We start from the raw sequence: 288358 nt of genomic DNA on the forward strand, positions 1-288358 counted from the left end.
ACTTCACCCATTTGACTAATATAACTTGAAGCTAAATCATAACAAATCGGGGCTCCCTCAGTCCCACATGAATAGGAAATAAGTGGGCTTGAACAGAATGGAATAAAATTGAAGAGAGAGAACTCCATTTGATTAAGAACCACATTGCTGTCCACATCTCCTTCCCTCAACATGATCTGCAGCTTGTCATCTATCGGTCCTTACAACCCCAAAAGGGAAGAGTTTCTCTTCAAACTATTGAATGTGGTGAGTCCCTTATCAAGGTCTATCAACTAAAACCCATTTCAGAGCTCCTAAATCAATCTCTTCTTGTGCAACTTCTCATCAATTATGGGTAACAAAGTAGAAACCTTAGAAATCGATGACCTTTCATTATTATGAAAAGAAAAAGGGATAAATCTCATCCCACCTCTTTAACCTAAAAACTATTAATAACTGATGTCGCGCGATCCGGTCACTCCTACTTGGCACTCACGTGGCTCCTGGAAGGTACCTGAGATGAGGAAGAAGAAGAATCCCCGGGGAGTTTACCCGGTGGGGACACTCCGATGCTTAAGTTAGTACTATGTAGGAGAAGCAAGAAGGAGACGAAGGCTAAGAGTGCAGATAGCGCATCTTCATTTGGCGTCGTCTGTGGGAAACGCTTTAAAAAGCCTTTCTCTAAACTTTCACATCTTTTTACTCTCCAAAAACTCAACGCTCATGGCTTCCTCTAGCAACATCAGACGAAGCACGGAGATGAATAACTCCATGGAACAGCCCCAGCTCCCTACTGTCTGTATCGGACAATTCACCGTGCCCCTCTCAGTGGACGGGATCCCCAGTTTGAACGTGCCTCTTGCAGGGGCACCCGTCGTTGCTCCATTCCCTACCACAGTCGGAACAACCTTCACTGAACCCTCGGTTGTGCCTCCAGCGGCCAGCCCGAACCAGCTGGAAGATTTGGTGCAGTGCATGCGGGCCATGCAGACTCAAATGCAACAGTTTCAGCAGTTTCAGATCTATCAACAACACGTGCTGCACCAGGTCTCTCAGTACCAGTATCAGCAGCAATTTCCCCAGCTGCCGCAACCTCAGCTTCAGCAATCGCAACTCCCTCCTACACCCAACCTCACAGCAGGCTAGGTCCCATCGTCAAGAGGAGCACCTTTCCCGCCAAGGAAAGGCCCCCCGGAACCCTCCAAGGAGCCAGGCCTCCTCCTGTAGCAGACAGGAAAGGCCGGCCACTCCGGCCTCGCCACGGGAGGTCAGGTCGGAAGGACCCCAGCTCGCCAAGCCCACATCATCTCAGCCCTCCAAGCCCAATACCCCATTCTTAGAGAACCGGTTCGAGATCCTGGCCGCAGGCTCCAAGTAGGAGCCCTCTGTCCGTAGCCATCTGAAGGGATGAGAGATCCATTGTATGGATGCCCAAATCTTGCGGAATAAGGTGGGCGAATTTCAAAAATTTCTCTCCCTTTCAACTGGGAATCGAATTCCCTATTTAGAAAATCATATTTTCAAGGATCAATCTTGAACCATAAACTGAATCAGATCTAAACCAAAAGGAGTAGGAGAGAGATACCTGATACAGAGAAATATTATCTTTCAATGAAGGTGTTCACGCCCAAGGAAGGATCCAAAGACTGCTCCCACTGAAGATGGCGCAGTGTAGGATGGAGCAGAATCAGCAGTGTTCTTCTCCAAGAACTCTGTCCTTCGCAAGAAACAACAGGATGGCACGTGAGCACAGCTTCCTATAAATCCTTTTAGAAAGAACTGATGTCAAGATCGAATCTTGGCTTCTCCCACAACTGGAGATCGAACTGGCAAACTGGGCGGCAAGAACAAGGAGGCGGCAAGAAAGAATTCTGCAGGGTTGCTTAATTCTTCCTTCTGTGATTTCAGCTCTGAAGAGGATGTGAGTCCACTACCCTAGTTGGGTAGCCAACCCCGTCCTAGTGAAGAAGGCCAACGGCAAGTGGCGCATGTGCGTCGATTACACCGACCTAAACCGGGCCTGTACAAAAGACTGCTTCCCGCTCCCCAGAATTGATCGCTTAGTGGACGCGACCTCAGGGCACGAGTTGCTAAGTTTCTTGGATGCCTATTCGGGCTATAACCAAATCAGGATGGACCCGGCGGATGAAGAAAGACTGCCTTCGTCACGGAGTTCGGTCTATACTGTTACAAGGTTATGCCCTTCGGGTTGAAAAACACAGGGGCAACCTTTCAAAGGCTTGTAAATAAGTTGTTTGTGCCACTAATTGGCAGAAAAGTAGAATGCTATGTAGACGATATGGTCGTCAAAACTCAATTCTCACATGAATTAATACAAGATCTGCATTCTGTTTTTGAAATTTTGTGTAAGTTTAATATGAGACTGAACCCAAATAAGTGTGTATTCGGTGTGACCTCGGGCAAGTTCCTAGGATACATCGTTAACCGGCGCGGCATTGAGGCCAACTCGGACAAAATTAAGGCCATCTTAGATATGGGACCACCCCGGAAGTTGAAGGAGGTTCAGAGGTTGAATGGCCGCATAGCCGCCCTGAGCTGCTTCATGTCCAAATCGGCGGACTGTTGCCTGCCGTTCTTTAAGGCAATCAAAAGCAAAGGGTTCGAATGGACCCAAGACTGTCAGGTCGCGTTTGACGAGCTCAAGAAATACCTCGCTAGTGTGCCGATCTTAACCCGGCCCGAGGAGGGTGATATTTTGGAACTGTACCTCTCAGCGAGCGATGAAGTGGTCAGTTCGGTACTAATAAAAGAAGTAGATCGGGTTCAGCGACCCATCTATTATGTTAGTAAAGTATTGCAGGGAACAAAGACGAGATACCCAGAGATAGAAAAGCTAGCTTACGCACTGGTAATTGCATCCCGAAAGCTCCGCCCGTACTTCTAGGCTCACACTATTATCGTTCTCATCGACAAGCCTCTGAGGCAAGTCTTACTTAAGCCCGAGGTCTCTGGTCGGTTGACGAAGTGGGCCGTTGAGCTCAGCGAGTACGACCTCCAGTACAAGCCGCGAACTGCCATCAAGGCCCAAGCCTTAGCAGATTTCATAGCCGAATGCACATTCAGCTCCGAAGTCCCCAAGCCGGTTGAGCACGAGACTCCCAGCTCGGGTGAGCCCGAAACTCCTAGGTTGATCGAGTCCGAACCCCGTGAGGTAGCAGCCAGTGTGGCGTCTCTCCTAGTTCAGCCAACCGCAAGCTAGGAAGAGGAGCCCTGGATCCTTCACGTAGATGGCTCCTCGAACCAACAGGACAGTAAAGCCGGAATAGTTTTGCACGGCCCAAGTGGCACGAAACTGGAGTACGCGTTACGCTTCGAGTTCGCAGCGTCTAACAATGAAGCGGAGTACGAGGCATTGATAGCTGGACTAGCCCTAGCCAGAGAAGTAAAAGTAAAGCACATCGTTATCTGTAGCGACTTCTAGCTCATGGTCAACCAGGTCACTGGCGAGTACGAAGCTCGTGAGCCAACCATGATAGCTTACTTAGCCAAAGTCAGAGAAGCCCTGCTCAACTTCCAGTCACACTTTGTTAGGCAAATCCCAAGGTCGGAGAACACTGAGGCCGATGCCCTATCCAGATTAGCCAGCGCCAGCGACATCACCATGAGAATCGTGTACATAGAAGACTTGCCTCGGCCTAGCATTCTCGGGGGGGCAGAGGAGGTCTTTCTCGTCGTTCAAGCAGAGCTGAGCTGGATTGACCCGCTCGCAAGCTTCTTGCTACACAGGACCCTCCCTGCAGATCGCAATGCAGCCTGAAGGGTGCAGCGCCAGGCAGCCAAATATGTCATGATAGATGAACGGCTATACCGGAAATCTTACACGCTCCCCTATCTGCGTTGCTTGCGGCCTACCGAAGCCGAGCTCGTACTCCGCGACACTCATGAGGGATTGTGCGGCAGACACTTGGGGGGCAGGGCCTTCGCCCAGAAGGCACTTTGACAAGGGTATTATTGGCCAACAATGAAGGCAGATGCCATTGAGCTTGTTAAAAAATGCGACAAATGGTAGAAGCATGCCAATATTCACCACCAACCTACTGCCGACCTCAAGTATCTCACCAGCCCGTGGCCCTTTGCACAGTGGGGCATCGATCTACTCGGGCCATTCCCGCCAGCAACGGGTGGAAGGAAGTTCTTAGTAGTAGCAGTGGACTACTTTACCAAGTGGGTAGAAGTCGAACCCCTTGTAACGATCACAGCCCGGAACGTCCAAAACTTCTTTTGGAAGAACATCGTGTGCCGCTTCGGATTACCTCGGGTATTGATTTCTGACAACGGCAAGCAGTTCGAGGACATCAAATTCCAAGACTGGTGCCGAGACATGGGAATCCGACAGAATTTTACTTCAGTCGCGCACCCTCAAGCAAATGGTTAGGTAGAAGTCACGAACAGAGCCATCCTCCGCAGACTGAAAGCACGGATGGACTGGGCTAAAGGGTTGTGGGCAGATGAGTTACCTAGCGTCCTATGGGCTTACCGGACCACGGAGAAGACCGCCACGAGAGAAACACCCTTCAATCTCACCTACGGCACCGAAGCAGTGATCCCCGCAGAGATCGAGGTACCTATGCTGCGACTAGAAGCATACAGTGATCAGACGAATGAAGACGAGCTCCGTACCAACCTCGATCTACTCGACAAAGTAAGGGACCTTGCGTATATCAGGACTGCAGCCTACCAGTAGAGAGTAGCTCGGTACTATAACGCCAGGGTCAAGAAGCGGAACCTTCGCGTCGGTGACCTAGTTCTTCGAAAGGTTATGGTACCTGAGCCCGGCGCTGGCAAGCTTGGGTCTAACTGGGAAGGACCTTACCAAGTGAAACGAGTACTCGGGGAAGGACGTATGGGCTCGAGACCCTCGAAGGGAAGCAAGTACCTTGGGCATGAAATATTGTCAACTTAAGACAATACTATCTATAACAGCTGAGTAGGCCACAAGCCACTCCCAAAGCCTAAGGGCCAAAATGCCGAGCTAACATGATCTCGGCGCAATAAGACCCGGTCGCCTTTGAGGCACGGACGAACTTCAAAAGTGAACTATAAATCACTCCCAGAGCCTAAGGGCCAAAATGCCGAGCTAACACGATCTCGGCGCAATCAGACCCAGTTGTCTTCATGACATGGGCGAACGCTCGGGCTTAAACCCCACCAAGCACAGCTTGTTCTAGTACGATGATCGAACTAAAGAATAACCAACGAGCATATAGTTCGGGCACACGTGGTAATCACTTTGTCGTGCACCATAAAGATGCCTTAAATGGTTTAAGGAACAGTTCGAGATAACAATTATCGAGGAGTCCTACTTCGGGCGTGTGGCTCTAATAGCTTGGGTGTTGAGATTGCCTTAGCAAAGATAAAGAGAGCACATCATACTTGGAAGAAAAAAGGGAGAACTTTCATTGTCATTTCAAAAAAAAAAAGAAAGAAAAATAACAATGCGATAACCAAGCTAAATAGCTCGGGAAAGTCTGACTATCACAGGGCACAACCGCCCGACCAAAGACCTTTGAAAGACCAGGTTTATGGCACCCGAAAGCCACCAGAAGTTCAGAGAAACACCGCCTCAGGGATCCGCCTCCTCATCCTCTGGGGAGTCAGGCTCCTCTTCCTCCGCTTGGTCCGTCGTCTCAGGAGACAGACCCTTCATAATGATGCTGTCGAGGTTGAGTTCAGAGAACTTCTTCCGAACCAGCCACTGGCAAAGCTTAAACCCAGAGCGGTACGAACTTGAACCATATTGGACTAAATTAAATCTATAGTTGGAAAGCTTCAACAATTCAATTTGGAAGTTGGATAAGATGAGGAAAAATCGTTAGTGGTTAGTGGGTTAGTGAGACAAAGAGAGGAAGATTCGGGTGTTAATGGCCTATAAAAATAAAAAAACTAAAGCTGAATGAAAGATGAGAGTTCCCGTTAACTTGAATGGCATTTGGGTTCGGTTGAGTATTCGTTTGTAGTGGCCCTGGTTTGCCTTTGTGATTTAGCAGCGATGACTAGATGTTAGTGAGTCCAGTTACTTAAATGGTGGAAGCCTCAGGTTGGGTATTACTATGTACTCATTTTAGTATAAAGTTTTGCAATGGTCTAACAGAATTCTAATGTGAACAAATCTTTACTACTTGCAAAAAAAGTGAATTTCTTTGATGGCAGGTCTTTGTTTAATGAAATTGACACAAGTAGTTGAAGGGGTAAATTTGGGTTTTAAAAAAATTAACTGTATTAGTATAAGTATTTAGATAAATGCTAAGGGAGGTTAGCAATATTAATAATATACTGTATTTTTAAAATCAACTAAAAATGAAATCGGTTTTTCTAGGTGTTAGATAAGTAGTTATACCATTTGGGTCAAACAATTGAGTCCAAGATACAAGTCCAGATTCCCTACCCACATAACATCGCAGCCACAAATGGGGAACATCTCATCCTATTACATGTTATTATTATGTTCCAATGCACGGGGGTGGTGTTTTGTGGGTACGTGTGGGTAGAGTTGTGTGTTGGAGATCCAGAGTTCCAAGATACCATTATTAAATGATAATGTTGACCCTAATATTCATTTAAATAAATTTAATAAAAAATAAAAATACCATTTTTGCCCCTAATAAGACATAGGCAACCACCCTGTTGGCTATATTTGGTCAATTTTGTTTTCTATACAAATAAGTGTTAAGGGTTGATTAAGTAAATAAGTTGAAAAATATATGGGATATTTTAGTAAAATGAAAACTATAAGGTAGATTTAAGTAAATATGTAAAACTATAAGGTGTGTTCTAGTAAATGACCCTAATAGAAACGCATAAAAGTATATAGTTGTTTTATATTTTAAATCTTTTAAATAATTAATAGTTATTCGTATTTCGTATACTACTTTTAATAAATTTTTTATAACACAAAAATAACAATTAATTTCAATTAGGTTTATTCATCAAACTAATGAAACCAACCAACCCGATCAACTCGACCTTAGTTTGTCAAATTTCTAGTATTTTAGGTCAGCTTTGGTTCAAAAATTTCCCAACTCGACCAAGTTGGATCGGTTTCGCTTTGGCCATTTGTAAACCGACCAAAATTGGATGACCTCACCATTGATATATATTAATATTTCATATTTTCAATATAATTTTTAATATGGAAAAGTGGAAAATTTCCTATATTTCTTAGTCTAAAATGTTTTATATCATAAATTTAATTTTTTAACAATTGCAATGTTATTTTTAAAATTTAAATTTAATTTTTAAGTTTAAATCTTTTAAACTGATTTACCAAATCAAAAAATCAATCCAAACTGATACAACTTGAGTGGGTCAGTTTTCACAAATAGTCAATCGGTTTCAGTTGACCAACTCCCCAACCTGACCAAATCAATTTGGTTGGCCAAACAGCCTACAACCAAATAGAATCAACTCATGAACACTCATAATTTCATCTAAATTAATAGTCACATCTCTAATATATAACAATAGTTTAATCTCCAATAATTATTGAAAATACAAAATTATTGAAAATATATTGATAATAAAAAAATAGAATAATTACAAAAATATAATAAGTACTAAAAATATATTAAATTAGTCAATAAATAGTATAATCTCAAATAATAGTTTAATCTCTAATAAATATTAATCAATAAGTTATAACAAAAATACAATGAATACAATAAGTACATTAAACAAAATTTAAAAATTTCAATAATAGTATTTTAATCTCCAATAATTATTGAAAGTTTTCTGTTAAATAACAAAACAAAAATAAGTTTATACATAATTATTGAAAATACATTTATTACAAAAAAAAATAAACAATTACTGAAACACAATAAATATTAATATTAGCATATATAATTATATAATAAATATACATTCAGAGTTTGATTAATAAATACTCATTGTGGCAGAAACACTCCCAAACAAAAATAAGGCGTTTTTTCATGGGCATTTTTTTTTTGAAAATCGGCCCTAAAAATGCCCATGCTTCCAAACACCATGTAAGTGCTTATTCAATGAAATAACAATCCTAGCCCTCACTTAACATAGTTATATATTCGATATATATATGTGCTACTTTTAATTGAAAATAACAATTCTAGCCATCATGGTTCATCTAACATTGAACCATAGATTGAATGTTTACCTTAAATAAATTGAAGGAAAAATCACCAAAAATAATGTTTGGGTTGGATAATTAATTCATTCACAAGGTCTCATCCTAACCTAATGTATGTGAACAGTTTATGAAATATCTTCCATTCGTTTTTGACTAAATCTCAATGTTTTTTCATCTATTTTTGTGTGTAATTCTTCCTAGTGATCGGTCTCTGACCAACCAACACTTGCTTAAGGCACAAATCAACCTATACCTTATAATTTGGGAATCCATGTAGCTCTATTGCTTGTCCCATTTATTTATGACTAGTGACTATGGCCTATGAATTATGAAAAAATGACTTAGTGTTATTTTATTTAGGTTTAGTTTGGAAAGAGTACAAATACAAATATGTACCATGTAAATACATACAAACTAATACAAAATATAAGGTTTTGCACTTCATATATTTGTATTTGTACTTCTTCCAAGCTGAGCCTTAAGAGACATGGAGATATAGGTGAGCTAGGGTCATCAACAACTTGGTTACTTTTGAAGAAACATCATCTTATGTAATTTGGTACTTTCAATAACACACATGTCGAATTATTTTTACATTGACACATGATATAAGAAAGTCCAAGGATGTAATATCAAACATATAGAGAAGTAAAAATGTAGGCTTCCAAAAATCTTTGTTACATAATGTTTTGTGTTTTTTATTTTTTTTAACATTTATATTTAATTATAATATCATGGTTGACACATTTGACTTAAAATGTAGAATTGTTAATCCACCACCATGGATTGGTTTTAAATAGGGTTGGATTTGAGTTGATTTGAGATAGAGACTTAAGCTCGAGTTTGGCTTGAGTCAAAAGCTCATAAGCTCGAGCTCGGTTTGGCTCGAGCTTGATTGTGAGCCAAATGTTTTATAAAAATGAAAATTTATTTTTTATTTGACATATAAAATATTAAGAATTATAAAAACAAGTTGGTATTATTATTATATATAAAAATAAAAATATTATCTATATATATCATTTTTATATTTTATTTATATATATTATTTTGCTATATGTATAATATATATATATATATATATTATTTTGTTATATGTATAATATATGTATGTATGTTTGTATGTATGGTTGTATGCATGTATATATGTATATATATGTAAAAGCTCGATTAGACTCGCGAGTCGAGTTTTATTGGGCTAAAAGTTCGGTTTAGATTGGGCCGAATTGAGTTTTTCATGAGCCAAGCTCAAATAGCTCATGAAAAGCTCGACTCGTGGCCACCCCTAGGCCCTAGTTTTAAATTTAAATTTCGTTCCAATATCAATAAGAATAATTATTATTTATCACATTTATTTTCCTTTAGTATGATTAATATAAAACATTAGAGTTGTTTCTATTTTTTTTTAATTTTTTGTACTTACTTATATTTTAAAGATTTTTTATTTCATTATGACGTTATGGGTTGACCCATTTGACCTGGATGGCTCAACTGTTTATGTGCCACAATGATGGAAGAACAATTCCATTTGTGGGTCAATTTTAAAAAGCATGTGTGTTACATCGTTAAAAGTATTGGGTATAGATCTAATTAATAGAATTTATTGGTAAAAAATAGCCTAAATATAAGAATCAATGAGATGAATGAGAGTTAATACCCTAAGTATAAGATTTAATGGGGTGAAAGGAAAATATAAGACTTAATGAGAGGGAATTGAATGAGGATAAATGTAATAATTCAAAATACATTTTGTGCCTATACAATTGAAGGTCGATCAAATTCAAAAATTGGGTGTTATAGTGAAGAGTATGATTCAATTAATAATAATGGGAGTTAATACTTTAATATGAGAGAGATTTTAATGAAGAGAAAGTAGTTGTTCAAATTACATTTCTATCATTACCATTAGAGAGGGACCAAATTCAAAACTGGGACATTTTAGTCAAATATGTTTATCACTTCACCAAGGTGCAACCAAACTAGACCTATTCATGGGTTGGGTTTAGGCTTGGCTTTTGCCAAAATTTGAATAGATTTGGCCCAAAGTTTGAGCTTAACACAATGTAAAGTTAGGTTCAAAGTTTGACACATGACCAAGTCTACCTAAAACTAGTTGTTATATAACTGTTGGGGGCATTTAAGTCATTTTGCCCCTAAGGTTAAATACAAATGCCCCCTCTAAACTAGCTGTTTATAACTAGTTTGGGGGAGGGCATATAGGTTATATTGGGGCCCCCTAAAGCTGAACAAGTAAACGACTATATCTCACAAGCCATGCATGTTGCATTTGTGTTGGGCATGTTGGCTCGTTGGCCTGAACCCCTAAGCCCAGCAAGGCCCGGTACTAATATGTGGGACGGCACAACCGTGCCATTGTGTGGATGGTCCGTACAAACAGCTCAACCAATGCTTCAACTATCTCAATCGGGCCCGTTTTCAAATGTAGGTAGATCTGATCCTTACCCTACCCGTTTATAGATTATAGCACTATCCGTGTGCCTAGCATTCCACCACAGCTTTACTATTAGAGGATTTTGAGATTTAAACCAACCCTAGCCGTGTTCATCATCCCAACCACACTCTGTTCTCCCCGTGAGTCTCTCTCTCCATTGCGTCTGCATACCTATTCGAGGAGAGAATCGACGCTTTAGCCTCACTATCTCTATTTTGATTCACAAGAACCTCGTAGTAGTTCTTTCATCATTTTTCCAATGCTTGTTAATTATGTCACGATGATTCACACTTCTGAAAATAAATCTTGATATGTTACGATTTAAGGGTTTATGGAACTAGTATCTATTTATCCCCAATCATAATATTATTAGCAAAGTTCACATTTTTTATTTGTTTGTTTATGTTTTGTATTTTTATTTATTTATTTGTATGATCAGAGTGTGGGAAGAAAAGGGTGAAGGGTTGGGCCATTGGTGCTTGGAATGCTAAATAAACTAGATATGTCCCCATCGTCCATTGACAAGGCAGAAGAAAAGATTTAGGCTATATTAGGTGATTAAATGGTTGTTAAAAGAAGTATTTATTGCATAAGTACTTTTTAGAAGTGTTTATTTTAACAACCACTTAAGGTTGTTTGATGACTCACTTGTCAAATCACTTATTATGTTTTTAACCATTTATTGGGGTGGGGATGTTTAGTAAGTTACTTTCCCCACAAGTGCTTATATTGACACAAATGATAATTTTAGCCATCACTTCACTGTTCGTTCCATTATGGAGGGTTATTCTTTAGTGTCTTTTGGAGCAGCTGGCGGTCTTGAGCTAATCGTTTGTAATAGTCTGCTACGTAATTTAGACTGCCTAAAAATCTCTAGAGCTAGGTTTTGTCTTTAATTTCATTAGGGATTTTACTAGCAAAATCTATTGCTCTTTGTATTAGCGCTAATTTTCCTTTGGTTATTTGATATCCTAAAAATCTGATTTCTGTTTGAAAGATTTTCATTTTTTTAGCAGATGCTGCTAATCCGTTTTCCTTCATTGCCCTTAGGAATATATTCAGGTGTTTCAAGTGGGATCTTATAGATGGAGAATAGATTAACATATCATCCATATACATTATTATGAATTGTGTGTATGGAGTGAAGATCTCATTCATAATCCTTTGAAACTCAGATGGGGCATTTTTTAGCCCGAAAGGCATCACATTCCATTCATAGTGTCTGAAAGGTACTGTGAATGCTGTTATATCTATCATTTTCTTCTTCTTCTTCTTCTTCTTCTTCTTCTTCTTCTTCTTCTTCTTCTTATTATTATTATTATTATTATTATTATTATTATTATTATTATTATTATTATTATTATTATTATCTCCAATTTTTTATAGATTCATCATCTATTACTGATTCATCATTTGATTCTTCTCCCATAAAATTCGTTGAGCGGGAATCTGATAGATCATCATCTTTCTTATTTTTAGAGGATCTTAAAGTTTTTCCCTTTTCCCAATTTGATGGGAATATCAGTTGGGCAGATAATTCATGGTAACTTACTTTTGACAAGTCTACTGGGGTTGTTTTATTTTCATATTTTTCTGAGAAAATTGGCATTATTGCCATTGGTTTTTCTTTTTTAATTATGATTATAGATTTAGAAATTTCTAACGAGCTTAATAAGGATTCTATCCTATTAGTTTGTTTTCCTAAAACATTTAGGCATATATTTGTATAATTATTTTGTTTTATAATTTGAGAACAATGTTTTGGAGGGATATTTTCATAATCTTTTACTATCATTGTATTTTTTATGGGGCTAGCTATGAGTTCATCTTTTCCTATTTTTACTGTTTACAAAGGTGAATGTATTGATTCCACAGTTTTCTAGTTTATGTTATCTTCTATGCTTTAGACAGTTTTTCGGTAATATATAAATCTAATTTTTCAGAGGAAGGCTTTATTTTCCTGAACTATTTTTGTTCTGCAAACCATTCCCAAAATGGGATATTTCCTTTTAATTCTTTCATGTGATCGTACCATAACTCTCTGATATAATCTCTCTTTTCTTTAGAGAATTTTCCAAAGAACCATTTATTTTTTAAGGGTCGTGCATTGAAGTTTATCCTAATAAGGTCTTTGTCTATTTGGAAATATTCTTCTATTTCCAAAAAGCCAAGGGATCTCGAAGGACATCGAGGCTGAAAGCATCTGTTCTCTCAGCTCGCACCAAGGACATGACACTATTTGAAGATTCCATCTCATCCGAAACAATAAAAGTTTCGATAGTTGTTCCTAATAGGATAAGATGGAGATAAGATAGCATCTCAATAATTCAGATGCGCAATAAAAAAAGTCAAAAGACATCTCAATTATAGAGGCTTTAGAGATAAGATTGAATAAAGAGATTCCAGACTGTCTCTCTTTGAAAGTCTCGACAGCCTCTATATAAGAAGTTCTTCTCTTAGTTGAAGGTGTGCAAAAAATTTTCTAAGGTGCAAGAGCCTCCAAGTTTTAAGTGCTTTGTAATAGTTTGAGTGTTTTTCTTTCCGAGTGATCTTAAAACTATGCTATTGGTGAGCTTTGTAATTTTGTGAGATTGTATGCTGTTAAGAATCTATCTATTTGTTCTATATCTCTGTAAGTATTAATATTAAAGAATATTTCAATTTCTGTTTTCATTATATTAAGAAATAATTTTTGATCGTTATTTTCAATGTTTTTTGCATAATATACTCATGTGGATTTGTGCATGTTCCTATTTTCATCGATTCCATATCCATTCTTTACTATTCATATTATTCATCTAACCTATCCATCCTATTCCCCTTAGCACTGTTCACAATGTTCACTGTTCACTATTCACTGTTCATGTTACTGTTATGCTTTGCACATATTATACTACACATTTCAATAAAAATTTGCCACATCATGGCAATTGAGAGCCCACGTGGGCCCATACATGGAGAACCATGTGGATCCAATTAATAATAATAATAATAATAATAATAATAATAATAATAATAATAATAATAATAATAATAATATAATATAACAACAACAACAACAACAACAACAACAACAACAACAACAACAATAATAATTTAATAAATATTGAATAGTATTTATAGAAAGTACTTTTAAGGCATAGTTTTCACAAAATACTTGCAGAAATTGCTTTTAAGGTGTAGTTTTCACAAAATACTTATACAAAGCACTTTGAAGGCACAATTTTCACAAAATACTTTTAGAAAGTGCTTTTAAGGCATGATTTTTACAAAATATAGAAAACACTTTCAAGGCGCAGTTTTCACAAAATACTTTCAGAAAGCACTTTAAATGCACAATTTTCACAAAATACTTCTACAAAGCACTTTCAAGACGCAATTTTCACAAAATACTTCTAAAAAGTGCTTTTAAGGCGCATTTTTTTCGATAAATAATTTTAGAAAGCACTTTCAAGGCAAGATTTCACAAAATACTTCCATAAAGTGCTTTTAAGACGCGATTTTCACAAAATACTCCAAAAAACACTTTCAAGGCATAGTTTTTACAAAATGCTTTAGAAAAATAAAGTATTTGTAATAATGCAACAAATAAAATAGGATAATTTAATGAGAATTTAAAGAAAATAGGATTATTAAAAAAATCAGAAAAAATATCACCAATGCTAATGAGAATTTAAAGAAAAATAAAATAGGATAATATTAAATATGCATATTAATAATAAATAAAAAAAATGAAAATTTTGATTACTCAAGAAAATATAAAAAACACTACTCAAGTTGCAGCCTTATCAGTTATCATCAACACGCCTTAACCAACGGTTCAACCGACTCAAAGGGGTCCGTTTTCAAATGTAGGTGGATCCGATCCGTACCCTACCCATTTATAGCACTATCGCTGTGCCTAGCATTCCGCCACAGCTTTACTGTTAAAGGTTTTTGAGGTTTAAACCAGCCCTAGCCGTGTTCATCCCCAACCACACTCTGTTTTTTTTTTTTTAATAAATAACCACACTCTGTTCTCTCCGAGAGTCTCTCTCCGTCGCGTCTGCATACGTATTCGAGAAGAGAATCGACGCTTTAGCCTCACTATCTGTCTATCTCTATTTCGCATTCACAAGAACCTCATAATAGGGTCGGGCTCGCTGCTTCAACCGTTGCCTTCCCTCTAATATCTGTATGAAAAAAAAAAAAACGAAACAACAACAGTCGTCTGTCTCCGGAACTGATGTTTCCGTCATTCTTTGGCATTTTTCAGGTAAAGAAAAAGAAAAAAAGCAGTGGTCTAAATCGCTCGAACAGTTTGCGCAGCTGCTAGTGCCCATTTCAACGAGATATGGGTAAATGTTTATTAACTCATCATTGATTTATTCAATCATTTCCTCTTTTTTGTTTTGTTTTTTGAGTAGTCGATACTTTAATGACGTCTTGTTCTAATTTCTGTTATGTTTCATTTTAGAGCCTTCTCATATATTTATTATTACTTTGATGTCTTCAGATAAAAAGCCCAAGGGAAAAAGCAAAGTGAATATAAAGGATAAAAATAAATCGAAGAAGCGGAAGTTAATTGAGAAGTCACCTGAATTTGAACAGAATTTTCTTGAGCAGGAACCAGACTTACTGCATATGAAGAGTACGTATTAGCCTCTTATTATGATTGTATAAGTCTCATGTTTTTGTCTATTTAGTGCTTTTCTTCTTATGACTTTGGCTTGGCTTGGTAAAAACTTTGTTGATATGCGGGTGTCGTTTTCAACCTTTTCTCTTCTCTGTACCCTTTAAATATTCCGTTTTTGAAAGTTATAATCTATTTGATCGAATGTTTACCTTCTTCAGAAAAAAAAAAAACTATTTGCTTGAATGTTTACTGATAATCCCTGTTGTCATGCCTCTTCTCTATGATTTCCAGAAAATGTGAAGTAAAGGGAGTTCAACAAATGGAAGTATGCTGTATGCATAAAGAAATTAAGAGAACTTTAATAAGTTTTAATGCTACTTGAGAATTGATTTAAATTGAAACTGGTTAATGCTGGAGCTTGAATCGAAGAAAAGCCATGGAGGTGGTTGTAGGGTTAAATTTCAAATTTTCTTGAATGATAACTTTGCATTTTATTAGACGTGATTAAAGAATGATGTATACGGATACAACACAGGAAAATAAGGCTATCAGTGCTGCTACCTAAACCATTCTATGAACAATGACCATGTGACTCCTAATTATCTTGCCAGCAATTAGCCTGTCTATGCTGCCATGTCCCATTGTAGTTATTTTTTTTTCTTTTTTCTTATTTTATTTTGAGCCATCCCAACTCAGTTTTATAATCTCCTTTGGCCTCTATATCATGCAGATTTAAATTCTTACATATCTTATGTGCTTGTGTTACTGCTTGCATTTCATTTCTTGTGGAATCCTTTCCTAAGGAGCTGGGGTAGAGTGCTATTGAAAGCACCTCAATTATTCCTAATGACCCCCCTCAAACACCTGAAGATATCAATGCTGCAGCTGTAGAAAAATTAACTTAAATATATTCGTAATTGATGCCATTTATCCAGCCCTTAATCACTTTTATTAATCACAATTAGAAACTAATAGGACAACTACAAGATTGCTGTTAATGGGGTGGCTGTCAATATACATGAACAACTAAAGGTCCATTAACTCGAAGAAAGTAATGAACGAAATATAAGAAGATTATGACCCATCCGGCCCATTATTTCAACAAGTCACAATAAAGACAGAAGTTAAAATGGCAAGCAACTAACATATATAAAGAAGAGAAGATGGCTAAAGGCCAAAAGGGTGACAAAGAGAGAGACTATTACAATTGCTTAATTTTTACTATTTGATTTATATAGTTCTTTATTATGTTTTGTTGAGCCTGAAATGTGCAATTGTATTCCTTTTAATGATTTCTTGAAGGTTTATTAACTAATTTAATGTTTCTAGAAAACTTTCCTGATTCCTTAGATTTTCGAAATATCTTAGCGAAATTAGTGAAATATCTCCAATATATCTCCAACTCTACATGGCAAAATGTTTATTGATATCGATATTACGAATCATGAATGGAGAAGATGATATAATTGATAGAGGAGTCTAACCCTAGACAGCCTCTGTTTTGTTTTTCTATACTCTTATAATTATGTACAGTTGCTAAAAGATCCCTGAGTGGACTAAATAGCAAAAACTATTTATATTAAGGCTAGCACATCCTTTTATAATATTGTATAATTGTCAACCATCATCCTTAACTATTTTACATAATTTTTCAAGATTTTTTTTGTTTGACTTGACATTGTTGATACATGAAAGTGTCAGATTCTTTATATATCTATTTGCAACTATCTTTGGCTCTCACTTAAGTTGTTGCATGCCTTTTGGTGGTTAGAGGATATTTCAAATAAAATTGATAGAAAGAAGAAAAGTAACAAGTTATTGGACAAGAAAAATGAAAAGGAGAGGCAAGACAAGGGCGATGTTGACAAAGCTGATCAGCTTAGTTATGAGGATGAAGATCATTCCGACAAACAAAAAAGTATGTTACTATGGATTTCATTCTTCTCTTTTTGCATGCTAGAGGCTTTTAGTCAAATGATTAATGGATTCTTTTCTTCGAACTTAGATTGGTTATTGCATTGATGGTAAGGTCGTAAGGAAAGGGTGAACATCTTGTATGTTATTTAAGTCTTATTTATCAACTAGTTGTTCATCAATGGCTTCTCTTTTTGTGGATAAATTAGCAAACAATCCTTATTATTTTTTGAGAGACAACTGAAAAAACTTATTAGATTAAAAACATTAATAGTGCATTACTAGTTGGAAAAAGTTACCCTACTACCCTAAAGTCTTTCAAACTCGGATCAGTTACAACTTAGCCCAAAACAGCTGCTGCCTATAAAGTATAAACCCCTTACTTGGCCAAAGAATCTGCCATCCAATTTTCTGTTCCCAAGACTATTGGGCACAACAGATGGCTGATGGTATAAAATGCAAATGGTTTGTGAAGTTATGGTTAAAATTGATGTGTTTCAATTTACTTGTATAATGCTGGAATTGCTCTGTCGTGGCCCTCTAGATGTTTCTCATTAAGGGGAAGAATTCATTGGAAGCTTCTTTCTTTTGTATTAAGTTGGCATATTTGTAAAGGGAAGTGTGAGAATGTGGGCTTGAGACTGAGTGGTTCCCTTGGGCAAAAAATGCCAAAGACAAGGTGTGTATCCAATCCACCCTCCCAAGATCCTAAATAGCTGGGATTAACATTGAGCCCTATTTGAAAAGCGAAAATTTTGGAAGTTTTGAACATAAGAGTAATGCAAGGGGAAAGAATTTATAAAAGATCCTTGCTTCACTGTTCCCTTGGTCTATGAAAGAGTTGAGTGATATTTGATACGTTGATATCAGGGGCCCTTAGTAGAAAATATTTATGATCTGTATTTTGATAAATAGTGCCTGTATCCCTTTTATATGGCATATCATACATATAATCATGAGTCTCTAACCAATTTGTATACTTATGTATGTGGGGGCTCTCCCTTTGTTTTGTTTTCTTTTAAAGTTGTCTGAAGTGCTTTGTTTCTGTTTATTAAGAAGCATTTCCTTAGTGTTATACATATCAATATAGGCTTGGAAGTTTCCACCTATCCTTTTCTAAGGCTCCGTTTGGTTTGTGGGAAGATTTAGGTGGGATGGGAAAGTGTAAAAATTTACACTTCCATTGTTTGGTTTTAGATATGGGAAAATAATGGGAAAAGCACTGTGACGAAGAGGAAGCCACTGTGGGGTGCTTTGTTTCACCAAGATGAAGACGATGAACGACGAACAGTGCTGCAGATCTGGGTTCTAGCGGGGAAGGTAGCAGATTTGGGTTCAAAAGGGGAGGTAGCAGAAGAAGAAGAAAGAGAAGCTGCTGTTACTATGCTTTTGGGTTCGAACGAGGAGGGTAGCAGATTTGGGTTCGAAAGGGGAGGTAGCAGAAGAAGAAGAAAGAGAAGCCGCCGCCGCCGCTTTGCTTCTGGGTTCAAACGAGGAAGGTAGCAGATCTGGGTTCGAAAGGGGAGGTAGCAAAAGAAGAAGAAAGAGAAGCTGCTGTCGCTGCTCTGCTTTTGGATTCGAACGGGGAAGGCAGCAGATCTGGGTTAGATAGGGGAGGTAGCAAAAGAAGAAGAATGAGAAGCCGTCGCCGCCGCTCTACTTCTGGGTTCGAACGGGGAAGGGGAGGTAGCACTGGTTCTTCGTTGTCGATGGTAACAGTGATTTCTCAAAATTTTCCACCGGGGTTGCACAATTTTGGTGCGACCCCAAATCCACGATTTTGGGATCGGACACCCCACATTTTTCTCATCCCATCCCTCTATTTCCCTCAAAACAAATGCGAGAAAAGGGAATATTTTTGGAATATTCCCTTTTTCTCATCCCCATCCCACAAACCAAATGGAGCCTAAGTAAATGCATTAGCCATACCATTTGCTAACCTTTGAACCTGTTCTTCCCATCATCAACCACCTAATCACCTTAATTATTTCTTTATACTGCCATATCATCTATCTATTTAATGTCAAGTCAACTGATCACCCAATGTAGGAGCTGAAGAGTCAATTGGAATTTTTATGATATTATATGTATTTATGTATTTTTGGACATTAGGGGTATTTTTGTCAATTGGAAATTTATGATATTTTATGTATTTCTATATTTTTGGATTGTAGGGGTATTTTTGTCATTTTGCAATTTCTATGGGGCCCAATGGTGGGGTTTAATTTGTCTAGTTATAGTTTGTTTATGTTTAAAATTTTAGAGTAATTGCATAAGTATGATTAGACAAGGATTAAAGTATCAGTATCGGGTATCGTATCGGACCGCTCAGATACGGATACGCTTTGGAAAGGCATGGATATGGACGAAAGAATATGGATACGCTGAAAAATGCATATAAGTTCTATAAACATATTAATAACTTTATTTTTAAGATCAAAATAGCCATAATTAATGTATAGATACATAGAAAATGTATATTCTAAAGGTATATGTGAAGAAATATACTACAATTAATATAGTGGGATGCATAGAAATCATAAAATTTTATTGATATTGTGTCAAACAAGAATCCTAGAACATATTATATATATTTTAAAAATTAATACATGCAAAAAGCTATTATTATGTTATTTTCTATTGAATTTCAAGGCACAAAGCATATGCAACTATTATATGTGAATTATTATATAGATTATTTTCTATTTTACTATTTTTAATTTTTAATATTAACCAAAAGTCAACTAAAAATTAATTCTCAAATGTTTAGTTAACAATATTTTTATTTTTGTAAACAATAAACACATTATTATAAAATGTAATTGAAATATAAATTAAATATTTATAAAAATATATAATATTAACTTAAAATGTATTAAATTTTCTAAGATACACATCATATGAAAATTCATAATTTTTAACTACTAAAATAATTATTCCATTATTATTATTTTTATTTCCATAAATTTTGAGATTAAAAAAATATTTTTTGATATAAATGTAGACTAATGGATTTGACAGATTCAATTTATATTATATTCTCGAGGTTTTTGTAAATAATATTTTTATTTTTATAAATAATATATACTTTTATTTAGTTCAAATTAAAATATTAATTAATAATTTATAAAATTTTAAGATACATGTCATGTTCAAATTTATAAATATTAAGTACTAAAATAATTATTCTATTATTAATATCTTTTTTCGTATAACTTCTTGAGATTAAACAAATTTTTGATATAAATGTGGACTTAAGAAATTATTTATTCTATTAGTTTATAAAATATTAGTTTTGAATATTATTTTTTTATTTTGTTGGAATTGTTAAACACAAATGTAATTTTTCCGCATTACATGTGGACGCTAGAATAGAAAAAAGTTATTTTATTTCATCAAATTTCATAAGATGAAAAGTGGCCTAATGGTCAAGCGCGCAGTTAAGGCTTTAACGCTGGGTGATTTGTGTTTGAATCACGCCAAGCGCATTTTTTGCGTGCGCAGTAAACACACCAATCCGTATTGGTCGTATCGGTGCGTATCGATTGATACAACACGATATGAGCCGATACGTATGCGTATCGCTTTGATACGCGTGATTCAAGGGATACGGGTTTAGTCGTAGCGTATCTCGTATCCCCTCTGGGCGATACCGATACGATACGCCCTGTATCGGATGTATCGTATCGATATTTAAATCCTTGGGATTAGAGTTATTGAGTCTTCTTTGAATTGATATAGGATATGACAACTTAGTTTGAGTCCTAATAGTATTATTGTGTCTAACAGTTTTGACTCCTAAGATTATTATGAGTCTAACGGTTTGACTCTTAGGATTATTACAAGTTTAGTCTATACATATGTATGGACGTTTTACACAAAGGCAATGAAATATATTGATTTTTCCTCAACTTATTGTCACGAGGTCCCAAGATTGGGGCTATGTGACTCGACTCTACTGTGAAGAGGGCTGATGGAAGAGGTTTCAAGAACACTCTAGAAGCTTTTAGAAGCCCCAAGACACATCACGAGAGTTCAAGGAGATTTCAGAAGCATTCTAGAAGCTTCATGAACACCCTTGAACTTTGTACATACTTGTACATATTTCTAGAACTATTATAGAGCATTCATGTACCTAAGGGAAATAAGATAAGTCTAGAAGAAGGAGGAGTTTAGAAGCAAGTCTAGAACATTCATGTTCTAGAGAAATCCTTTAAGGAGATGGAAGTGCCTATAAAAGGGGAGCCCCTCCCTCATTTGCTTTAACCAAGCAATCAAGTGTTGTATTCCTCTCTTGAGTAATACAAGGAGTTCCTTTGAGTTCTCCATTTGTCTTTCCTTGTGTGTATTGTGCCTTTGTTGCCTAAGTGTGTGCCTTAGTGTGAGGGACGGGTTGGTAAGCTACTTGGTTTCAAGAGCTAGGAGAGTGCTCTAAGTGGGGAAGGCCGACTTGTGGAGTGACGGACTGCTTCCCAAGTGCTGCACGAGACGCTAAAGGAGTCTAGGTTCGTGACAAGTGGTATTAGAGCCTCATCAACACTAGGCACATGGCCAAGGACAGAAAGGACATTGCCTTTGAAGTGGAGGATGCCACAAGGATTGATGTGACTAAGGTGGAGCCAAGCAAGAGTAAGCATGGTAATAAGAACCGGCCAACCAGGAGGCATCCTTGGACAAGGTTGCTAGCCTGGACCGGTGGCTAACCAAGGTGGAGATGACTCTTGGTGAAGCCCAAGAGGAGATCGAGAATCTTAATGGCGGCTTGGACTTCTTTGAGAAGGAGTTATCCAGGTTCGAGAAGCTTAATGGCGGCCTAGACACTGCGACGTTATGGTGGTGTAGGCGGTGTATGGACGTTGAACGTGGCACATGCACCATGAATACTTGGGAGGACTTTAAGAGGGAAATCAAGAAGCAATTCTACTCGGAGAATGTTGAGTACCTTGCTAGGAAGAACCTTAGGCACCTCAAGCATATGAATACCCTAAGGGACTACGTGAAGGCATTCTCCATGCTCATGTTGGGGGTACTTGACATGACAGACAAGGACTCCTTGTTCTGCTTTATGAAAGGCCTTCAGCCATGGCGGAGCTAGAGTTAAGGCGCCATGACGTTCAAGACTTGGCTAGTGTCGTGGCCGTTGTTGAGCAGCTAACTAAGTACAAGAAGGAGGCTAAGGCCCATGCCAAAGAAGGATCGTCTAAGCCCCAGTCCTCTTAAGGCCAGAAGGATAGAAAGGGTGGTGGTTGGAGAGACAAAGTCAAGGGCCAAGAGAATAAGCCGCTCAAGTGCTTCTTATGTGATGGAGCACACATGATTAGGGATTGCCCCAAGAAGTAGGTCTTCAACTCCCTTACAGTTAAGGAGGAAGAGGAAGGGGAGGAGGCATTAATGGGCTTGATGCAACTCCTTGATGCCGTGAAGAAGGTTGAGATGACTCCAATGCCTAACAAGGCACACCTCATGTATGTGGAAGCAACCATCAATGGCAAAGTCACCCATGCTGTGATAGACATTGGTGCATGACACAACTTTGTGTTAGTAGAGAAGGCAAAGCGACTTGGTTGAAGGTTACTAAGGAGAGTGGTTGGCTTAAGGCCGTTAACTTCCATGCCAAGGCCATAGTTGGAGTAGCTCGAGGAGTCGACTTGTAAGGTGGATCATGGAAAGGCAAGGTCGACATGTCAGTAGTGCCTATGGATGACTTCAAGGTTGTCTTTAGCTTGGACTTCCTTGATAAAATAAAGGTTGTGCCCATGCCACACACCAACTCAATGTGCATCATGGAGGAGAGCACCCCATGCATGGTCCCTACTACTCGTGGCTCAAGCACTAGCCCAAGAATGCTATCAGCCGTACAACTAGTGAAAGGCTTGAAGCAGGGCGAAGAGACCTACCTAGTAGCTATGGTGGGTGAAGAGTCCCAGGCAGCAAGGGGGGAATTGCCTAAGGAAATTAAGAGCATGTTGGAAGAGTTCAACGGTGTCATGCCAGCCGAGTTGCCCAAGAAGCTAACACCTAGGCGAGAGGTGGATCTTAAGATTAAACTAGAGCCTGTGGCCACCCCACCAGCTAAGGCCCTGTACCGGATGGTACCACATGAACTAGAAGAGTTGAGGAAACAATTGAAGGAGTTGCTGAACGCAGGCTACATCTAGCCCTCCAAAGCCCCATATGGTGCCCTTGTGTTATTCCAAAAGAAACATGACGGATCCCTCAGGCTGTGCATAGATTATCGAGCATTGAACAAGGTAGCAATCAAGAATAAGTACCCTATCCCACTCATTGCTGACCTATTTGACCAACTTGGTGGAGCCAAGTACTTCTCCAAGGTGGACCTTCGCTCGGGGTACTACTAAGTCCGCATAGCTAAAGGGGACGAGCCAAAGACTACATGTGTGACCAGGTATGGCTCTTACGAGTTCTTGGTAATTCCATTCGGCCTAACAAATCCCCCTGCCACATTTTGCACATTGATGAACAAGTTATTCCACCCCTACTTGGATTAGTTTGTGGCGGTCTATGTAGATGATATAGTAGTCTAAACAAGACTATGGAGGAGCATGTGGGCCACCTAAGAAGGGTTTTCAAATTGTTGAGGGAAAACCAACTCTATGTGAAGAGAGAGAAGTGTTCCTTTGCTCAGGCGGAGGTAGCGTCCCTTGGCTACAAGATTAGCCAAGGGCGGTTGAGCATGGACCAAGCCAAGGTTAAGGCCATCTTAGATTGGGAGCCACCAACTACGGTGACAGAGCTATGGTTTTTCCTTGGCTTAGCAAATTACTACAAACAGTTTATCCAAGGCTACTCAAGGATAGTCACCCCATTAACTAATTTGTTGAAGAAGAATGCTAAGTGGCACTAGGAGTGGTGCCAACGGGCTTGCTTGGGAATTAGTTTCTTTTGGGTTTGGAAGTCGCTTGTGGCAACATTGTCTGTCCTGACTGTGAACTTGGCCCCAAGCAAGTAGTGTCGCCATGTCCTAAGGCAATGGACTATAGCTGTCATCTCTTTCTCCTGGACTGTGTACTGTCGCTCAGCTTCATTTACCTTTTGGCTCTCATATGCTATGGGTTGCCCGTCTTCGATAAGTACTCCGCCTATCGCATATTCTGAGGCATCCGTATGTACTTCAAAACTCTTGGTAAGGTTGGGCAAGTGCGATACTGGCTTTTCTATCATAGCCTTCTTCAACTGCTCGAAAGCAAGTTGGCATCACTCCCAGTGCCACTTAGCATTTTTCTTCAACAAATTAGTTAATGGGGCAACTATCCTTGAGGAGCCTTGGATAAACTGCTTGTAGTAATTTGCTAGGCCAAGGAAAGACCGTAGCTCTCTGCGCACGGCCTGGGGTGGATGGTCCTCCATTGGCCATAACTCTCTTCCATAAGGCATGATCTACCTGCATCTCCTCCATCTTGGCTTGATGCTTGGCAAAAGTCCGCTACATGGCCTCCATTTGGCCTTGATGCTCTCTATGCATGGCCTTAATGGTCTTAGTAATAGTGCCATCCATGACCTCCTCGAACTTGGATGGCTCCTTCTCAAAGAAGTCCAAGCTGCCATTAAGCTTCTCAATCTCCTCTTGGGCTTCACCAAGAGTCATCTCCACCTTGGTTAGCTGCTGGTCTAGGCTAGCAACCTTGTCCAAGGATGCCTCTCGGTTCTTGTTACCATGCTTACTCTTCTTGCTTGGCTCCGCCTTAGTCACCTCAATCCTTGTGGTGTCCTCCACTTCCAAGGCAATGTCCTTCCTGTCCTTAGCCATGCGCCTAGTGTTGATGAGGCTTTGATACCACTTGTCACGGACCTAGACTCCTCTAGCGTCTCGTGCGGTACTTGGGCAGTAGCCCGTTGCTCCACAAGTCAGCCTTCCCCACTTAGAGCACTCTCTTGTCCTCTTGAGACCAAGTAGCTTATCAACTCGTCCCTTACACTAAGACACACACTTTGGCAACAAAGGCACAATGCACACAAGGAAAGAGAGATAGAGAACTCAAAGGAACTCCTTGTATTGCTCAAGAGAGGAATACAACACTTGTTTGCTTGGTGACTGCAAATGATGGAGGGGTTCCCCTTTTATAGGTACTTCTACCTCCTTAAAGGATTTCTCTAGAACATGAATGTTCTAGACTTGCTTCTAGATTCCTCCATCTTCTAGACTTATCTTAGTTCCCTTAGGTACATGAATTCTCTAGAATAGTTCTAGGATTATATACAAAGATCAAAGGTGTTCATGATCTTCTAGAATGCTTCTGGAATCTCCTTGAACTCTCTTGAAGTGTCTTGGTGCTTTTGAAAGCTTCTAGAGTGTTCTTGAAACCTCTTCCATTAGCCCTCTTCATAGTAGGGTCGAGTCACATAGCCCCAATCTTGGCAACTCATGACAGCGTGCCGTTTTGAGTAAGGTGCAAATTTTCTAGTGTATTACATGTTAGTCTTCAGGATGCCATAAGGGATAGTGAAGAAAATTGAAAAATTGATGAAGGACTTTCTTTGGGAACTAGGGGAAAAAAGAAGGATCATTTGGTCAGTTGGGGAGAGGTGGTGAAGTTGAAAGAAGGGGGGTTGGGAATCAACAATATTAGGTTGAAGAATCAGGCTCTGCTTAGCAAATGGCTTTGGAGGTTTCCTAATGAAAATGAGAAATTATGGTACAATGTAGTGGCAAGCATTCATGGTATGTCTGGCAATGGATGGGGTGCTGAATGTAACCGTAGAGATACCTTCGCTGCTCCCTGGAAGGCCATTCATGATTTTTTTCCTACCTTTCTAACTCATATCATGTATGACTTAGCTTCTAGTAAAAAAAATCAAATTTTGGGTGGATGTGTGGGTTGGGAATATCCCTTTGGGTGAGAGATTCTCTTCTTTTTTTTGATCTTTCTAGGTTCAAGGAAAGATCTATCTCTGATTTCCTAAGTCAGCACTCTTTTCCCTCAGGGCTAAATTCGAACTTTGGCTTCAACAGGAACCTTAGAGAGTCTTAGCTTCCCATTGTCTGATTTATTGAATATGCTGAATTCAGTTTTCTTGGAAGAAGAGGGTTTGGATTCTAGGGTTTGGAGCCCTAATTCTGATGGGGTGTTTTCTCGTAAATCCTTCTTACACTCTTTGTTAGCCACCTCCTCTTCTCCCTCTTTCCGAGTCAAGGAAATTTGGTGCTCTCCCATTAAAGTTAGTGCTTTCTGTTGGGAAGTCTTTCCCCTAACTGGTGTGTTCTGTGTTAGTTGAACGGTGAAACTGCTTCTCATTTCCTAGTCTCTTGCCCTTTTGTTAGCTTTATTTGGGATTGGTTTGCTTCCCTCTTTGGTTGCAGGTGGTTTTCTCCGAACAGATTGGACGGCTTATTTAGCCCTACCGGCATTAGATGCACTAAAAGGAGGGGTAAAATCATGTGGAGATGTACTAGAGCAGTAGTACTGTGGACTGTTTAGGAGGAAAGAAATGTAAGAATATTTGAAGAAAGAGAAAAAAGAAAGGAAGCATTGATTGAAACAATAACCTTGAGAGTGGCGCACTGGGTAAAAGGCATGAAGTTATTTTTAGACTTCAAGGTAAAAGATTTTTTCAAGGCTTGGGGTGTTATTGCCGCCTCCTCTTCAATAAGACAGAGGTTTATTGAGAATTGGTCTCCCCCAATAGATGGTTTGATGAATCTTAACCTTGACGGGAGTTGTGCGGGGAATCTGGGCCCCTCGGGCATAGGAGGGGTTATTAGAAATGAAGATGGAAATATCATTGCTCTCTACTACGGTCCAGTGGGACAGGGTGATGTGGTGAGATCAGAATTCATGGTTGCAGTATTTGTGTACAATTGGAGAAAAAGGTTTCAACATAGTCTACACCATAAAATTGAGAGTACCCTTTTGCAACTAAACGGGCTTTCAGGCGTTCCACTCTCCCATCTGGTAGATACTTAACAGTATACACCCACTTACAACCAACATGTTTACTTGGGAGAAGATTGGTGAGTTCCCATGTATTATTATGATGAAGAGCAGAGAGTTCTTCTTCCATAGCTTTTCGCCACCCTGGTGAGGTAAGAGCCTCTTGAACATCCTTAGGTGTGGATACAGAGGACAACAGGGTAATAAACTCACGATGGGAAGCGGAAAGGTGAGATGTAGAAACATAATTGGATATAGGATGTAGCGTGCAACTACGTTTACCTTTCCGCACTGCAATAGGAAGGTCAAGATCAGAAGGCAATCAATTGTGGAAAGAGCTGGATCAGTTGTCGGAGTAGAAAGTGGTGGAGGTGTTGGCCTCTGTCGATGAGTATACACTTAACGAATTGGTGGTCTTTCAGTATGCTCCTGTGTTTTGGACACACCGCCCGACAGCGCACTGCGGCGCAGGCATAGGTAGCAGCACGCACAGCGGGCCGCCCAGTAGCACACACCGCCCGACAGCGCCACACAGCAGCTCGGCAGCGCACCGCACGCACCGCCTGGCAGCACGCAGCACGCACCGCCCGGCAGCGCGCACAACAGCACGCACCGCCCGGCAACGCGCAACACGCACCTCTTGGCAGCACGCAGCACGCAGCACACACTGCCTGGCAGCGCGCAGCACACACCGCCCGGCAGCGTGCAACACGCACCGCTCGGCAGCGTGCAAAGCGTATCGCACGGCAGCAGCACTAGGCAGCAGCACGCACCGCACGATAGCAGCGCGCTCCTCACGGCAGCAGCACTGCGAGACGCGCGCACCGCCCGACAACAGCAGTAGGGCGGGGCCCACATGACAGTTCATCAGGGTGGGCCCACACTTATCTTACCACATCAGCTCTGCCCGCCAACTCGCCACCAGCTACGCCATTCCTTATCCCTTTTCTTATTTTATCCTTATCTTAAGTAAGAGTTGTGTTACTATTAGGAGTAGGTAATTAGGAGTTTGAGTTTAATTAGGAATTTCCTTCTGTAATCTCCTATTTAAGGAGCCACGAATTGAAATAAAGGCATTCAGTTTTCTAGCCAAGAAAGGTGTAAGGAGAGTTCGGGTGGTCTCTTGGACAAATCACCCAAAAGGCGAGTTCGGGTGGTCTCTTGGACAAATCACCCATTCAGTTTCCGCAATAGGGTCTGCACGCAAGGGAAGGCGCAAGGGAAAGCAGGGCTTTCTCCCCGTGGACCGACCCGTGACGAGATCCTATGCGTGGGCCCATAACATCCTGCATGGGGGAAGGTGTAGACTCAGGCATAATGGGAACCACCGGGATGGAATTATCAATCGGAAGAGGAAGAGGAACCTCTATAGGAGGAGAAGGGATTTCCGAAGGAGAGAAGTATGGCACTGATTCGAAAAATGTAACATCAAGACAAAGGATTTTCGAGTAATAGGGTTATAGCATTTATACCATTTCTGGGTCCTAGAGTAGCCAAGGAAGATACATTTAATGGAACGAGCATCCAACTTGTCTAGCCCAGGACCACGATTCTGAACAAAGCACACACACCCAAAGATCCTGGGAGTTAGAGGATATGGAGACAAAGTGGGAAATAAGATAGAGAACGGAGAACGACCATCCAAAATAAATGAGGGCATGCGATTAATGAGAAAACAAGCAGTCAGGACTGCATCACTCCAGAAATGTTTAGGAACATTCATATGATGAAGGAGAGACCGAGCTGTTTCAAGTAGATGTCGGTTCTTCCTCCCGGCCACCCCATTTTGCTGAGGGGTGTGAGTACAAGATGTCTGATGAATAATACCATGTTGTTCCAAGTATTGCTGGAATGAAGAAAGAAAATACTCATTGCCATTGTCGGAATGAAGAATTTTAAGTGAAACAAACTTTTGGAAAATGGAAAATAATTCACTTCTTTCTTTCATTAAATACAACCATGTCATTCTTGAATAGTCATCAACAAAGATAACAAAATATCTGTAACCATTATATGACTCAATTCTGATTGGACCCCAAACATCTGAATGAACTAAATCAAAAGGCCTCAACATACGACTATCAACTCTATTACTCTAGGACTGAAGGAAACCCGATGGTGTTTCCCATATTGACACGACTCACACTATAAAGACGACAGATGACTCAATGATAGAACAAGAAGCTTGAGAGTTTTAAGAGGTGGATGGTCGAGTCTACAATGCCATTGAAGAGGAGTCAAAGAGGTTTGAAGTGCAACTGTAGATCCACCACTGTCAAGATAATACAATCCGCCAGTCATGCCCTTCACCAATCTTCTCCCTCATTGTTAGATCCTGAAAAACACGAGGAAGGGTAAAATGTGATAGAACAATTGAGGGATTTGGTTAGTTTACTAACAGACATAAGATTGAAAGGAAACTTGGGAACGTATAAAACAAAAGTCAAAGAAAGAGATACTGTGTTAACATTACTAACACCATAGATGGGCGAAGTAGATCCATTGGCTAGGGTAACATTATTTGATGTAGAGGTTGGAGAAAGGGAGGAAAACACACTTGGAGTCCCGGTCATGTGATCAGAGGTTCCAGAGTCAATTATCCTGGGTGAAGGTTTGGATGCTAGGCAAGCTATACCTGAATGAGCAAAGGTGGCAATATTCTAATGTGAGGTGGCCTGAAGAAATCTCTCATACTCCTCTCTTGGAATACTCATCATCTCCTTTCCAGAAGTAGTTTTGGCAGTAGAGGATGCTGGATCAACTGGTTGAATATCATTGACTTCACTACCACCAACAACTGCATGATTAGCCCATGTTGATGGTGGGCCATGCAAATCATAGCAGAAGTTAACTGTGTCCTTCTCTCCCACAATGTTTGCATTTTCAAGTAGTGCTCCCCTTCCTCTGGCCTCCCCCTGAATCACGACCTCCTCCACTACCACGACCACCCATAGGGTTACCACGACCTTCCTTAACTGTACGACCACCTCCTCTGTGTCCATAAGAACCGACTCAAGTGCCAACAAGTGCTGATCTATCGGAAGGTATGTTACACTTTGTGGGGGTGAGAGATATCCTATGGAGACGGGCAAATACTTCTTCTAGAGTAGGGAGAGCAGACCCTCCCAATATCTGTGCTTTGACAGGTTCATATTCTGCTTTCAGTCCCACCAAGAACTAAGTAACATCTAGTTGTTCTCTTTGTTGCTGCTGAACTTTGATGTCCGGAGTCAAGGGATGATAGACATTAAGTTCATTCCGAAGATTCTTCATACCGGCATAATATTCTTCAAGAGTTTGATTTCCCTGCTGCAAATTGAAGTATTCCTGAAAGCTGATAAACCCTTGTGGTGTTGTCTTGTTCGGATTAGAGTTTCATGGCATGTTCCCGTATATCCCTTGCTGTATCTAAAAACATGAAATTAACACTGATTCTAGGCTCCATACTGTTCCACAACCACGCCATAATTTGAGCTTCCTCTTGCTCCCAATCACTAAAGCCCGGGGATTCAGCACTAGGTTTCTCCTCCCGTACTTGTTTCACTTTCTTCTTAGCCTTTAGAAACACCTCCATCGACTTGGCCCACAGAACATAGTTTTCACCATTAAGTTTGATGGAGGTCATCTGGACATTTAAAAAAATCAGAGGAGATCATGACACTCGATTTCTGGTCACCACTCGCATCACCCATCGAAGCCATTTCAGTCTACAAAGTCGGTTCTGCCCGTCACACACACACACAAAAAAAAAAAAAACAGTTCGAACCACTGCACTACAGTTCGTCAGCTACCACACAAGCACACTTGCAATCACCACGTACTTGCCCTAGCATACATTCGACCACTTCAAACACCACTGTATTGCTAACATGCAGATTCAAAACCTCAAAGAATCCCTCTTGAAACCAAGGTTCAAAATATATATTTTTTGATTGGAAATGGTAACTTCATTAAATAACTTTAAAATAACTTTCCAGATTTAAGTACAGCTGTCAACCGTGTCAGCTAAACCATTAGTTGATCTCCTTGTCCATTTGAAGCATGCACCAATCTCCCTTGTTGTATTGTGGATTTCCCTTATGGGCTTTCTATAAATCCAGGCTCCCAACTTACCAGATTGCAGCCACTCGATCAACAATCTAGAGTCTCCCTCAATCTCAATTTGGTGTAACCCCAACTGGTTTGCATATCTTACACCTTGAAGCAAGGCCATCACCTTCGCTCTCAATGAGTCCCCCACTCCTATTGGTCCTGAAAACAAAGCCACAATTCTGCCATTTTCATCTCTGAAAACTCCTCCTATACCTGAAGGGCCCGGGTTACCTCTTGAACTCCCATCAAAATTTAATTTTACTCTTTGTTGTGTTGGTGGGGACCACAATTCCTGCACAATAGGTTTCATGGAAGTTGTAGAAGCCACCACTTCCCAATTCTTGTAAATTTCTTCAGCTGAGAAGTCTTTAAACAAATCCAAAGTTTTCAACCAATGAATAGTCATAATAATTATCCTTTCTACAATTGCCTCCTTGGATTTCTCCACGCCTTTAAAGATTCTATTATTCCTTTCTTCCCAAACTGACGATAAGATAGCTGCTCTAGTGGCTCTCCACATTAATCTTCCACGCCTCTTCGGTTGCCTGAAAAAGCTTGGGTCAAAAAGGCTTGCCACATCTGGGGGAGGTGTCCACCTACAACCAAAGATAGAAGAGAACCAAGTCCAAATAAAGCATACAAATAGACAAGAAATCAATAGGTGTGTGATTGTCTCACCAGATCCCAAGCAGAGGCTACAAACATGGGGTGATAGGCAAACATTTGGCCTTTTTCTTTGCAACATATCTAGAGTATTGATTTTTTGGATAACCACCTCCCAACAAAAAGCCTGAACTTTTGGGGGTACAGGTTGACACCAAATCTCCTTTGAAAAGCTCCTTACAGGGTTTGATGGTTGAATGTGGATATCAAAAAAGGAAGAGCAAGTGAACACACCAGAAGGGGAAGGTTTCCAAATTCTACTGTCCACACAAGATTGATCCAGGTAAGTTGACCCTAGAAGGTTAATTAATTCATCCACCATTGTCATTTCTGACTCCTTTAGACCTGTCCTCAAACCCAAGTCCCAAGAGTTATTAGTAAAGATTGAAGAGATCACTTTTCTTTTATTTTTAGAAAGTGAATAAATAAAAGGGAACCTTTCATTAAGGGGAGTGTCTCCAACGCAAGCATCTTCCCAAAATAAGACCTTATTTCCTGCACAAGCATCAAATTTGACATAAGGAATGAAGGTAAAATACCATGATACGCTGGTAGGGGCGTATTGGGCGAATTGATACTATTTTTTTTACTTTTTTTTTATTTTTTTTGAAACCGGTTCAGGGGGCCAGTTAAGGGCTCCTCGGTCCCCCTGAACCGGTCAGGCCCCGATACACCCACTATAGGGGTGTATCGGAGAGGTCCCCTGGAACGATACATATTGGCCGATACGGGCTGATACGTGTCGATACTTTGAACCTTGCTTGAAACTGCTCATTAGAGGGTTCAGACCACCACGACTGCACCTCCCCGACCACCACACACATGGTGACAGCAGTCCACACGAAAAAAACCTTTTTTTTTTTCTCTGTTCACTCGACTGTTGTACTTTTTTTTCTTGTCACCAGAGGTCAAGCCTCTAAAACCCTAGAGGTTGCTGCAGGAATATGGGTTGCACTGCAGTCTTCTACCCCAGATTTCTCGCATCAGAAAAAACACGAAAAAGGAAGAAAAAGAAGAACTGAGAAATGTTAGTTGAGGAAGTTGTAATCGACTGCTGTCAATGGCTCTCTGATACCATGTTTGTGCTATTCAGCCAAACTGAGAAAAGAGAAAGAAAGAAGAGGAGAAGAAGAAGAGAAGAGGGAGAAGAAGAAGAATGGTTTCGAACTGAGAAGACTGTTCGTCTAACCCAGTCGACCATACGCTTAAACATTACGAAAAATAAAATTGCAAAGACTGAAATGCCCCTGCATATGAGGAGACATACAGCTAACACCTTACTTAGGGGAAAGGACCAAAATACCCCTCTTTAGTTGACTCTAACACAGAACTGCCCAAAATAATTGTTCCCTTCAGGCCCCTTGCTTAGCTAACCCATCCACTATGGTATTAGCTGTTCTACCCACCCACTGTGAAGTAACAGTCATGTTCCTTGAAAACTAATTAACTTTCCTCAGAACAACTTTGAAATCTCCTTCAATATGCAAATTCTGAACTCCTAACTGGTCTGCAATCTGAATACATTGTACAGCCACTAGAAGCTCAGCTCTAATAGAATCTCCTATACCCACAGGGCCTGAGAATAAGGCTAAAATATTGCTCTTTATCTCTCAGCACCCCTCCTATCCCTGAAGGACTTGGGTTGCCTTGGTTGCTACTATCAAAATTCCACTTTATCCAGCCTTCGGAAGGAGGCACCCACACAGCTGGTATCCTGTTCTTCCTGGTACGATTACTAGCCACAACTATCCAGTTCCTCCAAATGTCATTGAAAGAGAATGTGTGAAAGGAGTCCAAAGATCTCAGCCAGTGGATTGCCCTAGTCAAGATAAAATCCTTTACAGTCTGAATATTTCTCTCCTCTTGGAATAACCTAGCATTTCTTTCTTCCAAAATTGTCCACAAAGCAGCAGATCTGATGCACCTCCACATTGTTTTACCAGTTTTTGTGGGCCAAACAAAGGAGGGGTCAAAGAGCTGATTTACAGCTGCAGTCAAATTCCACCTGCACCCAAACAAGGCAAAGATCCAACCCCAAATAGCAGCAGAAAAAGAACGGGTTAAAAGTAAGTGGGAACAATCCTCACCATTATCCCTGCAAAGTACACACCAGTTAGGAGACAAGCACAAGGAAGGCCTCCTCTTCTGCAAGCAGTCCAAGGTGTTGATCTTCCTATAGAACACCTCCCAGCAGAAAATCATGATTTTAGGAGAATAGGAGGTATAGGTCTAGACCAGATCTCCTTGGCTGGAAAACCCAACTGTACCAGGGAAGAGTAAAGGGACTTAAAGAAAGAGGCAGACTTGAAATGACCTTTTGGATGCGGGGACCATAATCTCACATCAGATCTGAGGGGGTCCAGAAAAACACTTTCAAGTAGTGACAAAAGGTCTGAAACACAAGAGAGTTCATGATCCCTCAAGCCCCTACGAAACCTAGAGTCTCAATTCAGTCAATTCTAGGATATTTTCACTCAACTAGTTTTTTTTTTCTTGTTTTTTTACTTACTTGCAACATGTTATACATTCAGGGCCAAATACTGTTTTTGCTTGAATCGTAAACTACTTTATTATGAATAAAGTTTTAGTTTCAAGTACAATTGCATGTGTCAATTTGGTGTAGTCTGTGTAAGACTTTTGATCTACATTTTAGGACTTTGTTATGAAACTTACATAATCAATATGCACAGACTAAATGTTCTCAACCAGTGGGTGAACCATGGTGGCTTATATTGACAAGGTTGACATATTGCCTAAGGGATGGAGTAGTATTGTGTCTCAACCATGGTTCACGATATCAAATCAGCGATATTTGGCAAAATATCCCCAGTATATCCCCATTTTCTAGGTGGTGATATGAAATCTCCTGAGAATCTCTTTTTTTTCCCCAAATATCCCTAACATTTGGTCAATATGTCAACAATATTTCAGATTTCATTGATAGACTCTATATTTAAATTTTAAAATTTTAGAATATTATTAAAAACTTTTCAATATTTAATTAAAATTACCGAATTTTTTTAAACAATTTTTTCCTAAAAGAACTAGAAGGGAATTAGTGATTAGACAATTGGCTTACTACTTTTATATGATTCACTTACTAAGTCACTATAATTCAAAAGAAAAAGAAAAATGCATAAATTACAAAAGAGTATTCACAATCTAATCCAAAACATACAGTAACAATAAAGACAAAAGTTAAAATGAAAGCAATTGACATATATAAAGAAGAGAAGATGGCTAAAGACCAAAAGGGAGACAAAGATAAACATATCTATTACAATCGCTTAATTGTTTTCCTATTTGATTTATACAATTCTTTGTTATGGTTTTTTGACCCTTAAATGTAATTAAATTTCTTCTAAAGATCTTGAAGATTTATTATCTAATTTAATGTTTTGAGAAAACTTTCCTAATTTTTTAGATTTCCCAAATATTTTAGCGAAATATCTCTGAAATTTTTCCAACTCTACATGGGGAAATGTTCATCAATATTGATATTACGAACCATGGTCCCAACTACTAGTGTTAAACCCAAGGTGTAAGTATGGGTGCTTATGAAACACTAAACTGGACCATTTTGATCAAAAGAAAAAAAAAAAAACACTAAACTGGACCATTTCTGGTGTGCTCCTGGACTTTTTGATTGGTGGAGTAACCAGATTGTTGCATGTAGTCCCTGGACTTGATAATGATACTTTGTCGGGTATTGGACTGCTTTTGATATGCTAACTAGTGAGGTCTTTTTGGGGTTAATATCTGGGCATGTTGGAATAGATAAGGATGCTTCTTGAGCAAGTGGATTTCTAGTGTTTTGAATTTGGTTTTACAAAAATATATACTATGTAAATAATTACTTTATTTTTAAAATTTGTTTGCGAAATATTTTTCCTGGGTTCCATCATGGTAGAGAGTGTGATATTGGTGTTTTAGAGCAAGGGGAATAAATCTTTCTGCATTTCCCAATGTTGGATATTAATGGTAGAGAGATTGTACTGCAAATGTTAAATTAGGCCCATTTACCTTGACATATTTCAATTTGGACCAATGGGCGTAAATACTTAGATTTGTAGAACTTATGCTTAATGTATTAGACATTAATGGGCTAATTAGAGGCCCAATTTCCTAGGACAATTGCTTTCCATTTCTTCCTGAAGTCCATGCATAACTGATGTGTCAATAGGATTCACTCTAGATGAGTTGGGGGTTGGCTTATACTTATATTTGAAGTTGCCATAGTTGGAGTTCTTGAAGGCTATAAATATATTATATTGTTATGTATTCATTTGGTTGTGGAATTTAGTGGAATCTGTTTCATATGCTTTTTAGCTTTGATTGTTGAGATGCCAAAGAAAGAGATATGCTGATACCTTCAAACCCTTGGTGAGAAGGTCCTTTCTGGTGCTGATTTGTGTCTGCTATTCAGCATACACACTAGAAATCTATCATAACCGTCCTAACCTGCAGTTGCACTGCTTCCTCAGCCATACAACTTCATGGACACATTATACCCTAGTTTTTTTTTTTCTCATTTAGGACTATATTGGTAACAACAATTTACATGTTTCATACTGCATGTGGCTTTTTTCTTAAAAGGCCAGAAAATTATAGTCACACAAGCATGCCATAAGGTCAGAAAATTATGGTAAATCATTCACTACAGATATGTTAATGATACACTATTGCTGACGTGTTGAATTGCTCATATTTTTGTCCTTCCTTTTTGAAGATATGAAATCAAATCTAGCTGTATTCCATATTGTAGATAGTTTTAGGAGAACTGCAAATTATTGCTCATCATAACTGAAGCTCTGTTGTTGCATTTCTTCAGAAGGCAGAGTGCAGGATTCTAGTCATGCAATAGGGCGAAATCAATCTAAAACTCAAAGTGAGTTTAACTCCATAGGCTTGAGGAGGCTGGTATTGGCACTAGTTCTAGATTAAATAAATACTTGATGGCTTCTATTTGATCCCAGCAAATGCTAATCAAACTGAAGAATTATGTGCAAGAAACTTTTTATTGAAGACTTTTATGAGGTATTACTGATCAAAAAGGATTTGTGGTTTTTTTCTTTTGTTTGCTAGTTGATAAACCCAAGAAAACCGCAAAGAAGAAGGATAATCTTTCGTCAAATAAAGGAGAGAAGTTAGTGGAAAAGAGTGACAATGCTGAACCAGATGAAGTTTATCATATTACTTCAGTGGATGAAGACTCCTCAAAAGGAATGAAAAGTATGAAATGTCATCCTTTAATCTACCTTATTTCTGCTTTTGTTTGACTGTTTGGTATTTACTTAGAAATCAATGTTTTAAAAAATGACCCGGAATTGAAACTTTTTGGCCACTGGTTTCTGGGTTGACGATTCAACTGTCCAGTTCAAACAGACGACCTGTTCTAACAAAAAAAGTTTAAAAACAATAATTAAAATAAAAAATGGCCTGTCAAACGGGTTGACAGTTCTACCACCGGGTCAACGGGTCATTGACCAATTCAATGACTTTTGGCTAGGGAGAGGGTTTGCGGTAAAATGGAACCGGTTGCCTGGACGGTTTGACCGTCCGGGTCAATGGTGGTTCAAAAACATTGTTTGAAATGCATGTGAATACACATTCCCTCACTTCATATCTACTACCTTGTATCTAGTTTTGGTACTAGATGCTCAGTTTAGACTAAAATTAAAGTATCTGACTAGATAGAGCACCCTTTTATAGGTATCCAGGTATCATATGTATGAATAATCATAACCCCTGATATAAACTACTGAGAAGTGTCTTCAAATTGTCCCTAATTGAACTAAAGCTAGATCTATGCCTTATGACCAAGATATCCATGACTTACATACACATGACTGTATCCGTTGATAAAACACTCAGTTTCCCCTTGAAAACTTTCTTATTTCAACTAAAACTAAAATTAAGGCTCAGGACCCTTACGAATAACAATTTGGACAGAAACAATAACCTATTAATTTTTGATTTCTAAATCTCCATTTTAAAAGTAGGAAAACATATTTCCAATAAGTGAAATTAATATTTCTGCAATTTAGCATAACGAATGTTAGCAGGCATCATGGAGGGTGCATCATCCAATCAGTATAGTGCATACATGGTGGGACTCATGTTGCATTTTGTTCACTAGTGTGCCATTTATGGCTCCCACCATGTCTGTAGTGCATTAAATTTGCTAGAATTTCACTTTATCTTGCATGGTTTGTTGATGAGTTTATTTCTATAACTAGGCTTTAGTCATGGAATCATTAAGAGCAATAATTTGTGGGAAAACCTATGATGCCAGAAGAGCTTTGACCAATCAACCCCCCATTCCCCCAACCATGAATTTTGGTGAAAGCCACCTGATTGTTTACCACTTCTATTATACTGGTTGCTTTTTTATAAGTTTTTCTGGTCTAACCTATAATTTGTAATTTTATTAAAAATTAAATAATTACTTGCATTTGGTCTTTTATCTTTTTATCTCCATTCATTGTTAAAGTTATTTCAAGTTTCACACTGATCTTTTGCTTGTTCCTATTGGAATCTTGTTTGGCTTCCTTTTCCATCATGCCACATGTATCCTTTCCCCCTTGAGTGATCTCTTCCAGTCCTATGCTGTTGTGATATCTGTAGTGAGAATGGGCCGAATGGGCCCTAGTGTTCTTTATTTCTTTTAAGAAGTGTTTAAAAGTTATGTTTCTTAGTTATGGGCCTTCTTTTATTTTCTTTAATTATCTCTTTAATGCTGGCCGCCCCATTAAGGGCATCCAAGTAATCGTACTTAGACTTAGAATTATTAATAAAAGTGATGAAAGGGGGCTAGAGAGAGAGGTTCGAATTCTTCTTTTCTCTCTTCCCTTATTTTCTTTTTCTTTTTTATCAATAACCGATTCATTATATTCAGTGAAACATCATACTATTTACAGCAAGGAAGACAAACACTCTTATCTTCCAAATACAACTTAAACCCTCCAAAGAAAGAAAAGGAAAAAAGAAACAGTTAAGTTACAACTTAGCCCAAAACATTGCTTCCCTTTCTATCCCTTGTTTAGCTAATCCATCAGCTAAAGAATTAGCTGATCTCTTAACCCAACTCATCCTGATTTCCATCCCCCGCACCAGCCACCTAAATTTCCTCTTCTCATTTCTGTAGTTCCATAAGCCGCAGTTGTCTTTAATCAACCACCCTATCACCACCTCCGAGTCCCCTTCAATTAAGAGTTTTCTGACATTCATCTCCTTGGCTTTATGAATTCCTTCCATAACTGCCAAGATCTCAGTTCTAAGGGAATCCCCCACTCCAATTGGGCTTGAGAATAGGGCAGAGATGATCCCGTTCTCATCCCTAAAAACACCTCCAATCCCTGATTGTTCGGGATTTCCCCTACAACTCCCATCAAAATTTAATTTTAAGAAGCCCGTAGGTGGGGGAGTCCAAGACACCCTTATTATTGGTTTGATCTGTGTGCAGTTTGCAATCTCACCCCACTTTCTCAACATGTCTTCCACTGTGTAGTCTGTAAATAGCTCTAGTGATTTCAGCCACTGTACAGCCCTTATATGGATCACAACCCTCAATTCTTCAGCCCCTCTTTCATTTTTTGAGAAGATCCTAGAATTTCTTTCTTCCCATAATGACCAGCATACTGCAGCCCTCAGTCCTCTCCACATAGTCCTTCCCCTTTTCATGTGCCACCTGAAAAAAGAAGGGGAAAAGAGGCTTTGCAAGTCTGATGGAGGGTTCCACCTGCACCCAAAGAGAGAAAAAGCCCTCGCCACCGTCTTTTCTTCTTCCACAACCTATTCTTGAAACTTCTTTTCTTCTTCTTTCTCTTTCTCTCTTTTCTTCTTTTCTTACATTATCTAAATTACTGTAGGTGTAATTTTCAACTTGGTATTAGAGTGGGTTCTCACTTTCGACTTTTTTCTCCTTTCTTTGCCCATACATACGTGTATGGAGAACTGATCAGTTGATCAATCAGCTACTTATGCAGCCTATACAAGAAGGTTTTTAGAGAGCTTTGTAGAGGTTTTTCATCCTTAGTTCAAGCCAGGGCAAGTTCTTGGAGATTTTTCCTAAAAACCCTAGATAATTGGAGAAACCTTGTTACAGGTCACAGAGACAGTTTGAACCAGGCGATAGGGGATCAGAGGTAAGCCTTTTGATTTCTATTAGGGACGGTTTTGGTTGGATTGAATTTTGGAACCTTTGGAAGGGGCAGTTGAAGTTTCTCTCTTTCTCCCCATCCCGTAAGACCCTGTAAAACCCTAATTTTTGGGGGTTGAGAGGTTGTTCTTTGCTTAGAACAGTAAATCTTGCCTAGTAAAGCCCTAATTTGATTTGCGTTTGCATCCGTTTACTCAATGGAGCAAATTGGAGGAGAGACCAAATATTCCATAGATTCCAGGTTTGGACATGGGGGGTCAGTGGAGAATCTTTTTGGGGTTGTGACTATTGTGAAGCTAGATGGGACCGATTATTTATCTTGGTCTCAATCTATTAAGATACATGTGTGTAGTAGAGGAAAATGGGGTTATATTACCGGGAGCAAGAAGAAACCGGAGGAGGATGATCTTACCTATGAAAGGTGGATGCAGGAAAACTACACAGTAGTGAGTTGATTAGTGAATCTATGCAACTACACATTAGTCAGCATTACCTGTGGATGAAAACTGCAAAAGAAGTGTGGGATAGTGTCATAGAGACCTATTCCCAAAGTCTTATTATTGCTTGGTCCTACAAATTGAAGCATGATGTGAATAATCTTATATAGGGGGAGAAGCCCTTAGCAGTCTACTCTATGCTGAAATCTCTTTGGCAAGGGATTGATCTGATGGAGATTGTTGTTTGGGGTTGCACAAAGGATGCAAAAACATATAGGAGGTTGGTTGAGAGAAATTGGGCCTTTGAGTTCCTCATCGGACTCAAGTCGGAGTATGATATTGTGAGGCAGAATGTTTTAGCAAAGGGTGAGGTGACTGTCTTAGGCATATGCTATGGTGAGCAATGAGGAGAGTAGAAGACATGTTCAGTTTGTTGAGCTACAGGTTGATCACTATGCTAATGCGGGGATGAAGCCAAAGGTTAGCATTGGGAAAAAATATGTTATTTCTGAATACTACAAGAAGCTTAAACACACTAAAGACACATGTTGGAAGCTACATCTAGAGCTTGTTCCTACCAGATTCAAGAAAGAAAATGGTGGGAAATGGTTGAAACTGGAAAAGGTGGAAATGCAAATGTAGCCACCTCTTCACAAGGTGAAGAAGGACAGGATGGAGAGAAGTCAGTGGGAGAACAACTTGCAGCTGCTAGGGCTGAAGCTGAGAAGTACAGCTGAATCATTAGTTGTTTGGAGTCCATTGCTATAGCTCATTCAGAGACTGTTCCTTCGTTTGCATATGCTCACTCAGGTATTCGTGCCATTGCACATCATGCTTCTGTCTCAGGTACAAATAAAACCTCTTGGATAATTGATTTTGGTGCTTTTGACCATATGACTAGTGTTTCACAGTTATTCACCTCTTACCAACTTCTTTCTGGACGGGATAGGATATCCCTTGCTAATGGCTCCTTAGCCCCTATCACGGTAAAGGGAGACATTAAGACCTCTAATGCCCTGACCATATCATCTATTCTTCATGTACCTAAACTTAATACCAATTTGCTTTCAGTTAGTAATTTGACTAAATCCTTGAATTGCAGTGTGACCTTTTTCCCTTCATATTGTGTTTTTTTTGGACATGGAATCTCAGAAGGTGATTGGGAGTGGCCATGGGGCGAATGGGATATATCTATTAGATATGCCTGAGCAGAGCCAAGTACAACCTTAGAGAACTGCATCTATTTTAGAGTCCACTAGTCGTATTATGTTATGTCATAGTCATTTGGGTCATTTGTCCTTTTCTTCATTGAGTCAGTTGTTTCTAGAGTTATTTAAAGGATTTAGTTTATCGAGTCTTCATTGTGAGTTCAAAGCATTGTAAGAGCACTTGTCCTTCAAGTAATAAAAGATCAACTATTCCTATTAATATTGTTCACGCTGATGTGTGGGAACCTTACCATTTATCATGTATGGGTGGGTATAAATATTTCATCCTCTTTATTGATGATTTTTCATGATATACTTGGATTTACCTTATGCATTCTCGGGCTGAAGTGCCTAAACTTGTGCAACAATTCCATGAACACATACTCAGTTTAATACCCGCATCAAAATAATCCGGTCAGACAATGATAAGGAATATTTTGAAAAGGGCCTTACATCCTATATTGAGAAGTTTGGGGTTATTCATCAAAGTTCATGTGTCCGCATTCTACAACAAAATGGAATAGTGGAGAGGAAAAACAAACACATTGTGGAAGTTGTAAGGATCATTCTTTTTGCTACTCAACTGTGAAGTTTTGGGTGATGCAGTTTTAATAGCTACATACCTTATTAACCGCATGTCTTTTTGAGTCTTGGGGTTAAAATCTCTCTTTGGAGTCCTCTTTTTTGATGTTGAGATTTTCTCTATTCCTCCGAGGGTCTTTGGTTGCACTTGTTATGTCCAAATTCCTAGTTCCAAAAGACACAAGTTTGACCCCAAGGCTCAGAAGTTTATCTTCCTTGGTTATGCCTCCACATAGAAAGGATACTGTTGTTTTCATCCCATTAGTAGCACCCTGCTTGTTTCCATGGATGTCACATTTGCAGAGTTAGTTCCTTTTTATATCCATCCTTCTAAGGGGGAGAGATCTCTTGAGTTGTTTTCTTCACCCCTTCCTTTGCCAACTCCAGTTAAGTCTTCTGTCGAGCCCTCCATAGTTACCCCTATTCCCATGGAGGGATCTTCTCCTTTGAAGTCTTCCACTCCTGCTCCTCCCCCTTTTCCTGCTAGTCCTCCAGTTATTTCCACTCATCCTATTCTCCAAAGGTGGTACCAGTGGCAAAGGCAAAGGCAGACACAGGTTGACCCCACACCTCCTCCAGTTGAGACTTGGGCTCTCCCGATTACTGAAGAGAGGATATGTCCATCACCTCCTCCACCAACACCCTCGTTTCCAAACCTTGACCTACCCATTGATTTGAGAAAAGGTAAGAGGAAATGTGTAGCTCATTGTATTTCCAAACACCTTTCCTACAACTTATTGTCCCCATCCTACTATGTCTTTCTAGCCTTAGCCACACCAGATTGGAGGGATGCTATGAGTAATGAAATAGAAACCCTTCATAAAAACAATACCTGGGATATTGTTGACTTGCCATCTGGGAAGGAACCTTGTTGGGTGCAAGTGGGTTTTCATTATCAAGTATTGTGCAGATGGGTCAATTGAGAGGCATAAGGCTTGGCTTGTAGCTAAGGGATATATCCAGGTAGATGGGATAGATTACACTGAGACCTTTTCTCTAGTTGGTAAGATGACTTCGGTGAGAGTTCTTTTATCCTTTGCCGTGAGCTATGATTGGCCTTTGTATCAATTTGATGTAAAGAATGCATTCCTGAATGGTGATCTCACTGAAGAGGTATATATGCCCCTTCCTTAATGGTATATATGGCAAGGAAATGCAAGGTTAAGGTGTGTAGATTGAAGAAATCACTTTATGGCCTGGAACAATCTCCACGTGCTTGGTTTGATAGGTTTAGGGCTGCTTTTGTTTAGTTTGGCTACACTCAGACGCAATCAGCTCATACCCTTTTTGTTAAGAGAAAAGGCACTCTGGTGACATTCTTTATAGTTTATGTAGATGATATTGTGGTTATTGGTAGTGATACAGAAGAAGTTAGTGCTCTCAAGAAGTTTCTCAATTCTGAATTTGAAATTAAAGATTTAGGGGAGTTGTGGTATTTTCTGGGCATTGAGGTTGCTAGGTCCAAGGAAGGTATCTTTATTTCTCAACGGTGCTAAACCTGCCTCTACCTCTATTGATGTGAATTATAAACTCTCGGCTAATGATGGAGAGCTTTTAGTTGACAAGAGAGTGTTTCAGAGATTACTGGGGAAACTTCTTTATCTATGTATGACTCATCTAGACATTTCATATGTTGTGAGTGTCATAAGCCAATTCATGCATGCTCCCAGAAACACATATGGCTGTTGTAGAAAGGGTGTTATGCTACCTTGAGGGAACCCCCAGGAAGGGTAAATTATTTGCTGAGCATGGACACATGAAGGTAGAAGTATATGGAGATGCTGATTGGGCAGGAAATGTGTATTGTGATAACCAAGTTGCTATTAACATTGCTCACAACCTAGCTTAGCATGATAGAACTAGGCACATTGAGGTAGACAGACACTTTATACGGGAGAGAGTGGCTTCAAGAGAGGTGTGCCTACCTTTCATTGCATCAGAAGAGCAGCTAGCAGATTTTCTAACTAAGGGAGTCCCAAAGGCAAAGCTTCAACATTATGTAAGCAAGCTGGGCATGATTGGCATCTATGCTCAGCTTGAGGAGCGTAGTGAGAATGGGGGCCCTAGTGTTCTTTATTTCTTTTAAGTAGTTCTTAGTTATGGGTCTTCTCTTTTATTTTCTTTAATATCTCTTTAGTGCTGGCCGCCCCATTAAGGGCATCCAAGTAATTGTACCCAGACTTAGAATTATTAATAAAAGTTATGAAAGGGGGCTAGAGAGAGAGGTTCGAATTCTTCTTTTCTTCTTCCACAACCTATTCTTGAAACTTCTTTTCTTCTTCTTTCTCTTTCTCTCTGTTCTTCTTTTCTTGCAATATCTGAATTATTGTAGGTGTAATTTTCAACCATATACATCATTTTCTTTAGTGTGATACAAACCTTTTAGAGTTGATCTGCCTGCTTTATGGTTCCATCCTTTTCTCAAAAAATTCTTTGATTACAGGGTGGGTACTGGAGTACCATGAAAGTAGACCAGGATTGAAGATATTACAACAAGGAATTGATGAGTTCATAACTTCCTATGAAGCGCAAGAGGAACAGGTAACTTTCATCTCATCACTTGTATTTTTGCTTGAGATCCAATTTACCGGCATTGGGGTTGTCTGAAAATAAACATGCATATATGCGATTTTTGTACATATCCAACCATTTGAAATGAAGTTCAAATGGTTAGCACAACAGATAACTTTGATTATACAATGGGTGGGGATGGAGGCTAATGCTGGTTGATTCTTTAGCTAAGCAAGGGGTAATTAGGGATCAGTTGTATTGGGCTCAATTGTAATTCTTGTGCTGTATTTTCTTTAAGAGTGAGGCTGCACCTCGCGCGTCCTCAGAGAAGCTTGTAACAGTTGCTTATCCTTGGTGATTTTAATTAAATCTTAATGAATTTTTACTTATAAAAAAACCTATTCTGGTGGTTGTGTTGAGCAGCCATTACGTTTTACCATCTTGGGACATAAAGCAGACACAAGAATCAGAGGATATACCTTGAATGCCTATATATATATGCATGCTATGCTAGGAACATATGCAGTTTGGGTTATGTTGTTTACATTGCATATGACTCACCACCATTGAAAGCATGTTGTGCCCATTGCTTAGATTTTTCAAGGACATAAACTCATTTGTGATTGACTGGGCCATGGTGCACAAAGAATTCAAGCGTATGGATTGGAATTTGATTCAACTTGAGAGTTATTAAGAGACACAGCAGCCATTGTTACTTTTTTGGCCCTTTGCTTTCCTCATTAGATTGCAATTTGTTGATGTATTTTTGGGCCCTTTAAGGAGGCTTTCTTGCCCTCCTCTTTCTAGGTTACATACTCCTTGTTATATTAAAGAGATACTGTTATATATAAAAAAGAAAATATATAACTGTGAATTCATACATGAGTATTAATGGAGTTAACCTTGAATGATATGGAGGACTGTGTTCAGGTGATGGGTTGCATGGTTTCAGAATGGCAACTCGGGGGGGGGGGGGGAGGGGTTCCTCTTAGAGGCATCCGTGAAATCAGTTTCTTGAATGTGGTGCTTGGAAGATTTATTGATAAATCGGATGCATGGAAAATAACCACTTTCAAACCAAACACAGCCAACTGGATGGCGTGTGGGAATTGGAGGATGTGAAACAAGATTACCCCATTATCTTCTCACATATTTTCTCAGGAACCATAAAAATTGATTGATTAACCATTGCTTCTGCTTCTCTGTATATATGTACTATTGATGTTTTTGGTACATAAACATGTTTTGATTTTATGAAGGCCTACAAACTTGAAATAAGTCTTCTGTGTTCAGATATTAGTTTTGTGTTTGTATTTACAAGTTTTCAATCTTGTTTGCATGTTGTCAATGGTTTCCTATGTAGATGCCCTTTGTGTTCTTGTCTTTCCAGGTAGTATGCAGGTTATATAATTCTGAATACCATGCCAAGGCATTTGATTCATTTTGAATGATGCAGGCAAGAAAAGAGAGAGAAGCCCGTGCTGCAGAAGGAGGATGGACAGTTGTGGTACATCATAAAGGTCGGAAGAAGACAATTGATTCTGAAAGTGGAATTACCGTAGGTTCTGTTGCTCAGGCTGCTGTTGTTGACAAAATGGCAAAAAAGAAAAGCAAGGAAGTTGGGCTTGATTTTTACAGATTCCAGCGAAGGGAGGCCCAAAGGAATGGTATGGCAATAATAACTAAAATTTTATTTTTCTACTTTCTTTTCAAAAATAATTACTTCCTTATGTGCCAAAGGACATCATTGATAAAGAAAATGTAAGAGAGTTAAGTAGAATTAAGAATTTCTTAGCTTTGACTCAATTAAACATATGCATGCACATTAATATACATATACATTTGAGTATTCAATTGGTTCCTGCTTATTTCTACTTAAAGCATTGATATTTTGCTTTCAAAAATCTCTAGTTGCCTTGTCTTTGTTGGTTGCACCTAAGCTTGGTAGCATGCCAAATGGAGCTGAAGATCATAGTTGAACTGTGATGAAGCAAAATTTCTATACTTTTACTGTCTCTGAAATGAATTTTATGATACCCTGTATTAGCCATAATTTTGTGTATAAATATGATTGTGTTACTAGTTGTCTATGAAGGTATAGGTTTGAGAAGAAGAAAAAGATGAGAAGAGAAGAGAGAAAAGGGAAAAAAAGGAAATAAAGTTGCATGGGTTGAGTTATTCTCCTCGGACCCAAGATGAATTATATTTATATTATGGAATGACAATTACAAATATGCCCTTAAGATTTCTGCATAATACAATGATTCAAAATTACATAATTGTCCTCACACACTCAACACTAACCCTTAAAGCTGAGCCTAAATATCTATCATGCCCACCCTACTTTACACTTTTAGTAAGGCAATCAACAAGTTGCTCATCTGACTTCACACATAGCACGCAGATCTCCCGACTGGAAATTCTGTCTCTAATAAAGTGTCTGTCAATCTTGATGTACTTTGTGTGATGATATTAGATTGGATCGTGTGTAGTGTTTATAGCTGCTTGATTGTCACAATATAGCCTCATTGTAGAGTCTACCTCCAAGAAGAATACAATATCCAGAAGTGAACGTCTATCATCAATAAAACTAGTCCAAGCTGCATCGATATATGCCTCAACATTTAAATGCTTGTGATTAGAATACAACACCCCCTTGCCTAGACAACCCTTTAAATAAGAAAGGATCCCTCCTATTCATGACTTGCATATGTGATATCCTTGGTTTGTGCATGTATTGACCAATGTTTTAGAAGGTGTGGGAGCCTGGGAGGCATACGCCTGGAGGTGCCCCCAAAATGCGCTGAGGTGTATGCCAGCGGCATTATACCTCTTAGGCGTTCGCCTCAAGTGCAAGAGGCATACGCTTCATATTCCTTTTTCATGAGGCATGCTAGAGGCACATGCCTCGTGCACCTCAAGCACAACTTATACAAAAAGACAAAAAAAAAAAAAGAAAGAAAAGAAAAGGAAAGGGAAGGAAAGGGAAGGAAAGATAAGGGGAAAGAAAAGTGTTATCCTCCTTCCTCTTCAGCTAGTGTTATACATCTTCATTCTTCTTAATATAAAAGATTTTTATTAAAAATAAAAAAAAATTAGATCTTCCTTCCTCATTTTCCTCCTTCTCATCCCCCTCTTAAGGAGGCTTATGCCTTTTTGGCAAATATTCTCTTTTATTCTGCTGTTTCTCTCTTCTCTTCTTCCTCTTTCATTCTAGAGAAAACATCCAAGTCAAAGTGGTGCGTCGGTTGAAAAACTATCTGTAGCCCTTTTACAGAGAATGCCATTCATAGAGATTGGAGTTTGATAGCTATCTCCTCGTCCAAAGGGAAATTGTATCAAAGACAGTGGGGACCACCTCAAAAGTGAACTTATAAAATTAAAATTCAAAGGAGGCAGCCTTTGGAAATCCTGGCCCATCCAGGGTGAGTGGGATATTTAGAGGTGTGAATGGCTCGATCAAGTGCTGTTTTCAGGTCCTATTGGTAATGGGAACTTTATAAAGAGTGTAGTTGTTAGCAGTTCTATAAGGGCCAATACTGGTAAAACATACAAACCTGAAAGATGTTATCATTGAACAAGACTCTACGGTGGTGATCAGCTAGTTGGGTAATAACAACTGCAAAACAATATGGCAGTATAGACAAGAAACCAAGGAGAAATTGGCAGGAAGGGACTCGGTTGTAAATTTTAGTTGGGTGCCAAGATTAGTAAATGCAATTGCTGATGCTTTGGCTAAATAATTGGTGAGCAGGGAGTGTATCTTTTGGGATACACTGTAAATATTGATAATTATGGGAGAGGGAGGTAATCTGACCTATATTTGGGGAATGCCAAGCTTTGCTTATGTAGGGGGTTAAGTGGTGTTCTTCCATCCTAAAAAAAAAATCTGGTGTACATTATAGTTCATATATAAAGTTTCTGTTACTTGTCAGAAAAATATCTTCATTCTTTCAGTTTCCTTTTATTCCAAAATATGATTTGAATAAAATGGAAACATCCCCAATCAGCAGATCACTTGTGCCCACAACCCAAAACATCAAATCTGTATTTTTTTTTTCCTTATTTCACAAAAAATAAAAAAATAAAAGTAGATACCTCTTCCAAATATTCATGAAAAAAATGTCATGTTTTGCAAAGAAACATGCTTGTTGCAATTCATACACCTGCTAACATTACCTGTATGGCATAGTGGTATGAGCAGTCTTCCTCATCCAGCTACGTTCATCAATGATCTCCCCTGCACATTGTATAATATATTTGAATGTCAAGGTTATAACTGTGGGGATCCAAACTAGGTGGTGGGAGTGCCACCGAGTGGGGCCATGGGAGTTCCAGCTAATTTTGCATACGAAAATTTAGGAAAAAGAGGGAAGAGAGAGTAGGGAGAATATGTCTATAAAGGAACTCACTCACTTCCATCTCAGCAAAATGGTGAAGTGGGCACCTCCGGAAGCTTCCCCTGATCTTTATAGAACTTCAATAGCCTTCAAATTCGAACTACAGCTTCTCTTCTATGAAGACTCTTGGTTGAACAAAGCTGCCCTTGCCGGAACTTGCCACACTTGGAGGAATTGTTTCTCCAAATCCCCTGCTTGAGTAGACTGCTGCTCACTATTTAGAGATCTTTATGCTTCCTCTCATTTTCCTTTAGCTAAATCAAGGCCCTAAGCCCCCTATTTATAGAGCAGGGAGGCCTAAAACATTCTAATTGAGTTTAATTTTGAACCTAGATTGTTCTAGGTCAAGATTCAAGCAAGATTCAAACCCCATGTGTGTTTCAATTGAAAATACCAAATTTGAGCTCCAAAAATTTGAATTTTTGGGTGTTTAATGTATTAGTAACTAGGGGTCCTCAACAAAAACTGAAAAATCTGGTTAACCGAACTGATCGGTTTGGTTTTTGGTTAACATATATATATATATATTATATTTATACAATTATTTATATATATTACAAATATGGAAAACCAGCAAACCAAAGAATTGAACTGAACAAAAATCGAACCAATTAACCGATTAATTCAGTATGGTTTCGGTCTGGAACCATGAGCAGCTCTATTAGTAACTGGCTTGGGACCATTCTAGAGTGCTCCACACATTGTTTTGAGCTAAAATTTGAATTTTCCAGCACAATAATGGTTGGGGAACATGGTAAAAGGGAGAAGAGTAATGCATGGCGGAAGTCACACACCTAGGTTCACCCAAGTGCCATTCAGATGGTGCTTGAAGCTGTGCAGCTAGGCATTGATGCTGCATGGTTGTCCCAAATTAAAAAAAAAAATCAGAAAAATTGTTAAATTGACCAATTTGGGGGGGGGTACTTGTTCTTTTGGCCAAATTGCTTGAATTGCTCAAATTGGAGTGGTTGATAGGAAAATGACCACAATGCTCCCAAGGGGCAATACCTGGAATGGTCAAAGGGTGTCTACATAAACTTATTAGAATATATGCTAAACTGTTATTCTAACAAGCTAGGCATTGATGCTGCATGGTTGTCCCAAATTAAAAAAAAAAATAAAAAATCAGAAAAATTGTTAAATCGACCAATTTGGGGGGGGGGGGGTACTTGTTCTTTTAGCCAAATTGCTTGAATTGCTCAAATTGGAGTGGTTGATAGGAAAATGACCACAATGTTCCCAAGGGGCAATACCTGGAATGGTCAAAGGGAGGGTCAAAATGGGGTGTCTACATAAACTTATTAGAATATATAATATATGCTAAGCTGTTATTTTAACAAAAACGAACAAAGAAAAAAAACTACTCAGAATTTTTGATGAGAACAGAACTAAATTTAACACATTTGATTCCAAAAGGGGTTAAAAACAAAAGTTTAGGAGGAGCAATTCAGAGAACCTGAACATGAGATGGACCAGTTCAAATGATGACCATATTGTGTGTGTGTGTGTTTGACCATTGAAACTTATAATGTATTAAATTAAAACAAGTGAGAAAAATATTACAAGCTTAATTAATGACAACAACAATGGCCCATTAGCCAACACTATGTTATAAAGATGCCCAAAACAGATGCTGCCTATCTACCCCTTGTTCAGCAAGGGAGGCAGCTAGCCCATTTGCGCTTCTTCTAAACCCACTTGAATTCAGCATTCAGCTCTTTTGCGTCCCTTTCTATTTCCTTGAAAGCATTCTTGAGAGTCCAGGGAATATGTCTGTTTTTTCTTGCCCAAGAGATGATAACTTTGGAGTCCCCTTCCACCTTCACTTGTCTGAGGCCCAACTGCTTAGCTATCCTGAGACCTTGTAGTAAAGCCAATAATTCATCATTAATGGAGTTGTCTACACCAATTGGCCCGGAATAAAGGGCCAGCAATCTGCCCTCCTAATTTCTAATTCCCACCAGTTCCTGTCATCCAAGGATTGCCCATCGAGCTTCCATTATGATTCAGTTTAACTTTACTACCTTGTGGGGGTTTCCACTCCATTATTTTGCTGTCTTTGTTTCTATAGGAATGTGTTATCTCCTTCCGAGCTCTTAGAATATCAGTCACTGTGAAATCCTGAAAGTATTCCATATTTTTAATCCAGAAAGCAACCTTCACTTTTATTGCCTCAATAACCTCCTCCGCAGATATACTTTTGCTAGTGAAAATTCTATTGTTCCTTTCCTTCCAAACCACCCACACAGTTGCAGCCTTAGTGACTCTCCACATCAGTCTTCCTATTTTCTTTGATTGCCTTAAGAAATTAGGCCTGAAAATGTCCACATCTTGGGGAGGGATCAACCTGCAGCCAACAAGATCACAAAAGCTCCCAGACAAGAAAGATAAAGAGATAGGAAATAAATAAGTGGGGTAGGGCTGTCCATTTTTCCTACACAACAAACACATATGAGGAGAGAGGCAACAGAAAGGCCTTCTTTTCTGCAACACATCCCAAGTGTTCACCTTTCCAAGGAAAGATTCCCAGCAAAAAGCTTGAACCTTAGGTGGGATAGGCTTAGACCACACTTTTTTCATTGGGAAGTCCACCCCTTGTGAAGCAGGTAAAGTTAAGGATTTGAAAAAAGAGACGCAAGTGAAAAGTCCATCCGGTGAGGGAACCCAGATTCTAGAATCATCCAAAAGTGGGCCCAAAAAAAGTGTTCTCCAGGATATTAAGAAGGTTAATCAAAGATGCACACTCACTCTCCCTTAAACCTCTTCTAAAGCCCAAGTCCCAGTTGAGGCCCGAGGGAGAGGAAGTGCATAAGGACACAGGAACTTCCTTGAGGTTAGAGAGAGCAAAAAGGTTAGGGAGCTGATCTTTTAATGGAGCTTCCCCAACCCAAAGGTCTTCCCAGAACCGAATTATATCACCCCTTGGAAAGCAATCTTTTAATGGATTGCTTTCCAAGGGGAAGATGAAGTATAATGAGGGTTGAGTTTAGCATCCCAACCATTACCCTCCTGACCATGTATGCTTGCTATAACTTTGTAGCATAACCTGTCTCTTACGAAGGGGAACCTCCATAACCATTTACCCAGGAGAGCAGTATTTTTGGGAGAGATATTACCTAGTCCTAAACCCTATATCCTTAGGCTTGCAGACTTGATCCCATTTAACCAGATCATCTTCCCAGAGTTCCCACAAGAAATCTCTCATAAATTTCTCTAACTCTAGCAATTCTTGAAGGGACATGGAAAGTGGATAGGAAATAAGTGGGTGGATTTGCAACGGTGGCTCTAATCAGGGTGATTCTTCCTCCAAAAGATATGTAGTTTCTTTTCCAAAAGGCTAGTTTTTCTGCAAACTCCTCTAATACCAGCTTCCAAAAACCATCAGCTCTCAGGTTCCCCCCCAAAGGTAATCCTAGGTAGGTTACAGACCAACTCCTCACCTCACAACCCAACACCTCAGCCAAGCTTGAGAGTTCCCTCTCTTCCAGGTTAATACCAACTAATTCACTTTTAATCTGGTTTATCCTCCGTCTTGACATATGGGCTATGAAATAAAGTGATGAAATCCCGAGAGGTGGGAGTTAGAAGAGCAGGAGAGAATAATTAAATATGTTATATGCATCATCCAGATTATATCGTTGGTAGTTGCTGTTGGGAGGTCAGCCAGGGGGTAGGCTATCTTGGGAAGCGTTTTTGGAATTTTATAACACCAGTTGGGTGTGTAGTTGGGGAGGAGGGGGATACAGTACTTGATGTTATCTGTAATAGAGGGATATACTTTTTCGATGCAAATTTGTCTTTGACATCAGGGTGTTTGTTAGGGAATTCGATTGAAAGAAGGATGGCGGAGTTTTTGTTTTTGTTTTCTCTTCTCGGGTAATTTCAAAATTCTTATCACCTTTTTTCTACCTTTTTTTTTGTCTTTTGGTGAGTAATGAATCATTTTACTAAAATATTGGGAGCATAAAAGATACATGGTGAAAGTTCCCAAAATGAGACAAGATGCAGCCTCAGATTAAAACATAGAATTACAGTTTAGCCTAAAAGATCTGATTCCTATGCATCCCTTGTTTAGCTAGTGAGTCTGCTAACCCATTTGCTGATTTCTTTCCCATTGGAACTGGACTGACATGTTTGTAGTTAGCCATTTGAATCTTCGTAGATCCCCCTTATAGGACCAGGCTGCTCTTTCTGGTTCTTTTAACCACTGGATCACTAGCTTGGAATCACCTTCGATTAAAAGCTGTTCACAATTCAGTTCTTTGGCAAATTCAGCTCCTTGTAACAATGCTTGAATTCCTGCATTAACTGAATCCCCTACTCCTATAGGGTCAGAATATAAAGTGATAATTAGCCCCTCTGTATTTCTAAAATTCCCCCAACACCGAAAGGTTCCGGATTGCCTAAACTGCTACCATCAAAGTTGAGCTTAATGACACCCTCTTGAGGAGGTTTCCATTCTGCTGATGGCAATTCTCCATAAATCATCAAAAGAGAATGGAAAAAATAGTTCCAAAGTCTTCACCCAATTGATGGCTCTATGAGTTAAACGTTCCCAAACAATGACCTCATTTTCCTTTTGGTGTTGATGAGTTTTTACTGACATCGTATATTTCAAATCCTGTAAGTCCAATTGCTTGCATCCTAATATTTCCTCTAGCTGAGCATTGTTACTTAGGCTTTTTAAATTTGGACTGAATCAACAAGTCTATTCTTTGCAGAGATTATGATGTTGCAAAGCAAATTTGAGCAAGATAGAAAACGGATACAGCAATTGAGAGCTGCTAGGAAGTTCCGACCCTACTGAATTATGCGCACATCTTTTGAAGGAAGCCGTGGAAATTTCCCACTTTTTTCTAGTAAGAAGCCTTCTGGTTGCATGAGATCTTGAAGGATCTTATGGAAAAATTTTCAGGACTTCAAATGTACAAATTTTTCGATGAATTAGAGTATTTCCAAATTCCAACATAAAAAGATGAATTAGAGAACAAAAAATTTGAGATATTTATCTCCCAGTACTTCATTGTGTCAAGGATTCTAAAACCCAAGGTTTTTAAAACTGAACCGGACAACGAATCGTTCAGGGGTCCAATTCTTGGGTCGAATGGTCTGACCATTTGAACCAAATGGATGGCCCACTTTGACAAAAGAAATAAAAAAAAGCTAAAAACTGCTGGATGGTTTGAACGGTTCAACCACATGGGTCAGTGGTTTGTTGACTAAATCAATGGTTTTTGGCCAAAAAGATGGTTTTGGGATAAAATGGAGGACCAGTTCCGGTTTTTCCAGTCTGACTGTCTGGTCCAGTCTGGTTTCGAAAACCATGCTAAAACCAATCTGAATACCATACAGTAAAGGAGATTGGATTCAATTCTCACAAGACTGTTCACATCGTTCTCACAGCCTTTTACAGCCATGCCTTGGAAATATTTTCGTACTTGGGTGCTTTTTATGGGGAGATATTCCCAATGCAAGACTAAGGGACTGTGCAAATGGCGTGAGCACAAGACCGAATCCGATATCATGGTAAATAGCCTTTGGTCAATCCGGTTTGATCCATTTTGAGTGCATGGAGCAGTCAATAGGTCAAGTCTACACAAAAGAACCGAACCAATTATACGGATTCTGGTTCTGAGTTTTGTGTCCTGATTATAAATGGATTGGGACCGGTTTTTGCTGTTTTGAAATGATTATGTATTTAATATATAATAATATATAAAGGTCCAATGGGTTTTTGTTTTTGTAAGTTTTGTAACTTTGTTATACTTTGTCTAAAAAGTTAAATTATATAGACAGTATATAAGTTATTAAAACACTTGTTTATACTAGCGGGGACCCGTGTGATGCATGAGATTTATTAAAGAAAGCTAAACAAGAAAACACATAAGAGTATATAATTGTTTTATATTTTTAACTTTTAAAAAAATGACTAATTATTTATATTTTATAATACTTTTAATAACTTTTTATAATACAAAAATAACATTAATCTATTTCAGTTAAGCTTATTCATCGAACTTCTGAAACCAATCAGCCCAACCAACTCAACCTGAATTGCTCAGTTTCTAATATTTTCAGTTGAAATTGGGATCAGTTTTGTTGTGTCCATTTGTAAATTGACCAAAATTGAATGACCCAATCATAGATATATATTAATATTTTTATATTTTAAATATAATTTTTTAACACAAGAAAGTGGGGAAATTCCTATATTTCTTAGTCTCAAATATTTTATATTATAAATTTAATTTTTAATAAATGTAATTTTTTTAAATTTAAAATTGAGTTTTCAATATAATCTTTTAAACCAATTGAGTAAATCGAAAATCAACCCAAACCAATACAACCCGATTTAGTTGGTTTTCACTAATGGTCAATAGATTTAGGGTAACCAACTCCCCAACCTGACAATGTCAATTTGGTTGGCCAAATAGCCTACAACCAAACTAAACCAAGTCGTGACCAACACTCTTAATTTCATCTAAATTAATATTTTAACATCTAATAAATAAAAGTAGTTTAATATCCAATAATAATTACAAATTTGTAACAAAAATGCACAATAATTGAAAATATATTGATAATAAAAATAAAATAATTACAATAATCACAAAAATACTAAAAATACTAAAAAAATATATTAAGTCAGTCAATAAATATTGTAATCTCAAATAATAGTTTAATCTCTAATAAATATCAATGAATAAAGTACAACAAAAATACAGTAAATACAATTAGTATAATAAATTTAATTTAAAAAGTTAAATAACAGTAGTTTAATATCCAATAATTATTAATTTTTTTTTGTTAAATTACAAAACAAATATAGATTTATACATAATTATTGAAAATATATTTATCAAAAAACTATAAATAATCTCTAAAAATACAATAAATATTAGTTTTCGTATATTAAATATATAATAAATATAGATTAAGATTTTAAAATCATTATTAATGAATATTATCTTTTTGAAAATTATTTTTCTAGAATTATTAATTGATATAAGTGAAATTGGTTATTGAAAATATTATTTAGATATTTTAATATATCCTAATTTAAATTTTATAATTATAATTATTAATTGAATTAAATAATCTATAAAATTATAATTTATTCTATTATTACATAAATTCATTATTAATTTTGTAAAATTTTGAATTATTATTAATTTTAATATCATGTTATGATTTTTTTTTATTTTAAAATTTTTATTTTAGTGCATAATTTTGTTACTTTAACTATTTAAAATATAGGTATGTTAAATATTTTGTTATTTAAAATATTTAGTTATTAATATTTAAATAGTATATAAAATATTTAAAAATACTCATTATTGAGTTTAAGATATTAAGTTATTGAAATATTTAAATAATATTTTATTTTTTAATGTTAAATTTCTGTTATTCGAATACATTTAATTTGGATAATCTGAAAATCATAATTTATATTGTTAGTACATAATCTCGTGATGAATTTTGTAAAAATATAAAATCATTAATAATATGAATATTATTAAATCTATTTTAATTATTTTTTGTGTTCTAATAACTATTTTAAAGTTTATACTATTGTTACATAATTTCATTATTAATTTTATAAAAATATTAAATTATTATTAATTTGAATATTTTGTTATGATTTATTTTTTATTTTATTGCATAATTTCGTTATTTTAACTATTTAAAAAATAGTTATGTTAAATATTTCGTTATTTAAATATTTAAATATTATATAAATTTTTAAATCATTCATTATTTGAATTTAAGATATTTATTTATTAAAATATTTAAATAATTAAACCTTTTTCGATGTAATTATTTAGCTACTTTTATTATTTTATTATTTGAGATATTTAGTTAGTAAAATATTGAAATAATATTTTATTTTTTTAATGTTAAATTTATATTATTTGAATCATCTGGAAAATCTGAATTTAAGATATTTTGTTATTGAAATATTGAAATAATATTTTATTTTTTTAATGTTAAATTTATATTATTTGTATAAAATTTTATTTGAATAATCTGAAAAATCATAATACATATTGTTAGTACATAATTTCGTGATGAATTTTGTAAAAGTATAAAACTATTAATAATATGAATATTATTAAATATATTATAATTATTTTTGTGTTTTTAATAATTATTTTAAAGTTTATACTATTATTACATAATTTTGAAAAAATATTAAATTATTATTTATTTGAATATTATCTTATGTTTTTTTTTTTTTATTTTTGTGCATAATTTCGTTATTTTAACTATTTAAAATATAATTGTGTTAAATATTTCGTTATTTAAAATAGTTAGTTATTTAAGTATTTAAATAATATATAAAATATTGAAAAATACTCATTATTTGAATTTAAGATATTTACTTATTGAAATATTTTTAATATAATTATTTAGCTAGTTTTAATATTTTATTATTTAAGATATTTAGTTATTGAAATAATATTTTATTTTTTAATGTTAAATTTCTATTATTTGAATAATCTGGAAAATCATAATTTATATTGTTAGTACATAATTTCGTGATGAATTTTGTACAAATATAAAACTATTAATAATATAAATATTATTAAATCTATTATAATTATTTTTTGTGTTTTAATAAATATTTTAAAGTTATTATATAATTTGTTAAAATATTTAAATAATTTTTAAAATTTTAATTTAAACTTTCTTTAGACAGATGTAGATAAAAAGTGAAAAAGAGGATAAATTGGAATTAGAGATAATTTGGAGAGAAATTCTCTAGTAAATTAGAGATAAGTTAGGAGATAAATAGGAATTGAAGATTATTTAGGAGAAAGTGGGGGAGGTAGTTTAAGATATTTTAGGAGAAGAGATTGTTGGGGAAGGAGAGCATTTCATTGGTTCTTTAAAAAATGACATGGAATAAAAAAATAAAAAATTCAAAAAAAGGAGAAAATTTCTTGACCGCTTCGTTTTAATATATAGATTCAAAAAATGAAGTTTGAAATTGTTATATTAGATGTCAAAAATAATCAGCCTAATAAGCCAAATCCAATTGGCTCAATTAATATTCAATTCACTTGAGTCTGGTTTAAAAGAGCCAATAGGATTTGGTTTTATTGGGTCTATATGTCTTTATTGGTTTGGACTAGGTTCAACCTGTCTTGGACCACACCTGACCCATTGATAGTCATTAATGTGTACCTAGGCACACAGATGATGTGCATTTTAGGGTATGTGCCTCGCCTTGGTATTAGGTGTATAGCACTTTCAAAAGGCGGGCACCTAATGCACTTGATGCACCTTGCGCTTTGGCCCATGCATACACTTTTTGAAAATTGAGTGGGGGCTTTGCCTCGAGACCCCCAACCAAACCCCTCGAGGCAAAGTTCGAACAAATTCATGTCAAGGTCTTAAATTTTTAATTATAAAAATAAAAGGTTTATAACTTTATTCTTTTAAAGTATCTTTTATTAGGATGAATAAATAAATAACATTTGATTAGAGCAAAGAAAACACGTGCACAGTCAAAGAAGAAAAAATTAGAAGGCAAAATAAAGAAATCACCATCGCTCCCACAATAAGAAGAGGAAAGAAAAAGAAAAATGGCTCATCAAATTTCCTCTCCCTATTTTCCACCATCAAAGGTCACTCCTCTATTAGCCCTCCTCCCCCCTCCCCTTCTGCATAACCAATCCATCTACTCAAATTCTCCATCACTTCCCTCATCTCTCCTCCCTCCATTCAGCAGACATAAAATGTTGCAAACAGGGGCGTAGTAAATCCTCGTGGAAAAAAGAATAGAAAGAGGTGCAAAATATAAGATTCCTCTAGGGGAAAATAAAATATTAACTCCTCATCCATCTTAGAGGGCAAGGTAATAATAGCCTTGCTAAAGATTTATTCATAATATCCAATTTAATTAGAAAGTTAACAAAGTATACATAAACAGATAACAATGTTAATTAATCCCGCACGAGGAACATAATCAACTAAGCATTTCAAACTAAATTGAATTAATATATTGACAATATAAGCTTTAAGTAGAATCAAGTATTTCAATACAACAAAAAAAAAAAAATAATTTATGCTAGAAGCCATATTTCAGATTTAGTAAATCAGCATAGCTCATGTTTACCATTCTAAATTTAGTATAACAATTTAGATTTAATAGAACTCACATTTAGTAAAAGTAGATGCTGCCCAAGTAGCCTAACCCAAGGGGGTAAGCTGGATTCGACAAGATTTCCTCCACAACTAATGCCATTTCAAAAACTTAAGGTTCCATTTGGAAGGAGTGCAAATACAAATATGTAGAGAGCAAAACCTTATATTTTATATTATTTTGTATGAATTTGTAGTGTACATATTTGTATTTATACTCCTTAGCCTAAATGTTGAATTGAAACGGTAAAGAGCAAATATATGAAGTGTAAGGTGATAATAATAAATATCAATCAACAAGTATAAAGAACAATTGCAAATGAGCTAAAAGCACACACAGAGTTAAAGAGATTTGGCCAAACCAAGCCTAGTCTTCTGCTAAGACACACTACATGGGAGTTCTACTATACTACAAAACCTTTTGAGTGCTAATAAAACCTTTACAATAGTTAAACTTCCTATGTGAAAACCTTTAACCAGGTAGATTTATAGGTGTTATCCCAACCTTTTAGTGTTCAATCCTAGAATGCTCAACAACTATAAATTAGAAACCACTAGTTGATCAATCACAGTAAGTAAAATAAGACAATAAACAAATATAGCACAAAGTAATGCTTTTACTGGGCAGATATGCAAATACATAACAGACTATTCAAATGCAAGAATGAACACAAATAAATATGTGCTATTGCACTTAAAAAGACTAAAGATTCTTGGAGAGAATTAATAAAGGACAAATAGATTTCTTATGATTTTCTCCAAGGATAAAACTTTTTTAGCTTAGAATTTCTTCATTCTAGGAGTTCTTTTGCTATAACCCTCTTTTTCACTTTTAACAATTTGGTAGAATTCACTTGAATTTTTCAACTCAAACTCATGTATATATAGCACCAATTAAGCTTAGAGAGCTTGTGAACATTATAGAATTGTTGGGAAGGATCAAACCATTCATGGAAGTGTTTAGAATTTGCTTCCGACATTGTTGAACACTTGCCAAAAGAGGAAAGAATATTTGAGCCTTTAAACGGTCAAAAATTTTTTTTTTCTTCATGAAATAGTTGACTAGTACGAGCAAATAGTCTACTATTTAAATTCTTTTAGAAGTAGGTGGTTGACTATCAGGTTCAAGTAGTCAACTACTACTCACAAGTGAGAATCTTTTCTCTCTTGGTAGTCGACTACTTGACACAAGTTATTCTCAGCTGATAGACATAGTCCAATATCCTCATTTCATTAACCAACTATTGACCAAAGTCAATGTACCAAGCTCGAATATCATAAGTAATCGACTATTGCCTTATGGGCAGTCAACTACTAATTATGACCCCTGGAGTTTGGGAGTCAACTTCTTAAACCTCATCACTTAAAGTTTTGACAGTCAAGCCTAGTGTAGAGTATGGGGAAGACTAACCAGTTTTTTATCTTAACCATTGGCCTCTATGATTTTTGTAGTAGTGAGGTAGGTCTAAATTAAGTCCATTGTTGTGCATCTTGCAAATGATTACATCAAGATCCTAAAAGATTAAACAATTATAAGATTTTAGAGTTTAATGTCATCTTCTTCTTTTTGGTCATGATAGCACAATTTCTTGCTTGGCGAGTGCTTTGTCCATCATTTGATATAGTTGTTTCTTTGTATTTTCAAATAATCAATTTTTTTCATCAAGTCTTTCAAGTTCATCTGAGAAATCATATGATATAGTTGTACACTTGTGTCATAGAACATTAGTATAGGAGTTTTACCTACCGTTTCGAATAGCTCATAAAGAACTATGTTTTGGAGTCAAATTTCGGCAAAAAGTGTTAGTAGAGGGCCAATTTCCGATGACCTAATTTTAGATGACCTCCGATCTATTATAATCTACAATTTAACATAATTCATAATCTACAAATTCAAATGCTACAAGATTGGATGTATAGGGATCTTAATGGTCTGGGGTTCTTATTATAATCATTTTCCTTGCCAGAAAGTGGCTGAAAAATGGATATTTGGCAAAAGAAACCCTAATTCTTGATTTAAAACTAATCTCAACATGCAAGAAGAAAAAAAGCATAGTGATTTAAAGAATTAAATAACTTACCTAAATTTATTTGAACAAAAATCTCAATTCAAATCAACCTCTTTTAAGTCTCCAATACTTAACTTCCTCATTCTTCTAATAAAAAGTAGAAAAGGGCTCTTAAATTTGAAAGAAGAAAGGAAAAAAAGGTTTCCTAAGTTCAAGACTAGACATTTAGGTTCAGTCTATGTTTTCTTTTATTTTTTGCTAAAATGTCCCTCCATGGTGGGAAAATTATATGGTAACCCCGAAAGCTCAATTTTTTTTAACCTAATCGACATTTCAATTAGGTCATTTTCATGAACCGAATAAAATCGAATTAGACTTGAAACCGAATCAAATTTAAATCGGTTCGCTTTACTTTTAATTCGATTAATTTGGTTAGCTAAAATATAAATGTATTTTATATTTATATTAATAATTATTATTAAAATATATCAATATTTAAAATTAAAATACATATTATATATTATTAGTAATCTAAATAGTAATGTCAATATATATTAATGTTATTACCAATATGAATATTTATAATTAAATATGAATATATATGTATTGTATTTTGGTTTGGTTCGGTTGAATTTTTTTCTCAAATCAACCAACAACTAAAAATTGAAATTTCTAAAATCTCAAATCAACCAACTTATTCGGTTCGGTTCGATCTGATTTTTGGTTTTATAATCGAATTTGAATACCCCTAGTTGAGAGAACACAGTACAACCATTTGATTGATAGTATATTATTATTATTATTATTATACTTGATGGGACTAAATAATGGTGACAGAATAGGTAAATCTCAACACTTGCCCAAAAGTGTAAGAGTTTTAGATATTTTTAGCCTGTTAGGCTCCACCCTACGGGTCAAGCTATAACTTTGGTGGGGCTCGGGCTTAGGTAGGTTTTATGGTTTTTAAAACCAAACCAGTTAGGGGTTTGGTTATTGGTTCAAAAGGTTCGACCATTTGATCAAAAAAATCAGCCCGTTTTGACAAAAAAATTAAAAAATTAAAAAATAGTCAAAACAGTTAGAACGATTAATCGACTAGTTTAACAGTTTGCTGACCAAAATCAATGATTTTGGAAAAAAAAACAGTTTTTGGAGAAAATAAAACTGGTCAGGTCCCAGTTTTTCCGGTCCGATCCGGTTTTAAAAACCATGGTAGGTTCACATGTAGGTTTGGGCCTGATTTGGCCCTGAGCCTGACCTAGCCCAACCAAGTTGCCGACTTGCAGCCCTTATTGTTGACATGACGTAAAATGGTATAGAACATAACGTCGTTATATTCAGGCGTGTGTCTCAAATCTCAGTTTGGAGGAGTACAAATATAAATATATATAAAGTACAAAATCTTGTATTTTATATTATTTTATATGTATTTACAATGTATATATTTATATTTATATTTTCAAATTGAACCTAAAATTCAAACGCTTCCGTGCAACTGTGCAAGCGACAAGAAATTCGCATGCACGCCTCACGGTTACCCAGAGGTGCCAGTGGGGCGCCTATGTGTGAACTCAGAAAAAAGAGAGGATAAATTAGAAAGATCCCTCTGAGGTCAGTGACAAAACCCTCCACACTTAATTTGCAATAAAGACTCCTCTGAATTTAGTCGTTATTGACCGTTAATTCCGATGACGGAAAGCATTAAATTACCAACATATCTCACTAACCTTAACCTTACTTTATTTTTCTTTTTCTGCCATTCTCTCGTAAAACCTAACTGACCGAAAAATCTCTTCATTACTTCTCACCGGTGCATTTAAAAGATTATTCCTTTAAGAAACAATAAAGCGAAACTAAGAAATACATATAAAAAAACAAAGTTCAGTAGTTCGTTTTCCCCCTTTTGTCAGAACCTGAAGGCTGCCCCAAATGGAGTTGAGTCGGACTTACCCTTTTATGATACTTACGAGGACTATGATCTGAACATTCTCTCCGATGAATTTGGGAATTGCTACTGCGAGAATATCTGAACCTTTCTGCTCTTCAAGTCTACCAATAAAGCCTATTATAGGGATATTTTGGTCCACAGGCAACCCGACTTCTGCTTGAAGTGCTTTCTTTAGAAGAAGCTTTGCATTCATAACCTGGAAATGGCAATTTCAGAATTCAGCATATCATCAGTCCCTGCAACAAGAAACTGTCAAATAAATGGGAGAGGGGGTGGTTTGAAGTTCCTTACAGTTGTAGCATCATATTTAGCATTGATATATTTGTCTATGGTTGGGAGAGGGGGTTTAAACTCATCGCCTTGTTCCTGAACATCTGTGCCATTCACAATACCAATAATGCTAGTCTCCGGAATTATGTCATCGCCATGGCAAAGTCCTGGCGGAACAAGGCGCTATCGGTTGTGCAGGCATGAACCCATCATCTGGTTCCATCACCAGTCATCAGTTGCTGATTGGCGTGAAGGATCCCCCTCCTCTGCACCAGGGTCTTGTTGTATATTGTTCCGAATCATTGTCCTGTTCCTTCATACAGAAGCTTTGCTCTTCTCGCTGTTATGACAGCTGCCCCACCATTGTTGATCTCTACTTCAATCTGGTTGCTGGAGAAGGCAAAGAACTAAAGATAACATGTTTAATACTGTAAATTTTGAAATATCTAATCAACTACTTTTAAGTTTTAAGCCCATGGCCCATACTCCACATTTAACTCAAAGTTGACTGTGAAATCCTTCTGAACGTAGTTGATGGGATCAAGTGATCATAGTTACATGATCAATCAGCTTCTGTTCAATAATTTAAGTTAAATGTGTATGGATTTTCCATGAAAATTTAATTCAGAACTTATTTCTGGTTGACAGGTGTTTTTCTTCCTAAATGCGAAGCCCAAGGAGCAAATGTTTGTCGATAGATGTCAGACATCCAAATCTCCGGTCTTGTTGCACCGGCATTGGAGTTGGGCCTGTCTATGAATTCCGTCATGGCACCTGCAATGGCACCGACAACCAACTTGACTATGGATCATGTCGTTGCATTTTAATCGGGAGATGTCGGAGATCTGAAGCTCCGGCATTGTTGCATCGGCATTGGAGTCGGGCCCGTTTATGAATTCCGTCATGGCACTTGAACGAAACAATCGTGAAAGATGATTCGTAATATGGCCAATGCAACGTAGAGAAGAAAAAGGATAGTTTGGACATTTAGAAAACTTTAAATAATCAGATAAACATCTGTTTTCGAAATTAACTGTAGAACGCTAACGGAGGGAAGTCTTTGTCTAACGGCTAAAGTTTAGAGGTCTTTGTCGCAAATTAAAGTATAGGTCTTTGTGACTCACCTATAGTACAAGGGGTCTTTTTAATTTACCCAAAAAGAGAATAGCATAGAACCGGAGAAAGCTATTCTTCTGCTGCATTTGCACAGAATCTCTTGCTTTTCTGTTCTTTCCTTATGAAAACCCTATTTCTGTTTGATATCTAGCACTGTTTCTGTCCGAGACCTTTCGTCAGAAACTCTGATCCCATAATTCGGTTCTCCGGTCGCAATGGACTCCGACGAAGATGAGAGGATTCCTTTCAGCCAGAGAGCGGAATGGTCGGATGTGAAGCCAGTCTCGCAGGACGACGGTCCGAACCCGGTCGTGCCCATAGCGTACACTGACGACTTTAGGGAAACCATGGACTACTTTCGAGCCGTCTATCAATCTGACGAGAGGACCCATCGGTCGCTAGCTCTCACTGAGGAAGCCATCGACATGAACGCAGGGAATTACACGGTAATGCTTATATCTCGATTTCATATCACAAGAGAGAAGAAAAGAATTAAAATTTTCCGTGTGGGTTGTGATTGAATGCCTTCTGCTTTGGTTGTAAGCTCATCGAGTCGATTATGGGCTTGGCCAAGTTGAAACTGGACTTGTCTCTGCCAACTTTTTGCTGTTTTAGTTCATACACGAATGGAAATTAACAGTTCTAAATTCATTGAATGCTTTAACTCAGAACAGAGTTTCATTATTTTGATGTGGTTTTATCTGGGTCCTACGTAAATTGTACTTTTGACGGTCAGATGCTACTCAAGTGGTTTGGTAAAGACTAAAGACCATGAGTGTTGATACCACCTATCTTGGAGAGCTTGTCTTTATCCAGTAACCTACTCTACACTTCTAGTTTCATACCTGCCTTCGGGAAAAGCAATGAGCTAATAAGGTTATCACAATCTCCATTAACTCGAACCTAGAGCAAGCAAAAAGACCATGCTATAGTAAAAAGTAATGATAGTATATATCTTTTGGAACTAGGATTATAAATTTATTGGCGTTTTAGTTTGACTCTTAGCATGTTTTAACTTTTAACTTTTAATCCAAAACAAATTACATTGGAGATGTATATATCTTTTGGATTCGGTAGTAATTATGTCAAGCTGGATCATTATATGATTGGAATGAATATTATATTCCCACTCAAGAATCCGCAGGAGTTAATCTAGATGATAGTAAATTGGGGTAAATTCACCTAGTGGCCCATCTAGGTCTTCTGGTAAAAATTCTAGTGGCCCATAAAATCATCCAGTTTGGATGTCTAGGATGTAATGTTTCTGGATATCTAATAAACCAAGAGTGCTTGAATTGAAGATTCTAGACTAATGAGAACTTAAACCATTCATTACAATAGTCCTAATAATTGTAACGTTGAAGCAGTTCCTGTTTGATATTTGAACTTCTAAGGAAGGTTGATTTTTTTAGGGTAATAAACAATGAAAATTTTATTATTGTTAGAACTGTTAATATCTTATGTAGTATGTGCCACAGGGGCACTATTGTCTTTTTACTCTTTTTTATTATGTCACCCTATATATAATAATTAGAACTGGCGCCGCCAGCATACTTTTGGACTCTAATATTTCTCTTCTCTTCTCCTCTGTTTCTTCTCTCCCTTCTCTGTTTTTCTCCCTTGTCTCTTCGGTGGGTTTTTAACCCCTGTTTGTGGATCGTGTGATCTTTGTGACTGAGTATGAGATCTGTAGGTCATGTATGGTCTGTTTTTGATGTGACAGCACTAGTTGTATTGTCTCCTGGTGGTTGTGGTGATTAAGTGGGGGGGGGGGGGCAAATAGTGCTGTTTGTGTCTAGACTCTAGACTGTAGAGTGGTTTATGTGGACTGCAATTCTAGTGTTCCTAGGGCTAACCTGTGTCAGAAGTGATCCTTTTGTGCTTCCATCAGCTGTATTTAGAGCTGAGCAATGATCTTGATTATGTTCTCTGAAGATTCTGCATCTTTTGGTGTTTCCGCTAGTCAAAACATACTGACTGGGGGGCTGGATATAAATTTCCTTATGGCTGTAGTTCCCTTTGATGGGCTTAACTACCTTGATTCTTCTAAGGGAATTAAGCTCCACATTACTGCAAGAGGGAATATAGGTTATATCAATGGTAAAGCGAAGGAGCCAAAGTTTGGAAGTGCTGAACATGATAGATGGGATCAAGAGAATAGTATGGTGATGTTGTGGCTCTTAGTCTCTATGCTGCCATAGGTGAGAAAGACTTTCATGTGGGCTGAAACGACTTATGAAATATGGGAATAGACAAAATCTACCTTTTTAGAGCAGAGACACTATGCAAATATAATACCAATTGCAAGCTGAATCATCCACTTATAAGTAGGGGGAGAGGAGTCTCTCAGTATATTACTCAGATTTGACGTCAATTCCGAATGAGTTGGATCATTATGAAAGTGTGGATTGGAAATGTGATGAAGATGCAAAAGCCTACAAGTCCCTTGTTTCCCAACAAGTATTTGCTTTCCTCTTGGGGCTGAATCCTATGTATGAGTGTATCAGGGTGCAAATTTAGTGTAGTCTAAAAAGAGTAGAAGATGTGATGAATTGTTCAGGGGGGAGCCAGTTGCCTTGGTAGTCAGAGGGGGTACAAATGGAAATGGAGGGAGTTTTTTTAAGAAGGGTAACTTCCAAAAGAGGGTGGATGACAAAGACAAACTTTGGTGTAGTCATTGTTAGCGGTCTGGGCACACTGGAGACACATGTTGGGATCTCCATTGGAAGCCTAAGTGGGCTCAAAAGTTAAGTAAAAATCAGCATCAGATTAGACAATGCTAGAGAATATTTTGAGAAGGATTTGGCTACATATTTTTTGGAGCATGGGGTGATTCATCAGAATAGTTGTGCTTATACACCGTAGCAGAATGGGGTGGCAGAGAGGAAAAATACACATTGTGGAGGTGGCGAGAAGTCTTATGATGTGCCTGTTTAAGGTGCCATTCCATATTTTTCCAGATGGTGAGATATTTCATATGCCTTTGAGAGTTTTTGGGTGTGTCTATTTTGTTTGCATTCTTGGTCCTCATCATAGGAAGTTAGATCCTAAGGTCAAGAAGTGTGTTTCTCTTGGGTATGCTCAAAACCATAATGGGTATTGTTATTATGATCCAGTGTTGGGGAACGGGTTTGTCAATATGGATATTACCTTTTTTGAGTTTACATTCTTTTTCTTTGGTGACTCTCCTCAGGGGAGTGTTTTGGGGAGGAGAGCTCACAGCTTGTTCCTCTTCTTGTTCCTTCATCTGGTCCATTAGCTCCACCATTAGCTCCAGTCTCACTGCCTGATCCACTATGGCTTGCCTCATAGTTCTTTCAGCGCCAACGCAAGAGGGTTGACTCCACACATGCTTTAGTGGAAGAACCTGCACCAATCTCTGCCATTCCATCCATGATTCTAGGTTCGATTGATACAATTCTAGGTATTTCTCTTGCACCTGTTGTTGCCTTTGATCCCATTGATAACATTTTTGTACTTAACACTAATGTTACAACTGATCTTGATTTTCCTATTGCACTCTACAAGGGAAAGAGAAAGTGTACAACCCATTGCATTTCACACCATCTTTTCTACGGTGCCATATCACCTTCTTATCATGCCTTCCTTTCCTAGATTCTGTGTCTATACCCAGGAATGTTAGTAAAACCCTCTCTCCAAACTTGAGTAGAGAACAACTATGATAAAAGAAATGGAGGCTTTGATTAAGAACTAGACACGGGAGAAAGTTGATCCTCTAGCCAAAAAGGAGACAGCTGGATGTAGATGGGTGTTCACTGTGAAGTACAGGGCAGACAACAACATAAAGAGGTACAAGACATGGTTGGTTGCAAAAGGGTATACATAGACCTATGGTATAGATTATCTGGAGACCTTTGCACTAGTAGCTAAGATGAGCTCAGTTTGGATCTTCTTGTTTCTAACAACTACTTATTCATGGCCGCTTTTCCAGCTTGATGTTAAAAATGCATTTGTTTAATGGTTATTTGTAGGAGGAGGTATATATAGACCTTTCAACCGGTTTCTATGAGAATGTTGGTGAGGGAAAAGCTTGTAGGATAAAAAAGTCATTATATGGTTTGAAACAGTCACCTAAGGCATAGTTTGACAGGTTTAGGGGGGCATTGGTCCGTTTTGGATGAACACAAACCTAATTAGATCAACTCTCTTTGTGAAGAGAGAAGCACTTGTGTCATTATTGATTGTGTATGTGGATGATATAATTGTTATAGAGAATGATCTAAGGGAAATTAATGCACTCAAGAAGTCACTATAACAGGAATTTGAGATTAAGGATCTAGGTGAATTAAAATAATTTTTGGGGATTGAGGTTGCAAGATCCAAGCATGGGATATTTAATTCTTAGAGGAAGTATGTATTGGACCTACTGTAGGAAACTGGGAAGTTAGGAGTTAAACCAACTGATACTCCTATTGACCTGAACCACAGGATTAATGCTTTGGATAGTGTGTTGGTTAAGGATGTTGGGAGTGTTAGACAATGTATGCCCTTAGCTCCAATCAGAATGATGTACATTATGACATTTAATGTAAATGAATAAAGTACATATTTGATTCATGTTATTATGGTATGTTTCTGTGTAATACCCTTAAACTGGACACATATGAGACTCGTGTTAGTTTAGAATGTTCACAGCCGATGGATCGATCTGGGGAGATCTATCCTGATAAGGCTGACATTGATGTGCCGCCAAGTTGGTTGGGGTAGCCTGTCTCAGCTGCTAGGGTGAGACCCGAGGTACATGTAGTGTGGGTTTTCTTGAAACCCTTAACCGGACCAGAATTCCAATATTGCCCTGGACCTTGGTGATTAGTGGGCAAAACTGGAATATTACACCTGACCCCTAGACTCGATTATGATACTACACTAGGTGTCGGATTGGGCTGTCTTTGATATACCAATGTGGCTGATGTGTAGATCAATGTTTGGGTCTCACACCATACAAGGAAATCCAACTGGGCAGCAGTTTAGAAGGTTAGTGAGCACATGGACTTAATGGGCCTAAAGCCCAATTCGAACTGGTCTAATTTGATTAGTTAAAGAAGGGGGCGGATCTGGGATTTGGATCAACAGATAGGATAGGGAGTTATCCCCATCCACTCAGAGAGTCCAGATCCAAATGCCGATTTGGATTTGGAAACTCCTAATAAGATTAGGAGGGCTGATCTAATCTACAGATAAGATAAGGGCTTATCCTTATCTCTTAAAGAGAAGTCCTGATCCAAATACTGATTTGGATTAGGAAACTCCTAATGAGATTAGGAGCTCTCTTTAAGGCTATAAAAGGAGGAGGAGGGCGAACTTCCATTCATCTCATAACAACTGATTTTAGATCACAGAAAGAGAGAAGACAACTACAGTAAGACTGCGCCATGTTCTGCTCTTGCCCCCTCCTCCTGCTGCCGCCATTGCCAGTTCGTTCTCCACTGTAGGAGCGATCAAGAAGTATTCTTGATATCAGTTTTTGGAGAAAAACTGATATGAAGTCGTGCTCACATTCCCTCCATCGAATTCTTGCTGAAGGATTCGGTTCTTGTGAAGAACCTGCTGATTCTGCTCCACCCTACGCTGTGTCATTTTCAGTGGGAGCAGTCTTTGGAGTTTTCTTTGGGTGTGAACACCTTCATTGGGAGATATTGTTTCTTCGTATCAGGTACCTCCCTCTCCTACCTTTTGGTTTCAGATCTGGTCCGGTTTAGGTTCAAGATTGATCATTGAAAATGCAGATTTTCTAAAACAGGGAATGTAATTCCCACATGGGAGAGAGATAAATTTTTTGAAATTTCGCCCTACCTACCTGCAGGGTTCGGCTATCCATATGATGGATCTCTCATCCCTTTAGTGGTATTAGAGCCATGGTTCAAATCTTAAACTGAAATAAATCAGATCTGAACCTGCGCAAATGGGCAGAAGGCGTTCTACCCGATTTGTGCAGATTGTGGTTTTTCTGGGAAATTGTTTCCTAGATCAAGGGCGAATGATATGGAATTAATTCTTTATAAATCTGAAATTTATTTAGAGTTCCTTATAATTTTCTTGATTTATGGGCTGTTCGTACAAAGGAGATCGAATTCTTTATTGGCACAGGATATTAGCGATTTTGCAGTTCTATTAATTTTGGTCTGTAATTAATTTTTTTTTTAATTTCTAGACTGAATGTAAAGGAATTCGATCTGATGTAATATTAATAGAAAGATTAGGGTTTTCTATTTATTTTATTTCATGATTGAAGGTGGCTGCGCAAGAGAAGGAGAATTTGCAGATAAGTAAATTGCTATCTGCGATTTGCAGTTTATGAAACTGTAAACTGTGATCTAACATCTATTTTGCAGGTTGGGAGATGTGCGAACAACCCTGTTACTGATTTTTGTTTGTCTTTGATCAGTAATTAATTTCAGATCGTTTTTTTGAATTAAAAATCAAACCCTAGACCCATTCGAACTAGATTTGACCAAACTGGTTGGACTGAATCTGTGGTTCGATGGGGGCTGTTCTTAGCCCTAATTTCCCACTTTTGGGTCAAGGGATTGATGTTTAATTGTGAGACTTAATTCGGCCCACACCTGTAAGGCCCAGTTTTGAGGTGTTAAAACTGCTAAAGCCCACTAACTGTAGAAAAGCTATATGGGCCGAACTGCTAACTGCTATTCAGCCCATATACCTAGATAATATTAATCAGTGATATTATGGATTAAATTGGGCTTTAGTAATGGGCTTTACAGATATTAATTGATTGGATCAATTTTATCCTTGCATGTGTGATGTATGGATGTGTGATGTGCAACGTTCATAGGCCATAAGCACTTGGCCCATGCAGATACGATAGTGGCTCTTGCGCACACCATGGCTGAATGCACATCATTGCCATAGTGTCCCTAAAGATCATTGGATGATCTCCCTTCATGGTGGGCCCCACACCTCCCCTAAAGAGGAATCGTGCGGAACCCTAGCCGTTTAGGGCCCACCTAAATCTGGCTTTATGAAAGTCAGTGGGAGCCACTTTGGTTTGACCTAAATTAAACTAGGGCGTAATTTTTGTTCCCTTCTGAAATATGAGTGCATGTGATAGGGAGATTCATATGATGAACTCTCTAAAGGCCTTCTGTCATTAGCATGAAGATGGGTCCTTCAGTTATGAGGAGACACACTATAAAGTTGGGCTATCCATTTGCTGCTGGATCTGTTGGAATGTTTCATAAGATGATAGGGGCGTCATAGACCGATGTGGGAGGGGCCTATCCTAAAATGGAAGACTCTCTCACAGTACCTTGGCGTTCACGAATATGATGGGTGAGCACTCAGTGGACAGAAAGGTTTAACCTAAAATGGCAATGAACCTTGTCTGACAGAGGCCAAAAGGGAAAGCTCATACGATGAGTGGATATGATCCTTCACAGAAAGGTGGTGGGGTTATGTAGCTGAAACAGTTGGCTCCATGCACTCTATGTGATTTTCCACATTTCCAGAGACATAATCGCAGTTTCCGTCACTGAGATAGGAGGGAAGTCTCGGAGATGAACAAATGGAAATGGAACATATATTAAAAGCCATATCTATGTAGATAACATGAATCAAATTAGGTTGTTGACTGATATTTGCTTTTTACCGGAAATGGCAAACGGACAATTTGCAAAGCTGGTGGATGACAACAAACTTAAAGGACCAAACTATGCTTACTGGTACCGTAACCTTATGCTGGTCCTAACTTCTGAGAAGTTGGACAAGGTGGCTAAAAACCCTGCTCTGGAGCGTCCAGGTGATAGGGCTTTTGAGGCCCGTAGGAGGGACTACCAAGAGTGGGAAGAGAAAAATTCCCTGGCCCGGTGTTATATCATTGCCTCCCTAGACAATCCGATACAGAGGTAGTTCGATCAGATCGAGCTGGCCAAGGACATATTGGACAGTCTAAAGACAATGTACGAAGAGCAGAACCGTTCTACTCAGCAAAAGGTCTTGAAACAGTTCATGACCACACAAATGTCCAAGGGCCAGCAGGTTCATGACCATTGTCTTCAGATGATGGGTTACATCAATGAACTTGAGGCTCTTGGATCCGGGCTAGACCATGTCACTAAGGTAGATGCCATCCTGAATTCTTTGCCTCCTTCCTTCAATCCGTTCATCATGAATTACAACATGAACAAGTTGAATGTCAGCATTCAGGAACTCAACAATATGTTGTAGAGGGCCGAAGAACTGATTAAGAAGGATGAACCTCTTTCTATGCTTGTTGAACTTGGCAAGTTGGGCAAGAAAAAGAGGAAGGCGAAGAAGAAACCCCCAGAAGAAAGCCACCAAGTCCAAGAAGTAGAAGAATGACAGAGCATCGAATGCTTGTCACTTCTGCAAACAGATCGGCCACTGGAAGAGGAACTGTCCTCAGCACCGGGAATCCAAGAAAGGTAATTTCGAATCCTGTGTCATAGAAACCAATTTGTTGGTAACTTTTGCTTCCTGGTGTATTGACTCCGGGGCATTGACTCATGCGTGTAACTCACTGCAGGTGTTCAAGGTAAGCAGAAGACTGAGTGACAGAGAAGTAACTCTTTACTTGGGGACTTCTGCAAGTGTTGCAGCTACGGCCATAGGAACCGTAGAGTTAATTTTCAGAGAAGGAATAATTGTACTAAAAGATTGTCTTTATGTACAGAATTTGAGAAGAATTTTGATTTTTGTTTCAAAATTGTGTGCGGATGGATATTCTATTCTTTTTGGTAATACGATTACTGTTAGAAATAACAAATTCATCGCATACAGAGAACTTGAGAATGGTCTCTATGTTCTCCATCATTCTCTGGAAACTAACATAGCCGAAACTACGTCGGTTGATAATCCCAAGAATCCGTGATACAGTTAATCTCACGTGCTTGTGGCATTACCGACTTGGCCATATCAGCATTGATCGTATCACAAGGTTGGTAAAGGATGGTCCTTTGGATTTTCTAACTGTAGAAGATTTTTCCACTTGTGAACCTTGCCTTCAAGGTAAGATGACGAAACGATCATTTAACGGTAAGCCTAAAAGATGTACAGGCACGCTTGACCTTATACATACTGATGTATGTGGTCCCCTGAGTGTTAGGACTCGTAACCAGCACGTGTATTTTATTACATTCACCAATGATTATTCTCGGTATGGTTATGTGTACCTAATGAGACACAAGTCTGAATCATTTGAAAAGTTCAAAGAGTTCAGACAAGAGGTCGAGAAGCAGTTAGGAAGAGAAATTAAGACCCTTCGATTGGATCGAGGTGGCGAGTATCTCTCTGACGAATTCAAGGACTATTTGAAGGTCAACGGGATAGTATCACAGTTAGCTCCTCCTGCTACACCACAGCTAAACGGTGTTTCAGAGAGGAGGAATAGGACCTTATTGGATATGGTCCGATCACTTCTCGTGCACTCAGAGTTGCCCACATCCTTTTGGGATTTCGAATTGGAGACTGCGATATACGTGCTGAACCGGGTTCCAACCAAATCAGTTTCAAATACTCCATATGAACTTTGGACCGGAAAGAAACCAAGTGTCAGACACTTGTAGATTTGGGGTTGTCCAACACACATTAAAAGAACGAGTGCGGACAAATTGGAATCCAAGACCAGCCGTTGCCTATTCGTAGGCTACCCCAAGGGCTCTGTGGGTTACCTATTCTATGACCCAAGTGAACAGAAGGTGTTCTGTAGCTGAAATGCCCATTTCTTGGAGGATGATTATATCCTGAACAATCATTGTCAGGAAGTTCTTGATGAGGAGAGCTTAGGGTCAGTGGGAGATGTCCCCCAAAGTCCAGGTAGTGACCAACCTAGAAGATCTACCCGGGTTTCCGGGCCTTTGGTTCGTCTCGACTATGATCAGGATAGTTACCTGGTGGAAGCTACGACTAGTGAGGAGGACCCCGTGACTTATATGGAAGCTATGTTGGATATAGATTCCTTGAAGTGGGTAGATGCCATGAGAGTTGAGATGGACTCGATGGAGACCAATGGAGTCTGGACTCTAGTAGATCCGCCCCCTGGGGTAAAAGCAATTGGTTGCAAATGGATCTATAAGAGGAAGAAGGGCCCCGATGGTAAGGTTGAGACCTACAAGGCTCGTTTGGTGGCGAAAGGGTATACTCAGAAAGAGGGCATTGATTATGAGGAAACCTTTTCGCCGGTGGCCATGCTTAAATCCATTAGGATTCTGCTAGCTGTAGCAGCATACCATGACTACGAGATTTGGCAAATGGATGTCAAAACCGCGTTCCTGAATGGAAATCTTATTGAAAATATCTATATGCAGCAACCGCAAGGTTTCATAGCTGCGGGTCAGGAACACATGGTATGTAAATTAAATATATCCATATATGGATTTAAGCAAGCTTCTAGGAGTTAGAACATCCGGTTTAACTCTACTGTCAAAAAGTTTGACTTTGAGCAAAATCCGGATGAACTCTGTGTTTACAGGAAATCCAGTGGAGATAAGGTTACATTTTTGGTTCTGTATGTAGACGACATTCTACTCATTGGGAATGATGTAGGAATGTTGACTACGGTGAAAGTGTGGCTTTCGCAGCAATTCTCCATTAAAGATCTTATTGAAGCCTCCTATATACTGGGTCTTTGACTCTATAGAGATAGATCAAGGCGGATAATAGGATTTTCCCAATCTGCTTACATTGACAAAATAGTCAAGAGATACAGCATGGAGAACTCCAAGAAATGAAATGTTCCTTTCAGGCACGGAATCACTCTCTCCAAGGGGAAGTCTCCCAAGACTCCCGAGGAGATTGAGGGCACGAAGGACGTTCCCTATGCCTCAGCCGTAGGGAGCATCATGTATGCCATGCTGTGCACTTGTCCTGACATTGCTCAGGCAGTGAGTGTGGTAAGCAGATTCCAGGCCAACCCAAGGCAGGAGCACTGGACTGCTGTGAAAAATATACTTAAGTACCTTCGAAGGACAAAAGAGTTTTGTCTGGTATTCGATGGTAGCTCACTACAGATCCAAGGGTATACTGATGCCGACTTCCAGTCAGATCCAGATGATAGAAAGTTTACACCTAGGTATGTTTTCACGATAGGATCGTGTGCTGTTTGCTGAAAGTCAGCAAACAAGGGTCCTAAGTAGTAAGAATAACAGTCCACAACCCAAGCCGAACACAGTGCCGTGAGGCTGCCTAATGAATGAAGGTGTTCATTCTTGAATTTGGAATTCAGCACATCACCCATCCCACTATTGTGTGACAACACTGGATATATGGGAGATTGATGTTAAGAGGTAGCATCAGCGGAGAATGTGGTAGACCCATGAAGTAAGCCATTGACACAGAAAGTGTTTGAGAAACATGTGGAAAGTCTAGGACTCTGGCTTGTACCTGATTGGACATAAGTGCAAGTGGGAGCTGTTAGACAGTGTATGCCCTTAGCTCCAATCAGAATGATGTACATTATGACATTTAATGTAAATGAATAAAGTACATATTTGATTCATGTTATTATGGTATGTTTCTGTGTAATACCCTTAAACTGGACACATATGAGACTCGTGTTAGTTTAGAATGTTCACAGCCGATGGATTGATTTGGGGAGATCTATCCTGATAAGGCTAACATTGATGTGCCGCCAAGTTGGTTGGGGTAGCCTGTCTCAGCTGCCAGGGTGAGACCTGAGGTACATGTAGTGTGGGTTTTCTTGAAACCCTGAACTGGACCAGAATTCCAATATTGCCCTGGACCTTGGTGATTAGTGGGCAAAACTGGAATGTTACACCTGACCCCTAGACTCGATTATGATACTACACTAGGTGTCAGATTGGGCTGTCTTTGATATGCCAATCAGTGAGATCCTTAGAGGGGGTCAAAACCTGGGTATGTTGGGACAGTCCGAGAATTCATCTGAGTGGGTGATCATAGTGACAGGATCAGCCTCTTTGTCGGACAAAGGTAATGATCGGGGATGCACTCTCTCTGATGGAAACCAAAGCTGCCGGCAGCCGATTTCAATCGTTGAAATTTGTTTTTGCAAAATATATTTATATAAAGATATATATATATATATATTCAAAATGTTTGCAAAAGGTTTTAATTCCTGGGATCCATGTGAGTAGAGAGTGCAGCACTGTTCCTTGCAGCCGAGGGAGAGGTCTTCTCTTGTCGGGCAGTGTTTGATCATTATGGGCTTAGAGGTTAAGTGTAAGACCATTGAGGGTAATACTTGATGGGCTAATCTTGCATCTGCCCACAGTCCCTGGGTTTTTATAAGGTGGCTTGGCCCAGGGACCACTTAGTGTAAGTGTTGGGCCTAGTAAGAGCCCATGGTGATGGGCTCAGGGGTTCACTGTCCATAACAGTGAATTCGGCCAGACCTTGTAACAGAGGCTAGGCTGAACCCATGCGGCTGATGTGTAGATCAATGTTTGGGTCCCACACCATACAAGGAAACCCAACTGGGCAGCAGTCTGGAAGGTTAGTGAGCACATGGACTTAATGGGCCTAAAGCCCAATTCGAATTGGTCTAATTTGATTAGTTAAAGAAGGGGGCGGATCTGGGATTTGGATCAGCAGAGAGGATAGGGAGTTATCCCCATCCACTCAGAGAATCCAGATCCAAATGCAGATTTGGATTTGGAAACTCCTAATAAGATTAGGAGGGCTGATCTAATCTATAGATGAGATAAGGGCTTATCCTTATCTCTTAAAGAGAAGTCCTGATCCAAATACTGATTTGGATTAGGAAACTCCTAATGAGATTAGGAGCTCTCTTTAAGGCTATAAAAGGAGGAGGAGGGCGAACTTCCATTCATCTCATAACAACTGATTTTAGATCATAGAAAGAGAGAAGACAATTATAGTAAGACTGTGCCATGTTCTACTCTTGCACCCTCCTCCTGCTGTCGCCATTGCCAGTTCATTCTCCACTGTAGGAGCGATCAAGAAGTGTTCTTGATATCAGTTTTTGGAGAAAAACTGATCTGAAGTCGTGCTCACATTCCCTCCATCGAATTCTTGCTGAAGGATTCGGTTCTTGTGAAGAACCTGCTGATTCTGCTCCACCCTACGCTGTGTCATTTTTAGTGGGAGCAGTCTTTGGAGTTTTCCTTGGGTGTGAACACCTTCATTGGGAGATATTGTTTCTTCGTATCAGGTACCTCCCTCTCCTACCTTTTGGTTTCAGATCTAGTCCGGTTTAGGTTCAAGATTGATCATTGAAAATGCAGATTTTCTAAAACATGGAATGTGATTCCCACATGGGAGAGAGAAATTTTTTGAAATTTCGCCCTACCTACCTGCAGGTTCGGCTATCCATATGATGGATCTCTCATCCCTTTAGGGAGATATCAAAGGATGGTAGTTTGACTATTATATTTATGTATGACATGCCCAAACATTTCTTTTGCTATTAGTGTTGTGAGTCTGTATATGCATGCTCCTTGGATTCAACATTGGGAAGCCCTTGATAGGATACTTGCATACCTAGGGGTGTAAACGGATTGAATTCGAATCGGATCAGGCAATATCCGAATTCGAATCTGATTAAACATTCGAATATTTGATTCGATTCGAATTCGATTAATTGTTATTTTAGATTATTAATAAATATATAAAATAAATATTTTATTGATATAAAGTATATAAATATATAAATTATTTATATAACTTAATTGCTATATATATATAAATTATATAAAATATTTTATATATTATATACAAGAATTAAACAATCGGTCGAATTCGGATATGACCTTATTTGATAAATATCCAAATTCGACCGATTAGATATTCGAATTATCTGAATTTGATTAGATTATATCAAACTCGAATATCGAATCGAAATCGGATTTTCGAATACCGTTTACACCCCTATGCGTACCTATATCCAGGCATAGGAATTCTATTCTCAGATCATGGGACTGGAGTCCTATATAGATGCAGATTGGGCAGGTTGTCTGGATGACAGGAGATCCACATTAGGGGTATGCACCTTCGTGGGAGGAAATTTGGTTTCATGGAAGAGTGAAAAGCAGTCAATGGTGGCTAGGTCAAGTGTAGAGGTCGAATATAGATCTATAGCTCATCGTGTTTCAGAATTACTTTGGGTTAGATCCTTGCTAAGTGAGATTGGGATAGATGTAGAGGAGTCTGTGTGACATTTACTCCCAACTTGAGGGGGAGTGTTGAGGATTTTGTGCAGATTTGTAGTTTTTTGTTTATTATTTGTTTAGATAGTGAGTTGGGGCCACAACACTCTTTTTAGGACCTTTTGGAGTGATGTTTTTAAGTTTTTATGCACTTTTATGTGTTAACCGCCCTATAAGGGCATATTAGTCATTATACTTATTTTTTACTTAAAAGTATAAATACCAATGGGAGAGGGCGACCAGATCTGATTTGCTCTTCTTTCTCAACTTCTCTTCTCTTTCTCTTCTTGCACAAGAAACTCTTCTTTTCTTTGCAGATTTTGGATTCAACAGATTTCTATTTGACTATTGTTGTTGGACTGTATGTTAACTTTAAATAACGTAAAATCAAGGGATTTCAACTATCAAGCAAATATTTAATGTGTAACGGCCATGAGGAGGATGTGAGGCATATTTTAATTCATTTCAGTATACTTCTGAATTTCTGTGGAGCTTTTTCTTTTCTTTATTTAATATTTAGAAGTTTGATCTATTTCAGCCATGATAAATATTTATGGTTTTGTGAAGCATCAGTCCTTTCACAGTTTGTTGGGTTGTTTAGAGAGAAAGGTGTATTTTTGAAGACAATATAAGATCTAGAGGCAAACTAATATGGGATCTTCATTCGATGATTGTGGACTGGATACTAGCACATTGTGAATTTAAAGATTCAAGAGAAAGCTAACTTAACCATACGAGGGATAACCATTATACGACCTTGGAAATTGATTTTGTTTATATGGTAAGAGGCTAATAGCTCTTCACTGAAACATGTAACCTTTCTTTATTTTTAATCAAAATTTCTATTTACTTCAAAAGGGTATTTAATGGGTCTAAAACAAAGATTAGCCTGCTAGTATGGACCTCCAAGGGCTAAGCAATGTTACCCTACCTGCAGGTGCAAGGCAGGACTTGATCCAAGTCATTCTAATGATATTTACTCATGATAATTGAGGTCTACAGGGAATGTTCTTTCGGAGGAAACCTCTACAATGTTCTCTCAAAGTAATGCCGTATTTTAATCTCTTGATTGACCTAGCTCTGGAACCCATACACCTTAAGGTTTAAAATGTTGGTGTCAGTAGAAATGTCGATTGTCCAAATATAGGAAATATGTCGGATATGTTGGAAATATCATGTATTGTAAAATTTATAGACATGCTGGAAACATTGTAAAATATGCAAAAATATAAAATGATAAAAGAAGCATAGGTACACCTTTTAAAATTATTATTTTGCTCCAAATCATTAAACAAAGCTAAGAAACTAACATTATAGTCAAAGTAATACGTTGTGAAGTTGTCTTGTAAACCTTAAGATTCAAAACTACATGATAGAATGAGTTCAAGCAAAACTTGAACTCAGAAAATGCAAATGATTCTAATAGATTAAACAAATAATCTATTATACAAACAAAAACTAATATTTAACTTCATTTTTTAAATGAATATCAAGCTCACTCAAACTGGTAGTCATGTACATTAGGTGGGCAATATCATTGCTACTTCACATATCTACAATATTGTCACCGACTTATGTCATTATACTATCTTTTGTGCTCCATAGTGCTGGTGGTGTTCACTGGGGAATATGTTGATTCCAGTAAAATTTTGTGTTGCTACCCATGGAAATTGAAACATGTTGTGGAAATATTAGGAAATTTATGGACATTTAAAACCATGATACACCTTTCTTTTGCATACACTTATTCAGATTACAAGATATTTCTAGGTGTCTCCCTGATGTTAATGCCTGGTTCTGAAATCCCTAATGATTCTTTCAATTCTTTTGATCACTTTTATCAAGGCTTTTTATAATAATATTACATGCACTGGCAGATTTGTCTAGCTGGACTTAATGTGTGTAGTCCTTCCCCCTTAACAAGATGTAATTCTTTTTCTGAGGGAGATCGGTGCATGCTTCAAATGGACAAGGAGATCAGCTGACACGTTGGCTAAACAAGGGACTGTGAGGGAGAGTATTTTCTGGGCAGTTTTGTAAGAAAGATAACTGGGGCTCAACACCTACTTAGGGGTTGACAGCTGTACTTAAATCTGGAAAGTTATTTAATGAAGTTACCATTTCCAATAAAAAAAATTCTTTTTCTCTGTCACTAGCTTTTCTGAGAACCTCTTCATGATTACATATAAAAAAAAATCAGACCTTGAGTTTTATTGAAAGGGGAGACCTATGGGGCTATGCAGCCATTCAACAACTTAAGAGTACCCACATACTCTGCTTAAGCTCGTTCCATGTTATCTCTGCTAAACTGCATTTAGGTGGGTTAATCCTCAACCTCAATACTCTCAACTATTTTTAAAATGACTTTCAAGTTTCTGAAATCTTCCACTCCTGTATTTCCCCAAGATGATATTGTCATCTACAGATTGCAGATTTTAGATAATTTTTTCTTCCCTTTCCACTCCAAATCCTGTAACAAGGCTTCTGTCATTGATTATTTTAAGCAATCTGTTGAGAATCTCAACCACTGGGATGAATAACATTTGCAGAACAAGGGCTGCAATGCGACCTATGAGATTGTGTATTGTTGAGTATTATGATTGAAAGGTGAAGCATCTTCATTTTCAATAGGAATAATAGAAGGTTCTTGTCATAAATAATGAATACTTTTCTAACTTTTAACTATCTTTCCCTTTTTAGAGCGTTTCTGAGAAGACAATTGGAGTAACTTTTATGTTTTGGGTATTGATAAAAAAATTAAAATTTTATGTTTTGAATGAAGATGTAGCCTGATAAGGCCTCATTATAATATATGATCAGCAACAGAAACTTTATTAATTAAGTGAAAAGTTACAGATTTTAGGTAGCCTTGGCTACCCTCCTATGACTGAATTTTTTGGAAGGGGGAATCCTTTCCCTCCTATGACTTTTCTTGCAAAAACTCTTAGTTGAAAAGTTAGGGAATAAACTAGATTCTTATCTAATGAATTATAAATTAAAGTTAAGTGCTATTATCACAGCAACAAAAATTGATAAACCAAATACTCATGTAATCGCATGTTTACTATTTATAGCAAAGTTCAGTATTACCTCCTTAGCCCATTAATTCCAATAAAAAGAATGCTCTTGATGTGCAAGTCTATAAAAAATTGATACATCTCTTTAAATCTATTAATTCCAATCAATGTGGTCACAATGGAAGTGTTATCTGTAACCACTAATGCATTTATTAGGGAACCATTTGGCATTTTCATGTTCTCTTAATTTCTGACGGTGATCCATAGATCACGGCATCTTCTGAGTTCTGAAGTTTTCTAGTCTTGTGAATGTTAACCACTGCATGGTTTCCTTTGTATCTTGCCACTAACCTTTACTATATTTTTTTTTACAGGTCTGGCATTTCAGGCGTCTCATACTTGAAACACTTAATGCTGACTTACATAATGAATTGGATTTCATTGAACGCATTGCCAAGAGTAACTCCAAAAATTATCAGATATGGTGAGGCTTGATAGGCATGAATTTGTCATTTTTATCTGTGCATGTGTGTGGGTAGGTGGTTGAGTGTTTATGCATTTGTGTGTGCACATACTTGTCCATATGTGCTTAAGGTAAAAGGCTAGGATACATTTTGAAGGCTGGTATAAGCCATTGTTTCCTTCTAATTTGTATACATAGTTGTCAAGGCGATGCCTAGACAACAAGGCGCCCTTTGTGGCTCGCCTCGCCTAATTGCCAAGCAGTTTTGTACTATGTATTATAAATACTTTTTTATTCTTTATTTTTTGACATTATAATTATAAAATAGGCACTATTAAACTAAAATATTTATTTTATGTGTTTATATACTAATTTCTTTTTATTATTTTTCTTATTTGTTAGGGTTTAATCAATATAAACATTGCTAAATGCTGTATTGAACCCCCAAAAACTTTAAAACCTGAACCAATAAGTAAAGAAGAACTTAAAATTTTGTCTAATCAACACATTTTCTACTACTTTTTCTTTTCTTCTTTTCCTATAACAAAATAAGGGTTCAGCCCCTATATTTTTTTGAATTTTCTTTTCCTTCTTTTTCTTCTCATGAATATGTTGATTTTCTATACTTTAACATGAACTCTATACTTTTCTTATGAAAATTGTGAATAATTATTAAGGAAATATGGTTATGGTACCTGGGGAACTACCCTAGGATCTATGTTTTCTACAGAAAAAATTCGTCGCCTAGGTGACTAGGCAACAAGGCACCCCCTGTCGCCTAGCCTCGCCTTGGTGCCTTGAAAACTATGTTTGTATATTTGGGGAGAATTCTGACTATTGGGCATAGGAAGCTTTTATATAACCACATCCCATTCTTGATGAAGTTGTGCTGATCCATTTTATATAGAAAAACATTAATAGTACATTTAGGACTAAACTTGATTACTGCTATTGATGAAAAAATTTGATAGAAAAAGAATTGAATACTTTTAGATTCCAATTTGTGGGGGTGAGTTGGGTGATTGCCTAAATGAGCAGAATACAACTTCCTTTCTTCCCTCCTCAAACAATTGTAGAAGAAAAAACTAATTAACTCATGAACAACTTGACCAATATTTTATGCAATTTTGAACAATGCTAATTTATGATTGGACTAAAAGATCCTAATGGCTGGAAAATGACATGCACACAAAATTACTCTTAGCATTCTTGATAAAATTATGGAAACCCCTTGTTTTGACCATTTGCATTCTCCATCCTTTGCCTCCTGTTCCAGTGGTAAAAAGAGAAAGAATAACATTCTTGAATTTAATTCTCTCTCCAGCTTTAGTAAGGACCAAATAATTCATGACTAACTCGAATATTACTCATATGCATCCTGCATCACTGGTAGTCCATTGCTAGTTTTTTTTCACCCATAGTAAAGAAAAAAAGATTCTATTAAAATGAAAAGGATTACAAGATGGTAGTCAAGTGCTAGATTAGGCAACTAGGTATTTAAGAATGGTTGCTCCTCTATTTAGGGATCTTTGAAACTCAATTTTGATGACCATTCATTCTAGGTCCCTATGGTGTTGGTACAGTACTTAAAGCGCTTGGGGCAGATGGTTTCTTAAGGCTAATTGGAGTTGGGAATTTTGCTAGTCTAGGAAGCTTTTTTTTTTTTTAATTATTGGTAATGTCAGAATTTTCAGAATAATTTTATTAAAATTTATAAAGGGAATAATCTTACAAGTATGCTGACATCACACAATGTCCTTTTTTATTAATCAATAAAAGTAGGCAATAGAAGCATCCCTTAGAGAGGCACAAGGTGCTACCTCTCCCAACATAATAAAAGGTTACATATTACAACTGGACCCAATACAATTGATTTCTATTCACCTCTTGCTTAGCTAAGGTATCCTTTACCCTATTGACTGATCTCCTCACCCATTGTGTTTTCAAAGCCATGTTTCTAGTGAGCCATTTAAATTTCTTCATTTCATCCCTAAAACAACAAAGCATAGACTCTGGTTCCTTCAGCTACCCCACCACCATTTTAGGATCCCCTTTAATCATCTTTACTAGTATTCAGATCATTGGACGACATCCTTGATGCATTCATGTTCAAGGCAGTAAATCTGGACTTATTCAAAGGATTTATGGTCGGTCAAGATAGCATCCACATTATTCATCTCCAATATGCGGATGATATCTTCTTTGTAGAGGACAAGAGAGATTATGTTCTTAATCTCAAGAGAATTCTCTAGTGCTGCGAAGCAATGACAGGGATAAAAACCAATTTGGAGAAGAGCAGTATCATTGGTATCCACATCCCCCAACAAGAGTTGATAGGCCATAGCAGAATGGTGTGGCTGAATGCAAAAACATCCATCTACTAGAAGTTACACGGGCCCTCCTTATCCAGATGAATGTGCCAAAGATTTATTGGGGTGTTCTTACCGTTTGTTATCTCATTAATAGAATGCCTTCATCAGTTCTTCAAAATAAGATATTGGGGTGTTCTTACCGTTTGTTATCTCATTAATAGAATGCCCTCATCAGTTCTTCAAAATAAGATACCTCATTCTGTCTTGTTTCCTGATGCTCGCTTGTTTGCTTTACCACCTCGTATTTTTGAATGTGTTTGCTTTGCCCATCTTTTTGATCGCCAACATTACAAGCTTGATCCCCATGCAGTTAAGTATTCTTTTTGGGATGTTCAAAGACTTAGAAAGGGTTCAAGTGTTATAGTCCTCTTTGTTGTCACTTTGTTAGTACTGATATTACCTTTCATGAATTTACTCTGTATTTCTCATTTACTGATTCGCTTCCTTCTCCACCAGGTGATTCTCACCCACTTCTTGTCCATTTTGTGACTCTTCTCTAGCCTACTTGCACTACTCTACCTAGGCCACCTATTCAACAAGTGTATCTACAAACGTGACTGGCTTCAACTCCAACATCAACTGCCTTGTTGTTTGTGGGTCCTGCACTCCTACTGCCCCCTCCATTGCTACTATTGTTGTTTTAGTTGTGCAGCCAGTTTCAGACCTTGATTTACCCATTGACCTTCAGAAAGGTAATCATTCTTGTACAATGCACCCTATTAGTCAAAACATAGTCATTATCACCTTATGTCCTTGCCTTTGTTACATCTCTTTGTGCAATCTCTATTCCTAAATCCCTATAGGAAGCATAGTTTTCAAGGTGCCAAGGCGAGGCTAGGTGACAGGGGGGCACCTTGTCACCTAGGTGATGGATTTTTTTAAGTAAAAATCACATATCCTAGGGTAGTTCCGTAGGTTCCATAACCAACTTTCTTTAATAACTATCCATAATTTTCATAAGAAAATTATAAACTTCATGTTTAAGTCTAGAAAATCAACATATTTATGAGAAGAAAAAGAAGAAAGGAAAGAAAATTCAAAAAATATAGGGGCTGAATCCCTATTTTTGTTATAGGGAAGAATGTGTTGATTAGACAAAATTTTAAGTTCTTCCCTTGCTTATTGGTTCAGATTTTGAAGTCATTGCAGTATGCAAAACTACTTGGCAATTGGGCGAGGTGAGCCTCCAAGGGCGCCTTGTTGCCTAGGCATCACCTTGACAACTATGATAGGAAGACTTGTCTAATCTTGGGTGGAGGGCAGTTTTGGAAGAAGAAATGTTGACACTTCATCAAAATGGCATGGGATTTTGTTATTTTCCCTTCTAGTAAGCAACTTGTGGGATGTAGATGGGTATATGCAATGAAATTTAACACTAATGATACAATAAAGAGACTTAAAGCTAATGTAATTGCTAAAGGGTTTACTCAGACTTTGGTGTAGATTTTGATCAAACATTTTCTCCATTTGCTAAGATCACCTCTGTCTATGTGGTTATTTCCTTGCTTGTGACTAATCATTGGCCCTTGTATCAGTTAGATGCTAAGAATGCTTTCCTACATGGTGATCTTATGGAGTAAGTGTTCATGAAGCAACCACCTAGGTCTGTTGCTCAAGGGGAGTATAAGGGTATGGTTTGCAGGTTAAAGAAGGCATTGTATGGTCTGAAATAGTCTCCACATGCTTGGTTTGACAAATTTAGTGAAGCAGTTGTGGAGTTTGGCTTACACAAATGTTAGTTTAATTATTTTGTGTTCAAAAAGACTTCTAATGGCGGTATTTTTATTCTTGTTGTCTATGTAGATGGTATTGCTATCATAAGGGGTAACTCACAAGGCATCAGTGAATTTAAGTAATTTCTATAGGAGAGGTTGCATACTAAAGATCTTGGCATAGAAGTGATGAGATCAACCAAAGAGATCTCTCTATCACAACGTAAGTATACGTTGGACCTACTTGAGGGGACAAGCATGATGGGATGTAGACCAATTGCTACACTCATGGATCCCAACACTAAGCTAGTTTCAAAATAGGGAGAGTTAGTTGATGATCCTTGGCAGTATAGGAGACTTGTAGGGAAGCTGAATTAGGGATGGCAATTTTCCCCAGCCACCAAGTACCCAACCTCCCTAACCCCATTAGGTCAGGGATGGGGATTAATAGGGATCCACCAAGTCCTCGCTTCGTCTTGACCCCGATTATTATATATATATATATCAAAATATATTTAAAACACAACTGTTTTGGACACCTCCCATTAAAGCTGAATTAGGGAGCGGGGATCGTTGCAATGGCTTCTAGGTCGATGTAGAAGAGTAAAGCACGACTGGTTTGGACACCTCTCATTGAGTGCTTTATGAAACTGAACTTTGATGGGAGTAGTTAGGGCAGCCCAGGCCTTTTTGGAATTGGAGGGACCATACGAAATAAGGATGGGAATCTGAGAGTACTCTACTCAGGACCGATGGGGAATGGAGACTCCTTAAGGGCTGAACTGTATGCAGTCCTACAAGGTATACAGATTGCAAGTGAGATAGGCTTGGAGAATTTGGTGATAGAAGGAGACTCCAAGGTGGTGGTGGGTTGGCTTAAAGACCTAGACTTAGTGATATGGTGTTATAGAAATGAAATGAAGAAATTCAAATGGGTAACACAACATATGAATTTGACTATAATATGGGTGGGAAGGGAGGCTAATGCATTTGCTGACTATCTAGCCAAGCAAGGAGTAACTGGGGATCAGTTGTTTTGGGCCCAATTGTAATTTTAGTGTTGTTTTCTTTTAAAGAGTGAGGCTGCACCTCGTGCCTCCCCTTGTGGTGCTTGTAACAAACATTTATCTTTTTGCTGATAATGAATTTTTACCTATAAAAAATAATTTAAAATATTATATATATATATTTTAAAACTTTCCTTTATTTTAAGTAAATTTATTTTTCAAAAAATAGTATTAATTAAAAATTTTGGGGATTCGGTTCCTCGTTCCCCGACGGGGATTATATCCGGGATGGGGATTTATTTTAAAATTGGGGTTGAATTACTTGACCAAGCTGAATTACGTCACTATCACCCATCCAGGCATTTGTTTTGTAGTGGGTGTTGTAAATCAGTTTATGAGCTCTCCGTGTGTTCCACATCTTGAAGTTGTGTATAGAATCATGAAGTACCTTAAGGGATCACCAGGTATGGGAATCATCTACAGAGATTATGGTCATTTATTGACTATGTTTGGGTTCACAAGTGTTGACTGGGTTGGATCACCAATGGATAGGAGGTCAACAACAAGGTATTGTATGTTTTTTGGTGGAAATCTTATTTCTTGGAAGAGCAAGAAACAAAACGTTGTAGCTAAATCAAGTGCTGAAGCTGAGTATAGAGCCACGAGTCAAGCAACAGGAGAATTAGTGTGGCTTAAGGTCCTGTTCATTTACAAATTTCTCACTTACCCAGGTAAATGTTTCTTGGGTAACACTTGCCCATGTTCTTTTGGTTCCTAGGTAAGTAATATAATGACCTTTTTACCCACAAAAAGCTAATGTGAAAAGGGCAAACTTGTCCCATCATGTTTTATAAACTTTTCCCCCTAGTGGGAAAGTTACCCACCTGGGAGATGGGTAAGTTTTACCTAGGTAAATTAAGATCTCTCTACCGTGGGGCCCAATAACTAATGCAAAAAGAACACTGTAAAGTTGGTCAATGGGAAAGAGATACCCATTACCAACTTCCCCCCTCTTATTTACCGGTAAATGAATAGGGCCTAAGAATCTTCTTGAAGAAATTGGGATTCCAATGAAGACTCCTATGCACTTGCATTGTGATAATCAGGCTGTCTTTCATATTGCATCAAATCCAGTTTTTCATGGGAGGGAAAAATATATTGAGGTATACTGCCACTTCGTTAGAGAAAAAGATTCAAGATGGTGATATTGACACACCATTTGTGAGGTCGGGGGACCGGTTAGCTGATTTATAGACCATGGCCCTACATCATCCTTGTGATTGCTTCGGTCAGGGTTGTACTACAGGCAAACTCCTAGTTTCTTCTTGGGTCAGGGTTGTACTAGGTGGCTGAAGATTAGTCCTAGTGATTGCTTCGGTCAACTGCCTAATAGCAGTTTCTAAACCTTGAATGAATGCTGTTTGTTGCTGTTGTAACTCTCCGATGGCTGAGAGAATCTCAGATCCATCATTGGAAGCATTGTTGTGGGCCATGTCTGAGAGAAATTTCAGGCTCACGACCTAATGCAGAACAGGTCTAACAGATCTGTTCTAGTGATCTTTACAGCAAAAATCATCCAAACTGTTTGAGAAATTCAAGGGAAAGAAAGAAAATAGAGTGAAGAAAGAAACTGCAGCTTTTTTAAGCTTGAAGTAATTGAATATCCTCCTTTTTCTTTTTTGAACAGCAGCTAATAATGTTCTTATATAGGGGTTCTGTTTAGGTCGGCAAGCAATAAAACCCTGAAATTATAAAAATGCCCCTGTCCCAAAATAGTATGGAAAGCAAAAACAACCTTATCTAATAGCTATATGCCCTGTAGGACTCTTCCTAACAATAACAATCTACTACAAATCATTAACTGACTGAGAAACAACCTACGAAACCATCAAAACAAAATTAAAACGTGAATGCTTCACTTTCTTGTTCCTTTTAGATTTGTCATGTGTTTCTTCAGAATTAAGTGCTGCAGCTAGACCTGTTCATGGGCCAGGCCGGGCTTTGCTTCTTTATAAACAGAAAATTACTAGGCGTGAGCCCGAGCCCGACTCGACCATCGGGCCTAGATCTTGAGCCCAAGCCCAACCCTATATAAAGCCTGAAGCCTGACTTTTATAGGTATTTTATAACGTATTAATTATATATTATTATTAATATATTATATATCGTATTTCTGTTATATATTTAATATTATTGGGTCAGGCTCGGGCTCGGGCTAGGCTTATTTGGGAAAGCCCAAGCCCACGGGCTTAAAATTTTGTCCAAGCCCATGAACAGGTCTAACTGCAGCCTCTATATTAGATGGTGAGTGAGAGTTTAGGGTTATTCGGCATATAAGGGCTTTTTATCTTCTTTGATAGGAAATGGTAACTTTCATTGATGAATTTAAATAAAGTACAATTACAATTTTACCACCCACATGATGGGTGGAACATGAGAACAAGAACCTTTCAAACAAGCCCAAAACAAAGCCTCCCTAGTAACTCCTTGCTTAGCTAAAGTGTCAGCCATTCCATTTGCTGACCTTACCCATTTAAAATGCACCCTAATCTCCCTTGCTGAGCTAATAATCTCTCTTAGAGGCTGTCTAAGTGACCATACTCCCAAGTTTCCAGATTGCATCCACCCTATTACCATCTTGGAGTCTCCCCTCACTTCTAATTATTGCATTCCCCATTGTTTCACCAATCTCAGGCCTTGGAGCAAGGCCATGACTTCTGCCCTGAAGGAATCTTCTATTCCAATCAGGCCCGAGTAAAGAGCCAAGACTTTTCTTCCTCAATTCTGAAAAGACCCCCAACTCCTGGCTGGCCCGGATTACCCAAGGAGCTTCTATCAAAGTTTAATTTCACCCTGAACTGGCATGCAAGAGTATTTTGATAGTTTGTATTGGGTAGATGGGTTTGTTCAGGTGGTAGGGCTATGGGTCTAATGGTGGATTTAGAGGATTCTGGGCTAGAACTTGGTTTGCTTGGGGGTTTTTAGGTGTTTTGGAGAAATTAAAATGGCCTGGTCAGGTATAAAAAATCGAGTGCTGACACCCCTGAAAAGGCTTGCTTTTAGCTTTGCAAGGCTGACTCTCTGCGATACTCATATGGAGTGCGAGATATCAATAAGAATTCAGCTCTGCGAGATCACCTTCGCCATGTGCTCTGAACCTATGTCTTGCCCTCAAATCCTTAAATGTATATCCACTCTGTCACAACTTGTAATACAACTATAAGTCTTTAGAGGGATAGCTGAGGCTAACAATCTCAATGGGTGTATCCCCCCTATTGTTTACTTATTCAGAAAAAGAAACGATACACTGTGTCATGAACTAGATGCATCTTTTTTCCCCTTGAATCTATAATGGGAGCTGTTTGCTGAAACTAGAGTTTTCTGATTGGATCATGTTAATCTATCTAATGGAATGTACTATTTTTGTTTCTCAAGGAGCTTTTGGGGGTGGGTTAGGTAGGTTGGCAATTTGTACTCAGGACATGAAGGATGGATGGCTACCTTTTTTCTTCATTTTTTTTTTTATAAATTTATATATTAATCCTAATGATATATTTCTGCAGGCATCATAGGCGCTGGGTTGCAGAGAAATTGGGAACTAAAGCTACAGAGTTGGAACTTGATTTCACCAGGAAGGTCCTTTCACTTGATGCTAAACACTATCATGCCTGGTCTCATAGGCAGGTATAACTGCAATGCATTTTTTTCACTAGGTTGCAGGCTTATCTTTTGAAAATTGGCATGTGAACAAGTTGGGAACATTAAGCATGAGTATTCTACATGGTTCAAAATGTTTAAATACTTCCTAATATTTTCATTTTCATAGGTAAAAACGTGAAACATTACTAAAATGTATCTTGACATGTTCCCCAATTTTTTATTTGATCAATATAAGGTTTTAAATTTACATATTTGTAGATATCAAACAAAAATTTGTTTTGATATGATTTTTTTCTATTTAATGAATTCTGGTTAAATTTTCTCAAAAAAAAATATGATTCTTTTCTATTTAAAGTCATTATTTTTTCCAAATTTATCATTATGGATGACATTTTTTTCCTTTATGAAACATTTTGAATTTTACATTATCTATACTATATAATGCCAATACCTGCCTTGGTTTCCATGCAGGCCATAAAAGTTGAACCAGAGTATTTTTAATGACATCATTTCATATAAGTTAATACTTACAAATGGCAATGGTCCAAATAATTTGATCTTTGAATCTAATCAATGAGTTAAGACATTTAGAGCAATGTTTTAAAACATGGAGGCGTGATCCAAGGCATGAGGTGTAGTTCAGAACGCAAGAGGCATAAGCCTCCCGAACACAAGGAGGCGTAAGCCTCCTTAAGAGGGGGGGGGGGGGGGGGGTTAGGAGGAAGAAGGAGGAAGGGGAGGAGGATGAAGAGGAAGGGGGGATCTCATTTTTTCTTTATTTTTAATAAAAATCTTTTATATTAAGATGAATAAAGATGCATAACATTAGTTGAAAGGGCTGCATTGAAAAGGGGGGCAGGGGGGTCTGGCTTCGGGCAGGGGACAAACCACTTTCTTTCCTCTTATCTTTTCTTCTCTTCTCTTCCCTTTCCTTTTCTCTTTTTTTTTTCTTCTCTTTCTTTTTTTCCCCTTCCCTTTCTTTTCTTTTCCTTTCCTTTTTTTTTCTTTTTCTTTTTTCTTTTTTTTTTCTGTCTTTTTTATATAAGATGTGCATGAAGCTTATGAGGTGTACGCCCCCTAGCACGCCTCATGAAAAAAGCGAATGAGGCGTACGCCTCTAGCATGCCTCATGAAGAAAGTGTATGAGGCGTACGCCTCAGAGGTGTCAGTGTCTCTGGCATATGCCTCGAGGCGTTTTGGGAGCGCCTCACCTGGAGGACACCTTTTAAAACACTGATTTAGAGTTCAGAAAAAAACAAAAATAAAATCAAAATCTAAATGCCTTTTCACCTTTTTAGTTTTTGTTTTTTATCTAAACTAGGGACTGACAGGATGCAGCTTTTCTGGGCTGTATTGTAATGATTTGAATTTTGTAAGTGGAGCAGAGCTGTATTAGTATTCAGACCAGGAAGAGAGAGAGAGAGAGATTAGGCAAGAGAAAACAGGCGAACCTCTCTTAGAAGAGAATATTAGAGTCTAATCTCTCTAAGAAAGTCAGCATATATATATATATATATATTAATAGAGAATAAGTGCAAGTACAATAATGCCCCTGTTTATGATAATTTTAGGACTGAAGTGCCCTTATTTTCTTTTGGTAATTACTAGATTACCCTGCCTCCCAAGACTTAACATAAAACAGCTCTCTCAACAGAAAGGGAGACGAGACAGAGAGAGAGAGGGGGAGGGAGGGAGAGATTAGGCAAGAGAAAACAGGTGAACCTCTCTTAGAAGAGAAGATTAGAGTGTAATCTCTCTAAGAAAGTCAGCATATATATATATATATATATATATATTAATAGAGAATAAGTGCAAGTACAATAATGCCCCTGTTTATGATAATTTTAGGACTGGAGTGCCCTTATTTTCTTTTGGTAATTACTAGATTACCCTGCCTCCCAAGACTTAACATAAAACAGCTCTCTCAACAGAAAGGGGTCATAATTTTCGTAAGCTTGGGTCGAATTGGCTTATTGTAAATCTCAATTCATACATTATCTAATATTTTTCCACTTTTATCCAGTTTTGTCCAGCCATAATCATCTTCATATAGGATCAGTTAGATCCAATTTTCTTCAAAATCCTAATTTAATTGCCCTTAGATTCAATTATTCCAATTAGCTCTACTAACCTGCTCAGCTATTCTAGGCACAACCCCAGTTCAACCCACTCTAAAATTACCTGTAGGTGCAATCTCTAGCCTAGAGTCTACTCCTCCAGGACCCTTCCTAAACCCAATAGGCCTCCTTCTCACCCTTAACACAACTCAAGCATAGTCTAGGTTCAACTCATAGCTCACTTTTTTAGTAGACCATATGATTGATTCCTGTGACCCCCTTAGGTTTCAAACCTTAGTTTTAATCCCTCTAGAACCACCTTAAATAGGATCAATCTAATCTAGATGCCTTCTTAGTTTATATTAGGTGCAATCTTTTTCTCTAGTTGCCTTTAGGTTTGAATCTAGTTGCCTCAATTTTTTTTTTTAATCACTAATCAGTAATCAATTCACTAGCTTAATGAAGTTAACATTATAATGGGTTTCTGATACAAAGGAAATCAAATCCTTTTCAAGCTTAAAAGCCCCTATTACAGTTGCCTCCTGAGATTTAGAACAGCCCAACCCAGGCCTGGTTTTCATTCTTCTCGGAATATCATAGATGGACCAACCGAACCCAAGGTCATAGCCTTCCTGTTATCAAGCAAAATTTCAACTTTAAATCAGACTCCAGGTCCTTAACCTATATCCATCAATCTGTTCCCATCTAGGGCTATCTCAGCTCCAATTGAACCCATGTATCCAAGACCATCCTACCCATCTGCTAACATCAATCTCCACAAGGGTTAATACACATCTATTCAATGGTCAAATCAGACTCTAAGCCTAGTCAACTTCAAACCATATTAATTCTTCCTAACCTGAATATCCAAGATTAATCCACATACAAAACTTTTGATCTGAAACCAAAACCCAATTGAAGCCTAATTGGTGTATCTTGGCCCAAAATCAAGATTGATCCATATAGGGTCAACTCTTGACCAAATCTCGAATCAAGATAGCCTTTAAGTTTTCTAACTCTCTTGGCTTTGACTTATGAATTAGCCTACATAGCCATTAAAACCCCTATCCATCTGAATTAAATGATCAAATTCCAAATTAATACCACCAACCAGTATTGTTTGGGTGCTGCTCTTCTGTTTTGATGTCAATGATTGGTAGGCAGACTCTTGAGTTGCTCTATTGGAGACTCTAAAACATTGTTGCTTACAACTGGCCATGGATGATGGTCAAATATGGACAAAAAAGTATGATTGGTATTTTCTCATCTGCCATTCTCTCTCATGGGAGAAGCAATTAAAACTTATTTCCATGGTGATGAATTTGGAATACCTGTATCCTTGTGAAGTGTCTTTCTTCATGTTGATGGCAGTCTTGAATATAATTCTTACCAATGATCATCTTGTCAACAAAGAGATGAATAATCTTGATTCATTTTGGTTAAATGACTTACCAATGTCTTTGAATATAGTTCTCTCTCTCTGAAATGAGTACATTTGGAGGACCTGGCAAGGTTCATTTCCTCATGGAAAGAGGGCTTCAGTGCAAGAGGGAAAATACTATGGAACTTGTTCCCTTTTGCACTATGCTCTTTTTGGAAAGAAAGGAATTGAAGAATTCCTCTGTAGAACTAAGTGTTTGGGGTACTTACGGAAGACTCTTTTTTGATGGACTGGGATACTCAAGCAGTTTGGTGGAATCAAACAGGACCATTTTAGGAATCACTGAAGCAATATTATCTTCTATTCTTCCTTCTCTATGTAGTAGGGAGCTCATAAAGGCTCCTGCTATTGTTTTTCATTTAAGTTGTTTCCATGTGCTATTTCTGAGGCAGCTTCTCCATCTGTTTTCTATATTACAATGGTATTTATCTATCAAAATAATATTTCTTAGTTTAAAAAAAATCAATTAATCCATGATATTTTTGTCAATCTTGATCAGTGACATAGGTATAGATGATTAGGTTTTTTTTTTCACCATATAATTTGATTCCTTTTGAAATTCAAAACTAAGGCTACTTAAAGCTATTTTTAAGTTTTAAAGGCAGCACTGTAGGAAATTTTAAATGTTTCTTGCTGGATCCATGGATCATATCTGCTGTTATTTTATCATATTCCATTGCCTTGGGGAGCAAATGTTACTGCCATTATTTTATCATATTCATATTCCACTGCCTTGGGGACTGGCCATGAGGCATACATTCATTCTTTTGTTTGTTTTTTGAGAAGCTGATTCAAAAACTGCTGTTATATGAATGTGCAATACGAGACTGAAGTAATATCATTCCATGCAGTGGTCTCTTCAGGTGTTAGGTGGATGGGAAGAAGAACTTGACTACTGTGGGAAGCTCATTGAAGAAGATATTTTTAACAATTCTGCTTGGAATCAGGTAAGGCTGAAAACTCAGAGATGTTGCTGGATATGTTATAATAGCTATGTGCCTTCATGGTGGAGCATTTACCATGGTTCTCTCAACATCCTTTTGTGCTTATCATTCGTATCAAATTTGTATTCCTGTGAACTGTATTCATCCTATTTTCACTCTTCTATAAGATGCATGACATGTGCTTGACAAATGACTGCAATTGCTAACGGGTATATTGTAATTGTGTTACTGTAACAGAGATATTTTGTAATAACAAGGTCTCCACTATTGGGAGGTCTACAAGCCATGAGAGAGTCTGAAGTACGCTACACTGTTGAAGCCATTCTAGCCAACCCCGACAATGAGAGTCCATGGAGATACCTTCGAGGTTTATATAAAGGTGACACTTCATTATTGTTAAGTGACCCCCAGGTGGTTTCAGTATGCCTGAAGGTTTTGAGTACCAGTATGAACTGTGTATTTGCTTTGAGCTTGCTTTTGGACCTTCTCTGCCTTGGTTTCCAACCAGATCAGGAATTCAAAAGCGTGGTTGAGTCTCTAAGAACTTCAGACTCAGCTACACCAGATTCAAACTTGGCAAAGACTGTTTGTTCTGTCTTGGAAAGGGTAGATTCTTTGCGGTCAAACTATTGGGCATGGCGTAAGAACAATCTTCCTTCTCCGGCTGTCCAAAGTTGAAGAAAATTTGCTATTCTCATAAGATTTGTATGATCTCCTTTTGGTCATCATTCATGTTTTAATATTTGCTTCTCAAATATTAGGAATCAGGGGGGATGGATACTGCATGAAGTGTTCTTGTCTTATTTTTAGATGGATTTGTCCGTATTGATCCATTCAATTGAGAGGATCTAGATCAAGGACTTGTATTGTAATGCCTTGAATTGGTGTACTGTGGACAATACCTGATTAAACTTACTGATAATGATGGGTGGAACTCCAACCACCTGCTTGTAATGCCATGGTTTTCATGCCTAAATGATTGCCGGATTGATGTTGTAATTATAGGAACTCCAAAGGACTTTATAAATTAATAATCTTTATACAATTTACTTTTTTGATCAGTAATCAAAGTAGATTTCATTACTTAGAGAAAAAAGATAATACAGAAACATGGGCAGCCTCGGCTACCAACAATAGAATACATAGACAAATTGATGATCAGTCTCACAATTGAGCCCAAAAGCACTCTGCTCTATTTACCCCTTGCTTTGCTAGATGGTCATCTAAGCCAGTTGCCGACCTAGGAGCCCATTGAAATATCAGCTGCATATCCCTTGAGAACCTCTTGAAATGTTTAAATTTGTTTGTGAAAAACCAAGGAATCTTCTTGTTCTGCTTTAACCAACTTATTACTATTTTGGAGTTGCCTTCAACTATTAGCTTCCGAAACCCCATTTCCAAAGATATTTGCATCCCATAAAGTATTGCCTTCGATTCTGTTGTTACAGAGTCACACTCCAAGTATTGCCTTTATTTAGTAATTATGTCCTATTCATTTTATGGGGCATTTTTACACTACTCCATGCATCAATTTAAATAACCAATCCAGGACAGGGACGGGGTATATACATTAAACATTTTTAAAATATTATTAATATTAAATTTTTGAAAGTATTTCTATATGATTATTATAATGTCGCTACATATATTAGACAAATTTCAATTTTTATGTTATCTTGATGATTTAATGATGATAGTTAAGAGCCCATCCAATTTCTTTCTTTTAAATAAACGATTTCCCAAAGTAAGATTTTAATTGAAAAAGAAAAAAGAATTCAATTGGGATCAGGTTAGGGTTGTCAATGGACCCAGAAAGTCCAAGGCCCAATTTGATTCTGATTCTGATTATGATGTTAGAACTTGCATCAGGTTAATAATCAGATAAGATGTGGATTTAATACCACCCGATCTAATTAAAATCTAAGTCTGATAAAGAGTTATCATTTTATGTATATATGTAATATGATTATGGATATGTACGAATATTATGTATAATTATATAATTCTTATAATTGATAAATTTAATATTTTATATTTATTTGCATTTATTATACATGTATAAGTTAAAAATATTTTTTAAATTTTTGATCATTTTAATCACAATAAAATGGTTGTAGATTAAATCTAAATCTGATCTAAAATCCAACATTATAATGAAATGTTGATGCGGATGCAATTAGGTCCAATTTGAATGTAGATGCGGATTGTCTAGGGGTTTCATAATCAAATGTAGATGCAGATGCAACTGGGTCCAATTTGAATCCAATCCGTCTATAGCCCTAAATCGAGGATAGGGATGGGGAGTATGACCCTGGCCTATTACCATTCCTAAATTCTGCCATGTTGAGATATCAAATTAATAAAAAATAGATATGATAATAGTAATAAATTAATCATTGATAATTAATAATATATAACACCAATACATGGAGTTAGTCACAATACAAATACTACCATAATAAGCTACGAAAATTAAAATAAGTATTAATAAAAAAAATAAATAAAATCTAATAAAAATGAGTAGCAATCAAAACAAACTTATCTAAATATAACGAAAATAAATAAACATTAATAGAAAAATTAATATAAATTAATACAAGTTTATCTAACAATGCATAATCATCTACATCGCATACCTACCTGCTCCATCGGCTACATCACAATTTACTTTTTCATAACGTTGCTGCAAATGCAAGTTTCGAGCTGCTATTTAACTTATCTAACTGGAACCCACCAATCTCAAACAGACATCAGCCTGCTGACCGGCAAGACCTGTATCAATTTGTTTGGAGTGCTTTGTGGACCCATATATAAGGATAATGTCTACCAATCAGGTAAATATGCAATAATAATTAAAATCTAAGTTGATCTTTCAATTATATAACAATTGTTCATTGAGTATCTTCCAGTACAAGTTTTGCAGAAAATATTCTTGCCAATATGTTGCCGAGGGATCCAAAATACATAGGCGAAATGCCTCAAGCCAATGGAGCAAATAACTCGTGTTAATGCTGGGCATGCATGAAAACTTCCCTAACATAGACTCACACAAAGGCGGTGAGAAAAAATTATGCAAATATCAGCAGGGATCAGGAAAGCACAAAAATTTTTCCATTCTTCCAGAAATAGCTCCAAAAAATCCCTAAAAAAACAGCATTCCTTAAGACCTTTTAGTAGAACTTGATCTCTTTGTTTTAGGCAACACAGAACTTTTCTCCTTAAAAGCTGATGGACAGAGGTCATTTATGCCACAAATTTCACAGTGAGGTCTAAGAGGAGTACATATCGTCTGTCCAAATCCAACCTGTAATTATACAGGAACAAAGAAATGATCAGCATAAATGATTGGATAAAGCTTCCATCTGTTTATGGCATATAGACTTTGCAAGACTAAAGCAAAAGCTGTCATCAGTTTCATTGGTAACATTTATTCAATTGTCTTTTTCATTCATGGGCCGTAACCCTATGACTGATATGAGAGCTTTGTGGGTCCCATGCCATACATTATTCAGGCCTAATTGACTTAAAACATATCTAATTAAGAAACCACTTGGTAATGGGCCTAAGCCCATTAACTAGTTAGACTAGTCCCATGTGCCTTGGGTCGAATACGGGTATGAATTTGGGTATGGATCTCCAATGTGATTAGAAGTCTAACCAAATCAGATTTGGATAGTCCTAAACACAAGGGGATTCCAAACACATTGATCCAAATGAAGCATCTTCCCTGCAAATTTAATCACCTGCCTAATTTCAATTCAGGATAATGAACAAAACCATTTGCTTCCTTCCTCAAAATCTCATCAAATGCTTCTCTACTATTACACATGAATAGGAACAGCCCTGCATTCAGTCTTCTTACCTTATAAAATCCAGAGTTCCTCCAGTCCTCCCATGCCTAGCTCCCCACACCTCTTTCGTCAGGATCCGACTCCAAGAATCTCCCAACTAAGCCCACCTGTAACACCTCCAACCATTCCTGTAATTTACCAGATTCCTTCACAATAATATGCATCTTCATTGTTATGTTGAGAGTGGATTATTACTTGGTTCCAAGGCCTACAAATGGCATGGCAGATGGGTTGGCCAATACATTGTTGTCTGAGCAGAGTGTTCTTTTGTGAAACTGTCTGAAAGTATTATGCATTTGTTGGTTGATTGCAGCTTCACAAATTGTCTGGGGCTTCTTTTTTCAGCTATTTAAAATGGAAGTATGGAAGGAAGTAGGAAAGCAAAGATTATCTTTTTTTTTTTGTTTTTTGAAAAGAAAAGAGGTAAGGTAAAGTTTATTTATCATGAAAAGATAATCAATCATACAAGAATGGGGGAAACCACAAGCTAGTTCGCCCCCAAAGGATATGATCATAACTTCCACAGGCTAACTGAGCTGAGCATCATAAACAAGTTCTGATTACAAAATTCAGGATAGAAAGCCAAGAAGCAAGTCTGGCCACAATACATTGGATTAACACCTCTGCTTCTTTCTTCTCTTTTCTGAAGACTCTGTCATTCCTCTCAGACCATATAGTACTGATTACTGCTGCTGGAATGGCTCTCCATATGTATTTGCCTTTTTTTGAGAGGCCCAGAAGGTGCCAGCTATGAAGCAGATCCTTCACTGTACCCGGCATTACCCAACAAACACCAACAGCATCCAAGAAATGAGACCAGATGGTCCAGGCGAGCTTGCAATGAATACAGAGATGTTCAATGGATTCCTCTTCAAGACCACATACCCCATAGCTAATGTCATCCAGGCTGGCACCTCTTCTTGCTAGGTTGCTTCTTGTTAGGCATTTCCCAAGTGCAGAGGCCCACTTCTTGTTAGGAAAGCAAAGATTATCTGGAGTTGTAAACCTTTTAGTGTCCTGGGGAGTATGGAAAGAAAGGAACAAGCAACTTTTTGATGGGGAATAGAAGTCCAAGGAGAAGATGTGCATGACTATTGGTTCAAAGCTGCTAGATTGGATCTTGTTGCTTCTGGATTTTCAAGGAACCAAAAGAGAAGAGTTTGGAGCTGATATTGGCAAACATTAGATTTGTAGCAGTTGATGTTTCCTTTAATTGTTTAGTTCCATTTACTGTTTGTTGCTCTATTTGTAGTGAGTGATGTCTCGATACTCAATAGTCTCTGTAAAAAGAATTATTTTAATAAAAAATTTCTTTTTCTATTGGTCTTAAAAAAAATGATTCTTCAGTTGATCTATTATAATTAAATGCTCATTGCATGAGTTTAAAATTTTCTTGAATTTACTTAGTTTTAACTCATAGTATCTATAACTATAAGACAACTTCACAGCATATTGTTCTATCTATAACCTTAGCTTCCTGGCTTTGTTTGATGATTTGCATCAAGATAATAACCTAAAAAGGTGCATCTTTGCTTCCTTTAGCATTTTATAAAATACCATAGTATATTTTTGCATACATCACAACGTTTCCTCCATATATATAATTTTTACAATTTTCATACAACATTTTGACATTTTTTTGAAGAATAAAATATAAAATTTTATTAAAAAACATAAACAGTTACAATCTGTTCAGGTGTCAAGATAACACCCTAAACCAAAGCAAACATACATCAGAAACTTCAGTTCAGCAAAGTCTGAAGGTCTAGTTTGCTCAAATTCTGGAAGAGACATGACCCAGCTTGTGATGAGTTTTCCAACCGAGGCCACATTCTCTTCGGTGCTTCTTTCCTTTCCTTCAAATAGCCTCCTGTTCCTCCCCCCCCCCCCCCCCCCCGAGTCCAGCAACTGCAAAAGGGATGCAGCTCCAAACAATTTTAGCTCTCAAGCTTCCTCTGAACTTCGGCCATGAGGAAAAGATCTCTGCTGAAGAAGATGATTGAAACATGGGCATCCCAAAAAGGAAACAATAGAAACTCCAAATGAAATTTGCTAAGTGGCATGAAAAAAACAAATGGTGTAATGTTTCCTCATCTGACTTGCATGTAGCAGTAGCTAGCCAAGCAAAGTCCCCTACTTTTTAGATGATCTGATGTGAGGATGCTATCCATTGCAGCCAACCACGCAAAAGCTTCAATTCTTCGAGGAACTGGGTTTCCCCATATTCCACCCATTTGATCATTAGTTACACAGTCCTTAGTAAGGACCATGTAAAATGATTTCACTGTGAATTTTCCGTTCCTGCACTCCTTCCACCATTGACCATCCTCACGAGCAGTAGAAATACTGGTATGCTCCAATTTCTTCAGCAATAGAACACATTCCTCCAGCTCTTGGTCACACAGAGGTCTTCTAAACTTGGGACTCCAAACCACCTTACCGTCATTGACTTCAAAGCATTGAGCCACAGTAACCTCATGATCTGTCAGCATGTACAGTCTTGGACACATCACATAACTTCCCAGCCCCACTCCATTCATCCTCCAGAACCTCACTCACCATACCTCTAAAATCCTGGTTAAATCTCATTATACCCTTCCACACACACACCCCATAGGAATTGGGCACCTCCCTTGGTTCTCACCACCCCATACTTCCCTACCACCACTCTTCTCCATAATGAGTCTTTTTCCTTTTCTAGCCTAAACCTCCATAACCATTTTCCAATCAAAGCTTTTTTTTTATTGATAACAGTGAATTTTATTAATGGAATAAAAAGTTACAAAGCAAGGGAGCTAAACAATCTTAACTCCCAGAAGCAACCGAGGTACACCCAAATTAAAAAGCAATTATAACACAGCCCAAAAAGGCTTCCCAACAGAAACTCCCAAGGGAGTGAGCTCCCAAATTTTAACAGGAAAGGACAATCCAACAAAAGATGGTTGTAATAGGGCTTTAAAGAATGAAGCACAGGTGAAAGAACCCAAGGGAGTGAGTGTCCAGATTCTATTGTCTGCCTTTATTGGATCCAAGAAAACCCCATCAAGGATGGATAATAATGATAAGGTACGGTCTAACTTTGAGTCCCTTATGTCTCTTCTCAAACCCAAGTACCAACCAAACCCAGAAGTTGAGTTGGAAGGTACAAGGAAGGTAGAAACCGGTTCATTTTTAAGGGTAGTGATAGAAAAAGGAGCCAGAAATTGATCTTTTAAAGGAGAATTTCCAACCCAAACATGTTCCCAAATTTTAATGAGATTGCCCAAGTGCAAGTCATACCTGATCCAGGGAGAGAACAAAGGCAAAATAGCTTGAATAGCCAGGGAGATGCTCTTGTAGTCCTTGTCGGAATCCTAGAGTCTCAATCCCATCCATTGTTTGCAATCCCATGAATACTACCCACTATCTTGACCCAAAGCTTTTCTTTCTCCAATGAGAATCTCCACAACCATTTCCCAAGTAGTGCCAAGTTCCTATTCCTTGTGTTCCCAATACCCAAACCTCCTTCCTTCTTGCTTCTACACACCACCTAACACTATGGTCCTCCTTCCCCGGCTCCCAAAGGAAGTCTCTCATTAGTTTTTCCAACCTACTAGCCACCCTAATCGGGACCTTAAAGACTAACAAAAAATAAACTGGAAGGTTAGCCAATGTAGACCTAATTAGGGTGATTCTCCCTCCCAGAGAAATAATTTTTCTTCCATGTGGCAAGCCTCTTCTCAAACTTTCGGCCTACAAACTTTCCCTTCCCAAAGGAAGTCCCTCTGAATTTTTTCTATCTCATCAGCTATAGAAGTTGGTATTTTCAGCAGTGAGAGGTAATAAGTTGGCAAATTTGAAGCACACTTCTTAGCAAGGTAATTCTACCCCCCCAAAGAGAGATACCTCACCTTCCAGCTTTCCACTCTCTTTATGAGAGGTCTCCAAGTGCTTGTTGAATCAAATTTAGCCCCAACTGGAAGTCCTAAGTAAGACAAAGGAAGCTCCCCAGTTCTGCATTCCAAGACTGCCGCTAATGAAGACATCTCTTCTTGGCTGATCTCCAATTTCAATCATGACACTCTTCTCCAGATTTACCTTTAAACCTGTTAGCAATTCAAAGTTTGCTAACACTGCCCCTAGATTCAGAACTTGCTCCTCCACTGCATCTAGAAAGATGAGAGTATCATCTGCAAATTGAAGATGAGAAATGCAAGGCCCCTCAGTCCCAACACTAAACCCTCCTAAGCATCCTTCCTAGGCACCCCTCCTTAGTAACAGATTTAGGGCCTCCATTACTAAGACAAACAGAAGAGGGGACAAATGATCCCCTTGCCTCAACCCCCTTGGTATTTGGAAGAAATCTGTGGAGATTCCAATAAGCATCACTGAGAAGGAAATTGATGAAATACAGCCACACATCAAGCCCCTCCATTTTTCCCCAAACACCATCAGCCTTTGAATCTCTTCCAAGAATCCCCACTCCACATGATCATATGCTTTTTCTGTCTAATTTGCACACTAAGCCAGGTCTTCCACTTCTCAGTCTTGAGTCTATTCATTCACTTGCCACCATCACCCCATCCAAAATTTATCTTCCCTCCACAAATGCCATTTGAATCTCCCCCACTACTTCATGAAGAAATTTCTTTAGTCTCATTGATAGAACATTTGCAAGAAGTTTATAGGGACTACAAATTAGACTTATTGGCCTGAAACCCTTTATGTTTACAGCCCCATCTTTTGTATTAGAAAAATAAAGGTTCCATTAGCTCTCTTATCCACTGCTTTGTTTCACTGAACTCATTGATCATCCGCATAAAATCATTCTCTAAGAAATGTCAGCACTGTTTTAAGAAATTGAAGTTGAAACCATCAGGCCCTGGAGCTTTTTCTCCAGTTATCCTCTTTAAAGCCTCCCTAACTTCTCCAACTTCAATCTCCCTCTCCAGCCACCCAGCTGCCCTCTCTCTGAATTTTTTTGGTTCTACATCCCCCAAAGATATCCAGCACCATTGCCTTCCTATGTACAGCTTTCTATAGAAACCCACCACTAACCTACATTTTTGACATTTCCAACATGTTTCCTATGTTTGGATGACTGACATTTCCAACATGTTTCCTATGTTTGGATGACTGACATTTCCATACCACCACCATTTTTAACCATGGCTTGAAGACAACTGTTGTGCATAAATGGAAAAGTTTGCCCAACTGGTCAAATCACATATATATGGCATCATGTCACTGAACAGCAAGGCACTATCAAGATTGGACCCATCTCCATTTGCATTGAAGTGTACCGCTTTAGCTTTCTTCATTAGTAAAAATAATCCTTTCATCTCCTCAAATGGCCTTGTCTCTGATTTTACTTAAATGCCCAAATTTTTTCCTATTGTATTTCCACTTCTGCCAGTTATCTTCCTTTTCCCTAATATGACAAATGTTTCTCCCCATTTAGTCGTACCTTCTGCATATTAGTTGGTTTAGGTGGGGAGGCTGATTAATGACAATAACCCCTCATTGATCAGCATTAAATACTACAATTTCTCCACATTGTAGCAATCAAAGTGGAGAAATAAACTTCCTAATCTGATCTTCAGACATGCAATCCACTTCTAAACCTGTTATAAGCCTTGAAATAGGAGCTCCCTACCCATGCCCCATCAATTTAGTTGTAGAAAAGTTATATTTTTCAGACATCTTTTAAGATTATTGTTGAAGTTTGACCTGCCATAGAACTCTGTCTTGTTCGTTGACTGTAGAGTAAAGTAGACAGCAAGAAGTAGGAGAGGAAAGAAGAAAAGAGAGAAGAGAGAAAAGAGAGAAAGACTGGTTCGAATTAGGGAAAAAAGTTAATCCCTTGATTCGGCCAGACCTATTATTATATTATTGACTTATTGAAAAAGACTTGAGTGCCCTTCTTTAAGTAAGAGGCACTCGAACTAACATAACAGTACACATCAGCATTCTCAACAAGTACAAAGACTGAAATACCCCTTCACTAACACCACTAACACTCCCCCTCAAGCTGGTGAGTATATATCATATAATCCCAGCTTGTTACATATGTAGTCCACTCTCCCCCGACTCAAGCCTTTTGTAAACAAGTCTGCCCACTGGTTTCCCGTACTAACATATGCAGTTTCTATCACCCCATTCAGCACCTTCTCTCTCACAAAATGACAGTCAACTTCGATGTGCTTGGTTCTTTCATGAAACACTGGATTGGAAGAGATATGAACCGCTGCCTGATTGTCACAGTAGAGCTTCATTGGAGTACTGATGTCATATCCTATCTCCTGTAGAAGGTTCCTCAGCCACACTAGTTCACAAGCAGTATGTGCCATGGCCCTATATTCCGCTTCTGCACTGCTTCTTGCCACAACTGTTTGCTTCTTACTTTTCCATGTTACCAGGTTACCCCCCAGAAAGGTGCAATAGCCTGTGGTAGATCGTCTATCAGACATAGAACCTGCCCAATCAGCATCGGTGTATCCTTCTACTACCAGTTTTCCACCACTTCTGTACAGCAAACCACGACCAGGAGCTCCTTTCAGATACCTCACAATCCTTAGCACTGCATTCCAATGTGGGACCAAAGGTTTCTGCATGAACTGACTCACCACACTAACCGCAAATGAAATATCTGGCCGAGTAATGGTTAGATAGTTTAGTTTGCCTACAAGTCGTCGGTATCTGCCAGGCTCTTCAAACACTTCACCTATATCACTGCTCAGCCTCGTATTTGTTTCCATAGGTGTCTCAGCCGGTTTAGTACCCAACAATCCTGTTTCTTCCAGTAAATCAAGCACATATTTCCTCTGGCACAAATTAATGCCATGCTTAGATCTTGCTACCTCTATGCCCAAAAAGTATTTCAACTTGCCAAGGTCCTTTGTCTGAAAGTGTTCCTGTAGGAATGCCTTCAATCTGTCAATGCCCATTTTATCATTCCCAGTCACAACGATATCATCCACATACACCACCAATATTATTTTACCTGCCGAAGAGTCAAGACTGAAGACAGAGTGATCAACTTGGCACTGTTTCAGACCAAACTTCTTGACCACCTCACTGAACCTACCAAACCATGCTCGAGGGGACTGTTTAAGTCCATAAATAGCCTTCTTAAGTCTACATACCTTACCATCCTCCCCCTGAGCAACAAACCCAGGTGGTTGCTCCATGTAGACCTCCTCGAGCAAATCCCCATGCAAAAAGGCATTTTTGATATCGAGCTGATGGAGAGGCCAACCAGACATAGCTGCAAGGGAGATGACGACACGAACTGATCCTATCTTAGCAACCGGGGAGAACGTCTCCGTGTAGTCAATGCCATAGGTTTGGGAGTACCCTTTGGCAACCAGCCGCGCCTTCAGGCGCTCAACACGACCATCTGGCAAGTACTTAACACTATACACCCACTTACAACCGACAGCCTGCTTCCCAGGAGGAAGAGCGGTGAGATCCCAAGTGTGATTATGATGCAAAGCAGAGAGCTCTTCTTCCATAGCACGGCACCACTCTGGAGAGGTAAGGGCTTCCTGGACATCCTTAGGAACAACCACGGAGGATAACAAAGATATGAACTGGCGATGGGAAGCGGAGAGGTGGGTAAGTGAAACAAAATTGGAAATAGGGTGAAGGGTGCAAGTACGCTTACCTTTCCGTAAGGCAATAGGAAGATCTAGGTCGGAGGCTGGTGTCGAAGCTGGAGCTGGATCTGTCGACGGTGATGAAGCTGGAGGAGCTGCAGCCGGTACACGTGGGCGATGTGTATACACGTGACGGATGGGTGGACGGTCAACCAATGGTGGCACCGGAGGCAAGGACGTAGGCATGACTGGAACCAAAGGAGGTGGATCAGCCACAGGAAGAGGAAGAGGAGGTGGTGATGTGGGGGAAGCAGCAGCACCGGACCCCACGAAGAACGGAGTAGACTCAAAGAATGTAACATCAGCACATACCAAGGAACGACGAGAACTAGGATGATAACACTTGTACCCTTTCTGAGTTCGGGAATAACCAAGGAAGATACACTTCAGGGAACGTGCATCTAACTTGTCAGTCCCGGGACTCAGATTATGAACGAAGCAGACACACCCAAATACCCGAGGAGAAAGCGGAAACGGAGACATGTTGGGGAATAAGACACTAAAAGGAGAACGACCATCAAGGATAGACGTGGGCATCCGATTAATTAAGAAACAAGAGGTGAGCATTGCATCGCTCCAAAAAGTTTTGGGAACATTCATGTGGTGCATGAGGGAGCGTGCCGTTTCTACAAGATGGCGGTTCTTTCTCTCAGCAACCCCATTTTGTTGCGGAGTATAGGTACATGAAGTTTGGTGTATAATCCCATGGTGGTCCAAGTATTCTCGAAAAGATGAGGACAAGTATTCACGACCATTATCAGAACGGAAAATTTTGATGTGAACACCAAATTGATTGCGGATCTCAGCATAAAATTTCTGGAAGATGGAAAATAATTCACTTCTTTCTTTCATTAAATAGAGCCACGTCATTCTTGAACAGTCATCAACAAAAATAACAAAATATCGGTATCCATTATATGACATCACTTTATAAGGACCCCAAACATCTGAATGAATTAAAGAAAAAAGACTCGACACACGGTTATCGACCCTAGAACGAAAGGGAACACGATGGTGTTTCCCAAATTGACAAGACTCACAATCTAAAACAGAAAGTTGACTCAATGAAGGGACTAAGGACTGCAACACTTTCAGCGAAGGATGACCAAATCTACAGTGCCACTGGAGAGGAGAAATGGATGACTGAAGAGCCGTTGACGTTCGTCCACCACCATCAAGATAATACAGTCCACCGGCTTCATGCCCTCCACCAATCTTCATCCCCGTCTTGAGATCCTGAAAAACACACATAGAAGGGTAAAAAGTGATGGAGCACTTAAGTGACTTGGTCAGCTTACTAACAGACATAAGATTAAATGGAAGCTTAGGTACATATAAAACAGAGGATAGGGATACAGGGTCTAGGTCAACATTACCAACACCACAGATAGATGACGTGGAGCCATTAGCAAGGGTAACAGATTGTGATGTTGAGCAATGAGTGAGAGATGAAAACACACCTGGAGTTCCCGTCATGTGATCGGAGGCTCCAGAGTCAATAATCCAGGGGTTGGGTGTGGATGCCAAACAAGCCATACCTGAGTGTGCAAAGGAAGCTGTGTTCTGCTGCGACTTGGATTGAACAAACCTCTCATACTCATCACGAGGAACACTCACCATCTCCTTGCCTGGACCATCTGAGGGAGTAGAAGGCATCGGGTCAGCTGACCGTTTCTCCTGTGTAGGGCTGAAACTGGTGTCACTAGTCATGGCATGGTTGGCCCACGTCGAGGGAGGACCATGTAAGTCATAGCAGTAGTTAATGGTATGTCCATCCAAACCACAGTGAGTACACTTCCGTGGACCCGAGCCACGTCCTCTACCACGAGCTCCCCCTGAATCTCTGCCTCCAGTACGACCACCACCACGGATGTGTGTAGATCCACCACTACCACTCCTGCCAGGCTGGGTTCCTCGAGTCCCACTTCTGCCACCTCGGCCTCTTGACACTGCAAATGCTGATTTATCGGAGACATTAGAGTCCATAGATCCAATGGAAGCCCTCCGAAGACGAGCAAACACCTCCTCTAAAGATGGAAGAGCAGATCCCCCTAGTATCTGGGCTCGTACTGGTTCATACTCAGACTTCAGCCCCACCAGAAACCGTGTTACATCAAGCTGCTCTCGCTGTTGCTGTTGAACTTTGACATCTGAAGTGAGAGGATGATAGACATTTAACTCATTACGGATATTCCTCACATTGGCATAGTACTCCTCAAGGCTCTGATTTCCCTGTTGCAGATTGAAGTAATCCTGATACAGTTGATATACCCTAGTGGTATTATCCTGACCTGAATACAGTTTCTTGGCATGATCCCACACCTCTTTGGCTGTGTCAAGAAACATGAAGTTCACACTGATTTTGGGTTCCATACTGTTCCACAACCATGTAATGATCTGTGCATCTTCCTGTTCCCAGTCTTCATACTCCTGAGAATTAGCGGGGGGTTTCTCCTCTCTTATATGCTTCACTTTCTTCTTCGCCTTCAGAAAAACCTCTACAGACTTGGCCCAAGGGACATAATTCTCTCCATTCAGTTTAATGGAGGTCATTTGGACATTCAGGTAGTCAGTAGATATCATGACACTAGGTTTACTATCACTGTTATCTGCCATTGCCGAACTCCCTTAATTCTGAGCACTGAATTAGGAGCACTACACACTGCACACTACACACAGACACTTCATCGAAATCTGCACACTGATTTCAACAGCTGAGAACTGCAACACCACAAACCCTACTCACCGAAGTCTGTACACTGATTTCAGCAGTATTAAATGTTGAAAACTACAACACCACAACCCCTACTCACCGAGGTCTACACACTGATTTCAGCGATATCAAAAGCTGAAAACCACACTTGTAACACCACCAACATTAATCCACAACTATAGGAAGCTTCACCATTAAGTAGACACTATTGCCATTCGAATCACACACAAACCAGAATAAACCCTAGCATAAACCCTAGCATACTGCAATCTGAGAACCCATCATGCGAACTGTACTACACCTCTCATGTATTCCATAACAAAAAAATATATAAAAAAAACTTTACCTCATCGCCTGAAGGCCAACCATACGAAGGGCTGAGACACCACTGCACCACACGTACCAGCCCTAACTAGGGCTTAGAAACCACAGCAACCAATCACCAACGACACAATCGGAGGCATAGAGACCTCCTAGGGAAGAGGGCGATCACTCCTTTTCAGCCCTTTTCCCAGTCTCCAACTCACAACTGAGAACCCCAAGTGAAACCCTAATTCGAATGCGCAGAAGGCAGAATTCTAGCAAGTCTGATTTGGTGAACCTAGCTCTGATACCATGTTGAAGTTTGACCTGCCATAGAACTCTGTCTTGTTCGTTGACTGTAGAGTAAAGTAGACAGCAAGAAGTAGGAGAGGAAAGAAGAAAAGAGAGAAGAGAGAAAAGAGAGAAAGACTGGTTCGAATTAGGGAAAAAAGTTAATCCCTTGATTCGGCCAGACCTATTATTATATTATTGACTTATTGAAAAAGACTTGAGTGCCCTTCTTTAAGTAAGAGGCACTCGAACTAACATAACAGTACACATCAGCATTCTCAACAAGTACAAAGACTGAAATACCCCTTCACTAACACCACTAACAATTATATATAGTCTATGCAACAGACACTGCAAGTTTATTTTAACACCAACAAGGTTACTTCCACCTAAATCACACAAAAGGCAATATAATCATTTACATGAGGCATTATGTGATCCACCACAGATAACACTAAGCAGAATACGCTGTGAGGATCAGAAAATGATTGTGGAAAATAGCACTGATACCCTTGTAGTGGCATCTACTCTTTGGTTCCTGGGAGACATATCATATTATCATTAACTCAGAAAAATGAAGATTGTCAGTGTTCTTACCAGTAGAGGGTTAATTGCAACCCATTCTTCCCTTGGAAGCCATAATTGCAAAGATTGCCTTGTTTCCTCCGGACTCTGAGTTTTCTGGGCAAAAGCAAGAAAATGAACAAGTTCAGAACTGCATTCCTTGAAAATAAGAGGCTGTAAAGATCAGATTTATGATCCAAGATACTTCAGATTAGTGAAAAAGGAAAAACAGGCCCTAGTAGGGCCTACGAATTGTATACCAAAATGAATCATTAGGGCAACAAGAAAAAAAAAATACTAGGATGAATTTTCTTACAGAACAGATATGCCTTATCCCTTCAAAACCCCTTACTAGGTTAAGGTCAAATACTTTGAGAACATTAAATCTAGAAGGAAGTGCAATTATTCCAATTTAAATATGTTTAAGCCCAATTTGGTTGTCTGGCAAAGTCAGAGCTAATCCAACAGCCAAACGTAAAACAAATGGTTAAACCTTGCACCTTAGTTCAATTACAATGGACCTAATTAGTCCACTACACATTTAGGTTGTGTTTGGTACACTTGGTGTTTCAATCTGAAATGATTTGAGTTGGGTGTTTCAACTTGAAACACAAACACCACTGTTTGGTGAGTGTTGAAAGCAATTTTGGTAGGATCCTTCAGTTACTGGTTGAGTGCTGCCAAGAGCTGGTTCGAGGGATCTCACCCTCCTGAAATGGATTAAGAAAAGAGAAGAGGAAGGGGTAGAAGAAGGAGAAGAAGAAGAAGAGCAAGGGAAATAGGGTTTCTTGTTCATGCCTCTCCATGATTATTACAAGATATTTATACTTCACATAGGGGGAGGATAGTGACTGCTAACTGATTCTCGTTCAGCTCTCCTAACGTGGACAGCGCATGTAAACAAACAAAGGTAGTGTTGAATGAGTGATCCGAGGAATATTCTGGGTAGGGCCTCAGATGTGTGGGTTGGGCTGGTCACCATTCTGGTTCTAACAAATTTTTTTGTTTCTTCTTGGTAGAAAAGTTCAAGGCAAAACTTACGATAAGAGAGAATGTGCTTAATCATGAGCCTTTATGGGTTGACTAGTGGGCTAACTAAAGCCCATTTAGATTAAAAGAGGTGCCCCATACTGGTGTTTCCTCTCTTTAAGTGGGAGGCCAGGTGTCTATCACCTATAGAGAGGGGTAGTTACATAATTACTTCAATCCCTATTTAAGTGCTTGGGGAGAGGCTTCAGCCTCTCCAGAGAAATTGTGTCCTAGACAACCGAACTCCTAGAGAGTCGTAAGAAAGTCCAAAGTGAAGAGAAAAAACAAGAAGTCTCATGAAGAAAGAGAAAGAAAAAGAAGAGAAGGAAACCCCACTCTCACTAGTAGGTGAAGGGAAATCTTCTCTGCTAATGTCTTCTATTTTCTTACAGTAAGAGTCTGTATCACAGCTCAAACGAAATCTCTTCTGGTATGAGAGTGGTGGCAAGAGAGACCATTTGGTGAAGTGAGCATATTTTGGCAGCTATAATCAGGAGTGGAGTAGGGAATGAGTAGGGAGTTCATGCCAACCGCTCTGGAGAAGATAATTGAAGGTGGAGGCCAAAAGTTTTCTGTTTGAAGAGATTAGAGTGAAAGGGACAAATGCTTTGAAAATTAGAGAAGTGAAGATGGTGATGGTTCAACTGGTTGGGAACACTATGACCACCAAAAAAGTGGAGGCATGCAAAAGTTCACCAAAAAAGTTGAAAGAGCAAACATTGGGAGAAGTTTTCAAGCATCCTAAGGGATTTTATGCTTATGGTGGAAAAGGCAAATGTTAAAGTTAATGTGGGGGAAGAGGTGGAAGTAAAGCCCCTGAGCAAAGAGCTTCAGGTGACAGGAAAGGCAGTGACTCTAGCGAGCTATAGTGATAAATGCAATCTGGTTGTTATACATGGAAAGGAGAACTGGGAATCCAAGTTGGTGGCTGAGACTAATTATGATGTGAGGGACTGGTACAAGATAGCAGATATTGTTGTGTTAAGGGTTTGAAGCTGGAGGGTACAATGATCACAACACTGCTTGAGAGGCATAAAGCTTTGCTTGATTTGGTAGAGGAAAGGCCGGAAATAGCAGCAGTTTGTCTTTAAGCCTCACCCAGCAATGTTAAGAATTGCTAAATGGAGCCCTAGGTCCAGTTCAAAGGTGATAAACTTGCAAATGGGCGTAACAGTTTGGGTCCTTGGCTTGCCATTGAATCTTCGACAGCAAGGAACTTTTGGCGCCATTGCAACAGCTTATGGGGTGGTAGCCTGAATGCTTTTTTTCTGAGTGACCATCAATCAGCAGCAATGAAGTTGACTGGAGTGAAGCTGGAGGGAGTACCCAGAAAGGTCAAGCCGTCAAGGTCTTCTGGTATGGGTCATTCTTCAGTGTTTACTTAGCAAGTTCTGTTGAAGCTGTGTTGTGGAGAGGGATGTAGGGTGGAAGACAAAGGGGTGGAAGAAGAAATGCTACATAACAGCTTAGGAGTGGGAAATTCAAATGGAAAGGGATGTTTCACATTTTGGAAAAAGGGAAATCCCTAGAGCACAAAACCTAACTTGTGGCCCATCCTAAGGACCATTTATGGTGGTCAGATGGCTCAAATCTAGGGGAGGCAAACCAACAAAGCTCTAAGGCAGTGTTAAGGAGTGGCCCGAACCAGGTTATTACTGGTAAACAGATAGAGTGCTCAGGAGCATGTGACAACTTAAATACACGCGTGGTTAGGACTGGGTCAAGGTACAAGGGAGTAGAAGTTGGGCCATCAAGTGGGCCTGTGAGAGACATAAGCCCAAAAGGTGTGGAGAAATCATCGACTATTATTTGCAAACCTGAGATGAAGTTTAGGACAAAAAGAAGAGAGAAGAAAGAAGAGGGAAGATAGTAGATGGGCAGAAAGTGTGTCCTCAGCCGACCCTAAAGTATAATTTATATTAAGAGTTTAATGTTACATAAAATGACTAATGTGCCCCTAATTAGTAAAGACACAATAAGACACCAAATAGAAAATTAGTTCAGGCACAACAACTTTAGGCCAATTACAGAAACATGTATGAGACATAAAGAAGAAAAAGGCCCATACATAATTATCCATTTCAACAGTCCCCCTCAAGCTGAGCATAGATGTCTATCATGCCTGTTAAGATGTGCCGAATAGGGGTAGTTTAGTCTTCTTCTGTTTATTAAGTAACTTGCTTATGTGGCAGTGTTATTAGAGTTACTCTGCCCCACACTTAAGTAAGGGCATTTCTGTCTTTGTAAACATTATTAGAATCTAATATAGATTAAGGGGGTCGACTGGATGTGTTAACCATCAGATTTTCGACTGACCCTTCTTCTTTTTCTTCTTCTTCCTGTTCGGACTACTGTAGCAGCAGTCGAAACATGGTATCAGAGCCATGCTCCTGACCTACGTCAGTTGGTAAAGCACCTCAGCATTGTTCGTGACTCTTCACCTTCGTTTCTGGTCAGTCGATGGAGAGAACTGGTTCGCCCTAGGTCAGAAACATTAGAGCTTGTCTCTCTGCTGCGCATAACCTTCTTCAACAAGGAAAGTGACTTCAGCAGTGAATGGTTGATTGATATTCTCAAAGGAAGGTTGGTTCTCTCTTCTTCTAGTGTTACTTATATTTCTGGGTAGAAACCCTACAAGAAGCTGTTAGTATTGAGTAGAACCTAGAGAACTAGGTTCATTGTTGCCCTAAGAAGGGCTGTGTGTGTAGTAGCCGAATGGTGTAAGGCTGCTGTAAGTTGTTGAGTGGTGTTAGGGCTGCTGTAAGTGGCCGAGTGGTGTAAGGTAGAATGCAGTGACCTTGCCGAACTCCTTGTGGTTGTGCAATGCCCTCTTAAGTGTGTTAAACAAGTCTGAACTGGGTGCAGCAGATTTGGCTGTGTTGTGGTGCTTGAGTGGTTGTAAGAGGGCCTCTACTTGTGATTAGTGAATGGTAAACTGATGCTTATGTGGGATGTAAGTGTGTGAAGTCAGCAGTAGTGTGAATAAGAACAAGTGTGTGCTTCCACTGTGGTGTTTTGAGGCTGCAATTGGTGCTGAAATATCAAACTGTGAACAACATCAATCAGCTTATAGCTGAGAAGTAAAGTTAGAGACAACTGTGAAAGAGTACAATGGCAGCAATAGGAGATGGCTACAATGATCAGAAACCTAGTGTAGTAATTTCCTCCGACTACCTAGGGGTACAAATGACCTCAATTAAGCTAAATGGGGAGACCTATGTTCCATGGGCTAAATCAGTGGAAGTTTTTCTCAAGGCAAAGAAGAAAGTAAAGCATGTAAGAGATGAGAAGCCACCGGTTGACTCTCCAGGGTTCGATGATTGGGAACAAGAAGATGCTCAAATCATGACTTGGCTGTGGAATAGTATGGAACCCAAAACCAGTGCCAACTTCATGTTCCTTGATACAGCTAAGGATATATGGGAGCATGCTAAGAAGCTATATTCTGGACAAGATAACACAACAAGAGTATATCAGCTGTATCAGGAGTACTTTGATTTACAACAAGGAACCAAAACACTAGAAGAGTACTATGCCTGCATGAAGAATATAAGGAATGAACTCAATGTCTATCATCCCCTTACTCCAGATATTCAAGTTCAGCAACAGCAAAGGGAGCAGTTAGATGTTACAAGATTTTTAGTGGGGCTGAAGTCGGAATATGAACCAGTTAGAGCTCAAATATTGGGGGGCTCTACTCTTCCTACACTTGAGGAAGTATTCTCAAGACTTCGTAGAATTTCTTTGAGCCAGACAGAGAACCCCACACAATATGATAGATCAGCACTTGTGACAGCTAGAGGTGGTGGACATAGTACAAGAGGGGGAGGTCATTCCAGAGGGGGCCGTGGCAATTCCATGATTGGTCGGGGTGGTCGTGACTCAAGGGGAGGCCGTGGCAGAGAAAAAAACAACTCTACAAGGAAGTGTACTCGTTGTGGTAGGGATGGACACACAGTGATATTTTGTTATGACCTACATGGCCCTCCCTCTAACTGGGCTAATCATGCTGTAGTAGGCGAGGTTGCTATTAGTGACAGTAAACTGGCAGACCGAACACCTTCCACATCTACATCTACTTCTGGGAGGGAGATGGTGAGTGTTCCGCGTGATGAGTATGAACGGTTCCTTCAAACTACTTCACAGCATACCACTACCACACATGCCCAATCAGGTATTGCTTGCATGTCATCTAAAACTCCTTCCTGGATTATTGACTCTGGAGCCTCAGATCATATGACCGGGACTCCAGGTGTGTTCTCTTCTCTTTCTGAAACCTCCACATCACAAACTGTTACACTTGCCAATGGGTCCTCATCTCCCATCTGTGGTGTTGGTAATGTTGACTTGGCTTTTGTCCCCTTATTACCTAAGTTTCCATTCAATCTTATGTCTGTTAGTAAAATAACCAAAGCTCTTAACTATTCTGTTACCTTCTTTCCCTCCACTTGTTTTTTTCAGGATCTCAAGACGGGGAAGAAGATTGGTGGGGGGCATGAAGCTGGTGGGTTGTATTACCTTGACGGCGGTGGATCTTCAATTGCACTTCAGACTTACCTTACTCCTCTACCATGGCATTGCCGACTAGGACATCCATCTCTCAAGGTTCTCAAGATGTTGGTTCCATCATTGAATCAGTTGTCAGTTTTACAATGTGAGTCATGTCAGTTTGGTAAACACCGTCGCGTGTCCTTCAGTCCAAGAGTTGAGAGTCGTATGTTGAGTCCTTTTTCTTTGGTTCATTCAGATGTTTGGGGTCCAATCAAAATAGAGTCTTATAATGGGTACAAGTATTTTGTCTCCTTTATTGAGGATTGTTCAAGAATGACATGGATTTACTTAATGAAAGAAAGAAGTGAATTATTTTCCATTTTTCAAAAATTCCATGCTGAAATACGCACACAATTTGGTGTTCCAATCAAAGTTCTCCGTTCAGATAATGGTCGTGAATACTTTCTTACTACATTTCAACAGTATTTAGAACAACATGGCATTATTCATCAGACCTCGTGTGCTTTCACCCCTCAACAAAATGGGGTGGCTGAACGGAAGAATCGTCATCTTCTTGAAATTGCTCGGTCTATGCTTCACCACATGAATGTTCCTAAACGGTTTTGGAGTTATGCTATACTCATTGCATGTTTTCTCATTAATCGGATGCCCTCTTTTATTCTTCATGGTCGGTCTCCCTTCACCATCTTGTTTCCCACTTTATCTCCGTTTCCATTAACTCCTCGTGTCTTTGGTTGTGTGTGCTTTGTTCATAATCTGAGTCCTGGAATAGACAAGCTAGATGCACGCTCAATTAAATGTGTCTTCCTTGGCTACTCTCGGACTCAAAAAGGGTACAAGTGTTATAATCCCATTGCCCGAAAGTGCTATGTCTGCCCTGATGTCACCTTTTTTGAGTTTGTCCCCTTCTTCTCCAATCATGAAGCACCCTTGTCCTCACCCTTACCTCCTATTCCTCTTCCTATCAGTGATTCAGTTCCAGAGGCTGTTGTTGGAGTAGACTCATCTCCTCATCCAGTACAGGTCATCACTGAACGACCACCGATCCGACAAGTGTATACAAGTCGAACGACACCGGCCCCTCCTCCTGCTTCTACCTCATCTGCAGATCCTCTCATGGCTCCTATTGCTGAACCTTCAGATCTTGACCTACCCATTGCCTTATGGAAAGGTAAACGTAGTTCTACACTCCATCCCATTTCCAATTTTGTTTCATTATCTCGTCTTTCTACCTCACATCGCCAGTTTGTTTCACTTTTGTCTTCTATTTCCATACCTAACAATGTTCAAGAAGCTCTTAGTTCACCTGGATGGCGGCAGGCAATGGAAGAGGAACTTTCTGCTCTTCAACATACTCAAACGTGGGAACTTACTACTCTCCCACCTGGTAAGCATGTTGTGGGCTGTAAATGGGTGTATACTGTGAAATACTTGCCAGATGGTAGTGTGGAGCGTCTGAAGGCCAGACTTGTTGTTAAAGGTTACTCACAGTTGTATGGTGTGGACTACATGGAGACATTCTCTCCAGTGGCTAAAATTGGTTCCGTTCGTGTCCTAATTTCCTTGGCAGTTATGTATGATTGGCCTCTCCTTCAACTTGACATAAAGAATGCCTTCCTCCATGGTGATCTAGTGGAGGAGGTATATATGGAGCAACCACCTAGGTTTGTTGCTCAGGGGGAGGGTGGTAAGGTGTGCAAGCTGAAGAAAGCAATTTATGGGTTGAAGCAATCTCAACGTGTTTGGTTTGGGAAGTTCAGCGAAGTGGTGAAGAGTTTTGGAATGAAGCAATGCCAGGTTGATCACTCAGTGTTCAGCTATGACTCAGAAGCTAGGAAGATTTTATTAGTGGTCTATGTGGATGATATTGTCATCACTGGTAGTGATAAATTGGGGATTGGCAAACTAAAGGTATTTCTACAAAATCATTTTCAAACAAAGGACCTTGGAACATTAAAGTATTTCCTGGGAATAGAGGTTGCCAGGTCAAAACAAGGTGTGAATCTGTGCCAAAGGAAATATGTCCTTGATCTATTGGAAGAAACAGGACTGTTAGGTACAAAACCGGCTAAGACCCCTATGGAACCAAATGTTAAGTTGAGCAGTGATACAGGAAAAGTATTTGAAGATCCTGGAAGGTATAGACGACTAGTGGGAAAGCTGAACTATCTGACTATCACGAGACCCGACATCTCCTTTGCAGTTAGTGTGGTGAGCCAATTCATGCAGAACCCTCGTATACCTCACTGGGATGCAGTCCTTAGAATTGTGAGGTATCTGAAAGGAACTCCAGGCCGTGGGCTATTGTATAAACCAGGAGGAAAACTTGAAGTAGTTGGGTATACAGATACAGACTGGGCAGGCTCAATGAGCGACAAAAGATCTACTACAGGCTATTGCACATTTCTGGGAGGAAATCTTGTGACATGGAAGAGTAAAAAAGCAGACGGTTGTAGCCAGAAGCAGTGCTGAAGCCGAATATAGGGCCATGGTTCACACTACCTGTGAATTAGTGTGGCTGAGGAATCTCCTACAAGAAATTGGGTTTCACATGGATAAACCTATGAAATTGTACTGTGACAACCAAGCTACACTCCATATCTCATCCAATCCTGTCTTTCATGAGAGAACAAAGCACATAGAGGTTCATTGCCACTTTGTGAGAGAGAAGGTTCTTGCCGGAGAGATAAATACAGAACATGTGGGCTCCAAAGACCAGTGGGCAGATTTGTTTACAAAAGCTCTAAGCTCAAGGAAAGTGAACTATCTATGTAACAAGCTGGGATTATATGGCATATATTCTCCAGCTTGAGGGGGGGTGTTAAGATGTGCCGAATAGGGGTAGTTTAGTCTTCTTCTGTTTATTAAGTAACTTGCTTATGTGGCAGTGTTATTAGAGTTACTCTGCCCCACACTTAAGTAAGGGCATTTCTGTCTTTGTAAACATTATTAGAATCTAATATAGATTAAGAGGGTCGACTGGATGTGTTAACCATCAGATTTTCGACTGACCCTTCTTCTTCTCTTCTTCTTCTTCTTCTTCTTCTCCTCTTCCTGTTCGGACTACTGTAGCAACAGTCGAAACAATGCCCAACTTGCCAAGTAAACTATGGAACTTCACCGAAAGGAGACCTTTTGTCAGAACATTGTTAGACAGTGTATGCCCTTAGCTCCAATCAAATTGATGTACCTATTGTCATCTATTGTAAATGAATAAAGTGAATAATTGATTCATGTTATTATGATATATTTCTGTGTAATACCCTTAAACTGGACACTTATGAGACTCGTGTTAGTTTAGAATCTTCACAGTCGTTGGATAGATCTGGGGAGATTTATCTTGCCAAGGCTAACACTAATGTGCCGCCAAGTTGGTTGGGGTGGCTTGTCTCAACTACCAGGATGAGACCTGAGGTACATGTAGTGTGGGTTTTCTTGAAACCCTGAACTGGACCAAATTCCAATATTGCCCTGGACCTTGGAGATAGATGGGCAAAACTGGAATGTTACACCTGACCCCTAGACTCGATTATGGTACTGCACTAGGTGTCAAATTGGGCTGTCTTTGATATGCCAATCAGTGAGATCCTTTACCGAGTCAAAATCTGGGTATGTTGGGGCAAATCAATAATTCACCTGAGTGGGTGATCATAGTGACAGGATCAGCCCCTTTGTCGAACAAAGTGAATGATCGGGGAAATGCTCTCTCTCCGATGGAAACTGTTGAACAAGAGAAATGAGAGAGGAGAGGCGAGAGGACTGGAAGCCCAAAAAGTATATTGCAGGCGTGCAATATGTTATTATTTATACTAGGATGGCCGTACAACTTAAAGAATGAAGAAATTACAAAAGTACCCTTGCGGTACTAAACATATGTACAACAACATCTGTCAACACTCCCCCTCACGTTGGAGCATAGATTTCAATCATGCCCAACTTGTCACACAGATCATGATGTCTGGAGTGGTGTAGTCCTTTTGTAAAGATGTCTGCAAGTTGGTTCTCAGAGCTGACATAGGGAGCACACACTTCGCCTGTGATGACTCTCTCTGATAAAATGCTTGTCAACTTCAATGTGTTTTGTTCTATCATGTAGCACTGAGTTAGCAACAATGTTTATGGTTGCTTTGTTATCACAGAATAGAGTAATAGGCTTGTCCACTGAGAAACCCAACTCACCCAACAGATTCTTTATCCACATACTTTCAACTACTCCGTGAGCCGTTGCATGATATTCAGCTTCAGCACTGGATCTAGCCACCACATTTTGCTTTTTACTTCTCCAGGTAACAAGGTTCCCTCCTATAAAGGTGCAGTAGCCACTAGTAGACTTTCTGTCATTTTGAGATCTAGCCCAATCTGCGTCTGTATAAACTTCAACTTTCAAATGCCCGTGTCTTTGAAATAACAAGCCAGCATCAGAAAACCCTTCTAAATATCGAAGGATTCTTTCTGCTGCTTCAAGATGAGGGGACCTAGGTGCATGCATGAACTGACTAAGGACACCAACAACATAAGCAATGCCTGGGTGGGTCATAGAAAGATATAACAATCTCCCTACAAGCCTTTGAAACTGTTTCACATTCTTGAGAGGTTCACCTTGGTTGTCACCTAATTTATGGTTGGGATCAATGGGAGAGTCAACTGGCTTCACTCCCATCTTTCTAGTGTCCTAAAGTAAATCTAGGACATATTTCCTTTAGGAAATGAAGATACCCCTTTTTGAGCAGGCAACTTCAATTCCAAGGAAGTATCTGGGAGGCCCTAGATCCTTCACTTCAAACTGAGTGGCAAGGAAACTCTTCAATCTCTGGATTTCATCCTTCTAGTCACCAGTAACAATTATATCATCAACATATACTATTAAAGCAGCCATTTTACCTTCTCCTCTTTTCACAAACAGTGTGTTATCTGATTGACATTGCTTGTATCATTTCTGCTGAACCGCAACATGGAATCTGCTGAACCAAGCTCTTGGTGATTGTTTCAGCCCGTATAAAGACTTATTCAACTTGCACACCTTCTGTTCATTCCCTTGAGCCAGGAAACCAAGGGGTTGAATCATGTAAACTTCCTCTTCAAGATCACCATTCAAAAATGCATTCTTGATATCAAGCTGATGTAGATCCCAATCCAGATTAGCAGCAAGAGAGAATAGAACTCTAGTGGAGTTCATCTTAGCAATAGGGGCAAAAGTTTCTGCATAATCAACTCCGTACACTTGAGTAAACCCCTTTGCCACTAAGCGAGCTTTATACCTCTCCATCGTTCCATCAGCTCTACGTTTGACAGTGAACACCCATTTACATCCAACTGGATCCTTTCCCTTAGGAAGATTTACAAGTTCCCATGTGCCATTTTTATGAAGGGAATTAATTTCTTCCTTCATGGCATCTGTCCATTCAGGTACTAAAAGAGCTTCTGCCACATTCTTGGGGATAGGGACACTGTCAATCGAGGTAAGGAAAGCACGAAAAGAGGGTGAAATGTTCTCATAGGAAACAAAGTTGGAAATGGGGTGTTTAGTGGTGCACAATCTAACACCTTTCCTATGAGCAATAGGGAGGTCAAGGTCATTAGCAATAGAGGTATCAATTGCAATAGAATCAGGAACATCATTGGGAGCCAAGTTACCTGAGTGAGTATGATCCTCCCCCGAGGAGTTTGATGGCACTGGAGGCACAGTTTCAGGATTCTCCACAGCTCTTCAATTTGGTTGGCCTTTGCGACGACGGAAGAAGACATGAAAAGGCGGAGGATCAAAAAGAGGAGGGAGCTGAACCAGTTTCTCCTCATGCCTACACTCCCCCTGAGGAGAAACAGGAAAGAAAGGCTCATCCTCAAAGAAAGAAACATCCATGGAGACAGAAATTCCGAGAAACAGGACCAAAACAACGGTATCCCTTTTGGGTGAAGGAGTAACCAAGGAATATGCAAGGAATAGCACGAGAATCCAATTTCCCACGAGTGGGAGACAGATTTTGGACAAAGCACCGACAACCAAATACACGAGGAGGAATGGGAAGAAGGGGGCCTTAGGGAAGAAAAGCTGATGTGGGGCCTTGCACTCTAACCAACGAGAGGTCATACGGTTAATGAGGTAGGTAGAACAAAGGACAGCCTCAAGCCAAAAACGTTTGGGGACATTCATATGGAGCAATAAACCCCGAGCCACTTCAAGGAGATGGCGGTTCTTCCGTTCAACAACATCATTTTGTTGTGGTGTTCGGGCACAAGAGCTACGGTGAAATGAACCACATGAAGTAAAGAATTCCGTGAGATCACTATGAAAATACTCTTTCGCATTATCTGACTGAAAAATTTGGATTTCAGTTTGAAATTGAGTGAAGACCATCCGCTGAAAATCTTGGATAATTTTTTGTAATTCCTGGTTCGCATGGGATATACCCAAGTATATCTAGAATAAACATCAATGAGGGTAATAAAATACTCGTAACCACTCTCAGATGGTAAAGTAACAGGGCCCCCTACATTAGAATGAACAATGTGAAAGGGAAATTCAGATTTACTATTTTTTTGAAAAAAAATGAGTTCTACAATGTTTACTCAACTGACACGTTTGACAAGAGAAATCTGAAATGGACACTGACTTAAACACTTCTGGAAACACAACTTTTAAAGACTCAAAAGAAAAATGACCAAAGCGACAATGCCATAAATAAATTTGACTCTTACAGGACTGACTCATAGACTCTGTAACATGAAGGCCAGCCTTATTCTCTAGCATGTAAAGTCCATCAACCATACGTCCCCTACCAATCGTCCTCCCCGGGGCCAGATCCTGAATCACACAATGAGAAGGGAAAAAAGTCACTGAGCAGTTTAAGGAATTAGTGACACTACTAACAAAGAACAAATTAATGGGAAATTTTGGAACATGTAGGACATCAGAGAGAGTAAGGCCAAGGGGAAGAGAGATGGCTCCTTGAACAGCTATGGAAGTGTATGATCTATCAGCTAGTCTTACCCTGTCTCTTCTAGAAAGAAGGTGATAGGTTTGAAAGTAAGAGGACGTACCAGTCATGTGTTTTGATGCTCCAGAATCAATGATCCATAGAGAATCAAGGGTGGGAGAAGCAACATGGAAAGTTGTGGCAGAGTTACCTGACGTAGATGCAAATGAGGTTGAGGGAGGAGCATCCATCTAACGAATTGCTCTACCATAGAGCTCTAAATGGTCACGGAAGGAATTCATAATATCCTCCCTTGGGTCAGATCCAGAGAGATGTGTCTAAGTCACAGTATGGATGGAGGGTTGATTCTCCCAAGTAGCCATGTTGGCCATGGTGTATTTCTTTGTACCTTGCTGTCCAAACCTTTTATTCACATCTGAACCTTGCTTCTTATTCAGATCTTGAGCCCATTTTGGTTTCCCATGAAGATCCCAGCATGTATCTCTGGTGTGTCGGGGTTTCTGGCAATGAGTGCACCACAATTTTCTTTATCCTCTGTTTTTTTCAGGAGATCTCCTTTCCTGGAAGAAGTTCCCACACTAGTAGAGACACCCCCTTTTGCTGCCAACACAACTGCATCCCCACCTGGGCTGTTCATCAAATTCCTTCTGTTCTCTTCAGATTGTACAAGAGCATAAACTTCCTGAACTGATGGAAGATCCTTAGAACTGAGAATCTGGACTCTGATAGATTCATACATAGGATTCAAACCATGTAAGAAGGCAAACACTCTTTGCTGGGAGACAAGTTTCTTGTACAATTTTGCATCCTCGTCACACTTCCAATCCACATTCCGGTAATGATCCAACTCCTTCCAGACAGAAGTCAAGTCAGAGTAATACACCGATAAACACCTCTCCCCTATTTACAAGTAGACGATTCTACCTGTAGTTGATAGATCTTGGCATAGTGTCGCAGTTCTGAATATGTAGATTTTGCTTGTTCCCAGATCTCATATGTTGTTTCAGCCCACATGAAATTCTTCCTTATTTGAGGTTGCATGGAGACTAAGAGCCAAGACATAACCATGCTGTTCTACTGATTCCACCTATCATATTCCACACTCCCAGAGTGTGGTTCTTTAATTCTCCCATTAATATAGCCTATCTTCCCCCTTGCAGTGATGTATAGCTTGATCCCTCTTGACCACTCTAGGTAATTTAAACCATCAAGAGGGACAACAACCATGGGAAAGGATAGGTCACCACCCCCACTCATTCCATTCAGCATTGAGGAAACTCCAGATGTGGCAGAATCTTCACCACTCATGATTTCAGGTTCAAAAAAACAACACCCAAAGCCTTGCCTCAAAGAGATGTTACAGAAGGCACCAGGCACTTCCTGACCTTCAGTCCACAAAAAAAAGACTACTATTGCAGCACACAAACTGGACCTACGGTTTCACAGGGATCCAAAAACAAACACTGTTGTTGCAGCACATAAACAGGTCTTTATGACCTACGGTTTTACAGGGATCATACGACCCCACAACAGAATGGAAGGAGCAAGGTGAAGTTCACCACACATCTAATCGGCAGACCTGGTACAGGGCCAACTTCAGGGCAGCCGAACAATCAATGAGAGAAAAATAAAAAAAAAAAGGGTTACTTCAGTCCATCAACAGGGCAGCCGAACAGTCAATGAGAACAGTAGATGATAGTCTCTGAAATTTTCAATTGAACATCAGATGGAAATCTCTCCATAAACCAGAACTTTCTCTACGCTGGAAAATGAAAAGTCAGGCAGACTTCTTCGAACATCAGATGGAAATCTCTCCATAAACCAGAACTTTCTCTACGCTAGAAGATGAAAGGTCAGGCAGACTTCTACTTGCTGGAAGCCGAACAGCAGATGGACACAACTGGGAGATGAAGGGACTGACTGCTCGACATCACCCTTCAGGCCTGGACGACCTGCTCCGATACCATGTTGAACAAGAAATGAGAGGAGAGGAGAGGCGAGACTAAAAGCTCAAAAAGAATACTGCAGGCGTGTAGTACGTTATTATTTATACTAGGATGGCCGTACAACTTAAAGAATGAACAAATTACAAAAGTACCCTTGCGGTACTAAACATATGTACAACAACATCTGTCAACAAAAACCTAAACTGCCGGTAGTGGTTTTCAAATGTGTTTGAAATTTGGTTTTGCAAAATATATTTATATAAAGATATACTTATATATTATGGTTTCAAATTGGTTTGCAAAAGGTTTTAATTCCCGGGATCCATGTGAGTAGAGAGTGCAGCACTGTACCTTATAGCCGAGGGAGAGGTTCTCTCTTGTCGAGTACTGTTTGATCATTATGGGCTAAGAGGTTAAGTGTAAGACCATTGAGGGTAATACCTGATAGACTAATCTTGCATCTGCCCACAGTTCTTGGGTTTTCATAAGGTGACTGGATCCAAGAACCATTTAGTGTAAATGTTGGGCCCATTAAGAGCCATGGTAATGGACTCAGGGGTTCACTGTCTCCTACAGTGAATTCGGCCAGGCCTTGTAACAAAGGCTGGGCTGAACCCATGTGGCTGATGTGTAGATCAATGTTAGGGTCCCACGCCATACAAAGAGAGCCAACTAGGCAGCAGGTTAAGGAATAAGTGAGCACATAAGCTTAATGCGCCTAAAGCCCAATTTGAACTGGGCTTAAGTTAGTTAATTAAAAGGGGCAAGATCTGATTTATAATCTGATTAAGATTAGCTGAAGGATAAGATAAGTCCTATCCATTTAAGAGTCCAGATCCAAATATCATATTTGGATCAAGAAACTCTCCTAATTAGATTAGGAGGCTGATCCAAAGAAGACTATAAATAGGGGGCGAATTCCTCAGTTTCAATACACAGCAATCTGCAAAATTCTCTCATGTTCTTGTCATCCCTACCCAGTTCGATCTCCACTTGTTGATCTGATCAAGAAAGGTTCTTGATATTGTTTCTTGGCTGAAGAAACAATCTGAAGTCGTACTCACCAGCCCTTGTTTCATTCTTGCTGAAGAATTTCGGTTCTTACTGAAGAGTCGTCTTGCTGATCCTACTTCACAACACACTGTGTCATCTTCAGTGGAGGCGGGTTTTGGTCTTCTCCTTGGGCGTGAACACCTTTATTGGGAGTTACTGTTACTTCGTATCAGGTATATCCCTCTCCTCCCTTTTGGTTTCAAATCTGGTCTGGTTTTGGATTCAAGAATGAACATTGAAAATGCAGTTTTCTAAATTAGGGAATGTGATTCCCAAATGGGAGAAAAGAAATTTTTGAAATTTCGCCCAACCTTCCTGCACGATTCGGCCATCCATATGATGGATCTCCCATCCCTTCAAACATCAACTATCTTCATCTTTGAGGGTGTGTAGGGAATGCAAAGATCTCCAAAGAATCTCTCTCACAAAATGTTGGTCAACCTCAATATATTTGGTTTTGTCATGCTATACTGGATTATTAGCAATATTTATTGCCGCTTTGTTGTCACATTACAATTTGAGAGGACAATCTAACTTCATTCCCAACTCACCTAGAAGAATCCTGAGCCACTATAGTTCTGCAAGACCTAGAGCCATGTCCCTATACTAAGCTTCTGCACTTATCTAACAACCACATTTTGCTTTTTACTCCTCCAAGTAACCAAGTTATCCCCAACAAATGTGCAATTAGGGGTGTCAACAGTGTTCGAAAATCCGATTTCAAATTCGAGATTTGACATAATCGAATTGAATTCAGATAATTTGAATATCGTAATCGATCAAATTCGGATATCCTATTCATACCGATTATTTAATCGGGTTCAAATTCGGATACGACCTGATTTGATTCGATAAATATCTGAATCCAACCGATTATTTAATTCTTATATATAATATATAAAATACTTAAATGGTTTATATAATTTATATAATAATCAAATTATATAAATAAATTTATATACTTTATATAAATAAAATATTTATTTTATATATTTATTAATTACCTAAAATAATTAATTGGTCGAATTAGGATATCAAATTTTCTAATCAGATTCGAATTTAGATATTGCCTTATTCAATTTGAATTTGAACCGCTTATACCCCTACGTGCAATATTCGGAGGTGGACTTTCTATCCCCAATTAGCATCAATGTAGGCTTCAAGAAATCGGATTAGCTGAACGCTTTAGTTGTTCAACAAGCTATGGAACTAATGACAGTGCTCCACACCAGTGATAAAATAAATGGAGCCCAAATTGAGAGGTTGAATGATCGTGAGCCCCATGTATTTTATTACAGGTGTGGAGTGTTATTATTAGTTCCACAACCTACTAAATAGCTAAAGCGTTCACATAATCCTATTTCAAGCTTCAATCTCTAGTTTATTGTGTTTTTTTTAATAGAATTCCTTTCCCTGGACAAGTCTTCAAATATCTAAGGATCCTCTCAACTACCTTCATATGGGAGACTTTGGGAGCATGCATAAACTGATTCACCACATCAACTGCATGGGCTATGTCAAGCCGGGTAAGAGATAAGTAAATAAATTTCCCTATAAATTTTTGATATCTTTCTTTATCTAAATAATCCTCATCAACGGGCTCTTCGGTCCATGATTCTGCTCGATAGGTGTCTCTGCTGGTCTACTCCTCAACATGCCAATCTCCTCTATCAAGAACATACTTCCTTTGATATATGTATATCTTGTGAGTTGTGACCTTGCAACTTCAATTCCAAGGAAGTACCTCAAATGACCCAAGTCCTTGATCTCAAATTCAGATGCCAAGAACTCCTTTAGTCTTTTTATCACTTCAGCCCTCTTTATCATCTCCCTCTCATCCATATTTATCCCTAAAATACAACTTTCATCAAAATTCACTTTAGACATCTCAAATAGTTGCATAACCAACTTCAGATTCCTAATCCGCCTAATATTCTCCCCCTCACAAAACAAAACAATGTAATCAGTAGACTATGAGTAATAGGTACCCTATCCCTACCAACCCTCCAATCCCCAACTAGACTTCTTGTTAGACAGTGTATGCCCTTAGCTCCAATCAGAATGATGTACATTATGACATTTAATGTAAATGAATAAAGTACATATTTGATTCATGTTATTATGGTGTGTTTCTGTGTAATACCCTTAAACTGGACACATATGAGACTCGTGTTAGTTTAGAATCTTCACAGCCGTTGGATAGATCTAGGGAGATTTATCCTGCCAAGGCTAACACTGATGTCCCGCCAAGTTGGTTGTGGTGGCTTGTCTCAGTTCCGGGGTGAAACCTGAGGTACATGCAGTGTGGGTTTTCTTGAAACCTTGAACCCGACCAAAATTCCAGTATTGCCCTGGACCTTGGAGATAGATGGGCAAAACTGGAATGTTACACCTAACCCCTAGACTCGATTATGATACTACACTAGGTGTCGGATTGGGCTGTCTTTGATATGCCAATCAGTGAGATCCTTAGAGGGGGTCAAAACCTGGGCATGCTAGGACAGTCCGAGAATTCATCTGAGTGAGTGATCATAGTGACAGGATCAGCCCCTTTGTCGGACAAAGTGAATGATCGGGATGCACTCTCTCTGATAGAAACCAAAACTGTCGGCAGTTGATTTCAACTGTTGAAATTTGTTTTGCAAAATATATTTATATAGAGATATACATATATATATATATATATATATATATATATATATATTATGGTTTCAAAATGTTTGCAAAAGATTTTAATTCCCGGGATCCATGTGAGTAGAGAGTGCAGCACTGTACCTTGCAACCGAGGGAGAGATCCTCTCTTGTCGGGCAGTGTTTGATCATTATGTGCTGAGAGGTTAAGTGTAAGACCATTGAGGGTAATAGTTGATGGGCAAATCTTGCATCTGCCCACAGTCCTTGGGTTTTTACAAGGTGGCTTGACCCAAAGACCATTTAGTGTAAATGTTGGGCCCATTAAGAGCCCATGGTGATGGACTCAGGGGTTCACTGTTTCCTACAATGAATTCGGCCAAGCCTTGTAACAGAGGCTGGGCTCAACCCATGTGGCTGATGTGTAGATCAATGTTTGGGTCCCACGCCATACAAGGATATCCAACTGGGCAGTAGTTTGGAGGGTAAGTGAGCAGATGGACTTAATGGGCCTAAAGCCCAATTCGAACTGGCTTAATGAGATTAATTAAAAGAGGGCGGTTCTGGAATTTAGATCAGCAAATAGGATAAGGGATTATCCCTATCCACTCAGAGAGTCCAGATCCAAATAAAGATTTGGATCAGAAAACTCCTAATTAGATTAGAAGGGATGATCTTTATCTGCAGATAAGATAAGGGTTATCCTTATCTCTTAAAGAGAGTCCATATCCAAATACAAGATTTGGATTAGGAAACTCCTAATGGGATTAGGAAAACCTCTCTTTAAGGCTATAAATAGGAGAGCAGGGCGAACCCTCAACATACAACAGAAATCATCTGAGTGACTGCTGATTTCTAGAGAGAGACAACACAGTTTGACTGCACTGTCTCCTTTTCTCCTGATCTTGCCGCCATACCAGTTCGATCTCCACCTGTGGGAGCGATCAAGAAGAGTTCTTGATATTACCTTTTGGCAGAAAAGGTAATCTGAAGTCGTGCTCACTAGCCCTCCATCAGATTCTTGCTGAAGAATTTGGTTCTTGCTGAAGAACCATCCTGTTGATTCTGCTTCATCCTGCACCGTGTCATCTTCGGTGGAAGCAGTCTTTGGATCTTTCCTTGGGCGTGAACACCTTCATTGGAGTGAAGAGGAAAGGGGAGAGGGGGTCCCCTTGCCTTTAACTGCCAGAAAGTGGTTTACCACTATTCAATTCACTAGAATTGATTAATGCCAAGTTTCGTACACCCCTATATTTATTTACACCATCCCTCCCCAAAACTGAAAGTCTCCATCACCTGTATCAAGAAAGACCAGTCCACCAATATCATATGCCTTCTCCAAATCAAGTTTACACACTAGTTCCTTTTTACTAGTTCTTTTCAAATCCTCAACACTCTCATTTGCAATCAGGATCTGATCAAATATTTGTCAATTCATCATAGAGGCACCTTTATTATGAGACACTAAGTGTGGAAAAACAACTCAAATTCTCCGGGAGAGCACCTTGGCAATGATTTTATACACACTATTCACCAAGCTAATAGGTCTAAACTCCCCTGGATGACTAGCACCACATTTCTTTGGGATCAATGCAAAAAATAGTAGAATTCAACCTCGAATTGATCACCCTCTCTCAAAAACTCATTATAAACCTTTTGAATGTTCTACCTAAGAATGTCCCAACAATCCTTATTGAAAATCATTTTTTTTTTATAAATAACAAATACTTTTATTAAGAGATATTAATATAGAAAAATACAAAGGGAGGGGTAAAAACTCTTAACCCTCCCAAGAGAACATTTCAGATTACAATGTGCCCAGAACAAATTATCTCTTCCCACCCCTTGGTTAGCCAATGAATCTGCCAAGGAATTGGCACACCTCTTAGTCCACTGGTAGCCTGGAAATGATCTACCACCCTCCCATTCACTAAGATGGAATAGTGGCAAGTCCTAATACATCATTTCACCCACTTGCACCATTTCTACCCAAATCCAAAAGACTCAAAGACTTCCAGTAGAAGTGACCAATCCACCATATCATATGCCTTTTCAAGATCCAATTTGCACACTAACCCCTTCTTCCCACTTCTTTTGAAGTCTTCCACACTTTCGTTTGCAAATAGGATTTGACCCACAATTTGTCTACTCTTCACAAAGGCACCCTGATTTGGGGAAATTATTAAGGGTAGCACCTCTCTAAACCTCCGAAAAAGCACCTTAGCAATGATTTTATAAAGGTTGTGTACCAAACTAATGGGTTTGAACTCTTTGGGGTGGCAGGCATCTCCCTTTTTGGGGATCAGAGCCAGGAATGTGGAATTGAGGCCTGGATTAATCACCGCCCTTTCAAAGAATTCAGAAAACACTTTTTGGATGTCAACCTTCAGAATCTCCCAACAGTCTTGATAGAAAGCCATCGTAAAACCGTCAGGACCAGGTGCTTCAGATCTATTCATTGAAAAAATGGCTACCCTCATCTTCCAATTCAAAGCTTCTCTCTAACCACACCCTTGACTCTTCCAGTAGTCTTGTCCACTCCAAACCCTCAATCTATAATTTGCTAGACATAGGCCTTCTAAAGATTGATTTAAAATGGTCCACAAAGGCCCCTTCAATCTCTTCCTACTGAGTCAATATTGCATCATTCATCACTAGCTTGGAGATCAAGTTCTTCTTCCTCCTGCCATTAGCTATAGCATGAAAAAAATTTTGTGTTTCTATCTCCCTCCTTTACCCACTTATGTCTGGACTTCTGTCTCTACCTAATTTCTTCTTTGAAGAGAACATCCTCCAGGTTTTTCCTCAACTCCCACCTAAGCTCCTTGTCCCTTTCCCCAAACTCACCTTGTTCTTCTTTTGCACCTAGCTCCTCAATCTAATTCATCAACTGTTGTTCTCTTTCCTCAAGCATCCCAAATTGAAGAATATTCCATTCTTTGATTTTCATTTTCATTTCCTTCAGCTTCCACTAAAATTTCATACCCTCCCAATTAGCCCTTGGATCACTTGCTACCCACCATTCTTTCACTTTCACCTTAAAACCTGGATGGGATAACCACATGTTCTCGAATTTGAATGGGATAGGTCCTCTATTACTAGGTTCCACCTTATTAATCAAAATTGGCCAATGATCAAAGGTGACTCTAGGCAGTGTCCTTGACATCAAATCTCCCCAATATTCTTCCCAATCAGCAGTAAACAAAAATCTGTCTAATTTTGAACAAATTGGATCAGCTTGGAGATTTGACCAAATAAACCAACTATGCGACAGATTCAGTTCTTTGAGCTCAAACACATTGATAAAATCGTTGAATTTCCTCATACTTGTAGTGTTTCTTTGCCACATCTTGTTGCACTCCTCAGTGAATCTAATTACATTAAAATACCCTCCTAAGCACCAAGGACCTTCCCATAATCCTCTTATGTCTCCTAGCTCATCCCATAACTCACTCCTCTGCCTGTATCCATTGGGGCCATATACATTAGTTAATACCCATTCAAAACCATCGCCCACTTGTTTGAATTTAACAGAAATTGAGAATTTTCCAATCAATTCTTCAACTCCTTCAACAACTTCATTTTTCCACAAAGTAACTATTCCCCCAGAAGTTCCCCATGAGGGACTCATTGCCCAACTGATGCCATTTGCTCTCCATACACTTCTGGTCCACCTACTATTAAATGTCATGAGTTTAGATTCCTGAATTAGGAATATATCTGGATTTTCTTTTCTTAGTAGCTCCTTTATTAACACCCTCTTTCTTGCATTCCCCAATCCTCTCACATTCCAACTCATGATCTTCATCTTGCCTTCTTATTCTGTCCCTAACCTCCTTTCTTCCTATTTTTCTCCTTTCCTACCGCTGCCCTTTCTCTCCCTGATTTTCTTACCCCTTCCACTTCTTGCTTCAGCCTTTCAACTTCACTCATCTTTCTTTTTCTCACCTTCCCTTCTTCTTTTCTATTCTTCAGGTACATTTTCAACTCATTCAGATTTTTTATTTTACATCCCAATTTTCCCACAAATTCAGCCAATGACTCTTCTTCTGCTTCTTCCAATTCAGACTCCTCTGATTCCTTCTCTTCTGTCCCTTCACTCTTTCTGTATTCCATCTCTTCTCTAGTATCTTTATACCCTCTGTCCGCACTTTCACTTTCCTTCTTTTTCTCCCCTCTCTGCTCTTTCTCTTGTGTCTCAATTTCATCATGAGCAAACAGTAAAGAAGCAGCTCCGGAACCTGGAGTACAAGCAGCAAGACCAGAGCTAGAGTTAGTATCAAAACCCAAAGGCACAGACATACCTGGAACTGAGTTTGAAGTAGATTCAACACTGGTCTGGACTTCACAATTCACTCCCACAATAGAATTTTGCGAGGCATTTCCTGAACCTGATTCAGACTCACAACTACTTCCATCGCTCTATCGTTTATCCCCCTCTGTTACGCCTTTGTTCGAAGTTTGGATATTGATTGATATTATCTTACCCATTCCTTGCTCATTGTTCATTCTTTGATTTGGATTTCCTTTTTCTGATACAGTTTTCCCTTTTATCCACCAAATTGTACTCTGCATCTTTCAGCATTCCACCATTATTAGGATATTTTTTATTAGAGGTTAAATCCTTATGTTCTCCAACGAACAATTCAGCAGCTGCACTAAGCATGTCCTCCACATCTTCTTTCTCCATCGTATCTTCCCCAAAGCTGTCACTCTCTATCTCTGAGTCTGGTTCGTATTCATCGTCTGAGGATTCGCAGTAAACCCAGCCAGGGTCCTCCCCTTCATACTCCTCTCTTCCGCCTCTGAAATACCTCGGGTTTGGCCGTTCTCCCAACTTTCCTTGATTTGCTACATCAGATTTGGATATTGGGATCCACTGTAATTTTCTCTTCTCGTCAGCACAGTTTCTTAGGCTGAAACAAAATTCCTTCTTTTGTTTTTTCTGTGAAGACGATGATAGATCTTCCATACAGTCTCCAGTCGCACCCAGGTGGACCCCGACTCACGTGACCTTTAAATGTGTCACCTGAGTCGAGTAACACATATGGACCACTCTCCCGATTGGACCTTGTTTGACCCACTAGGACGCCAGTTGGGTCAGACCGGGACCTAAAAACAAGTTTTTCTCCTCTGGGTGGACCCAGCCCTTGGTCCGACCAGATCGTCCCTTTGACTACCTCTGCGAAAGAAAGGCCCTCAGATTTTTTTGGATTCAAAAAAATTTGAAAACTTTTCTTTAAATGGCCGAATATTTGGTTCTGGCCGTTCAGCTTCCAAAGTGGGAATGTCTTCATTCCCAGTAAAGTTTTCCTTCCCAAGTCCGCACACGTGTCCAACTTTATTTCCCTATTCATCGCCAAGTGTAACCCACTTTGCCACGTCACTGTCGTCTTCAAGCTTCGACCTTCCATACAAGAGCGACGCTTCGACTTCCGATGCTACCCAAATTTTGTACCAGTAGCCATCCGCATACAGGTTGATGGATCTTGGAACATTCTCAAGTTTCACACCGGCGACCTTCAAGTTCACTGCTCTCAAGTCAACCGTCTTGAAGGATAGGAGAGCACCACCCAAGGCTGTCGCGATTTTTTGGAGAGTGGTTTTTTGCCATAGATGAAAAGGCAAACCTAGAAGCTTCAACTTGAAACTCCCGTCGCCCATTGTTACTGCATTAGCAGATGGGCACCAGTTTTCTATTGTTACAGGACCCTCACTTGTTTCTACAGTTTTGAAGTCCATTATCTCCCTCCCCCTCCACATCCATTACAGCTTTTCTGTCATTGAAGGGGATTAGTATCACAGTAAGACGAGTACCAAGCTTGGAAGTCACCTCCTCGAGTAAGTCTTTCCAGTCATTTACTTCCTTCTTTGCCAACAAGATTAGTCTTCGCTCCCAACTTCCTTTCTCCCCCTCCAACAAGATCTTTGGTTCCGGTATTGTTAGAGACACCGCCACTGAATCAGTATTTTCTTTATTTTCTTCCAACCCCAACCTCTCTAATTTCTTCCTTCTCTTTCTCATTTCTTCCTTTCCCAGTATTGCTGTCATCTTTTCTGGTTCCTTTATCTCTTCCTTCTTTCTCATAGCCATTCTCCGGTGAAGTTCGTTTGCTATCGCACTCCAGCCTTGCAGACTGTTGCCTACTGGTATGATGATCCTCTGCTTTTTTCTCCACTCGAAACTTTCCTCCAAAACAACGAACCAACCATTGGAGTTTCTCTTTCTCTCAGCAAAATACTCCCTCCTTAACTGTCTAAGGGAACTCTTCCATGGCCTACCCCAACTTACATGTACTGCTCCGTCCAAGAAGCTCTAGAACCATGATACAGCTTCACCCACCAACAGTATCGTTCCTCTTCTTCCTTCCCTTATCTTTATCGTAAGATTCTTTTGGTATATAATTTCTTCCATCAAGAATCCTTTTCTCTCAGCTGTAATCACTTTTCTCCATTTTCCAGTCATTGTGAATCCTTCATTCTTCTCCATCTCTCCCAGGGTAGTTCCCTATCCTAATTGAAAATCATTGTAAACCCATTTGGACTCAATGCATTAGATCTATCCATAGAGAAGATCGTTTCCTTTATTTCCTCTAGATCAAAAAACTTTTCAATCCATATCTTCAATTCCTCAATTAATTTGGGCAAATCTAGTCTCTCTAACCACAATATATTCTCTAAGGGTCTCATGTATATGGATTTAAAATGTTTCATAAATGCCCCTACAATCTCCAAATATTGTGTGAGAGTCACTCCAATCTCTAATTCATGAATTAAAATTTTCCTTCTTATTCCATTGGCTAAAGCATGAAAACATTTTGTATTTCTACCCCCCTCTCTCACCCACTTATGCCTTGACTTTTGCCTCCAGTTAATTTCTTCTTTAAATAAGAGATCCACCAATTGCTTCCTAAAGCCCATCTAATCTCCTTATCCTCTTCCTTTTCCTTGGCATCCAAATCCCTAATTTGACTAATGTTGAAATAATTTAGTTATTTGTGTTAGGGTCTATTTGGCTAGTTAAAGCCTTTTTTGTCTGTTATTGTACTCACTTACAGCAGGGGCACAAGAGTCTTTTCCCTTCTTATTTCTGCCGCCCTATATAATATAATAGAAGCTAGCGCCGCCAGTACTATTCCATTGCTCCAAACCTTTTCTTCTTCTCTTCTCTCTTCTTCCCTTCTCTTCTCTACTTCCTCATATTTCAATCGGATTTATTGCCAAGATGGTATCAGAGCAAGGCTGTTGAATCTGGGCGACCAAGTTTTCTCTTCAAGTTGCTGAATCTGAGCGGAACAGAGGATTGAATCTGGGCTGATCAAATCAGATCTGCAACTGGTACAACCCTAAAGTTTTCTTTCTTCTTTTATTTCTTTCCTTGGTCGTGTACCAAGTGGAGAACAAATGAATCCAAACCACTAAATGTCGGTAGACTTTTGTGAGGGTTATACCTCTTTTATTTGTTGGATCGTGTGATCTTGTACCTGTGAAAAGGTGACTGTAGGTCACAGATGACCTGTCTTCTCTGCTCGTTAGTCTGATTTCATGTGTGCTAGGATCTCTCTTATTGATTAATGCTGTGGTGGAACTTACTGGAAAACCAGTAGGTTGGGACTGTTCTTCATGCAGATCCGAAAATCAGTCTCGTCATAGTACTTTGGAAATTGGTGCTGTTTTTTGTGCTCAGATTAAGTCCAGAACTGAATTGTTGTGTGTGGAGCTTTTGTCGATATAAGGAGGGATCCTAAGTTGAGAGTTTAGATAAAAAAAAAAAAAACTTTGTGTTTACTATGTCGTCTGAGAATTCTACTACTTCAGAGATTTTAGGGAGCCACAATGGAGTGAGTGGGGGAATGGATATGAATTTCCCCATGGCTGTTATTCCTTTTGATGGTATGAACTACCTTGAGTGGTCTAGGGGAATAAAACTCTACATCCCTGCTAGGGGGAAAATAGGATACATCAATGGGAGAGTGAAGGAACCGAAGAACGGAGTGTTGAATATGATAGGTGGAATCAAGATAATAGTATGGTGATGTCATGGCTCTTGATTTCCATGCTGCCACAGGTAAGGAAGACTTTTATGTGGGCTGAAACTACTTGTGAGATATGGGAACAAGCAAAGTCCACCTATTCAGAGCAAAGACACTATGCCAAGATATACCAACTACAAGCTGAATCCTCTACTTGCAAGCAGGGGGAGAGGAGTCTCTCGATGTACTATTCTGATTTGACATCGATATGGAAAGAACTTGATCACTACCAGAATGTGAATTGGAAGTGTGATGAAGATGCAAAGGCGTAGAAGTCACTTGTATCTCAGCAACGGGTCTTTGCCTTCCTCCTAGGGCTGAACCCTTCATATGAGTCCATCAGGGTGCAAATCTTGGGTAATAAAGACTTGCCATCAGTTCAGGAGGTGTATGCCTTAGTACAGTCAGAAGAGAGTAGAAGAAGTGTGATGAATTGTATAGAGGGGGAGTCACTTGCCCTAGCTGTCCGGGGAAATTCAGATACAAATGTCGGAGGTGCTTTTAAGAAAGGTGACTCTTAGAAGAGAACAGATGATAAGAGTAAACTTTGGTGCACTCACTGCTAGAAGACAAGACACACCAGAGATACATGTTGGGATCTCCATGGAAAACCTAAATGGGCACAGGATTTGGGTAAGAAGTCAACACCTGATCAGAGCAAGAAACCAAGTCAGCAGAATCAGAAAAAGTATAACTCAGCTAATATGGCATCTCCAGAGTCTAGTCCATTGGTAACTCAGGAGAGGCATCCTAGTTCTGACCCTAAGGAAGAAATTATGAACTCCTTTCGTGACCATTTGGAATTGTATGATAGGACTCTCCGCCAAATGGATTCTGGTCCTACTCCCTCTACCTCTTTCGCGTCTACATCAGGTAACACTGCCACTACCTTCCATGTGTCATCTCATATCACTGATTCTCCATGGGTTATTGACTCCGGAGCCTCAAACCACATGACCGGTAAGTCAAATTTATTTCAGACATATAACCTTCTCTCTGGAAAAAGATAAGGTGAGACTAGCTGAGGGTTCTTTCTCTACCATAGCTGGCCAAGGTACCATACCTCTCCCGCTCGGCCTTACCCTTTCTAATGTACTGCATGTTCTGAAATTACCTATAAATTTGTTGTCCATTAGTAGTATAACTCACTCCTTGAACTGTTCAGTCACTTTCTTTCTGTCTTCATGAGTGTTTCAGGATTTGGCCTCGGGGAAGACGATTGGTAGAGGAAGCATTGTGGGTGGTCTCTACGTGTTGGAGAATAAAGCTAGTCTTGTGGCTACAGAGTCCATGAGTTTGTCAAGTGAGAGTCAAGCCTATTTATGGCACAGTCGTCTTGGTCATCTTTCTTTCGAGTCATTAAAAGTTATGTTCCCAAAGTTGTTTGAGTCCTTGTCAGTGAGTCAGTTACAGTGTCAAACATGTCAATTGAGTAAACATTGTAGTTCTTTTCCTTTGAGAAATAAAAGATCTGAATTTCCATTTCATATTGTTTATTCTGATGTTTGGGAACCTGTTACTCTACCTACTGAGGCTGGATATAAGAACTTCATTACCTTGATTGATGATTACTCTAGATACACTTGGGTTTACCCTATGCAATCTAGAGATGAAGTGCCAAAAATTGTGAAAGACTTTCAACACATGGTGTTCACTCAGTTCCAAACTGAAATCCATATCTTCCAGTCGGACAATGCGAAGGAATACCTCCATAGTGATCACACAAAGTTTTTTGCTTCGAGTGGATCACTTCAACGAAGCTCTTGTGCTAGGACACCCCAACAAAATGGTATTTCTGAATGAAAGAACCGTCACCTTCTCGAAGTAGCTCGTGGCTTATTAATTCATATGAATGTGCCAAAACGTTTTTGGATGGACGCAGTTTTGTGTGCTACATACATCATCAACCGTATGCCATCTCGGTTACTAGAGTATAAGGTCCCACATCAGCTTCTGTTTCCTACAGCTCCGTTGTCCACCATTCCGATGCGTGTTTTTGGGTGTCGTTGCTTTGTCCATAACTTGTCCCCTACTCGAGGTAAGCTTGATCCTCGGGCTATTCCTTGTGTTTTCCTTCGTTACCCTTTATCTCAAAAGGGATATCGTTGCTATGATCCTACCTCTCGCAAGTACTATGTCTCCATTGATGTATCCTTCTTTGAGAATCAACAATTCTTCTCGGTTTCTCCTCAGGAGGAGAGTAGGGTTGAGGAGAAATAGGCGGCTCAAACTCAACTACCTCCTTTACCCGATCCTCCTCCATTCCATGTCTTTCATCGTCACCATAAAAGCCAGCAGAGTTCAAGAGCCATGGAACCTGACACTATGCAACCAACATCATTGGATTCGCAAGAGGCAGATCCTTCTTATCAGACAGGTACACTTGCTCCTATTGATATGCCTATTCCTCTCAATGTTGATTCCCCTATCATCAATGATCTTGATGTTCCTATTGCTAAGAGAAAGGGTGTTAGATCTTGTACCACTAATCATCCTATCTCTAATTTTGTGTCCTGTGATCACATTTCACCTTGAATGGTGGCTTGGAAGAGGAAGTGTACATGACCCAACCTCCAGGTCTTTGTGCCAAAGGCAGTGAACAAAAAGTGTGCAGGTTAAAAAAATCTTTATATGTGTTGAAACAATCACCTCGGTCTTGGTTTAGTAAGTTCCACTTAGCAGTTCAACAGATGGGGTTCAAACAATGCCAATCAGATCACACTCTATTTGTGAAAAAAGGTGAAGGGAAAATTGCAGCTCTAATTGTGTATGTGGATGACATAGTGATCACAAGAGATTGGGAGGCTGAAATACAGAGACTAAAAAAATTCTTAGCCACTCAATTTGAGGTGAAAGATCTAGGCCCCTTACGTTATTTCCTTGGAATTGAAGTTGCCCGCTCTCACAAGGGCATCTTTATTTCCCAACGAAATATGTACTAGATCTACTAGAAGATACAAGCAAGTTGGGGGTAAAACCAATTGACTCACCAATTGAATCTAATCATCAGCAGGGAGACAGTTAGGGAGAGTTTTTGAAAGATGTGAAGAAGTTCCAGAGACTCGTAGGGAGACTCTTGTATTTGTCTATGACCAAGCCTGATATTGCTTATGCAGTGGGTGTCCTTAGTCAGTTCATGCATAATCCTAGGACAACTCACTTTGAAGCTGTAGAGAGGATCCTTAGATACCTCAAGAAGTTTCCCGGAGCTGGTTTGTTGTTCCAGAAACATGGGCACTTAAATGTGGAAGTATATACTGATGCTGATTGGGCAGGAGCAGTTGATGACCGAAAGTCTACCAGTGGGCTTTGTGCCTTTGTAGGAGGAAACCTGATCACATGGAGAAGTAAAAAACAAAGTGTGGTGGCTAGACTAGTGCTGAAGCAGAATATAGAGCGATGTCTCATGGGGTTGCTGAAATCATGTGGATAAGAAATCTGTTAGGTGAACTGGGTTTTGCAGTGAGCAACCCTATGTCACTCTACTGTGACAATAAAGCTGCCATCAATATTGCTGCTAATCCAGTCATGCATGATAGGACTAAACATATTGAAGTGGACAAGCATTTTATTAGAGAGAAACTTGTAAATGCAGAAGTGTGTACTCCATATGTCAGCTCAGAAGAACAACTTGCAGATATCTTCACCAAAGGTCTTCATCATGTGCGGCACAATGATTTGTGTGACAAGTTGGGCATGATTGACATCTATGCTCCAACTTGAGGGGGAGTGTTGAAATAATTTAGTTATTTGTGTTAGGGCCTGTTTGGCTAGTTAAAGCTTTTTTTTTATTTCTATTATTGTACTCACTTACATCAGGGGCACAAGAGTCCTTTCCCTTCTTATTTCTGCCGCCCTATATAATATAATAGAAGTTGGCGCCGCCAGTACTGTTCCATTGCTCAAACCTTTTCTTCTTCCTTTCTTTCTTCTTCTCTTCTCTCTTCTTCCCTTCTCTTCTCTACTTCCTCATATTTCAATCAGATTTATTGCCAAGAACTAAAAATCTCTTGCTTCCTCTATTCAATCCTTCCAAAGTTTTGGATGTTCCAATCTTTTATCTTTTCTTTTAATTCCTTTAATTTCCAATGGAACTTCATTCCCTCCAAATTTACCCTTGGATTACTATCATCATCCCACCACTCATTTACCTTTTCAACAAATCCACATGTTCTCAAATCTAAAAGGGGTTGGGCCTCTACTACCCAACTCTTCTTTAACAATAATAATAGGTCAATGATCAAATTTTACCCAAGCAAAGCCCTAGGCACTACATCTCCCCAATGTTCCTCCTAATCTAAAGCGAAAAAAAATCTATCAAGTAAAGAACAAATAGGAGCTGCCTGAAGGTTAGACCAAGTATAGTTATTATGCAGGAAAGGCACATCCTTTAACTCAAAATTGTCGATAAAATCATTAAATTTCCTCATGCTTGTGTTGACCCTTTCCATCACCTTGTTAGTCTCTTTTATAAATCTGATTACATTGAAGTCTCCACCTATACACCATCGTCCATCCCAAAGTCCCCTGTCCCCAATGTCTTCCAATACTCCCGCATCCTGTCTTTCTTTATATCCATTTGGGCCATCTATATTTGTCAACACCCATTCAAATCCATCTAACCTCTGTTTAAACTTAATGGAAATAATAAAGTTTCAAATAAGTTCCTACACTCCTTCCATCATCTCCTCTTTCCATAAGGTCACTATGCCTCCTAAAGCCCCACAAGATTAACACATTGCCCAACTATTCCCACCTTGAATCAAATTCTACCAATTTAGATTCCTGGAACATCACTACATCTGGATATTCTTTCCTTAGAATCCTTTATTATAGCCCTCTTTCTTACATTCCCCAGCCCTCTTCCTAAATTCCTTGTCCCCTTACACATCAAGTTTTAATCTTTCGGCCTCACTTAACTTCCTTTTCCACCTTTCCCTCTTCCTTTCTTCTTGGAAAGACTTTTAATTCATTTGGATTCTTCAGGTTACACCCCAGCTTTCCTACAAACTCAGGCACAGAATCTCCCTTCTCATTCTCCTTAATCTTCTCATCTTCTTCCCTCACCCTGCCTTCCATACCTCCTTCCACTCCATCCCTCATACTATCAATTGAATCTCCATCCCTCTTGTTGTTATTAGAATATTCCTTCTCCAATTCCTTCCTTTTTAACTCCTCCGAAAATTTTTCTATCAGTTCCCAAATTTTTCTTCCCCTTTCCTCTTCACTCTCTACTCTCAACTCCCTACCCACTTCTATACTTCCAGACTTCTAGGCTTGTGGCTTAACAGCTACTGGTAATCTGGAAGACCGAACTACAGACATAGAACAAGGATTAGTACTAAAAACAGAATTCACACACACCTAGGATGTGATGGGAAGAAGGCACAAGAATAGCACTAGGATGTAGTTGAAACATTTTGCCCAGGACCTAGAAAGAAAAATATGAACCTTTCTACCACACTATCTATTATTGAACCTTTCTAGCACACTTCATTTGTAGCTTTTAGTTGTCAACCATTACCTCCTTACGGACACCCTGTGTAATGTTCTTCAAGTGGTCAGGTTTTTCCTTGTTTAGTCTTAGACTTTCCTCCCCTGTAGTCAAAGTGTACTCAGTCTTGTTAAGTCTTCTATCCTCATTAGATAGACAATGAACAAACGCAAATGTCTCCCTATTTTGTTCTTTGTCAAAGAGAATATCAGTGTTGTAAACTTCCTCCCCCTATCTGCCATGTTAGTGTTCTCCTCCAAATTGTCATCCCCAATCTCTGATTCTGAATCGTCTTCGTCTTCCTCTTCCTCTGATTGTTCATAATCTACCCAGCCCCCCATCTTAAACCTCATTTTCCTCCAAACGCATCCTGGAGTATCTTGGGTTTGGACAATCCAGCAACTTCAACTCCACATCTTTTCCTTCAGAGTTTACCGTCGGCACCCACTGAAAGTTGTCTCTGGTCTAGCTTATGGGAATTCCTTTCAAAGAATCCTGTTTTGGGGACAATGATAGAACCAAGTCTTTGTCCCCAGTCGGTCCTTCATTTCTGTCCCTCACGTGACTACTAATCGAGCCACATGGGCCAGTCCATCATTTTGCATTACCACCTCTCTGGTTCAACTCCAGTCTGCAGTCCACCCAGTTCCCCATCGATTCAGACCTAGTAGGAACCAATTTATTAGTCATTTATTCCCATTACTGAAAAAAAAAAATTATTGTAGTCATTTGGTCCCCACACTGGTTCAGATACCACCCCCGCCTTAACCATTGTAGCAAAAGAGCGACCCTTTTTCTAAACAGTGGAACATTTGGTTATTCGACTGTTCAACTTCCCCACCATATGCTGTGACCTTTCCCCTTCTCCCTCCCACCACTCCCCCTTCTCCACATAAGCCCCCAAAGTCCACCTCAGCTTTGTATTCCTCCTCTGACATCCCTTTCCACAGATCTGCTTCCACTTCCGTCAACAACCAAATCCTCCTCCACAGATTATCTGTGAAGATGGCCAAGGATCTTGGTATTTCCTCTGGTTTAGAGCTCTTGGATCCTTGCCCTGACCGCCTGCAAATTATCAAAGCAGCAACCCTCCAACCTTCCACCCATCACTCTGGTGATTCTAATAAGTGCTGACCTTCTCTAGAGATTGAATGGAAGCTCAACCAGCTTTATGTTGAAGCTCCTCACTGTAACGTCTTCAGTTTGTATGGAAGAGAATTCCACTGCTTCATCACCAATATCAAGTATGGCGCTCATTTTGCTAAAAGGAACAACCAAGGTTGATTTGATCCTGAATTTCTCCACTATCAAATCAACAACTGATTTCCAATTTTCAATTTTCCTTCCCACTGTCAGTACATACCTTTTCTGCCATACCCCTTTTTTCTGCTTCCAAATCCATTTTGTGTGAGTTCAATGTGCTTGAAATACCAGTTCCAGCACCTTCTCTGTTTCACCACTTGAAACTGGAGTTTCCTCATTTCTCATGTTAATATACTCCCAGTCTTGTCTCTATTTTTCTTCTTTTGTTAATGAATATTTTGTTTTCTTCATTGTAAATCAAGTAATCTTGTAATACATCTGTAAATTTCTTCCACCCTTCACTTCCTTTTCCTTCTGGAATGCAGGTTGTCTGCTTTCTGCCCTCCCCAAAGACCTCCATGACTGCCACAAACCACTCTTTCCCATACATTTTAGTTCTGTGTAGTTCTTCCTTAAAACCCCAAATTGACTCCTCCACCTGCTCTGTTTCACCGAGTATATTGCTCCATCCATAAATCCTTTCAGCCATAATGCTGCTTCTCCAAGGAGGAAAATTGTCACTTTCTTCTCCTCCCTAATCGTCAGTGATCCCTGTCCATTGCTATTGCACTCTTTGAACATAAATTTATTTGCTTCATACTCCAACTCTCTTCTCCACTTCTTGGCCAGCAGAAAGACCGCCACTTCACCCTTTGTTTCCCTTCTCCATAACAAACTTGGCTTTGTTGAGTTGCTAGTTCTCATACCAATAGATGGCTGGTAGGAATGCAATTCATTCTGTTGTCAGTTGTTTATGTATTCAGATTTAGTACCATAAGGGTACTGTTGTAATTTCTCCTCTGTTTATATTGTTCGACTGTACTAGTATAAATAATAAAATCATTCTTTCGCCCCCTAAGTTCTGGAGGGCTTTCAGTCACTCGACTCATCTCTCTTCTCTCTTCTCCTCTCCTCTCTTCACTTGCTCTTGCTCAACATGGTATCAGAGCAAGTCGTCCAGGCCTGAAGGGGGGTGTCAAGCTAACTACTGTTGCATCCAGTGCTGTCTCCAATCGAACTCCTGATCTGGTGAAGTCAGTTCGACCCAGAAGTTACAGAGTCTTTTTGTCTTCCAGCCCAGAAATTGCTCCTTCTGTCTGCTCGACTGTAGAGAGACTATTGTTTGCAGTTCGTAGAGGGTGTTCTGTCTTCAGAAATTCCCCATCTTCTGTTCGGCTGCCTATTGTTTGAGGATTCGCAGAAGGAGCTCTGGTTTACAGTCAAGGAGTTCTGGTTTACCATAAGGGAGACTATCATCTGAAACTAAAAGAGGTACTATCATCCTTGTCTGTTCGGATGCCTATTGTTTGCTGAACTGTTTGATGACTATTCGGCTACCCTACTGTTGTCTGTTCGACTGATGAACTGATGAACTGTTAAGCAACTGTATTCCTTAACACAGTAACTGTATTCAAACTTTTTTGTTGTTGGTATTGTGGACTGTTGATGGTCTGTTTTAGCCGACTAATTGTCTGCTCAACATCAATCTTATTAAGCCCTACTAAGTAGGTCATTCAGACCTGTTCTTGTACTGCAACAGCAGTGTGCAGACTTGTTTCAGTGAAACCGTAGGTCAGAAGGACCTGTTTCAGTACTGCAACAGCAGTGTTCAGTTTGTTATTTGTTCTCAGTGAAGCTGTAGGTCAGAAGGACCTGTTCTTGTACTGCAACAGCAGTGCTCTTTCTTTTGTTCTCAGTGAAACCGGTGGTCAGAAGGACCTATCTCTGAAATAGTCTTGTACGGCTGTGCCTTTTTTGGTTGCTGTTTCAACTTTTTTATTCAGATATCATGGGCAGTGAAGAATCAGCCACATCTAGAGTTTCCTCAATGCTGAATGGAATGGGTGGGGGTGACCTATCCTTTCCCATGGCTGTTGTCCCTCTTGATGGTTTAAATTACCTGGAGTGGTCAAGAGGGATCAAATTATACATCACTACAAGGGGGAAGATAGGCTATATTAATGGGAGGATAAAAGAACCATCCTCCGGGAGTGCTGAATATGATAGATGGAATCAAGAGAACAATATTGTTATGTCCTGGCTCTTGGTGTCCATGCAACCTCAAATCAGGAAGAATTTCATGTGGGCTGAAACAGCGAATGAAATCTGGGAACAAGCAAAGTCTACATATTCAAAATTGCGACACTATGCCAAAATTTATCAACTGCAGGCAGCATCTTCTACTTGTAGACAGGGGGAGAGGTGTTTATCGGTCTATTACTCTGACTTAACATCTGTTTGGAAGGAGTTGGATCACTACCAGAGTGTCGATTGGAAATGTGATGAGGATGCTAAGAAGTACAAACAGCTTGTCTCCCAGCAAAGGGTGTTTGCATTCTTACATGGTCTGAATCCTATGTATGAATCTATCAGGGTTCAGATTCTCAGCTCTAAGGATCTCCCTTCTATTCAAAAAGTCTATGCTCTTGTACAATCTGAAGAAAGCAGGAGAAATTTGATGAACAACCCTGGTGGGGATGTTGTTGTGTTAGTTGCAAAAGGAGGTGTATCTACTGGTGTGGGATCTTCTTCTCGGAAAGGAGATCTCCAGAAAAAAACAGAAGATAAGGAAAAATTGTGGTGCACTCATTGCTAGAAACCCCGACACACCAAAGATACCTGTTGGGATCTTCATGGGAAACCAAAATGGGCTCAAGATCTGACTAAGAAGCAAGGTTCAGAGGTGAATAAGAAGTACAGACAGCAAAGTACAAAGAAACATCACATGACCAACATGGCTACTCGAGAGAATCAGCCCCCCATTTCTACTGTGACACAGACACATCTCACTGGACCTGATCCGAGGGAGGACATTATGAATTCCTTCCGTGACCATTTAGAGCTCTATAGTAGAGCAATTCGTCAGATGGATACTCCTCCCTCAACCTCATTTGCATCTACCTCAAGTAACCCTGCCACTGCTTTCCATGTTGCTTCTCACACCCCTGACTCTCCATGGATCATTGATTCTGGAGCATCAAAACATATGACTGGTACGTCATCTTACTTTCAAACCTATCACCCTCTTTCTGGAAGAGACAAGGTGAGACTAGCCGATGGATCATACTCTTCCATACCTGGTCAAGGAACTCTCTCTCTTCCTCTTGGCCTTACCCTTTCTGATGTTCTTCATGTTCCAAATTTTCCCATTAATTTGTTCTCTGTTATTAGTGTTACTAATTCCTTGAATTGCTCAGTGACCTTTTTCCCTTCTCATTGTGTGATTCAGGATCTGGCCTCGGGGAGGACGATTGGTAGGGGTCGTATGACTGATGAACTTTACATGCTGGAGAATAAGGCTGGTCTTCATGTTACAGAGTCTATGAGTCAGTCCTGTAAGAAAAAAGTCTATTTATGGCATTGTCGTCTTGGTCATTTGTCTTTTGAGTCTTTGAAAGTTGTATTCCCGAAACTGTTTAAGTCAATGTCTGTTTCTGATTTTTCTTGTCAAACGTGTCAGTTGAGTAAGCATTGTAGAACTCATTTTCTTCAAAGAAATAGTAAATTTGAATCTCCGTTTCACATTGTTCATTCTGATGTGTGGGGCCCTGTTACTTTACCATCTGAGAGTAGCTACAAGTATTTCATTACCCTCATTGATGATTATTCTAGATATACTTGGGTATACCCGATGCGAACCAGAGAAGAAGTACCAAAAATCATTCAAGATTTTCAGCGGATGGTCTTCACTCAATTGCAAACTGAAATCCAAATTTTCCAATCAAACAATGCAAAAGAATTTTTTCATAGTGACCTCACGGAATTTTTTGCTTCGCATGGTTCCCTTCACCGTAGCTCTTGTGCCCGCACACCACAACAAAATGGTGTGGCCGAACGGAAGAACCGACATCTCCTTGAAGTGGCTCGAGGTTTACTACTTCATATGAATGTTCCCAAACGGTTTTGGCTTGAAGCTATTCTTTGTTCCACTTACCTTATAAACCGTATGCCCTCTCGTCGGTTAGAGTACAAAGCCCCACATCAACTTCTCTTTCCTAAGGCTCCCCTTCTTTCTATTCCTCCTCGTGTCTTTGGTTGCCGGTGTTTTGTCCAAAATCTGTCTCCCACCCGTGGGAAATTGGATTCTCATGCTATCCCTTGCATATTTCTTGGTTACTCCTTCACTCAAAAGGGATACCGTTGTTTTGATCCTGTTTCTCGTAAATTCTATGTGTCCATGGATGTTTCTTTCTTTGAAGATGAGCCTTTCTATCCTGTTTCTCCTCAAGGGGAGTGTAGGCATGAGGAGAAACTAGTTCAGCTTCCCTCTCTCCCTAACCCTCCACCTTTTCGTGTTTTTTCTCGTCGTCGCAAAGGCCAACCAAATTCAAGAGCTGCAGAGAATCCAGAAGTTGTACCTCCAGTGCCACTAGACTCCTCGGGGGAGGATCATACTCACTCAGGTATTTTGGCTCCCAAAGATGTCCTTGAATCTATTGAAAATGATTCCTCTACTACTAATGATCTTGACCGTCCTATTGCTCATAGGAAGGGTGTTAGATTGTGCACCACTAAACATCCCATTTCCAACTTTGTCTCCTATGAGAACATTTCATCCTCATTCCATGCCTTCCTTACCTCTATTGACAGTGTCCCTATCCCTAAAAATGTGGTAGAAGCTCTTTCAGTTCCTAAATGGACAAATGCCATGAGGGAATAAATTAATGCCCTTCACAAAAATGGCACATGGGAACTTGTTGATCTTCCTAAGGGAAAGGTTTCAGTTGGATGTAAATGGGTGTTCACAGTCAAGCATAAGGCTGATGGAACAGTGGAAAGGTATAAAGCTCGCTTAGTGGCAAAGGGATTTACTCAAGTGTATGGAGTTGATTATGCAGAAACTTTTGCCCCCGTTGCCAAGATGAATTCCATTAGAGTCCTTTTCTCTCTTGCGGCTAATCTGGATTGGGTTTTACACCAGCTGGACATCAAGAATGCATTCTTGAATGGTGACCTTGAAGAGGAAGTGTACATGATTCAACCTCCTGGTTTTCTAGCCCAAGGCAATGAACAGAAAGTGTGCAAGTTGAAGAAGTCCTTATACGGGCTGAAACAATCACCAAGAGCTTGGTTCAGCAGATTCCATGTGGCAGTTCAGCAGAAAGGATATAGGCAATGTCAATCAGATCACACCCTGTTTGTGAAAAAAGGAGAAGGTAAAATTGTTGCTCTAATTGTATATGTGGATGACATAATTGTTACTGGTGATTGGGAGGATGAAATTCAGAAATTGAAACTTTTTCTTGCCACTCAGTTTGAAGTGAAGGATCTAGGACCTGCCAGACACTTCCTTGTAATTGAAGTTGCCCGATCAAAGAAGAGTATCTTCATTTCTCAAAGGAAATACGTCCTAGATTTACTTCAAGACACTGGAAAGATGGGGGTGAAGCCAGTTGACTCTCCCATTGACCCCAACCATAAATTAGATGACAACTGTGGTGAATCACTCAAGGATGTGAAACAGTTTCAGAGACTTGTAGGGAGATTGTTATACCTTTCTATGACTCGCCCAGACATTGCATATGTTGTTGGTGTCCTCAGTCAGTTCATGCATGCTCCTAGGTCTTCTCATCTTGAAGCAGCAGAGAGAATCCTCCGATATCTAAAGAAGTATCCGAGTACTGGTTTGTTGTTTCAAAAGCATGGACATTTGAAAGTTGAAGTTTATACAGATGCAGATTGGGCTGAATCCCAAAGTGACAAAAAGTCTACTAGTGGCTACTGCACCTTTATAGGAGGGAACCTTGTTACATGGAGGAGTAAAAAGCAAAATGTGGTAGCTAGATCCAGTGCTGAAGCTGAATATCGTGCTATGGCCCACGGGGTTGCTGAAGGCATGTGGATAAAGAATTTGTTGGGGGAGTTGGGTTTCCCAGTGACCAAACCTATAACTCTATTTTGTGATAACAAAGCAGCTATAAGCATTGCTGCCAATCCGGTGTTACATGATAGAACAAAGCACATCGAAGTTGACAAGCATTTTATCAGAGAGAAAGTTATCACAGGCGAAGTGTGTACCCCCTATGTCACTTCTGAGAACCAACTTGCAAACATCATTACAAAGGGTTTAAACCTTTCCAGACATCATGATCTTTGTGACAAGTTGGGCATGATTGATATCTATGCTCCAACTTGAGGGGGAGTGTTTTCAGTTGTTTATGTATTCAGATTTAGTACCATAAGGGTACTGTTGTAATTTCTCCTCTGTTTATATTGTTCGATTGTACTAGTATAAATAATAAAATCATTCTTTCGCCCCCTAAGTTCTGGAGGGCTTTCAGTCACTCGACTCATCTCTCTTCTCTCTTCTCCTCTCCTCTCTTCACTTGCTCTTGCTCAACACATTTGATTGAGTGAATTATGTTTTGCATGTTTCTTAAAATTTTCACACCAACACCAACAATGAGAAATTTCATCCATGTCATCACCACATCAGTCAAGGTGTTGAGACTTTGCTCCCTATAGAAAATAAAAATATCAAATTCACATTTCTATAAACACCACCTAACACAAATTTTCATGTGGTTTATGACCGTCTTAACTCAAAATGTCTCCAACGGTCCAACCAAACAGAAAATTGACCATAAACTCAATCTGATGTGGCAGTTTTTACCACACAGCCCCTTAGTTGACCCAAAAGGTGTACTGCCAACCTCAGACATGCTGAGAATGGAGATTCACAAAAGAACCTACCAGACCATCTTTGCTATAATATGATCCAATTAAGAAAACCTGATTTCAGCACCCCACTTAGATAGCTGGATAACTTAAGGCAAAAAATCCTGAGAAAAGGTAAATTGAAGAAAATCGCTCTTTATGTGATTGGATCAGATATTGAGCATGCATCTTAAGTATGATCCATCAAATATCCATTTCTATAGTTGTTGACATTAAGTTGGACTTTCATTTATGCACCTTAGAGGTACTCCTTAGAAGAATTGCAGTAACATACCTGCCTGGTGCCTGGCCGTGACACCCAGCCTAGTCGATTACAAATTCGATGTACATGAGTGTCTACACATATGCCTTGTACATTGTTCCATCCAACATTCATAACCTACACCATAACATATAAATAAATAAATAAATCCATGAAATTGTTTCTTCTGAAAGTAAAGTTATTTGATCCTACCAAGTGAGCCATCTTGGGGCCAATTCCTGGAAGTAATAGTAACTCCTCCAGTGAACTAGGGATGTCTCCTCCATACTTTGTTAGACAAATATTTGCAATCTTCTTTAAGTTACAAGCCTTTCTCGAGTAGAATCCAACCTAATTAAATTAAGTTATTGCAGAATCCCACTTAGTGACACAAAATAAAATAGATCAAATTAGATTGAGTCACCCTTTAAATCTGTATTTGAGAGCTTATGTTGAGTAAAGTCAACTAGGCAACTTTCTAGTGATTCCCAAATGAGTGGCCTAAGAGAAACATACTGGGTAAATCAAACTCCTAATTTTTGCCTCATCAACATTATCAATGGAATCAGCAGCAAGTAGACCATTTTGAAGAAGCCGCTGGATTGCTCCTGCACCTCTAAAAGAATTTAGTGAAGTGAAGAAAGTAACAGAATGGAGTCAATAAATTGCCTGAGTATAGTAGATGCAGTTACCAACTATATAAGCATCACAAATGCAAGACCTAGGACTATAGTTTATCAAGCCCAAAAAGGAAAAATACTATGATGAAATTCAACATGATTAGACAGTGGAGTATCTTATCCATCAGGTTCCTCTGGGTGTCTACTAGAAAGCAATAATCTGGTAAAATTTGTGCAGAGCAAACTGCATAATGCTGCAACTAGCCCCTCAGAAATGCACCATGTGTCCTGATATCCAATCATGGACAGAAAATGCATACATAGGTTGTTTGCACTCACTGAAAAATTTTTCCCTGGGCCTATAGGTTAGCGTATAGTTGCAAATCCTCAGGAAATAGATAATCATTAGAACTTGCCATGAGTAACTTCATCCTTGGTTTGACTTGAAAGAAGTGATGACACCAGAATTGCAAATCTTCTTTCCTGATATAAAAGAAAAAGAAGAAAATCCTTTTAGAAAAGAAGAAGAAAAAAAAACATGTTTTATATTAACATTTGAGTCACACAGGTGGGGTGCAGACTCCACTAAACATCTACTAGTGCTTGGTAGATAGTGGAGAACCAACCTTGCTCTCAACAACAATAGTTTAGTAATATCTTATTCCATTTGTTGCTCTAGTGAATGCCATTACTTGAGGTCATATGGTTATAGATATTCTCAGAAACTACAGAGTGAAAAAAAAAAAAGATGCAACCAGGATACAGGTGTTGACATCAGAAACTAACACAAAGTCACAACCAAAAACTGAAAAAATTTTAAGCGGGAAATTCCTACAGTTATAGATTTGAGATGATATCACACAACTTGGTTGAATGATGACCTCATGACCCAATTCTCACAAACTCAAGTCTCTTCTACCTCTCCTTATTTTCTGCTTTTCCTTTACATTTGAGATGATATCACAACTTGGCATCAGAGCAAGGTTCTGTGAATCTGATAACTACCCTAGATTTCAGTAGAGCACGAATTTAAGAAGATTTCTGACCCACAAAAGATTGATGAAGATATAATATTTTTCTACTACTTTTCTGAAAAAAAAAAGGAAAAAACCAAGATTTTCATGTCTGTCCCACCTTTTCTAGCGCTGCCAAGACCTCTAACATTTCAGCTTATTATTTTCATTTTAAACTTTCATGGCAAGCCCTACTCCCCTTCTGCCTTTCTCCTCTCCAACTGAATTCCTTGTCCCCATTTACATCAAACTTCAACCTCTCCACCTCACTCAATTTCTTCATCTTTCTTTTACCTTCCCCACCAATTTTCCTTACATAGACCTTTGCTTATTTGAGTGTGCTTACCTGAACCCCCGTACTTGCAGCCAACTCCGGCAGTGCTTGACTCCCATTTTTCCCCTTTTCACCAACCTAAGAGAGAACCCTGACCAGCCCAATCCTCCACTATATGAATGCTCTCTTCTATTCCTCCATATCCTCCACTCCCTTCCCCTTCAGTTCTTCAAAAACAGTCATAATTAGCTGCCACAATCTCTCCCCCTTCCTAGTTATTCCTTTGATCCAACTGTTCTCTACAACAGCTTCCATTCCCACATTTAGCCTTTACTAAATAAACAGTGACATCAGGTGACTGGGATGCTGGATCCATCTCTGCAACAGCAGAAAGAAGTCAATGAGTATTGAGTACCCAAAACCGAAATCACATTTGTACCTGACTATAGAGGGGTTTGGAGATTTGCAGACAACAGAACAATTTGGTTAATGCACTCATCCAATCCCCGTTCAGAACTTTGATGTAAATCACTTAAGGATGTAGGTTGCTGAGTGGGAGGTCCTAAAGGAAACGTAATGGTTTAAAATGCCCCTAAATAAGGGTGCAACTTGGGCGGGACTAACCCGAGCCCAAACCTACCCAGCCTGCAACTTTACATGAGCTGGGCCTGGATCCAAAAGTTCAGGCTTTTAAATTTTTCAGGCTGGGCTCGGGCCTAGCCCTTAGGAAGCCTGAACCCGGCCCAACCTTATCCCAACCCAAGCCTAGACCAATTAAATACATTTATATGTGCATATTTTTAATAAACTATACATATATGAATACATGCATACATATACACACATGTATATCGATTTTTAGTGTGGGCTAATTGACCAACACGAGCCCCACATGGGCCTGAGCCCAACCCGAGTACATCAAATTTTAGTGTGGACTGGGCTTGGGTTTGACCTTGAACTCAGGCTTTAGGCCCAATTCTTAGGGTTGGGCCTGAGTTGAGCCAAAACCTGACCCAGCCCTCCCATTGAAAGGTAGGTTGATCTCGCTCGTCTCAAAGAGGAAGATGATAGACCTGGATTTTAGTCTAAGGGCTTTCAAAACTCAGCCAAGGTCACATGAGTTTTTAAGTTATCATGTCCCAAGTTAATAGGGCCATGGATCGAATTACTTATCAGAATCCATCTTCCTACTGTCACTAATCCTTCATCTGTTTTCATTACCAGTGCATAGATTTCATCCCCAAACCCTACCAGCTCAAGGATAGCCTTATCACATTTGAAAGGTATTATCACCATTGGACCATTAAACTGGATCTGTTTCTTAATCTCATCACCCACAACACTCCAATTTTTTACCAGTTGTTTTCCAAGAGGACCATCTGTGCTGCCAATCACCTTTTGGCCTCAGAATTGTGATCTTTGAATCCTCTATCCTGCTGGTCAACATGATATTCAGCTCATCTACCTCCCGGTAGGTCTCACTTGTCTTATCCTGGTTTCCCTCCTGTTTCTTGGCACCCTCATCAATGTTTCCCATTCTAGTTTTCTCAAGATTCCCTTAACATTCATAGGATTTCCTTTTCGAGTGGTAACAAAAACATCTCATTGATTAAAATTTATAAAACTATATAATTATGAAGAAACCCCAGTACATAGAAATCCCAAAGAGGTAAAAACATCAACTACCACCCCACCCAATTACAATTCAGCCCAGAAAAGCCGATTTCTATTTACCCCTTGCTTGGCTAACATATCAGCCATGCCATTTGCCACCCTACTAACCAACTGGATCTTAATTTGCATAGTTCCAGTCAAGTACTTGAACTTCTTCAACAGTTTTTTTATCAGAAATGGTAACTTTCATTAAAGATAAATTAAAATTAAAACTGAAATACAGGAGTCAACCCTTATTAGAAGAGGTTGATCTAATAAACACCAACCATTACAGCACTGCCCAGTAAAGTCTCTCCCTTACAGTCCCTTATTTAGCTAAAGCATCAGAAAAACCATTTGTTGACCTCCTTACCCACTTGAAACAAACACCCACCTCCCTTGTTATGCTAAGTATTTCCCTTATCAGCTGTCTATATTGCCAAATTCCCAGCTTTCATGATTGCATCCACCCAATTACCAACTTGGAGTCCCCCTCTATCTCAATCTGCTGTAGCCCCAATCGTTTGACCAGTTTTACCCCTTGATATAGTGCCAAGATTTCCGCTCTTAAGGAATCTCCAACTCCAACTGGACCTGAATATAATGCCAATATCTTACCTTCATTATCTCTGAAAACACCCCCTATACCAAATGGGCCCAGATTATCCATAGAGCTTCCATCGAAGTTCAGTTTTACCCTCTGTTGTGTAGGTGGGGACCAAACTTCCTGTACCACAGCTTTGGAAGAAGTTGTAGTTGCCATAGTACTCCAGTTTCTATAAATGTCTTCAGCTGAGAAATCCTTAAAAAGATCACAAGATTACAACCAATGGATAACCTTAGTGGTTATTCCTTCCACAACCTCTTCTTTGGATCTACAACTATCTTTGAAGATCCTATTGTTCCTTTCCTCCCACACTGACCACAATACAGCAGCTCTAGTGGCTCTTCACATAACCCTTCCACGAACCTTTGGTTGCCAGTAGAAAGATGGACCAAAGAGGTTCACCACACTCGAGGGGGAGTCCACCTGCAGCCAAAGAGAGAAGAGAACTAGGACCAAATAAAGAACACAAAGGGACATGAGGTTAGTAAGTGTGAAATTGTCTTACTAGAACCCAAGCAGAGACTACAAACATGGGGGGAGAGGCACATATTAGGCCTCTTTTTCTGCAATAAATCCAAGGTATTGATTTTTTTGGAGCACCACTTCCCAACAAAAGGCCTGAATTTTTGGAGGTACATGGCTACACCACACTTCCTTTGAAGCAAAGTTTCCTGCAAGGTTAAAAGTCTGGAGAAAATTGTTATAGAAAGAAGAGCAATTGAAAAAACCAAAAGGGCAAGGTTTCCAAATTCTGCTATCCCCACTAGACTGATCTAGAAAATCTTCTCAAGCCCAAATCCCAAGAATTATCAATAAACACTGAAGAGATCACTTTCCTTTTGTTTTTAGACAATGAATAAACAGAAGGGAATCTATCCCTAAGGGAGTTTTCACCAACCCAAACATCTTCCCGAAACAAGAGTTTATTCCCTACGCAGACATCATATTTGAAATAAGGGAGCATCAAAGGAAAAATACCTTGAATAGCTTTCCAGGGAGAATACCGAGAAGCCCCAGGGTTGAGTCCTGCATCCCGGCCATTATCTACCAATCCATGAATACTAACAATCACTCTTGACCAAAGCTTGTCCTATTCCAACGGTAGCCTCCAAATCCATTTCCTCAGCAGAGCCGTATTTCTTAGCCTTATATTCCCTAACCCAAGGGTTCCATCATCTCTACTCCTAGAAACCACCTCCCACTTCACTAAGTGATCCCTCTTAGTGTCCCCTGGTTCCACAAGAAGTCCCTCATTATCTTCTCTAATTGGTTTGCTACTTCCATAGATACTCTAAAGGTAGACAGCAAATAAACTGGCAAATTGGCCAAAGTTGACTTAATTAAGGTCATCCTACCCCCTAAAGAGATGTAATTCCTCTTCCAATTTGCTAACCTCTTGGAAATCTTTCAATCACAAGGTACCAGAAGCTCTCTACCGCTGGGTTCCCTCCCAATGGTAGCCCCAAATATTGTAATGGTCACTCCCCCACTTCACACCCCAAAATCCTAGCTAAGAAATCCACCTCCTCTCCCCCTAAATTGAGTCCTTCCACACAACTTTTTCCCCAGTTCACTTTAAGATTGGACTTCCTTTCAAATTGAAGCACTAGTCTCTTTAAGTTCCATAATTCCCCTTCCTCCCCATCACAAACAAAAGGATGTCATTTGCAAATTCTAAATGCGTGACCACCACCTCCTCCCTCCCAATCCTCCAACCTCTTATCAAATTATTAGCATCAGCCCTTGAAACCATGGCACTTAGAACATCAGCTACTAGGGTAAAAAGGAATGGGGACAGCGGATCTCCTTGCCTAATACCCCTTTTGTAGGGGAGAAATCCCTCGCTATACCATTCACCAGTATTGAGAAATGACATGAAGATATGCATCCCTTAACCCACCTGCACCATCTCTCCCCAAACCCTCTACACTTGAGAACCTCTAGTAAAAAGTCCCAGTCCACCATGTCATATGCCTTCTCAAGATCCAATTTGCAAACCAGCCCCTTTTCCTTTCTCCTCCTCTTCACCTCAACACATTCATTGGCAATAAGTATTTGATCTACAATTTGTCTTCCTTCAACAAAGACTCCTTGATACGGTGAGATTAGAGATGGGAGGATCTTTTTTAATTGTAGAACTAGGACCTTAGAGATGACCTCATACATGCTTCCCACTAGGCTTATAGGTCTGAAATCCTTTGGATGAGTAGTTGATCAAGACTACAATCAGTCTTGAATTCGAAAGTAAAAGAAAAGAATTTCAGAAGAAGAAAAGAAGAAGAGAGGGAGAAAAGCAGAAACACACGAAGGGTTTTTTAGAAAAGAGAGAGAGGGTCGAAAAATTCAGATTTGTCGGCCCACACTTAATATTTATATGTTGACTAATTGTAAAAGGGCTGAATTGCCCTTATTGCTTACATGGCAAATAAACTAATAATAAAGCTGGAATAACAAGCTGTAACAACAAACTGAAATAACTACCAACTAACACTAACATAACAAACAAAAAATATATGTTGTGTTGCCATACGAACACAGTGGGGACCACAGCAGTGGGATCCACATCAGTGTTCTCTACACTCCCCCTCAAGTTGGGAATAGATATTTGTCATTCCCAACTTGCATAGGTCTGCCTCTAACTTCTTCCTTGGAACAGCCTTGGTGAGAAGATCTGCGAGCTGCATGCTGGAGGTGATATACGGGAGACATACTTCTTGAGACACATCCCTTTCTCTGACAAAATGTCGATCGACTTCGATATGCTTAATTCTGTCATGTTGTACCGAATTATGAGCTATATTAATAGCAGCCTGATTATCACAATACAGCATTAAGGGCTTCACATAATCAATACCCAACTTTTCAAATAATGACTTCAGCCATAGGATTTCAGCCACACCATTAGCCATAGATCTATATTCAGCTTCAGCACTAGAACGAGAAACAACACTTTGTTTCTTACTCCTCCAAGAGACAAGGTTACCTCCTACAAAGGCACAATATCTAGAGGTAGACCTTCTGCCATCAGCACTCCCAGCCCAATCAACATCTGTATAGACCTCTATCTTCATGTGATCATTATTCTTGAATAATATACCTCTACTTGGACATCTCTTCAAGTATCCTAATATCCTCTCAACTGTAAGGAGATGAGTAGTTCTAGGAGAGTGCATGTATTGACTGACAATGCTGACTGCATAACTGATGTCTGGTCGTGTGAGACAAAGATAGAGGAGTTTTCCAACCAACCGTTGGAACATAACTTTGTCTTCAAGAGGCTCTCCACCCTCTGCACTGATCTTGTGATTCTGTTCAATGGGTGTATCTGCAGGCTTAACACCCAACTTTCTAGTTTCTGCTAATAGATCTAGAACATACTTCCTTTGAGAAATAAAGATTCTGTGTTTAGATCTAGCAACCTCAATACCCAAGAAGTATCGTAGCTCTCCCAGATCTTTCACTTCAAACTCTTGATGAAGGAGTTGATGATGACTGAGATGATTGAGCTGAACTCCCAACTTCCTTTTCCAACTGTGTTAGGGCAGCCCGAACAGCAGCTAAGGTGTCTAGAGGCGTGCCTTTTGTGCCTGATGAGGATGCAGAATCGGTATTAACAGCCATATGGGCATTACCCCTTTTGTTCCTCAGTTTTGCTGGGACTAAATGAGGGTGCAGCTTCCAACATGTGTCTTTAATATGCTTAGGTTTCTTGCAATGTTCACACACTAGATCCCGCTTATCTTCCTTCTTCATATCCCTTTCTGTATCACCCCCAGACTTAGGTTTAACTGCTGCCAAGGCTGGTGGGAAGGGCTAATGCTACATCATAACCTTTCTCCTAGTCTCTTCACTATGCACCAATGAGTAGGCTTGAGATGAGGTCACACTGTCCCTGGTTAGTATTTGTTGTCTCACAATATCATAATCAGAATTTAGACCAGCTAGGAATTCAAAAACCCTATTAGTCTCAACCTGCTTTTTATGAGTTTGTGCATCCTTCTGACTTTCCCACTCAAGTGTTTCTAGGTGGTCAATTTCATGCCACAAAGATTTCAAAGTAGAAAAGTAAACGGATACTGGTTTCTCTCCTTGCTTAAGGTTATTAACCTCACACTTCAATTCATAGGCCCTAGCAACATTAAGGGGTTGGGAGTAGGTCTCTTTCATGACATCCCATATTTCCTTGGCTGTTTTTGCCCACAAAAGGTTTCGGTTGATATGTGGCTGCATAGAGTTGCACAGCCATGTCATAACCAAATAGTTCTTCTGAACCCATTTGGTATACATTTGGTCCTCCTTAGATGGTTCTTTCACATCTCCCAATAGGTAGCTAAGTTTTCCTCTACCCCCAATGGCCATCATGGCCGATTGGGCCCATTCTAAGTAGTTGGATCCATCAAACCTCACAGTTGTAATCTAAAATGCATTCTCAGACATATTACCAGAATTGCTAGTCCCAAAAGCACCTTCCCCCTGATTCTTGAACTCCATTCTTGGTTAAGAATTAGCAATAAAAACTTTTGAAGCTGTTGTAATAGAAAACAGCACCTAAACAACTGATAACAGCCAGCCTAGGTCTTCCACAAACAAGGGAAAAACAGAATTCTGTATGAACCCAGTTCAGATCTGATCTGAAACCAATGACAGTTCTGAATTTTAGGGTTTTCTCTCAAAACCCTAAAAAGAAAAAAAGGTTTTACAGCCGCTCTCAGAATAGACCAAGATGGTTCTTTCAAGGTTATTCTCAAGCAAAAAAAAACTTACTTTATGAAAGAAGATCTCTAGCCGCCACCTTCTGTCTGATGCAGAAACCTAATCTTGGGGATCCGAAACCCTTTTTAATTCTTCCTGACTACTGGAACTCTCCCAGCCTTCTACAATCTTCTTAGTAGTAGCCGCACACTACCAGTAGCCTCCAAGAATCAGTCGATCCTCCTTCTTAGTCTTCCAGCCCTAAGCAACTCTCATGTGGTTGGCTGGATAAGACTCACATGAGAAACCCTAATCCTTGCTCTGATACCAAGTAGTTGATCAAGACTACAATCAGTCTTGAATTCGAAAGTAAAAGAAAAGAATTTCAGAAGAAGAAAAGAATAAGAAGAGAAGGAGAAGAGCAGAAACACACGAAGGGTTTTTTAGAAAAGAGAGAGAGGGTCGAAAAATTCAGATCTGCCGACCCACTCTTAATATTTATATGTTGACTAATTGTAAAAGGGCTGAATTGCCCTTATTGCTTACATGGCAAATAAACTAATAATAAAGCTGGAATAACAAGCTGTAACAACAAACTGAAATAACTACCAACTAACACTGACATAACAAACAAAAAATATATGTTGTGCTGCCATACGAACACAGTGAGGACCACAGCAGTGGGGTCCACATCAGTGTTCTCTATAGGATGGAAAGTGTCCTTCTTCTTAGGAATCAAGGCAATAAAAGTTGCATTTGCTCCCGAATCCTTTTTCCAAAGATTCCAGTAAGACACTATCTTCCACCCTCCACTGTCCACTCCAAGTCCTTAGGTCTCCCTGGGCTGTCATACACTAATATGAAGTGATTAATCAAATTCTTCAACAGATTACTGTGGACCCAATTAGCATTTTCAACAATTGTCAAGCAGCCAATTATCACTTTTGAATCACTCAATCACCTTCTATGATTAAGTTGGAAACACCCGTTTCCACAGCTTTCTGCACTCCAAATACAGCCGCTGTCAACTCAGCTATTATTGAGAGTCCCCAACACCAATTGGACCCAAGTCTAAAACCACTACATTACCCTCCTCATTTCAAAACGCCCCCAAAACCAGATGGCCTCAGATTTTCAACACTGCTACCATCAAAATTCAGCTTCTACAAACCCATGGCTCTGCCCACTTGTTTCAAAAGTAAGTATGTAAAACAATGTGGATGCAAAACTAACATACGTAAGAATAAGATAGGAAACAAGTGAAGGCGGAGGTGTCAAATAAATTTCTTCCAAGCAGTTATTCTTCTTCTGTAGAAATATCTTAGATGGAAAGAAAAAACAGAATCGACTCCCAAAAGGTGGCATCTATAGTAAAAAATGTTTTATTAGATACAAGATCTTTAACATGATAGAATGATACCCTTTTTAAGTAGAAGCATAACCAATAATGACACACCATATGGCCCAAGTATCAAGTTCAGAATGACCTGGACCAATAACATGTTAAAGGAACACAATAAAATACTTTGGAGGAAGAGAAAAGCAGGATATTCAAGATACAAAAAGTTGATATGGAATCTGAAATTTAATAAAACAAAAGGGCATCCAGCTAATAAAATAAGATGCAGAAAGAACTACCTTTGAAAAACAGTTTTGAAACATGCACACTAATGAGGAAGGCTCGAGAAAACTCTAACAAATGTATATTCTTATGCTCAACAACACCATTCTACTGTTAGATAAAGATACAGGAGATTTAATGAATGACGCCATAGTAAAATAAGAGGTCAATGAAAAATTAACATACTCCCTCCTAAAACGCTTAATATTTGTATCAAATCGGGTAAAAACCATTTGATGAAAATTCTTAACAATGGTAGGGATTTCATTATAGCTTCTAATAAGATAAACTAATGTACATCTAGAATATCATTCAGAAAAGCACCAAAGTAAAGAAGTCCAATCAAGAATTTGATTCTCAAGGGGCCCACATATCAGTATGCACAAGTTGAAAAATAAATACACTTTTACCATTAGTTGGAGAATATGTGTTTATACAATGTCATACAATTGACAAACTTCATATAATGAAGACAACTAAATTGACTCAAACCATGAAGTGAACAATAACCACAACAATTAAAAAAACAAATGACTCAAGCATCTATGTCATATGATAATATGCTCTTTATTACTTCAACAAGAGATAGACTAACCCAATTTAAGAACACATCAAAAGATGTAAACCTAGGGTATGTTCGTTTGCTCTGAAGTCTGACATCTGAAAGTGCAATAATTACATTAAGAGGTATATTGGTATTGATGAACTTTTCTTTCCTATGAACTCTGAATGCAGAGAATGTTGTTCTGAATTCTGAAAATGATCAAATATCCATATTGATCCCATATATGAGAGTTTTTGTTTGTCTTTTTGGGGGTATCATTGGAAAACAAAAAGTTGTATGATTACGCTTTAAGAGATAAGAGATAAAAGGAAACGAACAACCATTTTTCTCTTAAATTTAAAAGATTCCTCTTAAGAGATAAGAGTTAAGAGGAAACGAACAGGCCCCTAGTAGTTTCCTAGCCAGGAGAATCCAAGAAATAGAGATAACATGCCTTATGACCACATCCAATCACTCTCTGTGCCTAGGTCCTCAAACACAATGAGAAGGTGAAAAAATTACTGCTATAATGCCCAGATACAGATACAAGAAACAGGGATACAGCTTCCCATTTCCTAAAATCCTGGACACAAATACTGGTACTGGAATCCCATGTAATATAATGATAGCATGCATTTATATCTAGTTTATGAAGCTAAATGCCATTAACATGTGCAGATATTTTTATGGCATAATTTGTTAAAACATACCATTTTACATAAGTTTAATGCTATTTGCATCTAGTATCCATGCAGCATCTAGTATCATATCCAATAAGTATAGGGTTTAATACTTGTTACATATGATACTGCTAGGCATGCACAGGTATCTAGGTATCTAATATTTGATGGATGCTTGCATCAAATTTCTGGCTGTAAAGATATCTGAGGTGCTTTGAACGTAAAGGAACAACTGATCATGTATTCTCTGGCCCAACTAGACAAAGAAACTCGACAAGAGAAGAATCTTTTGCTTTATTACATTTTACAGCATAAATGTTTGATGGATGTAATATTTGATGGATGCTTGCATCAAATTTCTGGCTGTAAAGATATCTGAGGTGCTTTGAACGTAAAGGAACAACTGATCATGTATTCTCTGGCCCAACTAGACAAAGAAACTCAACAAGAGAAGAATCTTTTGCTTTATTACATTTTACAGCATAAATGTTTAGATTGGATGGATGCAGTCATATGTGCAAATGATGTGCATCTTTTCATGTGGATCTTGAGCCTCCAGGTTAAACATCTTGTTTCCTTTGATTTAGGCAGCAAAATTCATAGCTGGTTCCATGGCTAGAATGAGTAAATAAGGAATCATTTTTCATGGTGAATATAATTTCTAGTATTGATTCTATATGTGTTGACCCTATTTGTAATTTGGATCTCTTGATTTGAAACATATGGACTATTTTAATAGTATTTATGGTTTCTATAGAAGTACCCATAAGTCCATGTTTTTCCATCTTGCTGCATCAGACAATTGGAATGAATCACTCTGACTCCAATGTCTGTGTGCACGCAAAATTGCATTTAGAAAATGACCTTGAGGGTCAATCAGACAGACATTGATCTTATACCATTTGGAATTCCGGTGGCAGAAAGCACCTATAATTCAAGAAAATTATAGAATTAAGTTTACCTTAGGGGGTAAAACACTGCCAGCTTTCTCACATCCCATAGAGTCTACTGGAGCATCCTCAGAAGACCTCATTTTTCTGATACCTTCAAGAACTTCCCCCCAATTATCAGGTGATTCCACTTGGTCTGATAAACAAAAAAATTAAGATTTAAAATTGCAGGTTAGATTGATAATTTTTTTGTGTATACAAAGTTAAACTAGCAAAAGAAAAAAAAGTCCTTATATAAGGAATTCTTGGGTCAATGCCTCATTGGAAAACAACTCCCCTGCTGGTGGCTTTATATATGGGAAACATGCATGAAGATGAAGAGTAGAAGACAGCATTTAGAAAGCTAACCATGTAATTGACGAAATTTGATATCCAATCAAAGATTGCAACTATTCAACATTGATCCTTTCAGAACTGTCACACCTTTATGATGATCCAAAAGAATGATTTTAATAGGACAATTTGCCTCATCATGTTAAAACTTGGTCTTTGGTTTTATAACATGTTGAGTACTAAAGGGCTTTATCTTGGAATTGATTGGGTCATCCTGTTGAAGGGGCTTGAAAAGTTGAAAGGCTTAATTCTTTGTTGGTTTCTATTGACACTGTTTGTTACAGATGATCTTTCGAAGGTCATCTGAAGCCATTTTCATATTTTCTCAGAATTTCTTCTGCTAAAAGATAAGTAAAAATCATGAAAATATAGATCTGCATGCTCCTAGAGTAAGGTATTTGTAATCATTCATGGAGAGTGGGAGACGAGAGAGAGAGAAGAAAAGGGAGATACGATTGAGAAGGGAAAAAGATACTGCTGGCTGCCGCCAGTTCTCTATTTATAATAACTTAATAAAAAGAATAGAAATTATAAGTATGCCCCTGGCGGCACACCCTAGAACCAAACTAACAAGGAAAAAAAAGGACAAGTAACTAACTGACAGTATCTTAAGAAGACAGCCTACTAACAGCAAATATAAAGTAGCAATTAAATAAACCTTACAACACTCCCCCTCAAGTTGGGCTGAATATGTCTATCATGCCCAGCTTGTCACATAATTCATTATGTCGCGAGTATGGAAGCCCCTTTGTGAGGAAATCAGCAAGTTGTTCCTTGAAGTTGACATAAGGGATGCAAATTTTCCTTTTTTCCAATTTTTCCCTTATGAAGTGTTTGTCCACCTCAATGTGCTTGGTCCTCTCATGTAGGACAGGGTTGCTGGCGATGTTTATTGCAGCCTTATTGTCACAGTAAAGAGACATAGGACTATGAACAACAACTCCAAGCTCCCCTAGAAGATTCTTTAGCCAAAGGACTTCAGCCACCCCATGTGCCATAGCTCTATATTCAGCTTCAGCGCTTGACCTTGCTACCATACTTTGTTTCTTTCTCTTCCAGGTTACTAGATTTCCTCCCACAAATGTGCAATACCCACTTGTGGACTTTCTGTCATCCACAGCTCCTGCCCAATCAGCATCTATAAAGACTTCCACCTTTAGGTGATTGTGTTTACTAAATAGTAGACCTGTTCTGGGATATTTCTTCAAGTATCTAAGAACTCTCTCTATTGCCTCCATGTGTGGTTTCTTAGGAGAGTGCATGAACTGGCTTAGGACCCCAACGGAATAGGCAATGTCTGGACGGGTCATGGACAAATAAATCAGCTTTCCCACTAACCTTTGGAACTGTTTCACATCTTTCAGAGGTTCACCAACACAGTCACCTAACTTGTGGTCAACATCCATGGGAGTATCTGCCGGCCTTGCACCTAATTTGCCTGTATCCTGTAATAGATCAAGGGTGTATTTCCTTTGAGAGATAAATATACCATTTTCTGAGCGGGCAACTTCAATCCCAAGGAAATACTTCAGGGGACCTGGATCTTTCACTTCAAATTTAGATGCAAGGAATTGTTTCAATTTTTGTATCTCTGAGCTCCAACTTCCTGTAATGATGATATCGTCCACATACACTACCAATACAGCAACCTGTTCTTGACATCTCTTCACAAAAAGTGTTTGATCAGACTGACATTGTTTGAAGCCCATCTGTTGAACCGCCATGTGAAACTTACTGAACTAGGCTCTAGGAGACTATTTTAAGCCATAAAGAGATTTTCGCAGCTTGCACACCTTATTTTCACTTCCCTTGGCACAAAATCCAGGGGGTTGAACCATGTATACTTCCTCCTCTAAGTCACCATTCAGAAAAGCATTCTTTATGTCCAGTTGATGCAATTCCCAGTCAAGATTAACAGCTAAGGACAGGAGAACCCTAATTGAGTTCATCTTAGCTACTGAAGGAAAAGTCTCATCATAGTCAACCCTGTATACTTGTGTGTACCCTTTGGCTTAACCTTGCTTTGTACCTTTCAACTGTTCCGTCTGCCTTGTGCTTAACCGTGAACACCCATTTACACCCCACAGGGTCTTTCCCCTTTGGAAGATCCACTAATTCCCAAGTTTGATTTTTGTGAAGAGCATTAATTTCCTCCATGGCATCTGTCCATTCAGGGCATTTTAAGGCTTCTGCAACATTTCTGGAACAGGGATGCAATCAACTGCAGATAGGAAGGCTCGATATGAGGGGGAAATGTGATCATAGGAGACAAAATAGGTAATGGGGTGATTGGTAGTGCATGACCTGACTCCCTTTCGTTGAGCAATAGGAATGTCAAGGTCATCCACAGTAGGAGTAGGGTTAGGGAGTGAACTTACCTCCTAGGAGTCTAATGGTGTCGATTGCTCAGTGTTTGGCTGCTCCACATCTCTATCACATCGCTGATCTCTACGACATGTACATTGGAAGACACGGAAGGAAGCAAGGTTCGGAATAGAAGGAAGAGATACCTGAACCTGCTTCTCCTCTTCCACACTACTACTCTCTCCCTGAAGAGAAGCAGGGAAGAATGGCTCAGACTCAAAGAATGACACATCCATAAACACAAAAAACTTACGACTAACGGGATCAAAGCACTGATACCCTTTTTGAGAGGAGGGATACCCCAGAAAGACACAAGGAATGGACCGAGCGTCTAACTTACCTCGAGATGGAGACAAATCATGGACAAAGGCACGACAACCAAAGACCCTCATGGGAATGGAAAATAAAGGAGACTAAAGGTACAATAACTGATGAGGGGCCATGTAGTTCAGCACTTTGGAGGACATGCGATTAATGACATAAGCAGCTGCAAGTATAGCATCCACCCAAAAACTTTTTGGAACATTCATATGTAGCATCATCCAGCAAGCTACCTCAAGGAGGTGTCTATTTTTTCTTTCTGCAACACCATTTTGTTGTGGTGTTCTGGCGCATGAGCTCCTATGAATAGATCCGTGGGAGACAAAGAACTCATTGAGCTCCCCATGGAAGTATTCTTTTGCATTGTCGGATTGGAAGATCTGTATTTCAACATGGAACTGTGTAAATACCATCCTCTATAAGTCTTTCACAATCTTTGGAACTTCGTCTCTACTACGCATAGGAATTACCCATGTATAGCGAGAGTAATCATCGATCAATGTGATAAAGTACTTATATCCGCCCTCGGAGATTACATTGGTAGACCCACATACATCAAAATACACAACATGAAACGGAACATTTGATCTTTTATTACTTGAGTGAAAAGTTGTTCTACATTGTTTGCTCAACTGACACGTTTGACACTGGAACTATGCCACAAAAAAATTTGACTCTTATTTGACTGACTATGTGACTCTGAGGATGACACCGAGAGATCAGCTTTGTTGTCGAGAATGTAGAGACCATCCACTAGGCTCCCTCTACCAATCGTCCTCCCAGTAGTTAGGTCCTGAAAAACACATGAGTCAGCAAAAAAGGTTACACTACAGTTTAAAGAGCTTGTAATGCTACTAATTGAAAGCAAATTTATAGGAAGTTAAGGGACATGCAATACACAATTCAAGTTAAGGCCATGGGGAAGAGATATTGATCCTTGGCCTGCAATGGAGGAAAAAGAACCATCTGCAAGTCTCACTCTATCCCTTCCTGACAAAAGGCTATAAGTCTAAAACGAGTTCGGCTTACCGGTCATGTGGTTGGAGGCCCCTGAGTCAATGATCCAAGGGGAATCCGTGGGAGTGACATGGAATGCAAAAGTGATATTACCTGAAGTAGATGCAAATGAAGTAAAGGGAGTACCAGTGACTGAGCTGTCCATTTGTCGCAAAGCCCTACCATAAGATTCCAGGTGCTCTCTGAAGGAATTCATTATATCTTCCTTGGGGTCAGACTTATTAGGGTGGTCTCGAGTACTACCGGCAACCTAAGTATCTTGGGTTGCCACATGTGCTGCATTCTGTGTTGTGTTCATCTTCTTCTGACCTTGACTTTTACCCTGTTCTTGATTCTTCACTACCCACTTGGGTTTCCCGTGGATGTCCCAACAAGTGTCACATGTATGCCGTGAACGCCGACAGTGGGTACAGAACAACTTATCTTTATCATCAGTCTTCTTAGTGTCACTTTTCTTCCCTGTGGAGTTATTATTCATTGCAGCTAAAGCAACTTGTTGCTCCCCCTCAGCTGTAACCATCACACTCCGCCTGCTTTCTTCCGATTGAACAAGGGAGTATACCTCGTGAACCGTCGGCAACTCTTTGCTTCCTAGGATCTGAACCCTCCACGGTTCATATGTAGGGTTCAGTCCCAACAAGAAGGCAAACACACGTTGTTGAGAGACCAGCTTCCTGTAGGCCTTAGCATCATCATCATGTTTCCACTCTATAGTCTGATAATGATCCAATTCTTTCCATATGAAGACAAACTACTGTTTCCCTGTTTACAGGTTGAAGATTCAGCTTCTAACTGGTAAACCTTGGCATAATGCCTTTGCTCAGAATAGGTAGTTTTGGCCTGTTCCCAGATCTCACTAGCGGTCTTTGCCCACATAAAGTTCTTCTTCACATCAGGTTCCATGGCTACGAGGAGCCAAGACATCACCATACTGTTTTCTTGGTCCCACCTATCATGTTCAGCTATCTCACCCTTGGGTTCTTTCACCCTTCCATTAATGTAACCAGCTTTACCCCTTGCCGTTACATAGAGTTTTACACTTTTAGCCCACTCCAGGTAGTTCAAGCCATTTAAAGGGGTAATTGCCATGGGAAAAATCATGTTTTCACCTCCCATACCAGTTGTGTTGCGGGTTGGTGTAACCCCAAATGAGGTTGATTCATAATTCGCCATAGGATACTGCTGAAAAACAGTCCAAACACCACACAACTACACAGCAGCCACAAACAGAATATCAACCCTCAAGGAATTTACTTCTAGGATGTGAGGAAGAGAACAAGACACTGCTGAAATCAACTCTGAGATGGTTCAGTCATTAAACCAGCCCGGTAATCAGTTCAACACAACCAAGGCAAACATTACTATCAGTCCGACTGCAGCTCATACAGTCTAACAATCCAACATCCAAACAAATATATATAACCAATGAATAAGCCTTTCATACCATTGGCCCAAGGAAGACAAAAACAAGAACACACCTGTCCAGCACCTGTACGAAGGTGCCAACCTGAAATCGACTTCACAGCATCGAACAGAGAAGGAAGGGAGTCTCTATCAGCATTGCCCTTCTCCGACTAGGGTTTCCTTGGTATTACGACCAAGGAAAAAACACAGGAAGTGCCGCAAGAAATCTGCTAGGGTTTCCGCCAATAACCTACTAGGGTTTCTCTGTCTTCCACGTCCAAGAATTTAAAGAAGGAAACCATACCATGTAATCATTCATGGAGAGTGGGAGACGAGAGAGAGAGAGAGAGAGAGAGAGAAAGAGAAGAAAAGGGAGATACAATTGAGAAGGGAAAAAGATATTGCTGGCTGCCGCCAGTTCTCTATTTATATTAACTTAATAAAAAAAATAGAAATTACAAGTGTGCCCCTGGCGGCACACCCTAGAACCAAACTAATAAGGAAAAAAAATGACAAGTAACTAACTGACAGTATCTTAAGAAGTCGGCCTACTACCAGCAACTATAAAGTAACAATTAAATAAACCTTACAACAGTATTAAAGTGCCCCCTCATAGGCTTTTTTGAGTAATAATAAATCAGTGTCCATCCCCCCCCACCAAGATAAAGTTTGGGGTTTAGAGCAGCAAGTGAAGAAGTTTTTGCTCAAGCAGCAGACTCAAAGACGAAAGTAAAGATCGGGGCTAAGACTTTGTAGCAGAGGAAATGATGGTGAAGGGCTTTTCAACAGTTAAAATAAGGGAAAATGGGAAAGATAGGAGTTACCATGTTGAAAGAAATCTAGTTTGGAAGAGATCACTGGAAGCAAAAGATAGGAGTTGCCATGCTGAAAGAAGGAAAAATAGGAAAGGATGTACCTAACATTGAGTGGAATTTTCGAGGGTCCCAGGATTGGTCCGAAGAAGCTTAGATATAGGGGATTCAAGGATCATAGGTCCTGACCAATGAAATGAGCTGAAATTAAATCTTGACTTGATCAAGGGGTGAACCAAGGTATTTCGAGGTGAAATTTGATAAGCAAGGGGTTTTAGGGTATCTGGAGTCTTCTGGTGGTGTCTGAATGGTTAAGTGGGGTTTTTGGGTGGGAAATTTGCAGTTTAAGGGATTGCGGAGTCCAATTTTGGGTGCTGACATGGAGGACAAAGGAGTTAGTAGTGGAGGACACGTGGAGGAGGAGAAGGTGGGGAAAGAGGAAGATTAAAGGACGAGTGAAGAATCAATGGGAGATGAGAAGTCACAAATGGCGGAGGGAGTTAGAAGGAAGTCTATTTCGAGTGGGGTCCACAAAAGGGGAGGAGGCTCTAAAAAAAACTAGAACTAATTTTCATTCTAATGGATTGGGGGTAACAAGAGGCAGGGGTACATTTGGTAAAAAACTAACTAAAGGGGGTAATCCGAAAGAGTGGGAGAAGGGGATATCGAAAAAATAAAAGGAAGATTGGGTCTGGGTGATTGCTAGGTATGAGAAAGGCAAGAAAACCCTGAAGTTTCCATTTGAGGCTTAAGGCAGGAAGAGAAATTTTCCATTTGAGGCTTAAGGGAGAGATGAGGTGGGGACTGTTACAGGAGTAGAAGAGAGGAAGGGGTGAGGTGAGAAGGGGTGTAGAACAAGAAAGCAATGAAACCATTCAAAATGAGGAAGTTGAAATCAGAAAACTAGTGGAGAGGGAGGTGATAGTGGGCAAATCCCTGGGTTTGTTCTTTTGGGGAGGAGAAGAATTTGTAAGGACTGCTTTCAAGCAGTTTGAGAAAAATAGGAGGAGGAGAAAAACAAAAGAAAGGAAAGAATAGAGAAGGATAGAGGTTGGGACGAGGAGGAATTGTTGGATGAAGAACAGTGAAGGGTTGAAATTCTACACTTCTCAAAGAAATAGGAAGGGGGGAGACTAGGATGAGGGTGTTAAGTTAGAATGTCAGGGGATTGAGGGAGAGAAGAAGGGCAGTAATGAGGAATTTAATAAGAATAACCCAGAGGTAGTGTTGTTATAGAAAACAAAGCTGGAGACTTTTGATGTGGGAATGAAGGAGATTTGTGGGGGGTGTGGAGGGGGGTGAACAGTGGAGAATGGTTAGAGATAGAAGATGAAGGGCTATCAGGGGGTTAAGTCATTTTATGGGACTCAGGCATATTCAGAAAGATAGGAAAAAAAATTGGCAAGTACTCGGTCTCAGTAGGTTTGAAGAAAGTTAATGGGGACTAGTGTTTGGGGCTTGACAAATGTCTATGGGCCGAATATAGGAGGGGTGAGGGTTGAAGTTCTGGAAGAGTTGGAAGGGCTAAGGCAGGTGTAGCAGGGTCCATGGTGCATACGAGGAGACCAAGAACAATGGAGAATAAGTCAAAGAATATTGAGATGCTTGTGGCCGCATTTGGCATCATAGTGCCTATCTAGGTTTTGGTGCTCCCAGAGTTCAATCAGTAATCAATCAGACTTGGGGGAGTTCTTAAAATTCAAGCTTGTAATCTTGAATGCTCTCTATGGTCTAGCCTGAATCAGAATTGTATTGGTGGGGTGTCACCTTGACACCTCCCAAATTGTAACTTTCCTTTTTTTAAAAGGGTAAAGTATCATTTTTTTGAATTATTTCCTTTTACTCTTAAAAAAAAAATTGAGTCTTGCTACATGCAAATCTTGTGAGTTTGCTTCTACAAGAACTCCACTGCAAGCAACTGCTATTTTATCAAAGACACACCCCAACCACAAGCTGAATGGAAGCCCAAAGATCTTCAAGATTATGCTCCCTTCACCAATCACCTTCTCATTGCAAGGAATCCAGTTTTCAACAATTACCAGCCCATCCTTCAATTTTAATTGCTTCAAAATTCAAATGGCATAAGGACTGCTGCCTTTTTGGACTGTAATTTGTCGATTACATCACCCAATAGAACTTTTGAATTGCTTACTCTATGCTGGACAGAGACCACCATGTTTTGGCTCCATTGCTCCTTCTCCCCCCCCCCCCCGCCCCAACACAATCGTCGGCACAGATGCAGAGCCTCCCAACGCACTTCCAGAAACTCCATCCTGGGTAAAGTTTTTCTCCTCCCACCTCTTACTATTCCCCTTTTCATGTACCATCTAGCTTCGTGTTCCTTCAATGCCTCTGTAATTGCAATCTGCCCCCATTTCTCCCTTCCTTCTGGCAAAACAATCTGCTTCCACCAATTCCCAAAAATTTCTGAGATCATCAAGAAACATCCTTTATTATTGATTCTCTTTTCTATTGTATATTTCTTTCCACCCCTTCCCATTTAGCTTCTCCAACCTGGGGTTGAAACCCCAAAGACCACACCATCCAAAAAGCCCTTGAACCAGCCGACTGATTCTTCGCTCAATAATATCATTGATTTCCTATCCTCTCTAATCTTCAGGGCTGCTGTCCCTTTGCTTTCTTCTAACAGAAACTTCTTTTTCTCCACTGCTAGTTCCTTCTTCCACTTCATAGCAGGTTCAAAGCCTTCATCCATCTTCGTCTTCTCCAACCTTAGTCCTATTCCACTGTGCTCGACCATAATGTCTATCATCCCTATAATGATTCCAAGACATGTCCTTTCCAGGCTTTCCCTAGCTCTTCTAAACCTTTCAACTTGCATTTAAATCAAATTTTAAAAAGTGAAGTTACTAAAATTCTTCTTCTTATATAGCATATAAGTTGCACAGCTGTGGCTGGAGGCAATACAAAAGTGTAAAGCCTTGTGTGATGTATACAACTTATGTCGCATCTACACCTATGTTCCCCCAGGGACACAGTTGAATAAGATGTCAGATACAGAATTTGCACAGAAATGAAATACCAGACACAATATGCACCCTAGTATAGCTATCCAAGTATCATTGGTCTCAAGCCAAGAGGCGTGTGATTTGCATGCAAGCTGTATCTCACATATAGCTTGGGGATTGTTTTAAATGCCTTGAACAGTTTTGAAAACACAGATTAACAGATACTGATCCAAAGGGCAAGAATCTTACTTGGTCTAGAAGATCTGTTTGTCTTTCCATATGCAAACTCTTCAATGTCAGGAACACTACAAATCTGCAGAGTACATATAAGAATAAGATACATACCATCATAGTTACACCAGCCACCAATATTACATAAGTTCTATGATGACTCAGTATAGCACAGTTCTAAACTCCACTGGAGTGATGAAATACCAAGTTCTGTAAAGGCTGGACTTGAGTTGACTTTTGCAGTGTATAATTATATAGTTTAAAACAAAAGCATTAACAGTAAACAGGATATATCACTGCTATAAGCTTATATCATGAATTAACCGAATTGGTTCCTCACCTTAACATCATGACATATAGCAACAAGGCACCTGTATAGGTAGGTGACTAGGCTCCTGCATAGGGAACAAAAATCACAAGGCAGGTACAGGTGGCAAATGGAGGGGTTGGGTTGGGTTGGATGTGGGTTGAAGTCTAACCCACCCATCAACGATCCACATCTATTGATGACCCATACATCTTGTATGTACATGGATTGCAAACCAACCTAACCCACCCATTGTGACCTATTTGAAATTTTATATATTTAAAACTGTGTAGATAAATGATAAATCCTTATTGCGAAAATTAAAAAAATGATTTTTTCCTATATTGCCACATTTCATTACTTGGTTGATTCAATACAAATGCAAAAGTCAAGATTCATTAAAAAGTAAGATAGAGAAAGAAAATGAGGAATGAGAGAGAGAGAGAGGAAAGAAAAAATATACCAAAATGGATGAGAGCATAGGGAAATGTAGGTAAGAGAAATTCATGAGAGAGAGTAAAGAGGTAAAAGACATAGGGGGAAAGAGAGAGAGAGAGAGAGAGAGAGAGCAAGAGGAGAGAAAATGACAAGGAAATAGAAGAGAAAAATGTGAGGGAGATAGGAAAGAAAAAAGAGAATTTGTAGGAGAGGAGAAAAAAAATAGGGAATAAGGAGAGGAGAGAGAGAATCTGTGAGAGAGAAAAGTGGAAAGAAAATTGGAACAAGAGAGAGGAAAGAATCAGAGAAAACATGAGGGAAAGATGAGAAAGAAAAGAGAGAAAAAAATGAACAGGGAGGAGAGAGAATCCATGTGAGAGATGAGAGAGACAAGAGAGAAAATATAAGAAATATTGGAGGAACCAAAAAGAGAGGATAGAAAAATGTAAGGGAGAGAAGAGAGAATTTGTAGGAGAGTATAAAAAAGGAATAGGGAGGAAAGAGGAAGAGAGGAGAGTAGGGAGAAAGAAATTTAGAGAGATTTTTTTATCAGTAAGAAAAAGATTTTATTAATATCAATATCAAGCATTGCAATAGGTGGAAATTCCACCTTAGAGACACTCTTTCTAATTTATAATTTTGCCCAGAACATTTGGTGCCTTGTTGTCCCTTGTTTGGCTAATACATCTGCCATCCCATTTGCTGATCTTCTCACCATTTGAAGACAACATTCAGCTCCCACGATATGCCTTCTAGTCTATAGGCCCATGGGACTTGGAAGTCACCTCTCGTCCATGAAATGACCACCTGTGAGTCCCCTTCCACCTCCTAGTTGTGGAAACCGAACTGATTAGCAAATTTTAGCCCATGCAGTAATCCACACAACTCTGCTTTCAATGCATTACCATCTGTTAATGGCCCTGAATACAATGCTAATGTCTTTCCTTCCGAGTCCCTAGAGACCCCTCCCAACCCTACCACAGAAATTAAGAGAGAATATTGGAAGTAGAAAGAGAGAGGAGAGAGAGAGAGAGAGAAATTAAGAGAGAAAATTGAAAGAAGAAAGAGAGAGGAGAGAGAATAAAAATTACAATGATGGTGATATAAATCTTTGATATAATGATATAATTGACCCAAATGGATATCCAACCTAACCCAACCCTTTTTATTTAACACAATGGACCAATCAACATATATTCAACCCACATATTAAATGGATGGTTTTAGGTGGGTCACAAGTAGATGGGTTGGATGGGTCAAGTGGATTAGGTTAGCAAATGCCACCCTGAGGGCAGGTGCCTTACTATAATATAATTACTATGGCTACATATTACTAATATGTGTGAATACATTCTATTATATACTAAAATGTCGCTTATACTTTGTTTTAAAGTTTTACTATAGAAATTTAAATGATCCAAGGGTTTTAGAAGATAAAAAAGAAAGAAAGAAGAGAAGAGAAGAATAAACAAGTGTTACAAGATTATGGTGATACTGATCATTGCCTTCTTATCACAATATACTTTCATTGGACCTTCAACAGTGCACCCTAATTCCTGAAGTAAAATTCTTTTTTTATCACCAATTCCTGAAATAGCAATTAACAAGCCCCACATTTCATAGCTATCTATTCTATCCTAGCACTTGACCTAGCAACCACTGGTTGCTTTTTATTCCACCAAGTAACAAGGTTTCCACCAACAAATGTGCAATATATATCAATCAAAAACTATGCAATATTCAACCATTAGTCACAGAAGTCACGTAGTTTGAAACCATATATGCTTCGATTATTGTTTGACTAATGGCTATTATTCTACTGTGAAGGCAAAGATCAAGGTTCAATGGATAAAAGTATGTTACAATAGTATAGAATTCTTCCATAACCAGGGTTCAAATCTTGGAAGCAGCCTCTTTATATGTGCAGGGGCAAGGCTGTGTACATCTGTCCCTCCCCAGACCCCGCATAGGCAGGAGCCTCATGCACTGGGATGCCCTTTATATTTCCATTTCCATGGGAACCAGCACGAAATATTATTGGAATTAACATATTCCACAATAAAAACTACCGATGCTATGTGGAGTACAATAAATAGTACTATAACTTACAATTTGCTTATGACATCATTGTTTTCTGTGAAGGTGAGGAAGAGCAAGAAGCTAGGAGGTTAGGGTTACTGGTGGTGAGAAGCTATTGAAACTAAAGGTGAATATGAGCAAGAGTGTAGTAGCAAGGATTGATATGAGCAATGAAGAAATTGAGGTATGGGATGAAGAGTTAGTTGTTTCTCGAGTGAGTAGCCTATCAAATACTTAGGGCTCCCTCTAGGTGCAAACCTAGAAGGATTAGCTTTTGAAATCCTATAGTGGAGAAGTTTGAAAAGAAGTTGGTTGTGTCTAAGAGGAATTGCTGCTTTTTTTTCCAGTTTATTACCTGTTGGTATTCAATATGCCTCAAGCTGTAGACCGTATAAAAGGAAGTACTGTGGGGGGTTAGGCAAAGTGTTTTCTCCCCTATATTATTTGTTTCTTATTTTCTTTCAAAAAGTGCACATATCAGCTATTATCAAATCAGTTCGATTCTCAGTACCAAAGTTTGTCAAAAGGAAGAACTGATCAAACTTCCAAAGAATGCCTACAAGCAATAATCTAGTTCTCATTTCTCAATAAGATTCTTCAAAAGCTTTTAATGTTAGATGCAGCTTTGACTAAAAAATGCAGGATGAGCAAGACAACACCAAGGCACCACACAATGTTGACAACCTCCTGTTTTGTGTCAATAATTGATGAAATTTTCATGAATTATATGGTACTTGATGATGATACGAAATTCATCTAATCACAATAATCTATACTATATATAAAAAGTGTAAATGCAATGTTAAACTTTTTTTGGACTAAAATTACCCTCTACTTCTTTGCTTGAAAAAGGGTATAAAAGCCATTTTATTACAGCTTCAATGCCAGCTCTAATGGTAAGGTAGAAAATGTAACTTCAATTATTACTTCCCACCTAATTTAATACCCTTTCATTAAGTCTTATACTTAAATTATTAACTCCCATTTTCTCTTATGAAATTAGATTTGTGTCAATATTTTTAACAATATAAACCCATATATTTTAAAACTGACTCAAAAACAAAACCATTTTTAATCCAAGTGGTGGCTAAGCAATTCAACCATCTAAATCAAATTGATCAACCTATGAAGTCATAGTTAGGTAACAAAATTTTAAAATAGAAATAAATATATAGACTTACAAAAAATGTAGAAAAATTTAGACACATTTATGATATTTTTATTAATATCAAATTAAAAAAATAAGTGTAATAAACAAGAATTATTTTTATTGGTAATGAAAATGAAATACATAATTTAGAATTGACCAAAAATGAAATTATTTTACTGTTTGGCAAAGATCAATATATAGTTCAAATTTTGGGTTAAACATATTAACCTTTAAGGTCATAAATAAATAATAAAAGTTAATAAAATATAAAAAGAAAAAAAATCCATAAATTTTGCAAAAAAAATAGGCACATGTATAATATCATATATTTATCATATTAAACAAAAAGTAAGTGTGAAAATACAAAAAAATACAAAAGTTATAAAAAAATAGGCACATGTATTTTTTTACACAAAAATACAAAAAAAAAGTTATAAAAAAAATTGAACACATGTATAATTCTATTTTTACACCACTATTAAAATTTTGAATAAGATTGTGGAACTTTCTTTTGACTAAAATACTCATTTTTGAATTTAGACCGTATTTAATTATGAGGTTTAAATTGCAAATTGAACTACTACTTTTCACCCCATTCAATTCCCTCTATTTAAATATTACATTTTTTGATAAATGAACAAAAAAAAGATACACTAAAAAGATTAAATATTACAAAAAGAAGGATCTAGACAAGCAAGTAGGCCTACCAATGATACTTGAAACTTCACAACTCAATCCAGTTATCACATATTTGGATGAGGTGTTTATGTAATCAGATTTGGATTTTCAATCCACATGATTATTAATAAAAAACAAAAAATATAGAAACAAAAAAATAAAAAATACATAAAGTTTATAAAAAAATTTGGATACATTATTACTATCATTATCATCATCTAGAATTACCATGTGCAAAGCACATGCACACTTACTAGTGGTTTTAAAGGATCCAATGTCACATGAAGATTGAGTTGATTAGTTATGTTACTTCTTACAGTTTTAAAGAATGTCCAGTCTAAATTATTGGTGCCATCATGATGATTATTCTGATTCAATTATCATTGGAGAGTCTCATGGAGAAGATGGTGCAACTGCTTTTGTGCTTGAACATATGCAGCCAAGGACAAGGAGTAGCTCACAAAATGATGCTCTTAGTTGGTCCATTGATCTTAGATTAGATCCCTAACAGAATGCCAAACCAAGATTCATGCAACCAACCTCATTTAGTTGGGACATGCTTAGATGATGGTGATGATCTTACATAGATCCCTCAAAATTTGGTATCTGGGTAGATGTTGTTTAAGGGAAATGGAATGATACATTCATAATTTTTATTAAATATTAGTATAAAGGCATGTTTCTTGCACGTCTGCATGTAAATGTCTTAATCCATTGATAGGATTTGAAGACTAAAATATTTAAACAAATGCTATTTATAAAAATCTTATTTGATATGATGCTATTAAGATTAAATTACTTGCTAAGGTAGCGGTTAACCGTAAATGTTGTAACGTGTGGACTTCTATCCCTGAATGCATGAAATGTCTCATTGGCCATGAAAAAGTGCTTGTATCCGTTGATTGTTGAATGGATCAATGGAATTGGTTTTTCCGCCCAAAATTTAAAAAAAAATAAAAAAAAAAAAAGATCATGGCTTTGACGGATACGAAGGCTAGTATCAGCATTATATGGTATAGATTTCAATAGGCTCAGTTTGCAAAGAGTACAGATATAAATATGTAAAGTGGAAATATATACATAATAATATCAAATACAAGGTTTTGCACTCAGCATATTTGTATTTGTACTCCTTCCAAACTGAGCCTTTGTGAAAATGTAGATATTAGTATTATTAGTTAAATTAACATAGCAAGTAGTCATGCAGAGGGTTAGATTTAGATTTGATAAATTCAAATAGGATTTTAATCAATAGTTTCATTTGGTAGGATTTTATTTGAATGATGGATTAATATAGAAAATAGGACTTTCGCTCTTATAAATTCTAGATGTTGTATGTCTTGATTAGTTCAGGAATCAGAAGTTAAAAACACAAAAAAGGGTTTTTCTCTTACGAGGCCCCCCACCCTCAAATTGGTTTCTCAACAGAATACAACAAGTTTTGTAGGGATAGGTCGGGCCCAAATCTCTTTTAAAACTTGCAGAAAGGCTCAGTTTGGAAGACTTGCAAGGCCCAGAATGGTGTTTCTTGTGCAAGGCCCAGAATGAGGACTGTTTCCATTTGCTGATTTCCTGCTCCCTTGCTACAGACTTATGGAGTTTGAGCCTTAGTTTATTTGGAGGGAGGTGGTCTCCGCCAACTGATTTGAGTATGTTATTTAACCCTTCTTTTTTTGTTTGGCACACTAGAAGAGGCAAGTTCATGCGGATATGTGTCAGGGCAGCAACCTTATGAACACTATGGGAGGAAAGGAATGCAAGAGTTTTCTTAGAGAAGGAAAGAAGATTAGAAGAAGTGAAGGACCGCATTCTAATAAGAGCAATACATTGGCTGAAAACCTTGGAGATATTCGATGATTTCTCTTTTGATGATTTGTGGAGGAATTGGTTAGTAATAGCTAATACTTCTACAAAGAAGAACAAACGCTTATCAGAATGGGATCCGCCATTAGAAGGTATCATCAAGTTAAATTTTGATGGAAGCAACCAAGGTAACCCTGGGCCATCAGGTATTGGGGGTGTCTTGAGGAACAAAGACAGCAACATCATCTCCTTATTCTCAGGACTGGTGGGAGTGGGGGACTCTACGAGGGCGGAAATACTAGCTGCAGTACAAGGAATTTTGATTGCTAACCAGCTTGGGGCGGAGCATCTCCTAGTTGAAGGGGATTCTCACGTGGTAACAAGGTGGCTGCTTAACCCAGATGCTACCATTTGGGGTTACAAAGAACTCATCAAAAAAGTAAAGTGGTTAAATAGGAACATGAGATTTGAGGTAAAATAGGTAAGTAGGTCAGCTAATACTATGGTTGATTCTCTGGCTAAACAGGGGTATCCAGGGAGGTCATTTTTTATGCTACTTTGTAAGTTGTTATAATATAGTGGAAGCTGTACTTAACTAATAAATGAAAGCTACTTTGTAAGTTGTTATAACAACTACTTTGTAAGTTGTTATAATATTGTACTATTCTCCTCTGCTGATTAAATAAATCTCATTCATTTATCAAAAAAAAAAAAACAAGTGAACACTAATAAATGAAAGCTAAAGAAATAAATCTTCCCTTTCTTTAAAAACTTACTTTCTCTTCCAGAGGTTCTGTTTTGGGTTCCACTGATGATATTTCAACTGTCCTCTTAACTCTCTTTCGTCCGGAAACGCCGTTAGAAGATTTAGAACCTAAGCAACAGAGTCAAAAAAAAACAAATAAATAAAAACAGCAAAAATTAAATATGGCTTCAATATTTATAAGAAAAAATAAAACCCCTATTCAGAAATCTGAGATTCTTACTCGAGCTTGTCTCTGAAACTGAAGCATCGGATTTGGCTGTAAATTTTCGGGAAGAAAACCTTGTATTCAACATTCTCAAGGTCAGTGGCTTTCCCTTGCCATGGTAATGAAGTTTCTCAGTTGGGTCAAATAAAAGAGGACACTCAAGTTCAGTCGTGCATAGTGCATACGAACACCGAAGTACAAAACTTCTCAAGAGATAATGAGACAACATTCGAATCGAGGGAAGAAGCATAGCATGTCAGCATGTGTAATTTACGATTGGCGGGATTTTCAAAGTAGGTGTTTGGCATCGGGGAATACAATACTTTCTTCCGGTGCTTAACTGTGCTTATTTTTTTGTTTGGAAATGGTACTGTCTGTTTTTCGAAAAAATAGCACTTGGTTTTGTTTGATATCATTATTCTAGCATTGGCTATAGTATTCAACGTTCAAGATTATTCTACATCATTACACCACTCACAGCAACGGCTGAGAAAATATTGAATTTGACATATATGATGTGATTCGTACATGGTATCATTTTCTCAAAAAACAACATCCATGCCAAACATCACCTAAATTGATTTTGTCAATTTGTGCATTGTGTGTCATTTGGCCATTTAGGATGTGACCGGATCTAGTCCTACCACCAACCCCACAACACAATATCACATTACAATTGTGTATTAGAAATATTCTCATTAATAACAACATACAACTATAGAGATGTTCTCGATGTACTACTGCAATGTGTGGTATGGTTGGTGAAAGGAGCAGAGGTGTAAAGTGTGGGCTAGCATGGCCCATATTTTCAAGTTCACATATGCACTCCGCGCATACGTGAATTCCACATTTTCGTATTGCCCACACCCTGGCAAACCGTACCAACACAGCCCGTGTATGTTGGGGGTGGGGCCAGGATGAGTTTCCACGTTTTTGTTTCATTTTCTTTTTTGTTTTTACTACTGTAAGTACAAAGTGGTCACTAAGACCTTGAGAGTACAAAGGGTGTCAAACCAACACTATACGGATGCCTGCACGAATCCATATCCATAACCCATTGCACGCTTGCGACGAGTCCATCGCAAATCTTCGATGAACCAATACTCGAAACGGGTCGCGATGAACATCCACTAGCACGAATCCGCAATAAACCTTAGACATACATAAACTTGCGATAAAGCTTAAATATGCGCGAATCTGCGATGATCTATAAAGACGCGCACGGATTCGCGATGAACTTCGGACAAGTGTAGAGTTGCGATGAACCCAAGACCATTACAGAACCGTGGAATCACAGTAGATCAGGAATAAATGTCGGTTACACGTGCATATTTAAATTACGCATGTAGATTTAATGAAAGTACGTCTGCTAAACAATGACGTCGCTCACGCCACGTCAGTATAATAGGGTCACATACGGAGAGAATCCGGAATGGATAGGATTTCTAATGATGCTCCCTTAATAGCCAAATAAATAAAAGATTTCATTTCCTAACAGGAAAGAACTCCTTTAATTTCTTTATAGCCTTTATTTTCTCTCTATAAAAAGGGGGAGAGCAATTCTCCCCCAAGGGGGGACAACAACTTTGGACCTAGGGTTTCTCACGAGGGGATTTTCCCTTCTCTCTTCTCCTCTCTTCTTGACGTCTTCTCTCATCCCCATCGTCTTTTCAAACCTTCAGAGACATTACAAACTGCTAAGATTCCATGGTACTTACAACTACAAAAAGTAATATATATATATATATAATGAAAATCTCAAGGAAAAATGAAAAATCCAATTATTGCAACAACAATTTCAAAAAATAATAAATTTATATTTTATTTCATATAAATAATTAATTCATCCAATAAAAATATAAAATGATTAAATGAAACTAGAAAATGACATTAAAATTGAAAATATCTTTCCCATTATAAAAAAGAGAAATGGATGAATCGTCCATCATCCAAATACCCTTATTTTATAGTTCCAATTCTACCCCTCTCCCCTCTTAAAATGACTGAAGCGAATATGACAAATAGATTTTGGGCATCCTACCCCTCCCTCATTTCTTATTTCCAATATTATTCATTGTTAAAATGCTTGAAGCGAAGGGGACAAGTAGATTTTGGGCGAACACCCTCATTTCTTCAATATGATGTTCCTAATTTTTATTTTAATTAAATAATTAGTTTAAATGGAAATTATATTGTAATGTTTTTAAATGTAAACAAATTCTCTCAAAAAGAAAATTGAACAAAAAAATTCTTCTACCAAGACGAGCATCTCGGTTTATTTTCACAAAAATTCTTCTATCAAAGATTGCTTACACCATTATCAACACACCTTGAAATAACCAAGAAATTAAATCCAATCCCAAGCTATTAAGTTCTGCATAGTTTCATTTGTACATCCTGAACCAGAAGTGACACCATTATAACTATCAGCTCAGAAAGAGAGAGAGACCTGTATTTGGAGAAATGGATGAAGCTGTGGAGAGAAAGAAGGGCAAGCCCAATACCCAATACCCAATACTCAAAATCCAATCCCTATGACCCAATTCCATAAAAAGAATGAATTCAAAAACCACTCTTCCCCTGGCTTTGGCAAATATATCAACTTTTCATAACATAAGGTTGATATACATTATATATACCCAACTTGCACCCAGAACAGATCTTGTTTATTTATCCCTTTGCTTAGCCAATGCATCTGCCATTGCCTTGGCTATTCTTACTACTCAATTAAAACTGCAATGCAAATCCCTTTACAGCCTTTATCTCCCTCATGATGCTTCAATATTGTGATTTTACGAAGCTATTACTCCCTAGCCAGCCTAGCAGCAAGACTACATCAATTCAACTAATAGATGATAGATCTATGAACAAATTGAAACCAAAAATGACACAAAATAACTTATAACAACTGGAGTGTTTAATGTTTTTATCACTTTTTACCAATTAATGATTTTATTCCTGCCTTGTTATGTTCCTAGTCTATTTTTTTCCAATAAAGATTTATGACTTATCACCACAGAATGTGGAACCTGAACATCTAGCCCTCCCTCCCATCATTCAACAACTCAAATTGCACTCATCATATGACAATTTAAAACTGTTGGATTAAAATATCATGAAAATCAGTATGAACTAAAATATCATGAAAACTGAATTTTGAATTAAAATATGTTTGAACTTCAGTTCTTTGCACTCTAAATTGTTTAGTTAATGTATTGTTTTAATTTTTTTGAATGGAATTTGTTTATACGCTACTTTTTTGTGCTATTAGTCCAGATTGGCCAATTTTTTTGGGCTAGAAGTAAAGCATAGAAAGTAGATAACCGTGGAGCTGAAATAAAATATCATGATATTTTGAATTAAAGTTTGTATGAACTAAAATATCATGAAATTTAGTATGAACTAAAATTATCATGAAAACTGAATTTTGAATTAAACTTAAGCTCAGAACTGTGCCATATCTTGAGATTTTCTAAACTTAATTGAGTCTTGGTAATGTTATCTAATGTTGGTCATTCCTCAATTTCTTTTATTTTCCCCTTTAGATATATTATCTATTAGATTAAGCCCAAACAGCCATGGATTAGAAATAAATCCTATAGACAAAGCATATATGTAAGTCTATAGAGGGCACTTATAACTCTAATGACGAATCTCATTAGCAACCATTCCCTTTTTGTAATGTTAATATTAACCTTTAATTATTGAAAAGTTTGGACTCATCTCTTTCATGTTTTTGGCCCCATGTGACAGTGGGTCATCTGGTGTCTGCATATTGAACACAATTTATATGATTTAGGCTCTTTAACCCTTTGCTATAGAATGATGGCAACACAAAATTTTCAATAAAAATACATTGAAGTTTCTTTTTAATTCCATTCAACATTTTGTTTGATCCATAAAAATACATTGAAGTTTCTTTTTCTTTTGTTTTCTTTTGTTTACTATTTTTGCTTTCCTTAATTTAAAGGAAACATATCACACAATTGTCTTGTTTTTCATTTTCTTTCCCAGATACAAGTTAAACATTCACATGGTTCATACAAGTTATTGTGGAGGGATTGCTCTTATTGGAATTACTTGCGCATAGTAGTTTCTTAACCTTTTGTTAATTTATTTGCCTCCTTGTGCATATACAACTACAATCACAAACTAAATACATATGCATCAATCATGGTACATGTTTATACTTTTGCATACTTTTATATATTTGCATTGACATTATATATTAAGTGGAATCATTAATCATGTTTTAAGTTAATTATATTTTCTTAACCTTATCAGTCCTGCTCAATTAGGATTAAAGAAATTGAAGTTTAGTTTCATTTTAGGTCAAAGCTTCAATAATCAAACAAATTGATGCTAACACAGCCAATTAAGAATCAACCTAAGTGACTACACCCAACTTAGTACGTTCTATACATGATTATGATTAATCATTCACTGGTTTAAATTCCCTATGCATCGCACAGGCCATTCTACTAGTTATAATAAAATGATCAAATGATGTGTTGGGTCATGTCGTGAGCCATGTTTGGGTTTAGGCCATGGGCCATGCCAGCACAAGCCCACATGGGCCACGAACCAAGAACCCTTGGCCCAACCCAGCCACAAGGGTTGTTTTGTGCCTGGCAATGACTCGTAACTATAGCTGGCGGGTCGTGCCAGCTTGCGAGCGGCCCAACTCATCACTATAGCTGACGGGTGTAGCTTTCCTATTCAATTATGAGAACAATGGAAAACTTCTTTTAGGACTCTCTAGAGTCCAAACTATAAGAGCTATAGAGATGGAGACTAGGGTAAGCAATCTAGTCAAATTAGTCTAGCTTTGAGGGTAACTGGGTAAGCAATCTAGTCAAATTAGTCTAGCTTTGAGGGTAACTGGGTAAGCAATCTGGTCAAATTAGTCTAGCTTTGATAACCCTAATTCGGCCAAGAGTGAGAGAGAGATTTCTCCCCTTCTCCCACCATTGTTTTTACAAAAGGTCAACATCTTTTAGTATTATTTATGACTTAGCATTATTGTATTCGATCCAGTCCCATGAGTGCAGCAACTACACATTGATTCATAATCTAGTACCGGTTTGATAACCATTGGAGTTGTGCCATTTTAAGCGCTTAAAGTGGATTTGAGATCTTGTTATTTGCGCATGTTTAACACAATTGAATATGCACTTGTGGACTTTATATCAAGTGACATCCTATCCAATTTGTTGGGACCAATTTTGGCATGATTATTCTAAATCGACCCTATAGAAAAGTTGTTTTCTCATGTAAAATTCAATTTATAAGTGGGTTGGTCTTGAAAATTTTTTAAGTTCACTATTCCTCGCCAATATTTATCTTTATGTTACATTCTCAGCGCATTCTTTAGTGTTTTCTGCAACATGGTGATGGTAGCCCTAAAACAACAATCAACAGAAATGGCCCAGCACTATGCCAATCCAAGCAGATGTCACCAAGAAAAAACTCCGAAGCAGTCGAATTTTCGTATAAGTAAGAGCCTACCAACAAAGGATCAGCCCCATTCAACAATACAATAATCATGCAAAGTCATAGGGAGTCATCGTCATCTCCCTAACTAGTAGATGGAATGTGTGGGTAGAAACCCATCACCTCTCAGCAAGAGCCTCCAATAGATTAGGGTGCAATCAAGCTGAGTTGAGCCGAACTTTGGCATGCCTTGACTCGGCTCAATTAAAATATTACTAGGTTTGAGTTCGAGCTCAAATTTGGCTCAAATTATAGTTACCAGCTCGATCTTGATTCGATTAAATATTCAATGAGTTTGAATTCGACTTGAAAGCTCAAAAACAAATATTCTTATATTATATATAATATAAAAATATATTTTACAATATATACATATGATAATTTTATAATATATAGTGTATATTTATTATGTACGTATGCATGTATGGATGTGTTAATCTTGCAAGCTTTCAAGCCAAACTTTTTATTGGGTCGATCTCGAGCTCGAGCTCAAATAACTAATCAAACTTACCCCAAGGTTCGAACTCGAATCGAGCCCAAACTATTTGATTAGAGCTCAATTCGATTGCAGCCCTACAATAGATGTCCATCACCACAAAGAAGGTATAGGTCCATAATCACACCAGTTTAGACCCTCTCCTTGATCAAGGGAATCATGAATACCCACCAGCCCTTAGTGGTGTTAAGCCATCAGAACCACAAAGGAATGTAGCACGGTCAAAAAAAGGCACTAAAGAAGTTGCCAAAGTTTTGAAACCCTCCAAGAAGCAAAAGAAGCAATAAAGCTTACTTCTCTATAACAAGCATAAGTTTAAAGGTTATTGTTTGTGTCTCTAGAAGATTTCCAAGGTACTAAGTTGCTATTTTGGCTAGAATGTCCACCACTCTCTTGACTTCCCTCATAGATGTTGGAGTGGGCCCATGATGCCTTACTTGTCGAGTTTGTGGAGAGGAAGAACCATCATAAAACTTGGAAGCCATTTTAAAAAGTCTTAGCATACTTAGAAAGCACAAGAAACAAGAAGGTGTTGATAGAGTAAAATTTACAAGTTTAGTCTAATGAGCATTTCAACAAACACTTAGTGGACAAAGCAACCTTAGAAGCTATGAAGGAACTTTGAAAAAAAATCCCAAAGAGCACAACAATTGAAGGAAATGCACCTTAAGCAAAAGAAATCAAATACCTATAGGAAGAATCCAAAATTCAATACAAAAGTCTACGAAGGTGAGGATCAATCCCATGTTCTTCCCTTCTCTCCAGAGATTTTAGGCCATTGGAGGGCATTTTCGCACTTCAAGAGGAAAAGACCCCCTTCTTAGAATCCTTAGTGGATCAATTGCACACTTTTAGTCGCAGTCAATTTGTATGGTAGTTTATTGTTTTGCCTTCCCCATTCTACCTACAAGCTCTATTATTAGGACCTACGTTGTGTTGGTCTTCTCTCGGCATCCACAAACTCTTCCCCACATCTCCTAACTCTTCCACATCACCAATTGCATTTTAGTCCATTTCAACCCAAGTTAGCCCCACTTTTTTATGCCCCTCCAGTTAGTTGCACCTCCAAAGTTCTACTTCCCACTTTTCCCTAAGATGATAAATTGATGATGAGCTCCTTGTTTTCCCTAAGCCAATAGATCAGTGGCGAGCTCCCAGCTTTCCCTAAGCTGATTGATAGATCAAAAAATTTGTTCCCAATTTTTCCTAAGCCAATAAATCAACGGTGGATGCCCAATTTTCCCTGAGATAATAGATTAGCAACGGCTTCTAGATTTTCCTAAGCTGATAGATCGATGATGAGTCTGATGTTCCCTAATCTGATAGAACAATGGTGGGCTCTTAGTTTTTTCCTAAGTTGATAAATCAGCAATAGGATCCCAACTTCCTCTAGTTGATGAATCGGAAATGAATCTCCAATTTTCCATAAGTCGATAAATCGGCAATGGGCTCCCAACTTTCCCAATGCCAATAGATTAGTAGCAAGTTCCCAAATTTCCCCAAGTCTATAGATTAGAAATAGGCTCTTAGCTTTTTCCTAAGCCAATAAATCGGTGATGGGTTCCAAATTTTCCTAAGATGATAGATTAGTGATGAGCTTTCTAGTTTTCCCTAAGCTAGGGGCAGAGCCAGGGGGACCTAGGGGAGCTATGCCCCTCTCCCTAGGGCCCAAAAATCCACATTTGTAATATAATTTTGCATATAAAATTTCCCCTCCTCCACTCTCCACCTCAATGGTTGGCCTCCTTATGGCCCATCCACATATATTCCCCACTCCCAATTCATTTGAGGTTTTGGCCCCCTTCATAAAAAATTCTTGGCTCTACCCCTATTCTAAGCCAATAGATTGGCGACGAGTTCCCTATTTTCCCCAACTTGATAGATCGATTACAGGACTCCAATTTTCCATAAGTCAAGATCAATGATGGGCCCTCAGCTTTCCCGCTCAATTTGGAAGGAGTACAAATGCAGTTGTGTAGAGTGCAAAACCTTATATTTTGTATTATTTTACTTGTATTTGTAGTGTATAAATTTGAATTTGTACTCCTTCCAAACTGAGCCTAAGTTGATAAATCAACGATGGGTTCCCATTCATTTCTTAAGACGATAAGTCGACAATGGATATCTTGCAATTGTACTCCACTCCAAATAGATTGACATCTATTGTTTCTTAGGTTCCTTGTTCCTATGAAGGTGGCAAGAAGTAGCTTGTTCCCTAACTCCTTCACTTGTTTTGTAAGAACCGAATAAGGGGACCAAAATAGATGTCTATTCAACTATTTTGTGACCTCAACCAAAGAGAGGCATCTATACACACTCCATTTTGGCCCCTTCCCCTCTCCAAGTTTAACCAATAAACTAAATAAGGGCATATTAGTCTTTCACATCAAAACCTAACCTAAAGAGTGCAATTGACTAGCAAAGACCTCAATTATGGACAAGGGTTCAAAGAATAACGAGTATGTACCCAAAACCCTTGCAATTTTATAGTTTTTCTGACAAGTTTTGGTAAGCCTGATAATTGGCAACAACATGGTTGGTGTAGACAACTGCACAGTTAATTCATACGATAAGCTACACGATTGCCAAACTTGTGATTGATGCCTTACACTTTGCCCTTCACTTTCCTACATGTTTTCCTACCTCTTTTATCTAAAAAACTTGGTTTTTGGCTTGCGAACTGATTCTATAACCAATCTAGGTTAATTTCAAGAGCCACTACTCCTGAAAATTTAAATCTTGTAGCCAAAGGTGGGGGTGAAGGTGGAATCTACCACTACCTCTTGTCTAGGTTCAAACCAAGGCCATAACTATAAATAGGGGCTTTGCCAAAGCCTTGGACACACAACTTTCATTTCTCCAAAAAGGTCTCATAAGACATCCCAATTGTGTGAAGCCTAAGAGATCATCTAAGTAGAGGTTCTCTCTCTTAGTGGAGCTTCCCTCAAGTGTTGATAGATAAATTCTTTCTTCTCTTATTTTAGAGAGTTCAGGGTCTTCTAAGTCTAATCTTATGCATGGGTTCATGGTCTGGTTTAGGAGAGGTCTAAACCCGCGAAGTCCCAATTCATGGGCCTTTTGATCTCAAGAGTAAGGATTTAAGTGTTTCCAGGTAAGTGATCTTCCCTCTTTTAAGTGGGTTCAAAACTTGTCTCTATATTTGCTTTAGGGAGATAAAGAAAATATAAAGTAATATAAATCATTTCACACCTATTTTCAACATGTGGATGGTGCATCTATAAGCAATCCTAATTCAAATGGGTGGAGGAGGGGTGATTCAGATAGTAGTCCGTTGATTTTTTAGAAAGCTATTTACCTAGGTAAGTGATACATAGGTAAATTATACAATGACTCTTTTATACATAAAAGGTCATTATTATAATGGGCAAAATTGTCCCAACACATTTTGTCAAATTTTCCACAACTAGGAAAGTTATTTATCCATCTAGCAAATGGCCGGGTATCACTTACCCAAGTAACTAATACCACAATCCCATTGACCGACTTCTCCCCTCTTTAGAATCCGAAAAACAAATGGGCCACATAAGGGTTTTAACTCCTTTTTATTATTTTTTATGATTTCTCAACAAACCTTGAAGCTAAAGTTTGAGCTATAGTAGATGGGTCAGTTTTGCCAAAATCAATGAGGTTGAATAACATTATTGCGTAGTATGATTCCAAAACCCTAAAGATCATTGAAAAGAGATAAAAAAATTCCTTGAAAAACATGGTATTGGTTGGAAGAGACTAGAGACATCCAAAACAAAATTGCATGGGCTTCCAAAAGCCAAAAATTGCATGTTGCCTTTTGTCATACTCATCGAGAAGGAAATAGTGTTGTAGATGGTTTAACTGGTTGCGCATGGAATGAATATTGTAGCAATAATTATATGGATATTTGTCATACTCATCAAGGGTTCTTTTATGCGTTAGATTCCTTTTATTTCATTTTTGCTTGGTTCCACTAAAATGCATTTTGTATAGTTTTTAGAGGGGGAAGCTATTTTCTCCAACCCAAGCGTTTTTCCTTTGAATTATTAATAAAATTTACATAGTCTGCCATCCACCAAGGACATTATAATATGATAGCATTACAGTATATGTATATATATATAAGGACATTATAATATGATAGCATTACAGTATATGTATATATATATATATATGTCTGTGTGTACGTATGTAGACAATGTAAGCAAAATGGGTATGAATAGGCACCTAGCTTACAAAAAATGAAATCTATAGGTGTGTCAATTTGCGAAAAACAAAACCTACATGTGGAAAGTCCATATGGCCCAATCCCTCATTTAATCTCATGTGCCATCTTATGAAATGTGTGGAGAGACCTTCTCCAATTGCTATTAAGAATCTAAAATAGTATCTTTATTGTGTATGACCCTAAATTTTTTACTAATTATAATAAAGGAAAATTCCACTTTATTATCCTAAACTTTGTGAGTAGTATCAACTGTCAAGTTAGTACCCGAACTTTCAAATGTGTCACTACAGTATCTAAACTTTCAAACAGTGTCAAGTTGGTCCTTATCTTTAACCGACCATCAGTTATTTGTTGAAAATGTCAAAACTATCCTTCAAAAAAATACACTATTCATTGTCTTCTACCTTGAGATTGAACTGGTTATTTTCAAAGAAAAAAGAGAAAAAAAAATCATGAAATATGATAGAGGAAAACAATAATTAAAAGCAAAGAAATAATTAGACAATAATGTGTTACAAATCTAAAGGTAGAAGACAATGACTTCATTAGTTTAGAAATCCAAACACCTCAACCGGTTCAGTCTCAAGGTAGAAGACAATGAACGGTGTCTTCTTTTGAAGGGTAGTTTTGACATTTTCAACAGATAACTGATGGTCGATTAACAATAGGGACCAACTTGACACTTTTTGAAAGTTTAGGTAATGTAGTGACACGTTTGAAAGTTCGGGTACTAACTTGACATTACCCCTAAAGTGAAATTTCCCTTTTAATAATCTATACTACTATTAAAAGCAAGGTTTTCAAAACACCATTGACCCGGATCATCGAATTGTTTGCCTTGGGAACTATCTAGGCAAACGATTCCGTTTTACCCCAAACCCGGTCCCTAGCCAAAAACCGTTGAATTGGTCAATGACCCATTGACCCGACTAGTCAAACTGTTGACACGTTCAATCCATTCAATGGTTTTGGCCTTTTTTAAATTTTAATGATTTTTCTATTTTTTAATTTTTTTTGTTAGAATGGGCTGTCTATTCAAAGCAAATAGTTGAACCATTGACCAGAAAACTGGTGGCCAGAACGGTTCTGGTTTCAGGTCGGTTTTTAAAACATTGATTAAAAGTGTGGAACTTTTGTTTGACTAAAATACCCAAATTTTTTAATTTGGTTCCTTTCTCCTTGTAGGGACAAGAAAGTAATTTGAATAACCAATTTTCTCTCATTTAAATTCCTCTCACTAAGTCTTATATTTAAAGTATTAATTCCCATAGTCCCATTAATATTTTTTGAATCCTATTCTCGACTAGAATACCCTTATCTTTGAATTTGTTCCCTCTCTAAGTGTGAGGGCACAAAATGTAATTAGAACTACTACATTTATCCTCGTTAAGTCTTGTATTTAGTGTATTAACTCCTAATCTTTCATTGAAATCTATATTAATTAATCATATTAAAGAAAAATAAGTGTGACAAATAAGAATAATTTTTATAGACATGAAATACAAAAATTATAGAAAAATTTGGAAACATATTATATACTATCATCACCATCATTAAAGATTTTCATAAAAATATAAAAAAATAAGAATTGTTGTTGTATATTCATTATATTAAACAAAAATAAAGTGTGATATGTAACAATTTTGATAGACATATAAATATAAAAAATTATAAAAAAATTGGAAATATATTATTTACTATCATCATCATTATTATAAAAAATTGCCATGTGCTTTTGCATATACATGCTTACTAGTACCATTGAAAAGTAATTGCTGCCCTCCCAATCAATATCCTTCATGTCTTCAAGCAAACCATTATTTCCCTTCAACACTTTAGCCAAGTCTTGTTGAACTAGGATGTCCTTCACCCTCCTTTGCCACCAAACATATCGATCTAGAATTAAAAACTTGTATCTTTTGTTGCTATTATCTTTTAAGCAATTTCACAAATACCTTATAAACACCAACCTAGGAGCTCTAATAAAAAATTGTAGTCCTAATGCAAGCCTAGGCCTGAACCAAGCTTGGAATTTTTTGTCTAGGTTGGACTAAAAATGGTCACCCCTGGATTCGACTTCATGATTTTAATATAGTGTAAATTGGGACTAGAGAGAGTATTGGGACCTCACAAGAATCACCCACAGGATAAAGCCATAGATCATTTGAAATAGCATCCAATAAAAATCCAATAGTAACGAAAATAACAAAATTCAAGTAAAGACCAATAAAAATTAGTACCACCAGGATTACAAAGAATTTATGTGGTTCAGCCTTAACGTCTACGTCTATCGGAGAAACGAAAACTATTCTTCACTATGAAAAAAATGAGAAACAATGCAAATACCTTATGGCTTGTAACCCAAATCAACCCTTAACCCTTGTACGCCTGTTCTCCCTTTCATCTTTTAACCCGAGGAACAAAATGACAACAAAGACTCCACTCTTACTTCAAGAGCACCATTTTTTTCTCTACCTCTCTTTTTTTCTCTCCAATAAGAACAAAAAATTCTTTTTCACTTGTATGGGAAAAAAACCCCAACCTTACATACAAAAAAAAAAAAAATTATATGTAAACATTTTTTAACTTAAAGAAAGGCCATACCAACCCTTAGATTAAACAAAGAAAGTTCCAGCAATTAAAAAATAAGACACATACCCTAATAGAAAAAAAACACAAAATTTTAAACTTATTCATATTGATGTTAGATCATAGTTCCTTGTCCTCCTATATGCAATGTGCACACTCGTATTTCCCTTCTCATAGCCCGTGAAGCATTCCCCCACTAGTTATAATCAAAACACATTGGTTGTTAGTGATTGACCTTATGTTAAACTAGGCCAGAGTCTGCTCGACCCATTGACAACCTTATGTTAAACTAGAGGTCCTGACTCCAGAATTCTGGTATCATCCATTGGGGCTGTTGGTGACTGGAACGAACAAATGACCTAACAGGACCACGCTGAATATCGCAATTAGAACCACCAAGAACTCTGTCGACGTCGTCTCAGGCACGACCCCACCAAATTAAAGCTTGCTTTTCAAAATGCATGTGTGGATGGGAGACCCTTTCACGCACTGAGTGCAACTATCTCTTCTTTTTTTCCCTTTTTTAACTGTGATCCATTCAATGCATAAGACCTAATTAAACAAGGATTCCCATAACGGATTCTGCCATTGAACACTGGTATTAGAACTAGAACATGCATGCATCAGACTCGAGTTAAACGGATTTCCCTGCCGATATGAAGATGATCACATGACTCACATCATTCTCAATTCCGCATATCTGACTCAAAGAATATTAAAGGTTGCTTCCACTTGGCTTGTAAGTTGGAAAAAAAAGGAAATAATTGTAGCATATTGGTACTTTGGTGCTTAGAAAAGCAGATTCTTCTAATGAAAGATGAGTTAAAAGGAACGACCACCAAATTACTTGTATACATATATATATATATATATATGCAGGCGTTGTCCATGCATATTTCTGTGGGTTGCATTCTTTCTGTTTGTTACAATGTCTGGAAGAAGGGATGCATTGGTGGTTGGTCGTGTTGTAGGGGATGTTTTGGAGCCTTTTGAAAGAAGCGTTTCCCTGAAAGTCTCCTACAACAGCAGGAATGTCAATAATAGCTACGAGTTTAAGCCATCAGCTGTGGTCAACCAACCTAAGGTCGAAGTTGGAGGCAATGACCTAACAACTTTTTATACACTGGTGAGTAATTAACTCATGTTTAATTGTTTAATCCCTGCCTCAATCATCAATACATTAATTTTGCTGTGTAAATTTGACGGGACTGGATCTATTATGCACATCAAATTAAGCATATTAAATGATCACTTGATAACTATTTTGGCAACCGTCAAAAAGTGGGTATTAATCTTTTTCAAGGGTGGGGTGAAGGTATTTCGTGCTTACCTCATCTGAACCCAAATTGGACCACTGGGTTGTAAGACTCTCCCCACATGACACGTTTAGTACTGTGCCGTAAAAATGAAAAAGTTGGTGATAAAGGTTTATTTAGTATTGTTTGACAGTTAGGCATCACATAAGCTTCACTTTTAATGGGTCTCTCCATGTGTTTAATATTTTAGTCCATGCACGGGAAATTATTCACTGTTTTTGCATGGGTATTTTAGACATTTTCATGCCTCCTATTAGAGGATTCTAGTAGAGGCGGTCTACTTGTAACTGTGTTAGAAAATTCAGAGGAGGTGATTGACATTTTGAAACTTCCAAACTTTAGGGGAAGTTACAGTAATGATCAGAATCTTCAGGGGAGGAATCATCAATTTACGGTGAAATTTATCATGAGCATGGGTTTAGTCAAAGTGACAAACATGGACTTGAAGATTCATGGGGCACAACCAGGGTAGCTCAATCATCTCCCTTAATCCCCTGAATCCAGATCTCCTCCTCGCCCAGTGTGCTTTACACCGACCTCTCAGCATGTTCTGGCCACACATTGAGAACTCTTCCATACTTGTATTTATTATTCATGGGGAGATATTCCCTATATAGGGTGGGATGTGGTTGTAAGTTTGGTGTGAGGTGCTCTCTATGAGAAGCAGATCCCAATTCTAATCCCACAACCCTGGTGGCAGCAAGATTCCATTCTAGGTCTCTACTCCTGGAAGTCAAAGAACCTATCAACTAAATCACGTATTACCATCCACGCTTTTCTAATCGTAGCCCTTCTTCTCTTATTTGGTTCTTTTGTTTGATTTTTTATTTTATTTTATTTTATTTGGTTTCGTTTTCACGTTCCTATGAAATTATTGTGGGCATTGAAATATTGTTTTTTTATTCAAATTGTTTGGAGGTGATACAAGGTTTTTCATTTTAGTTTTATTTATGAAACTAGAGGATGTTGCAGAATATGAGAGGGATGAGTTGACAAGGTTTTGAATGGAGAAACTGATAGCAGGGATTTTATGTTTGTCTATTCCATTGTTTTTTTCTTGTACATGCGACTTTAGATTATGTTTGGTTCGACGAAAAAAAAGTAAGAGAGATAGAGAGACAAACGGAAAATTGAGGAAAAGTTCTTTAGCCTTTCTCTTCCTCTGTCTCTTTTCGAAACTTCTAAAGTTGAGAGCATGGAGGGGAAAGAGTTCATTTGTTTTGGATATTATATTATTTTTCCAACTCCTATATATCTGATTCAATCCCCCTACAAACGGTTTAATTTTCTTATGTATTTCAGTAATAAAATTTGGAATTTGTTGCATGATTGTGTGGCATATATCATCATTTGATTTAGTTATCTTAAAGATAAGTGTGGATCCCGGTGATGATGTATTTGAATATATTCATATATGCCAAATGCATATATCATCAGTTGGTTTTGTTATCTTGCAGATAATGGTCGATCCTGATGCTCCAAATCCAAGTAATCCAAACCAGAAAGAGTATTTGCACTGGTAACGCCCTCTGCCTCTCTCTTCTCTCTTATCCCAATCAGTAGTTCTATAATTGATTCCCTTTTGTGTATCATAACATATTTTATGGATATTTTTTATTACATATTTTACCCACCCCAATAATGATAACACATGAAATCCTATTATAACGTTTTCTTGCCACTCATTTTTCATGTTTTCTTACTCTATCCTCTGTTCCCCTTTCAACTAGTATAAACCTTAATTTTGACAATAGATTCTTTACGAAGTATGTCATAATGAGATCCATAAAATGGCTCTAAGTAGGACTGGCAATGGGTCGGGTCCGACCAAGAAAGTCCAATGGGCCTAAACTGATTGGGCCGGTTCTTGTTTTAGAAATTGGAACCGACAAATTGGTTCTGGGTCCTGATATAGTGTCTTAATTATTATTAGTTCAGAACTAGTTCTACCCAATCTCGAAATGATCCAGACCCAACCCGAGCTATATATAATATATAATATTATATATTAAATATATATTTATTACAATTGGGTCCATCAGGTTAGATTTGATTGTCCCGAGAACCGAACAGTTTGGTTCTAGGTCTAAAAATTATAGACCCTATTGAGTTCAGTTCGGTTCAGTTCCGAGTCCTCAAATACTTTCATGTTGGGTTGGCTCTAGTTTTAGTTGGTCTTGGCCCAAACCTGACCTGTTGACAGCTCTACCTCTAACATGCAGGGCTTGAATAATTTCTTATTATTATATATTGGACAAATTGCTCCTTCATACATAAAATTAGGGATGGTAATTTCCCATTTCCCTCATCCCCGTGGGGACCTGCCCAAATGGGGCAGAGATGGGGATGATTTTTCCATCGTAGGGATGAGGATGGGGAAAATTTCGTCCCATTGGCAGGAATAGGATGAGGATGGGAGAGCACTGCCCACCTGTGGAGATCCCCCGCTTATATATATTTTTGTATATTTGTATCATTTTTGTTTGAATATATTTGAGTACATTTGTATTGTTTTAATAAAATTGTAAATTTTAATTATTTTATTTTTTATTTTTTAAATAAAAAATAAAAACAGAACAATTGACATCATAAAAAAATCACGAAGAGTGAAATCTCAGAACGGAGATGGGGACAACCTTGTCCCCGCTGGCAAGGATAGGGATGAGAATAGGGATTTCCACAGGGACGGTCCAAATTTATCTTCTAATCCGTATGTAATTATCTTCTATTTTTTTTTTTTGTTTTGGTTTTGATTGAACTGTAGTTATATGTAATTATGCATGTATGCATTTCAACAAATATGACTTAACTATCTGTCTCCATATATGACACTGCAGGCTGGTATGCAATATCCCTGAAGGAACCACAGGAACTATGGGTAAGTAAAACAAAGTCCAACGTTCATATTATGATCCAGATACATACATTCTTTGTGCAATTAAGCTAGAGGTGTAAATGTGAGTGTTGAGCAAATAAAATATAGTACTACTATAAGAAGATCTTATGAAGATGGTTATTAAATTTAAAACCCAGAATTTTGACAAGCTGAATAGTGAATAGAATTATATTGTCATAAATATAACAATATATTAATCAACCTAAGGAAAACACCCATGTTTAGATAGCTAAGTTTGCATTTTCTTTAGCATGTGAATTATAATGATTGTTTAATGTTTATACCACCAGCTCTCTCTCTCTCTTTCTCAGCTAGAAAAGAATCCATGGTTCGTTTCAATATTTGACTATGAAAAAAAGTAGAAACAAAAAAAAAGGAAAAAAAAAAACAGATCTTCATTTGCGGAGAGATGCAAAACGTAGAAAAAGCCATTCCTCTCTTCAGTTCCATGCTTGGCTAGCTTCAGTGTTTTACCATGTAAAACCCATTAATTCAAAAAAAAAAAAAAAGAGTAACTGAAAAATAAAGCTTCATTTATGGAGAAATGCAAAAAAAAAACAAGTCGTTTTCCCTATTCATTCGTTTCAGTATTTTTATTGTGCAAAACACATGAATAGGAGGAAAAATAACCTATGAAGAATACTAGAATAGATAAGAAGAAAAAGGCTAACTTGATCATCAGATTTAGCATCTTCAAGCATTTATTGTCCATACAGCCTCTTCATTATCAAGTTTGAGCCATAGCTTTTCTGGTGTTGTTTGTCGGAATTGAGATGGTAAGAAGAAGGGGAGGAAGGAGAGAGTTCATTTGACCAATTACATTGTAGAGTCAATCACCTCTTAAGTTTTTTTAACTCATAGGTTTTCGCTTTTTTTTTGTGGGGGAAAAGGTTAGAGCCCTGAGGAGAGGAGAGAGACAGACAGCAAGGTTTTTAAAACTGATCCGGAGAATGAATTGGTCAAGGGTCCGGTTCTTGGGTCGAACAGTCCAATCGTTCGAACCAAACAATTAGCCCATTCTGACAAAAAATAAAAAATGGTCAAAACTATTCAAACGGTTAATCGCCCGGGTTAACGGTTTGCTGACCAAAATCAATGGTTTTTGGAAAAAATCCAGTTTTGGGGAAAAATGGAACCGGTCACCAGACGGGTTCCCAATTTTCTGGTTTGATTGTCCGGTCCGATATGGTTTTGAAAACTATGGGTGATATGCAATATTTGGACTAGCGAAAGACATTAGTCAAATAGCAAAAGAAAAAATCATAGTAAGAAGCAAGGTTTTAAAAAATGACCCAAAAACATAACCGATCAGGGGACCATTTTCCGGTTTGGTGGTTCAACCGTCTGGGTCAAACAATTTGACCCGTGATGACATAAATCAATTAAAAATAAAAAATAACATAAAATTAAATAAAATACAGAAAATAAAACTTTCTAAATACAAAAATAATAAAGTACATAACACATAGAAAATACAAAAAATACAGAAAAACACAAAAAAAAATACAGAAAAAAACTATCAAAATACAAAAGTAATAAAATACATAACACATAGAAAATACAAAAAAGCACAAATCAAAAATTCTAAAAAATACAGACAAAACACAAAAAAAATAAAAAAAATACAGAAAAAAATAGACATAAATTAGGATGTGTTGAGTAATACTCATGCATGGGCAGGAAATACAAAAAAATCCAAAAAACTACAGAGAACACCGAAACTTGTGAAAAAATAGAAAAAAACACAGAAAATTGCAAACAAATACAGAAAAAACAGAAAAAAGAAAGTAGAATGTTTTAGTGATATGTGTTCAGTCATATGTTTGTAGAAAATACAAAAAAAAAATCCAAAAAACGAAAGTAGAATGTTTTAGTGATATGTGTCTAGTCATCATTTTCTTTGACATAGCAAATAAGCAGGAAATTGAAAAACAATAATTAAGCAAATGTGAGTATGTGAATCTCTGTAACTAATTAAGTAAAGAATTCAGAAAAAATTAAGCAAGACTAATTAAACAACGGATTAAGCAAAAAATTCAAAAAATCAATTAAATTCACAAAAAATTCAAAGTAAGCATTTTATACCTTCAGGTCTTTCACGGTTTCAGTACCGATAATGGTGGTGTGACGGTGTTAAAAGTGCATAAACTGCAACTGAATCGCTTTATCTACGTATATCCAAGTGCACGGATCCTTGAACCTATAGAGCCATAACTCAAGAGCAATGATAATTCCATGATAGAATGACAACAACGCTTCCACTTGAATACAGAACCTTTAGCGAGACCCCTTTTTCCTCTCCCTCGATTCTCGGTGTTCCTACGCAATTGGAATGCAAATACCACTTTTCTATTATTCCACCTTTTGTGGGATATCCTAGCTAGTCCCAATTTTTTTTTTTTTTTTTTTCTCTTTCTGATGCCTAATGAGGCAAATTCCAATAAGATCGATGAGCTCAAATCACAACCTTAACAGATACAATAAGGAGATAAAAACTGAGGGCAAGTGGCCCAGGTTTGTGGCTTATAAATTCTTAACCCAAATTTAGTAGCTTGAGCTACATTAGTAGGCCTGGGAACAAAGTGAAGTGAGCTACGAGGGATCCTCTGAAGAACAAATCTACAGTCTGCCAAGAAAGGATGAATACCCCACAAATAGACCTGTTCATGGGCCGGGTAGCCCGATGGCCCGGCTCGCATCCCGGTTGGGCTTGGTCATGTAATTAGGCCGGTGGGTCTGACCTCGGATCTAACATAGTAAGTCCAACTGTGTTTCGGGCCGGGCTCGGGATTTGTCAAAAAAGCCCAGTCCGAGCCGACTCAGCATTATATATTTTATATAATATATAAATAATATAATATTTATTAAAATATATATATATATTTATAATTTAATATATACATTTTTTATTATTCTCTCTCTCTCTCTATTCAGCCGCTTCAGCAATAGTAACAATATGGGCTAAATTTCGGGCTCGGGCCCAGACCTGGGCTTCGGGCTTTTTATGAGGGCCGGGTTCGGGCCCAAGTTATAGGCCCGATGGTCGGGCTGGGCTCGGGCCCGGGCCTTAGAAAAATCTGTTAATACAGAGTGAAAGCCCGACCCATGAATAGGTCTACCCACAAAGGAGAGAGTCACATCCCTCCCATAGATTTTTAATTACAAACTCACAATCTCCCTAAAAAATCACAAGATGAAGCTGGAATTCCAAAACAAAATTTGCAGGATTCCAATAAAGCTAGACTTTCTACCTCCACTGAGTCTTCATAGGAAAAACAATAGAATGAGCATATAGAAGAAATCACCATCAGGGCCCCTAGAGTCACAATACCTACGGCAAAGAATAGCATTAAAGTTGCACCATCAAAAATGATTTGGTGGTGGGTGCCTCCAAAATTGTGGGACATGATACTATTGGGTGGTAAATGAATGAGAGTCTGTTTGGTTCACAATTGGAATTGAAATTGAAATCAGAATAGTTAATTCCCATAATCTGTTTGATTCAGATAAGAATGAGAATGGAAATTAAAATCAGCAAAAACGAGATTTCATTTTCAAGAGAGAGGCAGGAAATGGCCATTCCCTCAAATGGGAGAATGCCATTCTAGTAGGAATGGGAATGTGATTCTAATTTCCCCAACAAAACAGTTAGAATCGGAATAACCCATTCCACTTCCAATTCCAAACCCCTACTCCTGCGAATCAAACGGAGCCTGAATTTGTGTAGTAGCATGCCATTGGATATGGTGTTGGCCGGAGCTCTACAATCCAAGCTTCTGCTCTGTGGATAACAGCATAAGGATTGAAATAAGTATTTTCTATAGCAACTTTGCACCAAATCTGCCATAGCTCGCAGGAGGATAGAACATTTAGCAAAAATGGACAAGATATTATCATAATACATATTTTCCATCTGGGCCCACTAAGTTAACCACGACAACAAATCTCTATCATAATAACCAATCACAACCCCGTGAATTTTGATGAAAACCCATGTAATTGGTTATGATGCCGGTTGGTTGATTTTAAGTTTTTCCGGTGTCATTATCATGTCTTTCCAGCATCAAAGTTGAATCTATGGTTTACAAAACCGGATTAGGCCAGACGGTCAGATTGGGAAAACTGATAATCAATCATTTGGTCGGTTCTGTTTTATTCCAAAACTGTTTTTTGGCCAAAAACTGTTAATTTGGTGAATGAATTGCTGACCTAAATAGTTGAACAGTCAATCTGGATAACGATTTTTGGCCTTTTTTTATTTTTAATTTTTTCTATCAAAATGGACCATTTGTTCAGACCGAACGGTTGGACCGTTCAACTCAAGAACCGGACCTAGAATGTTCCCTATCTGGTCCAATTTTAAAAACCTTGATTGAACGAATCCTTCTATGGACCGTCACAAACACGTTAGGATTTCTGAAAGATTTACTTAGGGGTCCTTTCATAATAGCGCAGGTTACCGTGAGTGACTAAGTGCATTGTGGGTTTAAAAGGTGTGCAAGCTACAATGAACTTATTTTAATATTCCAGTACAAATTGTCCAAACAGGCCCTTTTGAGTAGAAAGCATTGATTTTAATTAGATCCCAACAATCATATTTAGTGTGGGTTAGAAATAGAAAGAAAAGTTTCTGTTGTAACCGTAGTGGTTTGAAAGCCATGAAAATATCTGTGATGCTATGTTCAATATTCATAGGAGAAGGTTTTAGTAAGAGTGACCCCAGTCTTTATTATTTCATGCATGTACATTTTAGGCCAGGAGATCGTCAGCTATGAGTGCCCACGTCCAACTCTTGGCATTCATCGAATCGTGTTTGTGTTATTCCGGCAACATGGCGTGCAGACTCTCAACCCTCCAGAGTGGCGTCCAAATTTCTCTACCACTGACTTCGCCAACCGCAACAGTCTTGGCTCCCCTGTTGCTGCCGTGTATTTCAACTGCCAGAGAGAGCACGGTTGGGGTGGAAGAAGACTCTGAAATAATATCATATGTATACCTATCTACATATATAAAGATTGATAGTGAGTGATTGATGTGTGTGTGTGGAGAGAGAGAGAGCCTCCCTGTGTTTTGGAGGTATGGAATACAAATAAGTATCGATGTATTTTGTGTACCAGAACCCTGATAAAAATGTGTATCTTGGAAAAGGCCAAATAATATAATGGTAAAATAATGTTGATCGAGAATCAGTAGTATCTTTGAGGTATTACTCTAATAGAAGTAGAAACGCTGTCTTACGGGTTAGAATTCTCTTCCGAACCACTCTACCATAGAAAGAGAAAGCATGAAAATAGTATTATTATATTATAATGTAGACATTACTCTTATTCTTCTTCTTCCTCTTCTTCTAGTGCGTGGAGATGAAAGAGAAGTACCCGAGACATTGGACTGATGCAAGAGAGAACTAAGAAAACGAGAGAGAGAGAGAGAATAAGAGAATAAGAGAAAGAGCTTGCAAATATCCGTAAACAGCTTTAAGACTGTACAGGATAGAGAATAAGAGAGAAGTATAAAATTCAGGAAAATCTACTTAACAAATTTGACGACATTTCTACAAAACGTTCCCTCAAATTGAAGTTGATGAATGCAGCTTCTTTCTTTGGTGAACATGTATCTAGATAATCTTCAAACCCTTGAAAGAACCGGAATCTCCAGCAAGAAAAAAACCTGCTCACATGGCATCTATTGGAGACATGGTCCAGCCTCATATTAGAAATATTTTCCATACATGTATGTTAAATTCATGGAGAGATATTCCCAATATTAAAATGGATTCCTATGCTTGAAGAGTGTGTAAAGATTTTACGTGTAGGGAGTCTCATTGCCCCATGAGATGCCATCAAAAGAATGCATATCAATTAGTGCTTATCCTAAAAGGTGTCCATAAGTATTTGGTGAAAAAATACTTACTTTTCAAATAGGTGTATAAGGCACAATAGCTTTGGAATTCTTCATGATTTACAAAGCTGAAGTTGAGAATCAAAAACAAAAAAATTAAGCTAATAGAAGAGAAGGGCACTATGGGAAATTTGATGGATTTGGGTAATATCTAGGACCTTTTGCCAAACTTTTGAAAGGGTGTGGTATTGTTGCACAATATACCATGTGTGAGACTCCTAAATAAAATGGACTAGAAGAAACAAGGAACCACACCTTGATGGACATGGTTAGAAGCATTATATGCAATTCTACGTAAAGTAGAAACTAGATTATATAAACCCCAAGAGAAGAAGTTAGACCCCAAAACAGTGAGTTGCCACTTTATAGGATACCGTGAGAGATCTAAATGGTACAAATTAGTTTTGTTGTCCATCATGCACAACCTACATTGTAGAAACTGGAAATGCAAAATTTATTGAGGATGAGTTTATCGGTGATGATGTGCCTATTCAACACATTGAGCTTGAGGAAAGGCTTACATCAGTTATTGTTCAAGAATTCCAATGTATGTTCTACCTATTCCGATTGAAGAAATAAATGGCAATCACCAAATAGTGATTGATGATCAAATAGAAAGAGAAGGTCCACACTCTCCTATAGAAGTGATAACCCACCAACAAAGAAGTATTGTTAAGGAGATCAGTCATCTCTAGAGATCTTATTTGTTATCTACAACAGTGTGAATTTGATGTTGGCACTGAAAATTATCTAGCCACATATAAAAAATGCAACAAATGCCAACAATCGTCCAAATGGATACATGCCATGATTAATGAAATGGAATCAATGAAGAAGAATGATGCTTTCAATCTCGTAGAATTGCCTAATAGAGCCACACCAATTGGTTGTAAATTAGTGTATAAAACAAAACAAGATTCAAATTAATGGCAATATAAAAAGGTATAAAGCTCTCACGGCTCATTTTGATATAGATTTACATCAAATTGATGTCAAAACAACATTTCTGAATGGTGAATTACATAAAGAGGAGTACATGGTTCAACCTAAGGGTTCAAAATGAAAGACAATGAAGACCTTGTATGTAAATTGAAAAAATCAATTTATGGCCTAAAGCAAGTATCAAGGAAATGATACATAATGTTTGATGAAGTTGTCACATCTTTTGGTTTCAAAGAAAATGTAATTAATGAATGCATCTATCTCAAGACTAGTTGGAATAGGTTTGTCATATTGGTTCTTTATGATGATGACATTATGGTTGCAAATAGTGACATGAGTCGGCTTTTACAAACTAAGCGGTTTTTAACTAATAATTTTGACATGAAAGACTTGGGAGAAGCATCTTTCATCATTGAGGTATGACATTGGCCAATTTTTACCTAGAGATGTCTCAATCAATAAAGGCAAGAAACTTAGCAAAAACTAGTGGTCCAAAGACTGAATTAGAGGTTAAAGAGATGAAAAAAGTAATTTGATAAATTCTCTTATGACTCAATTGTTAGGAGTCTCATTTACTCTCAAATTTGCACTGGACTAGACATTGCTTTTGTAGTTATTGTACTTAACAAATATCAAAGTGACATGGAAAGGCTCACTATAGAGCAATAAAGAAAATTGTGAGGTATCTTCAAGAACCAAGGATTTCATGCTCATATGTGGTAGATTTGATACCCCTAATGGGTATATAGATTCAGACTTTAGTGGTTGTTCAGATGACAGAAGGTCAACACTTGGTTATATTTTCATGTTGGTTGGAGGTGTTATCTCCAAAAAGAGTGCTAAATAGTCACTTGCAACTTCGTTGACTATGAAGGAGGAATTTGTGACTTGCTAGGAGGCAACTAAGCAAGCAATCTGACTATGAAACTTTATCTCAGCACTTTGGTTCATTGGTACTATTTCCAAGCCGCTGAGAATTTATTGTGGCAAATCTGAAGCTTTACACTCTAAGAACAAGAAAGTTTAGGTGCGCCCAAGCACAATGACATAAAGTTTCTTATTGTAACAAGGAAGGTTCGCGAACAAGAGATCATTGTGGAGCATATCAGCACTATAGCAATGACCCCTTGATCAAATCTCTCAATATAAAATTGTTCATGGAACATGAAACCGTATGGGTATTGTAGCATCTTTTGATTCTTTTGGCTAGTGGGAGTGTTTTTTGTTAGCATAATGTTGACACTATTATTGTTCCCATACAATATAGTTTTGATCCATTTATTATGCCTCATTTATCTACTTTTTCGCTATAAGGATTCTAGTAGGTTGTAAATATAAAGAGTATAAGAGATCATAAAGGTTGGAGAGAAGAGACTGATCATAACATAATACAGATCTTTCCATATTAAGGTTATGGACCATGGAGATTGAGGATGCTAATACAATGACCATAGAATGGCATTATGTTGTTAGTGAAGATGTAACGACCTTCATGATCTTGTGTCGATAGTCTTATTTGTCTTGGTCTAATTTAATTTTGAAGACCCCATGAGAATGTAAATGGGGTGTTTTATTAAAGTATGTTTGCTTGTCAAAACTATATATTAATACTATGTATATTGTATATTTTCAAGAAAATATATGGCTATTTAATTAAACAATTATCATTGCGAGACCAAGTGGGAGATTGTAAGAACAAAACATTCAAATCATTAAGTTGGTTGATTAATGATCTTGCAATTGACCATTTAATCTTCTTGTAACACCCTACCAAACATTTCAAATGCTAGTGAATGCCTTTGTCGAACCATTCCTTGATATGTATGGAAACGGTTGGTGGTTTCCTCTATTTAAAGAGGTCCCCAACCCTGGACTTCATGTATTCTTTGCATAGAGAAAGGCTTCCCCATTGACCCAAGAGAGAGGAGGCATCAAGGTTGTGACTTTACACATTTCAAGAGAGCTTTACAAGAATGTAATTACTATGGCTCCTTCCAATGCAATTTTAGGTAACAATAGTGCTCTTCCTCACATATTAGTTGACAAGATCATACCTAAGTTTCTTATAATTGAATCACTAAGGTGGCGTTCAATAACACTTTTTACACGTCTGATGTCTGAAAACTTTGTTTTTGAGATGCCAATGGCGTTTGAGTTTAGGTTTGATTAGAGGATATGAAACACAAATTCATATATGAATTGGTAAGACTTGGTTTCATGTCTTACCAACATTAGACGCATTTCAGACGTGATAAAATTACATTAACACCCTCATTATTGTCATCTATTTAGTAACAACAACAATAATAATAATAATAATAATAATAGTAATAACAATAATGATTAAAACAAGGGCAAAATCAACACCAAAAGAATCGCATTCAGAATCAAAAAACGAAACACAACTCTCTCTATCTTTCTACAATCAAACATATACAACTTAATTTCAAACTATACTTTTCAAGAACCAAGAAACCGTAACCAAGCAGGAGTGAAGAGATAAAAAAATACAACCACAATCGTTTTAATTAGTAAACACCACAATGACAGAACCCAACAAAGAAAAGAGGACAGTGTGGACACCGAAAACTGTGAGTTGCATCGAAGATTCACCTCTGACAATTTGAGTTTTCTCTCGAACATCAACCTGGAAATAGGAAGCCCGTCCAGTGGAAATTGCTTCAGAGAGAACGGAGCTCTGCTCATTGAGGTCAAGATGCAGAGATGGAGCGGAATCAGCAATGCGAACTATCCATTTCTTCGATTCTAAGAGCTTCAAAACTAACGATCTTCCAATGAAGCTTCGACCACCCAAGACCACGCAGGTCTCAAGGGCTTCGTCTACGGAATCCTCGACGGTCGCCATTGAAGACGGAACAAAAGAAGAAGCAGAGCAGCAGAAGAAGAAGCAAATCGTTTCGTTTCCTCGATTGTCTCTTTGCAGTTCGCCGTGCAGTAGTGCAGGTGAACTACTGAACTAACGGGAATATTTCACTTCGGTAGTTTTGTGAAGTTACCATACTAGGCCTGGACGAGTGGGTAGCTTACCACTGCCGCTTTAAGCGAAATGGCTAAAACACCTTCCACTGACGTTTTATTTTTAACTTTATTTTTTATTAATTTATCAAGTACGGAAAGCCGTATGGATTATTCCATGCACTTTCACTCTTCCCAACGACTTGGAGAGACGATTGGGTCAATCCAGACCGCCCATCCTGTGGGCCACAATGGCTGTACATAGGCATTTGTGGGACCAGTAACCAGTGGATCTTCATGGGCCGTAACTTCAGCGGCAGCCAAAGCTCGAGAGTTTCGCGGGAATACGAAAAAAAGCAGAACGGGAAAAAACGGTCATATATAGAATAGAATCGAGAATCGTGGTTTCCATTCTGTGGGCCCCAAGGGATCATAAACGCCACATGATCGCGTACCCAGCCGGCCAGGGGCCAGCCCAGCTCAACCGAAAGTAGATGCATCGTAAGCACCCAGAACTCTCTAGTCCTTGTCTTGTGCAAAAACAGAATCAGCACACTGGACAAGTTCCAGGGAGGGCCCCACTTGAACAGATTACAGATCGCCCCTACCTCAGACAGCATAAACATATAAAATATGATCAGCTTGGTATCGTCTTGTTTTCTTTAACATGTTGCTGGGGCCCACTATATAGAATATAAACAGCGATCGAGCCGCTGAAATGTTGACCAGCTGTATTATTAGTATCCTCATCACTGCCCTTTATTGGGGGCCAATCTACATAGATTCCAATCCGACGGTTAGTAGTATGTTCTCAACTCGTTTTCCTGCATCTTGATTCTTGACAGCTGGATTGTGTAAAGAATAAGAGTTAAGAGCAGATTTGTCTTCTTCTGTTTATTATATACATACGTGTCTATGTCAGAATTATGTTGCCACCTGCCAGCTTCCGCTCCAACATTCCAACCGCCCAATAAAAATAAAAAGAACCCGGCCCTAATAACCAAGCTTGCAGTTGCAGACCGCAGAGCTTGTCTCAAATGAGTTGGGCTTTCGGTGAAGGCAACGCCAGTTCGAACTTATGTGCATAATTTCACCGAAGCCGGTCTCGTCCCAAATCCCAAATTAACACCCTTAGATTATGATTAATGGGCTTAACTTTGAATCCATGGGCAGGAAGACCTAGGTCCATTTGTGGGCCCTTGGTGTTGGTTCCCAGCCCACTAGCTTGGAATCCCTCCCTCAGATCTTTTCTCAAGTCTCAACTTCCCTTGAATAAAGGCCATGTGCCTCATGGCCTCAGGCCCTCAGCGTTATAAATGGAATATGGAATGTCCTTTCTATGGGCCATACTTTGTGGGCTACAAAGACCGGACCCGATCAAATACTCAAACTTTTAAGTTGCACGACCAGAGTTTGGATCTGGTTCCAACACAGGGTCCCAACAGCCTTTTCTTGCCTGCATCGTGAATATCTTGTCTGCAATTTGGGCGGATTAGAGTTTGGGATTTGTCAAAACTTCAATAGAGCCAACCTGAAGCTTGAAAACAGTATAAAATGTTAATGCGGGCCCATCTGACTTGCACCCCTTGCGAGATGTTTCCAATTACAGTTGAAAAAGACCGTTCCCTTGAATCAGTTAATAATTCGTTGCTCTGGACAGTTAAATCATCAATCTGTTAGTCCATTCAACAGTTTTTGGCTGTTTTATCTTTTTAATTTTTGTTGTTAGAACGGATTACTCATTCAAATCAGATGGTCGAACAGTTGACCCATAAACTGGTGGTCAGAAGGGTTTTATTTCTGGGTCGTTTTTTAAAACCTTGGTTCAGTACACCTTAAGAATTCTTATCCCCACAGTACAGTTAGGATAGGTATCATTTCAAAATTGATGCCAATGCAGAAATGGATGTTTTAGGGTAAAGGTATTTATCATTTTGAATTATATAGATATTATGACTTTATGACTTTAAGCTTTACATAAATATTATGACTTTTCCATAAATATTATGACTTTAAGCTTTACATAAATGAAAGAGAAAGAGGACAGATCAGTCATTTTAACTCTAAGAAGAACGGAGGTAATATACTAATATACCACGTAATGGCAGAGAAGGAAGAAAGGACAGTTGTTAGGGCCGGTCAGACTTGGATAAAAAATTAACAAATATTATGAGTCTGGTGAAGTAAATGCATCCATCAACTTCATCCCCAACCTCTACTTTGATTATCTTCCTACTCCAACTCTCCCTCCCCTTCTCATTTTTTTGGGGGGTTTGGGGCTAAACAATGGGGTAGCCCACCTCCAACCATGGTGCAAGTAAGATTGGATTCTAAGACTCCGTCACAACTAATAAGATATCTTATGGTTTTGATTACAATACTGAAAAGACATTATCACCATCACCATCACCATTATCATTGATTCTTATGGGGTTAGTGAATCCTATTTACTATTTTGTTCTATTTAATTCTATATCCAATTGACACTATAATCAATTTAAGGTGTAATGTGTCGCTTCTATAAAAACATGATATTAAAAAACTTGTAAACAATCAATTAGTATCATAGAAGATATTAGAAAACTTGTAAACAATGAATTGGTATCATAATAAGTGGTGACCAATCAGGTAGTGTATTCTTTAAAATTCACAGATGATTTTGATTGGTCAAAGCTAATATAGTATCATTGCTTTCATACATCATATATGGGGCATCTAAGAGACCCTTCAATTAAGCCTTGTACTTTTTCTTTTGATTTTTTTCTTAACCTGGGATTTATCAACATTCTGTTGTGGGCGTAGTAATCACAATCCAAGTCTCAATGAATAATATACATAACTACACTTATAAAAGAAAATAGAAAAAAAAAGGGGGGGAACAAAAAGTTCGAGGAAAAGTTCTTACAAACAAGCATAGCGTAGAAGACTTAGATTTTGATTGTCATCCTTCCTTCTTAACCGGTAGGCCAGTCTTGAAGATGATCATTTGGGGCCAGCTCCTAATACCAAACCTAGGGTGGTCTTTGGGAGACCTTATAATAAGTGCTTATATAGAAAAGCCAAAATCACCTCAAAAAGTTAGAAATAGTGTTTGGTGAGAAAAACACACAAAAAAAAAAGCTTTTTCAACCCCTGAATTTAGAATAAGCAAAAAAAATGGCTTCTGACTTATATTTAGGAACGTCGCATCAAATGCTCAAAAGGTACTTATCTAATAAGTACTTATTCAAAAAACTTATTAAAAGCCCATTTAAAAAGGAAAGATACACTCCCACCCCACCCAAACACAGGCCTGAGACTAGAGAAATGAGATTGAAATATGCGGTGCACAAATCTTATGGGGATTAAGTTCAAATTAATTCATTAATTGTATTGGAAGTTAAGAAGTATTAATTGATCAAATCCAGATCTGAAAGGCATGTGCATTGCACGTGGTATTAATAATGGGGAAAAAAGGTAAAAAGAAAAATCCACTATGATTTTATAGTCTTAGGGTTAGGGAAAATTTTCGATTAGTAATCTGTAACATGGTTTTTAAAACCGAATTGGTGATTGAATCGGTGAGGGTCCGGTTATCGGTTCGAACGGTCAGTTCGCTCTGACAAAAAAAAAATTTAAAAAATAAAAAAAAAATTTGAAAAATGGTCAAAACCGTTCAAACGGTTCGAATAGTTAACCGGCCAGTTCAACGGTTTGCTGACCAAAATCAATGGTTTTGGGGAAAAAAAAACAGTTTTGGGGAAAACGGAACCAGTTCCTGGTTTTTCCGGTCCGGTCTGGCTTTGAAAACCATGCCCTATACTTTGGGTCTAATGTTATTTTGGTCACCGAACTTTAAAATGCGACAATTTAATACCTGAATTTTCAAAACATGACAATCTAGTACCTGTCGTTAACTAGCTATTAATAAGCCATTAAGTGACATTTTAAAAAGACACAAATGCCCTTCGAGTGTCATCTAATTTTCTTAATCAACTATCTAAACATTGACAAAAAAATTAGTAGTCCCAAATCCTTATCTCTTCTATTCAAGAAAGTTGGAGTCACCAGAATGCCCACTCAAATGTAACCCCAACTTTCTTGAATGAAAGAAGCAAAATTGTTAATTTTTTGTCAAAATTTAGATGGTTGATAAAGAAAATTAAATAACACTCAAAGAGCATTTGTATCCTTTTCAAATGTCACTTTACTGTAGGTTAAATATTGATTAATGGCAGGTATTGAATTGTCACTTTTTGAAAATTCGGGTGCTGAATTGTTGCATTTTAAAGTTTAAGTACTAAAATGGCACTAGGTACAAAGTACAAGGTACTAAAAGGGAATTTTCCCTAATTTTATCCGTGCATGACAAAATGAGATATGAGATATAGATGGGTAATTATAATGTGTAGTATACAAAAGCCCTCAAATTTTCTTAAAAAATGTTAGGTTTTCTTATAAAAGAAAAAAAAAAGAATGGCTATGTGAAGCATTTATGAGATTTTATTGATTTTAAATTTAAATACATGTTTACTTGTAAAGAAAATCACCTATTTATTTTTTTTTTGAAAGGCTATTTATTTGGATAATTGACATGCAACCACCCTATAATTAGAGGGTAGCAAAAAAGACCCCTGAATTTTGGGATTCCAGAACTTTGCCCCCCTCCATTAAGCATTATGTCAATTAACTTTAGAATATTCCTTTGGGAAATTTTCTTGAACTATCTTTATGATTTAGCTAATTTACTAACTTTACCCTTATTGTTTATGTATTATCTTAGAGTACCCCTTAAGTTTTTTGACAATTGGCTAAGTCCTTGCGATTAATGTCCATTAATGGAAAGATAAAAAAGACTATTTTACCCATTCTTCTCCTTAAAATTTTCATTATGAAACATTAACGTAAGTCGATTCAATCCTCTGTGGTTAGACAACATCAATTGACAGAATCATCACTATAGTTGTTTCCGACTATGTTCATCGAGAAAAGAACATAATCATGTCCCTGAATATGATTAGATGAATCTTTGATGTTCCAATTCCTCCTTGATGATCTATGGGGGAGAAGCAGGGGAAAGAGATGTGACCGCAATATGAGGAAGAACGGGGTTGAGCCGTTCTTGTGTTACGTTCATACAACTAAAGGGAGATTGGAACAAAACAACATTGAGGAAGAACGAATACAACTAATGGGGTTTACGTGGCTGCTGACTAGGAACAAAATGGCATATGTCCCCGATGGTGTCAACAGTTCTGCAATATGAGGAAGAACGGGATTGAGTCATTCTTTTGTTGCATGCATACAACTAAAAGGAGATTGAAAGGTTCCTGGGTGAAGTCACAGCGGAGGGGTTGCCGGGTCCAGTGGACAGAGGTAACAAAGGGGGAGAGTGCGATAGGGAAGGTAGAAGGAGTGGGCACGTCTACTGGCCATTGTAGATGAAATCCCTTTCTCCCAAATCCGAGTTCAACTAGTTGTTGTAGAAGGAGCGGGCACATCCACCAGGAGAGGTAGAATGAAATCCCTTTTTCCCACCTCACTCTCCAAACCATGTTGAACTTGGATCACCACCACCACCATCATCAAAGGACCTGACATTGTAACCAGCGCCAGAGAGAGATAGTGAGTGAATGCTCTGTTTCTCTGGTTAAATGGTGCTTTTACTTCACTCTCCAAACCATGTTGAACTCAGATCACCACCACCGCCATCATCCAAGGACCTGACATTGTAACCAATATTGAAGAGAGAGTGCTTCCAAAGGTTGTAGAGGCGTCTAGAGTAATCCAACAATTTCATTTGATGGGGCACTTGCTTGTACAACCGAGGGATAAGGCTACAACTTGGGTTGGGTTGGCCTGAACCCAAAACAAAAAAGTTGGGTTGGGTTGATCCCTTAGACAACCTGACCCAACTCAAACCCGACTCTATAGTACATGTCATATATAAATATATGTTATGTGTAATTCTAATCGGAAAGATTAAAACCTTAATAACATTATATTATGTCTTTTTGAAAATTTTATTCATCTTCTCTCTGTTGTTGCTGCCCATAAAAGATCTATCATAAGTCATAACTCATAATAAACTATAGTCATTTTTAATACTTGTTTTCTGAATTTTGTACCAAAAGAACAAAAAAAAATGTCAACAAACAAATACTAATGAAACATAGGATTAATATATGTAGTGAAAGTTAAGTTAAGATCTAAAATCGAGAAATTCTATGAGGTTCTAAGGGATGGAAAGAGGGTTGAGCCGGCCCAACCCAACCTGAAATTGACTTCGGGTTGGGGGTTTAGAACTTAGGGTTGGCCTTAACCCGACCTAACTCGACCTGACTTGCAGCCCTACCAAGGGAGAACTGTGGGAGTTTCAAGCTACATTTGTCAGAAGACATGAGGAAGCAGATAATGATGAGGAGGCTAAATTGTATAACGAGCTATGTAGCTTTACCGTCTGAAGGAAGCATGCAATGTGGAAGTGGATATAGGAACATGTGTGAAGGGAGCAACGGAGGGAAGAGTTACAACAACCAAATAAGAGGAGAGTGGAACAAGGGACGAAATCAAAGCGAGAGATGAGAGAGAAGAACCGTCACTTAAGGTTGTAGTGGCATCAATGGCTTCGCTGACAATCCACTGTGTGCAAAGAAGGTGAGGAGAGAGAGAGAGAGATTCAAAAGGGTATTTTTAGAATTTTTGAAAATAGTATTTGTCATGAGAGAGAAGAACCACCGCTTAAGGTTGTAGTGGCATCAATGGCTTCGTTGACAATCCACTCTGTGAGAAGGAGGTGAGGAGAGAGAGATTCAAAAGGGTATTTTCTGAATTTTTGAAAATAGTATTGGTCATGTGATGCCATATGTGACCGAGTATGGTGGAAAGTCAATGGCAGGAGAGGTTTTAGACAATTGTCAGAAAACTTAGGGGGTACTCTAAGACAATATGTAAACAGTAAGGGTAGAGTTAGTCAATTAGCTAAACCATAAGATAGTTTAAAAAATTTTCTCTATTCCTTTTAATATTTATAAAACTCCTACTACTTATCTCATGAGACCATTTTGTCCTTAATTTGGACTTGGTTATTCTAAAATGGTAGCTCTCACGTGTTAATTTCTCTCCACCTTCTTTCAACGAAGTTCATCTTGAGAACACTTTGAGTGATTCGTGCGTTAGAATGGTTTTATTCACGCACCATTTTGATCGATATTTGTTGATGTCAGTCCTTAGAATCTCAAATGGGTAATTTAATAGTTTTACTTTCATCGTCAATCTTGTTATTGGGTCAGTAGGTGAAATGCTGGAATCTAGAAGTTTGGGGGGAGGGGGTCTTTGTCTTAAAACAAAATTCAGGGAGCTAATTGTTACCACCACAAGTAAAGTGTGACTATATGTAATTTACCATAATTTTTTCGGAGAAGTACAGATACATCCGATGCAGAATTCTGAATTCCAGCCCCCCCCCCCCCTACTACTAGACCTCTCCCCCTATAAACCACATCCTGCCCGTGAATTTGGCATCAATTCACGGTCAGGATGCATTCCCCCTATACTATGGAGCTATAAAATTCTGATCTGGGCTGATTAGTCATTCTTCCTAATTTTTTATTATGCCTGTTGAACATTTTCTTTGTCCCAAATTTAAAGGAATTACAACCTTCATTTTGACAAAAGGCAAAAGTCATTATATTTCATGCACAAGCCTTTTGTACCCACTTATCTATATCTACATTATAACAAGTAGGAATCCAAAAGTGGAACTTTTAGTTGACCAAAATGTCCCCATTTTTGAATTGGTTTCTTCTTTATTTGTGGGGGTGGAAAATGTAATGTAAACTTCTTTTCACTTCATTCGGTTCTCTTTCGTTAAGTGTTATATGTAAGGTATTAAATTCCATTTTTTCTCATAGAATTCTATATTTATGCAATTTCTTTACTTGCCAATAAATTTCACCAATCGGATTTGTATTCAGTACTTTTAGCAGTATATAACCCGTGTTTTTTTCTAAACCGACTTAAAAATTAAACCATTCTCTTATCCTAGTGGTGGATAAGCAATTCAACCATCCCAGTCAAATGAATCAACCCATGATGTCATAGTTAAAAAAATAAATTTTTTTATAATAGAAATAAATCTAAAACTTACAAAAAATAAAAAATCTATATAAAAAATTGGTATATCTCTAATATTTATATTAATCATAAAGACAAATAAGTGTTGCACACAACAATTGTTTTTATTGATGTTGGAAATGAAATATAGTATTTAAACTCAACTGAAAAATGAAATTGTTATCCTACTTGATGGTGAGCCAATAGTTCAACCTTTTGGGGTCAAATGTGTCAACCTATGATGTCACAATTAAATAATAAAAATTAAGAGAAAGATAAAATGCACAAATAGTTCACTAATATTTTTATTAATCATATCAAAGAAAAATAAGTGTGATTAAGAGGAATTGTTTTTAATGACGATTGAAATTATTTACAAAATTTAAAATTGACCAAAAATGAAATTGTTTTCTTATTGGTGGTAGGCCAACAGTTTATCCTTTAAATCAAATGTGTCGATCCTTGATATCATAATACAAAAATTGCAAAGAAATACATAAAATTTGTAGAAAACCTTTGGGCACATCTCTGGTATTTTATATAAATCATATTAACAAAAAATAAGTTTGATAAAGATCACTTATTTTTATTGATTATGGAAATAAAATACAAAATTTAAAACCAATGGTTTTGTTTCCTATTTGATGATAGTCAACAACTAGACCTTTTGGGTCAAATGTGTCAACCTTTTATGTCTTAATTAAAAAAGACAAAAGACACAAACAATTATGTTAATTATATTAAACAAAACTATGTATGATAAATAAGAATTATTTTTATATACACAGAAATATAAAAAACTTTATAAACATCTTATTACTATCATCATCATCATCTAAAATTATCACATGCAAAGCATGTCTAGTGAATTCAAAAAAAGAACTTATAATGGAAGAATGTTTCTGTCATTGGAATAATACCTTTTTTGGTATGCTTTGCCTTGTCTTAGTTTTTTCATCTTCATTATTATGAGTTGGTAAGAGTTCTAACCTAACATTAAGATGATTTGACATGATTCCAATATGAGTCCAACTAATATGTATCTAATCAAATCAAGAAATTTAAGTTCTTAACAAAATCAACTAACATTACTTTCAGAAGATATGACCTTTTAACTATTTTATTGTAAACCTGTTGTTTTCAAGTCTGACATATGACTTGAAACTCACACCCTACCCAACAAATTATTCTTACAAACTTCCCCATTACCGAAAAGGCACGACACCTAAAATATAATTTTGGTAACCAATCAACTTCTTTATTCATTAAAATTTAGGAGGAAGGGGATGTTGATTGGTCAAAGTTATTCAGTGTCATACCCTTCCAGCATCTTTGATATCAAGTGATAATGGTTGAATGAAAGTATGAAAAGAAAATATAGTAAACATTCTACTAAAGCCATAATCAGTTAATCACCTCTAATACCCTTTTAAATTATCCTTTTTCCTTAAAAGTCTCCACTTAAATCTCTCCCCCCTCGTTAATACCTCTGCAACCAATATCCTGCTACATGGTTGCACCTCCCCTTTAAGCCATAACATCCCACATCCCTACAATCTCTCCCCTATTGATTTCTACATTTTTCTCTTTTTCTCACTTTTCTCTTATAAAGTACTATTAAACAAATTTATACCATATATTAATAAAATTATGGTTGAGTTGGACTTAGACTTGCTAGACCTACTTGGGAATGTTACAAGGCCCATTTTGCTTTAATTTTGCTCAACAAAGCTTGTGCATCACAGAAGTGTCAACTAGATTTTTTTTGGTATCTAATCTTGATTTTATCTATCTTTGCCTGCTATTCTCTATTGTCATTTGAATTAGTAACTACCAAATAATTTCCTCTATTTTTTCTCTTTCTACAATTTTTTTTGCTTTAAATTCCTTTTCATTTTTTTTTATTTCTATCCCACTAGAGAAAAGAAAAGATGGAAAAAGAATGAAAGAAAAAGAATGAAACTATGGGTGGTTTTACCCCCATCTCATTTTCACAGGAGATTGCAACTTGGTGAAACTAGATTTTGTTAGATCCGTTAGCATAGGTAAAAGGAACCGACTATTTTCCGGATATTATTCTTTTACATATTTCTATGTTGCTCATTTATGTTATGAACGAGAAAGACTTTTATTGTATCTTGGGTGTTAATGGATGATTGTTAAGGTCAATAGTCACTAAAGTTAAAATTTTTTATAAAAATTTTCTCCATGTTATTAAGGTTTGAAGCAACAATATGTATTGGTTGATATGGGGTAGGGCTGCAAATGGATCAGATTTAATCCTATTCAAATTTGAATATAATTCACTTAAGTTGGATTTGGCTACCCATTTAGCAATAATTAAAGTGAATAGCAAAAAGAAAAAAAAAAAGCGATAATGAAATTGAATCAGATCTGAAAATATGCTCAGTTTATTAACTGGATTTGGACGTTGCTTTGTCTACTCTGCTAGGATCTGATTTGATTATATATGTGCATATTAAATATCATCTTTAGTATTAAAATTCTTTAAAATTAAGTTGGATTTGAGATTTAGATAAACTTATTTTCAATTTATAATGTATATTTTTCTTTTATATTTAATTTTAGGGTAAATTACAAATAGGTACCCTGTATTTTGAGGGTAGTGGTGGATAGGTACCTTGAACTTTCAATTGTAACACTTGAGTACCCTGAACTTTTAAAAATAGACACTTGGGTCCATTCATTAGTATTCCATCAGTTAAACATTACATAATGTCAAAAATACCCTTCTCGTGTATTTTTTGAGATCATTCTATGGAGTAAAATCATCACCAAAGAATGATGTCAGAAAATTTGAATATGTTATTTGCTATCTATGTGAGAATGTCATTGTGGGGAGATGTCCAGTTACTTGAGAATGATCTCAGAAATACATGAGAATGGTACTTTTAGCATTATATAATGTTTAACTAACAGAATACTAACGGATGGATCTAAGTGTTTATTTTTGAGAATTCAGGGTACTCAAGTGTTGTAGTTGAAAGTTCAGTGTACCTATCTGTAATTTACCCTTAATTTTATATAAATTTATCAATACTTTAATTGAGTCAGGTATCTAGATATGTGAATGAATATAATTCAAACATATCTGTAAAAAATCGGATTGACCTTGGGTCTCTCAAAAATTGATCAAGTCACTCTTGAGGCTCATAAACTGATCGAGTTGTTGGAAGCAAGCAGGATAACAGTGGAAGGTGACTCCAACATTACAATAGAAGCTCTCCAAGGTTCAAGTAATACATCATGGAACATCAGGTGATGATCGGTGAATGCAAAAATCTTGCTAGAGATTCTGGAAAATCAATCACATACCGGGATGTTTATAAAAAAGGGAACCAAGTAGCGGACTGGTTGGAAAATGAAGGGCGCATCAGAGCATGGTTTTGAAAATTGGACCATGACCATCGGTTCCTGTGCCAAATGGTCCAATTATCTGGTTTGAAGTCCATCCAATGATTTTGGAGTTCAAAACTGGACCCCGACTCATGACTGATTCCTGGGTCACCTGGTCCAACCGTCCGGTTTTCGAAATCATGCATCAAAGAGTTTCAAGTCATGTCTATAGATGGCTGGGAGTTAATTATATTGTAGCCACAGACACTATTTTTTTCTTTTTTGCAGACACTAAGGTGTTCCTTTCCTCATTTGATGTGGTTTCCTTGTATAAAAAAGGGTAAAAGATTTAATCATTTAAATATACCCTGAGTTTTCTAATATTGGCTTAAACATACCCTTAGTTTTTAAAAACTTAAAGATACCTTGTGACTCTTTTATCCTTCATTTTCTTTCAAATTTTCAAAATCTACCCTAGAATTTGTATCCTTGTACATTTTCTTTTACAGTGATCTACCCTAGAATTTTTACCCCTATACATTCTTATCCTCTTAAGGTGATTTAACCCAGATTTCTGATTCGCCTTCTCGTGGTAAATGCTTCTACCTGACTCGTGTGAATCCAATGGATTGGTCTCAACACTGATTGTTGTTTTGCGTTATGGACCATTGAGACCAACTGATTGGTCTCCATATAATGCCTCACCACTGTTCCACCCACATTGCTGTTTTTAGTCAAAACTAAACTGGATCGATGAGCTGGATTTGTAATGGAGTTGCTTAGTTTTCAGTCAAAACTCAAAATCATCTTCATCGCCGCTTTTCCCTCCAAACATCTAAGCCACTTTCATGGCCAACTTTGTAGCCATTTCCCTCCTTTGACGTTAAACATCAACCTCAAACTGTTATGCATATTTCCAACCTCAGAGATTAATTGCTCCAAATCTTCTTGCCCCAAATTAATTCAATGGGTGCAAATTATATGTTTGATGCTCTAGAAGCCAGGGGTGGTGAAAGAACAAATGTTTTGGACGCAGATGCAAGCTAAAAAGAAAGGGGGAGTGATTTCATCTCCTTCATTTCCAAGTACATGTTGTACACCTTGTTTTTCTTTTAATAGCAAAGTTATGAAGTTATCAACTAAAATAATTACTGTTGTTGATGTATCTTGTCGATTTGAATTTCCTGGCATTATAACCGACCATGTATGTAAGTATAAATTCGACAAGCTCTTAGTTCTCCCATCCTGTTTGCGTCTTGAGTTCACATTGGCGCCCACAGAGCACACTCCACAGGTGCCCCACATGTACATCCAGCGTGCATTGGGAACATCTCCCGTCACGCTCATGCAAATCCGTGGATAATCGACAGCTTCAGAGGAAACGAAACGTGTTTGATCCACGAATTACATGCAACTATGCTGGTCATCACGATTAAGCTGAGATGGTCATTAAGGTAGTGTTATTAAGTTCCACTGGAACATTTCTGTTATCCAGGAAAAAAAAAAATTGCTCCAAATCCACTAACTGAACCATGCATACAGCATTCCCATACCCTTTATGAGATTTACTCTCTCCTTTCCACAACAAACTTCTAATATTTTAGTCTGGTAAGTGAGAGAGACATTTTTTTTCTTGTACAGGAAATATCAGGAGTTATCATTCCTCAGGTTAAGAACCAACAACTCTTATATATAGTTTACAATACCAAGTATATCTTACCAATTATCTTTTGCTCTCCGGATGACACTTAATGCTTCAGCATCATTTGCAGTAGCTGGGATATTTAATGCTTGGCGGATTTCCATGTTTGATGTACGAAGGAATGGATTACATGACTTCTCCACTTTAAGCGTTGTAGGGATCTAAAACAGTAAGAATTGTACACAAATTATTAATGGAAACCTTCAAAACACAGTGTCAACATGAAAGGGTGTTTAGTCAATATGTGTGATTTTGTTTTTTCAAAACAAAAAACAAGCCACACATCAGCAAAAAATGTAGTGTCGCAGTCCCCGCTACGACCCTCTTTTAAACAGGCCCTTTTAAAACTTAGAATCAAGACCAGCAACCTCAGATAAATGAACTCTTTTTTTTTCTTTTTTTAATGAGTTCCATGCAATCAATTTAGTAGTAAATCATGATACTGGATATGGTGACACATCAATTTTCACAACTGTAAAATGCATATTAATCTGGATAATCCAAGTATCCAACTCCTGTTCAAGTGGTTCACAAGCCCCACATCAATTTCTGGTCATCCTTCTTCATCTTCATAGTGAGAGTCCAGGAAAAGGGTTCTAGGTACATTGGAGGAGGAAGGTTGTTAACTATGGAAGAAGCAAAGTCTGTACCACTCTTAGTTATTTCTGAAGTGTTTTTTTTTTTTTTTTGATCAATAACAACTTCAGCAATTTTATTAAAATATCACATTGGAGGAGGAAGGTTGTTAACTATGGAAGAAGCAAAGTCTGAACCACTCTTAGTTATTTCTGAAGTGTTTTTTTTTTTTTTGATCAATAACAACTTCAGCAATTTTATTAAAATATCACAAGAATAGTTACAGCAAGGAAGACAAACACTCTTATCTTCCAAAAACAACTTAAGTCCTCAAAGAAAGAAAAGGAAAAAAAGAAGCAATTTAGTTACAACTTAGCCCAAAACATTACATCCCTTTCTATCCCCTGTTTAGCTAGCCCATCAGCTATAGAGTTAGCTGTTCTTTTAACCCAGCTCATCCTGATTTCCATTTCCCGCACCAGCCACTTGAACTTTCTTCTCTCATTGCTGTACTTCCATAATCCACAGTTGTCTTTCTTCAGCCACCCTATCACCACCTCCGAGTCCCCTTCAATTATAAGTTTTCTGACGTTCATCACCTTAGCTTTCTGACGTCCATTTCTAAAGTGTTATTCAAGTATGGCCTTACCCCATTATGTTTATTTTAGTGATTTAAATATTCCTATTGCTTTAAGAAAAGATAAACAACATTTATCTAATTAATACTTATTGTATTTCCCAATAATCATCTTATAATTGTTTATCACCTTCCTATAAAGTCTTGCTTTGTTGTCCTTTGAGTCTATTCCTAGGAATGTCTTAGAAGCATTGTCTAGACCTTAGTGGAAGGAATCTATGTAGGCTGAGATGGGTCTAGACATGATATGTTGTTTGTTTGTCTAATGAGAAGGAAATGATGGGGTGTAAAGGGGTGTTCACCATCAAAGTATAGGGACAATTGGTAATTAAAAGGTACAAGATGAAGCTAATAGAAAAAGGCTAAGCTCAAAGATTGTTTAGAGACCTTTGTTCCTATCACCAAAATTAACTTTGTCAAGCACTTAGTTTTGCTTCCTCTTGCATCTTCTTATTCTTGGCCTTATACTGGTTGATGTAAAACTGCTTTCTTGAATGATGATTTGACATCCAATGAGATATTATGCTAATGTTGTTATAAGAAAGTTAAGCAAATTGAAAAAGTCATCATATGGGCTGAGGTAATCTCCCAAAGTGTCATTTGATAGATTTAGAGGAACATTAATGAAGGTGAGATTCTCTTAGGATCAACCAGACCACACATTGTTAATCAAAAGGGAAGGTACATTATTTATAGCTCTTATTGTGTATGTTGATGATAAAGTAGTGCTTGGGAACGTTCCAGAGATAGAAAAACCCAAGCAATTTCTTAGTTGTGAGTTTGAGATAAAAGGTTTACAGAAATTTCAATATTTTCTAGGTTGAAGTTGCAAGGTCAAAACATGGCATATTCATTTTATAAAGGATGTATGTTTTGCATCTGTTGAAGGAAATAGGAAAACTAGGAGTTAAACCAATAGAGTGATAGACATGCCCATTGATCCCAATAATAGGTTATCGTCTTCAGCTAAGAAACCACTAGAAGATAAGAGGACATTCCAACATCTAGCAGGCAAATTTTTACTTTTATGCATAACTCAACATGATACTTTTCATGTAGTTAGTGTGATGATCCAGTTTATGCATGTCTTTAGTGACATGGTTGCTATGTAGAGATTTTTTGCTAATTAAAGGGACAGCCAAGCAGAGGCATTCTATTATTTAATCATGAACAGATGAGAATTGAGGCATTCACAGAAGCAGATTTGGATGGTTTAATCACTGATAAGCTCCACTTCTTGGTATTGAACTCTTGTTTTTGACGATTTGATATCTTGTAGGAGCAAGAAAACAATTCATCGTAGCTCAGCTCAATGCTAAAACAGTATAGAGCCATAATTCATGGCATTTTAGAGATATAGTGGATCTGGTTACTACTTGATGAGCTGAGAGTTGAGTATAAAAGGCCAATGATGCTTTATTGTGTAGTTGGCAGAAGTGTTCACTAAAAGGGTGGTCAAATCTAAGCTGAGCCATAATGTCATCGAGTTGGGGTTGATTGATATCTAAGCTCAGATTGAGGGGAGGTGTTGATAGAGTAAGTAAATATCTTTCTACTGTTTTTTATTATTTTCTATTATTTATGTCTTTTTATCATTGGTGGTCAGGGGTGTTCTTGTAAATTCTGTATTTTGGAGATTCATACAATGGCAAAAAAGCTGCATATGCAACCTGAGAAGCTCTTTCCAATCTCTTTTAATACTTCTTCTCTCCTCTTCTTCCTCTTATGTGATCTCTCCATTAAACCTAGATTAATTTTACAGCATCTTATAAATTTCTTGATTGTATCGAGCACATGTCATAAGTAACATTATTGGGATGGTTATCCATAAATTAGTCCAGAGGACATATTATATGTTTGACCTTAAGCTGCCTTGCATTTTAGTGCTGGTATCTTTACAAGAGGTGGACCATCAACTGACAGCATGGATACTAACGAGGCATCCAGAAAATAATTCATACTGGGCATAGAATTGCAAGTTTTCCAAATTGTGAAGTAAATGTGAGGCACATTATGGTTACTGGTAATGCTACTTCCTAAGGATCTCAAAATTTAGTTGTTTGATGAGGTACAAGAGATTACCGTTGGCAAGCCCTTGCTGCGGAGATGAGCTACATGAGCAGCATATGATTGGAGTGTCTCATTCTTAGGTTCAATAGACAATGCAAACTTTGAGTTGCTCTGTCAAAAATGAGTATCTCATAGTGAGACCATATAAATGCCAATGCCTAGACAAATGACCAAGTGCAAGTAAAGCCAAATAAGGAGATAATTTACCAAGGTATATTCATGGCCACAATATATATTTGTCTCATCTGGCAAAGCCATTATTCTTTTAAGTGATGAAAGCATCTACAGAACAAACAGTCATAATATTAGGCTTGTGAATGACTAAGTAGAATACTAACCACAGAACATTCACCTAGCTAAAGCATGTATACACCTGCAAAACTCAATATGTAAACACGAGGAGAGCAGGGGAGTGTTATATGTTTGACCATCTGGTAACTTGCACAAAATTTAGAGTTTAAAACATCAGCCCAATTGGTGACACTTACCATTGTATTTCAGATTTTATTTTCATAATGATATGTTCATCCATTACTATAAGCCTGGGCATGAAGGGGCTGTCCGAAGAAAAAAAAATAATAAAAGCAATTGAGCAGTTTGAAGGAAGCAGGAGAGAAGAAAAAGTAAGAAAAAAAAATTAGGGGAAGAGGGAGAGGAGTGGGAGACGGAAGAAGAGAGGGGAGAGGATTTGGTAGAAGAAGAGTGAAGGGGCTACCGGAAGCAAAAGATAGGACGGGAAGTGAAGGTTGAGTCAGAAAAGAAGGCTATTAATAATGAAATTGATATCCTGGAAAGTTAATGGCCTAAGAGATGGGAGAAGGAGGATGTTTATCCTGTCAGCCACCTTTCCTTTTCATGCCAAACTACTGGCTTCGCTTGGAACCTCTTCAAGGCAATCTTTGGAGTCAGAAACTTCCAACCAAGATCACCTGCAGAGATTTTTCCATTGTGGCCAAGAATCGGAGGTGGTAAGCTGACCAAGATAGTCTGGAGCTGTCTTCCATTTGCTGGAATATATGAAAGGAAAGAAATATAAAACTTTTTGAAGATGAGAAATCCCTATTCGGTTCTAGGTTAAAGTAGAGAAGAAGAAGAAGAGAAGAAGAAGGGTTCGGCCATATTAGGAAAAATCAGTCCACCTCTAGCCGACCCACTTGTATTTATCTCCAATAATCATAGTTACAAGAAAGACCATATTGTCCCTCATAAGTGATGGGACACATAACTTAAACTTAAATAAAATAGACCTTTCACTCTCAAATAGATAAACCCAAATGACCAAAATACCCCTGATTTGTGTATTCTAACACTCCCCCTCAAGCTGGAGAATATATGTCATATAGTCCCAGCTTGTCACAAATATAATCTACTCTGCCCCGAGACAATCCCTTTGTAAAGAGATCTGCCCACTGATTTCCTGAGCTCACATGAGATGTGGTTATCACTCCACTTATCACTTTCTCTCTCACAAAGTGACAATTGACCTCAATATGTTTGGTTCTCTCATGGAAGACTGGGTTGGAAGAGATGTGAACAGCAGCTTGGTTATCACAGTATAGTCTCATGGGTTTGTCAACCGAGAACCCCATCTCTTGTAGCAAGTTCTTCAACAATACTAGTTCACATGTGGTATGAGCCATAGCTCTGTACTCAGCTTCTGCACTACTCCTTGCCACCACTGTTTGTTTCTTGCTCTTCCAAGTTACAAGATTGCCACCAAGGAAGGTACAATACCCTGTAGTTGATCTCCTGTTTAATATAGAACCAGCCCAATCAGCATTTGTATACCCTACTATTTCAAGAGTCCCTCCACTTTGGTATAGCAAACCACGACCTGGAGCACCCTTCAGGTACCTAACAATCCTTAGAACTGCTTCCCAATGAGGAATCCGAGGATGTTGCGTAAACTGACTCACCACTCACAACAAACGATATATTTGGTCGGGTAATAGTCAGATAATTCAACTTTCCCACCAACCTCCTGTATCTTCCAAGATTATCAAACTCTTCACCTGCATCAACACTCAACTTGACATTAAGTTCCATAGAAGTCTCTACCGGTTTAGTACCTAACAGTCCTGTTTCTTCAAGTAGGTCAAGAACATATTTTCTTTGACATAAGTTAATTCCATGCCTTGACCTTGCAACTTCTATTCCCAGGAAGTATTTCAGCTTACCCAAATCTTTCGTATTGAAGTGGTCCTGTAGGAATTTCTTCAACTTGTCAATCCCATTACTGTCACTCCCAGTTATGACAATATCATCCATATACACCACTAGCAAGATTTTCCCATCTTTTGATTCATGGCTGAACACAGAATGGTCTACCTGACACTGTTTCATCCCAAATTCTTTCACTACTTCACTGAACCTCCCAAACCATGCGCGTGGAGATTGTTTCAGTCCATAAATTGCCTTTTTGAGTCTACAAACCTTACCATCCTCCCCCTGAGCAACAAACCCTGGCGATTGCTGCATATACACTTCCTCAATGAGATCACCAGGTAGGAAAGCATTTTTGATGTCCAGTTGCACAAGAGGCCAATCATACATAGTAGCTAATGAAATCAACACCCGAACTGAACCAATTTTAGCCATAGGAGAAAATGTCTCCATATAGTCCACACCATACAACTGAGAATAGCCCTTGGCCACTAACCTGGCCTTCAATCGCTCCACATTGCCATCTGGAAGATACTTCACTGTGTAAACCCACTTACACCCAACAACATGCTTACCAGGAGGAAGAGCAGTAAGTTCCCACGTGTGATTGTGTTGTAGAGCAGAGAGTTCCTCTTCCATGGCTTGCCGCCACCTTGGGGAGGTAAGGGCTTCCTGAACAATCTTGGGAATGGAAATAGATGATAGCAATGATATAAAGTTGCGATGAGAAGTAGAAAGGTGAGCAGCTGAAACATAGTGTGAAATAGGATGAGAAGTACAAGTGTGTTTACCTTTCCGCAGGGCAATAGGAAGATCAAGGTCTAAGGGAGAAGAAGCAATGACAGGATCTGTCGACGAGGGCTGAAATGGAGGAGGGGTCGGTGCTCTTCTGTGAGTATACACGTGTTTGATTGGTGGCCTCTCAGTAGTAACTGGCACGGGAGGTGAATCTGCAACTGGAATGGGAACCACGTGAAGGGGATCCGCAACAGGGACAGGAAGAGGAACTACGGAGGAAGGAGAAGAAACCATAGTATCCGAGAAAAAAGGAACTGATTCAAAGAATGTGACATCGGAGCACACGAATGACTTATGGAAGCTAGGGTTATAGCACTTATACCCTTTCTGAGTCCTTGAGTAGCTAAGGAAGATACACTTAGTAGCTCGTGCATCTAACTTGTCTAAGCCAAGCCCCAAGTTTTGAACAAAACAAACACATCCAAAGACTCTTGGGGTGAGAGGAAACGGAGACAAGGTGGGAAACAACACCGAGAAGGGGGATTGACTTCCAAGGATGGACATGGGCATCCGATTGATGAGAAAACAAGATGTGAGGACAGCATCACTCCAAAAGTGCTTTGGGACATTCATATTAAGCATAAAAAACTGAGCAGTTTCAAGGAGATGTCGATTTTTCCGTTCAGCTACACCATTTTGTTGTGGGGAGTAGGCACAAGAAGTTTGATGAATTATCCCATGGTCCTCTAAGTATTACTGAAATGGTATTGAGGTGTACTCTTTGGCATTATCGGAGCGAAGAATTTTAATATGAACATTGGGTACGTATTTCAGCATAAAATTTTTAAAAAATAGAAAACAATTCACTGCGATCTTTCATAAGATAAATCCATGTCATCCTTGAAAAGTCATCAACAAAAATTACAAAATACTTATAGCCATTGTATGACATCACTTTGATCGGACCCCAAAATCAGAATGAACTAAAGAAAAAGGACTCGAGACACGACTATCAACTCTTTGACTAAAAGAGACTCTATGATGTTTCCCAAGCTGACATGACTCACAATCCAAAGATGAAAGATGACTCAAGGAAGGGACCAACAACTTCAGAGCCTTGAGAGAATGACGACCAAGTCTGTAGTGCCATTGAAGAGGAGTAAGAGAGGACTGAAAAGCTACTGGAGGGCCACCACCATCAAGGTAATACAATCCACCTGCCTCATGCCCTCCACCAATCTTCATCCCCGTCTTGAGATCCTGAAACACACAAGAAGAGGGATAAAAGGTTATGGAACAATTAAGCGACTTGGTTAATCTACTAATAGACATAAGGTTAAAGGGGAACTTGGGAACATATAAAACAGATGATAAAGACGAGGATAGATCAACATCACCAACACCACAGATGGGAGATGTAGAACCATTAGCAAGAGTAACTGTTTGAGATGTGAAGGACCGAGAAAGAGAAGAAAATACATTAGGAGTCCCAGACATATGGTCCAAGGCTCCGGAGTCAATGATCCAGGGTGAAGGCTTAGAAGCCAAGCAAGCCATACCTGAATGGGCAAGGGTAGTTGTGTTCTGCTGAGATGTCTGAAGGAACTGCTCATATACTGCACGGGGTACACTCACCATCTCCTTCCCAAAAGCACTAGTAGATGTGGAGGGAATCAGGTCAATTTGCTGACTTTCAGTAATTGTACCACTACCCTTAGTCACAGCATGGTTAGCCCAAGTGTTGGGTGGACCATGTAAATCATAGCAGAAATTAACCGTGTGCCCCTCTAATCCACAGTGTGTACACTTCCTAGGGGCATTACTTCTTCCTTTACCACGACCTCCCTCTGAGTCCCGACCTCCACTCCGGCCACGAGCACGGTTAAACATGGGACCACCACGGTTACCTGGAAGTCCACGACCACCACCACCACCTCTATTTCCACGGCCTCCCCCTCTAGTCACCACAAAACCAGATCTGTCTGAGAGAGAAGAATGCTCTATAGACTCAATAGATGTCCTCCTGAGACGAGCAAAAACTTTTTCAAGTGAGGGAAGAGCAGACCCCCCCAGTATTTGTGCACGGACAGGCTCATATTCAGCCTTCAAACCCACCAAAAACCTTGTCACATCAAGTTGCTCACGCTGTTGTTGCTGAATCTGAACATCCTGTGTCAGAGGATGATACACATTGAGCTCATTTCAGATATTCCTCAGACTTGCATAGTATTCCTCCAAGCTTTGATTGCCTTGCTTCAGATTAAAGTACTCTTGGTACAACTGATACACCCTAGTTGTATTGTCTTGTCCGGAGTACAGTTTCTTAGCATGATCCCATATTTCTTTAGCTGTATCTAGGAACATAAAGTTCATGCTAATTTTTTGTTCCATGCTATTCCACAGCCATGTCATTATTTGTGCATCTTCCTGTTCCCAGTCACTAAAGCCCGGAGAATCAGAGGGTTTCTCCTCTCTCACATGTTTTACCTTTTTCTTGGCCTTTAAAAACACCTCCACAGATTTTGCCCATGGCACATAATTCCCACCATTCAACTTAATAGATGTCATTTGAACATTTAGGTAATCTGGAGAAATCATAACGCATATTTTATTGTCATTCCCATCTCCAATCGATGCCATCTTAACTAATTCACCTTCAAATATTCAGCACAACCTCACGCACTTCCACAAAACTTATCTCACTCTCAGCACCACCAACTTCTTCAAATACACATTGCACATCAAATACAAAAGCTGAATCAAACACCTGTACTGCACACTGCAGAACCATTCACACACCAAATACAAGGGCTGAAGTCACTCTACCATTGAACCAAACACAGAAATCAGTATAAACACCACCACACGACACAAGGTTTCACTTTCAACTATTCAGAATCACCCACACACCATTCAACACAGTACAACCACCACCACACCACTGCTGTCGTGAACTTCAGCAGTCGAAAAACTCTACTTTCAGCACACATATGAGGTAAAAACAGAGAAGAACAAGGCTGATATGCATACTAATCACTCCAAACCTCCACAAAAAAAAAAAATTGAACCAAAACACAATTTACAGTCCACTATTTGGGCAAAAAACAGAACTGCTCATACCTGTCCACAAACAGCCCTCTTCGTATCACAGAATAGAGGGCATCTAGTACACAACCTCAACGACCACCACCACAGTAACTGGAGGCATACTCACCTCCAAAACCACAAAACGACCACTCCTTTTTGGCCGCTTGTCGAGCTTCCACTTAGGCTAGAAGAAAATCGAAGAAAGCTGAAATAGTTGGCGGCGAACCCAGGAAGAAGACAAACAGTGAGGAAAGAGAAAAAAAAAGGGAAAAGAGAACTAGGTTTTATTGCTCTGATACCATGTGAAATCCCTATTCGATTCTAGGTTAAAGTAGAGAAGAAGAAGAAGAGAAAGAAGAAGAAGAAGGGTTCGGCCAGATTAGGAAAAATCAGTCCACCTCTAGCCGACCCACTTGTATTTATCTCCAATAATCATAGTTACAAGAAAGACCATATTGTCCCTCATAAGTGATGGGACACATAACTTAAACTTAAATAAAATAGACCTTTCACTCTCAAATAGATAAACCCAAATGACCAAAATACCCCTGATTTGTGTATTCTAACAGAAGATAAAGAATGGAAATTGGATAAGTTAGTGATGGCTGTTGGAAAATCAGTGGCAGATTGGGTCTTAAAGATTGCCTTGAAGAGGGAGTGTCTTAATGACAGATCATGACCCAAGAAAGGAAGAAAGGATTATATATTATTAGAATGTAAAAAAGTGTGAAAGGACAGTTGTGTCCCTCACATATAAACAAAGAATAAATACAAGAGTCGCACAAGTATGATAAAGTAGGATGTATATTACAACAATGCTCACGACACAAATAAAAAATAATCAGTCCAAAACCACTACATCTCTACACTGATACCATATTGTCATGAATAATGAGGAAAAAAAAATAAGGGAATAAAGAAGAGTAGAGATTATTTTGTTTAACAATATTAGACACCAATCTTGTCTCCATAATGAGACTCTTTACATAATACTAAAATTATCCAAAATCACAAGAAGCTCCCAATTGGGCTGGTATTACAATAAAGTCCATAACTATATATTGTCTTCCTAAAATAACTCTTATAAAGGGAGATTTAAAGTTGGCAAGTTGTAATTGCATCTGGAATAATCTTCTTTCTCCTTTGATACACTTGTAATTCCTTTTGTGGACCGACAGCCTGACACTTATAGGAAAAGACTTTTTTTGAAGGATCAAGAAAAAAAATCATTAAATTGAAAAAAGGATTACATCTCAACACCATTGGTTGTCAAGTTGACACACCAAATAGACAGTAGAAGTCAAATTGAAAAGGATTCTTCATTACAAGGCTGTAAATCAAGGGTATTCCAGAATCTTTCCAACAAATCAGCTTTGGAACTTGGTCAAAACCTGGAAGTCTAAGGTGGTAAGGCCCCAGTCTGAAATCAGATTGCTCACTGCAGCTACCAGGTATTCAATGCTTTTTGACCTATTCTCAAAAACCCTTCTGTTTCTCTCCTTCCAGATAGACTAACAAACTGCAGAAGGAACACACAGCTCCAGAGAATCCTAGCTTTCTTGCTGCCTCTGAGATTTGCCCATTTGGAAAATATCTCTGCTGGACTCATTGGTTGGAAGACACTCATCTCAAATAAAAAGGAGAAAAACTTCCAAATGAAACTTGCTACACTGCATGAGAAGAAGTGAAGGACTGTTTCTTCCTCCTGATTACACAAATAACACCAGCTGGCCAGATGCAATCCCCTAGACTTCAGGTGATCTGAAGTGAGGATATTGTCATGCGCCACCAGCCTGGCAAAGGCTTCTACCCTTGGGGGGACTGGGTTACCCCACACTCCTTTTATCTGGTCTGAACCCATTCCTTCTCTTACTAGCGCCTTGTAGAATGACTTGACAGTGAATCTGCCTTACATTCTTTCCACCATAAACCATCTTCTGTAGACCTAGAAATGCTGGTCCCTTCTAATTTTTCCAAAAGCATGATGCACTCTTCCACTTCTTGATCCAAATGAGGCCTTCTGAATTTCAGATTCCAGATCAATTGCTCCCCTCTCCACTCATAACAGTGGTCTATTGAAATTTGTTGGTCTGTCAACTTGTATAATCTTTGGGCAAACCTCACTCAACTTCCTTATCCCAAGCCACTCATCTTCCCAAAACCTCACTCTAGATTCATCCCCCACTTTAAACTTGACCAAACTTCTGAACTCTTGATTGAAGCTCATGATTCCTTTCCAAACACTCACCCCATAAGAACTTCTTAGTTCCCTTGATTCCCACCCAAATCTGACCACACCATATTTTCCAACCACCACCCTCCTCCATAAATCCTCCCTCTCTCTCCCTTGCCTAAACCTCCATAACCATTTCCCTAGAAGTGCTTTATTTATTAATCTTACCCTTCTCAGCCCCAAACCTCCCCCCTCCTTTGACCTGCACACCTTTTTTCCACTTGACCAAATGAAATTTTTTGGATCCCCCACCCCTTCCTATAGAAAATCTCTTTGAATTTTCTCAATCTTCATAGCCACTTCTTTAGGGACTCTTAGCAAGGAAAGATAGTAAGTTGGTAAGCTGGATAGAACACTCTTTATAAGCGTAATTCTCCCACCCAATGATTAGTACTTGGCTTTCCATCTGTCCAACCGCTTCTCCACTCTTTCTATGAACGACCTCCAAATGCTAATTGCTGCTGACTTTGACCCCACCGGTAGCCCTAGATATATGAAGGGAAATTCCCCTACTTTGCATCCCATTACCCCTGCAATCATTCCATCTCCTCCCTACTTATGTTCCCAACTCCTATCAGTAAGCTTTTCTCTAGGTTCACCTTCAATCCAGTCAGCACCTCAAAGTTGGCTAGAATAGCTCTGAGATTCAGAACTTGATTTACTGAAGCATCCAAGGAAGGTGGGAGATGCACAGTCCTTCAGCTCCTACTTTAAAGCCTTTAATCCAATCCCTCTGAACTCCTTTCTTCATGATCAGATTTAGTGCTTCCATCACTAAAACAAACAGCAAGGGGGAGATTGGGTCCCTTTGTCTCAAACCTCTAGAAGCTTGGAAAAATTCAGATGATACTCCATTGATTAACAAAGAGAAAGAAGCTGATGGAATACACCCATACATCCAATCCCTCCAAATCTCCCCAAACCCCACCAACCTCTGCATCTCCTCCAAGAAACCCCGTTCCACATGATCATACGCCTTCTCTATATCCATCTTGCAAATCATGCCTGGTCTTCCACTTCTAATTCTTGAGTCAATACATTCACTAGCCACCAAAATCCCATCCAGACTTTGCCTTCTTCTGCAAACACCATCTGAGATTCCCCTACCACCTCGTGAATCACTCTCTTCAACCTGCTTGCCAACACTTTTACCATATAAAGACTGCTTATTAGGTTTTTTTTTGGTAGTTGCTTATTAGGCTTATTGGCCTGAAATCCTTTATGTGCACTGCTCCGCTCTTCTTCTGTATTAAAGCTACGAATGTAGCATTTACCCTTCTGTCTATGATTTTGGTTTCCCAAAACTCCTTGTACATCTGCATGAAATCCACTTGTAAGAAATACCAGCAACTTTTAATGAAATTGAAGTTGAAACCATCTGGGCCTGGTCCTTTATCCCCATTAATCTTCTTCAACTCCACCTTTACTACTGCTACTTCAAGGGACCTTTCTAGCCATCCTGCTGAACTATCACTCAACCGACTTGGTTCTAAGTTTCCCAATGACACCCAGCTCCAATTTCTCCCCGTATACAACCTCTTGTAGTAGGCCACCAGTTTTTCTTGAATATCCCCCCATGTATCTAGTATCTACCACCTCCTCGTCCACTTGCACCCTAGTGATCATATTTTTCCTTCTTCCATTTGTATATGCATGAAAGAATTGAGTGTTCTTATCTCCTTTTAACCACAATGCTCTTGATTATTCTCCTTCTCTTATTCCTATTATCTCTTGAGTCTTTTCCTATATTGGGCCTCCCACTTATAGGAAGACTCAAGAGGTAATAGACTAATAGGAATAAGAGAAGGAGAATAATTAGAAATATGTGGACTGACACCCCACATGTTTTATATTTGAGTTTTCTTCAAGAAACCAAGGAGTGTCAATCCTCTTAGGTTTCCAGGGAAAGCTACACAATTTTGAAGTTACATCAAAGGATCTTGTCAAGTAGCATTTGAAGACTAGGAAGTGGGATAATGCAATTGAAGAGTGTCTTCCCACCAGCCATATGCATCATGGTTTTGCAAATGTACAAGGGGTAGATTCAAACCGAGCCGAGCCAACTACCTGGCTATTCGAGCTCAGCTTGTTAAACAATGCCAGGCTCAAGCTTGAACTTGATTCGAGCTAGAGACTTGAGCTTGAATTCAGCTCGGCTCAAAAGCTTGCAAGTTCAAGCTCGGCTGCAAGCCAAGCTTCCTATAAAAAATAAAAATTATACATATAAAAATAATTATAAAAAATATTTATTATCATACATATAAAAAGTAAAAATATTATGTATAATATTTATTATTATACAAATAAAAAATTGTTTTTATTTTACATACAAAAAATAAGAAATATAAAAATTATTATTGTATATATATATATGTATGTATGTATACATATAATAAATATTATATATATTAGGCTCAATTAGGCTCGTGAGCCTCACAAGCCGAGCTTCACTTGGGCTCAAGTTCGGTTTAAACTGAGCAGAATCGAGCTTTTCATGAGTCAAGCTCAAATAGCTCGTGAAAAGCTCGATTCATTTCCACCCCATGTACAAATATGGTTTACATTTATGCAAGTACATGAAGATTGAGTATATGATAGGCTGATAACTAGTCATATATCAACAGATATGCATATCAACCAGTCTGCTTCTATTTTCAACTACATTACCCAGATATGACAAGGACACAGTTGGATAAAGAATTTATACTAAAAACAAAGTTTTTAAAACAATACGGAACCCTGTACAGGTATCCAGACATCATGGGTTTTGAACAGACAAAACATAATTGAAACATGATAGTTGACCTATCAGTAAGTCACAAGAGACACTTGAAAATAGCTGAATTTTCTTCTTTTCTTCCTTATATGGTGGGCAATTTGCATATATGGTTGCCAACACATAGAATATTGTATCCTTAGTTCCCGTTTGACCTTTGTAAGAAAATGAAGTTATTAATAATGGAAAGGTTGTTGCATACATGGTTGTGATCATGAAAATTGTTACCTGCTCAGGCGTTCCTTCAAAAAGCTTTCCACATGACAAGCTGAACAAAGTATCTCCTGTGAAAATAGCCCCAGATCCTGGAAAGTGGTAGCTAATATGGCCTGCTTGAAATTTAAACCAACAGAGAATTAGAAGACAGTGCTCAAAAACTGCAGTTCACTATAGTGCACTTTAACCTTTCACACTTGGGCAAAACATGGATATGGTGGAAACATTAAGATATGGATGGGTACACTATGAAAACTCAAATAAAGCCCAAAAATGCATTGATAAGACTAAATCAGTAAATCTAAGTATGAAATGACTATAAATATGCTATATACACATAAGAAGCATATATTTTAATAGTAAATGTTAAGTGTAAACCATAGGGATACACTTAGGAAACATTTTGAAATGGTAGAAGAATTAAAATATGGCTTAAATCTGGAAAAGCCACACATGTAGAAAATTCATTAGCCAAGTTTTTGCAATTTTATACATGTAAAACTATGTAGGTCAGTCAAACTCCTTTCTAGACTAAGACTTAAAATTGTGATTCTTCCACTCAAACTACAACTAAACTAAATAAATTCTAAACTACTTAACCATCATCGTAATCTAAGCTTTGCCCCAACAATATGGGGTCAGCTACATAAATCCTGTTTCTCCATTCCGTTCTGTTCAGTACCATATCCATTGTTAAATAATGGCCACTTAAATGTTAAATGGCTGCCCATAGCTCTTCTAACCTCTTCCAACTTTAACAGATCACTTCTTCTGACAGGTTCTGTAAACAGTCTTTTGTGCATGTGACCAAACCATCTCAGTCTACTTTCTCTCATTTATCTGGCACACTGATTTTTTTTTGGACATGCTGTTTTTAACTGCCCAACACTCTTCTCCAAACAATTTAGCTGGCCTTAAACTATTTTATAGAAATTTTCTTTTATCCAAAGTGGTATTTGCCTATCACATATGCACCCCTTTTTTTGCCCATCCTGCTCTAATTCTATGAGTGACATCTTCCTCAAATCCCTCCTTTGTCATGAATTATTGAACCAAAGTAACAAAAGAGGTCATATTGATTTATTTCTTGGTCTCAAATCCTAAGTGTACCCTAGTTTGCACTTTACACTCCTATTATTATAAAATTTTTGAGAATTTGCATGTATTCTGTTTTGATCCTACTTATTCTAATATATGTGTATATTGTCTATAAAACTTGCATTTTATCCTTCATTAGTTTCATCAATTAATACAATGTCATCAGCAAACATCAAGCACCACAGGACCTCCTGCTACCCGCTACTTGTTCCCACATCCCTACCCACGGGATATAACAGCTGCACATTGGGAATATCTCCCTTTTCAATCATAGGGAGATGTTCCCAATGCACGGCAGCAGTGTTTCATGGGTATAGATGTGGGAACAAGTAGTGGGTAGCAGATCCAGAGGCCCAAATGATGTCCTCCCTGAATTAATTAAAATCCACAACCCCATTTCTTCCTACATCCTTTTTTCTTTTTGATAAGTTAACCATAAGCTCAATCATGAGTGTGTAGAAACACCTTATTTCTCTATAAGCATGAAAATAGTCTATTAATAGGTACGAGAATACAACCTCTTGTATGACCAGGGGTTTCCATTACAAGCACTTCATGGCCTGCAAACATCCACTTGTCCCCATCGTTCAGAGCTATATCAATGCCAGGAATTCTATCCTTGTCTATGCTGGAGCCAATTACCTACATGTAACCAAAATAATTTGAGTGTCCCAAGAGATGTTAAAGATATAACACATTAAAAACAATAATATCACTCATCTAACAATTTGCTTCTACAAAAAAACAAGAACAAGATATTTATAATGATGAGGCCAAAAAAAGTTGTGAATGTATTCAGCTTTGCATGTTTTTTTTTTGTAGTAGGAATGTAGGATCCCAAATTGTTGTTTTTGGGTAGCTTTGTTGACAGTTTAGGTCCAGGGGTATTTTCGTCATTTTATAATTCAGAGTCTGGTCAGGGGAAGTTGGGTGCACATCTGTTGGGTTTTGGTCTCTTGGGTCTTTTTGTAACAAAAGTTATCTTTTGGGGGTTTATTTGAAGTTAGCTTTGTTCTTAAGGAGTTGTTTGTGAAAGGGAAACATTCTAGGGGCTCGTTTGTAAATATATTAATTGGCTTCTCCAGCAAGCCATTGAGTCTTATAAAAGAGAAGGGGGTTGTTTTCATAGAGGTCTTTTGGTTCTTCCTCACTTGTTTGAGTTGTAGCTCAGCCCTAGCTAGGGTTTTCAAGTATAAGGAGCTTAGGTTTTGCGGAGTTAACTCATTTTAGCACCTTCCAATCCCTTTATCGCTGCATCTGCACAGGAGGCCAGTTTGATGCCATTGTTACTATAGCAGAACTATTCCAGAAGGAGTTCTACTTCAGGTTCAAGTCTAAAATCCCTAAAAAACCAACTTGTTTTGTTGTTTGCAACTAGGTATTTCTTGTGCTTATTACTGTACACTTGAAATGCTGCATGTAATTGGTTTTTCTGTCCACATCAAGTGGCATTAGAAAAAGTTATTTCCTTGGGTTTGCTTCAAAGTTCATCTCCTTGTTGTGTTTTGCTATATTATTATGGCTGCAAGGGGTGGATGTGGTAGGGGTGGTAGAAGGCCACAACATATCACTGTAGAGGTTTTCCAAGAGGCTATAAAGAGGGCTGCAAGAACATATTGTGTGTCTTGCCCAACTTGTAGCTCAAAATGCTACTAGGGATGGTGACATAACAAGTGATTTGGAGCTACGAAGAAGAAAACAAGCTCCTAGAGTTGATAAACAACCCACTGATATTATTAGTGAAGAAGACATTAAGCAACCTGAAGGTCATCAACATGAAAGGAATAACAACCAATGATGGGAAGACCAGATAATGCAAGCTTTACAATCCAATCAAGGTCATGGTGTTCAACTTCATATTAGCGAGTTTGATGGTGAGTTGGAACCTGAAGAGTTTCTAGATTGGTTGGACAGCATTGAAAATTATTTTAATTGGAAGGAAATGAATGAAGAAAGAAAAGTGGAGTTTGTGACAGAAAAGATGCATGGGACTGCCTTGGATTGGTGGAAAAGTTATCAAAGGGACAGAGAAAGGAAGGGGAAAAGAAAGGTTAGTTCTTGGGGAAGAATGAAAGAAAAGCTGAAATCACAATTCTTACCACCATATTATGAGCAAACTCTTTACCAAAAGGTGCAGAATTTAAGGGAACGGGGAAAGAGTGTAAAGGATTACACAAAAGAGTTTAATAAATTGACTCTTCGGAGTAATATGACAGAAACTGAACAGTAAAAAGTCAGTAGATATATCACCGAATTATATTGGAGTCACCACCCAAACACCATGATCCCTCCCACAATCCTCTAACTGCACTCAATTCCTCCCAAAAATGGACCCTATCTTTATAGGAGTTTGGACCGTAAACATTTGTCAATGCCCAATCCTTACCATCAGTCTACATTCTAGAATTGCCCTACTAGCTCTTCCATACCCTCCAACACTTCATTCTTCCAAATAGTGAGAATACCTCCAAAGGCTCCCCATGAAGATGCAAAAACCCAATGTTAACCCCTTACACCCCAGATACTCCTAATCCATCTCCTTCTATCTCCTGAAGTTTAGTTTCTTGCAATAATATCAAATTCGCTTTTTCCTTTTTGAGGGCTTCTCTTATTAGTTGTCTCTTGTTTGCACTCCCTATACCTCTCACATTCCAGCTTATAATCTTCATACCTACATCAAACAATGAGCCCACACTTTAGAGCCATAACTAACAGCCTACCCATCTTCTACCTTTCCTTCTGCTCTCTTCCCTCTCATAGTCTATCACACTGATAAACTTTTCCAATTCACTCTTTTTCCTTTTCTTTCCTTTTTCCTTCCTTGTGTATACCTTCATACCTAAGGGATTCTCTAATGTGGCTTTCTTCTTTTTCCTCTTAGGCAACTCCCTTAATTTTCCCAGACTCTTTCTAACTACCCTTTTCCCTCCTCAACACTAGAGTAAGCGCTTTCTCCTTGTCATCCTATCTCTTCCCCTTCCTTCTCTTTTTCTATTGGCTCCGATAAATTCAGATCCTCTATTCCCAACTCCAGAGCTTTCTCTTTCACCCCTGTCTCCCACACTTCTTTTGATTCCAAATCACCTCCAAGCTTTGTGGCAGAGATATTTACAGCATCCACTAGCTTCTGACTCAAATCTGGTTCTGCAAACACTACCTTCTCTTCTTTTGACCTCAACAAAGTCAAATTGTACCCAACTCCAGCACTTTCTCTTTCCCCCTCTCCCTCATTTCCTTTGATTCCGTATCACCTCCAAGCTCTGTGGCAAATAAAATATCAACACCCATTGGCTTCTAAGCTGTTGCTGGTTATGCAAACATAGGGAAGGACACACACAATATAGTATTAGCAAAGGTTTCCGAGGGACCAAAAGGACAAACACTAACTGAAGGAAACATAGACGGGTAGAAAACTCCATGTTCATAACTTTCGTAAGTTCCACCCAATGCAAGCTCAGGATAGTTGGAATCCTGTGAAAACAAGGCTGCGCAACTTCCTAGGAAAGGGGATACTGTGCTCATGTGCCCCAGACTTTATGATCCGCCCTCTGTCTTAATGTAAGATCACCTAAATCCTCTCCCTTGGCCAGTGGTGAAGTCACTACACAATCAATAGATGCCTCCCCAGACCCAAACTCCTTCAACAGGATCATTTCGTTTGAAGAATCTACAGTATTTCTTTGCCCAACTCATCATCCCCCAATCTCCTGCAGGCCTTAATCAATTCTAGGCTCCCTATACTCAACGGTTGGTTAATTTCTTCCTCCCATTCAATTTGTACATCGTCCTAATCGCTATCTGCATCTGATTCCTCTTTATCTTCTCTGTTAAATTTTGGATTTGGCCAATCTGGTGTAGTAGAATGCTCTTCTGTAATCGGCCTCCAGGCTAGAGTAGTGGTTGTCCATCCAGCTGAACCCTGTGAGAACCCAACTCGCCTCTTAGCTTTCTCCATTGTCGATGTCGTCTTCTGTTGGGTGCAAGAGTCAGTCGATGGGGACGATGATAGATCCAGATTCTCATCCCCAATTGACCCAAAAGAACAGGGCACGTGACTTTGTAAAGAGCCACGTCCCAAATAAAAAGAACTCAAACCCACCCCTCTTGTTGAACCGGGTTGGGCTGGCTCATCCCTCTTCTCAAACCGCCTATCCACCTGCCACTTTTAACTTTTAGAATTTGATAAGTCCACCTTTTTAACACCTACATCATGTCATCACATACCTTGTTAGACCCAGCCACCTTCCTTGACAATATCTCTTCACTTAAAGCACCTGGTTGGACTGACCCGACCCACTCTGCTACCCACCTCTTAGCACCCAAGAAATTTAAATCTGCCGCCAGTCCATTTGGCTTGTTGAATACGTCAGCCTCTTCTGACAAAGCTTCAGCACAAGTCTTCCTCCTAGCCGTCTGATCTTAAACAACAGAAGTCCCCATCTTTTGATTTTTGGGAACCTGCTGGAAACCTTTTCCCACAGGGAATATTTGGTTTTCCTCCTTTGAGAGTTTATGGTCCTTAAACTTTGACTGAGCTTCCTCCATGTGGCACCAATCAATTTTCTCTTCAGCGCCACATATCGGCCACAATTCCACATCACCTTCTTCTTCCTCCTTCATTCTCCCATCCCAGAGAAATGCTTTGGCTCCCAAAGCAATCCAAACCTTGTACCAGCAGCCCTTTGTTAGCAGATGCAGGACCCTTGGAATCACTTCCCTCTTCACACAGTTTAATTGTGAAAGCTCTTTCAAGACTCATGACCTCATTTGACAAGGGATGCCAACAGTGTATCAGAACCATACCCTCACTGTTTTCAACTGTTGAAGTCACCAATGTCTTGTTCCCAATATCTAGCAGAGCCTTAAACGAATCAAAAGGCCTTAATATAGCTGGTTCATTTATGTTCAGCTTCTTCGAAACCTCCTTCAAAATTTTGTTCCAGTCAGGTAAGTCCTTATCTACTGTGATCACATACCTTCTTTCCCACAATCCTACAATTCCATCAAGAGACAATTTTGGTTCTGCAGACAAAAACCAAAGTGAGTCTATAGGGTCAATTATATTAGATTTCTTTTGTACCCCTATTCTGGCTCCTGAACCTTGTTCTTCTACTATCTTCTCTTCTGAGCTCTTATCTAAAGCTGCTTCTCTTATCCCTGATCTTTCTATCGTATCCACAGGTTCTCTGTTAAAACCAGAAAACGTTGTAGAGCATCCGCCTCTAGTTTCCAACCCCCGCTTTGCTTGCCTTCTGGAATGCACACCAGCCTTTTTTTCCATGGCTAAAGAACTCAGCCAGTGTCATGTAGACTCCATTTTTGTTTTCCTTTACCTCTGCCCAATAGATGGTATTTTCTTCTTTGTATGAAACTCTCTAGTTCACCCTCCTCTATGAATAGATACCTCCTTCTAGAAAGCCTTTGAACCACAGGGCAGCTTTACCTTTCAACAGAATCATTGCCTTCAATAGTTCAATGAGTTTCAGTACAGCTCCTCTTCTGGTGGAGATTTCCTCCAGCACAAACGACTTTGCCTCAACTCCAAGTTTTTCTCTCCACTTGCTAGCATGAACAAAGCTTCCCTCTCTGCCTTCCATTCTCTTTCTTCCTACACCTATTATTAATGACCTTGATGTTCCTATTGTTCATTGTAAAAGTGTTAGACCTTGCACTACCAAAAACCCTATTGCTCATTACACTTCTCTTGATTCTTTGTCTCCTTCATATTGTACTTATTGTTCTATTGTGCCTAGTGTTTCAATTCCAAAAACTCTTGCAAAAGCCTTGGAATCTCTTGAGTGGACTCAGGCAGGCTATACTGGAAAAGATCAATGCCCTACATAAGAATAACACATGGAAACTGGTACTGGTAGATCTTCTTGAAGGGAAAGAGGCCTGTTGTATTGGACTCAACTGTAATCTATTTCTTTCTTTTTTTTTTTTTTTGGGGGGGGGGGGGGGGGGGCTCGACATTAAATATATCTTTCTGTTCATATAAATGAATACATTATTATGGTTTCACACAAATGTATAGTGGTAGACTATACAAAGACTTCTGCACCTATAGCCAAAATGAACTCCATATGAGTCCTATTATCATTGATAGTTAATTTGGGATGGCATCTTCATCAACTTGATGTGAAGAATGCTTTCTAAGACTTAGAGAAAGAGGTGTATATGATGCAGCCCCCTATATTTCAAGGGAGGTAAAGGGAAAGTCTGCTATCTTAAGAAACCCTTGTATGGGATGAAACAATCCCCAAGAGCATGGTTTGATCAATTCAATAAAGCAATCCAGTAGGTGGGGTTTAAACTGTATCAATCAAATCAGACCATGTTTGTGAAGAAAGGAGATAAGAAATTGGTTGTTCTCATTGTCTATGTAGATGATATAGTCACTATTGGTGATTGGAAATCAGAAATTCACAAGTTAAAAGAATTTCTTGCTTCTCAGTTGGAGGTAAAGGATCTGGATCCCCTAAAGTATTTTCTAGGGATTGAGGTTCCTAGATCTAAAGAAAGGCATCTTCATTTCCCAAAAGAAATATATCCTAGATCTGTTATAGGATGCAGGAAAATTGGGGTGCAAACTAGTTAACACTCTATTGAACCCAATCACAAATTGGATAGTTGTGTGAGGGATGTAGTTACAAATGTCAAACAGTTCTAGAGACCTGTTGGACACTTATTGTATTTATCTATTTTTTTTTATCAATTGTTGTATTTATCTATGACCTGTCCAAACATTGCATATGTTGTCGGTGTCCTTACAACCCGATGTTCTCACCAAAGAAGTTTCTGCCCTAGGACACACTAAACTCGTAACAAGTTGGGAATGATTGACATTTATAACCCAATGTACGGTTTAGTGTCTTAGGGGCATACTTGTCTTTTACTGTATTTTATGTTCACCCCAATATGATAACAAGAGGGGTGACTGCTCACTCATTCTTTTGCCTACCAAAATATTTTTCTCTTCTCTTGCTCTCCAAGTCAGATCTGAACCAGAAAAGTGCAATTAGTAGAAAAATAGGCAAAATACAAATTATTCTAGAATGTTTTCCCTTTAAACTCTTCCTTTCTGGGCCTACTAGGGTGGGCTTTGATATGGTTTATAATTAAGTCAACAAGTTGGGCCATGGGTCAGAACTGGACTGTAAGTCGCTCATATGCTGTAGGTGCAACAATTGGGCCTTATTATTTTGCTTGCACTACTACGGGTTCATGCCATGCACCATAAAGCTACATTCTGAATAGCAGCATGTCATTGAGTGGGAAAGGCCCACTTATGCTCTGCATTGTGACCCCATGAATATCTTCCACTTGACTATCCAATCAGAAAAGATGGCATCTTCCTTCCTTCCCACAAAGAACCAAGTGTTCTTCATTTATTTCTTGAATATTGCCAATATACACTTCCAATTTAGTTAAGGATTAAGAAAAAAATGGCATTCAGTAAAAATACATATTAAATAATTGATCAAGGTATGTATAGATATCATTTTATCATTTCTAACCAATTGAAAAAGGAGAAAACAAATTATTTCATCAATTTTATAATGAACTAATCAATCTTATCATACCTTTGCACCATACCTTGCTTTTAGCACTGTGTTCCCACCAGTATGATCAGAATGATGATGAGTGTTGAGTATGTAGGTCAGGTTTCGATTTTTCCTACTCAATGCATCTATTACAGGTACAGCTTCAGAAGGATCTACAACTCCAACTGTTCCTGTATCTATATCATGCAAAAGATAGGCATAATTGTCCTTGAGGCAAGGTACCTGGTGAAAATGAGAAAAATGAAATTTTATTAACAATAAAAATATCTTGAAAAAATTAATAGAATAAAACAACTGTTTTCTCGGTGCTGAGATGGTATGATTCCAGACAGAGAGAAGAGAAGAAGGAGAAGGGAGAAGAGAGAAAAGAGAGAAGAGAGACAAAATTGAGAGAGGCAAAAAGTCAACTAGCGGCGCCAGTTTATTTGGTATTTATACTAGGGCGACCATATAGAAAAAAGAAAAGAGAAAATTACAAAGGTGTGCTTGCGGCACTAAACTTAAAATAAACTAAGTTATTTCAACACTCCCCCTCAAGTTGGGACATAGATATCAATCATGCCCAACTTGTCACATAAATCATTGTGTCGCAAGTGATGTAAGCCTTTTGTAAATATATATGCCAGTTGCTCTTTGGAACTCACATATGGGGTGCACACTTCCCCATTAACAATTTTCTCTCTAATGAAGTGTTTGTCAACCTCTATATGCTTAGTTCTATCATGAAGAACTGAGTTGGTTGCAATATTGATGGCAGCCTTGTTATCACAATACAAGGGCATAGGGCCATCAACAAGAAAACACAGTTCGTTCAACAGATTCTTTATCCACATGCCTTCAGCCACCCCATGGGACATTGCTCTATATTCAGCTTCAGCATTAGACCTAGCCACCACATTTTGTTTCTTGCTTCTCCATGTGACTACTGACTAGGTTTCCTCCCACAAAGGAACAATACCCACTAGTAGACTTTCTGTCATCAACTGATCTAGCCCAATCAGCATCTATATATACTTCAATCTTCAAAGGACCATTCTTTTGGTATAACAAACCAGCTCCAGGAAACCTCTTTAGGTATCTGAGTATTCTTTTTGCTGCCTCTAAGTGTGTGGTCTTAGGAGCATGCATGAACTGACTAAGAACACCTACTGCATAAGCAATGTCTGGCCTAGTCATGGATAAATACAGAAGCATTCCCACAAGTCTCTGGAATTGTTTTACATCTTTGACAACTTCACCACAACAGTCACCCAGTCTGTGATTTGGATCAATGAGGGAGTCGGCTGGCTTAACCCCTAGTTTTCTTGTATCCTATAATAGATCTAAGATCTATTTCCTCTGAGAAATGAAGATCCCCCTTTGAGAGCGGGCCACTTCAATTCCAAGGAAATATCGAAGGGGACCTAGATCCTTCACTTCAAATTGAGTGGCTAAGAAATCTTTTACTCTCTGAATTTCAACCTTCCAGTCACCTGTGATCACAATGTCATCAACATACACTATCAAGGCTGCAATATTTCCTTCTCCTCTTTTTACAAATAGAGTATGGTCAATCTAACATTGTTTGTAGCCAATCTGCTGTATAGCCAAATGAAACTTGCTAAACCAGGCTCTCGATGATTGCTTCGGACCATACAAAGACTTCTTTAGTCTGCACACTTTCTGCTCTTTGCCTAGGGCACTAAAGCCAGGAGGTTGGACCATGTACACCTCTTCCTCCAGGTCTCCATTCAAGAAGGCGTTTTTAACGTTTAGCTGATGAAGATCCCAATCAAGATTTGCCGCAAGGGAGAAAAGGACTCTAATGGAGTTCATCTTGGCTACTGGGGCAAAAGTTTCTGCATAATCTACACCATGTACCTGGGTAAACCCTTTTGCCACCAACCTAGCCTTGTACCTTTCTATTGTGCCATCAGCCTTGTGCTTCGCTATGAACACCCACTTGCACCCTACCGGTTCCTTACGCTCAGAAAGATCCACTAATTCCGACATACCATTTTTATGTAGGGCATTTATCTCTTCTTTCATTGCATCTGTCCATTCAGGTACTAAGAGAGCTTCTGCCACATTTTTTGGGATAAGGACACTGTCAATGGAAGAAATGAAAGCACGAAAGGAGGGTGAGATGTTCTCATAGGTAACAAAATGGGTAATAGGTTACTTGGTGGTACAAGACCTAACTCCCTTCCTTTTTGCAATAGGAATGTCAAGGTCATCACTAGATGGAATATCTATGGCAAGAGGGTCAGGAACATAAATAGGAATGATAGTACCTGGTTGGTTATGATCTGTCCCCGGTGAATCTAATGATGTTGGCGGTACAGTTTCAAGTTGCTCCACAGCTCTTGAATTTAGTTGGCTCTTGAGACGACAAAAAACACGGAATGGAGGAGGGTCAGGCAAAGGAGGAAGAACCTGAACCTGAACTGATTTCTCCTCCACCTTACTCTCCCCCTGAGGAGAAACCGGGAAAAAATGATCACTTTCAAAGAAAGACACATCCATAAAAACATAGTACTTCTTAGAAACGGGGTCAAAACATCGATAGCCCTTTTGGGAAGAAGGATAACCCAAAAAAACACAAGGAATGGTATGAGGATCAAGTTTTCCACCAGTAGAAGAAAGGTCCTGGATGAAACAACGACAACCAAACACACGGATAGGAATAGAGAAGAGGGGAGCCTTGGGAAAAAGAAGCTAATGGGGGGCCTTGTACCCTAACAAGTGAGATGGCATACGTGTTATGGGCATGCCAGCCGGAAGCACACTGCGGCGCAGTCATAAGGCAATAGCACGCACAGCGGGCCGCCCAGCCGCACGCACCGCCTGGCAGCGTGCAACACACACCTGTTATGGGCCACCGCCCGGCAGCGCGCACCGCACCACACGGCAGCAGCAGAGGCAGCAGCACGTAGTCATAGGCAGCAGCACGCACAGCGGGCCGCCCAGCCACACGCACCGCCCGGCAGCGTGCACCACACCACACGGCAGCAACAGAGGCAGCAGCGCGCACCGCACGGCAGCACCGACCACGCACACAGCTGGCACCGCATGGCAGCGGCACCATGAGCCGCGCGCACGCACTGCGCGGCAACAGCACCGCACACACGCACCGCGCGGCGACAGCACCATGAGCCGCGCGCACGCACCCGGGCAGCAACAGCAGAGCGGGGCCCACATGACAGCTCATAGGGGTGGGCCAGGACACATCAAAGAGAACTCGCCACCAGCCTTCCTTATCTTAACCCTTATCCTTATCTTATTTTATCTTTATCTTATCTTAAGTAAGAGTGAGTTACCAATAGGAGTAGGTAATTAGGAGCTTGAGTTCAAATTGGAGTTTGAGTTTAATTAGGAATTTCCTTCTGTAAGCTCCTATTTAAGGAGCCACGAATTGAAATAAAGCATTCAGTTTTCCAGCCAAGAAAAGAGTGAGGAGAGTTGGGGTGGTCTCTTGGACAAATCACCCCAAAGGAGAGTTCGGGTGGTCTCTTGGACAAATCACCCATTCAGTTTCCACAATAGGGTCTACACGCAAGGGAAGGCGCAAGGGGAAGCAAGGCTTCGTACCGTGGACCGACCCGTGACGGGATCCTACGCGCGGGACCATAACAAATTGGTATCAGAGCCAAACGTCATGGGCGATATGGAGAAGTTGTCTTCCAAGGTCCACGAACTGGAACACCAACTTGCAGAAACCAGCATGGAGGTTCGTGAAGTCAGGGAAGACGTCCGGGAGATGCGACGCCTGCTGGAAGCATTCCTCTCCAATAAAGAAATGAGTCCGGAGGGAATCGCCAACACAAACAGACGCCGTCCGGACTGGGCAGAGGCATGCAGCGAACAACAGATCGCTGCCCCTACAGCTGTAGTTAATTCCAAGGATCAGCGCACGGAGGATGAAACTGTAAAGTCTCCTCTTTTGGCCAGGGACGATGACACGAACATTATAGTAGAACCTACTGAATGCGCTCCTTTGACGAAGGCAGGTGGGCTTGGCAATGTTGCTGGGGCTTTACCGAAGGCCTTGGCTCAGCGTGGACATAAAGTTATGGTTGTGGCACCACCGTATGGTAACTATACAGAAATCCAAGAAACAGGAGTGCGCAAGAGATGTAAGGTGGAGGGGCAGGATATAGAGGTAATTTTCTTCCAAGCTTATATTGATGACATAGATTTTGTGTTCATGGACAGCCCTATGTTTTGTAATATTGAGGAAAGAATATATGGGGAAGGCCGAGAGGATATTTTAAAACGCATGGTCCTCTTCGGTAAGGCCGCTCTGGAGGTCCTCTACTGTAAGCATACCCGGTACAGCATTCTTATGATCCACAATAGAGCACAACGGGGTCGTGGTCCAGTACGTGATTTCTATTATGTGGATCTTCCACAAAACTACTTCAAACTATATGACCCGGGAGGTAGGGAACACCACAATATCCTTGCGGCTGGCCTGAGTGCAGCCGATCGTGTAGTCACGGTAAGCCATGGTTATGCCGGGGAGCTGGAAACTAAAGAAGGTGGCTGGGGTCTGCATCAAATAATCCAGCTTTATGCACTGAGCTACGGGGCAGTCCCTATTGTTCATACTGTTGGTGGACTGAGAGACAGTGTGCAGCCGTTTGAACCATTCGCAGAGTCCCAAGCCATGTATCCAGAACACGAGCTTGAGGACAAGCTCGTAGTCCGGGAGGGGTGTAATGTTATGGGCATGCCAGCCAGAAGCACACTGCGGCGCAGTCATAAGGCAATAGCACGCACAGCGGGCCGCCCAGCCGCACGCACCGCCTGGCAGCGTGCAACACGCACCTGTTATGGGCCACCGCCCGGCAGCGCGCACCGCACCACACGGCAGCAGCAGAGGCAGCAACACGTAGTCATAGGCAGCAGCACGCACAGCGGGCCGCCCAGCCGCACGCACAGCGGGCCGCCCAGCCGCACGCACCGCCCGGCAGCGTGCACCACACCACACGGCAGCAACAGAGGCAGCAGCGCGCACCGCACGGCAGCACCGACCGCGCACACAGCCGGCACCGCATGGCAGCGGCACCATGAGCTGCGCGCACGCACTGCGCGGCAACGGCACCGCGCACACGCACCGCGCACGGCACCGCGCACACGCACCGCGCGGCGGCAGCACCATGAGCCGCGCGCACGCACCCGGGCAGCAACAGCAGAGCGGGGCCCACATGACAGCTCATAGGGGTGGGCCCACCCTTATCAGGACACATCAAAGAGAACTCGCCACCAGCCTTCCTTATCTTAACCCTTATCCTTATCTTATCTTATCTTATCTTTATCTTATCTTAAGTAAGAGTGAGTTACCAATAGGAGTAGGTAATTAGGAGTTTGAGTTCAAATTGGAGTTTGAGTTTAATTAGGAATTTCCTTCTGTAAGCTCCTATTTAAGGAGCCACGAATTGAAATAAAGCATTCAGTTTTCCAGCCAAGAAAAGAGTGAGGAGAGTTTGGGTGGTCTCTTGGACAAATCACCCCAAAGGAGAGTTCGGGTGGTCTCTTGGACAAATCACCCATTCAGTTTCCACAATAGGGTCTACACGCAAGGGAAGGCGCAAGGGGAAGCAGGGCTTCGTACCGTGGACCGACCCGTGACGGGATCCTACGCGCGGGACCATAACAATACGGTTGATGAGATAGGCAGCACACAACATAGCATCCAACCAAAAACATTTAGGAACACTCATGTGTATAAGTAACCCGCGAGCAACTTCAAGGAGATGACGATTCTTTCTTTCAGCAACACCATTTTGCTGGGGGGGTTCTAGCGCAAGAGTTACGGTGTATGGATCCACATGAAGCAAAGAACTCCATGAGATCACTATGGAAATATTCTTTGAAAACAATTGGACTTACCCGTCATATGGTTTGAGGCTCCAGAATCTATTATCCATGAGGAGTCTGAGGGATGAGAGGACACATGGAAAGCTGTGGAAGAATTACTGTTACCTGATGTAGATGCAAAGGAAGTCGAGGGTGGAGAAGCATAATCCATCTGGCGGATTGCCCTTCCATACAACTCCAAATGGTCACGGAAAGAATTAATGATATCTTCCCTCGGATCAGTCCCGGAAGGACTCATAGTGGTGGTAGATGTTGAGGCTCTTGAGAGGCTAAATTTGCTGCATTAAACTTTCTCTAACCTTGTTGTCCTAGCTTCTTATTCTGATCCGACTTTTTACTCATTTCCTGAGCCCACTTTGGCTTCCCATGAAGCTCCCAACATGTCTCTCGAGTATGCCTAGACTTCTGACAATGTGTACACCATAACTTATCTTTATCATCAACTTTCTTTTGGAAGTCACTCTTCTTGAAGGAATTTCCACCACCCATAGCAACACTCCCTTTAGCTGCTAAAGCAACATTCTCTTCCTCAGGATTATTCATCACATTCCGTCTGCTCTCTTCTGACTGCACTAGAGCATATACTTCTTGTACTGATGGAAGGTCTTTACCCCCCAATATCTGAACCCTGATAGATTCATATATGGGATTCAGCCCTAAGAGAAAGGCAAACACTCGTTGTTGGAAAACCAGAGACTTGTATGCTTTGCCATCTGCGTCACACTTCTAGTCTATATTCTGGTAGTGATCTAGTTCCTTCCAAACAGAAGTCAGGTCTGAATAGTAGACGGAGAGACTTCTCTCCCCCTGTTTACAAGTTGAGGAGGCAGCCTGCAACTGATATATTTTAGCATAATGCCGTTGTTCGGAGTATGTAAACTGTGCCTGCTCCCATATCTCATGAGCTGTTTCTGCCCACATGAAGGTCTTTCTCACTTGTGGCAGCATAGACAATAACAGCCATGACATCACCATGCTGTTTTCCTAGTCCCACCTATCATGTTCCACACCACTAGACTGGGGTTCTCTAATTCTGCCATTGATATACCATGCTTTTCCCCTTGTAGCTATGTAGAGCTTGATTCCCCTCGACCATTCTAGGTAATCGAGGTCATCAAAGGGAATCACAGCCATGGGAAAACTCATGTAAAAACCTCCGCTCATCCCACTCTAACTAGAGGTAACACCAGACATACTAGAATCTTCTCAAGACATAGAAGCTAAATCTGATCAGTCACAAACCAGCCAGAGAACAAGTTTTCAGTTTAGTTCAGACCCACAATACAGTCAAAAAACCAGGTTGCAGTCTTAGTTCCGCCACACTTCTGGACAAAAAAAAAAAACTTGTTCTCACAAAGAAATCACTGTTGGTCACACACCATTACTGTTCTCAGATTTCAGCCCTACTAAACCCTTTCAGACTGATCACACACCATTTCAGATGTGTAAGGTATATCAAAAAACAGATCTGACCATTCCCTCTAGCAACAAAACAGCTTTCACACAGTAACTTAGGTTCAATATGAATAGAATAAAGAAATAAACAGATGTTACAGCAGTTACAGATCTGTAGTCTTGAAGCAATAACACCTTTCTGGGCATAATAAGGATCACTCGATCCACATACAATGAGAGAAGACACTTTCACACCACCCGCAGGTCATTAGACCCACATAACCCACACATCTGGGTACAACCAAGAAAAAAGAACTGAGGAAGAAACTGAGGAAGAAAAACTAAAAAAAAAACTCACAGCATTCAATTTTTTTTTCCCGATAGTTTCTGGGCTCACAACCAAGAAAAAAGAACAGTCTTGCAGTGAGCTTCCTCACACATCCACCAGAGATCTTGTTCTTTGGTTCGATCACCAATAAACAAAAAAGGAAAGAAACACCGCCCTGGTCCTAAGATTGGATCTGCCGCTCTGATACCATGTTTTCTTGGTGCTGAGATGGTATGATTCCAGAACAGAGAGAAGAGAAGAAGAAGGGAGAAGGGAGAAGAGAGACAGAATTGAGAGAGGCAAAAAGTCAACTGGCGGCACCAGTTTATTTGATATTTATACTAGGGCGACCATACAGAAAAAAGAAAAGAGAAAATTACAAAGGTGCCCTTGCAGCACTAAACTTAAAATAAGCTAAGTTATTTCAACAACAACCAAGAATACATGGTGGGAAAAAAATTAAACTATGCCTCTATAGCATTCTTTATAACATCAACACTTATAACCAATTCTTGACGTGTTATACAGACTTATGGATGTGGAGAGGATTTACGGTCTGAGAGTAACTGTCCATATGGTTCAATTGGGCTGAAATTTATGTTCTGGTCTGTGTAAACCTGATGTATACTGTAAATAAGTGGTGTTAACAGAATAACAGGAATGTGGCAACCTGTTCAGCTAGAAACAATATTGGTCTTCTTGATTGCCTTCTGTGTGACCTGCTTTTCTAGGTCTGGGGAAGTCTTGCAGGCTATTACAGCACCATTTGTCTGAGGTGTGTGGAGCTAAAGCATGACAAGTAAACTGAACATGGAAACTAAGGATTCAGCAGCATATGGAGTATCTGGCCTTATATATAAATCATATTAGCTGAATGCAATGGCTGTTTATCATTGGTTCCACAGCTGGCTGAATAGCTATTGTGTTCAGCTAATCCTTTCTCCCTTATATGGTTGGATCAGATATTACATGATTGTGTAACTAACTCTTGAAAAGGCTGCAACAATCTCTGACAGGGAATCGTCTTGTGGGGCCTTCTAGAGACTCTTCCTCCTTTCGAATAACTGAGATATAGGTGGGCATTGCTACTGGTTGTTGGGCCTCCAACTGGCTGGATTTGACTGAGCCTAAGATACAATTTTTCTTTACTCTTTGACTCATGTTCTTTATTACCAGTAGCACAATCATATTTTGTTTGGAAACAGGAAACAGCCTCTCTGTATGTGCACAATCATACTCCAGTTCAGACTTATAAAAAAAAAAGCATACTCCAGTTCAGACTTATCAAAAAAAAAAGTCATACTCCAGTTCAGTTTTGCAGTTGCTTGGTAAGAATACATCTTTGTACTAAAAATGAAAGTAAACTTCTTTTTTATGATGTTTGTGCATTCAAAATGGGAGCACAGTATGGAAGCATGCTTTTACACTCAAAGTTTGTCTATGTAAAATAGGTAGATTCCAGTCTTGAAATTCGTGTCTGTACCCATCACAACCAAAAACAATACAAAATTTATCAATGAGAAAATGAACCAAGTTTGTATTTATATTTGTTTACCAAATTTGCATTTACATCAATATATATGCTTTTTGCACTCTTATTAAATGCAGCATTAATTGCACCTTCTACCAAAGCTGGGGATATCAGCAAATTCATAAGATGAACTCTTGAAGAATCCACAAGATCAACAAATTCTACAGAGCAAATATGTCAAAGCAACATTCTTATGAAAAATGAAAAACAAGAAAATATGCTTACCAGTTCAATTTGCAATGTGGAAGCCATACTGGAAATGCTACATAAAACTCCAAGAGAATGACTACCTCCCCGCAAGGTTTTCAATGGCATTGACAAGAGGGTCCTGAATCCGTATACAAGACTTTTTCTAGAGAAGTACTGGTTCATGCCTGGCCATAAACAAGGCCCCTTCCTCACCTGTAAATTTGGAAGAAAAATAAGGGTTTTGATCATAATTCGCAAAGCATGAACATGCACCAATCTTGGCATTTCATTACATTGGTCTCTTAATTCTTGTCATATGCAGTGAACTATAGTATGGGTCCTACATTTATGTCATCTTAATAAATGCAGGTAACTTTTCCCAAAACTTTTATCTCTTGGATGAGGCTTCCATAATGAATATAATTTTTCATAACAATTGGTTTCAGTTTTCTCGATTTTCATAACAATTGGCTTCGGTGATGAATATTTATGAACATAATTTTTCATAAATATCTACTGTTTATTCCTAAATTTATGTAGCTGCTTTTTCACTCTCAAGTTCTATTTTGGATCTTATAAAAACAGTGGGATCAGTAATCTCCTATCCTACTGCTCACCATCCTCATCCAAAATTAACCAAAATTGGATAAAAAAAGATCCAATCACTCAAAAACACACAATAAAGTTAGAAATAACTAAAAAATATTCGCAGAAACAACATAAAAAAAAGGAATAAAAAGAATATCACCAATGCCCAATCAAAGGAATATAAAAAAAATCTTGTAGAGTGCGAAACGAAAATGCAGAAGAGAAGGAACAAACCCTAGAACAAGGGATGGAAGCCATTCCCAATGAAGCTTTACAGAGCATTGGAGACCAGATACGGCTACTACTCACAAAAAAAAAAAAAGGAGAGTTCCGATAATAAGTGTCTGTTTATTTGTACAGAGAATTTATGAAAATTCTCATTGACTTTTATATCCCAACTCTTTAATATGGATCCAAATTACTTCCCTCCTACATCTCAAAGCAATGGCAGTCGGCACTGAGGGCATATTCGTCATGAAATTATTTTCGTCTACATCATACAAGAGTACAATACACGATACAGACCTTTTTTTTTTTTTTTGACAGGTAAACGATACAGACCTTAGTGGTGCGAAGTTTGTTACGTGGTCATCATAAGTGGCAACTGGCAACTGGCAACTGGCAACGTCTCCGATATGGCGATCTCCCAAATAGAGTGAGGATCCTCTACAGTTCTGCTTGTAATATTTGCACCTATAATGATAAACCACGTCGTCTCCGCATGCGTGGGTCCCGCGTTAAGATGACGTGGCGTATCATAATTGGCTATGATTTCTCCTATTCCAAATCCCTTTTTAAGTTACTAAAAAGATCAAAGAATCCTGGTCATCTCCCAGATGGCGGAATCTTTTAGCCCAATGGGCAATGGAAGGTGGCGCAATACCATTTTAAATTAAGATTCCGTTTGGCAAATTATTTTTTGAAAGATTTTCTAGAAGATCTGACACCCGAAAGACATGATGGGCTTTTACATAAAGGTTCTGGCGGGTTATAAACTGTTTGGTTGGAAGTGCGTCTTTCTGTGCATTTTTTTTGTATGAAGATGAAATGAAAAAAGTAAGAAGCTTCATTTCTAGCTTTCCAAAATAAGCTTGAATCAGGCTTCTTGTGTCTTTGAGGCAAAGTCTTTCAATCATTTCTAACTTTCCCCAACCAAATGAGAAAAGACGGAAATGTGGACAGGTAAACTTTTAAACAGTCGACAGTCAGTGTGAAAAGACATGCCAAATAGTGCCTTAATTGAGGTTTTTTAGGTAGGGATGTTCATTATATGGTCTATATGGCCAAAATGCACTAAAGTTGGTGGTTTGATCACTAAAAAAAGAAATTGGTGGTTTGATATGGTCTAGTCAAACAGTTTGGTTTGGTTTGAAAATTCTTTAGACTATAATTTCCTAATTTTAACAAGTTTTTTAAGTCTTAAAAACCAAACCAAATTGTAAATTGAATTATTAATAATATAGTTATCAATGTATAATATATAGAATACATGTGGACCTTCAATATATATATAAAGAGAGAGAGAATACATATGTGTATGCAAATATCCATTTAATATTTCATACACTGTTGTCATTTGTTTCAATCTTTAATTTGTAATTTGATGTCCAAAGGACCTGTTTATGTAGGCATGCATATTATTTAGGCTTTTTAATTGGATTAAGCCCAAATAGGTACAAAGGTGTATGGAGTTAATCAAGGATATGTACAAAGGTGCAAAAACCAATATTAAACACCTACGGGAGAGACATCAAATTCTGTGGTTACAGTGGGTCTACACCAAGAGTTAATACTTAGTCCTTGTTTATTAACACTAACCACTTAAAAGAGATGTCAACATGTTGGGTTAGGGGCGATGTATCTCCACCATAGCCCAACCTTCTACATTCCCACCTAAACCTCACCCAACTCGTATCCTTTTAATTGTGTTTTTATAACACATTTTGAAAAATTAAAAGCCGTTAATTTAAGTTAGAATTTGGTTTATAGGTTTTAAGGTATCACTTCTTCCATAGTGAAAAATGAAAAACCAGGGTAAACACAAGGCTCAAAGTATCGATATGTATCGGCCGATACGTATTGTGTTAATGACTTACAGATACACCCCTCCAGGGATTGTATCGGGTCAACTACCGGTTCAGAGGGTAATCAGGCCTTAAACCGACCCCTCTGAATCAGTTTCGAAAAAAAATAAAACTTAAAAAAATGTACCAACATAGACCATATTTAAAACCTTGGGTAAACATCAAAGAAAACCCTAAGCTTAAATGCTATGGAATTAAGGGTGTAATGACCCAGTGGGGCGAGTTAGCCAAAGCCAAACCAGACTCAAGTTAAAGAATCAAAACCCTAACCTATCCTTATAGGGTCAAGTCAAGGCAGGTTTTACCATTTAATCTAACCCATTTGACATCTCTAATCACTTAGTTACAATGAATTGACTAAATATATTCTTGAGCTAGGAATTCGTGCGGTGCTTAACATTTATTGATGACAGGATATTAATTAATGAAACTATCAAAGGATAAAATGCAAAATTAGGTTTATGAGCAAATACATTATAAACAAGAGATTTAAAAATAGATAGGATTAAAATAAAATGCATGTGATGCAAATTTATGTGACTAGTTTTGTTACCTTGGTTCAATTATTCATAACAAAATCGAGATTGAAAAGGATGTCATTAATAAGACTAGAGCGGGATGGGAAAAGGGAGAACTAATATTAAAGTAGGATGGGTAAAATGGAAGGGTGCATTTAGAGTCATATGTGATAGGTGACCATCACTTCGACTAAAAGGAAAATTCATAAAACAATTGTAAGACAAGTTATATTGTAAACAGTAGAGTGTTGAGCAATTAAGAAACATTATGTCCAAAAAATGAGTGTGGCAAAGATGTTTCAGCTAGATGGATGAGTGGTAAAACTAAAAAAAGATAAGATCATAAATGAAGTCATACAAAGGAACAGAGGAATAGCTCTAATAGATGATAAAATGAGAGAAAATGGATTGAAGTGGTTTGGTCAGATACACAAAGACCATCTATATCACCAATCAAAGGAAGTGATATGTTACAAGTTAAAGGGACTAAAAGACGTAAGAACAAACTGAAAAGGACTTAAGTGCAAAGTTTAAAATATTTGTATGTGATGTAGGGTAACCTGGCCCAACCCATTACGGGCTGGAGGGTCCAGCCCACAGACGCCAGCCAAGGTCTCGGTCCAGCACGGCGGGGGCTACCCTGCTCCCCTCGTACGAAGCCAATAGCGAAGCGCCTCAACGTCCCCGCTTCTCCCGCTGACCGCCCTCATACAGAGCTCATCGGGGAAGTCCATCTCCACCAACCTCCAAGCAGTTCAAGTATAAATACGGGGTACCCCCTCCAGGTAAAGGATCCTGAAATACCAACTCTAACTCTAAACTTAAGTGAAGGACCTTACCTCCTGGGAGCCTAGTGCATACGAGCACCCTCTTTAGAGCCTCTACCTTGGGTTCTCACTCGGGGCCTCTGACATCTACTGTCTTCTAGAACCTCAGGCTACCAAGGACTTCACCACTTAACCGATAGCCCTCGGCTTCTGCAGTACTCAGAGACAATCCGCCTTGGCCTATAGCTCTCGGCCTCGGCACACCTTCTCTGAACCCCTCAAAGCCTTTGGCCAGCCTTCAAAGCGTAGGAGTGCTTTTACCATGTTTCCCCTGGCCAATCCGGGTAGCAACAATTGGCGCCACCTATGGGAAACGTTGCTAAGACGATCCCCTGAAACTCTACAAACTTGAAATCTCCTAAGCTTTGATTGCCATGGTACGAAGAGCCAGGAACGCTCAAAACCTGATCACGAGTGAATAGATCTAGGCCATCCTCGACCGCCTGGAGTACCTCACACAACATGTGGAACAAGCCTACCCCCGGGCAGGAGGTCCCTCCCGAGGCGACCGCCCCACTGGGGTGTCAAAGCACCAGGGCCGACATGACCATGTCGAGCCCCCAACACTCGGTCTAGCTGACCCCCAACGGGCCGAGTCCGCTGAGTCTGGTAGCAGTCGACCCGCCAGCCCGCCACGAAGGAACGAAGGACCTCCTACCAAAGGGAGGAAGAGCCGGCATGGTTCAAAGACAACCGCCAGCATTCTAAGCAACACCATCGTTGCTAGAGGGAGAACCCCCGGGACGAGGGCGGACACCTCGGCCGCCATAGCGCCCACTCAAGGGCCGAGAGCCGACGTCGCACTTTTCTTGCGTCAATCTCAGACCTCCGTGATGTCCTGAACAACCGCCACGCCAGATGGGAGGCGCGCGGTCCTGTCTCAGAGCATTCCGGAGTTCCTGCGGATCCCCACCACGTCCGCGAAGATATAGACGAGCGGCAATCTCCACCCGACCCTTGGATTGCTGAGTTGCAAGTCGAGCTCGGGGCCGTCAAGGATGAACTCCGCCAAGTTTGAGAGAGCCGAGCTGACACCTTGGCCGACCAAAGCAATCCGACGGGGAGAATGGATGCCTTCACCCCGGATATCATCTCCGAACCTCTCCCACAACACTTTAAGTCTCCTACATTGGAAATGTATGACGGGACCTCGGACCCTGACGACCACCTGGAGAGCTTCAAAGTTTTCATGATACTTTACGGGTATTCCTACGCCTTGACGTGCCAGACTTTCCAGACCACATTCAGAGGAGACGCCCATCGTTGGTTCTTCGGCTTCCCACGTCGATCAATAAGTTTATGGGAGTAGTTCGCCAATTTATTTCTCGCCCGCTTCATCAGCAGTAGGCGATGCCAGAAGAGCGTCGTCTCATTGATGTCTATCAAGCAAAAGCAAGGAGAGAGTCTACGGTCCTACATCAACCGCTTCAGAAAGGAAGAGCTCGAGGTCCGTGACCTCGACCCCATGGTCTCTATGCACACAACCATTAAAGGACTATGTGCCGGATCAGCCCAGAAATGCTCGGTTGCCAAAAACCTGCCGAAGACGAAGCTAGAGCTCCTCAAGAAGGCCCAAAAGTATATTGTGGCCGAAGAGGCTTCGACCGGGGACCACTAGGAAAGAGAAGTTGAGCGCCACAATGGCAGTAGGGACAAAAAAAATCCACCTGCTTAGGCCCTGGCTTACAACCAGTACACGCCACTCAACTCCACCCGAACTCAAATCCTGATGCAGATTGAGGAGGAGAAGTTCATGAAGTGGCTAGAAAAGATGAAGAGGAACCCTAGAAGGGGGAATCCAAAAAAGTATTGCAAAAACCACCAGGGGACCGGCCATGACACCGAAGACTGCCATGATCTCAAGAACAAGATAGAGTCCCTCATTCGCCATGGCCACATCAAGCAGTACGTCGGGGGTGAGGCGGGCACCTCGTCCCCTTACCAGCAGCAGCACCAGCAAATAACCGATGTCATTGACGTCAGCGCCGGGGGCACATCCTCGGGTGGAGCCTTGGCCTCGGCTTGCAAGGCCTACGCCAAGCAATTAAACATCCACAGACCTGCCCCCAAGAAGTCGAAGCAACAGGAAACCCACTCCTTCACGGACGAGGACTTGAAGGGGGTCATAGTCCCCTATGACGACGCCTTGGTGATCTCGACCATCATCGCAAACTTTGTAGTTTAGAGGATCCTCGTCGACACGGGCTCCTCGGCTGATATCCTCTTCTACAAAGCCTTTCAGAAGATGAAGATCGCGCTTGAGCGCCTCCAACCAACTAACATCCTACTGGTCAGCTTCTTTGGAAACGTGGTCAGACCAGAGGGAAAAATTATCCTACCAATTATGTTAGGGACAGAGCCTAAGTAAATGACGAAGATGAACGAGTTCTTGGTCATGAGGATCAGCTCGTCGTATAATCAATCATGGGGAGACCAACCCTTTATGCGCTAAGGGCGGCCACCTCCTTGTATCACCACCCCCTCAAGTTCCCCATCGAGCACGGCGTCGGAGTTGTTCGAGGGTACCAGCAAGCAACCCGCCAATCCTATGTGGCAGCACTAAAAGGTAAGAACAAGGAAGAACTGTCACTAGAGGGCTTCAAACTCAAGGAGGTACCAACGAAACGAGGCCAACGAGCCGACGACCTTGTCTCGGTTCCCCTAGATGAGGTTGAGCCCGAGAAGATAGTCCACGTCGGGTCCAACCTTCCCCCTGAACTCCTCTAGGCCAGTTCGGCAAAAGAAGAGGAACTTTGCACCGGAGCGATGGAAGGCCATAGGAGATGAAGTTGATAAGCTACTCGACGCTGACTTCATCCGAAAGACCTCAACCGAGCCTGCCCGAAGGACCGTTTTCCTTTACCTAGGATAGACCACCTCGTTGACGCCACTACAGGGTATGAGCTACTCAAATTCATGGATGCCTTCTCTGGATACAACCAAATAAAGATGCACCCAGAGGATGAGGAGAAGACCTCATTCATCACCGAGCATGACACTTACTACTACAAAGTGATGCCCTTTGGCCTCAAGAATGCAGGGGCCACCTACCAACGTCTCGTCAACAAGGTGTTTAAAAATCAAATGGGGAGGAACATCGAAGCCTATGTAGATGATATGGTGGTAAAGAGCTTGAAAGCCGAGATGCACACCTCGGACTTGGCCGAGACCTTCGACACCTTGCGGAAGTTCAACATGAAACTCAATCCCAACAAGTGTGCCTTCGGCGTCACTTCAGGCAAATTCTTAGGCTTCATCGTTACTCAAAGAGGCATCGAGGCCAACCCTGACAAAATACAAGTCATACTAGACATGGCACCCCCTCGGTCGGTGAAGGAGACTCAGAGACTCACCAGCCAAATAGCTGCTCCCAACCACTTCATGCCGAAGTCAGCTGACCGTTGCCTTCCTTTCTTTCGTGCCATCAAAAAGTTGAAGGAATTTTAGTGGACAGAAGAATGCTAGTGCGCCTTTTTCGAGCTAAAGGTCTACCTTGCCTCACCTCCCCTCCTCGCTCGACTAGCCCCAGGTGAGACCCTTTATCTATACCTATCAGCCGGGGACAAAATAGTCAACTCAGTGCTGATAAAAGCAGACAGAACTCAGAAGTCGATATACTACATCAGCAAGGTCCTCTATGATGCCGAAACCAGATATCCTGAAGTAGAGAAATTGGCCTTTGCCCTGGTGGTCTCAGCTAGAAAGCTCAGGTCGTACTTTCTCTTAGACAATTATGCCCTTAGCTCCAATCAGATTGATGTATCTTTTGACATTTATTGTAAATGAATAAAGTATATAATTGATTCATGTCATTGTGGTATATTTCTATGTAATACCCTTAAAACTGGATACTTATGGACTCGTGTTAGTTTAGAATCTTCACAGTCGTTAGATAGATCTGGGGAGATTTATCCTACCAAGGCTGACACGGATGTGTCACCAAGTTGGTTGGGGTGGCTTGTCTTAGTTGTCAGGGTGAGACATGAGGTACATGCAGTGTGGGTTTTCTTGAATCCCAAAGCCAGACCAAATTCCTGTATTGCCCTGGACCTTAGAGATAGATGGGCAAAACTGAAATGTTACACCTGACCCCTAGACTCAGTTATGGTACTGCACTAGGTGTCGGATCGGGCTATCTTTGATATGCCAATCAATGAGATCCTTAGAGGAGCTCAAAACCTGTTTGTGTTGGGACAGTCTGAGAATTCACCTAAGTGGGTGATCATAAAGTGAATGATCGGGGAAGGCACTCTCTCTAATGGAAACCTAAACTGTCGGTAGTTGATTTCAAACGTTGAATTCACCTAATCTTGCATCTGCCCACAATTCTTGGGTTTTCATAAGGTGTTTGGATCCAAAAACCATTTAGTGTAAATGTTGGGTCCATTAAGAACCCATGGTGATGGACTCAGGGTTTCACTGTCTCCTACAGTGAATTTGGCCAGGCCTTGTAACAAAGGCTGGGCTAAACCCATGTGGCTGATGTGTAGATCGATGTAAGGGTCCCATGCCGTACAAAGATAGCCAACTGGGCAACAGATTAAGGAGTAAGTGAGCATATAAGCTTAATGGGCCTAAAGCCCAATTTGAACTGGGCTTAAGTTAGTTAATTAAAAGGGGCAAGATCTGATTTATAATCTGATTAGGATTAGCTAAAGGATAAGATAACTCTTATCGATTTAAGAGTCCAGATCCAAATATCATATTTGGATCAAGGAACTCTCTCCTAAATAGATTAGGAGGCTGATCCAAAGAAGACTCTAAATAGAGGGTGAATTCCTTAGTTTACACACAACAATCTGCAGAATTCTCTCATATTCTTGCCATCCCTACCTAGTTCGATCTCCACTTGTGAAATTGATCAAGAAAGGTTCTTGATTGTGTTTCATGGTTGAAGAAACAATCTGAAGTCATGCTCACCAGCCCTTGTTCGATTCTTGCTGAAGAATCCTAGTTCTTGCTAAAGAGCCATCATGTTGATCTTGCTTCATCACACACTGTGTCATCTTTAGTGAAAGCGGGTTTTGGTCTTCTCCTTGGGCATGAAAACCTTCATTGGGAATTACTACTACTTCGTATCAGGTATATCCCTCTCCTTCCTAATAGTTTCAAATCTGGTCCAATTTTGTTTCAAGAGTGATCATTGAAAATGCAGTTTTCTAAAATAGGGAATGTGATTCCCAGATGGGAGAGAGAAATTTTTGAAATTCCGCCCAACCTTCTTGCAGGGTTCGGCCATCCATATGATGGATCTCTCATCCCTTTACTTTCAAACTAACACAAAAACGGTCCTAACAAACCATCCGCTTAGGGCTGTCCTCACTAAACCCAAAACTTCGTAGCAGAATGCACCTACAATCGAGCCCCCGAAGATGTTGAAGGGGATCACCCGGCCAAGGGGACTCACCCCAAGTGGACACTCTTTGTGGGCAGTTCATCCAATGCCAAAGGAAGCATAGCAGGCCAAATCCTTCTCACCCCAAACAACGCAGTCATAGAGTATACGCTAAGGTTCGACTTCTCTGCATCCAATAATGAAGCCGAGTACGAGGCCCTCTTCACTGATTTGCAACTTGCCAGGGAACTTGGTTCCTTACATGTCAAAGCTTTCAGTGACTCGCAACTAGTGGTGAACCAAGTCAATGGCGAGTACGAGGCTAGAGAGCAAAGCATGTCCAAGTACCTCGCCAAAATCCGAGAACTAGCCCACCACTTCTAGCGCTTCTCCCTGCAGTAGGACCCGCGAGCCGAGAATGCAAGAGTCAATGCCCTTTCTAAATTGGCAAGCACCTCAGACGCAGCCCTAGGCTGCACTGTCCGCATGGAGAAGCTACCTCGACCCTCTATAGAAGAACACCAAGTGCTCCTAGTAGAAACTGAACCATCATGGATGGACCCTATCATCAATTTCCTATTGATAGAGCGGTTGCCCGATGACAGGAACGAAGCAAGGCAACTCCGACATCAGGCAGCCCACTACACCCTACTGAAGGGAAAATTGTACAAAAGATCCTTCACATTGCCTTGCCTCCGTCAAGAGGAAGGCGAGTACGTGCTCTGAGAAATTCGTGAAGGCATCTGTGGTAACCACCTCGGCGGCTGAGCCCTAGCCCAAAAAACACTAAGGCATGAGTACTTTTGGAGATCCTTCATAAAGACACAGCTAAGCTGGTACGGAAGTGTGACCAATGCCAGAGACATGCCAACTTGTGCCATCAGCCAGCCACCACCCTCTCGACTCTAAGTAGCCCTTGTCCCTTTGCCAAGTGGAGGATGGACCTCCTCGGAAACTTTCCTCAAGCAACAAGGGGCAGGAAATACCTCATCGTCGTTGTGGACTACTTCACTAAGTGGTTAGAAGCAGAACCCCTGGCTACCATTACAGCTTGATCTGTTCAGAGCTTCTTCTAGAATAACGTTATTTGCCGCTTTGGCCTCCCCCACATGCTAGTCACCAACAACGGGAAGCAATTTGATGACACCAAGTTCCGAGAGTGGTGTGCCTTCCTTGGCATCAAGCAGTACTACACCTCGATTGGCTACCCCCTGACAAGTTGCCTAGCCGAGGTCAACAATAGGACAATCTTGGATGGACTGAAGACCATACTAGACCGAGCCAAAGGCTTATGGGCTGATGAGCTAAACAGTGTCCTTTGGGCATACCGAACCACACCTCGGACGGCCATGGGAGAGACCCCATTCGGCCTGACCTACGGTACAGAAGCAGTTATCCCAGCAGAGATCAGCTAGCCGACTCTCCGAACTGAAGCACACAGTGAAGCCAAGAACAGTGAAGCACATAGAGCAAACCTAGATCTGCTAGAAGAATCCCAGGTGCAAGCACAAATTAGGGTGGTTGCCTACCAGCAATGAGTGGCCCATTACTACAAATCGAAAGTGAAAGAAATACACTACCAAGAGAGAGACCTCATCGTTAAGAAGGTGATGGTCTCTGAACCTGGAGTAGGAAAGTTGGGCCCCAACTAGGAGGGCCCCTACAGAATCAAGCATGTCATTGGCCCTAACACCATTCATTTGGTACATTTAGATGGAAGACCCATCCCTCGAACGTGGAACAACCTCCGGATGTACCATAGATGAGTGTAATTTTTTGATGAATGAATGAATGAAGAAAAGTTCCTATTCGGCTCAAACTTTAGCGCGTGTTCTCACTAAGTCTCTAAGACCCCTTGGCTTCGCAACTGTCGAGGACCATGCGTTCGTGTCGGACTGTCGCCAGGGCATATTACCAATAGCGAACACCCTAACACCTCGCCAAATTACCCTAGGATGGCCGAGGCCTCGCACACCTCACTGCTAGCCTCAGCAGCCTATGACCTCTTGGTCTTATACACTTAGCGTGATTAACTAAAAGCAGCAACCCCGACAAACTCGGTGGTTTTCCTCGACCCAAGACCCTGACCTCCTTAGAGTGTCATCTCGGTTTTGCCTAAGCTACCACGGGAGGAAGGGAGCCAAGCAAGCTTCAGCTCTGCCTCGACCTCTCCCCCACATTTTAGTAGGCCACCTCGGTCTGGCCTAAGTGAACACTTAGAAGGAATTAGGCCAAGTGAGCCACACATCGGTTCCACAGCTCTTCCTCGGCCTCTCCCTCCTAACAACCTAAGGCATGCATATAGCAAGACAGTACAAGCTACTTTTTGTGTGTGCCCTATGGTCTCATCGTTGGAAGGGGCAAGGACCCCTTGGCGAAGAAAAAAGAAAGAAGAAAGAAATGGAGAACACAATGCACAGAACAAAAGGAGCACAATGTACAAAAAGAACGCATGATTTTTTCATTAACTTCAAGTATTGAGCCTTTACAAAAAAGTTTTACGGCCTCTTAGGCTGAACACAATTACAATCACAAAAAAAAAGAGAGAGAGAGAGAGAAAGCAGAAAAGGCCAGAAGAGCACCACTAAGCGTCGCCACCGGCAGGAGGGAGAGTAGAGACCTCGACGCCTTCGATAGCCACATTAACAATCGCAATCGAAGCCAAAGGAGAGTCGGGGATCACCTTTAGCCCGTCAACATCGAACTCGGGCATAATTTGCTAGGCGACCCTCTTAGTGTCCACAATCCTGTCTAGGTAGCTCGCATAAGCATACTCGGAAGACCGCTTGAAAGCCTCCACCGCTTCGATCATCCGCTTCTCAGCCTCAGACGTCCGCCTATCCGCCTCGACCGCCCGTTTCTCAACCTCAGCCGCCCGCTTGTCTGCCTCGGCTACTCGTTCCTTGGCCCGCTTCGCCCTCCGACTGTACTCTATGGAGAGGCTGTCAAGACGAGCCCTCTCCTCCTCAAATGTCTTCAATGTCTCCTGCAGCTTGTCAAGGTGAGATTTCGCAGCCTTCAGGTCGTCCTCCAAGGTCACCTGGAGCTGCTACTCGTCCTTGTGGGCAGCCCTGAACTTGTCCCGGCTACTCTTGGCTGTGGCTTCCTTCACTTGGAGCTTCACATTAATCTTCTCCAAGCGCTCCAAAGTGAGGCCCATTCGATCTCCTAGGCCGACGAAGTGGCAATAGACTTGCATTAATTGCCATCACTAAGGCCACAACAAAAGGGGGAGGCGGGGATCACGAAGAGAAAAGACCAAGATTGTACCTCCGCCATGTGGTAACGCCCCTCGTCATAAACGAATTGGGGGTCACCCTGCATCATCTTGAAGTGATCCCTTAGTAGAATTGCCCCGTTCATCAAGGCCTTCCCGACCCCCTTCTTTGTAATAAAATCCCCCATGTGGACAGACCACTGGGAGCGGAAAACTTTCGTGGGCTGCCCAGCCTCTTCGACAGCCCCTTGCAAGGAAGTGGGGGCAGATACGGTCCCCCCGGGGTGCCCCTTTGTAGGGGGCTTCTTTAGTGTAGCACCCCCAACAAGGCGCTCTTGATGAGCCACCTCGTCGGCGGCTGCCCCTTTGGTGTCCCCATGCCTGGCCTCTTCTTCCCAGCCTCGGCCACAGGAAGTGACCTCGTCTGACCAGCTTTAACCCCTTCCGCGGGCCTCTTCGCACAATCTGTCGGCTTCCTGTCATCTTCGGCCGCTGGCCTCTTGCCCCTGTCTCCTCGGTTGACAAGGACTTGCTGTGCGTTTCCCCTCAATGGAGGGGCGGGAACCCAATCATTCCTTACAGGCTTCCCCTCGATCAAGCCCTTCGGAGTTTGCCCTCCAGCCTTCTTCTAGGCTTGAGCCCTCTGCTTGGCTCACGCCTTTTCTACCAAGATCTTCTTGGCGCCCATCGGTACCTTTGCAAATAAACAAGAAGTCATCAATACAGCAAGCTAAAGACAAAGGGAACTTGTTAAAAAAAGCTACAACACCTCTCCTACCGAGGGGAGTAGGACTGCGCCCCGCAAACACTAGCATGAGCTCCTCCTCCACCAAGGGATGCCCTCAAACTCTCCCCAGCACGAGTAAGTGAGCTAGATCAGCAGCCTCCTCATCTCGAAGCAGGGGGCACTCTTCTCCACCATCAGGCAAGCCTCTCCCCGTCCCGACTTGAAAGACCAACCCTCAAGGCAAGATATGAAGAACTTACTCTTCCAATTGTGGACGGACAAAGGGTTATCTATGGGCTTAGTCCTACGAGGCTGGAAATAGTACATATCGGCCTCGAAAGTATGCTTCCTCAACACGAACATAGCTCGGAAGAGCTTCAGCGCCAGCTCCACCCCCTGAAGTCGAGCCACCACCAGCATGGCAACCATGGTCCTAAGAGCGTTGGGTACTGATGAAGGAAGATTTGGCCCGACCTCATAATCACTCAACACATGGCAAAGGTAAAGAGCTTGGCACAACAGCGCGCCCAAGGCGCGAGCACCAAAGAGAGGAACCAAGAGTCCGAACTCCCAACTAGGAGCCTGAGCTCCCAACTAGGAGCCTGAGCTCCCAACTAGGAGCCCGAGCTCCCTACTAAGAACCCGAACTCCCTACAAGGAGCCCGAACTCTCCCTAAGGCCCTGAGCCTCACAAGGCAATGACCCGAACTGGCCCGCCTCATGGCAGTTCATGACACTCCCCTATCCGAACACAAGACTTCACCTCGCTCACCACTCTAGCACTTCGCCTCCAGGACACTAGACTGAACAAACGTACCTGACACCGAGGATATCCGTATCCAAGGGCGGCACACCTGACTGACTTGGGATCTGACGCTTGACAGCATCACTTCAACGGCCACTTGCCACCGCCACCTACCACCGTCGTCACCAGCCGCAGAGACGGCTCCGACAAAGGGAGTAGTGGCGGTTCTGCCCAGTCAAAGGATGGCATCCGAACTGGCAGGAGCTCAGAAATAATCATACCCGATCTGACAGAAGCTTAGAAGTGAGTGCGCGAGGTGGTTATAAAAGGCTCCCTACCCCCCAAGAACAAGGTATGTGAACTTTGCACCATCTGGTTTTATCTTGTTTTTGAGAGAATTCTAACTTGAGCTTCGGAGCAATCACACCGGGTTCCCCCCAGAGCTTCCTCATATTCTCCATTTCAGGTTCCCCATAGCTCCGTTCAGAGGCAAGGTCGTTTGACAGCTAGGACCGGCCGGATTGCGCATCATCAAATGGCGCTGTCTGTGGGAAACGCTTCTAAAAGCCTCCCTCTAAAACTCTCATAACGTCCTCTTCTTCCAAAAACCCCAACACTCATGGCTTCTTCTAGCAATGTCGGACGTGGCACAGAGACAAACACCACCGAGGAACAACTCCAAGCCCCCGTGGTGTGCATCGGACAGTTCACCATCCCCCTTCTAGTGGATGAGATCCCCAGCTTGAATGCACCTCAAACAGTGGCGCCCGTAAACCTTCCTGCCTTGAACGCCCCTCCTTCACTCCCTATCGAAACAGCTTTTGCTGAACCAACTACTGTCCCCCTGGCGACCCGCCAGAACCAGTTTGACGACCTGATGCAATGCATGCGGGCAATGCAAGCCCAAATGCAACTATTCCAGCAACATCAACTCCAGTAGCACCAAGCACTACACCACCTCTCTCAACATCAACTCCAGCAGTTCCCCCAACTACCCCTGAACCAGTCACTGCTTCCACCTCGACACCCTGCTCCGAAGCCAGTTAAGGCCACCCCTCAGGGTGGACGCCCCCACCAGGGAGAAGCCTCCCGGCCCCAGAACCCCCCTAACAGCCAGGCCTCATCCCCGAGCCGAAGGGAAAGAAAACTCACCCCCGCCTTGCAGCAAGCAGGAGGGTCAGGAACCTCACCCGCAAGGTCAGCACCTCGGCGCTCCAGGCCCGAGTTCCTGCTCACAAAGAACCGATTCAGCACCCTAGCAGCAGACTACCAACATTCCGGACCCATCGAGCTCGGCAACACAGAGGCCAGCAGCGCCAGAGTAGGTGGGGCCCCCGTGTAAGTAGTCTCAGCATAAGGGGCCCCTACCGCTTCTTGCATTGGAGGAGCCATCTCGGGCTCCCTGGGCGGATCCTCTGACAGGTAGTCTGGTACCTCGGGCTCCGCATCCCAGGGTAGCTCGGCACGAGTTCGCTTGGTGACTCGCTTCCTCCTCTTCATGCCTTAAAACAAATGCCCACCACGAGTCCTTTTTTGGTCCATCACACCAACAAAAAAGAGTTCGACATCAAAAAAAAGAAAGAGAAACAGAGCAAAACGGAACCTCTAAGTAAGGAACCTACCCGAACTCAGGCCAGCCGCAATGATCTTGGCCTCCGTCAGATACTGTTGGCACTTTAGCCCAACCCGCTTGCTTCTTAAGCATTAAGATGGAAGAGAAAATCTCTAAGTCTAAAGGAAAGCCCTGTTCCCAAAATAGGGAGATTGTCCCCACCAAATTACAAATGGAGTTCGGGTGAAGCTGGCCGACCGTAACGCCGAAGTGGTTCAAGACCTCGACAAGGAGGGGATGGAAAGGTAATCGCAGCCCCACAGCGAGCTGCTCCCAGAATATCACGATCTCATCAGGACCGTGTTCCCAAGGAAAACTACCCGAAGGTATGAAATAAGCGTACTCCCCAGGCAAGTTGTAATAGGTAATAAGGGATTGGAGCCCCTCAAGCATCATGGTCGAGGGGCCAAACTTGTCTAACGTTCGACCCCGACGAGAGGTGGATGCCAAACTACCCGAGGCGACTCGACCTACGGGTTCGAACTCTTCCTCGAGCTCTACCTCCGGCTCGCTAGAACTATCAAAGGATGCAACTCGGTTCGTGGAACCTGCATCTGACCCGCTCGAAGAACCGTCTGAGCTATCCGAGCTAGACATCAAGGAGAGAAGGTGGATTCCAGGGAGTTACTCACTCAGAAAAAGGCTTGAACAGACTACGGGAACTTGAACGAGCAAAAACCTTGAACGCGAACTGAAAGCCTGGACGCGAGCTGAAACTTGGACGCGAGCTCAAGAGGCAAAGCCCAGAAGTGACAAAGCGACTAGGGTCCTCCACTATTTATACCCACAGTGATCGAGAAGCAACAATACAGATCAAAGCCAATCCGACGGCTCGCAGTCGCGCTGACCGCACGTTCCCTGAGACCGAGACGTGATTGGCGCACGTCTTTCTAAAACTGATAGAGCACCGGCGCACGTCTTTCTAAAACTAACAGAGCGTCGGCGCACGTCTTTTTGAAACTGACAGATGCCAGCGCACGTCTCCTCACATTAAAGGCGGCAGCGACACATTTCCAAATCTGAAAAGACGCCTACTGTCACGTCTCCCAACGGCGCGCTTTTTAAATTTTTGAAATAAAGCGCACGCTATCACGTCTGTCAGCATTTGTAGGCAGGTCGGCGCATTTCCCGCCTTTTGGGTGCTCGAAGAAACCCAAAGAACCCTGACAACGCACCTCGCGCTATCAGTCAACTGGGATTTGAAGTACGGGACAAATCCATCTGCCACCTTGCGAACTCCCCGCGCCATGGCAAGACTCTTAGCACGAGGAGTGGGGGGCAATTGATGAAAGAAGATTTGGTCCGACCTCATAATCACTCAACACGTGGCAAAGGCAAACAGCTCAGCAGAACAGCGCGCCCAAGGCGCGAGCACCAAAGGGAGGAACCAGCAATCCGAACTCCCTACTAGGAGCCCGAGCTCCCTACTAAGAACTCGAACTCCCTACAAGGAGCCCGAACTCTCCCTTAGACCCCGATCCTCACAAGGTAATGACCCGAACTGGCCCGCCTCATGGCATTTCGTGACACTCCCCTATCCAAACTCAAGACTTCACCTCGCTCACCACTCCAGCACTTCGCCTCCAGGACACTAGACTGAACAAACGTACCTGACACCGAGGATGCCCGTATCCAAGAGCGGCACACCTGACTGACTTGGGATCTGACGCTTGACAGCCGCACTTCAACGGCCACCTGCCATCGTCGTCACCAGCCTCAGAGACGGCTCCGACAAAGGGAGCAGTGGCAGTTCTGTCCAGGCAGAGGGGATGGCATCCGAACTGGCAGGAGCTCAGAAATAATCATACCCGATCTGACAGAAGCTTAGAAGTGAGTGCGCGTGGTGGTTATAAAAGGCTCCCTACCCCCCAAGAACAAGGTATGTGAACTTTGCGCCATCTGGTTTTATCTTGTCTTTGAGAGAATTCTAACTTGAGCTTCGGAGCAATCACTCCGGGTTCCCCCCAGAGCTTCCTCATCTTCTCCATTTCAGGTTCCCCGTAGCTCCGTTCAGAGGCAAGGTCGTTTGACAGCTAGGTCCGGCCGGATTGTGCACCATCAGGTACTAATTGGCTAAGGGTGATCCCATACCACCTCAACAACTCGGAGATCAAAGGATGAAGGGGGAATCTAAGGCTGAACTGGAGGAAGTGTTGGTAGACGCAAATCTCCCCCTCCTTGGGATTTCATGGCCAGTCACCTACATCGGGCACCCTAATGGTGTAAGTCCGAGGTATGAAATATTGCCTAGCTAAGGACTTAATATGATTCACATCCAGAGAACTGTCAAACTCCGAATGTGGAAGACCAGCCCTAACCGCCCCTTGGGCAGCACTTTCGGCCACCATCCCTAGGGCGAGATCTAGGGTCTCCTCCCCCTCAGCTTGGGGGGACCCCTCCGGTTCCCTTAGCATCACTGATGCGACACTCTCACAAGGAGGGTCACTGCCTCGACAGCTGCCCTCGGCACCCCCAGAGGCTATCCTCTCCTTTAGCACCATCACCTCCCGCCAAGGGGGGACAGCTACCGAGGAACCTGGGGAAGAAGGAGAACTCCTTTCCGAGCCAATCAAAAGCTCACAACACTCCAGGCCAGAATCAGAATGAGACATGGTGAAAAGAATTACCTAAAGATGAAGGGTAGGAGGAAGACAAGGTGTGATGGAAAATCGAAGGTCTAGGAGCAGTGGTTCACTCGAATGCGTGGTTGCCTAGAGACAATGATGGATAAAAATCAACACTAAGGCCCCTATTTAAAGAAGAATGAACGGCCTAAATCTCGTCAAATCCAACGGCCAAGAAACCTTCGCTTCCACAATCCAATCGCAGTGCGCCACTCAGCACCCAACCGCGGAAGAAGAAATGATGCCCATGCAATGACTCATATCGCGACAGATCCAACAGTCGCAAGGACCTCTACTTCAGCAACCCAACTGCATCGTATCCTCAAGCATGCGCCCTCAGTAGACGAAACGACATCCCGGGCGAACCAATGGACCCGGTCACCGTAACCAGTCAGTTTGGGCCCCTTAACCCGGCGGATGCGCACATCAGCCTACCTGGAAGGCCGTTCCGCACACAGGAGTCTCACCTGGTCCTCGAATCCGTGCTAGGCATGGTCCCCACGTGCCACCCCGAGACGCCACCGCTGCATGCGCCTTTGAGCCGCTAGTACGAGAAGGCATGGGCACGGCTCTCCCGAGGCCCTACCACTTAACCTTCCCAGAAGGTCGAAGTGTGCCAACAACCTTGTCCCCCGCTCGCAAAAGACAAACCAAACGAAGGCACGAGAAATTCGACGCCACTGCAGAGTATCCCTTAGTCACCGGGCCCACTGGCACCCACCAATGCTACTCCCCTTGGCCGAAGCCGAAGTCTCCGCCTCGGCCTCGAGAGTGGGGGGCAAGTGATGTAGGGTAACCTGGACCAGTCCATTACGGGTTGGAGGGCCCAACCTACGAACGCCATCCAAGGTCCCGGTCCAACACGGCGGGGGCTACCTTGCTCCCCTCGTACGGAGCCGATAGCGATGTGCCCCAGCGTCCCCACTTCTCCCGTTGACCGCCCTCGTATGAAGCTCATCGAGGGCGTCCATCTCCACCAACCTCCAAGCAATTCAAGTATAAATACGGGGTACCCCCCTCCTGGTAAAAGATCCCGGAATACAAACTCTAACTCTAAACTTAAGTGAAGGACCTTACCTCCTGGGAGCCTGGTGCATACGAGCACCCTCTTCAGAGCCCTCGTCTACACCAGATCCCTTTCAACCCCCGTACTAACTTGACCATCAGAGCCTCTACCTCGAGTTCTCACCCGGGGCCTCTAACATCTACTGTCTTGCAGAACCTCAGGCTACTAAGGACTTCACCACTTAACTGGCAGCCCTCGGCTTCTATAGTACTCAGAGATGATCCGCTTCAGCCTACGACTCTCAGCCTCGGCACACCTCCTCTGAACCCCTCAAAGCCTTCGGCCACCCTTCAAAGCTCATGAGTGTTTTTACCTTGGCGCCCTCGGCCAATTCTGGTAGCAACAGTATGCATATTGTATTGGGAAGCTTAGATATAGGTACAAATATGAATACACTTTAGATACACATAAATATGGTGGGAATATATGGATATATTAGGGAAGCTCTTACAAATTTTACACATACATCAATAACACTAAATTTAAGATTTAAATAACTATGAATAAAGCATATATGCATAGAAATGCACATTTTAATAGTTTATATGAAGAAATGCATTACAATCAATAACATTGAGAAATTAGAGCATGTAGATATCATACAAGAACTTTACTAGAAATACATCCAACAATGTTTGAACTTCCAATCTACTAAAAATTCATAACAAGACACATCAAACTGTTGTTAGCTCAATGAGTTTGATAAATTATTAATAGATCCATCTTATAGTTCTCTCTTACTATGAGAATCATCTAGAGTATATAAAATAAATTATTATTTTTTAATTTTTATTTTTCCAAAAATTAAGAGATTTTTTTTTGACATAAACTGTTTTTAGATCAATGTGTTTAATGGATCATTGATAGATCCATATTATAGTTCTTTCCTTCAATGAAAATCATTTATGACATATAAACAAATTATTTTTTATAATTTTTTTTTTGGAAAAATCCATAGACCTAACAAATTTAAAGCACTAGTTTAATTAGATATACAGCAATGATCCAAACCACTGGGATATATCGGTTCTCACATGCACTCACCTATCTGCAAGCTCTTCAGGGTAAAGTTAGTGCGTCTCATTTACACCCTCCTCTATCCCCACCTCTCGACCTCCTCGTAATGTATATAATGTAATATGTATTACCTAAAAAAATTCTGAGATTGCCTATAAAACTGTTAAAAATTTCAGATAAATATTAAATAACAACTCATTAACCTATGCCAACAACGATTATAACTTTTGACCCTTTAAATAATCGGTACGATATAATTTCAACGTCACTTGGGTGGAAGTAGTAAAAAATTATTTAAGCATCCATAATTTATAGAATAGAGCATAATGATGAAACATGATTCATATAGCCAATCCCATATATTAGGATGCAAGGTTAAAAATTTCACAACGTATCGGCCTGTATCAACCGCTACGTATTGTATCTTTAAAGGGTCGGCACGAGAAACACTATAATGTTAGATAGTGTATGCCCTTAGCTCCAATCAGAATGATATACCATATGACATTTATTGTAAATGAAATAAAATACATATTTGATTCATGTTATAGTGGTGTGTTTCTGTGTAATACCCTTAAACTAGACATTTATGAGACTCGTGTTAGTTTAAAATGTTCACAGCCGTTGGATAAGTCTAGAGAGATTTATCCTGCTAAGGCTGACACTGATGTGCCGCCAAGTATTGGGGTGGCCTGTCTCAGCTGCTAGGGTGAGACTCGAGGTACATGCAGTGTAGGTTTACGTGAAACCCTAAACCGGACCAGATTTCCAGTATTGCCTTGGATCTTGGTGATTAGTGGGCAAAACTGGAAAGTTACACCTGACCCCTAGACTCGATTATGATACTGCACTAGGTGTCGGATTGGACTGTTTTTGATATGTCAATCAGTGAGATCCTTAGCGGGGGTCAAAACCTGTGTATGTTGGGACAGTCCGAGAATTCATCTGAGTGGGTGATCATAGTGATAGGATCAGCCCCTTTGTCGGACAAAGGTAATGATCGGGGATGCACTCTCTCTGATGGAAACCAAGACTACCGGCAGCCGATTTCAATCGTTGAAATTTGTTTTGCAAAATATATTTATATACTGTATATATATATATATATTACGGTTTCAAAATGTTTGCAAAATGTTTTAACTCCTAGGATCCATGTGAGTAGAGAGTGCAACACTGTTCCTTGCAGCCGAGGGAGAGGTCCTCTCTTGTCGGGCAGTGTTTGATCATTATGGGCTGAGATGTTAAGTGTAAGACCATTGAGGGTAATACCTGATGGGCTAATCTTGCATATGCCCATAGTCCTTGAGTTTTTATATGGTGGCTTGGCTCAAGGATCACTTAGTGTAAGCGTTGGGCCCATTAGGAGTCCATGTGATGGGTTTCAGGGGGTTCACTGTCTTTTCAGTGAATTCGACCAGGCCTTGTAACAGAGGTTGAGCTGAACCCATGTGGCTGATGTGTAGATCAATGTTTGGGTCCCACGCCATACAAGGAAGCCCAACTAGGCAACAGTTTGGAAGGTTAGTGAGCACATAGACTTATTGGGCCTAAAGCCCATTTTGAACGGGTTTAGTTGGACTAATTAAAGAGAGGGGCAAATATGGGATTGGATCAGCAGATAGGATAGGGTCTTACCCTATCCACTCAGAGAGTCTAGATCTGAATACAGATTTAGATCTAGAATCCTCCTAATGAGATTATGAGAGAGTTGATCCAATCTGCAAATAAGATAAGGATTTATCCGTATCACTTAAAGAGAGTCCAGATTCAAATAAGGATTTGAATCAGGAAACTCCTAATGAGATTAGGAGCTGATCTCTTTAAGCCTATAAAAAAAGGAGGGGGCGAATCATTCAGTTCATCCTAGCATCCCCCAGCATCCGGAGATCAGATCTCAGATCACTCAGAGAGAAGACAACAACAGTGTGACTGCGCCATCTTCTCCCTGCATTCTCCTCCAGTTGCCGCCATAGCCAGTTTGACCTCCATTGTTGTAGGAGCGATCAAGAAACGTTCTTGATATCAGTTTTTGGTGAAAAACTGATTGGGAGTCGTGCTCACCTACCCCCCAGCGAATTCTTGGTGAAGGATTTGGTTCTTTGGAAGAACACTACTGATTCCACTGCACCCTGTACTGTGCCATCTTTAGTAGGAGCAGTCTTTGGATCCTTCTTTGGGCGTGAACACCTCCATTGGAAGATATTATTTCTTCGTATCAGGTATATCCCTCTCCTACTATTTTGGTTCAGATCTGGTTCGGTTCTTGGTTCAAGATTGATCATTGAAAATTGTAGCTTTTCTAAAACAGGGAATGTGATTCCCAGATGGGAGAGAGAGAAATTTTTGAAAATTTTCCCTACCTTCCTATAGGGTTCGGCCTTCCATATGATGGGTTTCTCATCCCTTCATATAAAACATTTGTATCGTGTTTTTTCGTCATGCCAACCCTGTATTGTGATCGTATTGGGTGTGTATCGGACCTGTATCGGGGCGTATCGGGGTGTATTAGGACCATATCGACCAATACAGTGCGGTTTTCTATATGCAAAAAACAAAATAATTTTTTTTTGAGAAAAAAAACACTTCTAACTCTCTTCAAAAGCCTTCTTTTCTCTCCCAAACTCACCAAATCATCCCAATACATTTTTGGATTGTAAAATCTTTAAAAAAAAACCCAAAACAACCTCTAAAACTCAAGATTTTTTTTGGTTTTTTTCAACTTTTTACAAAAAAAATGCAAAAATAAATACTTTTCTTCAACTTATTTGATAGTATGTTACAATATTTTGTGTTTTTTTAATGCTTGGAAATGCTTATATATATATATACTCTCCTTGTGTTGAAAATCCCTTTTTTTGTATTTTAAATCGATGTACTTATTTTTTAAGAAAGTTTTAAAATAAAAAATAACCAAAAAATAATATTTTATAGTTTTGGTGTAATTTTCCCTTGAAGAATAATTGTTTCATAGATCTATGAGTGATCTACCATATCTATAGATCTATTAAAATTTCTGAAATATTCATTTTTTTTTTATTTTTGTAATTTTTTGAATAACAATATTTGTTTTTTTCAATTATAGTATGAAAAAATGTTTATTTTTTGTAAAACTAAAAATATTTATTTTTTAAACTTTTGTAATTTTAAAACATTTTTTCCAATTTTCAATTCATAAATCTATTGAAAATTATTGCAAAATATTTGTTTTTATTTTTTGTAATATTTATCTTTTTTCTAATTTTTGGTGTGATCTAACCATAAAATTATTTTTCTGTTACATTTTATTTTTTACTTTTTGTTATAATTTTTGTAATAAAAAATGAAATAAATGTTTGAATAAGAAATAAATAATTATTTAAACAATTATAGAAAATGTTTCATTAAATAAATATTAAGCTTATATTTTGTAATTATAACCTTATTAAAGAATACTCTTATGTCTTCGTATGTTGATTATGACATTTTTTTTCATAAAAATTATTAAAGAACATGATTTTATATATATATATAACTCATTTAGGCTCTATATTTAATATTATTGATGTATATTTATGATATACTGGAGTATGAGTATCTATATTGTTTTTATATGTTTTCATGCATATCTTAATTTTTTGTCGTATACAAAACGTATCTCGATATATCTCTTAAATTTGCCTTTTTGATATACTTAGCATTTACAATACTAAAGCCCTTGTCAAATTTCATTAAAATTGCTAAAAATGATATTTTTTTATGGATAAAAAGAGGAGGATGAAACCAAGAATATCAAAAATAAAATAAATGATATCACCCAAAAAATTAATGCAATGGACCATGCTTAGGTTTTGGAACCTTGTAACATGCACAAATATCAACACCTTAAACCATGATTAGGGTTTGAGATAACATGGAATCAGTTACAAAGCTACATCAACCAGCAAAATTAAAAAGAAAATAAAGAAAGAATTAATTAATAATTAAGTTACTATTTTAAATATTAATAAGATTTGTACCAGCTTATCAACATATGCATGCAAAGTTTAATTTTAACCCTAAGGCTATGTTTGGTTTGAAAGAAAAAATAGGAAAAGGAATAGAAAGACATGAAAACCTATAAAGGTTTCCCTGCCTTTCTTTTTCCTACTATTTCCTTTGAAACCAAACACAGCCTAAGTATATCTCATAGTCCATATAAAAAATATTTTCTCATGCATTTATACTGTCTTATTGATTTGAAGTATTTTGAGCATCAAATTTAATGTTAGCTAATGTACGTTTCGGGATTTATTGTTCTCTATGCCATATCCACGTATCATATTCATATCTACGCATTCCAAAGGCACAAAATTACCTTTCCATTACTCTTTCCGATACCCTTACCTTGAACCTTTATCAGAGTGCTACAGGCATCAAAGCAAGATACATTTGGCATGACACAATTACAACAACATCCATACAACAATGTGTAGACTGGTACAACAAAAGGGTGTCAAATACTTCTCCAGGGGAAGAATCAGATGAAATGGCAGTCATTAAGCTTTAAGCCACTTTCTTTCCAAATGACAGAAACACAAACGAAAATTGTGGGAAGCGTCCTCACAGTTCATCCTGCAAGAGTCCGGAAGATAAACATCAGCATGGAAGCATGATCTAGTTACAAGTTAATTGAGAAAAAAAGGAGGGCCTGCACTACACTAGTTAGCATGAAACACCACTACCATCATCAATGTACCTCAACTCAAAAGGATAATTTAAATGGTGTGCAGTGCTGGTGCTGCACATCATCAAGTACTGTCTTAACTTGTATCAGAGTAACAATCAATATCACACGCAAGATTTAAAGTATTGGAAACGTAAGGTGTATCAAAAAGAAAATTTTACAAACCATTGGGATACGCTTTAGATATGTATGGAATGGATGAAAAATCAAGATATACATTAATATGCTAAAAAACTCAAATAAATCCTAAAAATATATTAATGATGATAGTTACAAGTTTTATATGATTGTAAATAAGTTATTTAAAAGTAAAAGAGAATGGGCATGGATTAGTGGTGAACCTCTAGTTGTTAAAGCCTAGTGGCTAAGGTTCGAATCTTGCTATTGCTATACTAACAAAACAAATTTAATGAGAAAGAAGGTTATTAATTAATGAAATTAATGAGAAGAGAATTCTAATTAAGCGTTAAAATTGAAATTGAAATTTAAAATTAAGCATTAATTACAAGAGTAATTAACTAATTAATGTGAGAGAAATTCCACTTAAATATAAGAGTAAATACAAAATTAATGAGGTAATTAGACCCTAAATATAATTTAATGAAATTAATGAGAGATAAGGGGACTTCTATCGGACTGTATAGGCGCTAAATTAATTTCTATACGTTCCGTGTATCGGACTTGTACCGGAATGATACGTATCGGCCAATACAGTCCAATACGTTGCAAAATTTTGAGCCTTACACCATATGGGTACAATACGTATAGGTTTTGAGGGTTAGCAATAAAGTAGATACTTAGAATCACGGCCTTTTTAATGGATACTTTAAAATGAAACAAAATATTTAGGAATGAAGCATATGGATATTTTAAAATGTTCATACATGGAAAAAAAACTTGGGAGGTTGCCCCATGATAAATCATACTTTGATATCATGAGAAAATCTCAAGCTGACAAGCTTGACATTGCGGGTTTGTATCCAGTCCAACACTCCTCTGATTCCAGATAGCCAGGACCAACATTGGGTAATGGCCCTTGTATACTTAACCTGTATCTCCCTCTTATTGTCAATTAAAGAAAAAGTGGAGTACTTTGCAAGCCAATTGACATGATAATGAATGAGGCAGCATAGCATGGCATAACCAAACTTAAAGTGGATGCAAGAAGAAAATGAAGGTTATCAGAAAGTTGCATGCTTACATGGTAATCATCCAAATCAACGCGGCGGTCACGCTGCAAAGAAATTGTTTAAAGTTAGAAAATGTATTCCAGAGCCTAATTTTGTAATACAATTCATAACTTCTTTTTTCGGGTGGGATGTCTACAAGCCCACATACTGAAAATGGAAATTATATCATAAACAGATCTACCCAAAAACAAATCCACAGTTCATATTATAGGGAAAACATCACCAGAAGTGATCATCGCTCTATAACTGGTCTCCAGTAACGGTCGGCAATACAGACATGCCCTCTTCTCTTTCATTTCTTTTTAATCAGTTTGGGGTGATGTCAAAAGTGATCATGGCTCAAAGAGTGTTCTCCAGTAACAGTCAGGACTACAGGAACACTCCTGGCATAATGTCATCAAGAAGATCTACAATGATACATACCCTCTTCTCTTTCATTCCTTTTTATTAAAGTTCTTCATGAAGGAATACTTATAATGCAGTGAAATAATATTGTCGTATTTACCTGACCATCATTTGGTTGGGTGGAGGCTGGAGAGCCTCCTTCAGCTGCAACTTTTATTATGAAGTTGACTGAAATAAAACAGGGATTTTACCAGTCGTGCTTGTACTGAAAATTCTTTTTTTAAGAAAATGCTTGTATTGAAATTCATCTACCTATTGTTAGCTTTATGGTTCTGTCTTGCTATCAGCAATGATGTTATCTTTGCATCCGCAACATGTATATTATATTTATCTCCAGTTTCTACCTTAACCAGTGTAAAACTAAATGTGTCACATTCACTGGAGAATTCTGAAAAGCAACAAACCTCTTGAAAAGGAGAGCATGTAATTTGAAACTGGTGAATGCGTAATCATATACCAAAAACAAAAAACATGGATGGATCAAACTTTACAACATTATAGATAAATAACTTTAGTAGTTATTAATTGACTGTTTTTAGTTTACCGAGTTGACCTTAATCAATTAAGACGCCAGCAAAATTCTGTTCGTGCTTTGTTTTCTCTTTACTTGGAAATAGAACATTTTTCTCTTTTAAATTCAGCAACTCCTATAGTTCTGGAATAACTGCTAAAACTGTTTTTGTAACAAAAGACCAACTACAGTACATGCAAGTCTATTTCAACTAGGTGAACATCAAATTATATGTCAGAAAACTAGAAAAGTAAAACATAACAAATATGAATACTGCAGTTCCTAAGGAAATATAAATGCATTGGATACTGATCATATATATATATATATTGGAGCATACGAGAAATCATACCCTTCTATATTTGTCCCTATAACGCTCTCTGTCCCGGTATCGTCGATCATGGTCTCTCTCTCTTCTCCTCCGCTCACCTTCCTCTCGTGCTTGTTGAGCTTCCTGTTGATACTTCATTATTAGGCAAGTGGTTTTTTGAGATTCAATGAACAACCAGATTGTGGAGGGAAAGGCTTGTAGCAAAATATGAAATGAGGAATGATGAATATGACCTAGGTGAATTCAGTCTTTCATTTGTGATGAACAGCCTATCACAAATGGAATTAAAAATGCTGCCCCCAATTCACCAAAGGAATCAGATATAAAATATGTTGGCCAGCCCACTAGAAACCAACGAAAGAAGAATTAAAGATAGTCTACAAGCTTTCTTTCCTAAGAAAATGGCAGCCTCACAAGTTGTGGCTGATTTTGCATTGAGAGGGATGCAAATCTTCTCGGCTCTTTGAGTTTTTTGAGCCCATTAGGTTTAAGGAATTCTCTTAAGAGCTGAGTTGCTTTTTCTTTTTTTTCTAAGTTGTGTGCAAGCCTTCCAACTGGCCTTCTTCAGGATGTGAGTCGTCTGCTAATAGAAGCAACACGGAAGGCCTGTTTGATTCATTGCCAAGTTCTTCCATGCCTTGCCATTTCTTTCTGGAAACAGAATTTGATTCTAACCAGAAATAGGAGGGAAGGAAACAGCTTGGAAGAAATGAAGAGTGTTGTTTGGTTCAATTAAACAAGAAACAAAAATTCTATAATAGAAAGAGGAATTTTGAAAAATGCATTTGATTCGACATTTGGCTAAAATATTTCTCATTGCCACTTTTTTGGATATTTCATGTTATTTAAATCCAAAACTACATTGGCGAGTCCCATTTGACATTGTTTTATAAAAGTTGAACATATATAAAAATTCTCTATAAAAGGATCGTGGGTCCCACAACAAATTTGAACATAACTGACGGGCCCTACATATGTGGGACATGTCACCACATTTCCTCCAAATTTGAACATATTTGAGAAATTTTTATAGGAAGGTTTGGTGGGTCCCACATGAGAATTTGAACAAAATTGGTGGGCCCCACATGGAGATAGAGGTCTATTATCTAATGTCTCTTTATTAGTGTGAATAGGTATTCACTGCCTTCAAAAAGAATAGGTATTCCCAAATATGAGGAATATGTAATCACATTTCTTCCAAGAACAAGCCAGCTATTGCACAAGTGCAACATGACTTTTGGGCATGGCACACTTGGGCAAGAAATGGACTTAAATTCCTGCCCATTTCTAGATAGAAATTGAACAGGTGTCAATACCAAACATCATCCATGTAAAATGGTCCCTCAGATATCTGATGAGGAGGGCAAAGGCCCAACAGCTCTATTTAACATGTTCAGGTGGATTTCACAATCTATTATTGTCTTAGTAAAGTCTATGGCAAATAGAGGGGTTTGAAAACAGATTCTAGAATGGGCGGCTCCAGCTCAGGGGTTTGGAAACAAGACTAAAGGTATCAGGTGTTATATGAGGTTTGCCAGTATACTAAACTATTTTCTTTTCATCTTATTTTTCTGTATCTATGATGCGGCTCCCTGCCATTAAAATTATCTAACAGCAGGATTGTCTTCTATTAGAATTCTCTAAAAGCTCTTTGGTTGTTACTATTTATGAAAAATGCTCAGGGGTTAGGAATGTATATTTAATTGTTAGGGTTGCACCCTACATAATGGAGCAAAATCTAGTTGAAATGCAAGCTGAAACTAAAGAACATATGAATAATTATAATAGTTGGTCACCTCTTCTTCTCGTGCTTTCCTCACTTTTTCTGCTTCCTCAAAGGCCTCTTTTTCAGTCTGTAATTTGAAACACAACAGAATTATGCACTTTAAACAACACTAAGATAAAATTTACTATTAGAGACTGAAAGGCAAGAGCTGACCTCCCTATTCCTTTCCCATATATCCTCAACAACTTGTTTGGCATACTCAGGGTCATCACAGATTAAAATGTTGTCAAAAACAGAACCAGCTTTCACCTGTACAAATGAATAATGAAATTGCTTTCATCATAAACAGACGAGTATTTCTCACTGCACAAGAGCAAACTGACAAATAAGGGTGGAATTAGCCTAAGTTAACTCAGGGTCATCACAGATTAAAATGTTGTCAAAAACAGAACCAGACTTCACCTGGACAAATGAATAATGAAATTGCTTTCATCATAAACAGACAAGTATTTCTCACTGCTCAGGAGCAAACTGACGAAAAAGGGTGGAATTAGCCTAAGTTAACTCAGGATCTAAGGCTATCTTTGGTTACAGTTCTGCCCCAAATAATCATTATGTGAAAAATGAGTTCTAGGCAAAAAGTGATTCTCTTTTGAAGTTTTTTTTTTGGCTTCAATGAATCAATTCTCATAATGAGTATTGAATCTAGAAAAGGAATTAGTTCTAACAATTTTTATAAATTCAAATTAAAAAAGTGAATCTTTGAATAAAAAATCATTAGAATTAATTCTCTAAAAGCATGCCAAACACATCCAAAGTATCCAGCCAATCATCTTATAAAGAGTAAGACAGCTTAGTAAATGTTTTACAAAATATGGCATCCTTCATTAACTGGCTGAGCTAAGGAAAGAGCTAAAAACTGTAATCCTGGTAGAGTACTTTATATGTGTTTATGTATCTTACTTGCCAAACTTCAATGCCCACATATTTGATTGGCTTCAACACATAAAGGTCAGGATCATCTTCAAACTCTGCAAAAATATGAGAATCCATTTGATACTTATTTCCAATCACTAGTCCAAATTTATTTTATATTTTCTAATCATATCAGCAAGAAAAGAATACCTGGGTTGTCAATCCATGGAATCTTCCACTTCCCTTTATAGTTGGGGTTCTTGATTTTCTGTTTTGTTATAAAATATAACACTAGTGAGAAACTGAAAGAAAAGCAACAATACTTTTCACATGTAAATTTTTGCTTCCACAGGCACACCTTGCGTTTCCATGGCCCTTTGTATGCTGGATTTGGTATTTTTGGCGGTTTCCATATGCCATCTTCTTCTTCATCCCAATTATCCGGCTAACAATTGGCACACAGCATGTTAGAAGATTAGTATCATTTTCTTTTAGATCATTATGTAAGGAACCTGAAAATATAATAATACACCATGCTTTGATACAAGCAAACATGATGTTAAATAAATAAAAGTTACTATATACATGGCGACTCCCCCCTAGAGAATTCTGTGTCAGACACTTGTTGACACATATCCAGTGTCCAGGCATATCGAATACATGACTGGTCACATCTTGACTTGTTTAGCATCATTTAATTCTAAAGAAACAAAAAGAAGAAAGAAGCAAAGAAAAGAACTAGTGGTTATACATGCACTCAATCAAGCTGTGTTTCTGCATTGTGCCTGTTGAATTAGAATTTTATTCAGCCACTGACCAATTTTTCAGAATTCAAAATGAAAACTCCATTCTAGGAATTTCCAGTTCTGTAAAAAACTGAAAAATTGAAGGTTTAAAAACCATGTTTTAAGAAATTCATTATTCCTCTAAAACAAACCAAATGGAAAAAATCCGATGCTTCATGAAGAGGGTGTCTAGCATCGTTATGTTTACCAGCTATTGTCTTTAAATAACTAGCTACATCAGGTTTTAGCATAAATGGACAAAAATCATCTTTAGCATAATTGCAGGTATATATTGCTGCAATGCTGCCTATGTTATGGCACATTGGAAAATGAAAGGAAACCACTTTTATGGGTTGTCATATTCTAGTTGAAATAATTTTTTAATAAAAAATATCGCACTTTAAATATCTAGGATTATGATATATCCTTACAAAACATGTTTAACAAAAAAAAAATATTGAAGAAATTTAGCTTGTACCATCTACTATGTTGCTGATTATGCTTAAATGCAACAGCACCATGGTGCCAAACACTATAAAAATTAGCACCTTCACTGCCTCCAATTTTAAGTTGACCAAGATCTAAGCATAACCTAACTATTTTCTTGTATATAGTTTGCACATAATTTGGAGACCCATTTAATTGAAGAATGAAATATTTGGCGGTCTTAACACTCCTAAATATACAAATTATCCGGCAATCAGATCAAAGTTAATATGACTTTTATTTGAAAACAATGTAGAATCAAAGAGAAGCAAATACTTCTTTAGCCTTCGGATCAGGAATTTCAGCTGGAATTGAGTCATATCCCTGCAGATTCAAGTAAAATTTGTAAGAAGAAGAATGCATGATTTAGATGTAATTTTCTTCAATGTTACTACAACAATTGCATAAAATAAGCTTTATGATACCTCTGGTTTAACATCATTAGGATCATCAATATACTCTCTATCATCCCAGTTGGCCGGCTGTTCACAAAACAAGTAGATACATAAAAGAATTAATTAAATATAGAACACTAAAATGCTGACTATCTACTAAAAACTCAAAATTATGACAGCTAAATAGCTATATAGCATATCCTACTATTTTATACCATCCATTAGAGTGATCTAAATTCTAACAATTTCAACATGTGCCCTTTCACAAAAATTGATCTTGAAGACTTGGAATTTAGAAATGCAATCCAATATTGGGTTATAGGTGATGGAACCAGTAGATAATTAAACATATTAACAATTAATTGATATTTGCTAGAAATTTTAGGCTCTACAAATCCAAGTTTGTACCTTTTTCGCATTAACGTCTTTAATTTTCCGAGGAGGAAGAATATCCCAATCTGTATACATGCTTCCAGATTCTCTTTCTCGATTGTCAACCAGGACGCTATAAGTTGCATCTGGTCTAAGAATAAATGTGTAAAAATGAGTTAATTTGTCAGTTTCACATTGTAGATCCTTCTTGATAGGATAGTTTTGGCCCTGGTAGGAAACTATAAGATGAAGTTTCTTTGTCTGTGAGCCACATATATCTGGTCCAAACATCAAACTGCAAAATCAAAAGCAAGGGATCAGCCTATAATTCACAAAGTCAAAATTACATCATTTGCCACGTAACATCAAATTCCTTAATGAAATACAAGAAGATACATTAACACTAGCAGTGTCAAAAGTATCCAAAAATGCAATTTCAAATTCAAGATTCGACATAATCAAATCAAACTCAGATAATTCAAATATCATAGTCAGTCAAATTTGGATAGAACCTAATTCAATTCAATAAATATCCATATTCGACTGGTTATATAATTCATATATACAATATATAAATATTTAGACATTTTAGGTAATTAATATATGATATTTAAATTATATAAAATTTTATATACTTTACATAAATAAAATATTTATACTAAATATTAATTACCTAAAATAAATAATCAGTTGAATTTGAATCGAATCAAATATTTGAATATTTAATCAAATCCCAGCTTGAATATTGAAATTTCTAATCAAATTCGAATTCGAATATTGCTTGATTCGGTCCAACTTAGATCTGTTTAGCACATTTGAGGGCTTGAATGACCAAGTACATCGTAATCAAGCTTCAAGGTGACAGTTAGATGAACATTCCATTCACTGGGAAATGGACATGTTTAAAGAACTATGTGCAACTGTACAAAACAATCATATAACATACAGAAAAAAAAAAAAAGAAATAATGAGACAGGAAGATAAAATGACATCTTTTTTAGGCAATGGATGTACATCTGTGCACATTGATTTGTCAAAGAGAATACCTCCAATCATTCTGGACAAAAGATTACATGGTAGAAAATAGAAGAAGGAACAAAATATTAGACCTGTATGGAGTGTCACCACCAAATTTCTTCTGATTGACATAACCAGAAAGAAGCTTAATGTAACCACCACCACATTCAATGTCCTGCTCCAACTTTATAGAATACTGGACCACCAGAGTTCTGTTCTTGTTGCTGAACTCTGGTATCTTTGCTGATATGGCAAAATGCTTGGCATCTGTTGCTGTCTGAATTCCTGCAAAATTTTGTTTCCCGGTAAAACATATCGTAAGTACACCCGAGATGCCCATAGTCATACGACATAGAGTGTGAACCATGGACTTCTATAGTCTGCCATTAATGAGATAACTTAATAGTCATTGACCAACACTCTAACTTGATAAATCACATTCTGGGTTTGGATGAACAATCAACAAATAGAACTGGCTTCACTTGATTGTCAATATGGGACCTAAATTTTGCTCATTTGATCAGTAGAAGCATCGAACTGTTATGAGTTCCCCATGCAAGAGGCCAACCATTATTGGACAATCTAGAATGAAGGTACCTAACTACTAATTAAAACCTCTAACACGACAGAAATGTATAGTTTAAGATGACGAGAGAAAGCATACCTTTATCATCTGGATCACCAGACCATTTCCCTGCTGTGTGCTTAAACGAACCGGCTTTTCCTTCGCTCCTCTTCCAGTCTGATTTAACCCAACGACTAGTCCAATCGTCTTTCCACCATAAGAAAAGTAATTGAAATCAGTATAGCTCGGAACAAATCGACCCAAAAAAAGGCCCAGGACACACCCACTGAAAATACCATGGCAACACAAAAGACCCAAGAAATCCAAGAAAAATGCAACCGACCACTGATTAAAAACAACTAAAGAACTCATAAAGTGAAAAGGAAATCCCGGTACAAAATAGCTAAATTCATCAGACAGATTACAGTGCAAAGTGTAGCCAAATTTGAAGAATGAGTGAGATGAAAGTACGTTTGATCAAAAGTAGCTCTCACAAAGAGAAAAAACCCAAATAGGAGACAAATTTACAAAGAAAAAGGTACAAAGCTTTTGTACAAGAACACAAATAAGAAACAAGCATGTACTAAAAAACTGGCAAAGAGAGAGAGAGAAAAAAGGAAAGGGGTTATGATCAAAAATAAAGAAAATGTTCGTCAATACCATCGAAACGCTCCTCAAAAATAATCTCCGAAGGTGCAAAACCGAGTAAAAATGAAACATGGAGTGTGAGGAATAAAACCAGAAGCTTGATAACTAGGGCTAGCTTCGCCATTTCCGGCAGCCCGATAAAAATGGTTACAGCAAACCAGCAGTTATTTATAGAAAAATAGAGTAATCAATCACCCACGATGATGATTTAATTTACGACAATACCACTCAAGGATGACTGACAGTCTGGACACGTTAGTCGTTAGTGTTGGGGATAGACCAGGTCGGGTCATACCCGAAAAACCCTTTGAATCGCCACTTGTGTATATAAAGTTGTAACTTGGGGCTCGGATTTTCGCAACAAAAGTTATGTCAAATTCATGAGAAGGTGTTTCATGATGAGTGGCAGGATTCCTATGCTTTTAGACTCTCTAGAACTTTTGTTTATTTTCAGAGTGGTTAATGAATGTGTTTATTATGTTGTGCTTAGACCTGTTCACCGACCGGGCTTCGAGCCTGATTTATACTGTATCGCATGGTTTTTAAAATCGGACCGGACCGGAAAAATTGGGAACCGGTTATATGACCGATTCCATTTTTTTTTTAAATTAGCTTTTTTCTTCAAAACAGTTGATTTTGGTCAGTAAATTGTTGAACCGGTCGATTAATCATTCAAACTGTCCAAACCTTTGAACGGTTTTTACTGTTTTTTAAATTTTTTTGTCAAAACAGGCTGGTCGTTCGGATCGAATAGTCAGACCTTTCTAACCGGTAACTGGACCGGACCCCTGATCGGTTCGATTTTTAAAACCATGCTGTTTTGGGCTTGGGTTTCAATTCAATTTTTGACAAAATTCAACCCGAACTCGACCCATAAATAGGTCTATTGGATCCCGTCTTTAAATGAATAAACTTGACCGAGATAGGATTTGCTGCAAGTAAAACGCATATGAACACACATGAATCCAGCCGCACAAAAAGGAACAGTTTCATGAACAAGTATGAATAAACTTGACCGAGATAGGTGCCTCACGTACAACCCATCCCCTTGTGCATTAGGAACATTTCTCGTTCTTGTCATGGGGAGATGTTCCCAATTGATGGGAGGGATGGGTTGTGGGGATCTATGGAGAAACCATCCTATCAAACAAGGGAGATGTTCTTATGTGTGGTGGTGCTGATCCGAAGATTGATGACTGCCTTTGGATTGAGCAGGCACACTCTCCCTTTGGCTAGGAGGATAGACATTCCTTCGAGGTGAATCGGGGAAGCGATTATTGCCCAATTTTGACGGTTCGACCAGCGGATTACCGTGGCCAAGGGCCGGTACCTTGATGTTCTCGTGTTGCCCCTGTTCCTCTGACACCCTAGTGGGGTGGTCGCCTTGAGAGGGACCTCCTTCTCGGGGGCAAACTTCTTCCATTCGTTG

General features: G+C 39.2%; 6 protein-coding genes across 11 annotated transcripts; 3 read left to right on the plus strand and 3 right to left on the minus strand.

Moving 5' to 3' along the window:
• The first annotated feature begins 14467 nt into the window (after positions 1-14467).
• Positions 14468-54003, plus strand: LOC104587020 (uncharacterized). 2 transcript variants are annotated; one of them, XM_010244448.3, is made up of 9 exons: positions 14468-14688; positions 14812-14893; positions 15052-15186; positions 16943-17089; positions 36562-36618; positions 36816-36962; positions 44562-44659; positions 46086-46296; positions 53751-54003. In XM_010244448.3, exons 2-9 carry the CDS (start codon positions 14890-14892, stop codon positions 53834-53836), a joined length of 885 nt encoding a protein of 294 aa, XP_010242750.1. In that variant the 5' UTR covers positions 14468-14688; positions 14812-14889; the 3' UTR covers positions 53837-54003. The 2 variants fall into 2 exon arrangements, with proteins under 2 accessions (XP_010242750.1, XP_088752690.1); XM_088896564.1 differs by having other exon boundaries at positions 14529-14688; positions 36565-36618.
• Positions 54004-64560: 10557 nt separating this feature from the next.
• Positions 64561-96311, plus strand: FTA (farnesyltransferase A). Its single transcript, XM_010244447.3, has 5 exons — positions 64561-64967; positions 82054-82163; positions 90797-90917; positions 95243-95338; positions 95573-96311. The coding sequence occupies exons 1-5, from the start codon at positions 64737-64739 to the stop codon at positions 96011-96013; spliced, it is 999 nt and encodes a 332-aa protein (XP_010242749.1). The 5' UTR covers positions 64561-64736; the 3' UTR covers positions 96014-96311.
• A 1876-nt stretch (positions 96312-98187) lies between these two features.
• On the minus strand, positions 98188-180424 carry ATNTH1 (DNA glycosylase superfamily protein). Of its 3 annotated transcripts, XM_088896327.1 has the most exons (11): positions 180095-180424; positions 179885-179982; positions 172672-172735; positions 163214-163338; positions 151585-151651; positions 151065-151156; positions 150762-150899; positions 150582-150686; positions 110728-110811; positions 99198-99293; positions 98188-98639 (listed from the first exon to the last, which is right to left on the minus strand). In XM_088896327.1, exons 1-10 carry the CDS (start codon positions 180327-180329, stop codon positions 99234-99236), a joined length of 1068 nt encoding a protein of 355 aa, XP_088752453.1. In that variant the 5' UTR covers positions 180330-180424; the 3' UTR covers positions 98188-98639; positions 99198-99233. The 3 variants fall into 3 exon arrangements, with proteins under 3 accessions (XP_088752453.1, XP_088752452.1, XP_010242746.1); XM_088896326.1 differs by lacking the exon at positions 99198-99293 and having other exon boundaries at positions 180095-180419; XM_010244444.2 differs by lacking the exons at positions 99198-99293; positions 163214-163338 and having other exon boundaries at positions 180095-180422.
• A 12595-nt stretch (positions 180425-193019) lies between these two features.
• LOC104587017 (protein HEADING DATE 3A-like) lies at positions 193020-202268 on the plus strand. The gene is made up of 4 exons (XM_010244443.3): positions 193020-194002; positions 195650-195711; positions 197030-197070; positions 201842-202268. Exons 1-4 carry the CDS (start codon positions 193805-193807, stop codon positions 202063-202065), a joined length of 525 nt encoding a protein of 174 aa, XP_010242745.1. The 5' UTR covers positions 193020-193804; the 3' UTR covers positions 202066-202268.
• Positions 202269-219813: 17545 nt separating this feature from the next.
• LOC104587016 (putative hydroxyacylglutathione hydrolase 2, chloroplastic) lies at positions 219814-253501 on the minus strand. 2 transcript variants are annotated; one of them, XM_010244441.3, is made up of 8 exons: positions 253344-253500; positions 252558-252734; positions 243235-243438; positions 236170-236293; positions 234566-234666; positions 223548-223622; positions 223353-223451; positions 219814-220218 (listed from the first exon to the last, which is right to left on the minus strand). In XM_010244441.3, the coding sequence occupies exons 1-8, from the start codon at positions 253389-253391 to the stop codon at positions 220072-220074; spliced, it is 975 nt and encodes a 324-aa protein (XP_010242743.2). In that variant the 5' UTR covers positions 253392-253500; the 3' UTR covers positions 219814-220071. The 2 variants fall into 2 exon arrangements, with proteins under 2 accessions (XP_010242743.2, XP_088752393.1); XM_088896267.1 differs by lacking the exons at positions 223353-223451; positions 223548-223622 and having other exon boundaries at positions 219938-220218; positions 253344-253501.
• Positions 253502-277201: 23700 nt separating this feature from the next.
• On the minus strand, positions 277202-287101 carry LOC104587015 (calreticulin-3-like). Of its 2 annotated transcripts, none has more exons than XM_010244439.3 (14): positions 286942-287101; positions 286381-286488; positions 285809-286001; positions 284736-284994; positions 284358-284414; positions 284209-284256; positions 283020-283106; positions 282872-282929; positions 282710-282777; positions 281960-282055; positions 281817-281873; positions 280042-280143; positions 278785-278817; positions 277202-277471 (listed from the first exon to the last, which is right to left on the minus strand). In XM_010244439.3, exons 1-14 carry the CDS (start codon positions 287051-287053, stop codon positions 277460-277462), a joined length of 1290 nt encoding a protein of 429 aa, XP_010242741.1. In that variant the 5' UTR covers positions 287054-287101; the 3' UTR covers positions 277202-277459. The 2 variants fall into 2 exon arrangements, with proteins under 2 accessions (XP_010242741.1, XP_088752562.1); XM_088896436.1 differs by lacking the exons at positions 277202-277471; positions 278785-278817 and adding exons at positions 279304-279346; positions 279431-279522.
• Between the last annotated feature and the right edge of the window lie 1257 nt (positions 287102-288358).

Source organism: Nelumbo nucifera, chromosome 1 (genome assembly GCF_055504915.1).
Source record: "Nelumbo nucifera cultivar China Antique chromosome 1, China Antique-T2T, whole genome shotgun sequence".
Lineage (NCBI taxonomy): Eukaryota > Viridiplantae > Streptophyta > Magnoliopsida > Proteales > Nelumbonaceae > Nelumbo > Nelumbo nucifera.

Excerpts from the sequence above, each read along its gene's own strand:
- LOC104587020 (XM_010244448.3), top strand. Across the intron at positions 36,619-36,815 it reads AAATCAATCTAAAACTCAAA|TTGATAAACCCAAGAAAACC; the intron begins GTGAGTTTAACT and ends TTTGTTTGCTAG. Across the intron at positions 44,660-46,085 it reads ATGAAGCGCAAGAGGAACAG|GCAAGAAAAGAGAGAGAAGC; the intron begins GTAACTTTCATC and ends TGAATGATGCAG.
- FTA (XM_010244447.3), top strand. The coding sequence starts at position 64,737 with ATGGACTCCGACGAAGATGAGAGGATTCCTTTCAGCCAGAGAGCGGAA. Across the intron at positions 64,968-82,053 it reads TGAACGCAGGGAATTACACG|GTCTGGCATTTCAGGCGTCT; the intron begins GTAATGCTTATA and ends TTTTTTTTACAG. Across the intron at positions 90,918-95,242 it reads ATGCCTGGTCTCATAGGCAG|TGGTCTCTTCAGGTGTTAGG; the intron begins GTATAACTGCAA and ends CATTCCATGCAG.
- ATNTH1 (XM_088896326.1), bottom strand. The coding sequence starts at position 180,329 with ATGCTTCTTCCCTCGATTCGAATGTTGTCTCATTATCTCTTGAGAAGT. Across the intron at positions 151,157-151,584 it reads CAAGGATGAAGTTACTCATG|GAGCAATCCAGCGGCTTCTT; the intron begins GCAAGTTCTAAT and ends TTAGAGGTGCAG. Across the intron at positions 150,687-150,761 it reads GCCCCAAGATGGCTCACTTG|GTTATGAATGTTGGATGGAA; the intron begins GTAGGATCAAAT and ends GTTATGGTGTAG.
- LOC104587017 (XM_010244443.3), top strand. The coding sequence starts at position 193,805 with ATGTCTGGAAGAAGGGATGCATTGGTGGTTGGTCGTGTTGTAGGGGAT. Across the intron at positions 194,003-195,649 it reads TAACAACTTTTTATACACTG|ATAATGGTCGATCCTGATGC; the intron begins GTGAGTAATTAA and ends GTTATCTTGCAG. Across the intron at positions 197,071-201,841 it reads AGGAACCACAGGAACTATGG|GCCAGGAGATCGTCAGCTAT; the intron begins GTAAGTAAAACA and ends TGTACATTTTAG.
- LOC104587016 (XM_010244441.3), bottom strand. The coding sequence starts at position 253,391 with ATGCTCTGTAAAGCTTCATTGGGAATGGCTTCCATCCCTTGTTCTAGG. Across the intron at positions 252,735-253,343 it reads CTTCCATCCCTTGTTCTAGG|GTGAGGAAGGGGCCTTGTTT; the intron begins GTTTGTTCCTTC and ends CCAAATTTACAG. Across the intron at positions 236,294-243,234 it reads AAGCAAGGTATGGTGCAAAG|GTAATTGGCTCCAGCATAGA; the intron begins GTATGATAAGAT and ends GGTTACATGTAG.
- LOC104587015 (XM_088896436.1), bottom strand. The coding sequence starts at position 287,053 with ATGGCGAAGCTAGCCCTAGTTATCAAGCTTCTGGTTTTATTCCTCACA. Across the intron at positions 284,415-284,735 it reads AAGACGTTAATGCGAAAAAG|CCGGCCAACTGGGATGATAG; the intron begins GTACAAACTTGG and ends TTTTGTGAACAG. Across the intron at positions 282,778-282,871 it reads TCCATGGATTGACAACCCAG|AGTTTGAAGATGATCCTGAC; the intron begins GTATTCTTTTCT and ends ATATTTTTGCAG.